Here is a 288,358-nt window from a genome sequence, read left to right on the forward strand (position 1 = left end):
TCAACTTCATGGAGCATAAAAATGTGATACTAAACAGATTATTATTATTATTGATTTTTTTAAAAACCAGCAATATCCCACATATCAATTTGAAAAGTAGTAACATTAGACTCAGAAATGATAAAAATCTATCAACTGATGTGATTCAAAGAGAAAGATCGTGAGAAAAAACTGCCTATCACCCCAAAATATAAACAATATTCAACATAAAGTTCAAACTAGAATATTTAAAAATAAATTGCTTATTGAATGCCTATTATGTGCCAAACACTGTGCTCAAACAGCACTGTACAAATAAGTTTGCATTGTGAATTTTAATTAAAATGGCCTTTATGCTAGTCGAGTTCTTTACCTAATTTATTAGAAAGGTAAGGCTAGCTCATGCAGCAGTTGAGAGCACTTACCGGCTTCAGTGGGTATCAGAGATGGTGCTTCAATCTGGCTCTGCTAATTACTGGGTGTTTGACCTTGGGCAAGTTATTTAGGTTTCAGTTTTCTCAGTAGTAAAGAAAGGATTACAATAGTAGGTACCTCATCCAGTCACTTAGGAGAATTAAATTAGGTATTTCATGCGCATGGTACTTAGCACATACTCATCACTTAATGCTAAGTACTATTAGAAACAGTAAGTAGTAGTTTATTGGTATTATTTTACTCAAAGATCTGCAGGGCTGAAATGCAGTCTCCAGCTGCTGCTGGTTTTCTGAATGGTACAACGTAATTCTCGGTTAAGTCAGGCCCTCCCACCTTCTTGAGGCTAGAGTAACAGAATCCACTGAGAACTGTTTTCTATAATCCATATTAAAAATCTAATATTAAAAATATCTTCTCCATTCTACAGAACATCTATATTCCTGGTGTTCTGGTGTTCTTAGGATGACAATACTAGCAGAATGAGCAGTGTTTCACTGGGTTACAGCATTTATTAGCTCCAGTTAACAATCCTTTACAACAAATGCTTTCTGAGTTTCTATCCATGCCACAGTCACTCTCAATTGTTACAGAAACCCTATACTGCAGGACAAGACGAAAGAAAAATCAAGCTGTAGTTCTAGTCCTCAAAGTTCTTTTGTTCTAAGAATCTGAAACCAATGGCCTCTTTGTTGCTAAATTCCAGGTACACCTTTCCATCCTTATCTCACTTGACCTCTCTGCAGCACCTGACACTTTCTCTGTCTTGAAAACTCTTTCTGGCCGCTCAGTTAAAGCTTCTCTTGAACCCACACTTAAATGTCAATGTTCCCCAAGATTCTCTTAATCTTGTTTTATAGGGATCCAAGATGAAATGCCTACATGGGCCACAGGGGTGGGCCATGGCCAGACTTTGGCAAACTTTGCTTATCTAAAGGCAGCAGACTCAAACCAGTTCCAACAAGTTGTTGCGATTAAAACACACGGGCGAGCGTGGACCCAAGGTTTCCGGATCTTCCAGTTTTTCAAAGAAGACAAAAATCCAAATTTTCCCACAAAATCTTTTCCATGTCAGCAGCTCATTTAAACTGTTGAAATACAAGATGCGTGACCTTGAGCAAGTTATTTTACAAATCTGTTTCCTCATCTATAAAGTGTCAGTGATAAAGTCACACACAAAGAGTGAATGTCAAACAAAACATTTTTACAGGCTTTCATTTTAATGTCTGCTCTACATCTACCCCAAGACTAGATTATCCCAGGTTTCAAGCAAATGTATAAAACTGTGAATATGCATAAATGCATTTTGGGCCAGAAAGTTCATCAGATTCCCAAAAAAGACTAAGAACCACTGACTAAACCAAGTTTTTCTAATTCTACAACTTCAGCTGTTACCTATACGAGGATGGTTCCCAAATCTACATCCGGTCAACCTATGAAGACCACTTTTACCTCCGTAACAGCCTCTCCACTGACCTCTCCATCTCCACTGCCACCTCGTGAGTCCAAACCTTCAATCTCTTCTCAGCAGCTGTCTCACTTGCCCTCCTTTGTTCCACTTTTTGTACGATTTAAATCTTCTAAAATGCAAATAATTTATTTGGCCAAAGGCCTACATAAATGTAAAATGAATCCAAATCCCTTGGCCTAAGTACAAACTCCTTAGGACCTGGTCAGGCTGACCACTCCCTCTCCCATTATAGATTCCTACTCCCCCAATTCCTACAATTTGCAATACAGAATACTCCTTTGTCCTTAGGCATTTATTAGTACTTGCAGGTCCCACCTCCTGGAATGCCTTTCTAACTCCTCCCATTCGCTCAGGGCAGAAATCCCCCCCTCCTGGAAAATGCTAACTGCTTGCCCCTAGGCCAGAATAAGTAGGTTTCCTTCCTGCAGGCTAAACTATCCCTCACCATTCAAAGATGTAAATGTCAGCTTTATTTTTCTTCTGCACTAGACTGAAAACTCCTCAAGGGCAGACAATGTGTCTTTTTATTACAAGGCCCAGGGCTACCACTAAAGAAGCTAATCTGTTAAATGAATGAAACAGCACTGGCTTCAGCAAATCCTACCATCACCTCAGATAAACATCCTACCCTCCCAAGGTGAGCCTACCAAAGCCACAGACTACTCAGCCCTTCAAAGCCACGCAACACACACAGCTGCAGGCAGATAACTTCAAGAGTTTAAAAGTAGCTAGAAGTAAACCCACCTTCTTTGCCCACTGGTGTACTTACCACTCCTTTACATTTACCAACTCACAGAGTTCAACGACAGAGACTAGGCTAACATCAAGCTACTGAAACTTTCTGTGAATATACTGCTGATTTTTTACTGGCACAAAAATATTTATTTGTCCCATGAAAGTAATTATTATATTGTATCTGTACTCAAATACTTATTAGTATTAATATATGCTGAGTGAAGCACTCATTCACATTGAAAAATTCACATCGAGAATATTAAAAAATCTTTAAAGGAAAATATTGTATAAAGGTCACACACCAGGCACCACTCTAAAGGCTTTATGTGCAATTCCTCATTTAATCATCACAGCAACCCTATGAAAAAGGTGTTATTATCACCCCCTTTCACAGATGAATAAACTGAGACTTAATGAGAGTAAGTAATTTATCCAAGTTACATAGGTAGGATTCAAAGCCAATTTGTCTCCACAGCCCAAGCTTTTAAGCAATACAAAACTATACAACATTGTTAAATGGAAGATCCTGAAATTATGCGGTACGTATATACAATCACAAAATAGGGAAAAACACACACACACAACAAAATGTTAACAATGGTTATCTCCTGAATGGGATGAATATGAGCAAATATTACCTTTAGTCAGAAAAAAAGCAAACAAACAAGAGAAATAGTACAGACGGTGCTAATAGAAAAGTAGAGTGGGCTAGGGGAATTAAGAGCCAAGCACATGGGCTATCTCATCTAATCTTTACATCATTACATCAAAAAAAAGTTATTTCCATTTTATAGCTAAAGACTGAGGAACCTGCCCAGTGGAAGAACTGGGATCAGAACCCAAGGCCCAGCCCAAATACGGCTGACTGCAGGATACTATGCTACAAATAAAATGCAACCAAAAAGCTGTCTTAAAACCAAGTCACATTCTGGGAGAGAATCAGAACCAAGTAGTCTGGCATCTTAAGTGCAAGGAGGGGAAAAAAGAAAGACCTAAGGTTTTCATTTTAAGCTGATCAAAAGTAACTCTGCAAGTGTCCCCAAAAAGCCAGGACCAGCCATTACAGTTGGGGTTCTGGAACAAACTCATACCTAAAGGAAGTGGGGAGGAGACTCCACTACTGTTTGTTTTGCAAAGCACAGAGTCACATTAGCATAAGTTAAATGGACTTGGATGGGACACCATTGTATATGCAGTGGAGTATCTCCTTTGGGGACAATTTGCTGCCTCCACCCCAGTCTCACCAATTCATCCATTGTTTACAAGTTACCAGGTGTGTGTGGGGAGACACGGAGTGCTACCCGTCTCAGAATATTGCTGTTAACTGTATTCACATACAAATACCTCTCATTATCAATAACTACTGTTCCAAAGCTGGATAGTGAGAGCTACTAACGCTGGGGAAATATTTCAGGTAAGAATGAATGGATCAGCATTTTTTTTTTGAAATGACATGTTTAATTTTGGGTGCTCTGACTTGGAAATTTTTAAAGCCATCTAAACTATAATTTCATTTCTCTAAAAATAGTACTAACATTACTCACTGAGAAAAATGGTTGGGGTAGGGTATACAAATTTCCTTACACAATCTTTTGGAGGAAAGAAAACGATTACTTCAGACTTATAAATGAAAATTAAACATCTGTTTTTGAAACTAAATATTCAATAGTGAAAAAGTATATTACCTTAGCAACTTAAAATTCATTCAATATTTGCCTTGAAAGTCTTTTCTTAGTTTCAAATACAATGTATTTGAAACCCACCATTCCTTCAAAAATAAAGTAGCCCATGGGGTGATTTAGATTAGGAAAGATGTGGAGGCCGGGGGAGTTCAAAACTTTTGGGATTTGTTCATATACAGATTTTGAAAGTCTGGGAATATGACGCCAACAATATACCTTAAAAATATCAAATTATGAGGCAAAGAGATTTTTTTAAACCTTAAAATGTCCTAAGAGACTCATAGACTTATTTCTTCCATCCAATATGCTCCAAAAATAAGGACAAGCTATAACAGAAGTAATAATTTTGGGTACACAGTATATGAAAACATCGAAATCAATAAGCAATTTCAATTAATCAATAAAGTTAAACAACCATTAAATGTAATTTGCATTTTTGTAAGAAATCCATACAATCTCAAATATCAAGCCTTTCTTAAGTAAAATAGTAAATGGCTGGATGGCTGTCATTGTGGAGAAACAGAAGGAGTTTTATTTTAGGCAGACAAAAGGAAAAGAAGACACACTTAGTAAGAATCACAGAAGGAATCTCACTTCCACGCCTAACAGAAGTCAGCACTGACCAAGTCCTGGGTTACCCCTTGCCCTCTGCAAGTACCACCTTGTCCCTGGGTAACAGTGCTCTGGGGGGGGGTGGGGGTTGAGCGGTTAGAATGTGGAACACCTCTGCCAGCCAACTCCAGCCTGCTACCAGGCAGGACACACATACCTACACACAACCTCCTGTCCTAGGTCTGCTAAAAAAAAGCTGGGAAGAAAAGAGCGAATGAAAGAGGAAAAAATCACCTCTCCAAACATGCCCACGCCGGGGGCTGGGAGTGGGGGGCAGGGCACATTAACATTTCGACTTCCACACTAAAGAACACCAGGAGGTTAAGTGTAGCCACAGGAAACATCCCATCCCCGAAAACCAGGAAATCTAGATTTGGAAATTTAAGTTTTCGATTTTTTTTTTTTAACTTTCAAAACTCACGGCACCAAAATATAGCTAAAATTGGATCCGTTTAAAACATAGAAAAAAAAAGAAAAAAACCCATACCCAAACCACACCGTGTCAGCTATGTTCAGTTCCCCGAGGACTCTTCCACAGACCCTTTTGAGTTGTGGCAATAACAAGTTTCCTTAAAATGCCCATTTTTCTATTTCTAGGGTCGAACCTAAGAGTATCACAGAAATCCAAATAGTTGTTATCAGAATAAATAAACGACTGATCCTTAAACTGCAGACTTTGTTTCAAGAGCTGCCCTGCCCACCTCCACTCCCTCCTCATTCTTAATGCTTCCCAGCAGGGTCCGTCCTGAGAACCTGGGTCTCCCTCTTGGGTCCCGTCCCCGCGCTTGTTTTCCCGGACATTGACCAAATAGGACAGGAAACTCCTCCATCTGGGGGCTGCTCGAGACATCCAGCCCCCTCGCACTGACAGGCTCCTCACCGCTCCCTACCTCTTTCCCTCAGCAAGGCTGTCCAGAAAAGGGGGCTCGAGACCCAAAGGAGCCCGGGATGGGAGGAGGGTGGGTGCTCAATCTGAACCTAACACCCCTGGTTTCCGGGGTGAGGGCTAAAAAAGCGATTAGGAAAGCCTGCCCCGTAGAAATACCACCTGAATTTACCTCCTCCCTTCCCACTGCAACAAGCCCAGTCACTAACTAATAAGCTAAGACAAATCCCTGGAAAACTTTTGCAAACGGGCCGAGAGGGCCCTCTCCCCAGCCGGGGGGCTCCCGGGGAAGGGGCTGGAGTCTACAGCCCTGGAAGGGCTCGCCGGGGAGCGGGCGAGGGGTGCAGGGGCGGAGTACCTTCCACGGACAGGAACTGGCAAAGAGTTTCAAAATAGCCGAGTGCTCTCCCCCACGCCCTCGGGGGTCGCGAGCGCTAGGACCGGGGCTCCCCGAAAGGAGACCAGCCCCCAATTCGGGCCTAAAAGGAAACTTTCCGGGCCGCGGCTGCACCTGACTCCTCACCACCCCTCCACCCCACCCCACGCCCGCCAGGCCGCCCGCCCCGCCCCGGCCTGGCCGCCCGGAGCGCAGAGGAGGGGGAGAAATAAATTCAACTATTACCGGAATCGGGGGTGGGGGGCGTCGGCGAGAGACCGGGGGAGGGGGCGGCTGGGCGCCCATTCCCCGCTCCTAGGCCCTGACGCCCCGGTCCCGGCCGCCCGGGCCTGCCGCCCCGCGGGGGAGCCTTCCGGGGCCCCGCGCAAGATTCGGCCCAGCAGCGCCGCCGTCCCGCCCGGAGGCCCCGGGGGACCCGAAGGGGCGCGGGGAGGCCCAGGGTGCGGGGGCAGGGCGCGGCCGCTGCGGCGCCCGCCGGCCCGAGGCCTAACCGGCGCCCCCCCCCCCCACCCCACCCCGGCCCGCGCAGGCCGCGCCGCTCGCCCCGCTCCGGCCCCGGCTGCACCCCCGCCCGGCGGCCCGCCGTCGTCAACCGTGGGCGCCCCCCAGGCCCCCGAGTCTCCAGCCCCCGCCACCCCGGCGCCGGCCCCTCTCACCCTTTCATTCTCTGCCCGGGGCCTGGCGCGGGCCGGCGAATCCCCGGCCTCACGTAAGCGCGCTCGCCGCCCGCCCTGCCTGCGCGGCCCAGCCCGCCGCCCTACGGGAGCCCGGGGATGTGGGCCGGGCCTGGGGCCGCCTCTGCTTACCTTTCAGCTGGTTTTTTTTTTTTCTCCTTCCCCCCTTTTCCCTCGGCTGGTCTGACAGATCAGAGTGAGAGGCGCTGGCAATGGACTAGGAAGCTCGGCCGCCGCTGCTACTGCTCCCCCCTGGGCTCCGGCGAGAGCCTTTCCCTGTCAAGCAAGAGGGGTGAGGATCATATTTTTATTTTGGAAACTAAAAAGTGCTCCCAGGGTCGGTGATTATTAAGGGGAAATCCCTGAATATACTCTCCAGCCAAGAAGGCAGGGCTGCCGGAGCTGCACAAGAAGAGGCAGCAGCCTCCTACAGCACCACTACAGGCACTGCGAGGACATAACACCAGAGAGCCGCTCCTCTGCCCTCCGAAACGACAACTTTCCTACCATCTTGGAGGCAGAGGAAAGGGGGGCCGGGGGGAAAAGTGCACCCGCTCCCGATAAAGTACAAATTTCGACTTCTCATCTCTGGAAAAAAGTCCACACCGGCCGTCTACACCGGCGCCTGGGGGAAAAAGCGGGGAAGAAACTGGGGGTGCTTGAGAAACGTTTGCATTTGCACCAGGGGGAAAAATGTTTCTGCATCTTCTGATGGCAAGAAATCTTTACAAGACACAGGTTTTCCGGTGATTATTGTTTTCTGTTTAATTTTTTCCATGTTCGTGAGAGTGGTGTTTGAATTTTTTTTCAGGCTAATAATGATTTTTTTTTCCGTTACAGATCTAAGTTCTGGGTCTGGTGGTCAGTTTATAAATTTGGACTTCAAGAGACTTCCTAGCCACTTTACTTGTCTACTTATTTATACGTTTTTGTATTGATATACAGAGAGATTTATATGTTTCCTTATAGATAAAAATTTGTGTTATATAGTCCCCTCCAAACTGAGATTGCTGGAAGACAGTTGTAAAGGGATGTCTTTTGTCTCCTTTTCTCAAAGCAATGTAAATAAAACCTATTGATTGCCCAGAAGGGCAAGATACAGTTGTTTATTTTTCACAGTGCAAATTAAGGCAGAGATCACTGGGGGCATAAATACAACTTAAGTGTAACTGACCACCTTTATAGAAATAATCCTAATGCTGTTATGGTCTGCCCATGAAGAAATGTTACTGTACAACTGAAAACAGATTTTAAAGACAGCTTTAGATTTTCTCTGAGTACAATTGCTTATTTAGAATTATGTACAGGCATTTAATTTTTATTTTAATTTAGATCCTTTAAGGTTTAGATCTTTGGTGCGTTACACATGTTGCTGTCCACTTTGTGTCACAGAATTGAGAAATGTGTCTATTGTTGTTAGAGTTGAAATGTTCAGAATTTCTAATGTGCTGCCAAACTGTGTGAAGTGCTTTTAATATATTGCAATGGATGTCATGAATCTACTTTTTTCTAATAAGCAAAGCTTAGTAGATAGATGGGAACAAAGTCACACAGTGCAGAGCTAACACAGAGGTGAGGGAGAGAAGGGTGCTGCCCACTTGCAACAATTCCCATAGAACTCTTACTGGAGAAGAACAAATTGCAGAGATGTTGCTGTTTTTATGAAGAAAGAGAAGAATACTAGAAAATGAACAAAAGGTCTTTTTGTATGTTCTACAGGGAATGATAAATTGAATCTTGTACGAAGAGTTATTTTTCTGACGCAGGTTGGCTGACATAGTGGGAATGAATTTGTAAAAGTAGTGCCTTGCATCAGTAGAATATTTTTAATTGGGGTATAGTTACTTTACAATGTTGTGTTTCTGCTGTACAGTGAAGTGAATCAGCTATGTGTATACATATATCCCCTCTTTTTTGGCTTTCCTTCCCATTTAGGTCACCACAGAGCATTGAGTAGAGTTCCCTGTGCTATACAGCAGGTTCTCATTAGTTATCTATTTTATACATATTAGTGTATATATGTCAATCCCAATCTCCCAGTTCATCTCACCCACCCCGCTCCCTTACCCCTTTGGTGTCCATACGTTTGTTCTCTATGTCTGTGTCTCTATTTCTGCCTTGCAAACAGGTTCGTCTGTACCATTTTCTAGATTCCACATGTATGCGTTAATATACGATATTTGTTTTCCTCTTTCGACTTACTTCACTCTGTATGACAGTCTCTAGGTCCATCCAGGTCTCTACAAATGACCCAATTTAGTTCCTTTTTATGGCTGAGTAATATTCCATTGTATGTATATACTACATCTTCTTTATCCATTCATCTGTCAATGGACTCAGTAGAATATATAATTTGTTTCATTTAAAATTTATTACAAAGCATTTAGAAATAACTGATGACTCACTTTAAAATGTTTATTTTTTGAGCTTCCAAATTTAGAAATTCCCATAATGTTAAAATGAGTTCAGATATTGCATGTAACAGATATTTATTATTTTCATGCTGACCCCCATCTTTATCATCTATATTTGAATACAGTACCTGAATAGTCTTGGTTTTCTTTTGCAGTTTTTTTCCCTTACTCTTTGCTAGAAAAATCTAAAGTAATTAAAGTAAAATTAACTGATTCTTATGATCTCAGAAACCTCAGTTATGAAGTTGTGTTCTATTTACAGTTGTTTTTTTAATGTTTGGAAATCAAACACTTCGGTCATAACAAGGAAATCCGTTCCCTTAATGAAGAAATCTAGTGGACTTGAAAAACGTGTTTTTGAGCAACTTGTTTCTTATATGTGACATGACATGACTTTGTAGATCTGCTTTGAATTTTTCGAGATATTAAGATGTGTTTGCTTTAAGCTGACTGGACCCTTTTATGCAATCCCTCTTGTGACCAACAAGCTTGTTTGCGTGATGTCCATCTGGGATAGGGATATGGCGCATAATCTTAGCATTTCAGTGTCTTTCTCTTTATAAAGCTTGACTTGTACAGGGCTGTGATCCATGATGTTTATCCACCAGCTGAGCTAAATAGCCCAGACTTGGGGAATTACAGCCCCAACAAGAAGAAATCCTGCTACGTTTGTAACATTGGTGAATTTGATTGGTCAGTGTTTATTTCGGTTGATAATTGAACTCATTTCAGGTGTTATTATCTCTAATTCCTAGAAACTACAGTTGCTGACAAAACTACTGACATAATTAACCTTAAATAAACGTATTTTGCCCAATAAAATTCCCAATACTGTACTCAAATTTGGCTAACATTGAGCCCCTAATACATCTTGGTAACCTTGCTGGACACTTTTATGTATGTGCTCTGGTTTAATTCCCCCAAGGGCTCCAAAAAGTATTATTTTTCTTTCCCTTCTCCCCTCCTCCTCCTCCTCCTTTCCACTTCTTTCTTCTTTTAAATACAGTTGGGATAATCGTCTTCAATTTCAAGGAATGTAGACGTTCTTGGCCCTAAGGCTTTCAATAAGACTCCAAATCCTTTCGCTCTATAGTTTTTGAGGTGCCTTCCACAGCTCTATACGCTATATCTGGAAATGCTAAGTTTCTGCCATTTACTCTTTGCCAAAAACAAACTGAGTAGCCAGCAGCTGGAGCCCCTTCATTCACTAGTGGCAACCAGCGGCTTATTTCACCTTCATGAAGTCTAGTACCTAAGTCTATCCATTGTTTTGAGACAAATATATATGTGTCAATTGAAATGCACTGTGTTTAAGAGAGATTTCCTTCCTGATCCTGAAAGTGAACAGTACATGTAATGCACTAGCATAATTAGAAATCTTACCTATGTTGTAAAGTTATGGTAGTTTCTAAAAGATCTAGTCAGTGGATGAAGTGACCTGGAGCCATGAATGCCAGAGTTTTACCTATGTGATACTTAGAGCAGTAGTGTCTTTTATTTATTCTGTTATTATGCCTTAATTTCACAAGTAGCTTGTTTTGGCCTTTAGTTGAAATAGGAGATACTTGCCTTAATATTTTTACTATTATAAACTTTAATTGATCTGCCTTTTGGTATTAATGATTTTAATTTTGTAAAAATTAACCACCTAAAAAAAAAAAAGAAAATTAACCACCTTATTGTGAACACTATGGTGAAGAAAATGCCACCTAGGGAATTCCCTGGTGGTCCACTGGTTAGGACTCCACACTCTCACTGTCAAGGGCCCAGGTTCAATCCCTGCTCCGGGAACTAAGATCCCGCAAGCCACGGGGTGTGGCCAAAAGAAAAGAAAAGAAAATACAACTTATATTCTTAAAAGAGCTCATTCACAGATTGTGTGGATTTAAAGTGAAAGATTTATGCATGTTTAATATATTAGATGTTTTTAAGCAATAAAGCCATGCCTTTATTGGCGAATGTTTTCCTGACAGAATCACCAAGTGTTTAAAAAGACACTGACAGCAGACATGGTTATACAAATTTAGTGGGGGGGGGGTTTGAGAGAGTAGGGGTGTGATTATAAACCTTCCCTAATCACAGAAATGTTTTTTCCTAACATTTCTAAAGGCAAACTCTGAAGTCGTACCAAGAGGTCCCTAGTAGTTTGAAAACTTCCAAGGAGGTGAAAAGAAGTGTGTGTACAGAGCCTAAAAGTTTTCAAAAATCATACTATTATGGCCATAAATGTAAATTTTTTTCACTTTAAGCATTTCTGTTTTGGAAACATTTGTTGGTAATGTTTCTATCTAAAACAAAGATTTTAGTTGTACTGTGGTTACTGTGCCACGAAGAAAATGTTTCTGAGACAAGCATTGTATTTGGGAGACATCCACATCATAGCTTTAGGTTATTCGAATATGACATTTCTATAATATAGATGCAACTATAGTCAAAACACACATGATCAGGTAATCTCCAAGTTCTGACACCTACCCAGGGGCACTGAGACCTGGGGACTACTACCTAATGCCAAGCCAGAAACCAAGAAAGTCTTTTTTTTTTTTTTAATCCCCATAAGGGACAAAAGATATCCTCCAAAAACCAGATGGTCACTGGCAACAGCAGGGGCAAGACATGTCCCTGGTGCCATTTCACTGCCTTCTCGTCATGCTGCAGGCAGAGGATGTGCCATCGCCCTGGCCGTAGCATTCTTGGGCCGTTTTATTGACTCCTTACCTTACACTGAGGAAAACACCTCTCCAACTGAAGTCGTTTTCTAAGTAATGGTTAGTAAAAACACCCCAAAGCAGTATTAAAGATTGGATTTGGGCAGAATTATAAGTGTTAGTCAACTTTTTCTATAATTCATAATGAGAAAACTGTCCCAGAGGTGGTGGTTAGCTAAAACATTGCAGTAAGAAGAGAAATCCATAGAGTCCTGGGAATAATAAGCAGAGATCAGCATAAAGGTGACTGTTCATTTCTGCTACATTCCTGGTTAAGCAAGCTTTGTAGACCCGCTGGGAACTTAACCACTATTTCCATGGGAAAATAAATCCCAGGTTCCAAATAACTAATTCACAGCGATATTCTGGAACACAGCCCATTAATAAGTTTGGACTTCCTGTACTATAATAACTTTGCCATATATTTGTTACAGGCTGCCAGAATTCAATAGTAAGGGTGGGGAAAAGGGGGAAATCCTCTCATTCAGTTAAAGTAAGGAATAACTATTTAACACAATTTAAACAGCTTGATTTAAATTCAGGTAAGGAAGATTATCAAAGATATAATATGGTGAGACCAGTTGCAGTACACCAGGAAGAGGAAAAGACCTCAGTCAAAAATAAAAATTGTACTGTTTACCTTAACTGTATACACATGGTGGTTCTGTTTTATACATACCTGGGTGCTGTATGGTCTTACAGTAGGTATTTGCATTTTGTGTTATTCTTAAGGAAAACCAGAAGGAGAAAGAAATGAGGGCACAGAAGTAGATAAGATTCTACTAAAAATTACCCAACCTAGCCTCCTCCTATTAGGCTGATGCTGCTTTTGCCCCGCAGAGCAAGCCACGGCCATTCTTGTCGTGATGCCTCTGTTGTTCTCAGCTCAGCCAGGTAAATCCCACTCTGCTCTGAGGACTGGTTCAAAATCTTGTTCCTGAAGCCTTCTGGTGCCAACCTGAGTGTACAGCGACCTTATTCTTACTTTAATGCCTTGAGTTGTTTTCTAGGATTTCTCTTTTCCCCACATGCGTTCCTTTTGTGCAGGAGGAGCTCTAATGGTTTAAGAGCTTAATCTCCAGGCCAGGCCATCTGGTTTAGAAACTTGGCTCTACCATTTTCCTTGGTAGTGTGACCCTGGGCAAGCTACTTAACCTCTAAGGAATAAGAACAGTACCTACCTCATTGCATTGTTTGAGGATTACAGGGCATAGTGCACGTAAGGCACAAGGCGGGTCTTAGTGCCGTGTAAAGGTCAGCTGCTCTCTCTGGTTGCTTGCCAGTAAACACCTTACAGGCAGCACATCCCAAGGTCAGGGAGTACTGCTTTGTTTGTGTTGTGTTTTGTTTTTAAACACTACCAAGACAGTGGCCTTAGCAGCACTAGTCACAAGTTGAATTAATTCAATACAGAAAAAGAAGACTATGATTATGCCATACCAAATACCTACAAAAACAATCCATTATTTTTTTTTTCCAGATATTTTTGAATACCCAGATAGTTGACAGTCAGTAGCAAAGATTTTTAAGTTTAGCTGAGATTTGGGTGTCCTTCAGACTCAATCAAGGTCTTAAAGAATATAAAATGAGGACTTCCCTGGTGGCGCAGTGGTTAAGAATCCGCCTGCCAATGCAGGGGACACGGGTTCGAGCCCTGGTCCAGGAAGATACCACATGCCAAGGAGCAACTAAGCCTGTGTGCTGCAACTACTGAGCTTGCACTCTAGAGCCTGCGAGGCACAACTACTGAGCCGTGTGCCACAACTACAGAAGCCCACATGCCTAGAGCCTGTGCTCCGCAACAAGAGAAGCCACCGCAATGAGAAGCCCACACACTGCAACGAAGAGTAGCCCCTGCTCACAGCAACTAGAGAAAAGCCTGTGTGCAACAACGAAGACCCAACACAGCCAAAAATAAAATGTAAACAAATAAATTAATTTTAAAAATATATATATATATATAAAATGAGATACAGGAAGAGTACATACAGAACATATAGCAAGAGAAATATTGTGACCAGTTAATGCCTTTTCATTAGCCGTTCTAAAGAGAGAGATGCATTTAAATTTCAATATGAGATATTGGAGAAGACGTTTCTGACAACAAGGCATAAAAAGGTTTACGAAATATCTTCAAAGCAAGTCATCCTGGGACTTCCCTGGTGGTGCGGTGGTTAAGAATCCGCCTGCCAATGCAGGGGACACGGGTTCGAGCCCTGGTCCGGGAAGATCCCATGTGCCGTGGAGCAACTAAGCCTGTGCGCCACAACTACTGAGCCTGCGCTCTAGAGCCCGTGAGCCACAACTACTGAGCTCATGTGCCACAACTACTGAAGCCCACACGCCTAGAGCTGTGCTCCGCAACAAAGAAAAGCCACTGCAAGGAGAAGCCCACACACCGAAACAAAGAGTAGCCCCTGCTCACCACAACTAGAGAAAGCCCATGTGCATCAATACCCAATGCAGCCATAAATAAATAAATACATAATTTTTTTTAAAAAAAGTCATCCCACAGAGGGAATAGTAGGTGTTTGACACATTTAATGTTTCCAGTGAACTGTTTGATAGGGCAGGTACTAGCTTATTGTTTTAAAATGCACAGTGTTAAGGAGTAGACAAAGTGTGGGGTTTAGATCAGAAAACCATGTGTGAATTCCAGAGGTAATATTTATTTACTAACTGTACAAACTAAGGCAGTTTCCCGAGACCCTCAAACCTCAGTGCCCTCATTCTCAACACAATTGCTTGAATAAGATGATTTATAGAACCATATGTAGTATACTATATGATATATATCAGCCACTCCACAACTGTCCATTTCCATTTTTTGTTGCTGAATTCATAGAAAATGTCTAGAATTAAGGCAGGACTTTAATTAGAAAACTATAAAAAGGGGTCTTGCTCTAGAAGCAATTTCTCAAGTATTGAAGAACAAATATCAAATTAATTAGAACCCTATTTACTACTTTTTTGCATGATTTGTGTGAGATTTCTCTTTTTGGTTAGTTACTAGTGCTCTTGAGAAAATGATTATTTTTTAAAAATATGATCAAACTGTATATTTTCACAGTAAGAACAGGCTCAGCCAACACAAAACCACAAGCGTTTATTCACTCAGCCATGTGCCAGACAGCTATGCATTTCCCTGGCACTTGGCTCTAACAGAGAATGATTATGGGGTCTTCTTATTCAGGGTACGGGGTGATACAGTGGTGAGAGACCCCATCTCAACTCTGTGGCATAGAGTCTTTACAAGAGGGAACTTAAGAAATCAGTTTGGCAGCTTATGACCTACTAAAAAGAATAGAGTGATATAGAATAGAAAATATCCAAAGTCATCGCAGTCGAAGTATTATTTCACAAAAAATTTCAGTTATAGATACATATATGTATATTTTTATGGTGGGTTAAGGACAAAAAGTTGAAGAGATACTGCTATATCTTATGAGGCTGACGTTCGTAGCATCCTGCAGTGGTTTAGTGAGCAAGCAGACGGTCCCAGTCCTCATTGGCTTTACAGTCTAGGTACAGGATAAGGGTCTGAATTGCCCTGGTTGAACACTATAGGGAAGGTGAGGCCTGAGAGGAACTTGGAGACCACTGCGCTTAAAAATATTTTAAGTTTTTTTTTTTCCGACTCCTGGCCAAGCTGGACACATCTGTGGTAAATCTGCTGGCTGATGAGAACATTTGACCCTGGATAGGTTATCTCATCAAAATACAGTTTGTCCATGCAGTTTAGCTTGCCGTACCTCAAAGATACGAAGGAGTGGTTGTATGGTCAGAAGAATGAAAGAGAACCTGGAAACACTGGGTCTTCTTTGCTGGTAAAAATAAACTGAACAGGCTTGTGATTCAAGTCAATGAAGGAAGTAGATCAGCTGAACATTAAATTGTTTACCTACAAGTCAAAGATAACTTGCATCTCCAATGAAGTATTTATGACTAAAAGGAAGTATTTTTTCACACAGCAGGTTCTGACCATATAGAACTTAATTCAAAAGATAGAATTTGTTGCAAAGGTTAACTTTCTAACAGTTGAAAGTAGGACACTCAGCCCGAGTTGGTTAACCTTCTCAGTTAGCAGGGTATTTATTGAGTGCTCAATGGGCATGGTACTCAGTTAGGCTCTGCAGGGAAGTAAAAGAAAATATGATACACAGTTGTGTACAGGGAGTTTACTATCTACTCGCAAGGTAAATGACATCTGGGAAGCCCTTGGAGAACAATTAAGGGCTCAGTAGGGAACAAAATGGGCAGAGTAAGAGAAGCCTGCCTTGGGTTACTGTGGGAGATCCGGCCCTGACTCAGTAGCCGAGGGACCCCTGGCTGCCCTCAGAACTCCGAGCCTCTCCCACTCCTAAAACCAATGAGAGTACGTGTATAGATTCAAGAAGATCTGTGGACGTCTCTAGCACAGTCCTGGCACATAGGAAATACTGGATCAGTGTTTGTTGAATTTAAATGGAGAGAATTTTTATTTACCTGGACAGAGAAAATGGCATTTGGTAAAGCAGGAGTGAGCATGTCTCAACAGAAGGTGCGTGAGGAAAAATGGAGGAAAAGACAGCAGTAGGGTAGGGCCCAGTTAAGAGGACTTTGAGAGCCAAGCTGAAAAGTTCAAACAGATGTTAACAGGCAAGATCTTCTGGACTTCTCTGGTGGTCCAGTAGTTAAGACTCCACTCTCCCAATGCAGGGGGCCTGGGTTTGATCCCTGGTCAGGGAACTAGATCCCACATGCTGCAACTAATTTCCCACATGCCGCAGCTAAAGATCCCGCATGCTGCAACTAAAAAAGGTCCCGCGTGCCGCAACTAAGACCCAGCGCAGCCAAACAAATAAATAAATAAATGTTTTTTTAAAAAAAGATCTGCTATTTAATTATTCAAGGAGTACCTATGACTCATTTATAGTGTGCTAGGCACTGTGGTTAGGATATTAGGGAAACAGCAGTCCCTGCCCTCAAGTGTCTTACGTCTGGCAAGAAAGGAGACAATTATTGTTTGGGGGATGTTTTATTTTTATACAGACCCTACTTTTAAAAATATAAACTGTGAAGGCTAGGGCTTTTTTTGTTTTGTTTTTATTTATTTATTTGGCTGTGTGGGTCTTAGTTGCGGCATGCGGTCTCTAGTTCCTTGACCAGGGATCGAACCCAGGCCCCCTGCATTGGGAGCGTAGAGTCTTAACCACTGGACAGCCAGGGAAGTCCCAAGACTAAGGGTTTTGTCCTTTTTTTTTTTTTTTTTTTCCTCTTGAGCTATTTTGTTGACTTAGCATCTAGAAGAGTGCCTAGCACAAAATATGCACCATAAATATTTGAATTAATGAATATTTGAGATTTTGAACTTTTAAGCAGTACAATCTCTTTGAGACTGTTAGATAATTAAGATATGGCTTCTGGATAGGTTAAATGAGAAAGGTTCTAAGGAAGCAAGTATGGACTTTCTGTTGTCAATCTCACTACAGGTCCAAGATGATTAATAAAATATCTGTACAATTTTAATTATGTCAATAACCTTTGAGCATTATATTCCATTTGACCATGTTATAGTCCAGCTAAAAAAAATCTGGGGGTGGTGTTAAGTATTCTTGGCATATTTCTGTTGTACATTCTTTTTTTTTTTTTTTTTTTTTTTGACCACACCGTGCGGCTTGCAGGATCTTAGTTCCCTGACCAGGCATCAAACCCACGCCCTTGGCAGTGAAAGCTCAGAGTCCTAACCACTGGACCGCCAGGAATTCCCCAAGTGTTGTACATTCTTTATTGGTAAAAACACTTAAAATGTATGCTCTATTTTTGTTTATGTATTTATTTTCTGTATACTCTACTTTTAAATGACATTTAATGTCACTTAATATTGAACACTTGACAGGTTAACAAATACAATATAAGAGAATCACCCGAAGTAAAAGGCAACCATACAAGAGGGAAAAAGTATGGCTTTCATTAAAGCCTTTTGCGCGGAAACGCTCAAGCATATTTGAGCAAATGTCTTGGAGTATTCCCTTCCCCCATTTTGTAGGACGTGATCAATTATACCATCTGCTCCTCCAGGTAACTTGGCAGCTGTTAATTAACTAACATTGTTCCCTGAGTTTTGCTGTCACCATAGATGGTTCCAGAACATAAGAACCAAAGATTTGTCAGAATAGCTTTCATACTACAAGTTTCCTTTAAATTATAGACGGGAAAAAAAAAATCAATATTGACCAACTGGGAAGAATTAAATAAATATTTACATAGTCATAAATCATTTCAGTTTTCTCAGAGCTTATTACCATGATGTTTTATATATCTAAGTGTTTTAGGTGTGCACAGCAAGAGCAGTTAAGTAATTTAATACCAACAGAATTTATACTTCAAATGGGGAAACAGTGGATCATCTCAGTTTGTGGTAAGATACACAGATGCTTCCTGTTGCTCCCTCCAGAATGATGTTAACATTAACCTCAGAGGAGGCCGTTAAGCCAGCCTTGAGCTAGATGGTAGACACTATGTTTCTCTCTATGGAGGAAGGAGGGAAGAATTACATTACCTAAAATGTATGAGCAGCAAAGTCAGTACTTCATGTAATAATCACTGATGCAGTGATAAATTATCACTCAGTCTCTATAGCAGGTGTCCAGTTCTCTGAAATGAAGCTAAGAAAAAGATTATAGGGAAAGGAGACACATGATACCATTCTTAGAAAACTGATGTAAATACTCCATGCAGGTCATTTGCCCTTTTTTTCTCTACTGAAAGGGCATTTCTATCTTGTCTGAATCAAACTGTTCAAACAGTGTTTTTTGCTTCCCTCCCTCTGTCTTGACTCGAATTCAGGAAACTTCTGAAATGTTCATTTTTTTAAGCTGTTGAAAGGATTTTGTGTATTTATAGTTTTACATGCCAACTCCTTAATTTGAAATAATAGTAAAAAGCAAACATCAAAGCAACAACCACAAAAGCCTCCACAATATACTAATTGTCTAATTTTTTCATTTTTGGATTACATCCATTAATAGTATTTGTTTTCATTAATCTATACTGTTGCATCAAAGCCATCACAATGTTGAAGCATACTGAGTCTTCCAAAACACAATAACTCTTCCAAAATTTAGCCATCTTAAAGGAAAATAGAAAAGACAAACAGTAAGCAACACAACTGTTACTATTTCAGCTAAGAATCTTAAAGCACACTACAAATGCTTTTCGTGTTACCTAATAACTGGAAAAACATTCCAGAAGTGAATTGCTTAAGATTACACAGAGTCGCCTGATTCTACAGAGGAATAACTTTGGGTATGTTCTGTTGTAATTTTTGTTGTTGTGAACTACAGACTTTATTCTGATTTTGCAGGTCTACCACTAATGTCCTTTTTCTGCTTCAGATACTCAGTCTGTTCTTGTCTTTCATGACCTCCACCCTTTTGAAGAGTACCAGTCAGTTATTTATTTATTTATTTTTTAAAACATCTTTATTAGAGTATAACTGCTTTACAATGGTGTGGCAGTCAGTTATTTTGTAGAATGTGTCTCAGTCTGGGTTTCTCTGATATTTCCTCATGATTAGATGAGGGAATGTATTTTTGGCAAGAAAAGCTCAGACGTCATATGTCCTTTTCAGAGCATCCTATCAGGGAGGACATGATGTTGACCTGTGTTACGACTGGTTGTATAGTTTTGTGCTGCTGCTGTGACACGTCCCCACAGACCTGGCACCATAGAACAACACCCAGCTTCTTATCTCACAGTTTCTGCAGCTTAGAGGGCCAAGCTGAGCGTGGCTGGGCTCCCCGCTCAGGGTCTCCCTAGGCCACCATCGAGGTGTCAGCTGGGCTGTGTTCTCAGCTGGAGCTTGTGGTCCTCTTCCAGCTCATTCATGTTGTTGGCAGAATTCAGGATGGACTGTTTTCTTGCAGGTTGGCAGCAGGACTCACTCTCAGTTCCTAGAAGCTATTCTCAAATTCTCACTGGTGGCTTCTCCATTTACAAGGGCAGCAGGAGAATTTCCCTCCCCTAAAGTCCCTCTCACACTTTGAATCTCTGACTTCTAGACCCAGATTTAAAAGGCTCATATGATTAGGTCAGGCCCAAACCCATACTCCCTTTTTTAAAGTCAACTGTGTCACATAATATAACCTAGTCACGGATTAAAATCCATCGTATTCACAGCCTGGATGGTTATGAAAGGCATGTATCCCGAAGGTGGGGAGGAAAGGGAGGGAGTGGACATCTTAGAATTATGCCTACCACGCTAGTGCTATTAGCCCGATTACTTGGTTTGGCTGGTGGTCTTCTGGTTTCTCCGCTGTAACGTTACTATTTTGCCATTTGTAATTAAAAGATACCTTGGGGGAGATACTTTGAACTATGCAAATATTTTATTTCTCCTCAAACCTTCCTACACTAATTTTAACATTCATCAGTGGAACTGTCCATTCTCCTCCATTTATTTATTTATTTATTTCATTGTGGATGCGTGGATATATATTTTATTTGGGGAATTAGAATCCAACACTATCATTATTTTGTTGTTCTAATTGTTCCAGCTTTGGCCATTGGGAGCTCTTTCAGGTTAGCTCCTATGCCCTTTCCACATGCTCTCATCCTTTTTCAGCACTTCTTTACTTTCTAACGCCATAAGACACTCTAGATTCACCTTGTATTTTTTCCTGCTCCAGCCCCAGAATAAATCACTTTTCCACGGATAACTCCAGTTTTAATCCAAGAGAACTAGAAGTACATTTCAGTTTGTACTGGCTACAAATTGGTGTCTCCACAGGTTAGGTGCAGATTAATGAATGTATTCGTTTTGATTTGCTGTCCTAACAAAGTACCACAAATTTAGTGGCTTAAAACAACACAGGTTTATTATCTTACAGTCCTGCAGGTCAGAAATCCGAAATGGTTCTACTGGGCTAATATCAAGGTGTCAGCAGGGCTACATTCCTTCTGGAGGCTCTAGGGGAGAATCTGTTTCCTTGCCTTTTCCAGCTTCTAGAAGCAACCTGCTTTCGTTGACTCCTGATTCCTTCTTATGTCTTTATTTTTTGGCTGCACCTCGCGGCCTGTGGGATCTTAGCTCCCTGATCAGGGACTGAACCCAGGCCCTAGGCAGCAAGAGTGTGGAGCCCTAACCACTGGACCACCAAGGAATTCCCCTATGTCTTTAAAGCCAGCAACATAGTGTCTTTCAACCTCCTCTGACTCTTGTCCTGCCTTGCTCTTATTAGAATCTTTCTGCTTACATTGTGCCCACCCAGATAATCCAGAATAATCTCCCTATCTCAAGACCCTTAATTCAGTCACATCTACAAAATCCCTTTTGCATGTAAGGTAACATTCACAGCTTAGGGGATTAGAACATGGACATATTTGGGGGCCATTATTCTGCCAACCACATGAATATATTTGGACTAATGGGACCATCAGTCCACATAAATCAGGCAAAAGGAAAATATCCCTTTAATAACAGGTCCCTTTTTACTTTTTCTTCTTAGCCCAGTAGGTCACTTTTTAAAAAATTGCAATATATTTGCGCATTTGTCTAAATCCTTTGTAAAAGTAATGTCATTAATCCTCCATTGGTAGGACATTGGTTTTGATTTGTCCTCCAGAAGCAGTGAAGAACTCCTGTTCATCCATCTGTCTCTCCTCCTCCTTCACTGTTTGTCACCAACAGCACAGATTTTACAGGATCACACCCAGTTGTAAAAGCAATTATTATAGTTTACCATGATACATTACTCTGCTGTCCAAAGGGCTCGGTTTCTATAACCTGTGTGCACATTATTGGTTGGAAATTACATTGCCAGAGATAAATGAAAAAAGTTAAATGTTCTCTTCATACTCCTGCCTATAACTGTACATTTACTTTTTATTCATTTCTGACTGTGCAAGACACTAGATAGATATTAGTGATGACCAGTAAGATGTAATAAATCATGGTTCAAAATATGGGGATATTGCTTTTAGAAGCTTAACCTCAGGGAATAATTCAAATATCTAATTCTTATATACTTATTTTCTGTCTGGGAGTTCGTTTCTAAAACCAAGGTTTTCCCATTCTTACTACTTTTAACAAATTAGAAATACAATTTTTGATGTAAAGTATTATGTGTGAAAAGCCATTTAGGGGCTTCCCTGGTGGCACAGTGTGGTTAAGAATCCGCCTGCCAATGCAAGGGACATGAGTTCGAGCCCTGGCCCGGGAAGATCCCACATGCCGCGGAGCAATTAAACCCATGTGCCACAACTACTGAGCCCACGCGCCACAACTACTGAGCCTATGCGCCACAACTACTGAAGCCCGCGCGCCTAGAGTCCGTGCTCTGCAACAAGAGAAGCCACCGCAGTGAGAAGCCCACGCACTGCAACAAAGAGTAGTCCCCGCTTGCCGCAACTAGAGAAAGCCCGCACAGCAGCAAAGACCCAACACAGCCAAAAATAAAAACAAATAAATTAATTAATTTTTTAAAAAACAACAAAAAAAAGGAAAGCCATTTAATGCTTTCTATTCTAGTACTAAACTATAGATTGGTTGCATACTAAATCACAGGCTTCTAGGTATACTTTTTCATTCTTTCTTTTTAAAGGATGAAATATCAACAACTTATTAAGCACTTATTCCTGCCCAGTGCTTTACACATAATATGTTATTTAGTCAACTCTATGAGGCAGGTGTTACTATCATCATCACCCCCATATCAATAGGTAACAGTAATAGAGATGACATGGCTGTTAAGCAGTAGAACCAGGACTTAAATCTAGGGAACCGATTCCAGAGCTTTCTCCTCTAACACACAAATCCGTGTGTACAGTATCACATAGTGTTGCCACCCAGTTTAAAAAAAAAAAAATTTGGATATAATGATTGTTCCAAATCCTGCTCGTAACTGGATCATTTTCCCCGACTTTGGCATACAGCTGAAAAACTATAATCTCAATAGATTGTGATACATACAGTGAACAGAAACTTTAGAAACAGCCTAAATGCTGCACAGACTTAGTAAATCTAAGTCCTGTTGAATGCACATACAACAACTAGAGCCCAGGACATTTCAGACTCAAGTTCATCATTACTGCTGTTGAAATCATCTCTTTAATTTGATGGCATGACTCAGGGAGAATGTAGCTCCCAGCACAGTTATTCAGAATCAGGTAAAACTATACACTAGTATCTATTTTGCCATTGGCAGTTACTTTCCCATATTTAAGTTGGACTGCTATCAATTTAGGTATTTGCTATGATTTGAATGTTTGTGTCTCCTTAAAATTCATATGTTGAAATCCTAAATGCCTAAGGTGACAGTATTAGGAGGTGGCGCCTTTTGGAGGTGCTTAAGTCATGAGGATGGAACTTTCATGAATGGGATTAGTCCCTTCCATGTTGAGGACACAGCGAGAGATGGTAGTCTGCTACCATCTCTTCCAGACCCTGGAAGAGGGTCTTCACCAGAACTTGACCCCAGCCTCCAGAACTGTGAGAAATAAATTTCTGTTGTTTATAAGCTACCCAGTCTGTGGTATTTTGTTATAGCAGCCCAAACAGATTAAAACAGTATTATTTCTCCAGTTCTTGGAAAAATCCTGGACGGATACTTGGGCAAATAAATTTTTGCTGCCTCATGATAGATTTTTTTTTGGCACATGGGCTTAGTTGCTTCGGGGCATGTGGGATCTTCCCGGACCAGGGCTCGAGCCCGTGTTCACTGCATTGGCAGGCGGACTCTTAACCACTGTGCCACCAGGGAAGCCCTTGTGATAGACTCTTAACAATATATTCTGTTCACATCTAGTCAGAAAGAATGCTTTTCATGTTTACTTTATACATTTGAGTACTTACATATTTCATTCATAGAAACGTGTAAATTTTTCTATTCCAGAACACCTGAATCAAAAATATTTTCATGTTGAAGTCTGTAGATATTTCCCAACCTAGTTTTAAAAATGTATAAGTCTAGATAAATTGGAAAGGGGGAAAATGAATTCAATTTATATCCACATTTGTACAAGTATTTGAAAGATGGATACACTCAACAAGAAGGAACATTATTCAAGTCAATTGAAAGTTTTGGAGTAAAATAGATGAAGTATATGAAGTGTGATTTATATAGTCCAATAAAATACACATAATCTAAAATATATTCAAAGTAAGTTTAGATTATAATCTGAAAGTAAGTTTTGTCAGCATATATATGACTACACATGACTAATTTCTACTGAATTGCTAATCACTTGGAAGTGATTTTCATAAATAGGGTTGTCTATCAATAACTTTAAAGAAATAGAAGATAGTGTCCTAAAGGACCAACAAAACTTACACAGCATGAAGAAAGGGCTACTAGTCAATAAATGGATTATTTTTCTACATTTCTGTATTTTCCAAATTTATAGAGAGGCAGTTACTCAACATTTGACAAACTAGCTAATTTCAGACTTTTTGCTCTGGATCTTTTGATTTATTAGTTTGCCTGAGATCAAATTTCAACACCCTTATAAACTATATTATAAACATAAATATAAACTATATTATGAACAGCGTTCTCCTAAAGAAGATACAGATATTTATTATTTAGGGGTAAGACAAAGTTTTGTTTTTTTAAGAGAGGACCTTAGTTTTAGCTTTGGAAAATTTATGCATGGCCTTGAAAACTTTATTTATTCATAAAATATTTACAGTGAGCTTACTTAAGGAAACTGTACTAGGACTTATACAGATGGTCACATACTATAAGGGGTTGAGAAATTATTGTCTCTGTTAGTTTCTGGTGCAATAAAGCACGTGTATGCTTTTAGCGACCAAAAAGATACCAGATCTCAATTTCCTATCGGGCCCATCGTTCTTTCCTGGTCCCTGGATGGGTAACCCTCCATTATGTGTTCTCAATGATACATATGAAAAATGTATACATTCATATTTGTGCCTCTAAATCCACAGGTGGTAGATAAAGTAGGTGGTACCTAATATCCCCATTTTACAGATGAAAAAATATATATCAAAGACTCAGTCATTTAAATCAATAACTGAACTGCTATGACCCAGGGCCTGTTTGCTTTAGTTTCCCTGTCTCTACTCCTAGTTAAATAACAGAAATGATATGAGAAAAGAACCACCTAGATGGTAAAGGACTAAGATGACTTTCTAGTACTTTTGCAAGCAAAATTTTAAATGTATAAAGAGGATGGCTTACTGCTCTAGTAAAATGCTCCCTCCTCCAAACAAATGATAAATTTGGAAGAGAAACTTTTTCTCTTCAAATAAAAATGTGCTGCTCTTTGATCCCATGATGTCATTTCAAGGAATGTGTCCTAACGGATGTATTTAGAAAAGTATGCAAATGTTTACATATAAGGATATTTATTACTACATTATCTGTAATAGAAAAAAAAAATCTAGGAAAGCCCTAAATATTCTATCAATAGGGAAGCAGTATAGCATAGTGGTTAAGAATCACCTGGATTCAAATCCCATCTCAATTTACTATGTGATCGTGGACAAATTATCTCACTGTGCTGTTATTTTACCCATCTGTAAAGTGAAGCTAGTAACAAAATTTACTCCACTGGGTTGTGACAGTATTTAGAACAGTGCCTAATCCATAGTATATGCTCAATACATGTTAGTTATCATTATTGATAGGGAATTGGGATACATTTTTGTAGAGGCACACGATGGAATACTAGGCAGCTTTTTAAAAAAAGACAGCTTTACGCACTACTTAACCAGAAGGCAGTCTGTTGCTGACTCATTCTGTCTCCCTCCCTCCAATGCCCCCAAAAATATGTAGCTAGAGAGGGGCTAAATTTGGTGCATATATGTTGAAGAACAGAGAGTAAATTTTGGGGGGCTCTGGTGGAAAAGAGTAAATTTCGAGGGTTTGCGGGGGAAGGAAGGTGAGAGGCTTTGGGGCAACATGGAGGGTGAAGGGAGAAAAGACCAGCCAACTTTTCTTTTTTTTAAAGCAAAGAAAACTTACGTTTATTAAAATATTTGTTAGGTGACACACACTTTGCTGCCAATTTGACATGAGTAAATAATTCCATTTAGTCCTCAGAGTAACCCTAAGGGGTGGGTGTTCTTGCTGGTTGACCACAAAATCATAGAGGTGAAGTGGGTTGGTTAAGTCACACATGGGGCTTGACCAGGATCTGTGAAACTCCAAACCTGTATTAGTTCATGACTTCGAGATATTTTTCTCAACTCGATGCTCTTCACTTAAATGTCCTCTCTAGGTGAGGAGGCACATCCATCAGTGCCTCCAAATAAAGCATAAGTTCTTTCATGAAGCAAACCACGTTGTCTGGCATCTACAAACCTTTATGGCACCATTTTGTCAGAGCCGCTGTTTTCCCAAAAGGGCATGCTTTCTCAGATCTCTGCGTCCTTTCTTGCTGTGCTCCTTCTGTCCACTTGGCTTACTCCTACTCAACCCACAAGACTCCTCACAGTAAGCACTTCCTCTTGGAAGCCTTCCCTGATAGCTCTTGACACCCTCCCAGCCAGGGCTGTCATGAAGGTGCCTTCTCTGCTGCTCCCAGAGCACCTTGTTCTTGTTCTGTCACAGCACTTGCACATAGATGCAATCATCAGTGACTTGTCTGTCTTTGCCACTGATGACCAGGTCTATCTCCAGCACCTGTACAGTCCTCAACCCATAATAGTTGCTCAATTAACATACAGGAACTGGGGATGGATATTATCCCTAGTTATCACTCTTTTTGAGCTTTTTTTTTTTTTTTGAAGTATAGTTGATTTACAATATTGTATTAGTTTCAGGTGTACAACAAAGTGATTTGGTTATACATATATATTATGTATATATCTATATTTTTTATTCTTTTCCATTATAGTTTATTACAAGATATTGAATATAGTTCCCTGTGCTATACAGCAAGTCTTTGCTGTTTATCTGTTGTATATATGGTAGTGTGCATCTGTTAATCCCCTACTCCCAATTTATCCGTTCCCTCCCCACTCCCCTTTGGTAACTGTAAGTTTGTTTTCTTTGTCTGTGAGTCTGTTTCTGTTTTGTAAATAAGTTCATTTGTACTATTTTTTAGATTCTACGTATCAGTGATATCATATGATATTTGTCTTTCTCTGTCTCACTTACTTCACTTAGTATGATAATCTCTAGGTCCATCCATGTTGCTGCAAATGACCAGCTAACACTTTTGATGTATTAGTTTGGTGGGTAGGCTCAGGGGAGAAAAGGGACCAGGGAAAGAATTATGGGCCCCATAGGAAACTGAGATCTGGTGGTCTTTTTGGTCATTAAATGCATACATATGTTCTACTGCAACAAGAACTCTAGCAGACACAATAATTTCTCAACCGTTTATTGTGTGGTAAGCATGCTAAGTCAGAAGTGAGTCAACCCTGCTCCCTGGGAGGGAGATGCTTGCCAGGGAAAAGGAATGACTTCCTGGGCTGCAGGGCCGATTTAGGAAAATTCCTTGCCCAGCGCCCTAATCAGTATCTTGGTGCCTGGGAAAAATTAACTTATTCCCAGGGGTGAGCAGTTGACTCGCTCCACTCAAGCTTGAGGATTAGGCATTATAATTCGAGTTAACATCACAATGTTCAAATTTAAAAACTGAGCAGGCACAGTCCTTGCCTAGTAGCCTTAGTTGTAAAGCTATTAAAGATAATAGCAGGTTGGTGTATTAGGAGCATAGAAGCTCCTAATAATCTCTTTGGTAGTTTGCCTAGCAGAACTGTCTCTGCCCCCCTTTAGGGTGGTTTTTGTTTTCCTTCTGAAAACTGCTTTTCTTGCACAGGGACTTAATGAATTAACCCACAAAACATGAAATGGAAGAACCAATTCCAATCAAAAAGATCTTAGTGGAATAAGATGTGGACTCTCAAAGAATCAAACAAGTTATTTAAAAAGATTAGGTATCTCTTTTCTGGCAATCAATAGATTTATACAGGGTACCACACTTTCCTGAAACCACTCCCTTACAAAATATTTATCCTAATATTCCAGTTTTGGATGAGAATCATGCTGGTTTAACCAAAGGGCAATATATTTTGTATGCTGAGTCACAATGAAGGAAAGGTACAGATTACATGAGATGACAATGACAAATGTGAACCTGTAGAAAATGAGCCTCATATATGACTGGGAACAACGTGAGAGGAAAGCATTAGGTAAGAACATTAGAGACAAACCACTAGAGATATAAAGAGTGAAAGGAGTGAGGAGCAAATCCCACCTCTTATGGAACAAAAGGTTTTAAGAGAGATGGACACATGCATTTGACTAGAAAGTGAAGGGTAAACAAGGGGAGGGCACCGGTCAGAGTAAAGACGTACACAAGTTACTGAGGAACAACCCCGAATTCCCAAGGGAATGCTGCTGCCCCTCACTCCTCATTCCCTCTGCATTTGCAGATACAAAACAAGCTCCATCCCATGAAGGGGTGCAGCTGTTTAGTTCCGGCTGCTAAGCAAACCATAAATTTCCACTTTATGCGTTATGGGAATTGTAGTTTGGGGTTTGAGGAGCTATCTGAAGGCTCTATTATGATTTAACTTTATCCACATAACAACACATCTCAGATAAAGACCAGGTTACTTTCAGTCTTAAAAGAAAAAAAGCAGAAACAGGCAAAAAAAATTTTGGCCTTTATTTTTCTTGGCAGGGGAAATTGAAATTAATGAAATTTAGTCATGCTTTACTGCTCCTTTTAGATTTCCAACATTATCCCAGGGCTTTCCAGCAGCAAAGTAGATGCTTCTGTTCTAGAACAATGGGACAAGGTCACCCTAACCCTAGGAACATAAGGAAAATCCCCAAGTCTTGGAAGAGTTTAAAGACCTCAACAGACTCAGTTCCTGTCCTAGTTTGCCCATGACTTGCCACCTTTTTTAAATTCAGAAAATAATTTACATTAATAACATACAGTACATTGTCTGGCAGGGGGTTTGCTTAATCTGCTGAAGAATATAGTAAATCCTGTGAAGTGGAAATGGAATAGAAGATACTGAAAAAGTACACTTTGGGTTCCAATACTGTACTCAAACTGTGATACTAAATATATTACTTGAGGAACATTACTCCATTTGGCCTAGTACTTACCCAATCTGTAGTAACCCAGGCTGGACAATCTGTAGGCAACCTAACAAAGGCTCATTTCCTCCTCTAAATAGCCTTAATCCCCCCAAAAGCATTTCAGTTATAGGTGCCAAGGTTCTTGAGTTATATTTAAAAGCTTAAAGAATTAGAGCCAAAGAGAAGGGCCTTAACTCTAGCCTATATATGAGGGGACTTACCAACTCTATACTGAATACAAAAGCAGTCGAGTTGTGGTAAGTAATGAGAAAATAGCTATAGATTAATTGGTATATTATAGAAACTTCACTTTATAGTTTATTATAGTCATTTTTTCCTGTGTATCTCCCTCTTCATTACTGCAGTACGTATCACAGGGCTGATGGCAGGAAATAATTGTCCCCCAATATCTATTCTCCCTTTGTGGTAGTTTTAATTATTTGACCCTCCTCCCATCAAGAAGTGGGATGTATGCTTCCTCCCCTTGAATCTGGGTGGGCTCTGAGACTGGCTTGACCAATAAAGTACAGTGAAGTGATACTATATAACTTCTGAGGTTGTCCTAAGAAGACCTGCAGCTTCCTCCTTGGTCTCTAGGAACGCTCTTGCTCTTGGCGCCCTGAACCAACCTGTGAGTACAACTGTCCTGAGACTGTCATGCTGAATAGGCCACAGGTAGATGCTCTGTAAGACAATGCCATCTGAACCTGACCTTCCACCATTCCCGCCCAGGAGCCAAACATGTAAGTGAAGATGCCATCTGGGGACTGAAGGTCCTCCAGCCACAGCTGCTCCAGTCCCCAGCTATTTGAGTCATCCCCAAATACTTAGTCATCCAGCTTTGACTCCATCTCCCTGTGCCCTTTCTATATTTTGCTTCTATATAGAAGCAATATATTCTTATTGTAAAAGCCTTCAAATGATAGAGACATACAATCCTTTTCTTTATGCTATTCCTCAGACCAGTTGAACTACCTAGAGGTAAACACAGTTAAGTTTTTTTTTGCATCTGCTGAGATACTTTTCATATATGAGATACTTTTCATCCCCAAATACTCTAGTCATCCAGCTGTGACTCCATCTCCCTGTGCCCTTTCTACATTTTGGATCCACGGAATCACATGAGCATAATAAAATGGTTGTTGTTTTACACCACTAAGTTTTGGGGTGGTTTGTTGCATAGCAAAAGATCAACTAGAACACCTCTTAGAATTTCTGTTTTAGTTGAGTACATGGCTGTCCAGCTGGAGGCTGCATTTCCCAGCATCCTCTCATGCAGGTGAGTGTGGCTGTAAGTCTTGCCTATGGTATGTGAATGGAAGTGATGCAATTTCCAAGTCATGTCAATAAAACATCAGTGCTTGTCCTCCACTTCTTCTCCCTCACTCTTCATGTTGGCTGACACATAGTGATAATTGGAGCAGCTACGTAGGATCCATAGATATTCTAGATGGCTGTCACGGTTTGGATTCCCCAGGTAGCACACTCTGAGCAGAATTCAATGTGCAAAATATTTATTAAGGAGTTCCATGGGGGTCAACACCTGTAAGGGAGGGGAAGAAGGCAGGAGTGGGCAGAGGGAAAAGTTGAGCTGCAATGCAGGTCCAATGACAGCCTCAGCCAGCCCCACAGAACGCCTGAGAGCTAAACAGCCTTCGAGAAGTGTCCTCCATTGGGTCTAGATGGCCAGGCCTTTATATTCCCACGAGTCAGTCATTGGATGTGGGTACCCTGGTATATGCCTTTGCCTGGTTGTAATCATAGTGTATTATCTATTACTGCATAACAAAATAACCCAAAATTTTGTGGTTAAAAACAACAAGTACGTATTAGCTCACAATTTGTTAGGAATCCAGAAATGTATGGGGTTGCAATTAGGCTGTTGGCTGGGGCTACAGTCACCTCTACTCAATTGGCGGCCAGGATTCAGCTCACTGATACGGTTACTGGAAGGCTTCTTCCTTACCACATGAGGCCTCTCCATAGGCTGCCTAAGTATCCTCACAACATGGCAGGCAGTGATCTGAGAGGGAGAGCATCAGAGAGCCCAAGACAGAAACCACAGACTGTTTAAAACTTCATCTCAGCAGAGACATCCCTATTCATTAGAAGTGAATCAGGAAGTCCAGCCCACACGCAAGGAGCGAAGATGACAAAAGGGTGTGAATCCCAGGAGGCAGGGATCACTGGGGCCATGTTAGAGGCTGCCAACCACATGTAGTACACATACAATTTTGCATCCTGCTATTTTTAGTTTTCATCAACTTAAATGTTTTGTTTTGCTATTTTTCATTTAAGCAATGTTTTTAAAAATTATAGAAGCAATATATTCTTATTGTAAAAGCCTTCAAATGCTCAAATGATAGAGGTGTACAATCCTTTTCTTTATGCTATTCCTCAGACTAGTTGAACTACCTAGAGGTAAACACAATTAAGTTTTTTTTTGCATCTGCTGAGATACTTTTCATATATGTATTTCTCTTTGTAGTCCTAATACTTAATATTGTACTTCACACACAGCAGATACTCTGCAAATCTTTAATAAATGTTGGAGCTGAATTTAAGGCTTTGAGATGTCAATGAACCAGGCGTCGGAAGGGCTGCTTCAAATCACAGGATCTGTCCCTAATTTACTCCTTATTCTCTCTGACCTCCATTTCCATAATTACCAAAGGTATGTGTAATACTAGATTTTTTTCTACAGTCCTTTTCAGATCCAAAATTATATGCATCTAAGAAGGAAATTAGGGACTTCCCTGGTGGTCCAGTGGTTAAGACTCCGCGCTTCCACTGTAGGGGGCATGGGTTCCATCCCTGGTCTGGGAACTGAGATCCTGCATGCCGTGCAGCATGGCCAAAAAGAAATAAGAAGGAAATTGTTATTCATCTTATGATCTCTTTATATACAAATTCCAATTAAATATTGTAAACTAATTACTAGTCCTAGACTGTACATTTTACCCTATTTTTCAATATCAACATATGCTTTTCAGGGTAAGTTATTTAAAAAATATTAAGATGTCAATGATTTTGAGTATCAATCATAGTTTGAATATCAGTCACAGGTAAGTCTTTAATCTTTAAAAATTTTCAGTAATAAAAACCATAAAACACTTTAAGCAAAAGGGTATTTGGCTCTGAGATCCTGTTCTCTTACAAGGTAGATCTGAGGTCTAATCAAATTTCTCATTAACATTCTTGTCTCTTGGGCTAAATGAAATAAGCAACATACTGTGCAACTGTTAAGACATTTTAAAATACTGATTATTAGAAAATTTGGGGATTATCAGTTTTATCTTTTTATAAAAGGTGGCCATATATGTATACACACACACTTTTTTGGTTCTGAAATGTCTTTATCAAGGTTCATTTTTTTCACGTGTACTTGTTCCCAAAAGTTGGGTCAATCACAAACCTAAGGTCTAGCTATGCTAAGGTAGGATTAACCTTACAAAATGTCTAAAAAATTGTCATACTCACGCGTGTCATTTATTTCTGCTTGAACTATTCCCCAGCCACACTGGGCCTTTGGTAACAGGGGTTTGTAATCACTTTGTTAGTGACATTTTAACAGTGGTCATGAATGACATTGTTAACATTAAAAAAAAAAACCATCTCTTACCACTGCTTTTGTTGCTAAGCTGCTTTAGTTCCTCTCCCCGTGGGAGCTTGAATCGTGGTGGGGTATTTTGTTTCAGCAACAATAAAGCTGACAGTTTATATTAGCTAAAGGTTCATGTTGGCATAAGAATTCACCTGTCCCCTTTTATGCACATCAATAGCTCTTACCCTCCTTCAGTACCCTTTCTATCACCAGCATATAGTTTTCCCTCTTCTGATTGCACTGCCTTTTGTTTTTGCTTTCAGAAGTAGTCTCTTTTAAGCGTTAGAATCCAACAGACTCAGTAAATCTTACTGTGACTAGTAAAAATTCCATCAAAATATGCAGATCTCTGCATAATAAGTTAATCTTCACAACGCTGGTGGACAGTTTGTAGTAGCAGTATTCTGTTACTTGGGTTGACCTTGGACAAGTCATTTAATTCTCGAGTCTTAGGAAAGAAATCCATTTCTTTAGGAAAACAGCAGCTAGAGGTTATATTAGGCATGACTTTCCCTCACAATCAATGGAATTGAGTTTTTTACTCAATTCACTTAGAAGGGGGACTTCAAGGGCTCCCATGGATGGTTAGTTGCAACCTCCTGAAACATCCAGCAAAGTTCTGAATACACATTTTCCTATAATGATGGTTCTCAGTCCCTAAGCACATTGAGCATTCACTATGTGTCAGGAAATAGGCCAAGAAAGTTTTAGAGGCTTTCTGACTTGCTCCTCATAACAACCCTATAAGGTTGGAAGTAGGTACAATTATTAGAACATTTATCCTCATTTTACAGATGAAGAAATAGTTAAATTTTTCCAAGTAATATTTCCAAAGTTGAACAAGATCTGTCTGACCTGGCAAGAAACAGTGTTTAAACAACTCAGCACCAAACAATAATAAATTATTGTATACTGAGTATTGTTAATAAGGTATAATACTTTTTATTGATGTATTCATTATACTACAATTCACAATAAATTTGGGAGGTATTCTGTATGAAGTTTAGGCTTTAAAATTTTTCCTGTATATCTATTCAATTCTTATAGTGGTCCACAAGGTTTTTTGAGGCAAAATGGGACAGTAAAAAATATCTCTAATTAAACATTCTTGCCTTTAGTCTTTAACTGGGTAACAATGGGCGAGTTATTTGATATTTCTTGGGTCTTAATACCGATTGTTAGCAGGGTTTTGTGAAAATTAGACACAATGTACTTAAAGCTTTAATGGCACATATTAGAATGTCTTCTCTAAATGGTATTATTTATTATTCCAGGGTCTTTCCAGACTGCCGTCTTCACCTAAAAGGACTTGGCCTTGATCCTCTGTAGATTTCTCATGTTGACTCCCTCGTTGCTTAGAATCAAAATTCCATCAGCTGTTATTCTTCTCATCTATATGTATTTTTCTTCTATCTGGCTCTCTTCTTCAGAAAGTTTTGCAACCATCATCAATGTTTATGGTCACAATAACCTTAATATTTAGCATTAAGTGACTAATAGGTGCCCATGGGACAGACTTTCATGTTTACTTTATGTAAAAACCAACAAATTTTATTGAGTACTACTTAGCCCAAACAAGGTATTCTTTACAGAATTCCAAGTTCAACACATGCTGCCTAGATGGCAGTCCTAGGATCCTGGACCATCTTAGTTATATATCACCTTTTCTCCATTTGAATGCAATATTCCCTCACCAAGAATCCTATGAAATCTACACTCATTCATTGAAGAGTACTGTGCAAAACACAAAACTGAAAGTGTTTGCCCCCTTGAGGTCAGCAACAATGCTAAGGGATAAAGAAGGAAGAGAGAGATAAGAAGTTTGTATTAAATTCAAAGACTTTCAGCAAGAATTTATACAATTTATACAATTTCAGGCAACTGAGAATTTTAAGCAAAGTACTTTAAGCGAAGTATACAACTTCATGACTGAAGTGAACAAAATAATTCTGAAAAAACTGTTAACAGGTGACAAATTTTGCACAATTTTTGAAGATAAAGTACTGGTGACATACTATAGTCTAAAATTTTTATCCTCTGTTATATCAGTAAAATCGCAACCTATAGTTGGGCTAAGTCTTTGATGAAAGCAAAAAGGAATAAGGATTACAAAACAAAGGATTCTGAACATAGATTTTGAAAACAAATTAATATAGCATTAGATTATCTCCTAGATTAATTGGAAATTTTTAACTTTTTTTGACAATTGAAAATTATGAGAGCTGTTAGTTTTGTCTTTTATTACTGGAATAATTTAGTTGACTTAATACTACAGATGGTGTTAATATAATAAATATGGAACATCAATGAGGACCTAAATTATATCTCTTGAAACCTCCCTCATTCCAAGGGTGTATGTGTGTGCAATCTATTATACAAAGAAAAATATCCCATAAATCACCATGACATTATATAAACAGATTCAAGAGAAAACAGAAAAATGTGTTATCCATTAAGCTTCTCAATACTGATTCTTAGACGTAACAACCTATGGAATCTGTACTAATGGGAGGAAATTATGTGCAGCAGTTAAGAACAATGGGCTTTGAAGTCAGAGAACCAGGCTTGATTCTATGACTTTTTTGCTGTGGCCTTGGGCAAGCTACCCAATATCCCTGGGCTTTCGTTTCTTCACCTGTAAAATGAGATAATACTGTCTGACAGGGATGTAAAAGGACAAAACAAGATAATGTATGTAAAACCAGAGTGCTTAGTACGTAGAAAATCCTAAATAATCATTAGCCATCATTATTATGATTATTATTAGCGCTGTCCAAGATACACATCTGATGTATGATTATATTATATATATTTTCTATTTACCCAGCTTCACAGAATACTTAAATCTTTTCTTTAGCACTAGAAAAAAATAGGTCCTAATGGAAGCTATTATTTCATCCATTTTACAAACATAAGTGATCAATGAAGATAAACAAAAATTCATATTTTAAGGACTTTCTTTTTTATGTCACAAAGATTATTAGTGCTTTTACATGAAAGGCCATCTATACATGTTTATTAAACTATTTAACGTATACACACAATACATAAATGTTTGGAAACCTCAAAGTTCTTTGATAATTGCAATATCATTTTCAAATAAAGCATGGTAGAACCTTAAATATTACATCATTTAGATTATTTTTTAGAGAGATACACCTCTAAGAGATCATGCCAACGTAACTGTCCTTTAACTAACTGGGTGCTAGTAGATGTTTCAGCATATGGTTGGTTCCTCTACTGCATGGGCACCCTCTGTGACAGCTTTGACACATTTAGCCATTGTCTGTGAGGCTCTGCTAATTGAATCTGAAAGATATCAAGAAAATGTGCGTTTTGATAATACAACTTCAAAAGAAGCACACAGTAAAACTTTCCTGTTGCACATATTCAGGAACAACAACAACAAAAAAGACTGGAAGAGTCTATGTAACTATACGTAAACATTGTAAAATCAATAAGTTCAGAAGATAAGCCCCTTAATAGCTAAATGCTTTTAATAAGTACTCCTAGGAATGATTAAATAATTATATACAGCCATACAAAGGGCCAGTATGCAACCATTAAAAATGTTATAGAAAAGTATTAAAGATAGGAAAAGAATGTGCAATATACCATTATTGAAAAAAGGTTACAGAACAGTATAATAAAATCCATGAATTCACTTTATGGGTGAATTTTATGTATGTGAATATTTCAATAAAGCTGTCCAAACCCTCTCTCCCAGAGTAAATAAGTAATCTCATTTTTAGTTTAAATAAATTAATATATGTGTATATCCCTGGATGACTGGCCAAAATGTTAAACATAGTTATTTCTGGGTAGTGGGATCATAGTGATTTTTCCTTGCTCTTGTGGGCTTAGGTATGTATTCTACAATGAACATAACTTTTATAATACAACTGAAAAAAACCTATTAAAAATAATCTTAGGGTTTCCCTGGTGGCGCAGTGGTTAAGAATCCGCCTGCCAATGCAGGGGACACGGGTTCGAGCCCTGGTCCGGGAAGATCCCACATGCCACGGAACAACTAAGCCCATGTGCCACAACTACTGAGCCTGTGCTCTAGAGCCCACGAGCTGCAAATACTGAGCCCGCGTGACACAACTGCTGAAGCCTGTGCGCCTAGAGTCCATGCTTTGCAACAAGAAGCCCGCACACCTCAAAGAAGAGTAGCCCCTGCTCGCCGCAACTAGAGGAAGCCTGCATACAGCAACAAAGACCCAATACACTCAAAATAAATAAATAAAAATAAATTAAAAAAAAAAAAATCTTAGATACAAACTGCACCAAGAACTTGAAAAATATACTCCTATCTGCTTTTAGACAGAAAATTATTTTAAATTGTCTATCAACTACCTCATAACCTAGATGTTATATCAAGTGTTGTAAAATCTGTAGTAAACAAGTTTGTTAGTCTGCATTCCTTAAGCACATTCTTAACAATTTACATCAGAAGCACCATTTAGCATGTTTCACATTTTAGTGTTTTGATTCTTCTACTGTAAGTCTCAGAAAAACCTTCACAGATGTTTGTCACTTAGAAAATTCTCCCTAAATTGCTACACAGTAATTCTTCATACAGTAGTAAAACTTTATATTTAAAATCTGTTAATTCTTGGATTTTCAAACTCTACTTACATTTCAGAAAGAAAAGAAATTAGAGTAAAATCTGAAAATATAAAGTTACATTAGTTCTGATATTTGAAAAATCTTCTGAGATTAAAAACATCAAATACTACCACTAGCACGTTGGAATCATAATGCTAAATTAGGTGATTTTACTCCTTTCTACCTTTCATGTTGGGCAGTCATGCTGACAGCTGCGTACCTGTCATGTAGAAGTCTCTTATCGTTAGCTGAGGTGGAACAAGTGGATCAGCAAGAAGCTGCTGGTTCACTAGCTGCAAAAAAAGAGTAAGAGATCAATAATAATAGTATTGAAAATCAGTACTGTTACACCAGAGGATACATTATGAAAACTGCATATAGGCGTGTTTTTACCTTGGAAAGCTCATTTGCTTGCTGGAAATAATTAGCTCCTTCGACATCATCATATCGAACAAGATTAGGAGAGACTTCTTCCAATCTGTTCCTTACTTGATCCAGAGTATCATATGGAAGAGTCATACCTGCAATCTGTAACATAACAGGTTCCAAAAATTGACATAAAGCATTAACACTTAAAAATTTCAAATAATACATCATTGCAACTATGGTAAAATAATGCAGCACTACTATGAAAAATATATTGGTGTCCATTTGTATGTATATTAAGCAGGTGGTTAAGCGGGGAATACTACTGTCAATAATTCTTCTAATTCATAAACAGCTGTCAATACATTAGTAATTTGTTTTTAGAAAATACACTGATTATGAAATAAAGAAATGCTTTGCTAAATTTGAATGCTTTGGCTAACCTGCTATTGCTCATATATAAAGTTGACAGACAACTGTATATTATTATTTTAAATCTCATGATGCTTCTTTTTATGGTCAAAGAGTTATTAAAAAGACAAGTCAAAAGTAAAAACACCTATTTCAAATCCCCATGGTTTTTTTTTTTTTTTTCGGCCATGCCACGTGGCCTGTGGGATCGTAGTTCCCCCACCAGGGATCAAACCCACGCCCTCCGCAGTGAAAGTGTGGCGTCCTAACCACTGGACCGCCAGGGAATTCCCCAAATCCCCGTTTTCTGAACACGTTTTTCCTACAGAGATTATTCAAATCATCTCTGCATTTCAGACGTGCATCTTCCTTGACTTCGAAAATCACTCTGACAAGCTAACATGTCAAACATTCCATTAGCAGCATCACTAAGGACAAATACCTCAGAAAGCGCTCTTATAATTTTCCAGTCTTCTCTTGCCAAGCCAGGAGGTGTCACTGCTACTTTAGTCTGCTGAGCTCGGCCCTCAGTATTGACATAAGTAGCAGACTTCTCTGTGTAAGCAGCGCCGGGGAGAATAACATCCGCTATAGGAGCTCCAACATCACCATGATGTCCTGCGAAAAGATGGAAAATGGCAAACAACATTTTAGCACAAAGCTGATTAGGTATTATACATGAACACAGGATATACCCTTTTAAAATTACATTTTTATAATTATAAGTGTTTTAAAAATTAAAACAATATAGTATTGAAGTATTTGGAATAAAAATTAAAGCCCACTTTGCCCACAGTTAAACTCCCTTCCCAAAGAAAACTATTGTGAAAGCATTTGGTATGTGTCTTCCCAGATTAATTTTTGCAAATACACAAATACGTATAACAGCATAAACACACATATTATGGGCAACTAGGTGTATCATTTTTCTTGATCATTACAAAGTGGAAACGCTCAGATGTATGTTAGTGAAATTTGGTAAAGTAAACTGAAATGGTGGAGGAACAAAAAGTGTCAGGAGTATGACATACAGGAGTACGATTAAGAGCATAAACAGAAGATTACAGAAAATAGTATGCTGAAAGACTATCACTCATTAAAAGTTTAACAGAAGTGTTGGAAGAAAAAAGAAACTTTAGTTAATTGAAAAAGTTATAGAACAATATTTAAAGTTTGATCTCATTTATGTACATGTTTGCATATGCATAGAAGTACATATGAACTGTGCATATCTAAACCATCATCAATGATTATCTCTGGATAGAACTAGGACAGGATTTTAGTTTATGCATTTTGGTTTAACTTTATTAAACTAAAGATATGAAATATTACATAATGCTTTTTATGTGGCATGGCAATAAAAAGCCTAGTATAAGTGTATGGTGTTTGTGTTAAATGAAGTGAAAAGTTATATAATACTTTTTTCTACAAAATATCCAGGAATACTCAACTCCATTTATTCCAAAGAAGCTTGATTACATTTGCAATGAGTTAGAGTTCAAGAAAATGAGTCAAACACAAAAAGCCAAAGGAGTGCTATTAAATATAATTCATTAAGTGTCTTATGACACAGGACTCGTGATTTTCTAACTTTTACACTGTTTATATATATAAAAAAGCTTCCCCTTGATTATATAATAACACTAAATATTCTTTGAAAAACTGAATTTAATGTTACATAATATTTCGTAATTTAAATTACTACTACAGGGGGCATTTAGGTTTCTTCTAATTCTTTGTTATTAAAAAACATGAGGTGATAATTTTTTTTTTTTTTTAAATATTTATTTATTTATTTATTTTTGGCTGCTTTGGGTCTTTGTTGCTGCGTACGGGCTTTCTCTAGTTGGGGCGAGCAGAGGCTACTCTTTGTTGCGGTACGCAGGCTTCTCCTTGCGGTGGCTTCTCTTGCTGCGGAGCACGGGCTCTAGGTGCACAGGCTTCAGTAGTTGCAGCACACAGGCTCAGTAGTTGTGGCGCACGGGCTTAGCTGCTCCGTGGCATGTGGGATCTTCCCAGCCCAGGGCTCGAACCCGTGTCCCCTGCATTGGCAGGTGGATTCTTAACCACTGCGCTACCAGGGAAGTCTGATAATTCTTAATAGCAATAGCAACTACGTAACTAATAAACCTATTTTTTAAATAAACCTATTTTTTTAATATAAAATCTAAAACATTTAAATATCTATAAAAATACATATTAACAAATATTTTTTTAAAATTGGTGTGTGTGTAGGGAAATTCTCAAATGGAAAATATTCAATCCACTAAATATATTGCCATACAGTTTCTAATATACACAATGTACTATTCTCTTCTGTTTCTAGTGCCATAGATGCTACTAACCTTGATAAATAATGAAACAATCCTTTGGCAAATCCTGTCGAGTAATACAACCTCCATCTGCTCCCAGGAGAAACAGCACTTTGGGAGGGTTCTTCCGAATTGCTTCCACCCCAGGTTTATAGCCAAGGTCCAAAGCAGCTACTTGGCTTGCAATCCTGTAAAACAATTACGAGCTTTTAGCATACTTGTTGTGTTTTCATTATAAAAATTTAAATGTGATTCTTGAAATGATACCTAGTCTCTTTTCTATTCAATGCTGCCAAAGATCTTCCCTCATCTTTTTTACCCATTTGAAATAGATGTCAAAACCAGAAGCAGCCGTCTTGTACTGTTTTAAGAATGGCAAAAAAGTAAATAAGATGCTTAGGACACTGTTTCTTCATGAAATAATACTTAATGGACTAATTCTGGAAACTTTATGCCAACTGCAATCGTCTTAAGTTGATTTTTATTCAATACAGTAAGACTTGATAAGTCAAGCACAGTCATTAGAGAAAAATTAGATGATTTTGAAAACCAAAAGGGAAAAATTTAAACACCACTCATAAAACTAATTCAGAGAAAACTATAATTAGTACACTGGTGTATGTCCTTATGGAATTTTTTCAATGAACATATATTACTATTACAAGCAGATAATAATCTTTTAAAGAAAAGGTTTCAAAGAACTATACTTTGAACATTTGGGAGTCTTTGGTCTAGTCTGCTATTGTTAATTTTCTTTAAAGAGATAGTAGCCATTTTGAGGACCTACTGTGAATAAAGCTAGTTGGGTTTTACCTATTTGGTAAGGGAGGAGGGCAGGTCAAACGAACTCCCACTAGATGCTGCTGCTCTGTCAAACTCTCTAATGGGACATCAAAAGAATAAAATACTTTGAAAAAATTAACAAAAGAAGTGCAAGATTTGTATAATGAAAATTACAAAACAACTCCAAAGGAAATTAAAGACCATAACAAATGGAAAGACATCCTATGTTCATAGATTGGAAGACTTAATATTGTTAAGATGGCAATACTTCCCAAATTGATCTATAGATTTAATGCAATCCCTATCAAAAAATCACAGCTGAATCCCTTGCAAAAACTGACAAGTTGATCCTAAAATTCACCTGGAATGCAAAGGACCAAAAATAACAAAATCTATCTTTTTTTTTTTTTTTTTGGTCACTCTGCATGGCTGGCAGGATCCTAGTTCCCTGACCAGGGACTGAACCTGGACCCACGTCAGTGAATGTGTGGAGTCCCAACCACTGGACTGCCAGGGAGTTCCCAATCAAATCTATCTTAAAAATAAACAAAGTTAGAGAACTCACACTTCCCAAGTTCAATTTCAAAACTTAGCTCCCCCTGCCGCCCCACCTACACAATATTTGTTTTTAATGTCTCTCATTCTAAGCCTTGATGTCTCTCAAAGATCTGAGCAGAGACTCACATGCTAACTTATGACAGAGCCCACCTCATCTTGGAAAACAAACTAAGTAACCTAAGTTTGCCTCTGCGAGAATGATCAGTAAACAAAAAAAAGATTAAAAGATTCTCCAAGAATTAGAAAATATGCTTTACTCTGAAATATACTATAAGAAATAAAGACAAGGGACTTCCCTGGTGGTCTAGTGGCCAAGACTCCGAGCTCCCAATGCAGTGGGCCTGGGTTCGATCCTTCGTCAGGGAACTAGATCCCACATGCCACAACTAAGAGTTCGCATGCTGCAACTAAAGATCCCGCATGCCGCAAGTAGAAGACCCCGCATGCTGCAACTAAAAGACCCCGCATGCCGCAACGAAGATACTGCGTGCTGCAACTAAGACCCAGCACAGCCAAAATAAATAAATAAATAAATAGATAGATAAATAAATATCTAAAAAAAAAAGGAAAGAAAGAAAAGGTTTTAAAATATCTGTTTCATGTTCTCAACAAGCATTAAAAGGTATGTCCTAATAAACTACATTGAATTTTCATGAAAAGGAAAACTTAGGTAAGAATGAAATAAAAAAACAAGGTTAATCAATTAAAAATTACAATGATGTCAGTGCGCTCCATAATGAAAACTCACAAATGACATAAGAAATTCTACCTAAACATCGAAAGAAAGTGAGAAAAATTATGAGAGAAAAGATAAGAGATAAAAGTCTGAAGGGCCAACCAATGCATAACAAATAGAAGCTTCTGCATGAGACCAAATAACAATGTAAAAGTAAACCAACTGGCTTTTTCTGAACTTAAAAGGAAAAACCATATCAAAAATTTCAATTTGAAAATGGAGAGTTCTATGATATTCCCAGGCAAAGGTAACGTCAAATGAATGTCACTCAGTTATATTCTAGTAGAAATTTTTAACATCAAAAATAAGGAATCCAAAGGGTGAGCAGGTGGACAAAAACACATACATATATAAAATCAGGTTATAATCAGAGACAAAACTCAGATTAGATGAGATCTTCTCTAAAATGTGAAAGAAAGGTGAAAAAAAACTTGAGTATTAAAGGAAACAACTTGTGATCTTTGTATCTAGCCAAGTGGTCATCTGTGAGAAGGCATCAGGAAGACATTGTTAGACACAGAAATTTTTCCTAAAAAGTTATCAAGTACCCATTCAGTAAAAACAAACAATAAAAAAATATTATAATAAAGACATGGATTCAAAAGTGAATTAAAAATAAGAAAATATCTAGTCTCTTTTCTATTCTAAAAATTCTAAAATGCTAAAAATTGTGGCTAGAAAGGATCTAGAGGTGGTCAATGCAAATAAACTATTTAAAAAATATAAAGTTTTTGGGACTTCCCTGGCGGTGCAGTGGTTAGGAGTCTGCCTGCCAATGCAGGGGACACGGGTTCAATCCCCAGTCCGGGAGGATCCTACATGCCTCAGAGCAGCTGAGCCTGTGTGCCACAACTACTGAGCCTGTGCTCTAGAGCCCACGAGCCACAACCACTCAGCCTGCGTGCCACAACTACTGAAGCCCGCGTGCCTAGAGCCCATGCTCTGCAAAAAGAGAAGCCACCGCAATGAGATGCCTGCACACCTCAACAAAAGAGTAGCCCCCGCTCGCCACAACTGGAGAAAGCCCGGGCGCAGCAGCAAAGAACCAACACAGCCAAAAATTAAAAAAAAAAAAAAAAAAAAAAAAGTTAAAAAAAATGTTTACGTGATGAACTACAATGCCAAATTAAACCAATAAATGGGGAAATAGAACACTGAAATTAATGTTTAAGAATGTATTTGAACACTTTTAAATTTAAAAAAGTTTGCCTAGCAAATTTAAGAGTGTTTAGCCTCAATCCTTAAACAAATTTGAAGATTTGAAAAATAATACTTAAGGTAGAAAGGATTATGGGAAATTGGAAATTCATTCACTAATGCAAAATGAATTACATGTTAAATAAAAGGAAAGGCTAAAAAAATTATATATATTCATATTATATAGCCATTAATGTTTATGTTTATAAAGAATTTCTAATCATGAGGAAATTCTTGTTTGGTAATGAAAATCAATCAAAATCAGGACACAAAATTGCATACACAGTATGACTTCAACTATATAACTAAAAAAATATTTATACACACACACAAAGAAACCCAAAACAAAGTGCACAAAAATTGCAACAGTAATTATCTACAGATTGTGAACTATGGATAATTTCCATTTTTGTATTCTTTCTTCTCTTTCCAACTTTTCTAAAATAAATCTGCACTATTAATATTGCCAGAGAAAAACCTCACTTTATTTGAATTCTCACGTTAGCTTACATTTATTTATTTATTTATTTACTTACTTACTTACTTACTTACTTTTGGCTGCGTTGGGTCTTTGTTTCTGTGCGAGGGCTTTCTCCAGTTGCGGCGAGCGGGGGCCCCTCTTCATCGCGGTGCACGGGCCTCTCACTGTCGTGGCCTCTCTTGTTGCAGAGCACAGGCTCCAGACGCGCAGGCTCAGTAGTTGTGGCTCACGGTCTGGGAAGATCCCACATGCCGCGGAGCGACTGGGCCCGTGAGCCACAGTTGCTGAGCCTGTGCGTCTGGAGCCTGTGCTCCGCAGCAGGGGGGCGTCGCGATGGTGAGAGGCCCGCGCACCGCGATGAGGGGTGGCCCCCACTTGCCGCAACTGGGGAAAGCCCTCACACAGAAACGAAGACCCAACACAGCCATAAATAAATAAATAAATAAAATTAAAAAAAAAAAAAGTCAGAGGACTTATTGCAATTTTTGAACCACAGTATCTAAATATGATACAGATTTTTAAGATTTTCTTAGCACTTACTGCAATTTGGATATTTTTAATATTATTTATTATCTTGGCTTCTTCTCACACAAAATAAAGGTTTCTATTTCACATCTGCTACTGAGATAATGTCGCTAAATATTAAGTTGTTTGTAAACCTAAATGTGACAGTGTACACAAAATATACACAAAATTATAGATTATAAAACAACTACTCAACTTACCTATGAAGGATATTCATAACTTTCCAATCACCAGTAACACCACTACTCATCCGAATCTTTTGAGCAATGTTGGAAACAGCTGCAAGAATTGCTGCCCCATCATTTCTTTGGAGTGCAGAACTGCCTAAAACCACCATTGGTTTTTTAGCTTCCTTTAGGACCTTTTAGAAAAAAGAACTTTCATTTAAAAAAACATTAGAAGTGGGAAGGAAATCTAAAAAAGAGGGAATAAATGTATATGTATAACTGATTCACTTTGCTGTACAGCAGAAACTAACATAACATTGTAAAGCAACTAAACTCCCATAAAAATTAATTAAAAAATAAAATAAACAAACATTAGAAGTAACTAAATCTAACCAAATTTGCATCTATAATATGCTGTCTCAAGTTTTAGTTCTAACGTGAATGTCTTAATTCGCTAGTCGACATATGGATATACATACAACCAGATTTACTCAAAAATCTCTTGCCAATGCTACTGTGAAATAGCTAAACTAGTAACAAATAAAACAAATTTTCAAAAAAGAAGCATTGGGAATGAAAACCCTAGCCAAACATCCTTTGGTCAGAATGACTATAGGATAGGTCCCAGAAAAAAATGAGGAATGTCCGTACAGAGGTTCAGGTGATTTGTAACAGGAGAGACCATGCTGAAGTACCATGTCTACTATATTCTATCTACTCTCTATGCCCCAGACAGGGAGGAGAAGGTAGGGAAAGCAATGATCACTAGATCGCAATGCAGAATACCTTAAAGTTAAGGGCTTTGCTTTAAACCACAGTAACTATCTGAATACCAAAAACTGAGAGGAAATGCATCGCAAGTGCAGAAGAAACTACACATACAGTGGTGGATGGAAAAATTAGAAATAAAGCTGTAGACTATAACAGTTCACTCTCCTGCCTATTTTCTGTGTCATTCTTCAATAAATAGCTGGACCCAATCAATGAATCAGCATGAGAATTGTGCCTAGATACTACAAAAAGGAGGACATTGACAAGAGGAATTTTCCAAGGAAATGTGAAGAGCTTTCAGTAGCCTCAAAAAAATAAGAAACAGTTTTCAATAGCCTCAAAGAAAATGAAAAACAAAACAATTCCTCACTTAAAAAAAGAGCTCAGAGAAGTTACATAATAGAGAGTATTATGGAAGATTTTCATCAGAGAATTCAAGAAAGAACTAGAAGAGAAACAAAGTAGAGATGAAAATCATTCCAGAAACAATAAAAAACAGAATTAAACACGACTGTAAATACCGGGACAAGAAAGACAGTTTATATGAAATTACATAAAATAAACTGAAAAAGAACAAAAGAATAAAGAAAAAATGACAGAAAAGATAGAAGAGGAGATCCAATATCTGCATTGTTAAGAGTTCTTAACAAAAAGAACTAATTAATGGAAAATACATTTAAATATATTAGAGAAGAAAACTTTCCTGACGAACACTCATCACCTTCTGGGGCATGGGGATGCGAACTAGAGAGAAGAGAAGGATTCTTCTCAATACATTTTTAAAAAATATTTTTGATCACAGTAACAATAATGATGTTATTCAAAACCGACAAACAAAGAAGTTGGGTTTGGATGCTTTGTCCCCTCACACTTGACTTTCTTCTTGCCTACACATGAAGCTGTCAGTAAAGCAACCATCTTGGAACCATGAGGAGAGGCTCACACACAAACACACGTGAGTGAGGAAATGCACTGAGGATAGCAAAGCAGGAAGGTAGGCTCCTGCCTTGATGACATTCTTGGACAACTGCACCATCTGTCAAACTGCTTACCTTCAGAACCACTGTTATGTGAGAAACAGAAACCTTTTACATTTTTTTAACAATCACCATCCCACACATCACACACACACACACACACACACACACATACACAACTCCTAAAATAAAGAGAATCTTGAATCTTCAGACTGAAAGGTGCATGTCCCATTAAAAAAAAAAATGGTAGAGAACCACCATCACTAAGACATATTCTAGTGAAGTTACTAAATTTCATAGATAAAATATCAAGCATGAAATATCAATAAAAAAGTATCTAGACAACAACAACAAAAAATAGGACAGGGTTGGAAGAGAATATGGCTGACACTGGGCTTCTTCTCCACAGTTACAAAAGGCAGTATCTATGAAGTTCAGAGGGCAAAAAAAGTATAACCCTAGATCTTTATATCCTGCCAAGGCTCTCTTCAGGAATAAAATAAACATTCTCAAGTAAGAAAGAACTCAAGGAATGGTGCACCTACATCTCTTCTTGAAAACAAAAACAAAAACAAGCAAACAAACAAAACCAAACCCCAAAGCTCTAAACTCCAGATGGCAATTAAATGAATGTAAATAAAGAACTTAGTAATGAAAAAGTCATGTAAAAAAAGCTGGTGAGGGACTTCCCTGGTGGTCCAGTGGTTAAGACCCCACACTTCCACTCTAAGGGGCACGGGTTCGATCCCTGGTCGGGGAAGTAAGATCCCGCATGCCGCGTGGTGTGGACACAAAAAAAAAAAAAAAAAAAGAAAAGAAAAAACAAACAAACAAAAACTGGTGAAATTTCTTTTAGGAATAATAACCCTTGCTGTAAAGAAAGATTTCACTGAAGTTTAAAGTTTCATTCTTTCAGTTTTACTTCATTTTTTAATGATAACTTCAAGTAAAATTAAACTCTGATAAATAAAAATGTACAGTATGATTTCATTTTTGTTTACCTATCCATCCATCTTGCTCTATATATGAATAGAGAAATGACTGTATGATGTTTCATCAATGCTTATTTGGGGTAGTGGGATTTTGGATAATGTTTACTTTCTTATATATTATTTTCTATGTTGCTATATATATGTAGTTTTTAACAGCAATCACATATTATTCCAAAAATAATAAATTTTAAAAATAATACTTAAAAATCAACAAGAGTAGATACATATAACTCAAGAGCACCTGGCTGAAAGGATGGCTGCCCGAAGCAATGTCTTGAAGAATTTTGGGAGAATCTCCCAGATGGTCGTAGCTGTAAGTGAGATCAACAGGGCTGCCTATAAGGGCCACTTTTAAGTCATTATGAAGCCAGCTGAAATAAAAACAACAGAGTTTTTAGAGCTAAATCACTAAGTTAGCAGTTACTGGTCTCTTCAATGCTATGTGCTACATCTATTTAAATTAGAAAATGTTAAAAGCACTAAAGCCCTCCTAGAACATTTAACTTTAACAGATATTATTGTGTACCTTTCAAAAACAAAGTGTTGTAAAAATACAGGCATACCTTGGAGATACTGTGGGTTCGGTCCCAGACCACAAAATAAAGCGAGTATCACACTAAAGCAAGTTACACAAATCTTTTGGTTTCCTGGTGCATATAAAAGTTATATTTACACTACACTGCAGTCTATTAAGTGTACAAAATCATTATGTCAGAAAAACAATATACACACCTTAATTAAAAAATACTTTATTGCTAAAAACATGCTAAACATTGTATGAACCTTGAGTGAATGGAAATCTTTTTGCTGGTGGAGAATCTTGCCTCGTGCTGATGGCTGCTGACTTTGATCAGGGTGGTGGTTGCTGAAGGCTGGGCTGGCTGTGGCAGTTTCTTAGAATAAGGCAGTAATGAAGTGTGCTGCATCGATGATCTCTTCCTTTCATGAACAATTTCTCTGTAGCGCTGTTTGATGGCATTTTACCCACGGTAGAAATCCTTTCACAATTGGGAGTCAATCCTCTCAAATCTGGCTGCTGCTTTATCAACTTAAATTTATGTAATATTCTAAATCCACTGTTGTCATTTCAACAATTTCTTCACAGAATTCACCAGGAATAGATCTTATATCAAGAAACAACTTTTTTTGCTCATCCATAAGAAGCAACTCTTCATCCACTAAAGTTTTATCACGAGATTGCAGCAATGCAGTCACATCCTTAGACTCTACTTCTAATTCTAGTTCTCTATTTCCACCACATCTGCAGTTACTTCCTCAGCTGAAGTTCTGAGCCCCTCAAAGTCATCCAGGAGGTTTGGAATCAACTTCTTCCAAACTCCTTTTTAACACTGATATCTTGACCTCTTCCCATGACTCAAGAATGTTCTTAATGGCATCTAGAATGGTGAATCCTTTCCAGGTTTTCAATTTACTTTCCATCAGTAGAACCACTAGTTATGGCAACTACAGCCTTATGAATGTATTTCTCAATAAGACCCAAAAATCTTCCTCCTTGATCCATGAGCTGCAGAATGGACGCTGTGTTAGCAGGCACAAAACAACATTAATCTCACTGTATATCTCCATCAGAGCTTTTGGGTGATCAGGTGCAATTATCAATTAGCAGTAATATTTTGAAAGGAATCTTTCTTTCTGAGCAGTAGGTCTCAACAATGGGCTTAAAATATTCAGTAAACCATGTTGCAAACAGATGTGCTGTTATCCAGGCTTTGCTGTTCCATTTACTGAGTACAGGCAGAATAGATTTAGCAAAATTCTTAAGGGCCCTAGGATTTTTGGAATGGTAAGTTGAGCACTGGCTTCAACTTCAAGTCACCAGGTGCATTAGCCCCTAATAGAGTCTGTCCTTTGAAGCTCTGAAGCCAAGCACTGACTTTTCTTCTCTAGCTATGAAAGTCCTTCTCCAGCAATGGCATCTTTTTCCAATATAAGGCTGTTTCGTCTACACTGAAATATCTGTGGGTTAGTGTAGCCACCTTCATTAATTATCGTAGCTAGATCTCCTGGATAACTTGCTGCAGCTTCTACATCAGCACTTGCTGCTTCACCTTGCACTTTTATGTTATGGAGATAGCTTCTTTCCATAAATCTCATGAAACAACCTCTGCTAGCTTCAACTCTTCTTCTGCAGCTTCCTCGCCTCTTTCAGCCTTCAGAATTGAAGAGAGTTAGGGCCTTGCTCTGGATTAGGCTTTGGCTTAAGGGAATGTCATGGCTGGTTTGATCTTCTATCCAGACCACTCAAACTTTATCCATTATCAGCAATAAGGCTATTTTGCTTTCTTATCATTCATGTGCTCATTGGAGTAGCGCTTTTAATTTCCCTCAAGAACTTTTCCTTTGCATTCACAACTTGGCTAACTGGCACAAGAGGTCTATCTTTTGGCCTGTCTCGGCTTTCAACATGCCCTCTTCAGTAAGTTTAATCATTTCTAGCTTTTGATTTAAAGTAAAAGATGTGCAACTCTTTCTTTCACTTTGACACCTGGAAGCCATTGTAGGTTACTGAAACACACCAACATTTATTATGTTCACCTTATTATATGGGTATGGTTTGTGGTGTCCCAAAACAATTACAATACTAACATCAAAGATCACTGATCACAGGTCACCATGATAAAATGTAATAATAATGAAAAAGTTTGAAATATTGTGAAAATTATCAAAATATGACACAGAGACACAAAGTGAGCAAATGCTGTTGGAAAATGGCACCAAAAGACTTACTTGAATGAAGGCTGCCATAAATTTTAAATTTGCAAAAAATACCATATCTGCAAGTACACTACAGCAAAGTGCAACAAAATGAGGTAAGCCCGTACACACCAAGGAAATTCAATGAATTAATTTGCTGTGTTAGAATGCTAACTCTAAGCTAGATATAAACAAAGACTTTAATTTTAGAATAAATGATCTGTAGTTTTTATTTTGTCATATTTACACAGCAGAGTCAGTTACCTCCTAATTATCCGTTAAGGCTATTTAAATAAATTTCATAAAAAACAAACTACATCATTCATATTTATTCTCTATGACAAGGAAGTATGGATCCAGCTCCTCCAAAAATAGTTATAAATGTGGTGACCATATACTCTGGTTTGTCAGAGACAGTGGTGGTTTTAACCTGTCATCCTGGAGTAATTAACAACTCCCCTTTCTACTCTCAACAGTGTCCCAGTTTAAACAATCAATTATATGGTCGATCTATTAAGTCTCTAAGATATAAAAAGATGGAGAGTCATTCTACAAAATAACTGGCCTGTACTCTTCAAAAAAGATGTCAAAAAAGGAGACTGAAGAGTCATGACACTAACTGCAATGTGTAACTCCAGACTAGATCCTGGGCAGGAAAAAAAAAAATTATAAAAGAAATTATGGAAGAATCAGTGAAGTCTAAACACAAACTATAGATTAGATAATAATACTGTATCAATAGTAAAGTCTTGATTAAATAAAGAATCAAATTCTTAAATGGAGAATATCCCTCGTTCTTAGGAAATCCACACAGAAGTATTCAGTGTGGGATAAAAAGGGCATCATGTCTACAACCTACTTTCAGATGATTATATTCACACAAATACATACATGGAGAGAGAATAAAAAAAATATAAAACATGAACATTGACTAATCGGGTGAACATTACACAAAAATGGGTATACAAAGAACATTTCAAGTATCTTGAATTATTTCAAACTAAAAAGATAAAATATAAAGATCAGCAGGGGGAGAAGCGGGGAACGGACCTGTTAGAAATTGCCCTCCAATTATCTTTTGGAGTCTCACTCCCACTAACACTATTAGGAATCAGCTAAAATAGTCATTTTTTCATAGATAAAACAAATTATCATATAAATGTTTTTAAAACCCTGAATATTATTACTAACCTCTTTCGAATTCTAGCATTAAATAGTGGTGCCTCAAAACGTGGATTTGTACCAACCAGGAGGACAACATCTGTCTCTTCCACACCGGCAATTGTAGTATTAAGAAGATAATTGGAACGTAGATCTGTGCTAGAAACACGAAATATAAAATGCAAGTTTTACTTTAAAACTAATACACACTGACAATCCATGAAATACTCTCCTGTCATCAAACCCATGGCACTCCCAGACAAAAAAAAATCTATGAAGCATTCTTAAATTACATCAAAGGTTCAGATACTTATTAATAACTGGATTCTCTAATAGCTCCTGGTTTGACTTTGGTCTGTATGTGATAATAAGCTGGTAGGTATGTTGGAGTATCCAAGCTGTCACATAAAAGTCATTGATGCCATAGATGTGTTGGTTTAAACAAAACCTGTAACCAGAAAAAAAAAAAAGAAAGCCTAGATTCTAGCTTCAAACTTCTCACCCAGCTCCTGTGGTGGGGAAGACCTCTTCAGTGCATAGGGTGTCAGAGTCCACTCTATTAAGTAAATCTTTGAGTGCTACTAGGGCTTCAGCATCCACCAAGCCACCTGCAATTGCTGCCACATCGTTGCCTTGAAAACTCTGCAACTAAAAATGGATGAAAAGGCTATCACCAAGAAACCTTCATTCAGCAAAAGATCACAATGAAATGTTCAGAAAACAAAACAATAATGTCATTTTCAAGTACAATAAAAGGAACAAACTTCTAACTAAAAAGTTCTCACACTAATTATTAATTTGAAAGTGAGAAGCAGAAGCATATGTGGGGCCAAGGTTAATGACATCAGCCTGGAATAAAGATGTATGTATGTATGTATGCATGTACTTATTTATTTATGGCTGCGCTGTGTGGCACGTGGGATCTGATTCCCTGACCAGGGATCGAACCTGTGCTCCCTGCAGTGGAGGTGTGGAGTCTTAACCACTGGACAGCCAGGGAAGTTCCTGTTTGTGTTTGTTTGTTTATTATTTTTTATTGTTTTATTGTTTTATTTATTATTTATTATTTATCTATTTATCTATGGCTGTGTTGGGACTTCGTTTCTGTGAGAGGGCTTTCTCCAGTTGCGGCAAGTGGGGGCCACTCTTCATCGCGGTGCGCGGGCCTCTCACTATCGTGGCCTCTCTTGTTATGGAGCACAGGCTCCAGACGCGCAGGCTCAGCAATTGTGGCTCACGGGCTTAGTTGCTCCGCGGCATGTGGGATCCTCCCAGACCAGGGCTCAAACCCGTGTCCCCTGCATTGGCAGGCAGATTCTCAACCACTGCGCCACCAGGGAAGCCCCCCTGTTTGTTTTTAAACTAGGAACAAAGGGTCTCAAAATGAGGTCTGGGAAATGAAGACTGTGGAATTATATTTAAATACAACTTCATCTGAAGGATCTGTCATTCCTTCAAGCCCTTTAGGTATGTTGCTCTTCTCTGACCAGAAGGCCATTCCCCCTGTTTTTGCTCTGGCAAGCTTGTATTCATGCTTAGACTTTGCCTAAGGAGTCACCTTACCTATGTGACACGATACTTGGTTAGGCATCCCTCCAATGTGCTCTCTCATGTATCATTTTCTGCACAACTACCCAAAGTAGCATATGATAATTGCCTAATTATGCATCTTTTCCTAAAAGACTGTGGGAGGTTAAGAACTATGTGCTAGTGGTCTTTATATCCCTACATCTAGCATGACATGTTGTATAGTTCTCAATAAATGCTTTCTTTTTTTCTCAATAAATGTTTGTTAAATGGAAGATAATCTTGGTAAGATGAAAGAAGTGAAGAGAAACATATCCCCTCTTCATTAAAAAGATGTGCCTTGGAAATCACAAATATAGTTATTCTATACTTCAATTTTTTACCATTCCAGCTACACGCGAGAGTGCGTCCTCCCAGGTGGTGTATGTTAAAAGCCCCTTTTCATTTCTGACCATCGGCTCGGTAAGTCTTTGACGTTTTAGCCCATCATAGGCGAATCTAGATAACAGAAATTATACTATTTGTGGAATCTTGCTAAAAAGGCAACTATAATTTTCAAGTTTAAAATCTAAAAGAAATGTTATTAAAATACAGTACTGGTTAAAGGTCAAATAGAATAGTAAACACTTGGATAAAATAATTATTCCAGGTTTCTTTGGAGATGAACTAATAAATATTCTACAAACATCATCTAAAACTAAAATACCACCTAAAATGTTTGAGTTCTTATAATTTATTTTCAGCTACCTGAATAATCTTAAAATTACAATACACAAAAAATCTGGTAGCTGAAAAAGCCAAACCATTTATAAAACTTGAGTAGTTTTAGATATTTCATCAAAATTATATTGTACAAATCTAACTTATATTTAGCTTCTATTCTCCAATGAAACAGAGGCAAAGTGAAATAGATTAAGTATCTTAATTTACTTCAATTTCTCTATCTGGGAGGAAAAAACATATTTCTCAATATGAAAGCCAGTTAATATGAAAGCCAGTGATATACCTAGGACTACTAAAGTCAGTTTTGTCCAATTCTCTATATAAACAGTCCAGATTTCAATAGTCTATACACATTAATTTGCAAATATAAAAGACTGTTCCTTAAAATCAAAATTATTATAAAATTTCCTTTAAATCAAGTCCAAAAGTTAAAGGAAACAATATAGCACATACCTGGTTTTATCAGAGATCCACTCTTCATTGATGTCCTCATGCATCCTTGGCAAAATCCTCATTACCTCTCCGGTTCTTGTGCTGACCACAATATTACTTCCAACTGCATCCATTACATCAATGGATTCTGTCTTTCTAAGAAAATAAACACATATATTTACTAGTTGATTTTGAAAATAAGGAAAAAGTTTCTGTTACCGGGTTTACCAAAAACAAAAAATTTTACAGATTTCCTTTCTGAATTTCTAAAACTAATGGAACTCAGAGGAACTGTGATTTTAAAAATTAAACAAATAAATAAATAAATAAAAATAGACCCTTACATTTGAACAGACCATAATGCAAAAATGAAGCCTTTAAAACTGTTATCTAAAACAGAAACCAACCGGAAGGGCTGCCAATAGCTAAATGTGGCAATTAGAGTATGAAAATAAACAGTAAGAGGGGCAAGATTTTGGGGTATGGCTGATTAAGGAGCTCACAAATCCTCCCCCCAAAAACAAAAATAAAGCTAGACAAAAACTGACAAAAGCAACCAATTCAGCTCTTTGGAGAGCTAACAAAAGCACACAATATCATGAGACGCTTTCATGTGTGGGAAAAACTCCTGAACTTCAAGTAAGAACAGTGGAAATCAGTGGTGTTCTGGCTTGGGACCATTCTTATCCCCTTTCCTACCACCTTGAACTGGAGGTTCTGCCAAGATGGGGCAAGCTATGAAGACAGGAGCTTCTTTCTTTCCACAGACAAGGCTCACTCATTTTGGAGAAATGGCAAAAGTTGTCTGTGGAAGTGGTATCTTGGAGGTCACTGAGCCGGGGAAAGTCAAGAGTACTAGCCTGAGGCTGTAGTCACAGTCAGGGCAAGCATTGCTGGTGGAGGCTGCACATACGTGCAGCTGAGACCAGAGAGCGCCCAGGCTATTCATACTCTCCTGGACAACACAGAGACCCAAAAGACCTGCTGTAAAGTACAAGCTGGGTAGACTTGAAAACAGCCTTAACTCTGAATATGCTCTTCTATCCACACACAGATCCAATGGCAGAGGATGAAAGCTTTATTGGCTCAAAGAATTTAAGCACAGTCATTATCTGACTACTAAGCTATGCAGACACAGGAGCAACTCCTAAGAAGCCTTGCTTAAAAATAAAAACAAGAATATTAAAATATGTTCAAAGAAATAAGGAAAATTATGTTTAAAGATTAAAGGGAAGTATGAAACATTGAATCAACAAGGATTCCCAGTAAGGATACAGAAGTTACAAAAAAGAACGAAATAGAAATTCTGGAGTTGGAAAGTGTAACTGCAATAAAACAAATCACTATAGGGGTTGAACAGCAGATTTGAGATGACAAAAGAATGAATGAATGAACTTGACAGTAGATCAACAGAATTCATCCAATCTGAAGAATAAAGAAAAAAAAAGTTTTAAGAAAAATGAATAGTGTCTCAAAGACCTGTGACACAACATTAAGTGTAGCATTTGTATGTATTATGGAGAGGAGAAAACACTCTCTACTTAAACATTTCAATTATGTACTGTCTCCTCCCTGCCCCCAACTCCCTAAACCTTTTGTATACACAAATACATGGTTTAAAGCCTGGAATTTTAAGATACTCCCATATACTCTGGTAAGAGTTTAAAATTAGAAGGCAATTTGATGATATATTTTCAGAACCTTAAAAGTATTCAAATTTATTGCAACGATCTATTTCATTTCTTAATTTAATCAGAAGAATCACAGATATATAAGAAAAGTTATAAATATGTTTATTTTAGATTTGTAGGACTTCCCTGGTGGTGCAGTGGTTAAGAATCCACCTGCCAATGCAAGGGACACTGGTTCAAGCCCTGGTCCAGGAAGATCCCACATGCCATGGAGCAACTAAGCCCATGCACCACAACTACTGAGCCTGCGTGCCACAACTACCGAAGCCCGCACGCCTAGAGCCCGTGCTCTGCAACAAGAAAAAGCCACCGCAATGAGAAGTTTGTGCACCGCAACGAAGAGTAGACCCCGCTCGCAGCAACTAGAGAAAGCCCATGCACAGCAACGAAGACCCAACACAGCCATACATAAATAAATAGATAGATAGATTTTAAAAAATAGATTTGTAATTATAAATAGAAATAAACTAAATGTCTAATAAGAACTAATTAAATAAAGTATAATATGTGTACATGGTTGAAAATTTAATGTACAATGAGAGGAAACTATAAATTTTTAAAAATCAAGACAACCTTATTCTTTGGAAGAACAAGTGAATAAAATAATTTTGTGATTAAGTACTTTGGAATTAATTTCCAAGAAAACTACAATTTGCACAGGTTCATCCTATCCTTCAATTTAACAACTTATCTTCTATTAAAAGGGTTTTACTTAAAGCAAATAAATAAAAACTTGGACCAGAACAATTAGAACTCATGAAGAAAATGAATCTTAAATTTTTTTGAATAGTACTGAATTAAAGGACAAAAAATACCATGATGAATACCTTGTTTCCCAAGGCCGAGCAGTAAAGGCATAGGGCTTAGAGGTCAGGGCACCTACAGGGCAGATGTCAATGATATTCCCAGAAAGTTCAGACATGAACATCTTTTCAATGTATGTGCCAACTTGCATATCATTTCCTCTGCCTGTTGTTCCCAGATCATCTACTCCTGCAATCTCACTTGCAAACCTGCAAGATAAAAATGTACCATCAAATGGTCAAACGCAGCAAACTTACCTCCTTTCCTATTCATTATCACAAAGGTAATGATTTTCAAAACACTAAAAAGATAGATTTTCAATGGAAAATGTAGTCCCTGAATAAAAACAATAAATGTTTCCATTTAATTTGAGGTGTAACACACGTACAGAAAATTGCACAAATCATGTGCACAGCTCAGCAAGTTATCACAAAGTTAATGCTTGTAGATTTTGATTTTTAAATCCAAGTGAAGTTGATATTAACTAAAAGTGAAAACTTATTCATTTTACTGGCTTATATAAAAAACAATGAATACAACATCCCTCTTCTTTCACCAAAAATAAGTTGATATCCGTTCCAGTGGTGTTATTCCTCCAAATTTTGTGAATATTAAATAAGTATACAAATGATATTGCAGAAGAGAGAAGGAGAAAAATATTACCTGATGCACCGAGTACACTGTATACATCTAGTCATAATGGTTTTTACCAATGGCCCAATGTTCTTGTCCTCCACAGCACGTTTCCCCTCTAAAAACCGGCTCCTATCACTTCCAAACATCATGGACTGATCCTTAAGTAGATTATGAAAGAGTTAACCAAATTTTGCTAACAAAATTAAAACAAAAAGATTTAAGGAATTAGACTACATACCTGCAGATCACATTCACCTCCCTGGTCACAAATAGGACAATCCAGTGGGTGATTTGCTAGTAAGAACTCCATCACACCTTCCCTGTAAAGAAAATTGTAATATATAAAATTACATAAATTGCTGACATTCAAAATGGTTTACATATAGGCTATTTAAATAACTGTCACAGATGAATACTCTCATATAGTTAACATGGATTTTACATTTACTATCAGAAACGCCAATGTAACTATTATAAGAGTAGTATTAAATACATAATCTAAAAAATGTTTATAGGAGTCCAGAATAAAATATCATTAGAGAACCTAGAAAATTGAGTTTTAACAATACAGAAATACCAAAAGTTGCTGAATGGTCTTCAGAAAACACTGGCATTAATTCAAAAAAACATTAATGCAAAGCAAAAACAAACACAATCAGTGCCAGTACAGTACAGTACAATATCACTGCAATAATCTCAGTTCAATAGCCCCAAACTCACTGTTACCACAAGATGAGCGAGGTTATAAACAAGGGATTTTAATGCTGATTCTGCTGTAGGCTCAAAACCATAAACACCTGACTTCACCTCCTCTATGTGCACTCACTTCCAACTGCTCCTAGAAGCCAAGCACGCCAACTTCTTCAGAGTTTGATACTGAATTTCTCATCTATGGGAAGGTCTACATACTGAAATGTGCAATTTTCTGCTCTAATAAAAGTCACTATGCCGAGTTAACAATAAAGTACCTGGCTTTCTTAGTTTTCTCTGAGTTTGTCAGGATGTTCCAACCTTTCATTACTGGCATGGCACAAGCAGCTACAACCTGGAATTTCAATGCAAAAATCTCTAAGTATTTGTATTTATTGGTAATTATAAATTAACCCAATATATAAAAATATTAAATTATACATATGAAAACAAGGAAAGAACAGAGTATTTTTGAAGACTGAGTTTTTCAGTTTTCATATTTATAATATGATAATCTGGCACGATACATTTCTCTTAGAAACTAGACATCTTCTTAATTTTATTCTAATAATTAATGAGATTTTTTTTAAGAGGCTCTGAAACAGAACATCAGATAACTGTGTTTTGATTAGCAGGCAGTGCTGAATTAAAATTGCACAAGCCAAAACGAAATTAAACTGAAAGTGAACCTCTTCACTGCAATCCTTTTCTCTAGTGAAAATGGCACAGCATAAGCACTTCTAATGTGCTGCTTGGCAGCTCCACATCCTAGCTGTGTGTCACACAGCCATTTGCAAATAGTGACTGCTCTAAAAAGACCCATTTAATTTCTAAATGTTACCATTATATGCCACTTGCATTTATATAAAGCACTTTCTTCAATGTGTTTCCAGTTTTGAAATGAAGAGAATCAATCACACAAAAAATAAATTTATAGATAGAAGTAAACAGGACCAGATTCTCCACTACAACAATATTGATTCTAAATAAAGTCTGCTGCAAGATTTAAAGTTTTCTACCTTCTACAGCATGGTGTGGAATTTTAGGTATCAAGTACCTTAGGAGCTTTCTCAATTTCAACAAGGCACATCCTGCAGTTTCCAGCAACAGACAACCTTTCATGATAACAGAATCGAGGGATCTGCATGCCAACCTTCTCACAAGCCTAGAAGACAAAGTAAAAAATGTTTGCACTAGCATAACCTGACCTCATCCTTGTCTTGTCTAAAACACAGTAAAAACAAACAAAAAACAATCAAAAAAACATGAGGCCATCCCCTACCTATCTTATTACTCTTACCTACAAATACCTGTAACTTGATCCTCAAAGAGATTTCCCTCCTTTTCTTTGCTCTTGATTCCAACCCGTCTGCTCTGAAGCTACCTCTTTAAAGATCCTCACCGTGCCTATACCTGACGTGGAAGAAACTGGATAAAAAAGCATATTGAGACTGTGCTAAAGGCTTGACTCCCCATTTCTACTCTGAACCATTGTCTACAAAGACTCCTCCTTCAAACTCTGTCCCAGTGGTTTCATACCTGGACTTCCTCATTGACTAGCCTTCCTCCTTTAGATTAGACTCCACTTTACACCACCCAGCTGACTATAATCTGGTTCTATCTTTGGCTCCAAATACCCCACCCAGGACTCTCACTCCCTTCCCAGTTCCCATTTGCTTAGTGAAGGATATTAGTTCCCTCTACCAATTATCCCTGCTCCTTCTCTGAGCCTACAAATGTACTCAAGTTTCCTCTAGAATTAGTTCTTCCATCCTTAGCCCTCACTCTAAAGCAATCTCATCGATTTTCAATATTTTAACTACTTAGTAAAAATGTATGGAGTCTTCCTGTGTGCTAGATGCAGTGGGTCAACTGTCCCAGCCTTCACACTAGCTCATTTACACATGATTACATTCAAAACTTCATCTGTAGCCCTGATGGTCTGCAGCCCTGATAGTCCTCCACTTCTTCAGAAGTCAGTAGGCATTCACATGTGTACACTCTATAGACAGTTAAAATTCAATCTATTTCTGTCCCCTACTATACATCCCCAAATAAGCTAACAAAGGCAGCAATCACAAAAACTCCTCTGCTCTTCATCATTCCTGAAGGCCTGTCTACCTACATCTCACTCTCCCTTGAATAGACCCTCTTGTTTTCATTCCATTGCCACTATTTTAGGCCTTTTCACTTCCTGCTCCACTAATGCAAGATATGCTCTTTCCGTGTCTCATTCCAGTCTTATTATTCTCCAAACCACCATCCTCTACAGTCACTGTCATACTGCTTAGTAGCCATGAATATTCTTGATGATCCAAACTATAAGCTCTTCAACATTGCATAGATTGTCTTTAATGACCAGACCTTCTCTACCAGAATAATCTGATTTCCTGTTATCTCCTCTTCTACACATACCTTATGTTCCATCAATACCAAACTACCTGAAGCTTCCTTGTCCACATATAAACACCTACTCATCCTTTAAAATCTTCTCAGAGATCACCTGAGATATTCCTGACATCTCTTTCTACCACCTCCTATACATGCCAAAATACTCTCCACTGTACACTGAACATAATTTTGTTATATATTTATGTTTACATGTGTATGCCTGACAGTCTAGAAATTACTGTTAAAATGAATAAAAGAGCATTTAGCTCTGCAATAATTTACGATGGAATGAAGCACTTCTTCTCCATGACCAACTCTGTAAGTTCTGGAGGAATTTGGAGAAATTAAATATTTAGGACATAAATTCGAGAACCTACTACCCTCCATTTATCTGCTTTGTAGGACACATTCCTAGAAATATTATAAAAAATATAAAGGTTACATAAAAGTGAAAAGCATCAAGCAGGCTCACAACAAAGGTTACCTTTTCCCCAAACTTACCTATATTAACTAATAATTTATTTTAGGTAACTTAAAACTTCTAAATGGGAATTTATTTGAAGGCAGAAGTGAAACAAAAGAACTGCCACAGTTCACTTAGAAAGTCAGAAACTGATAAATGATAGCTCACTCACTCTGAAATGCCAAGATTTCAAATCAAACTTATTTTCATATAATTTTACTATCTATATATAGGTCTTTAATGAGCATTTGTCAAGGAATCTTGAAAATTTTAGAAGTAAATGAACAATATAAAGAAAATAAATTATTTTTGTTTTTTTAAATCAGAACATACACAAAAATAAAGAATTAAAATGAATGCCTACTTGGAGGATGGTAGTTCCTGGTTCCACCATGACAGACTGACCATCAACAAATACTTCAATCAAGTTGCTTGCTGCTGTGGCAGTTGCTCGAACTGACCATCAAAAATATTAAGGTGAAAACGAAATTAACAGAGTTCAAGTTATTACAGCCGAGGATAATGGATTAATTAACCTTCACATCTAAATTTTTTCCTCATTTTATACTATTCCCTTCTATTTCTCTAGATGCAAACTTCTAAATTATTGACTTGGAGGAAAGCTTTTCCAGTCCTGAATACCAAACAGAATATGGCTGTCTACCTTTAACAGCAGTTTAAGTTGTAACTTTTAATACCACTGAAAATATGCTCCTAGGGAAGACCACTTCTCAAAAGCAGAATGACTGCTTTTTCCATTTTGGCACTGATGGGCAATTCCTACTACTTTCTATTCTACGATAATTTCTATAAAATGTTTAAAGTTGTATTTTGAAAATCATTCTATTCAACTTGGGTCACTGTTTCCATTTTTATTTAATATATATTATGGGTCTTTCAAGAAACATTCCATAAACCTATGAATTTACAAAGACAGCAAGTCTAGTACCCACAAACGCAAATTCAAAAAAAAGACACTCACCACATCCTTTAGGAGACTTAGAAAGGCTCACTAAGGCCCTTCTTACAGGTATCCTTAACATATTGCTAAGAATAAAACAAAGAAGAGTTATATTATCATAGGAAAAACAATGCCAATCCCAAACTTTTTGGTAATATTTTATGGTTTTAAAGCACTTCATATATATACATTATTTCACTGAACATTTCACAAGTCCTGATATTTTTCCTGAAATTCTAGAGATGAGAACACTCCATCTCAGACAGATTAACTGACTTGTACATCATCAAGAAGCTAAGAAGGAGCAGCTAGCATATAAAGTTGAATCTTCTAATTCTATATAAAGGGCAGTTTTGTTGTTTTTAATTATAAACAAATGATCAAACAATATACTACTATATAGTAAAATAAATTTCAAGAATTAACAGTGAGTTTATCATTAATTGCCATGTAAAATAAAGCCTACCCTTCTGCCTTCATTTCCTGCTAAAATGCATTCTAACATTCTACGTTCTGAGCAGTTATCTACTAAACGCTTCTGAGATATTCTGAGCTGGCTCACAAGCCCAAGCCTTTAAAAACTCTGGAGTGCTATTTTCTGTGTCCAGGAGTACATTTATCTTACAGATTTGCAATTATCTGTTTATGTGCCTGTTCTACCCCCACTGTATTATGAACTTCTTTAATCTTTCTATCCTCAGTACCTACCACCAAGGGTGCCACACAGTAAGCTCTAAAACAGTGGTTCTCTATAAGAGATAATTTTGCTTCCCAGGGAACATTTAGCAATGTCTGGACAAACTGTCTGTTGTCACGACTAGGGGAAAGCTATTGGCATCTAGTGGGTTGAGGTCAGCGTGCTACTAAAGAGCCTACAAGGCTCAGGACAATCTCCCATAGTAAAGAATTATCTAAAGTGTCAACAGATCTGCAGTTGAGAAGCCCTCTCTAAAGGATTTGCTGAATTACTGAAATAAATGGAAGTGGATTATATAAATTAACACCAATTAAAGGTATACATAAGCAAACAGAGAGAAAAGTTATCTGATCTTTTAGAGTTTTTTGTCCATCCACTTGATCATATCGGCGAAGCACTGAACTTTCTGTCTACTCACTTGATTATATGGGCTAAGCATCTAATTTTTCATTTGGAACTCTTAAAAATACAACAAATTATGTGATCAGAATGTATCACATAAAGAATTTCAAAGTTTATATTAGAAAACAGTATATATACATAAGTTTTAAGCATAAGTTTCACAGAAATTTCATTAATTCAGACATCAATAACTCAAACAATTCATTAATTCAGAATTTGTGATACTGAATCTGCAGACATCTGTCACCTACTAGTGAGTGACTTTTTGGTAAATCACAGTTTCTGTTTATCTATAAAAGAAAACAATACCTCTTAGGCTATGTGTTACTAGTAGGAGCTCAATAAATGTCACTTATATCTGAATTCAATTTAGATGGGACTGGCCACTGAAAATCAGTTTTAAAGGGCTCTTCCTTTGCGCTCCTTCTCTTTACTACCAGCACACACTGTGTATGTATATATATATCTATCTCTCTATTTATTATTCCACCTACTAAACTGCAAGGTAGCAATCAATTTCAGTATCTCTAGTCTGTAAGCTCCTTGACAAGGAATGGTGCACTTTGGTCATTTCCCTTTTCTGAAGACCTAGCACAGTGCCCCTAAGAAAATGAACCACCAAACAGAGTTGACCCTTAAACAATATGGGTTTCAACTGCACAGGTCCACTTACAGGCGAATTTTTTTCAGTAGTAAATACTACAGTACTACAAGATGTGAGATTGGTTGAATCCTCAGATGCAGAACCATGGATATAGAAGGCCAACTATAAGTTATATACAGATTTTCGACTGCACAAAGGGTTGGAACCCTTAATCCTCTCATTGCTCAAGGGTCAACTGTAGTCTTACCACCAAGTTCCAGAATGAGTAGCATCTGTCCTATTAAAATCTATTCATATAAAGGTAAAACTGAATTTGCTAAAGACAGATCGAAATCAACAATATTTCACACAACAATATAAAAACTTTTTAATATTACGTTTGTCTCCAATATAATATGAAAGTGGTGCCCACTTTAGCTAGGAAATCCACCAGGACTAGGCTGTCTGTTGAAAACCCAGCATCAAGTGGAAGACTGCATCGCCCCAACATAAGAAATACAGATTTGCAAAACTTTGATAAGCACTTTACACTTATTTGGCTACCATGTAAGAACAGAAATAATCATCCCTAAGATTGGAAAATGCTAATGAATAATCATTTCTAAAACTAGACTGGACACTTTTTGGTGCAGGGACAATACTACTCCACATTCTCCACCAGATATCCCACATCCATCCACTTCTCTCCCTCCAAGGTACTGTCCTATTCCAAGCCACCATCATCTCTTGCTTGGATTGTTACAGTAGCCCCCTAACAGGTCTCCTGGCTTCCACACTGCTCCCACAGCCTCTCCCATCTTCCCAGGGGCTGTGACCTCAAATGGAAATGCTCTTCCCTCAGATCTTTCTGGCCCCTCCTCATCCTTCAAATTTTGGCTTAAAAGGCATTTCTCAGGGAGATTTTCCTTGACCAGCCTAAAATATCCTAACTACTCCCCAGTCACATCACTCATTTAATTCTTCCTTGTGGACTCACTTCTAGCTTATAATAGGCATTCAACAACTATTTGTTAAATGAATTCTGTCTCTACTCTCTGGCCATCACTTCCGCTTTCCTGGTATTAAAGAGTGCAGGTGCTCTGGCAGCCTTACAACACCCTGCTTAAAGATGCACACACAATTCAGTGGAAGAAAAGGACGTTCCGCAAAAAACCAACTTGATGTTTATTCATCAGAAACAGTTCACGTTACATTTTCTATACCCTCAATTCGTGTTTGAACAGAGCAGTGTCTGATCCACGTTTTTACAGTACATGTACATGCATTAGATTCCCAAAACTTGTAAACAACGTAGCTTTGTTATCTGCAGTGCGACCTTGGGCCAACTTTTTAAACGTCTTTTTTCTTCAGTTTCCCCACCAGTGTAAAGGATAAGAAGTATTAGCCAACGCAATCTATGGACAAAACCAAAAAACAAAAAAACAGAGGCATGGACAGTTGCTAAGGCAACAGCAGCCAAACAAAGATACACTATACCAGGTATGTAGTAATTGGGGGGAAAAGGCTCAGTCTTTAGGCCTAAGTCCTTGACAGAGGTCCTCTCCCGGGAAACAAAACGGCCTCCTCTCCAGGAAGGGGACTGTCCTGCATTCCCCTGCAGAGGGAAGGTCACCCACAAGGCTGCACTCGGGCCAGCGCTCCCCAGGGCCTGATTTCCTCCTCCTCTCTGCTCCGTCAGACCAGAGACGCTGGCTAACAGTCCTCACCTGCCAGCTCTCGGGGGTTCCCGAGGAGGCGGGGTGGGAGGCGGCGCCCACTCAAGGACAAGAGGAGAAGGAGTCGGTTGGGCCAAAGAAAACAGTCTCGTCAATAAACAAACTCCGGGGACCAAGGCACCTCAGCCTTCTCACCCAAACACAACCTCACCTTCTCCCTGGAGCCGCCGAGGCTGCCCTGCAGAATTGTCTACACCCCGCCGACTCTTCAGAGGCCAGGTTTCTTATTCAATATAGCGGCCTCGGGTATCTCAGTCAGCCGGGCCTGGACGAACGGAAAGCCGAGAGGGACTAGAAACCCCAGTTCGACAATTTCTCGTTTAGATTGAGCTCGGCAACTTCCGTCAGCTTGACAGAAGGCGGGGCGGAGGGCGTAGCAGCCGGGAGGAAGCGGGGGCGGGATAAGGGGGCGGGCTCGGACCTCAGTTCCGCCGGAAGTAACCTGGCGCCCGAGGCCGAGCGTCTTCCGTCATTTCCGGCGCTTCCAGGGGCGGTTCCGGTAGTCTTCGCAAACCTTGGAGGTAGTAATTTAAGCAATGCCCATTTTATTAATTGATTTGCAAACACAAAGAAAGCTCGGCAGGTAATTTGTGGGCCATTAATTAAGAGCCCTTGATTTTTACGTTGAGAAATCTTAACGTACTTTACTTTTAACCTTTAACCTGCTGCTGGGGGCATCGGAGAGAAACGCCTCCGTGTCTATATAAGGCATTTCCGGCCTCATTGCGGGCCTTTTTCCCTCTTAGCGCTCGGCAGCGACCGTCTACGCTCCTCTTTTCCTCCGCTGCCGCCCAGTTCCCTGTCAGCCGTCGCCATGGGTTTTGGAGACCTGAAAAGCCCCGCCGGCCTCCAGGTGCTCAACGACTACTTGGCGGACAAGAGCTACATCGAAGGGTGAGCTGACGGGCCGGGGTCGGGGCAGGGCCGGGAGCAGTGGTGCCACGTGGCGCGGCCTCGGCTGCGGCTGGAGGAAAGGAAGCCCGACCCCAGGGCTCTCCCGCGGGAGGGGACTGCGAGGGGAGAAGGGTTAAAAATGTGCTTTGTTTCGGCTTACTTGACTCCACCAGGTGTTTCTGCGTCTTTGCTTAATTAACAAATGTAAACCTGTAGGTCCACGTTAGCGATTGCAATTTCTGAGGTCTGAGTGGCAGTTGTGTCTCAGGATAGCTCGGAGAACCAAATAAATGATCCCTGATCCTAAGGAACTTATTTTTTACAGAAAACTAAAGCTGCTTAGGTAGCCCGGTAACAAGAGGGCGAATTGCCACTAATTAATTTGATGGTTGTAGCGTTTGTCGTTCGTTGGCTGGTGTTTGTGGTTTTTCTTTTAAAGGCGTGTGTAATTAGTTTTGCATCATTGGCAGGTATGTGCCATCACAAGCAGATGTGGCAGTATTTGAAGCAGTCTCCGGCCCACCACCTGCCGACTTGTGTCATGCCCTACGTTGGTATAATCACATCAAATCTTACGAAAAGGAAAAGGCCAGGTAAAAGTATCTTTGTGTTTATCTGAAGAATAAAATGCTTTCTAAGCTTAAACTCAGGGTTTTCACGTGACAAGTTAGGGTTCAGGCTACTTTAGTTTTGTGGGGATATTGTAAGCTAAATTTCTCTGTGAGTTTAGAAGGCCAAGAGGCTGAAATCTTCCGATTTTTCATGTAACAGGTAGAACATGACAATTTCGAAGAAAAAATTAGTCAATCTAAGAAATAGAAAATTTTATTCAAGCCACACTGAGGATTATAACCTGTGAAAAGCCCCTAAGAAACCTTTGAAAACTGTTCTGTGCATATAAGTGTTTTTTTTTTTTTTTAATTTATTTATTTGTGGCTGTGTTGGGGTCTTTGTTGCGGTGCGCTGGCTTCTCATTGCGGTGGCTTCTCTTGTTGCGGAGCACAGTCTCTAGGTGCGCGGGCTTCAGTAGTTGTGGCTCACGGGCTCAGTAGTTGTGGCCCATGTGGCTTCAGTAGTTGTGGCACATGGACTTAGTTGCTCCGCGGCATGTGGGATCTTCCCAAACCAGGGCTCGAACCCGTGTCCCCTGTATTTACAGGCAGATTCTTAACCACTGCGCCACCAGGGAAGTCTCCGTCCATATAAGTTTTTGTTTTGTTTTGGGTTTTTGTGTTGTGTTTTGTTTTTTTTAACATCTTTATTGGAGTATAATTGCTTTACAATGGTGTGTTAGTTTCTGTTTTATAACAAAGTGAATCAGCTATACATATACATATATTCCCATATCTCTTCCCTCTTGCATCTCCCTCCCTTCCGCCCTCCCTTTCCCACCTTAGGCGGTCACTAAGCACTGAGCTGATCTCCCTGTGCTATGTGGCTGCTTCCCACTAGCTATCTATTTTACATTTGGTAGTGTATATATGTTCATGCCACTCTCTCACTTCGCATATAAGTTTTTAAGACAAGGTTGCGCATTAAATAATGTATTATTGACAGTTAATACAATCCAGATCTACAGGTACAAAGCGAGTAGTGGGTCATGGGTCATCATGGCCCAAGATTCAGAAGGAATGTTATCTCCTCAGGAGGGCTGGTTAATGCAGATGCACAATACACAGTTTAGAGGAGGGAGGTGGCCCAAACAGGCAAAGAAAATTTTTATGTTTAAATTTTTCTTGTCTTGCCACAAAATACGAATTTTAGTTCATCAATGACAGCAATTCAGCTTTTCCCCACACTGGCCTGCCAGTGTGCCTGACCTTGACCTGGGGACCCACCTCTGGGTGAGGGGTGGCTCATTCTTTCAGTCCTTTGCCATTTTTCTGAAACTGCTAACAAGGATGGAAGTTTGGGCAGGTGGACTCCAGTTCACTAAGAATGGAACTGAGCGTACTTAATGAAATCTCAAACAGGAAAACTCATTCTGAAAGTAAATCTTTGTGCATATTGAATATAGCATTTCACATGCTACTGACGTTTGTTAGGTGAGGAGCTAAACATGTAAAAGCATTTACCTGGGAATGTTGAAGGGTAAATTCTTGGTGCAAAAGGGGTCTATTGATAAGTTGTAATGAAAACAAGTTCTCATGTATTGTTTGAAAAGGGACATCATACCGACCTAATAGTAGCTAGCTGATTAAATTTTTTTCAAGCCTGCCAGGAGTGAAGAAAGCTTTGGGCAAGTATGGCCCTGCTAACGTGGAAGACACCACAGAAAGTGGAGCTACAGATAGTAAAGATGATGATGACATTGATCTCTTTGGATCTGATGATGAGGAGGTATGGCATAAGTTGACATTTGTGCGTATCATTGTGCTTAGGCACAGGCTCTGTAGCCAAAGTGCCTGGGTTTGAATCCTGGCTTCACTTTATTACCTGCCTTTTAAAAATTCTCACTGGCTACATGATGAATAAAATCAAATCACCATCTTTCGGCTGAGCTCATGATGGATTTGCTTTTTTCTGATAAAGCTGGTCTGCTTTAAGCTGAAGACCCACCAGCCTTAAGCTGAGGAACAACCAGCTTTGTGAAGTATAATAAATTTTTTCTTCACAGGAAAGTGAAGAAGCCAAGAGGCTAAGAGAAGAACGCCTTGCACAGTATGAGTCAAAGAAAGCCAAAAGTAGGTCATTTTATAATTTGTGTTTAACTTAATTGTTTCCATAATAATGTGAATAATCTTTTTCAAAGACTGATTCCCAAAGTAATTTCCTTTCTTCCCCATTCCTTGAATATGTCAGTATTTCAAAACCTTTTGTTGAAGTGGAGCTTCAAAACTTCCACAGCTACTGGTCTGCAGCTGTTTTTGTGGTAGCAGCTGTGGCATTCCTCTGTGGGAAAGAAACTGTTACATAACTAAACACCTCTTTCTCAGCAAAATAGAAAGTGGGCATATGTGTGACAAACACAAGGTGTATTTTCTATAGTTTTATGTGGCTAAGGAGATGATCCATTTAGAAACAAATTAAGATTTGTTAAGTGTCTTGAAGTAGGGCAAAAATAATTATTTGAATAATGCTGTTTCTTGTACTCATTTTTAGAACCCACACTTGTTGCCAAGTCTTCCATCTTATTAGACGTGAAACCTTGGGATGATGAGACAGATATGGCAAAACTAGAGGAGTGCGTCAGAAGCGTTCAAGCAGACGGCTTAGTCTGGGGCTGTTGTGAGTTTAGTCTTTGCCTTTTGACACTGGCATCTGGAGTTTGCATAGTTTCAACCTTTGTCACTCAACAGGACTTTTCTAACTAAGATTTTTCTTGATGCTCTTTTCAGCTAAACTAGTTCCGGTGGGGTATGGAATTAAAAAACTTCAAATACAGTGTGTAGTTGAAGACGATAAAGTTGGAACGGATATGCTGGAGGAGCAGATCACTGCTTTTGACGAGTATGTGCAGTCTATGGACGTGGCTGCGTTCAACAAGATCTAAAATCCATCGTGGATCTGTGCTCTTAAATAAAAGCTTGAAAGACACCCTTGGCTCTTGACTTCTAAATAAGAGGATGGTATTTATTTATATTCCTTCCATTTTGAAGGAAGAAATTTAATGGATAGATAATTCATAAATAATATAAATTTGGGTCCGCGTTGTCGTTCGACGTTTAGCCCAAAAAAGGAGGGAACTACCTGTTATAAATACTGTGACTATGCATAGATGTAGAGTAGACTTTATAAACAAATTAACAGAAGTGGACTCAGTACAATAGTGATGTCCTCAGTGTGTGATGATACAACTTTTTTAAAAAAAATTAATTAATTTATTAATTTATTTATTGGCTGCGTTGGGTCTTTGTTGCTGCATGCAGGCTTGCTTTGGTTCCGTTGAGCGGGGGCTACTCTTTCTTGTGGTGCGCGGGTTTCTCGTTGCAGTGGCTTCTCTTGTTGCGGAGCACAGGCTCTAAGCATGCAGGCTTCAGTAGTTGTGGCTCACGGGCTCAGTAACTGTGGCTTGCGGGCTGTAGAGCACAGGCTCAGTAGTTGTGGCGCACGGGTTTAGTTGCTCCGCGGCATGTGGGATCTTCTTGGACCAGGGCTCCAACCTACGTCCCCTGCATTGGCAGGCGGATTCTTAACCACTCCGCCACCAGGGAAGCCCCCAATGATACAACTTTTACCGCAGTATTTCAAGTGTTTATATTTGCCTTGCTTTTTAAAAGAAATTGGGGAGGTAAACTTGACTGAAATTTTTGTAGTAAGAGGTTTTTTTTTCTTTGACCACGTCACATGGCTTGTGGGACCTTAGTTCCCCGACCAGGGATCGAACCCAGGCCCAAAGCAGTGAAAGCACCCAGTCCTAACCACTGGACCACCAGGAAACTCCCAAGAGTTGATTTTAGATAATTAGTCCCATATATATTGGTTCAAGACCTTGCCCTTTGCAAGTGATTACAAAGTTACTTAATATCTGAGCTAGCTTTCCTCGATGAGAATGTTGGGAGTACCTTAAAGAATCATGAGAAATGAGTCAAAAACAGGAAAGTGCTCAGGTCAATCAATACACATAGCAAGTAATGTCATTTGCCAGGTCATGAAACATTTGGAGATAAAGGAATTAAATGCCAGGACTAATTTATAGTTAGTAACCAGTGACTTACAACGGCTGACAAAGTAATTTGTTGTGACCTAGCATCTTCAAGTTAGGGGTTACTTGTGACTAAAAAAAAAAAAATCACATTTAGAAATCCTACCTAAAATTAATGTTAAGTTATGAGTTGTCATGTGCGATTTACTAAAGGACACCTAACCCAGGGGAGGGGAGGATTCCCAGAGTTTGTCGAGGCAGATGTTGTAAATTTAAGGGCTGCTTCCTGTACTGTTGAGGGAGAAGTTGTGTTGAGCATGTGACTTTGAGTAGTAGTGTGTCCTGGGAGGGAGGCTATATGGGTGACTGCTCCCTCGGCTGCGGCTGCGGTTCGTAAGCCTGGCTTGGGTGTGGAGGTGGGACATCTTACCTGGGTTTGTAAGTCTGATTGAGCCTGTTGGGGTGCGGAGACGTCAGTACTAAGGTGGCGCTGCAGGTGAGTGTACTCAGGATGGTGTTGCTGTAGTCAGGTGAGAGTCCAATATTGGAAACCGCTGCATCTTAACAGTTAATTTGGGATGTATCGAACATTTGAGTATATATTTTTTAGAGTAGTAGTTTTCACAAAAGTAGAGCTTGGGAATTGTAGACCTCTAAAAATCTTCATTTTGTAGTCTCTCTGTAGGCCAAGGAGATTGAATGTTTGAGGTCCAGGTTTTCCTAGCAGAACCATAAGATGCTGTTTCCTTCCCTCTCAATCTGATTTTCTTTGTATGTGGCCAACCAACTTGAATGTGGGAAATAGTTTAAATTCTAAAGAAAATGTGTACTCAATTGGACATATATGTACTGATGAATAAAACCACCTTCAACATTTAGTCCAACAGACCCAGTCTGAAATCACTGGGGAAATTTTCAGGTTGTCAGTATCGTGAGAGCCAGCAGAGGGCAGCACTTCATTTTCTGGAGAACAGGAAAGCCCAGGGATTCTAGAAATGCTGTGGAAAAGTAGAGGTGTAGTAGTGAATAGCCAAAAATAATTCACAGTCACTGTAATGAGTAACAGATAGCTTGATTGAGTACCAAATAGCTTGGCCAAAACGTTAAGTATTAAAATTTATTAATGATAAAAAAACCCAATGATTAAAAATGTGGTTAAAAGTTAAAAAATTTAGTCAATACAAACCACAGCTGTCTTGTGAATCTTAATGATGAAGCATGTGACTTTAAGATCTTGACTCCACGGCCTTGAATAAAAAATGTGTTTAATGGTATCTTTTTTTTTTGTATTTATTTATTTTTGGCTGTGTTGGGTCTTCGTTCTGTGCGAGGGCTTTCTCTAGTTGCGGCAAGCAGGTGCCACTCTTCATTGCGGTGCGCGGGCCTCTCACTATCGTGGCCTCTCTTGTTGCGGAGCACAGGCTCCAGACGCGCAGGCTCAGTAATTGTGGCTCACGGGCCTAGTTGCTCCGCGGCGTGTGGGATCTTCCCAGACCAGGGCTCGAACCCGTGTCCCCTGCATTGGCAGGCAGATTCTCAACCACTGCGCCACCAGGGAAGCCCCTAATGGTATCTTTTAATGTCATTTTAAAAGGTAGATAATACATTAACATCATTCAAAATTCTAGAGGTTATACAGTGACGTCTCCCCTGTCCCCCAGGTCTCCCATTCACTTCCATAAAAGCAACCAATGTCACCAGTTTTTTAGGTCTTTCCAGATCTAGTCTAAGCATACGTGTGGGCTAATTGTAGCATATGATACAAACTTCTGCATCTTAAGTTTTGTCCATAGAAATAGACTTGGATATTTTGCAGATTATATCTTGGATATTTTGTATCGGTACATAAAAGATTTCCTCATTTTTTAACAGTTACAGAATCCATTGTCTCATATCTTATTGAACCAGTCTAGTTATTGGATCTTTAGTTTGCTTTCAGTTTTTTGCTATTATGAGCAATGCTCACATATTCATGTGAGCCAGTATACTGAATGAACTGTTTTTGAACCAGTGGGTTCAGAAGGCACAGGTGTACATAAAGAGATTTTTTTTTTTTTCTGTTTCTGGCTTTGGAATAAGAACGCACCTTTTTTTGCATGCTCCATAAGTGATTACATGACCCTGAAACCTTGTTTCTTTTTCACATTCAGCCATCCCTAGTACAAGGACTGGGCAGTGTGGGAATTCAAAACTGATTCATTTAGTGTCACTATGTTAGATGCTATAAAAATACAAAAGGATTAGGAAAATAACCATAAGGGTTATTCAAACCCTTAGGGTGGTTCTTCAAACCACCCTAAGGGTTGTTCAAACATACTTAAAATTGTTAAGAATAAAAGTAATTTTGTGATTAAACAAATACAGTCATCCCTCAGTATCCGAGGGGGGATTGGTTCCAGGAACCACCCCCCAACCCTCAGGTACCAAAATCCTCAGATGCTCAAGTTCCTTATATAAAATGGTGTAGTATTTGCATATAACCTACTAATATCCTCCAGCATTAAATCATCTCTAGACTACTCATAATACCTAATACAATGTAAATGGTATGTAAATAGTTGCCAGCAGGCAACAAATTCAAGTTTTGCTTTTTTGCAACTTCCTGGACTTTTTTCAGATATTTTTGATTCGTGATTGGTTGAATCTGTGGGTGTAGAACCTGCAGATAAGGAAGGCTGACAATAATCCAAAAGTGCAGAGGGTCAGGGAAGGCTAGAATTAAATAAAAGTATTTTTAGAGGAGTTAGGACTTGAGCTGGACAGACCTTAATCAGTAATTCGTTAAAAAAAAAAAAAAAATCCAGGATGGTGTGAAAGGCAGAATGATAAAGGCAAGAATGAGAACAGAGGTTTGGGAGGCAATTAGACCAGTTTGGCTGGATTTTGCAGTGTCAGTTTGGGATTAGATAGGGCCAGGTTGTAGAGGCATCTGAAGTATAGGCTGGCTCATTCTGTGAGGGCAATGGGAAGCCTGGTTTCCAAGCCAGAGAATGACAAAAGCAAAGCAGAGGTGGAGGTGGGAGTGGGTGGGAGGGGTGGAGGGTGGTGAAATAGATGAGAGGAATTAAGAGGGACAAACTTCGGTTATAAAATAAGTCACGGGGATATAATGTACAGCATAGGGAATATAGTCAGTAAAATTGTAATAACTTTGTATGGTGACAAGTGTGATTACCAGACTTAATGCAGTGATCAATTTTAATGTTTATAGATGTCAAACCACTATGTTGTATGCCTGAAACTAATATAATATTGTATGTCAACTATATTTCAGTAAAAAAAAAAGGCAGAGCTCCAATCTGGAGATGATGTGGATAGAATCAGGGAAATAAGAGGACTGTTTTAATAAACAGAAAGGGCTAAATTATGGCATATGTGAAACATTTTATAAATTTAATATATTTACTTTAGAAAGTAATGGAGACTATAGCAGCATTGAAAAATGCTTGATTTTTCATTGACTGTAACTATGAAAAGATAAACTTATGGACAAAGACACAGATACCAAAAGAGTTGCATTAGTGTTTTGGGATGTATGTATAAATTTTTTCCAAACAAATACATTTGGCAATGGCAGTTATTATCCTTAGAACAAAAAAGGAAAAAAAATGCATGCCTCACATACAATAATATGAACCCCATTATAAGCCTGTGAGATAAAGGCAAACACTGTTATCAGCACTTACAGATGAGGAGACAACTCTGAAAGATGATTCCCCAGTTATCCACCTAGTAAGTGAGAGAGGAGGAACTCAAAACCAGGTCTTCATGGGCAGATAATGTATTGGCAATAGAATGGGGAAAGTTCTTCATCCCTGCTTTCAGACAATTTGATTCTGTTTCATGTAACCCTTTCTTCATACCCTCAATTAGGAAAAGTAAGAACATTAAAATCACATAAGTGTAAACCTAAAATGAAAATTGAGACAGATAAACAGATAGTCTCTCAATACATGCCCTGTATAGATGATATTAGTTGCATTTAGAAAATGTCCCAAATGGAAGTCTGGCATTTGGAATGTCATTGGCCTGAATAGCTTTTAGTAAAGTGAAAATTAAAGGAAACTGTCCGTAGACTTCTAAGTACGCATCGCCTAAAGAACTACTGCTCACATGTGAGGATATTGAAGAACTATGAGTTACTATTCAAGCCTGATTCCAACCTGGGAATCTTCTATCCTCATGTTATCCCTATAAAATGGGACTAGTCTCTCTTTTCTGAACACAGCCTGTTTTCCAGCCTCTGAACATTTGCTCTTGCTATGCCACCTACCTGAAATAGCCTTTTTTTCACCTGCACTTGTTATAGTCATTCTTCAAGATGCACTTAAATTACCTCTTTCAAGAAGTCTTTCAGTCTACTTTTTCCTGCCCCTTGCAGCCTCTCAGCCCATATCCTTTCATAGTATTTATAAACTATGTAAATTAAAAAAAATTTTTTTAGAAAACATTTTATTTATTTGGCCACACCTTGCAGCTTGTGGGATCTTAGTTCCCTGACCGGGGATTGAACCCAGGCCCTAGGCAGTGAGAGCACGGAGTCTTAACCACTGGACCACCAGGGAGTTCCCAATAAACTTTATGAATTTTTTAATAAAATTTATAAATTTTGAAGTTCTTTGTGTAAGTTCCCTTATTCTTCCTATGAGATTTTTAAGTTCATTCAAGAGGAAGAGGGGATCTAACATTTACTAGGTAATTACTATGTCAGAAGGTGCCAAGAGTTTCACTGAATAAGTATAATACCAGGTAATATTATATTAATATTAGGTATTTATAGGGCTAAGCACCACTTTTAGTGCTTTACCTGTGTCAGTTCATTTAATTTTCATAATAACCCTATGTGGCGGTTACTACTATTGTGATCCCATTTTGCAGATGGGGGAAACTGAGGTCTAGAAATTTGGATTAATTTCGCCAAGGTTCTAGAGCTAGGATATATTGGAGCCATAATGAAAAGCCAGATATCCTGCCTCTGGAGTCCCTGAAACTTGCCCCCTGTTTCGAAGAGCTTCCTTCCATCGAGAGGGAGCCAGGTTGGGTTTATGCCCCAGTCCCTGGGAGCCCTGAGATTCTTTATTCTCCTGCCAACTAGGCATTGAGCTTCCTTGCTTCCTCCTCAAATTGCCCCAGTGCCCTCCTCTCCTCCAGCCTCTCTGTCCTTTCAGTCACTCATCCTGCTCATTAGGGGTCATTAGACCCCTGGAGAGCCCCACTCTCCAGATTCCAGCTGCCAGGGGAGGAAGCTGGCTGGGGAGTCTCCAATGCTGGGTCCAAGTTTGGGTCCTATGCTACACTTTAGATCAAGCTGAGAATAAAAAAATTAACTCCTGTTTCTGCTGGAAAGTTCCTGCCCTGGTTGCTACTTTCTACTAGTAGATTCCTGTAAGTCACATCCCCACTATCAGCTATTTAAAAAGCCACTAAAACTGGAGTTCTTAGCCTAGGGTACAAGGATCCCCTGAAATTTTATTTAAAAGCATTTTTCTGGGGAAAGGACCCATAACTTTCAATAGATTTTCAAATGAATTCAGAGTATTTATTAATTCTGACTTTTCAAGTTAGTTTTTATTTATTTATTTATTTATTTATTTATTTATTTATTGGCCATGCTGCGAGCCTTGCGGGATCTTAGTTCCCCGACCAGGGATCGAACCCAGGCCCCTGGCACAGAAAGCTCGGAGTCCTAACCACTGGACCACCAGGGAATTCCCTCAAGTTTTCTTTTTCTATTCTAGAGCCAATGATACTTTCCAGGATCTCAAATATTTTCATAGGCCTCTGGAAAGCTCCCAGGCCCTAGATACTGTGCCCGTAGCCCGTAGCGTGGGAAAAACGAACAGCTCTGCACGGGTTCCTAACTCACAAAGCTTAGGAAGCACCGCCCTGAAATGTAATTTCCTGACCACCACCAGCTCTGTAATGTACTTTTGCCCCTGGTTGCTTAATCCCCTTCCTTCCTGCTCCTCAGCCTTCCTCTTTCTCCCCCAGCCTTGAGAGTCAGTGTCTCCCTTTGCCCAAACTAGGGATGAACCTACAGAATTCTCTTCTCTTTCTTGGATCCTCCAGCTTTTCTCCTGATCCTGGGAGCCTATCCATTGAGGGTCGAGGGGGACACTGGAGTGGAATATCGCAAGCCCTGGTGGTGCAGGGGCGGGGTTCAGGGGTGCACAAAGGGCTGGAAACTCACAATGAGCCTTTCTCTCCTTGTCTTCCCTTAACCCATACTGAGTATGGCAGAAGCCAGGAAGCTTGGGAATGACAGAAATTTGGGATATGCTGAGCTATGCCACACATTTTTTTTCTTGGAATAATTTCCAAACAAGATCTGATTGTTGCATGGGGCTAACAGTAAAGAACAGAGCCAATAAATGATCTGATATTAGCATTTCTAAAAGCTATGAGATGAAATAAAAAAGGATACCGATTCAAGGAATAACATAGCTCCCCTCACGACTTTCAAAATAAAACCGAGAAATTATAGAAAATTACATGTTTTAAAAATTGCAGTAAATAGAAGAGTTTGTATTCATAAAAGACAGGGTACAAGCAGAGACGTGGAAAAGGAGCAGGATCTTTAGGAAACCCCAGTGGCAAGGACATAGATTTCCAATGTTTCTTCACCTGCACGCTGGAGGCCATCTCTTTCCTCTGAACAGTCTACACTTGTCTTGGCTCTTTTATGGCACTTACTACTCTCTACCTTGTTTTAGGATTGTTTTTATGCAAGTTTAATCTCACCCCCTAGAAGTACCTTATGCATCTTGGCATCCCTCACAGTATCTGTCTACCATGGTTCTGTATAACTTATTCATCTATTTGCTAAAGGCATAAATGAATAGAAGTCAAAATACTATTAGCCTTAAATGCAACAGATTTGCACCATGAAGAGGTCACTGACTTAAAGGTATACTTTATTGGTCTTATAAATATAGGAATAGAAGGTAGAAATATATCAATATGTCATACATACTTTATTTTCCTGAAATCATTCTGATACTGAGCTGGCCTATCTACTATCTGGATGTCAGTGTTTCATGTTTATAGCAATCTTATACTTATTTGCATACATACATACTCAGAATTTTGCAAAAACATTAATGTTTATAATGATATCGTGGGGGATTAAAGATGGGCATATATCCCCATTGAGAGGTAGGCTGTATGTCCCCTCCCTTTGAATCTGAGCTGGCCAGTGACTGCTTTGGTCAGTAGAGTACAGTGGAAGTGATACTGTGCCAGTGTCTGGCATAGCCTTTAAGAGGAGTAGAAATTTCTACCCTGGTCTCTTAGAGCCCTACATTGCTATAGAAGTCTGGCTAACCCTGAGGTGCCATGCTGGAATACCCGTGTGAAGAAAGGAGAGGAGAAGATAGAGGAGAAGAGGGGAGGAGGGAAGGGGAGGAGAGAGAGGGGAAGGAGAAGGAAGGGAAGGGGATGGGGAGAAGGGAAGAGAGCTGCTCAGCCAGTCGGGTCATCCTGGTCCAGCTGAGGCTCCGGATATTGCGAAGCAGAGAGGCGAATCTCCCTTCTGTGCCTTGTTTAAATTGCTGATCCTCAGAATTGTGAGATATAATAATAATAATAATAATAATAATAAATTGTTATTTTAAGCAACTAGATTTTGGGACAGTTTTAACCTACTATAACCAACTGTTACTTTAATTCATAAATGCAATATACAGATTACATGAAATAAAGAAATCAAGTACATATGTTGTATTTTAAGACTAGGTCTAATAGGTTACTTGTGCAAAATTAAAGTGAGCTTAAGCACACATAGTTTTATATTTTTGAAATTAGTTATATATTTAATATTAAGATTTAGAACTTTAAAAAAGTCATTAAAATGGAAAAAATAGTGTTAATTAATCCATTACAGTATAATTAGCAAGAATAACACAGATAATTTAAGTTGCTGAAAAAAACCCGAAGATCCTTCTTATGTTTTATATCAATAGAAAAATATGATGCCAATAAAATGACCGAAAACAATAAAAAGATACAGTCAGCTCTATGTCTTGGGCCCAGACAATCCGAGAGCATCTGTCAGGGGACCCACACGAAAGCCATATACTGATTTGTGGAAGAGTAAGAATTCACTGGGCTGTTTCCAGGAGACACAGACTCTTGGTTTCAGAGTTCCTGAGCTGTTCGCTCACTGTGCCAGAACAACTCACTTCCCACAGCGTATATTTTAGTATCTCAGCAACTGAGGCCCGAAAGCGTGCTTGGAACTTCTTACTAATTAGGACATAAAGGATGGGGTTCAAGCAACTATTGAGGAATGCCAAGCCAGTGGAGAGGGGTATTCCGGCCTGCAGCACCTGGTGGAAATAGCTATTGTGGTGAATCGTGAGCTCCCAAATGCTAAACAGGTGATAAGGAGTCCAGCAAATCAAAAAGGCAATGACCACAGCCAGGATGGTCCAGAAGTGCTTACTGGAGATCAGGATGCTTCGCTTCTTCACCTTGAAGATGAGGCACAAGTAGCAAATGCTCATTGTTAGAAGAGGGAAGAGGTACCCAACAATAACTTTCACCCAGGTCAGAATATGATGCCTCATCAACGTGAGGTCAGGATCATGCTCGTGGAAGTTGTTATAGCAAAGAGTGTGGTTATTGAACTCCAGAGTGTCCCGGAAAAACAGGGCTGGACCACCCATTAGTGAAGCCAAAAGCCAAACAACTATAATAACAATCAGAGAGTTCCTTAGGGTCCGGTACCGATGAGATAAGACAGGGTGGATCAAGTAGATATAGCGGTCCAGGCTTATCACCGTCAGGAAGAAAACACTGGCAAACATGTTCAACTGGGCAATGAAGGAATTGGCCTTGCACAACCAGATGCCAAAGGGCCAGTGGAAATTCATGGCCACATAGGAGATGTACAGGGGCAGGAAGAGAAGAAAAATGAAATCTGCAATGGCTAGATTGAGGAACCAGAGAGTGGTGACTGTTTTCTTCCACTTGAATCCCGTAAACCAAATGACAAGGGCATTTCCTGGAATGCCCAGAACAAATGCCAAACAGTATAACACGAGGGAGACCCAGTGAACGACTCCTAGGTGTGCTTTCTCCTCCAAATCAGTCTCTGGGGAGTAATATTCCAGGGCATAGGAGTAGTTCTCAAAGTCTTCAAATAATGTTTCCTCTAGATCTTCCATGACCTTGCTAAATGCAGAATGAAGAAATCTATGGAAGCAAATTTAAAAAGAAAGAAAACAATTTTTAAAAGAACAAATGTTTAGTGAATGATACAGAACGTAAGGATAAAAATATTTTATCTTAATAGACACTAATAACAATTTAGGACCAAAAGGGGAACGTAACCACAGAAGTAGAGATTTTTTAAACAAGAGGAAGCTATGAAAGAAATACTTATTTGAAATATTTGGCAAAATGTTTCCTAGAAAAAAATGTACTCTTCCAAAATGGACACAAGCAGAAACAAAACCTGAATAGACTTACAACCATTAAAGAAATATCATAGTTAAAAAAATGTTTTTCATCTTATGAACTAGAAATAGTATATTTCTTGGTAGGACTTGTGATTAACACTCCAGGTGTCTAAGTCTCAGTGGACCTAAGTTTTGCTATAATTATTCTCAAAGCTGTGAGAGTTTATTTTTGTAAAGTATTCAGTAAGTGCTAAATTATTTTCATTTATTTATTTTTGGCTGTGTTGGGTCTTCGTTTCTGTGCGAGGGCTTTCTCTAGTTGTGGCAAGCGGGTGCCACTCTTCATCGCGGTGCGCGGGCCTCTCACTGTCGAGGCCTCTCTTGTTGCGGAGCACAGGCTCCAGACGCGCAGGCTCAGTAATTGTGGCTCACGGGCCCAGTTGCTCCGCGGCATGTGGGATCTTCCCAGACCAGGGCTCGAACCCGTGTCCCCTGCATTGCAGGCAGATTCTCAACCACTGCGCCACCAGGGAAGCCCAGTAAGTGCTAAATTAAAATGATTGACTCTATAGGTACAATTCCTATGTTCATAATGCTTGTAGGGCTGACTAGAGAGACTCTAACATTCAACAAATATTTATTAAGTTCTTACCAGGCATTATTATTTTATGGAAGATGCAAAAGAAAACAGATGAATACTTATGTGGTGATGACTTCAAAATCCTTATTTGTACCCTGACTTCTTAAGATCTAGACAGAGTTCCAATTGCTTCTTTGGCTTATCCACCTGGATGTCATGGGCAAGCACTGGAGATTTTGACCCACTGTTTTGCACCCATGGATGTTTTGATTCTAGGTTTATACATTCAAATATGTTCATCAGAATTATATCAATATGGAAGGCTTTTCAACTACAAGATATATTTTGGAATGAACTTGACTATGACCACTTAATTTCTATATTAATTTCCTATAGAGTGCAGTTAAGCTTTATTTAAATTTTTTATTTTCCTGAAATTTCTTTGTTTTGAATTAATTCAAAGTAATTCTTTTCTACATTACAACAAAGATTTGATTTATTAATCAGTTTTGTTTATTTCTATTTTTTTAACATCTTTATTGGAGTATAATTGCTTTACAATTGTGTTAGTTTCTGCTGTATAACAAAGTGAATCAGCTATATGTATACATATATCCCCATATCTCCTCCCTCTTTCGTCTCCCTCCCACCTTCCCTATCTCACCCCTATTTTGTTTATTTTTATCCATACCAAATGTTATCTATTATAATTTCATGCAAAGTATGTTTTCTTTTGTGGCCTTTTTTTTTTTTTCCCTGCTATCAAATCCAGTTTCCTGCGTTAAGAAAACTTGAATGTCAATTTTTCAACCAAAAAAGTTTACTGGGTGTAAATATAGCTTCATCAATTTATTTTGTGTTATTTCTATCTGTAGTATTCAAAATCAAGTAGAAAGAAGACTAATAGTTATATTCATTTCATGGAGCTATAGTCATTAATGGGGTAAATATGTACAATTTGAGATTATAATAGGGTTAGAACAAAGAGGTCAAAACATCTTGTGTTGCTCACAGCCAACTCAAACTCCATTTGACTAACACTAAATTCATCATCCTACCTAAAATCATTTGAGGAATCTAGCAGAGCATAGTTAAAAACAAAAGCGCTTCATTAGCATTCTCCCAACCCCAGACCCAGCTAACTTCTCTTTATTTTTCAATATTCAGCTCAAATGCCACCTTTTCTTGGAAACATTTTCTGACATTACCTTCCCCCAGATAATTATAATACATAATAACAACTATTATTACACACAACAGTCAATGCTATTGGGAATTTACTAGATGCCAGGCATGTATGATCTAATTTGACCCTTGAAAGAATCATATAAAGTGGATAAGTACTATTATTATTTCCATTTCCAAGAAAAAATACTGAAGCTTCAAGAAACTTAGTGACTTTCCCAGTTTCTCGCAACCTATAATTAGAGAGTCAAGATCTAAATTCAAATCTGTTGAACCCAGATCCTGGGCTCTTAACCACTACGACGTTCCCCTCTTCTGCCATACTTCTCTTATTGTACTTAATACACTATACTGTCATTGATTTCTCTTTAATTCCTGCCCTACCAAACTGTGAACTCCTTGTGAATGACTGTCATCTCTGTAACCCACAGTGCCTAGTACAGGTCTTAACGTATCACAGGTGCTCAACATATGCTCAGTAAATAATTGGCTCTGCTATAAAACCTGTTCAGAACCAAATGTAATTTTAAAGCCTCAGGTGAGAGTTTGTGAGTTCACCCCTAAGTCACTCTCATTGCCAGAATCTCTCTGGCCTTGACCCACAGTTCTATCCTCAAGATCTAGACTTGTTCCTTGTTACTGAGTCCTTTCCTTCATGTGTCCAAGACTGGCTTCTTTCTTGCTACCGTTTTCTTTCAGGTCTGGGACCTTACTCTGCCCTCTTCACTCCTTCTGGTAGCTGAACCCCCTCCACGTCAAATCCTTTCCTGCCTAACCTCCAACTCCCTGTCTTGGTTTTCTGCCTGTATACTAAGACACCCTTACCTTCCTGGTGCCTATGACCTATTCTTTTAGGCTATGAGCAATTCTGAAGTCAAATGGCCCTAAATCACCTTACAAAACCCTAAGCAGTGAGTAGATGGAACTTGATTCCCCAAACATAGAAAAGCCAGTGGAGGACTTCTAATTACACAAAACCACTGTCCTCAGCAAGTCAGGAGCTTACAAAGTCATTGCTGACTGTGCTGGGCCAGAGTGGTTGCTGGGCCTGCTGAAGGATACCAACCACCCCTCATCCCATTTCTCTTGGGGAAGGGGGAGGTACCTTGAGGATGAGTGATTTTTCCAAACAGAATCCCTTCAAACAGAAACCCTTGTTCCAGAGAAATTCCTAATCTTCCAGAAAGCAGATGAGTAGGTTAGATGCAATGACCAGTTCAGGCTTGGAGAAAGATCTTCAAGAGGAGCTGAATACTGTGTGGAGAAAAGGGAACCCTCTTGCACTGTTGGTGGGAATGTAAACTGATACAGTCACTATGGAGAAGAGTAAGGAGGTGCCTTAAAAAACTAAAAATAGAACTACCATACGACACAGCAACCCCACTACTGGCCATATACCCAGAGAAAACCACAGTTCAAAAAGACACATGCACCCCAATGTTCATTGCAGCACTATTTACAATAGCCAGGTCATGGAAGCAAACTAAATGCCCATTGACAGAAGAATGTATAAAGAAGATGTGGTGCATATATACAATGGAATATTACTCAGCCATAAAAAGGAACAAAGTTGGGTCATTTGTAGAGACATGGATGGACTTAGAGACTGTCATACAGAGTGAAGTAAGTCAGAAAGAGAAAAACAAATATTGTGTATTAATACATATATGTGGAATCTAGAAAAATGGTACAGATGAACTGGTTTGCAGGGCAGAAATAGAGACACAGAAGTAGAGAACAAGCATATGAACACCAAGGGGGGAAAGCAGCGGGTGGTGGGGGTGGTGGTGGGATGAATTGGGAGATTGGGATTGACATGTATACACTGATGTGTATAAAATGTATAACTAATAAGAACCTGCTGTATAAAAAAAAATTTTTAATTAAAAAAAATTGTAATAAATGCAGCTTTTTACAGCATTATACAAAAAAAAAAAAAAAAAAAAAAAGAGCTGAATACTGCCCAGCTGAATCCTTCACAACAAATACAAGCTAGGAATTCCCCTCAGACTTGAGTAGATGTTTTTGTGTGCTGGTGATGATGAGAGGGAGGGGTGGGATGGAGAAAAGTGAGAAGTAAGGCAGAATTCAGCAACTATCCTACCAAGTCCTTGGCTAGACACAGTTAACCCTTGAAGGCGTATTCTTGCTTAATTATTGTACCTTGTTTGTGTATTGCTTTATAGTTTATAGGCACCTCCAGATAGAATTTCCAAACCTTACTTAGACCTACCCAAGTATCTAGAGACTAACTAACTGTATTAGTTTCCCAGGGCTACTGTAACAAAGTACTCTAAACTGGATAGCTTAAAATAACAAAGTTATTGCTTCAAAGTCTGGAGAAAACTGAAATCAAGGTGTAGGCAGGGTTGTTTCCTTCTGAGGGCTATCAGTGAGAATCTGTTCCATGCTTCTTGTCTAGATTCCAGTGGTTTGTTGGCAAACTTTGGCAGTTCTTGGCTTGTACATGCAACAAGATGTTTTGACCTCTTCGTTCTATGCCAGAGTCTCGGGCCTTCCCCTACCCTCCTTCTCTTCTTCTCATTGGCTGAATGCGGATGCAGTGATGAGCCATCATGTACCAGGTGGATAAGGAAAACATGATTGTTCACAAGATAGAAGCTTGGGTCCCTGGATGACCTCATGGAGCAGAGCTGCCCTACTTCTCTGAACCACCTCCTTCTGGATTACTAAGTGAGAAAATATTTCCCCCACTATTCTTTTATAGCAGCTGAACCTGTATCCTAACTAATATAGCTTCTCTAGGCCTTGACTTTAAGAACTGTGGTGGAGACTTGGCAGTGCTCACCTCCTTTGAAAGATGTTGTAAGAAACCCTTGAGGTGGGAACTATTCCTAACAATTGTCATGGCTTCCGGAAGAAAGAGAGGGGAGCTTCCCTTAGGGAGGGCAGAAAGAGGAAAAAGCTGGCTTTGTAAGGAGGATCTCTTTTACCCCACCAATGGTCAGGGAGCCATTTAACGAACATCCTTTTTAGCCATCAAAAGAGAATGTGAGAGAGTTTTTGCAATTGATTCAATTGATTACCGTGGGCTGGTAAGACTCCTGCTTTGTAAGGAAATGAGGGGCAGATCTAGAGTTGTAATAGACCTGTGTTATTTGGGCAGAGTTAAACAACCTCTGCCCTTTATTTCATAATTTAAATGTCCCAAGGGCAGGTAACTTTAATGGATGCAACAGTCCAAGTTGGGGAGACAATGGTATTTGGGTAAACCAAAGAGCAGTGGACTTGCTTTCAGTGGAGAGCAGCTACTCAGTTCCAGCCAAGTGCTTCCATGTGGGAAATGAGGGCTTAGTGTTGCCAGAGTTTTTGACAAATGGCTGAATATCTATATTTTTAATGTGAAAAGTTTCCAACTCCTAAACTACTGTTTTAAAACAAAATAGTTGTGGGCTGCATTCAGCCCAGCTATAAACTTGTGACCTCTGGGGAAGGCAAACTCTTTCAAGACTCTGAGCTCTTCAAAAGTATAGGAGGAGGGCTTCCCTGGTGGCGCAGTGGTTGAGAATCTGCCTGCCAATGCAGGGGACACGGGTTCGAGCCCTGGTCTGGGAAGATCCCACATGCCGCGGAGCAACTAGGCCCGTGAGCCACAATTACTGAGCCTGCGCGTCTGGAGCCCCTGCTCCGCAACAAGAGAGGCCACGATAGTGAGAGGCCCGCGTACCGCGATGAAGAGTGGCCCCCGCTTGCCGCAACTAGAGAAAGCCCTCGCACAGAAACGAAGACCCAACACAGCCATAAATAAATAAATAAATATTAAAAAAAAAAAAAAAAGTATAGGAGGAGGCTATACATTAAATAAGACAGGAACAAAAGGACAAACGTATGATTGTTCTTGTATGCATAACTATTCAGGTTCATAGAGACAAAAACTAGAATGGTTGTTGCCGGGGACTAGGGGAAGAATGGAAATGGGGATTTATTGTTTAATGGGTACAGAGTTTCAGTTGGAGAAGGTGAAAAAGTTCTGGAGATGGATAATGGTGATGGTTGTACAACGATGTGAACGTATTTAATGCTACAGAAGTGTACACTTAAAATGGTTAAAATGGTAAGTTTTATGTTACATATATTTTCCCACAATAAAAAAAGAACAGAAAAAAAGAAGAAATTCAGAGAAGGCTTTCTGGAAGAAGTGATCTCTGTCTTGTCTTATAATTAAAGAATTGAATAAATAACACACACATATATTAGTTTTTATCTTCTGTGTATAAACATAGTAAATGTTCATTGTAGAAAAGTTAGAAAAGTATAAAGTATAAAAGGAGAAAATAAAAATCGACTTCCATAATCTCAAAAAACAAATAAATAAATAAAAAATAAAAATAAAATGGAAATAGAAACTCTGAGTTGGCCTCTGAGAATGACTTGCCGCTTTGTCCCAGCAAGGCAACCATAAGATTTAATGCTACTCGGGGCCTATCCATAGATCCTCATTTTAACCTTCTCCAAATTGATATAAGAGATTGACTATAAGAGTTGAGACAACTCTTTTTTTCTCCAGGAAAAAAGATGCTATGTACAAGTTCCTAACTTTACTGGGTTTCTGTTAGTTACTAAGGAGGACCATGATAAGAAAGGCAAAGAAATGGATCATAACCTAGAACCAGAGCTATTCCTTGGAGCTGTAACAAAGCTGGTTCTCAAGAGGAATGGTGAGGAAACTCCCTGATAAGTGACCCTCATCCTGTTTTCTGCCACCTCTCATTAGATCCCTATGTCCCCACCTCATCATTGCTCTGAGTCCCACAACTTGGGCCTTTCAACTCCTACCTGTAAGCTCTGCTCTGCCCCAAACTTGAACTCAAATATGTTCCTTGTTCAAAGTGTAACTTGGCAGTCATCCTGATCCAGTTCTCTTTCTACTTCTTTCTCTGATTTGGGTAACTGGGTTATTGCCTTGTTCCTATTGCTTGCTCCCAGGTTCCAGTTTTGGATTGCTATACCTTAGGTCCTCTGGAGAACACTGACCTCTGTTACCACATTTCCGTGACTCTGCTCCTTTGCTCTCTGGGAGGATCCACGCTTCTCTCCTACATTGGTTAGACTACTCACTTACCACCCCAGGAGGCATTGCTCTTGACACTAATTCTCATCCCTTATTACCACCACCATCTGTACCAGCGGTACTCAACCAGGGACAATTTTGCCTCTCAGGGGATATTTGACAATGTCTAGAGACATGGTTGATTGTCACAACATGGGATGGAGGATGAGGGGGGAAATGCTACTGGTATCTAGTGAGTAGAGGCCAGGGATGCTGATTAGCACCCTGTAATAGACAGCTCCCCACAACAAAGAATTATCTTGCCCCAAAAGTCAAGGATGCCAAAGTTAAGAAACCCTGATCTACACACACTGAGCTCAGTCTGAACTCCTTTCTTCTATCTCTTGCTGCTGAATCTGCTCTTTTCCTGTGGGCACCTTCATCTTGGAGTCCTGGCTTGGCCTGGTCTGCTCTATCCCACCACCAACCAACTGTGTTTTATAGAGGTTGTAAACTGTTAGTCTGTGTGTTGGTCTGTGTGTCTGTGGTTGAAAAAGTGTTAAAGATGTTTGGTGTAGATGCTAATATTAAACATTAATAGACTTCACAAGAATATTGCAATTTTTAGCTTCTTTTGATAATTTGTATCATCTGGTAATAATGGGCCTGTATTTTCTGGTAATAATGGGCCTGTATTTTCTGTACCAGCATTTGCATTCCTCTCCAGACAAGGTATGTACTCTGACTTGCCATAGTCACCACCACTTCCAAATCACTCATTTATGACACTTTCCAGGATGCTGTCAGTACTTGAATTTGAAGTCTTTGCTAACACTATGCCTTGTATATAGTAAGAAATAAAATTATTGGGCTTCCCTGGTGGCACAGTGGTTAAGAATCCACCTGCCAATGCAGGGGATGCGGGTTCAAGCCCTGGTCCGGGAAGATCCCACATGCTGCGGAGCAACTAAGCCCATGCGCCACAACTACTGAGCCCGTGCTCTAGAGCCCACAAGCCACAACTACTGAAGCCTGCATGCCTAGAGCCTGTGCTCCGCAACAAGAGAAGCCACTGCAATGAGAGGCCTGCGCACTGCAAAGAAGAGTAGCCCCCGCTCGCCGCAACTAGAGAAAGCCCCCGTGCAGCAACGAAGACCCAACGCAGCCAAAAATAAATAAAATAAATAAATTTATTTAAAAAAAGAAATAAAATTATTGAAAAAAATAAAGCTATACACATATGAGGGTGCAAATGAAGTGTGTGATAATGCAATCTCAAAATAATATCTGCAATCTCAAAGTAAAAATATGGTCTGCAAAGAAAGGTTACTGCCTTGGGCATTTCTGCCAACTTAAATTTAAGGACCTACATTTAAGAACATGTATTTTTAAACTTTTAAAAACTGATATTCTGCTGTATCATCCATCATGATGTGTTATACTGATCTGTTTATTCTTAATGAGATAAGAGAGAAAGAGCAAAAAGAGGTACAGAAAGAAAATATGGGGAAATTTGCCCTCAGTTTCACAATGTGGCTATATATATACATACACAGGTACATATATGCATATATGTACATATATATATATATACACTACTTTTTTTCATATTTTATTTTATTTTTTAATTTTTTTTATACAGCAGGTTCTTATTAGTTATCCATTTTATACATATTAGTGTATATATGTCAATCCCAATCTCCCAGAGACTCAGAGGTGAAACTAGAGGGATATCTGGGCAATAGAAAAAAGGCTTGCTAGGCAGTAGCCAGAAATGAAGATGGGTAGCAGGCAGACTTAGGTCTTTAAATCCAGGTTTAAAGGAAACTGCCATTTATTAAACAGGAAGAGTCAAACTGTCTTGGCTGGCAGTGACTTTCCATTGAGATGTCATATATTTTTCTCAGTTTAGAAGAGCACAATAACAATGCCAGCATGAGGCTTTAGACTTGACTGAAAAGAGGAAATAGCTACTGTATTTGTCTTAAACCATATGTGTTGCTGAAAGGCAAATAAATAATTCTCACTGAAATAAAGACTAATAAAGATCTATATGATCTTAAATCTTTAGAGTAGCCACTGAAGTGAGTGCCAGGCTGCATTGTGGACATGAATATAAACAGGTCCACCCAAGTCCATTAGAAATGTGTGAAAAATGCTTGGTGTGGAGCAAAGTTCAGAGAAGCATCCCTTAAGTTTGTGGTTTGGTTGCCAAAGAATGTGAAGAGGCGTATTTACTACAGGGATTCAGCTGCTGTGAGGAACCAAGTTATCACATTCCTGGGTTACATTTACTTCGATACTCAAGTGACTAATGTCTAGTTCTGGAGCACAGAACTGTTTATTGAATTAAACAAACTGGTTTCTTATCTATGCAGATTTAATAGATGGTAAAGCTGAAACTCTTTTCTGAATAAATAGATTTCACTACAAAGAGTTCTGGCAGAAAGAATAGTGATAAATAGTCTATAAAATCCAGATGATTTGGGGAAAGGACGTCTGGTAGAAATGTGTATCATTAAACTTTTAAATGTGGTTTTAAATGAGGCTTGGCTGTAGAGGGAAACATTTTGTTTATCCACCTTGACAAAACACAAAGATTCTTTCTGGCAGAGCATTTGGTGAATGCAGAGGGGTTCAATTTAGTTCCATGTCGTTGAGTTAGATGGGTTTTCATGGACCATTGCAGAAATGTATACCTAACAGAACCTTAAGAAAATTTAGGCTCTAATCTGCTTTGATCAGAGAGAAGGATTTGATGTTGCTGACAGTTGTCTACGTGGATTGCCTTTGTAGAGTTCCCCATACACCCTGATAAAAAAGAACTCAAGAATGTATCTCCTGCGAAATGCATCTTCCGTGAAAAGAACAGGGGCGCTTGAGGGAAACTGTAGTCTGCTTCTGATTGAATGACAGGAATGAGTAGAAAGAATCAATGGACATGAGAGAGAAACTCTTTGGTGAAAACCACAGATCCATTACCCGGCAAACATACATGGTCAGCAAACTTTATTTTTCAAGAGCCGTCTAGTTAGGGAAGAGAGATTTTGTTGAAAAGCGTGTGTGTGTGTGTGTGTGTGTGTGTGTGTGTGTGTGTGTGTGAGTGTGTGAGTGTGTGAGGGTGGGGGGAGTTATTTGAGGTCATTGCTCAATATTTTCCACTAACTATCAAATATAAACTGTATACCACACCCCAGTTTGTGCTCAAGATGTTTGGCACCAGCAGAATATTTTGCTGCCCTTTGGAAAAACGATCTCTGCTTGGAAGGTGTTGGGGCACAGTAGTATTTTATAAAGATTCCCTATTTATTCACCCAAGAGAAACCAGGGAGTTTTAAATGGAAATTGAAGGTTGAGTGTGATAGTGATGGTTCCTGGGGTTGGGAGGTGGTAGAAAGGTAATTGTTGGATTGCACCTTTCTACCCCAAGGCCTGGCATAGCCTAACCTTGACTAAGAGAAGCATCTTGCCTATCTGTAGCTCCCATGTCATTTATTGCTTAATGCCATAGTTTAAGACAAATGACAATATTCTTTGGCATATTAGGATAAATGTAAGTGTTTTGGTTTGGCTGGAGAAGACACAACAAAAAAAGGGAGTGTTTTGGTAATGAAGGCCTTTGAAGGTCATACTTAAGCATTTGGGTTTTATTCCATTGTCAGCTGGGAGCAAATAAAAATGTTTGTAGCAGGGAGTGGCATCGCTGAATTTTTGTTTTTGTAAAGATCATCTGGTAGCAGTTTGGGAGATATTGCCACAATTGAAGTCAAAGATGGAAGGGCCTTAGGCAGTGAGAGTTAGAATGGAGATGAGGGAGACTTGTTTGAAAGACATTCATTTTGGAGATTAATAGAAGCTTTCAGGAAGCTTAGCTAAGCTAGGATAACCTTCACAATAACCTTTTTTATTGAGTTGTCATTGAAAATCAACCCTGGATAGAAAAACTATAGCTAATTTCAGGCATACAAATGTTTTATTCCATTTTAAAGGCAATGGGGTGGGGGAAGAGAAAATTTTTTCTTTATGAAAAAAATACAAAAAAAAAAATACAATTGAATCAAGTGCACAGGAAATGATACCTATTTTCACTCTGCTGGGATCAAGCTCTTTTCATAAAAGGCACTTGCAGGCTGATTTTCATGTCCTACCCTCAGGCTTCACTAGGACAGTTTAAGAGAACACAGCACTTATTTGAAAGGTCAACGCCTACTTACATAACAGTTGATTTAATGCTCCACCCAGAAGGTTGTGTCCGATTTGTACAATCTGTATGGCTCTGTTGATTGTGGGGAGGAAAACAGAGTGAATGATTAACCTTGGGTCAGGGAGAAACTTTCAGGCTTAATTCCTTTGCAAGACTTTAAGATAATGAACACATGGGTACAATTTAAATATCAGGCCATAAAGTGGTCTATCGCCTCTGGAATCAGAATGCCTGCCTTCAAATCCCAGTCTATTTCTTCCTGGCTGTGGAATCTTAGACAAATCACCTACTACCTTGAAGCCTCAGTTTCCTCATTTGTAAAATGAGAGTGGTAATAGTTCTAACTCATAGGGTTGCTATGATGATCACAAAAGGAAATCCTCAGAAAGTGGCTAGCTCAGTGCCTGGCACAGAAAGCATGCTCAATAATTATAGCTATTGATTACTACCAGTTTAAGACTAAAAGCAGTACACAATGGAGGGGGGTAGAGGGAAGGTAGAAAGATAACAGGATTTCTTTTTATCACTTCAGGAGAAAAATGAGAAGATTTAAGTACAGATTTTAAAACTTGTTTTGTGTGTTTTATATTTTGAAAAATATTGATCTGTATTGAGATCACACCTTGTTAGATGCCTGCCTTCTGAAGGCAGTTGGCGGACCCCTATGTCAAGCCCCCAAAGGCCACTATTATCCCCATATCTGACCAAAAGTGGTGAGAAAATAGACACTGTAAAGCATTATATTTCTCTTACTTTTTAACAAAGCTATTTCCATCTTTTGTTAAAGGTCTAGGTCTTTACCTCACTTTTCTCCAAATTTTATCTAAAGTCTGGGAAAGAATCACCACCATTAGCAATGTAATGTTTCAAAGCCTTGGTCAGAGCAGAAATCCCTAAATTTCCTTAAAAAGTGATTTCTATGTATGCAAATAATTTTTTAGCAAGAAGAAGTAGGCACTTGATTTGGAAACCTTGATGCCATAGGACTTCTGTAACTATTTTTGTAGGGCATATGACTAGATAGCTACTGGAGATCTGAAATGTTCAATTTATGTCGTGGATATTTTCATCTACATAAGCAGTCAAAACTAGAGCTTTAATCCTTTTTAGGGTCTTCTGGGCAATGTTATGTCTACTGAAGAACTGATCTTGGAAGCAGCAGCCACAACAGAATACCTACCAGATTATTAAACTGCTCAAAAATAGATACCACCCATGGTTTAGACAGTAAAAAAAGGTTGTACGTTAAAATCGTTAACCATGACCTGAAATCTCTGCAGACAAAGATATGCTTCAGAAAACTCAGGGACACCTAGTGGAAGTTTGTGCTGCTACTGTAATATACCTCTGTTTTCTGTTTCATCATTACTTGGCACTAAAGATGTTTTGGTCTTAATCACATATTGTCAATAACATTGACAGAAATCTAGGAAGAATACCCAGTTTAGGATAGAAACTGAATTAGCAGCTATTATATGCTTATTTCAATTTGTATCAATATATTTCCTTTCTAAAAAAAAAGAAGGAGGAACACTCAAGTAATTTGCAAAATGTATTGAAGTTGCAGCCACTTCACGAAACTATTCATCATCCAGAGAGGTAGTTAGTGAACTTGGTAAAGCGGGTGGAAGGGAAACTTGTTTTGGTAGCAACGGTAATGTTTTTTCAAGACAGAAGCAAAAACGTCGGGGGAGGTGGGAGGGGCAACAATTCTAGAACTTCCTCCCATTCATACAAGATTACGCCTGAAAATATTTCTGCCTTTTTTTCACTTAGAAGGAGATATAGGAGGGAGTATAGGATCAAATGTAGTAGTGGAAGATAAAATAAAGCACCAGTTGAAAGATTTGCCCATTGACAGTAAACAAACCGTTGAGTTCCAGAATCATTATTGCGATGGTTTAGAGACATCCTTCATGAACACTTTTATTTTATTTATTTATTTTTTAAATTATTTATTTATTATTTATTTATTATTTTAATTTTTGGCTGTGTTGGGGCTTCGTTTCTGTGTGAGAGCTTTCTCCAGTTGCGGCGAGTGGGGGCCACTCTTCATCGCGGTGCGCGGGCCTCTCACTATCGCGGCCTCTCTTGTTGAGGAGCAGAGGCTCCAGACGCTCAGGCTCAGTAGTTGTGGCTCACGGGCCCAGTTGCTCCGCGGCATGTGGGATCTTCCCAGACCAGGGCTCGAACCCGTGTCCCCTGCATTGGCAGGCAGATTCTCAACCACTGCGCCACCAGGGAAGCCCCCATGAACACTTTTAATTATTTGACAGTAGTGAAAGTAAAGCTAGCAGGCTCAGCATTCCACTTTATCATGGTCAATCTATATTAGGTGTAGTTTGTTGAGGTCTGCAAAAACAGATGTTGAGGAGACCATTGGAAAAAGAAGCAGTGCAAAAGAAAGGACTCCAGAGACTGAATTATATCTGTTGGAATGGTTGAAGGAATCAGTGAGAAAGGAAGACTAAAGGAGTCTGAGATTGCAGCGCTGTTTATAGTAGCCAAGATATGGAAGCAACTTAAATGTCCATCGACACATGAATGGATAAAAAAAAGATGTGGTACATATATGCAATGGAATACTACTCAGCCATTAAAAAGAATGAAATAATGCCATTTGCAGCAACATGGATGGACCTGGAGATTATTGTACTAAGTGAAGTACGTCAGACAGAGAAAGACAAATATCATATGATATCACTTATATGCTGAATCTTTAAAAAAAATGATAAAATGAACTTATTTACAAAACAGAAACAGACTCACAGACTTAGAGAATGAAATTATGGTTATGGGGGGGAAGGGTGGGGGAGGAGGATAGATTGGGAGTTTGGGATTGACATGTACACACCGCTATATTTAAAATAGATAACCAGCAAGGACCTACTGTACAGCACAGGGAATACTGCTCAATATTCTGCAATAACCTAAATGGGAAAAGAATTTGAGAAAGAATAGATACATGTATATGTATAATTGAATCACTTTGCTGTACACCTGAAACACAATACTGTTAATCAACTACGTTCCAATATAAAGTAAAATATAAATAAATAAATAAACAAATTAATTAGAAAATAAAGGAGTCTGAGAGCTGTTTTCAGATACTTGAAGATGAGGAAAAAGTAAGACATTTATGCTGTCTTAAGGTCATAAATAGTAAGACATTTATGTTGATTCCAAAGTTGGAGCTATAGCAAAAAATTAGTTGGCATAATAGCTAGGAAAAGTTTGGCTTAGTGGATGGGATTTCCCTGGTGGTCCAGTGGTAAAGAATCCGCCTTCCAATGCAAGGGACGCAGGTTCCATCCCTGGTCAGGGAACTAAGATCCCACGTGCCGCGGGGCAACTAAGCCCACGTGCCACAACTACTGAGCTCGCGTGCCTCAACGAGAAAGCCTGTGTGCCACAAACTACAGAGCCCACGCACTCTGGAGCCCGTGCACCACAACTACAGAGCCCATGCACCCTGGAGCCTGCGCACCACAACTAGAGAGAGAAAACCCGCATGCCACAACTAGAGAGAAGCCTGCGTGCCGCAAAAGAGCCTGCGCTGAAGCGAAAGATCCCGCATGCCTCAACGAAGATCCCAAGTGCTACAACTAAGACCCGATGCAGCCAAAAAAAAAAAGAAAAGAAATAAATAAAATAAATATTTAAAAAAAGTTTGGTTTAGTCGGAACCAAGAACTTATAACTGTTCAAAACCTACCAACCGGAATTCCCTGGATGGCCAGTGGTTAGGGCTCCATCCTTCCACTGCAGGGGGCCTGGGTTTGATCTCTGATCAGGGAACTAAGATCCTGCATGTCGCAAGATGAGGCCAAAAAAAAGAGAAAACCAACCAACAAACCAAACAAAGAGATATTTATTTATACACTGCACTTGAATGGCTGCTGGCGGGGACACTGCAGAAGGCATTGACACCTGCACTCAGGGGGTCCTTAACATCATCCATTAAGGACAAGAGTCTATGATAATAGACATTACTTTTGAGCCCTTATTCTCTATTTACTGCTTAGGAAACTAAAGGTGAGGAAACTTAAGGAAATTGCAAAAACCATTCAGCTGGCGAGTTGGCATGGTTAGATTCTTATTGAAATGTGTAAGTGCCCAAGTTCTTACCCTCTGGGCACCCAAGGTACAAGAATCCTTTCTCAAGAGTGTTTAAGGAAATAGTTTCTGAGAATGACACTGAATTTAGAGAATAATTCTACTTTCCTTTTCTAGAACTGTACCTGTGGCTGAATAAAAAAGCAAAACAAAAATAAACCACTCTTCCCTGCAAATGAGGAAGACTACGAAGGAGGAAGCTCAGAATGATATAAGATAAAGAAACCCTCTTTGTTTTTTGTTTTTTAATTAATTAATTTATTTATTTTTGGCTGTGTTGGGTCTTCGTTTCTGTGCGAGGGCTTTCTCTAGTTGTGGCAAGCGGGGGCCACTCTTTTTTTTTTTTTTTTTTCAGGGGCCACTCTTCATCGCGGTGCGCGGGCCTCTCACTATCGCGGCCTCTCTTGTTGCGGAGCACAGGCTCCAGACGCGCAGGCTCAGTAACTGTGGCTCACGGGCCCAGTTGCTCCGCGGCATGTGGGATCTTCCCAGACCAGGGCTCGAACCCATGTCCCCTGCATTAGCAGGCAGATTCTCAACCACTGCGCCACCAGGGAAGCCCTCTTTGTTTTTTAATTAGACCCTTTCTCACCACTCCTCACCCGCCCCCCAACCCCCCAAGCCCAGTGGACCCAGCGGACCCAGCTTGTGAGAACAGTTTTTATCTTTGAGCTTCTGTTGTAGCTACAGTAGTGCTGTGCCAGAGGCCCATATTTACCCAGAATCTATTCTATTCCTGGGCCTGGTTCTAACTCTGCTGTTAAAGTTACTGCAAATGTGGAAAAGTGAAGAACCAAATTACCAGACCAGGAACCAAATTACCAGACCATGGCTGGAACTATCCAGCCATGGCAGCTGGATTCTGAGGCTATCAGGCAAACGCATATTCTTTACTGCTCCATAGCAGGTTAAGTCTCAAGTCCCCTTGTGGGCTCTCGTGACCTGGGCCATATGTGGACTGCATTTGCCCAAGAGCCTCTTCTTTCTGCCGGGACCCCACTGTGATTTCTTCTTGTCCTACAAAGGGCAAGGGTACTTTCAAAAGGTGCATATCCACGTCTTGGCTTAACACTTCAGGCACAGGACATAGGTGAGAGAGAAGAAAATCAGAAAGAGGAAGAAAAATTTAACCCAGTTTCTAGTTTTTTTTTTTTTTTAATTAATTTATTCTTTCTTTATTTTTTTATTGGTGGCTGCATTGGGTCTTCGTTGCTGTGCGCGGGCTTTCTCTAGTTGCAGCAAGCGGGCGCTACTCTTCCTTGTGGTGTGCGGGCTTCTCATTGCAGTGGCTTCTCTTGCTGTGGAGCACGGGCTCTAGGCGCGCGGGCTTCAGTAGTTGTGGCTCGCAGGCTCTAGAGCACAGGCTCAGTAGTTGCGGCGCATGGACTCAGTTGCTCCGCAGCATGTGGGATCTTCCCGGACCAGAGCTCAAACCCATGTCCCTGCATGGGCAGGAGGATTCTTAACCACTGTGCCACCAGGGAAGCCCCCCAGTTTCTAGTTCTGATCAAAGCCCTCCAACCAAACCCCACTGTGAGGCTCTGAGGACCCCATTTGTCCTCACCTAGCAGAGCCCTCAACGGGAACCAGGTTCTTCATGGGAGCAGTGCCCCCTAGAGGTTAGCATGACCCATCGTCACATCTCGAGATTCTCCTCTTATCTTAGATATGTTTCTTATTAAAACAAACGAGAGCTATTTTATCTCAGTACACTACTGTGGATCACTTGTGACCCATCTCTGAACATCTGGACATCTTACTCTATCTATTCCAGGATTTCTTCACAATCATCCCTGGTGTCCCAGTTCCAGAATAGTTTCTTGTTGGTTTTCCCCATTGGTCCACCCACAAATTCAGATTGCATGACATAGGGCCAAGATTAGGGTGAGGCAAGTGAGGTTGGGTCATGCAAGTACAGAGCCAGATCCTGACTTCACTTAAAATTTTGATATTTTGTTCAGCATGGATCTTTTACATTCATTTTGTTTACTGAGATTTTTGGTGCCTGTTAAATTTTACCTTAATTACCGCACCCTAGTTCCAGCCCTGCCATGACACCTGAGCCCATTGACGTACACGGTACTAGGTAGTCTATCATGTTGAAAGAGCATTGGAACTCAGGAAAGGTGGTTCTAAATTTTTGTTCTACATGTCATTAGCTGCATGACTTTGGATGAGTCACCTTCCCACTTAGGATCCCAGGGGCCAAATCTGAAAAATACAGGTGACATTTAGTTTAAACTTGTATGAGAAGGTCAGAGATGGCAGGACAATGTATTCTATCTCTTTTACTGTCTATGCCTCCAAGTAGCACCAAATCCAGTGCTTTGCACAGAATGGGTATTCAAAAAATTTCTCCTAGGGACTTCCCTAGCGGTCCAGTGATTAGGGCTCTGCGCTTCCACTGCAGGGGGCTACAGTTGAATGGTTGTAAGTGTACTGGTTGTTTACCCTCGTGATCACGTGGCTGCCTGGGAGCTGTGTCTGCTGCTGCCCAGCATCAGGAGAGAGTGTATCGCTATATCATATACTGCACATTGCTAGCTGGGAAAAGGTCAAAATCCAAAATTCCAAGTACAGTTTCTACTGAATGTGCTTTGCTTTTGCACAATCATAAAGTCAAAAAATAAGTTGAATCATCGTAAGTCGGGGACGGTCTGTACTTTTGATAATTCAAAAGCCAAGTATTTCTCCAAGTACTCAAGCCCAAGAAAGCAGTCAGAAAATATCCTGGCACCTATACAAGTAACACAATATATCGTCACTAAACATATAATGCAAGCAGTTTATTTCCTGACAAGGAACTTGGAAGAAACTGAGTAGCAAATCACTTGATACAATAAAATTCCTTTTTAAAAATTCTACTCTTAGAACACTTTCCTCTATCTTTTCTGTCCATCACAGATTTTCTCTACTAAGACAAAGTCAGACAAACCACTTCAAGCCTAAAGTCTGATTCCCTGAAACTATGTTTAATAACTCACGTGACTAGTTATTAAAAGAAAAATCTTGGCAATTCTAAGCTCAACTTTAAAGCCACCTAAGAATAGTCATGTTAATAGTAACCATAGATATCTTGAGTCAAAAACATTTTTAGTTTTGCTTGCATTCAAGATAAAGTTTTGAAGGTTCTGGAAAGAGATATTCAGAATGGTCATTCTATTACTTCTAAAAAAGTCTAATTCCACCATACCGACCTGGAAAATTGACTGAAAGGCAGTGTCCAGAATGTTCTTTAGAATTTACCTGTCTTTCACTTTGGAACTAGCTTGTTAAGCGACACCTGCGTTGAACTTTACGCCAGTTACAGTGCAAAGCAAATCATCTTCTCAAACAGGTTTTCCCAGCTCTAATGTGCTTAGGCAGCAGTTACAGGCCCTGAATTATTACCCTAAAATGGATTTGGTAAGCCTACATTAAAGAGATACATAATATGAACTAATGGTTTATTCAGTGCCTTTTCAACAACCATGAGAAGGGAGTTGATGTGATGTACCCAGAAGGTATCCCAATCAACCACTTTCACCTGCATTTCCACGAGATGGGCACCGTTCACCCAGGGTACTGAGATTGGTGCCCTTTGGTGACCTCTTCTGACCTTTGGGCATGCTAAATTTCTGCTCAGCACAAGCTTTCTCCTTGACCATGAGCTCAAGTAAGTCAAGAAAGGGATGTGGCAGCCTAAAATAAAAAGAGGGGGAGTGAATTTGCCCTTGGCTGTTTTAATAGAATTGGGGGAGTATTTGTCCAACTCTGCTTGAGCTGGTCAGAATGTACCCGGGGGTACTGTGTTCTTTCCTTGGAATTAAATTTATGAAGAACAAGGATAAACTGGAGCATGTCCAGAAGAGAGGGAACAGGTTGAAGAGAAAGCTTAAAATGACATCATGGGAGGAGTGTTGAATGAACTGGTGGAAGCTATTTATCCTGGAAAAGAAAGAGCAGGGTAACTTTTTTCATGCAGAGAAGGGAATTGTTTTATATGGCCAGAGAGTAAAGCTAAGAATATGAGGGAAAGAGAAATTTTAGCTCAATATAAAGCAAAACTTTCTAGAGATTATAGTTGTTAAAAATTGGCATTTATTCATTTAATACATATTTCCTGAGCATCTCCTATGTGTTCTAGGCCCCAATGAAACAAAAGTGAATAGCAATGAACTGAAGCCATGGAGCTTTCAGTCTAGCACAAAGCTTTGTCAGATGATGGCACATTTCTCATACTTAGAGATGTTTAATGAGACAACCATAAATTGAAGGTTTTTCTGGCATCGAATGTGACTGGACTTAATGTCTAAAGTTCTGCCAACCCTGAAACTCTATGTTTTGGTTACTCTAATGTTACACTTGATGCAGTTTAATGGCTCTCCTGGCCATGGGTCAGGATGTATGGTTCTGATTCTGTGGCTTAGCCATGGTCTTCTATCAGTCAATGCATATATGCAGTGCTGCCTCTGCTAAGTGTAGTTTCATTTTATTTTATTATTTTATTTTATTTTATTTTATTTTATTTTATTTTATTTTATTTTATTATTTTATTTTATTTTATTTTATTTTTCTGCTAAGAGGGATGGGGGGGCATGGAGAGAAAACACTATAAAAGTTCTTTCATATGTGATGTACAGTGAAGGGAAACAATTTTCTTATGCCCCATATTCACCCCCAAAGATCTGGTTATCATTTCTATTACTTTTATTCTTTTTCAACTTGCCATTATTGCTTGGGGAATGGGAGCTCTTCCTTTACAGACCAGTTTCAATTCTTTAATCTCTTTGAAGGAGGATGGAGTCAGGTGGCTAAAAACCACAGAATCATAGTCCTTAAAGTAAGATGAGATAGTAGAGATAATCTACTCTAGTCCTTTCATTTTATACACAAGAAAACAGAAATTTAGCAGAACACTTTAAAAGACCTGAACATGAAAGACAGAAGCACCAATAACCACTAGAATTTTAGGCAGAATATCGACGTTGGGCAAAGAAAGTTTTATGAAGAATCAAATAGAGGGACTTCCCTGGTGGTCCAGTGGTTAAGACTCTGCCCTCCCAGTGGAGGGGGCACGGGTTCAATCCCTGGCTGGTGAACTAAGATCCCACATACTGCATGGCGAGGCCAAAAAAGAATCAAATAGAACTTCTAGAAATTACAAAGTTAATCTTGAAATTTAATTTAATGGATGCATAAAATTGTAGCTTAGACCCAGTTGAAGGGAGAATGTAAACTAGAAGACATATCTGAAGAAGTTATCCAAAATGTAACACAGAGAGACAATGATATGAAAGATATGAAAGGAAGGCTAAAAAATGAGGAGCAAAGAGTAAGAAGATCTAACATATATCAACTCAGAGTTTCAGAAGAGGATAAAGCCTTGTGTTAACCAGGTGGTTAAAAGTGGATGCACAGGGACTTCCCTGGTGGACCAGTGGGTAAGACTCCATGCTCCCCACGGAGGGGCCCTGGGTTCAATCCCTGGTCGGGGAACTAGATCCCACATGCATGCTGCAACTGAGAGTTCACATCCGCAAAGAAGATCTCACATGCTGAAACTAAGGCATGGCGCAGACTAAATAAATAAATAAAAAAGAAAGAAAGTAAAAGCCAGGGATCCTTAAAAAAAAAAAAAGTGTATCCACAATCAGAATCTAGTTTATATTCAGATGTTTTGATCATTTAATAATAAAGGATTATAAAATAATGTCCATAATAGTCCTAATCAGGACAGAGGATGACTGATTTGGGTACCACTCAATCTGGTGATTCTCAGAGGTGCCAGATATTCTCTGGAGAGGAGAGGGTCCCCCACTGTTGTCTTGATAGCATCCACAAACCCTTACATCTGTGGTTTAGGAGGAAGGGTTCCTGTGGTCTTCATCTAACTATAGAACAACTCTTTAAGAGAATAAAATTGGAAGACAAAAATTATCCTAAAAGGAAATCAGAACCATGATTTGTAAAATTATGAAATGCCTGTAAATTTCTCATATTGGTCATGTTTTTGCTATCTAATTATTCTCCTCTAGTGAGTAATAGTAAAGTCCTTAAGACAAAAATAAATTTTTGCGGAGCAAAGAATATGGAAGTTGGAGAGACTTGTGACAAGAGAAGTAGGTAGATCAGCTACTGAGAGAGAGGTAAGTGCTGAGTTTCTGGGGCCCCTCAAGGATAAGAAGAGAAAACTGGCAGCTGGTTCAAGTCTGGCTCTGAGGTTGAACAGTAGAAAAAGACAAGCAGGATTCCCCAACAATGCATCACTGCAGTCAACATAATAACTTTTTCCTCCTTACTATAGTCAGATAAGAAATGACAGTGTAGGTAGAACCTTCCTAAGGACAACAATAATATCTCAAAAGCTAGGTGGAGTTGTGTTTCTAGCAATATGGTATTATAGATACTCTTTTAAATCTTTTCACTACAAAATCTCTAAAAGCCACTGTACTAAATGTAAAAATCATCTTTTTAAATGTATGGCTGAGCTGGCAAGAAAGTAAGGAAAATCCTTAGTGGCCTGAACTGAAATGGGAACAGGAATCTAGAGAGACATCAAAGTTTTTGGCTGTCTTATCGCCCATGTGATCTTTCCTTTGTTCTTACCTCCATGCAAAGCTCAGAAGGTATAACGTAAGACCTGGAAATTTCCTTAAATGCCTAGAACCAATAAGTAACCCAGTTTTTGGTGAGAGGCTCTGTGTGCATATTGGGGGGGCATTTTCAACTCTGCCTTAGCTTCCACTTTCCTTGCACGGAATCTCAAGGTCATCCAGAGGTGAGAGCTTAGGGCCTTTTCAGGTCTTTCTTGTCAATGCACAGAGCCCTGGGCATGAGCACAACCCTATACGTGCATGTGGCCTTCTTGATTCAGAAGGTTCCCAAAGCCCCTCTGTATGTCTCATTCTGTTTTTAATTTTTTGTTATTCTAATGTTTTCCCCCAACTGGTATCCATCACCTCAGGCAGCTGCAAAGTTAAGTAATTGCCTGTAATTGTTTTCAACAAATGTTTATGGGGAAAAAGTTTTTCACACTTAATGAGCTCTGAGTTAAGTCAAATAGACGGTCTTGCAAGTGGGATTTTCCAGGGAACAAACAGGTCATATAATAAATCTCTGGGGATGAAGCTTTGAAGGAGCTCCAGCCCCTTTCTGTTCCTTCCAGTGGCTGTCGGGCTGCTGGTCTTCACCATGAATGCAGGCTGTTGGTTTTCAAGAATATCACAAAGCAGGAGAGTCCGAGATGGGACTAGGGCAAGTTAAAAATGCCACAAAACTCATTTCTTTTACTGAGATTGAACAGTTTTTCCCCTCCTTCTCCTCCTCCTCCTTCTTCTTACATAAACACTCCCCAGATTGTTGCAAGCCTTTGGGAAATTTCCAGAGTTCTGAAACATTTGATTCTGACCATTTGCCAGTTTCTTGTTGCTTCTGTGGAAGAGAGAATTTTCTGAGGTCCTTACTCCACTATTTTTGCTGATGTCACCTGGATAGGGAGTTTGAATTGGCATACTCTGTGCGTCTGGAAACCACTTGGCCCAAATAGCATGGTGTTCTTTTAAAAAGTAGGCTTATGAAATCTAGGAGGAATGTAGACTACTTAATAGTTAAATTCCTATGGAAAAATGTATATTTTCCCACCATTTCCTTCTCCTTCCTAAGCTTGATTTAGCCCTAGAGACTATAAAAGTGAATGAATAAATAAATGAATTAATCAGTTAAATTCGTGACTCCTCAAAGGGTCCGGTACAGGGACTTAAACATAATGGACACTCAAGGAATAGTGCTGAGCCAAAATAGATTGGCTCAAAATAGGCAAAATTGACCTGTTCTCTATTATATCTTATCCTATTCATAACATTAAATATTTGGTTTTATATTTATCCCACATAAAATTGTATACTTTATATATTGAAGATTTCCCACTTCCTTTAGTTTTTATGGGATATATCTTCGGGTAAAAAATAAGTCCTATAATATAGTTTTAACAGTAAATTCTTTCCATTAAAAAAAAGAAGAAAGGAGAAAGGAGGGAGGAGACAGGAAGATATTCTTGTCAGTTGTCAAGGTGGTGGCCACTGACAAATTTTGCAAGTATTTTGACAAACACCTAGCAGAAATAGGCTTATTTTCCATCAGAAAACTCATAACTAACTCAATTGAAGGATATTAGGTAAAGAAGCCTGTTCGGAAATAATCTGAAAAGATTCTTGTGTCTCATGTCTTTCTTAATTTGTTATAATGAATGAGTCATAATATTTTAAGAGGATTAGAGCTGCGTATAATGAGAGTGCTACATTTAAAGGACTAACAATATAATATAATATGATTATGATACAACATAATATGATGGGATAAGATAATATGATTCTTTCATTTCCTGTTCTCACTAACACATTACAAAAAATACTAAGTGGCTTTTTATTTTGCTTTATTTTGTTAGAGAAGATGTGAACGTGAAGTAGAATCTGGCTATGTTTTCACACACAAATACATACGTGCACAAATAATGACAACTCAATTTTATAAAAATGTAATGAAAACGGTATAAAAGCCGTTTTATAAAAAAAAAAACGTTTTATCTCTTTACTTCTCTTTGACTCTCCTTAATTAATAATGGATATAAAAGCAGGCCTTCAATTATTATTCTAACAAAGATAGTCCACATCTTTAAAAATTATTTCATCTGTATTAATACTTAAAATCATCTAAGAAAAAGCAAATGGTATTTTCCTCAGTTCTTGTGACATTATGTCTTATGCCTTTCAAATTTGAAAAAAAAAACAAAAAAAAAACCACTCTGAAAAATAGGAAGGTTCTTCAAGACATCACACCCAGTCTCCTTAGAAAGTCTTTGATATGGAAAAACAAATAGAGGGATTGTTCCAGTTTAAAAGAGAAAAGACCCAAAAAAAGGAATTTAACGTGACCATTGATTAGATACTGATTTTAAAACTCTATAAAAGATATTCTTAGGATAATAGGGTGAATTTGAATATGAATTGAATATCATTAAGATATTTTTTCATTTTCTTAGGTATGTTAATGATGTTGTTTTGTAGGAGAATCTTCTTCATTATAGGTGCATGCTGAAGTTTTTAGGGCTGAAGTCTACAACTTAACTTTCAAAAGATTCAGAAAGATATATATATATAGTCCTGGGATAAACCATAATGGAAAATAATGTAAAAAAAGAATGTATATATATGTATAATTGAGTCACTTTGCTGTACAGCAGAAATTAACACAACATTGTAAATCAACATTGTAAATCAAAAGACAAGAAAAGAAATATATATATATATATATATATATATATGTACACACACATAGTAGTTGTCCAGCTGGGAATGTAAAATCTGATTTCAATCATGGAATGTGGTAAATGCAAATGCATTGTCCAGATCCCCCTACAAGGACAAACTAACTCCTGGGAGAGCTGTCAAGAGGCCACATCCAACTAATAGCCCTTCAGAGACTGCTGCTACTACACAGAACCCCTTTGCCCAAGGTCATGCCCTTCTAGGATAGCCAACTGTCAGCGATGATTGAGGTGGAAGTAGAAAGGCCTGGTCACTATGGACCAAAGGGGGATAATCCTGATGGGTCCATTTTAGCTTCAGAGGTCCATCTGGAGTCGGCTCTGGCTGTCAGTCCTACCTTACAGCTCAACTTCTCCCTCTGCCCGGTTGTGTTGTTCCCCGAACGCCCCCACCCCCCATTCCACACGCAGGTATCGATCCTAAGGGCATAACCTAGTAAATACCTGACCCTTAAATTCTGTCTCAAAGTCTTCTAGGAGAACTGAATCTGCGACACAAGATGGGGTATTAGACAACCTCTAAATGAAGAACATTTTTTTTTAAAGTTCTGTTTTCTTAAAAAATGCCAGTGTCATCAAAAACAAAGAAAAGCTGTGGAAATGTTCTGTGGAAATTAAAAGAGGCTAGAGGGCTTCCCTGGTGGCGCAGTGGTTAGGAATCCGCCTGCCGGTGGCGGGGACAGGGGTGCGATCCCTAGTCCGGGGGCATCCCACATGCTGCGGAGCAACTAAGCTCGTGCACCAACAACTACTGAGCCTGTGCTCTAGAGCCCTCGAACCACAACTACTGAAGCCCAAGCGCCTAGAGCCCGTGCTCCGCAACGAGAAGCCACCGCAGTGAGAAGCCCGCGCACCGCAACGAAGAGCAGCCCCCACTCGCGCCAACTAAAGAAAGCCCGCGCGCAGCAACGAAGACCCAATGCAGCCAAAAATAAATAAATAAAATAAATAAATTTATAAAATAAAAGAGACTAGAGAAACGCGTGACAACTAAATGAGATATGTGATGTTGGACTGCATCCTGTACTAGAGGAAAATAAAAGGCCAAAAAGAACACTGCTGGATCAACTGACAAACTAGAATGTGGATTACAGATGAGATTAAAAAAAGTATTGCATCAAAACTATTATATATAGAATGGATAAACAGCAAGTTCCTACTGTATAGCACAGGGAACTATAGTCAATATCCTGTGATAAACTATAACGGAAAAGAATATTAAAAAAAAGAATGTATAGGGACTTCCCTGGTGGCACAGTGGTTAAGACTCCATGCTCCCAATGCAGGGGGCCTGGGTTCGATCCCTGGCCAGGGAACTAGATCCCACATATATGCTGCAACTAAGAGTTCACATGCCACAACTAAGGAGCCTGCCTGCCTCAACTAAGACCCAGCACAACCAAGTAAATAAATAAATATTAAAAAAAAGAATGTATATATATATATATGTATAACTGAATCACTTTGCTATACAGCAGAAATTAACACAACCTTGTAAGTCAACTATACTTCAATTAAGAAAAAGTACCGCATCAATTTTAAATTTCCTGTAATTGGTAAATATACAGTGGTTATGTAGGAAAATGTCCTTGTTCTTAGGAAATAGACACTGAAAAATATAGGGGAAAGAGGGCACATTGTATGCAACTTCCTCTCGAACGGTTCAGAAAACGTACATACACACATACATAGAATATAGTAAAAGCAAATGGGGCAGGGAATTCCCTGGTGGTCCAGTGGTTAGGACTCTGCACCCTCACTGCCGAGGGCCCGGGTTCAATCACAGGTTGGCCAAAAAAAAAAAAGCAAATGGGGCAAGAGTTTAAAAATTGGTGAATCTAGGTAAAGGGGATATGAGAGGATTCTTCTTATTTTTCTTGCAACTTTTCTGTAGGCCTGAAATTATTTTCAAATAAAAAATTAAATATATGTACGTATATATGTATATATAAATATAAATAATTACAGATCAACCAGCTGTAGCAAAATGTTAACAATTGATTTATGTTATAAGTATATAGTTGTTCTCTGTCCTCTTCTTTGAACTTCTCTGAATGTTAAAAATTTTTCATAATGAAAATGTGGAAAGAAAATACAGGCCCGGATGTTTGCTGTGGCTTACCTCTTTAAGGCTTGCAAGATTATGCCTTTAGGGCTTCCCTGGTGGCATGGTTAAGAATCCGCCTGCCAATGCAGGGGACACGGGTTCAAGCCCTTGTCCGGGAAGATCCCACATGCCACGAAGCAACTAAGCCTGTGCACCACAACTACTGAGCCTGCGCTCTGCAACTACTGAAGCCCGTGTGCCTAGAGTCCGTGCTCTGCAACAAGAGAAGCCACCACAATGAGAAGCCCGTGCACCTCAACGAAGAGTAGCCTCCGCTCGCCGCAGCTAGAGAAAGCCCACGGGCAACAGCGAAGACCCAACACAGCCAAAAATAAAATAAAGAAAATAAATAAAAATTAAAAAAAGAAAAAGATTATGCCTTTATTTCAGGTTGCTGCCGCGAGTTTTCTGGTCACTCTATTTGTGATTAACTTAGAGAACACAGATTAGCATACCAATTAGACTCTTAAAATTTCCCCCTCTATAAAGTAGAACTCTGTAAATCATTAACTATTTACCTCCTCACTCTAAGAAACCCTGTTAGATATACAGTATAAACTCTGAGTACCAAAACTTTGTCTTTTTTTATTCTCTACTATGTCCTTAGTTGCTAGATAAATTCCTAGAGCATGGAATATGCTCAGTAAATATCTGTTAAAGGAACAAGTGAGGAAGATCTAAAATAACTATGCTTTTGGTATAGATTAATAATTTTACCTACCAAACTCCTATCAAATCAACTCTTTTACCTACCAAATCAACTCCTATCATTATGGCCAAAATTAAATTTGATTTTACTGTTTTTGCTTACTTTCTCTTTCTTACTACAAGTTGGGAGAATCAGAATTTTGTAATTATTTCAGCAAACAAGTAGTTAATCAGGGTGAAGCTGAGCCGGGAAGTAGTCTGAAGTAGTGCTTCTGGGTTCCTGGGGGGAGCAGCAGAGAGCCTTTGGAATGCAAACCCATTAGGGTTCTCAGGTGCAGGGTGACCTTGAGGAAAGAGGTGCAATGGTAGCTAAGGGCTTAGGAGGGGGGGACCCACCACACAGGATTGAGCTGACTTGAAACAGGAGAACCAATGCTCCACTGCATGTGGAGGAATGAAGTCAGGAGGCTCTATGAAGCCACACGTCAGAGAATATAGCCCATTTATTAGCAAATTGTCAATACTCACTCAGTGAGACTGGAAATGAATAAAGCTGCAGGAGACAGAGTAGCCAGGAATCAGAATGCAGAAATTAGGACTGGAGCAGGAACCAAGAGGAAACTAAACAGATGTGGAAATAGGGCACAGCAGCTGGAGGCATCAGTTTTGTCCTGTTTGGATGTTTCCCCACATGGGCCTGGGCAGAAGTGTTAACCATGAAACAAGAGCCTTCCCATGATCATGACCTGCTGACACACCACTGGGGCTGATGGTGCTTGTGGCTAACTGGGGCTAAAGTGTCCCTCTGAGGCACACGCTGCTGTTGTTTCAGGGCACCCTTTATATTCTGCTTTACTATCCTTACTGTTTCTACTTCCAGCTCAGAATCAGAGAAAGTAGAGCAAAGTATCACCAAGAGCCTGCAATTTTTCATCTTTATCCTCCCATCCAGAGCCCACCTTCTCATTTGCAAATCTAGAAAGCTGTTTTCTCCCTAGGCAACTTTTATTCAAAATAATTTGTTTAAATTTATAATTATTTTGCATTGAATAATTTAATTTATCTTTTAAACTAACGGATCAGCAGATTATCTGAAATGTTTTCAAAGTGACGTCTTATCATACTGCTTAAAAAGGACCACACTCCTCCATCTCGACACATTGAGGTGGAACATTGGAAGTAAAATCAGTACAGTGGTCTTAATACAGAGGTACACTGTCAGACATGACTTATGATATTTAGGCATCCTGAACAATATGATTTATGGTTGGGTTTTATTTCAGGTTCTCTCTGCTTGTCATTGTCTTCGTCTATTTTACAATCGTGCAATAATCTCATCCAGAGAAATACAAATGAATTGTGTCTAATGGAATGCAATCAGTTATTGCCCTGTAAATATTGACCAGTTTTGCCAGTTTTGTAACTGTTTATAAATCCATTTCAACATTCCTGATGGTCTACACATTTGTGAGACTTTGAATTCTCCTTTTTACCCATTGTAACATCTTAACTGATTCTATCATTAATAGAGTTAAGTAAAACCTTTGAAACAGGTTAACTTTATATTTGTATGTGAGTCATGACTTACCTGTTTTTTAAAAAATGGTCTTTTAATAGGCCTTTAGTCCAAAAGTATTGGTCTGACCTTGGGAGGACAAATGAGAGTAGGGAGAGGCGGGTAGGGATGTGGTAAGGTTTTTTAAGAAGTGTATATGAAGTTTCTTTCTGGCCCACTCAATTTCCAAAACCTAGATTTACCTTCCACTCCTAGGATGATGATGGAACCGAGCATCGGGACAGGGGAAGCACTCACTTAGGGGAAAGGGGTGGGGTAGGGCTGGGGGCTTGGGTTAAGTGCAATACCAGGCAAGCAGGGAAGGGCTGAAGGAGAGAGAATTCTGATACCACCACACATTTGTATTGCAAATTCTTTCTTTAGGGATCCCAGCCTCTTTTCCCTGCATCCTTCATTCCTATCTGCTCTCTTTAAGGACAGTATGTTAAAGCCAGGCCCTTGATATGACTGCTGGAAGATTTATACAATTGTTTGACACAGCCAGGATATTAGCACAGCATTCAAATATGTGCAGCTTTCCTTTTCTCTCTCTCTCTCTCCTTTATTTTTTTGCGTCAGACTGAGGCCTCTTAATCCCTTCAGCTGCTACTCAGAGGAAGGGAGTCAGGCCAGTGTTCTAGCCACACCAAACTCCAAATAATTGGTTAGATATGGCACTTTGCCTGATCAGCGCTGCAGCTGGAGAACACAGAATGCCTTCCTCGGCCTGAGGATGGGTACACTGTCTGCCTCACCGAAGAGGGATGAAGAGAAGTCCCAGTATTATCTGATCGGCTCCGCCCTTGCCTCAGCTCTCCCTTGGGATAAGTAAACCCATCAGGGTGTTTATGCAGAGTGGACTTTTATTTCTGCATTCGCTTCTCCAGTCCTCCCGGTCTGTCTTCTTTCTCTTCTGTCCCCTTGGCTAAGCTTCCCTCTTCCCTCCCAGTCCCTCCTCACCACGCGCTTCGATGTAATCCAGAAACAATTACCATCCTTTCTGGGCAGTATTTTATGGTGGTTAAGAACAAGAGCCCTGGGGTCAGACAGGCCTTGGTTTCTAACTGCAGTGCCACTTATCACCTACCTGTGTGGCCTTGGGAAGTCAGTCAAAAGCTCTAACCATCAGTTTCTCCATCTGTAAAAATGATACAGGGACAATAATATCTACTTTATCGGGCAGCTGTGAGGAGGAAGTGAAGCAATGGAGTGAAGCTCAATGTCGGACACAGTCATCTATTATGACTGTAACCTTCTTCTCAGTTTCCAGTCTCCTATTTCCTATTTTCCCTCTGTTTCTAGTGTACTTCTAGTGTACTTCTATTTCCTATTTTCTTATTTGTAGGTACTACTTCACATTTTTCCCCTCAGTCCAACATAGATACTGATGAGGTTCAAGACATGCTAGCCCCAAATATGACACCTTGGCATATGGAATAGTTTCTTTAAAAAATTTATTTATTTTATTTTATTTGTTTTTGGCTGCACTGGGTTTTCATTGCTGTGCACGGGTTTTTCTCTAGTTGCGGCGAGCGGGGGCTACTCTTCTTTGCGGTGCGCGGGCCTCTCATTGTGGTGACTTCTCTTGTTGTGGAGCACGGGCTCTAGGTGTGTGGGCTTCAGTAGTTGTGGCTCGTGGACTCAGTAGTTGTGGCGCACGGGCTTAGTTGCTCCGCAGCATGTGGGATCTTCCTGGACCAGGGCTCGAACCCGTGTCCCCTGCATTGGCAGGTGGATTCTTAACCACTGCGCCACCAGGGAAGTCCCGAAATGGTCATTTTTAAGAAAATTATTGAAGTGCACTCACTGAGTTTGAGCAGATTGCATTTGACATGGCTTGAAAACAGATCTAGTTTTTAACAAATCAAGCTTTTGTTTAATTAAGACTGAAATAAATGAGTGAATATTCTTATAAATAATCTAATAAAAAGTTAAAATGAAGAGACACTCGCCACAATCATCTCCACGCCTGCCCGTGTTCTGGGGGATAGAATACATTTCTGAGGAAATCTGAAAATACCACTTTTATATCGTGTTTGGTATATTATAATTCCTCTTAAGAGATAAACAGTTTTAGGTGTGTGCTGAAGTTCCCCCTTCCTTATTCAATCTCTCAAAAACCAAAAAGCAAACCAAGGAGAAATGCTATGCTTATACATGAAATATCATTCCAGAGCAAGGCATCTCTCCCAGACAAGGAAGGAAGAATTTAGTCATTTTACTATCTTCTAAGTTTTTCCATCTTCTTGGTTGGTGCATGTAAAGAACTGAATTAAATACGCTGTGTGTGTGAGTGTGTTGATAATGGTAAAATCAACCAGGAGGTGAATGGTTTTATTTTGAATAGACTTAATGAAATGAAAGCCCATATGGGGCAGAATGACAATGAAACAGAAGTCATGTTTAGTATTATCTATACAGTTGGGTAATAGAATAAGCAATTTATATAAACTTAGTATTTCCCATAAAGTAACCAAACAATTGATTTGACTAAGCTCTTATTTCCTGAACTTGCTGATGGTTTGGTATTAAGGAGAAAACCACCATTTCTTCTAAAGGGTAAGCTGTGTTTTTAGATATTACTTTCCTTGCCTGATTTCCAGAATTCTTGCCTGATCTCTACAAGCCTATCCCTCAACTTATTTCAGGGTCCCTGATCTACACGCTTCACACAGAATTTTTAGTTATATATTTGAATGCTTATTTGATGAATGTCTCTCCTCCACCAGAATGTACTTTTGCTTACCTTATACTCCCAGAACCTAGCACAGTGCCAGGCAGAGAATAGAGCTCAATAATATTTATTGACTAGAAGAACAGCTATTCAGTGGGTTTTGATAAAAGGCATTCATGCTCACGGGCATTGCAGCAACTAACATTTATTTATATTTGTCTGAGAAGGCAAAGGTGAGTTTGAGAAGGAAATTTAAGCTCTTAATTACCATCAAATCCATTAGGTCTTGTTCTCAGTTCCTCGTCTTATTAAAGGTGTTAAAAGAATGTTGAATCTCACTCCTTAGAGATGTATTAAATCTGTCTGGCCACTTAATTAGGCCAGGACTTTTGAATGACAACAGGTCCCACTTACAGGGCAAGATGATGAGGTTTTTCTCTAGACTATTATCAGGAGCAAATTACTTCACTATAAACCAGTTGTCTAATAATGTATTGCTTATAATTAAGACTAGTTTACCTAATACATTCAAAATGAGGAAGCAAATACCAAGCACATGTAAGTATATAATACCTTTTAACACATTACAGTAATACGGTAACATCTCCTGAGTACTTGTTAAGTACGCTACAATGCTAAGCAACTTTACATGCATTTTCACATTTCATTCTCACAACAACCCTGTGAGGTACTATTATTTCTATAAGGCTAAGAGAGGTTGGGCAATTAGCAAAAGTGGTGAAGCCCAGGCAAGACTTCTGGGTCTGTCTGACTTCAGGGACTTCCTTCTTAATCCTTGTACACAACGTCTCTCTAGTAATCATCTGTTAATGTGTTCATCTCCCTTGCTTAACGGTGAGAGCCTCAAGGGCAAGGTCTAAGTTTTACTCATCCTTGTATCTCAAGTACAGAACAGAGTGCAGGAAATATAATAGGTGCTCAATAAAAGTTTAGTGAATGAAAGAGGAAGTACTTTCTCGTCCTCAAAACTATAGTATGTTTAGTATAGTTTTAGTGTTAAACATAGTTAACTATATAATGTGCATGAATAAAATACACAAATCAAACAAATACTTATGTAATAAAGCAAATAATATATGAATATATCTTACTGTTTTTATTAAATTAGTAATCCATATTTAATGTTGAAGCATACAACATTGTCAAGGTCAAATAACAGCACTTTTATATGGTATAACTTCATTAAAAAAAAAACTATGTCAACTCTTAGCTACATAATTAAGCAGAATGCTCCATTACCAGATGTTTTCCACTGAAATAGAGGTTTATCATTATAAACTGCCAAAGAGAAAGTTTTATGAAAAATTAAGGGTGTCATATCTATAAGCACTTTCTTCTAGGTCTAATGATCTAATTTCATATACAAATTATTTTTCATGCCCTTAGGTCCTAATGAAAATTAACCCAGCACTTATTATTACACTTGGCTTTGATTCTCTCTTTTCTAAGCTGCCAGGTTGCATACCTCCTTGCAAAAGTCCTTCTTCATGAAGTTCTCCCTTTTTAGTATTAACTCTGCCTTTATCCCAAGCCCTGATGCACCCCCTAGTGTTCCTCAAACACTTCTATAATTATTATGTCTGTTTATAATGATCACTTTTTGTTGAATGCTGGGGTCTGTTATATGCGATTGTGTAAAGCATTTATAATGGAGGAACTATACTGAAAGGGAGCAGAATATGCTACCCCCAAATATGCCACTTTGGCATATTAATATTTTGAATTAAAATTACTTGAGAAACAGTTGGTGCAAGAAGGACACTCTGACCCTCCTTTGTCCCCCTGAAAGCAGAAAATAAATCTCCTATGTGAAAGGTACCCTCCCTGTATCAGGAGGGTAGAAGATATCCTTATCACCAGAAATAGGGAATTTAGGGCCAAGAAGGCTGTATAAACAAAACTTGTTACTTCTTCACTAATTTACTACCCCAAACCCAAAATTCTTTGTGCTGTCAATTCTTCACAAATTTATTGTTTCTTTGTCTAAAAGGTATAAAATCTGCCTGCCTTGGTTACTTCTTTGAATCTCATATTATATGGACTCCCGTACACATGACATTAAATTTTTCTCCTGTTAATCGGTGTTATGCTGATTTAATTATTACACCAGCCAAATAACTTAGAAGGGAAGAAGGGAAAAGTTTTCCACCCCTACGATACCCAACTGATTTGGTTATTTTACTAAGTGACTGGCTGGTTGACCATGGACTGTTCTTAAATAACATTTTTGTTTCTTGCATAAAAAGAAACACAAAATTAGAACTTCAGAGAGTAACCCTTGAGGGCTTTCAGAGCACACAGGATAAGCTTTGCTTCTGCATGATTCCTGAGTGAAGACTATGACCTATCCTTATTGAATTCTTTATATGCTAAATTTTATGAAATAAATTACTTTCTTGGTTTCACCATGCTTTGAACTTTGCCATCTAGTGATTGCATTTTTGTCAGCAGTACCAACAAGGTCTCATGTTTTTGGTGTTCTAACTTAGTCCACCTGACCCCGTGGTGGGCCTGAATTCTTTTTCTACTCTACTTCAGTCTTCAATTTAAAAGCTACACCCTGGGACTTCCCTGGCGGCACAGTGGTTAAGAATCCACCTGCCAATGCAGGGGACACGGGTTCGAGCCCTGGTCTGGGAAGATCCCACATGCCGCGGAGCAACTAAGGCTGTGCACCACAACTACTGAGCCTGCGCTCTAGAGACTGCGAGCCACAACTACTGAGCCCGTGTGCCACAACTACTGAAGCCCATGCACCTAGAGCCCGTGCTCCGCAACAAGAGAAGCCACCACAATGAGAAGCCTGCACACCGCAACGAAAGAGTAGCCCCGGCTTGCCGCAACTAGATAAAGCCTGCGCACAGCAACGAAGACCCAACGCAGCCAAAAATAAATAAATAAAAATTAATTAATTAATTAATTAAAAAAAAGACTCCGAGCTCCCAGTGCAGGGGCCCCCAGTGAGGGGGGCCCAGGTTCAATCCCTGGTCAGGGAACTAGATCCCGCATGCCTCAACAAAGATCCCGTCTGCTGCAACTAAAGACCTGGCGCAGCCAAATAAATAAATAATTTTTTAAATTAAAAAATACAATTAAAAAAATAAAAACTACACCCCAAGCAAAGTCCACTTGAGAATTTCTTGGTTCTAGTTGGGTTAGCCTTTGAGTGCACCTATATTATGTGGCTTGGTTAAATTCTGAAATACTGTATGTATATCAGCAACACTGGTATTACAGGTTTTCAGGACATAATGAGACCCTTCAATGCAGAATTTAATTAGGCATGGATTTCCTAGAGAACAGAAACAGCACAGTGAAAACTGTAAAGTGCTATGTAAGTATATATTTATTGTAACCTGAAAATTTCCCCAGTTCACACTGGGCACAAATGGGGTAGTATTTAGAATTTTAATTCAGGATTCATTAAGGTGTCCTCATTGGCTGATGTAATATCCACTATATTTGCCCAATAAAGAGATCATACTTGAGAAGAGTTCACTGGAAAGTATTTCCAGGGCCTCCAGAAGATGCATTACATGTGTCTGTAGACACGTTTGCTCCTCTTGGGTACCACGACTCCATCAGGTGTGTTGCCAGAGTGCTGGCTACTCGCCTTGTCAAAGCTGGCTAGAGACTTGGGATGAAGCGAGGGCAGAGGGCTCAATTCGCTTCCATTATATAGATCCTTTTTTTTGTTAGAGGAGACCCAAAATAGGCCTGCTTTTGCCCTGATGTTTTAGTGGAAACAACTCTGCATTTTTAATTGCATGCTGCTCTTACACCCCCTCTCCTCTCAGAGGTCAAAGGCTGTTCTGGGCTCCCCCTCCTAGCAAGTTCCTCCACAAGCCTCCTCAGGCCAAGAAGGACTTCTGGTGGGTACACCCATCAGTTGCTCAGTCAAGTCCAAATCTTGTCATCTCACTTTGACTCATGATGGGACACCAGTACCCACCTCTCTCTCTGTGTCACCTCTTCCATAAACTGTTAACTTGCATACTCGCATCCACCTCCATCCCTCCCTTTTCTAAACTCCATATCCTGTAAGTATTACATAGTTTTAAAACTTTTTAGTTTAATAACGTAATTATGTCTCCCAGGCAGCACAACTCTAAGCTTACTGAGGGCAAGAACTTTCCATTAAAATCCTTGTGTCCTCTCCTAGCAAATCAGCTGATGGTTCAATGTTCGCTTGACTGAATGTGATATGTAAGATGGCTTCTCTTAGTTAATGATAAACAAACAACCTCCTTCACCACCCCCAAAATGGAAAATAGCAAACTTCCAAATAAGGAACCAAACTTTCCAACTCCCATCTTCCTTTGCTTGAAACTGAGAGTAAAACAAAACAAAACAAAATTTAAATCATTCAGAAAGCCCTAACATACCTTCTTTATTTGATGTGATAAATTCCTTTATCACAAGCCAAGTCTTTATTTGCACTCATCCTGCAAAAACTTGCTGTATGCAGTGTTTCACACACTTGAGTTCACATGGGCTGGTTGATTGTGTTTGCTGAACAAGGGGCCAATGAGACTAAGGTTGGATGGTTGGCTCTTGCCTGAGTCAGTATGCTTCACACAGAGAGAAACTCTTCCACAGGCAAAGCCAGGGTCTATTTAACCCCTGCCCTTCTACCTTCTAATTAATCATCTTGCCAATTATATTCATTAGGCTGAAGGAAGGACTTGCAAATAATTTCTAGCAAAAAGTTTGTGCCTGACTCATATTTACTTTGTTCCTACTGACATCCAGTTTCTTTAACAATGAAGAGCATTTTTCATCTTATTTGAGTATCATGGAATAATCAGAACATACTATGATAACTGAAGAATATGAAAACATAAAATCTGAATAAAAGATTTGTCTCACCAAATATTTATTAGCTACCCACTGTATGTGCTAGGAACCCATTACATATATCACATTGAGCAATGACTTAGTAAGCAGAGGTTGAAAAAAGGGGAAGGGGTGAGATTGGAATACTGGAAGGAACCTCGCCTGTCAGGTTTATTTAAGAGGAAAGGAAACTGAGGCCCATGAAGTTTGCTCTGCCTCAAGCCATGAAACAAGTTAGAGGCATAGTTGGGATTAAACTCTGGGGTGACAGACAAAAGCAAAATAGCAAATATAAAGATATTGTGGAACCACAGATTTGGGGCATGTTTGGAAATTGTCCAATTTAAGATAATGCTGCGTTAACCTTCATTTAGCTAGTTATGTTTTTTCTATCTTTAAAATTTTTATACTATCAGTTTTTATTGTGGTCTTGGCTTTTACTACTTGCATTAGAAGTTTAATGAGGCAGGGGGTGGGGGAGGGAAGGATTGGGAGTTTGGGATGAGTAGATGCAAACTATTACATGTAGGATGGATAAACAACAAGGTGCTACTGTAGAGCACAGGGAACTATATTCAATAGCTTGTGATAAACCGTAATGGAAAAGAATATATACATGTATAACTGAGTCACTTTGCTGTACAGTAGAAATTAAACACAAGGGGACTTCCCTAGTGGTGCAGTGGTTGAGAATCCGCCTGCCAATGCAGGGGACATGGGTTCGATCCCTGGTCTGGGAAGATCCCACATGCCGCGGAGCAGCTAAGCCTGTGAGCCACCGACTACTGAGCCTGCGCTCTAGAGCCCGTGAGCCACAACTGCTGAGCCCGCATGCCGCAACTACTGAAGCCTGCGCACCTAGAGCACGTGCTCCGCAACAAGAGAAGCCACTGCAATAAGAAGCCCACGCACCACAACAAAGAGTAGCCCCTGCTCGCCACAACTAGAGAAAGCCCGCGTGCAACAATGCAGCCAAAAATAAATAAATAAATGAACTTAAAAAAAAATTAAAAAAAAAAGAAATTAAACACAACATTGTAAGACAGCTATACTTCAATAATTTTTCTTTTTTAAAAGGAAGTTCTATGAGGCAGGAACCTTTACTAAAGTTAATGCCACCAAAGAAACCAGGTGAATTAGAACTGAAGACCCCCCCACCAGATTGAGGGTTTAACTTTTTGTGGTTTATATGAAAATTGAGACCTGAAGAAAAAAGTAGATGGGACTTTTCAAAATTATAAAGTTTTAAAATTATACAAGTAATGGACTACTAGAGAAAATCTGGGAAAAAAGAAGAGCTATATGATCTGAAGGGGTCCAGCATATGCTACTGTGGCATAAAAATTATTCTGAGCAGAAGGCATTTGAGGTCCCAAAAGAACTTAGTTGTCATAAATCCCCTCCCAGGAGCAACAAGGTAAGGTTGACTCATCGCCATAGATGAGAAGTCTCCACATCAAATCTAAACAGACAATGTCACAAAAACTATCGCATCGCCTATCTATTCTCCTAAAGCCCATTTATATTTCTAAAAAGTCATTTGTTTTCCCATAAGTCCCCTTTCTCCCCTTCCCCTTCCCTTATTAATAAGTCACTTGTTTTCCTGTAAGTATCCTTCTCTCTCTTCCCTTCCCCTTAAGATGGTATATAAGCTCCAAATTCTAGCCTTCCCTTTGAGTCACATTTTTCTGTGAACTCCCCTATGTATGCTAATAAAAATACATGATTAAATTTTGTGTTATCTCTTGCTAATCTGTCATTCGTTAGTTTAATTCACAGGCCTTCAGAAACAGAACTTAAGAGAGCGGAGGAAAAGTTTTTCCTCCCTGATATACCATCAGTTCACTATCAGCTTAACACAACCATTTTCAATTTTGCATGTTTTTCTTCAATTTTTTCAACTCCATTTACTTTTTTATATAATTATAATTATTGTTAGTATCATAATGAGTACTCATCCATGATGCTACATATCCCTCCAAATTATGATAACTTAATGACGACTAAATATTTCCATTGAGATAATATACAAGATGTTTCTTAACTAGATTTCTAGTGCAACCACAGATTTGGGTTGCACTAGAAAGCTATTTGTTGCATATTTGTTGGATATTTAGATTGCTTCTGACTTTTTAAAATTATAAGCAATTCGGAAAAAAAGTCTTTTAGCATAAAACTTTGTCTTCTTTTAAAATTACTTCCATGAGTTAGCTTCAACTGCTGTAGCCTTTGAAAGGGGAATGTTGGGTTAAATAGCTATCTCTCGGGGAGATGACAGGGGTAAAGTAACACAGAAAATGTATGACATTCTTTTATAAACTAAATGACTTAAGTCTTGGGTAAAATCATAAATAAAGGCCGTGAAAAAACTTAAAAATCATTTAGTGTTTGGAATAAGTGCAAACATGATGAGAATTATTTAGAAAGAGGAATTACTTGAACTAGGTAATCTGAGATTCAAGAGCAGCCCCTTGACTTTTTCATGAAACAAAACAAAACATACTAGTGGATTAATTTAGCAACAAGTTTGCGGAAGCTTGGGCGAACGAGTTTTTTTTTAAGTGAGAAAGGCCAATTTAAGAGAATAATTGCTGGTGAAAGTTCCGTTATCAAATTTTCATTTGGTTTTCACTAGCTTTCATTTGGAGGGAAGGATAAACTATCAGACAAAAAACAATTGGCGCTCCCAGTTATCTGACTACCAAAAGAACAGTCAAGGTAGCTGAACCTTTTCTTCCAAGTACTCGCCTTCAATTAGCCATTTGTCCTTCATTAGATGAGCCCAGATACCAATTATTCTAACAGGCAATTGATTACGAGATTTCAAAAACGCAGCAACAAAGAAATGTTTGTTTTGAAGAGCCACAAGCTATTCATTTTAAAAAGAGAGGAGAAAACCAAGCCACATTACAACTCAATTTGGAACTTTTTTCCTGCCTTGTAATTGAAGGAGGGCAAAATCAATTTTCATCTTGAGTACCATTTCCTCCTACTCGATTTCACTACAGTGGGCTTTCCACTAATGATGTTTGACATTTCTGAGTCACCACTACACTTATGAGCTGTAATTTGCTAGGTAAAAGCTGAGGAAATGACTGAAAGTTCACTGTGCCCTACCAACCCCTACCCTAGCAACCTCCTCCTGTCCTCTCAGTGTTTTAGGTTTAATCACAGCTGTTGTAAACCCTGTTACACTCTTCCTAAACACTTTTGACAGGACCAAAAATATGAATCTGCACAGAGAGCTTTTCATAAACTATCAGGAGTCCTTTTCCTTTTTTGCCAGCTGGTAGTTAGTCCAATTACTGCTTTATAAATAAATCATCTGCAGGCATCCTCATCAGGTCAGTTCCAAACACGGCAGTTCAAGGAAAACAAGAAAGCACTTACCAGTTAATTTTCTGCGAGGAGAGAAGCTTTTGTGATGTGTGGTGAAACCTCCCTGCTCCAGAATGAAATGGAGGGTGGTTTTCAGAACAGCTACGTTGGACACTCTTCTCCCAGGCTCCTCATTTGGCTTTTATCTGGCTTTTGAAATGACACTGTAGAGGAGAAGGATGTTGGGTTTCACTTGAATGTGGTTCTTCCCTTCCTCTCCTACCCTCCATAAAAATTCATCATGTATTCCAGGAGAAAAGTAAGCAATGAACACACGGCACAAATTCTTTTGCTCAGTGTGTACACGTGTGTAACTGAGGTTTGTTTTTTGAATGGAAATCATTACTGTTGGCTGCAGTGCCGCAGGCTGAAAACCAGTGATGGGGGAGGAACCAATCCCTCCTTTGTTTGGGTGGGCTTTTGCTTATGAAAAGTCAATTTAAATTTCAGTCCAGACTTCCCTGGTGGCAGAGTGGTTAAGAATCCGCCTGCCAATGCAGAGAACACAGGTTCGAGCCCTGGTCTGGGAAGATCCCACATGCCGCGGAGCAACTAAGCCCGTGCACCACAACTACTGAGCCTGTGCTCTAGAGCCCACGAGCCACAACTACTGAGCCCACGTGCCACAACTACTGAAGCCCGTGTGCCTAGAGCCCGTGCTCCGCAACAAAAGAAACCACTGCAATGAGAAGCCCGCGCACCGCAAAGAAGGGTAGCCCTTGCTCGCCGCAACTAGAGAAAGCCCGTGCGCAGCAAAGAAGACCCAATGCAGCCAAAAATAAATAAATAAAATAAATTCATAAAAAAAAATTTCATTCCAACGATGGGATGAAAAGAACCCTAGAATGTCAAAGTCCGAGAGCTCTTCAAATGCGCCCGGGCTCATTAGGAGAGAGATTTTATTTCCTGGGTTTCAGTATATTTCTGATAGGGAAGAATCAGAATCACACCTTAGTTAGGTATGTATTTTTTTTTTTGAATTTTATTTTATTTTATTTTTTTATACAGCAGGTTCTTATTAGTTATCTATTTTATATATATTAGTGTATATATGTTAATCCCAATCACCCAATTCATCCCAGTTAAATATGTACTTTAATTTTTATTTCTTTACTTAGGTGGGTTGAGAATTTTCTAGGCTTTGAGGAAATTAAAGGTCTGATTCTTAGCTCTCATCTTATCTGTGGCCCTGGCACGCCTGTGTACCTGAAGCAGGGCTCAAAATTCAGAAACTCACGGGCTGAGATGTGTGGAGGTTGACAGGAGCCAGCCTCGATGTGGCTGGCTTGTCTGTCTGCAGAGCTAATGTGATTTTCATAACGTCTAACATCAGCTTGAGAAACTGAACATTATTAGGTCATAAAACGTTGTTAGGCAAGCTAATTGAACACTGTTAGCTGAGCAGCCAGAAGAACACACAATTTGTATTTGACTGCTGTGAATGCTGAGGGCTTAGCAGAATGTGCCACTGCAAAACATGCCTCTTTGGAGAGTAAGAATTATTTTGAGCTGTTTATTTTAAAGAACTGCAGGCATAGAAGAAGCTCTGAAAACACAGTAGAAGTTACCCATTTTAAGGGAAATCTTACATTTGTAACGAAAATTTACATGAGAAAAGGGGTCTGTATCCGGAAGACAGCTATTACACTTCTTCATCTGAGAGACTTACCTCCTTGACCCAGCCGCCTGTGTTTACCAAACATTTCCACTTTTCACCTTCCGGTGAATTGCCTTCCCTGACCTTTAAGCCCCAGACCCCATCCCTTTCCTTAGCTCAGGATGGAAAATAATCCTCAATCTTCTGGCCACCTTTTAAGTGGGGCTCCTGTACGTACATAATTAAAAAAATTTTTCCTTTAGGGCTTCCCTGGTGGTGCAGTGGTTAAGAATCCGCCTGCCAATGCAGGGGACACGGGTTCGAGCCCTGGTCCGGGAAGATCCCACATGCTGCGGAGCAACTAAGCCCCTGTGCCACAACTACTGAGCCTGCGCTCTAGAGCCCACGAGCCACAACTACTGAAGCCCGCATGCCACAGCTACTAAAGCCCGCGTGCCTAGAGCCCATGCTCCGCAACAAGAGAAGCCACTGCAATGAGAAGCCCGTGCAACAAAACGAAGAGTAGCCCCGGCTCGCCACAACTAGAGAAAGCCCCCGCACAGCAACGAAGACCCGACACAGCCAAAAATAAATAAATTTAAAAAAAAATTTTTTTTTTCCTCTATTAATCTGTCTTTTTTACGGGGTGGTGGTGGTGGGGTACTTAGCCAGGAACAATGAAAGGTAGAAGGAAAATTATTTTTCCTCCTCTAAAAGACAAAGTCTAGAAAAATCAAAAGCAGTAATCCCCACTGAGGGTGGGGTGGGAGCAGACCAGACTAACCCTGGGGGAGGGAGTGGGTACGCTTTTTCAAACTACAAATATCCCTCGGCACCATAAGGATGAACACTCTCCCACGTTTGCCCCTAGTCCCTTGATTCCACAGAAATAATCACTATTAATAAACAGGGCATATTTCTTGTCAGTGTTATCTGAGTTGGTGAAGGAGGTCACAGTAAACCATCTGCTGGAAGTGATATCCAGTCACCAGTTCCCACCCCTTGGCATCAGCTATGTTAGTATTTACTAAGAGTTATATGCTGTCTTCTGTAATCACACAAAAGCACAATTTCATCCATAAAAGACATTTTTGAGGAGAATTGCAGGAAGTTTTGGCTTTGGGTTTATTTTCTGGTAGTGGAGTGCGAAGCATTGAGTAGCAAAGGACAGAGAAAGAAGACAAAAGAAATGACATTTCACAAGCATTTACTGTGTGCCAAGCATAGTTTAAGCACAGCCCACACTGAAACCCAGGAAAATACGTCAGCCTTTTTATTTTTACGTTTTAGCTACCACCTAAAACAACCGAGTTGTAACAGAAGTTTACTTAGCTTTGAAATTGGTCCCCCCAAATCAAGGGCATTAAATCTCTCTCCTAATCAGCCCTATAGTCGATAGTCTGCTATGTGTCTAAGGAGCTCCCTCTGACATCCTAAGGCTTGCCTTATAGTTGATCCTTTATTCAAAAGTAGTTAAAGCTGAAGTGCTCAGGTGTGCTAGACATAACTTACCTGCATTGGTTAAGCTGGTGAGTCCGTTCATTGGAGGTCTGTTAAGAGAACCTCTCCTGCAAATTGCAGAGTTGGAGTTCAGTCCTAAGCATTCTGACTCCAAACACCATGCTCTTAAGACACTTAACTATTAGACTATCCAGCTCTCTATGAGAGAGGTTTCCAGAATTGAGCAACTAGGAGGAAGGGGCAGGAATGACTTCTGCCAAATGTAAGGCTTTCAGGACGGTTCCAGCACATTCTAAATCACTGCAAGTTCTCCGAAGCCTCATGTGGTCAGGGTTTCAAGGGGTCTTTCCAGAGGGGCACATGTGTATAAGCAGGTCTATAGGGCCAGCTGGGCTCAGAGGGGAAGATACACAGTGCCTCTATCATATTGTTTTGGGGAATGGGATCTTTCTCTAAAAATAGCTTTTCTCCACTGATGCTAGAAATTTCACTGTTAGAAAATTGTTCTTTTGAAGAAATTCCATTTTATTTTATTTTATTTTATTATTTATTTAATTTTGGGCTGCGTTGGGTCTTTGTTGCTGCATGCAGGCTTTCTCTAGTTGTGGCGAGCGGGGGCTACTCTTTGCTGCGGTGCGTGGGATTCTCATGGCGGTGGTTTCTCTTGTTGCAGAGCACGGGCTCCGGGTGCGCACGCTTCAGTAGTTGTGGCTCGCGGGCTCTAGAGCGCAGACTCAGTAGTTGTGGCACACAGGCTTAGTTGCTCCGCAGCATGTGGGATCTTCCCGGACCAGGGATCAAACCCATGTCCCCTGCATTGGCAGGCGGATTCTTAACCACTGCACCACCAGGGAAGTCCCGAGAATCCATTTTAAAAGACAAGCTTTCTATTAATCAAGTGAAGCTCTAGTAATTAGAATGGATTGGGTAATTTTAAGATGATCATCCCCTCTCCCTACCCCAACCCCTCCAGAAAAAATTGGGGTCAGCAACTTGGCCTCCCATCTTTTGATATGATCAAGAATATATCTTTATTCTTTTCTTTTCTTGTTTGATGTTAAAATAGCACACTTGCCCCAGACACCTGAATACTCTGATGATAGAAATTTCAGAAATAGACATTTGGGAGAATATAATCAGGTCATATTGGTTTTTGTTAATGGTCATTTCTAATCTTTTTGTTGTTGTTTGCAAAAAAAGAAAAAAAAATTTGACCCAGAACATAACCACTAGAAAAGAGATAATATGATACAGATGGACATTTTCTTTTAAAAGAAACTAATTTGTGAAAAAGGGAAAGACTTCACTTCTTTTGAGTGTTTTTTCCTCTTATACAGGGAGATGACTGTCTTCATGTGTAAATGCCCTTCTTAGGCCTGTTTCTTTGTGGTAGACAGAGTCAGAGATTAGACTTTGGGGTCTTTACTGGGTTAACAGTAAGGCTTGGGACCATGCAAAGCTTTTCCTCGGGGCTCACGGTTGCAGACTCCGTGTCTCTGGGAGGTCACATAGAGGAGCCATGCCCACCTGGCCATACAGGGCAGCTTCCATGCAACTTAAACCAGAGAATTCTTAATGGGCACAGAGGACAAAGCCTTCTTCAAATTCTTGCTTTAAATTCTGTTTGGCCCCTGCAGGAACCCAACCTTGAGGATACTTAGAAATTCTGTTAAAGGATTTAGCAAATAGCTTTTTAATTAAGATACACAAAGCTTTAATTCTCTGTGGAAATGGAGGGGGGGTGGGAACAGCTTCTATTGTTGTCTTTTTTTTGAAAAACACCTTCTCTTTTAATATACCAAATGCCAAATCAAATGAAATCTACATACAGGGATTTAGAATGATGTTCTTAACTATCAGTCTCAGATGCTCAGTGCCTGAAACTTTTGGAGGCTAATAAAACACTCACCTCTCAGAAGGTGCCCATGCAGTGCAGCGGCAGGGAGGCTGGTGGGCAAAGGCTTCCGGGCTCTGCGCTCTGAACCGTTGTGGTAAAATAATTTCTCCGGGAGAACTGGCCGCAGCTACCCTGAGTCTTGGAAGAAGTATTTCCTCTTTTTGTAACCAGGGGAGGTAAATAATCTTTTAACTTATTGCCCTAGGGGAAAAAAAAATGCGGTTTGACAGTGGTTAAATAAATCTGGTGTATGTCACTTAGTTAACAGGCATCTGGGTGACACCATCCTTGGCTCTGACTCAAGAGAAAGGAGGGCTCTGGGCGTTCAGGCCACTCCCAACTATTTACTCTAATTATGCTGCTTTTCTTGTTAAACTGCAGATTATGGATACGATATAAGTGTATCCGGATTTTTCTAAAATGTCACATTTGGGGAAAGGAAAAGGATCGAAGAATAAAGCATATTTTCTTGGCTTCCGTAACTGGTTCAGTCACTGCTTGCATTTTTCATTAGGAAATTGGTAGCCTGCGGGCGTACTGCAGCTGCAGATGTGTTTTGTTTGCAGTGCACAGTGTTTTCTAGAGTTTGAATTAATTTCCATCATTTAAAAATCAAGGGATCTTACATAGACATCGGATTGTTGGCTCCTCATGAAAAAATTGCCAGATCAGGGTAACCATGGGCCTGCATCCCACAAGGATACATTTGGATGAGGCTGAGTAGGGGCTGTGCCTCATGCCACCTGGCCACTTCCGGCAGGGCATTTCTTTCCATTTCGACACTTTTCTCCCCTGCCTCACTCACTCACTCATGGACCGCATTCATCTGGATCTTCTGGGAGTTCGCACTTGCAACCCTCACGTCCCTTTCCGATTCTTTTCCCCTTGAGTTTCTTCAGTTTAGGACAATTGCATACACAGAAAGGTAAGTCATTGGGCAATCATTTTTATTGCATAAGGAATTTTAGGTTTGGTCATTTAAAAAATATGAATTCCCAGTGCTTCCCTTCTGAAACCTGACTGCATTATAACATATGATTAAATCAACAAAACCGGCTTTAACTAGCTTAACTATGGAACAGTGGTGGGTGAAAAGGAAGAGCAATGGAAGAGATCTGCCCTGTGCAGACAATAATAGAGAGCTCTGTCTTTAGTGAATTTTAAACCAGTAATAAAACCAACTAAAGCCCTTCTGCTTTTTGTGATCACTGTGTGCCAGCAATTCTAAACAAGTGAAAAAAAATCTTTAAGTTCTTTAAAATCTTTAAGTTCTAAAAAATATTGCTGTGATTACGTTAGGGGAACCACTGACTGAAACTGCCTGCCATTGCCAGGCACGATAGTAACCACTTGAATGAGTTATCTTACAACAGGAGGTCCTGGTAAGGAACGAGGAACTAACAAGCTACCACCCACCAGAAGAATTCGGGAAAGGTCAAAAGGACAGAGGAGATGCCAGTCCATATGTCCTACCAACCTCCTAGACTCCTTCTCGCTGGAATCCATCATGGCTGAGCAATGCATGTGCCATCAGGATGGACCCTGAGTCAGAATGACTGGCCAGAGACAACCTGGAAACTAACCCCATTACCATACAACTCGAGACTGCAGGCCACGTGGCACAGCAGTTCTCCTGGGTTCCCTTACCCTCCTGCTCTCCGCCCGGGTGCCCCTTCCCAATAAAGTCTCTTGCTTTGTCACCAAGTGTGTCTCCTTGGACAATTTATTTCCAAGTGTTAGACAAGAGCCCAATCTCAGGCCCTGGAATTGGTCCCCCTTCCTGCAACGATTATTCTGACTTTTAATTACATATACATAATTCAGTAAATTTTATTTTGGGGGACTTCCCTGGTGGCACAGTGGTTAAGAATCCACCTGCCAGTGCAGGGGACACAGGTTCAAGCTCTGGTCCAGGAGGATCCCACATGCTGTGGAAGCAACTAAGCCCGTGTGCCACGGGCTTATCTGGAGAACGGGGATCATGATATTATCTACATCAGAGTGTTGTGAGATTTCTATAAGACAGTATAGTAAAGCACATAAAGAGTAAGCTCTCAATAAACGTTTATATTATTATTATTATTACTTGCTATGAATTGCCCAAAGTGCTTTTCACTTATACACTCTGTTGATGAAGTGCTATTATTACCTACCCACTTTGTGGCAGGGACCACAACTGCCTCCTCAAAATCCATTCCTTTCTTCTTTCTTACCTTCAGAACCACAATTTTATTTAGGAAATAAATATTGTTGCTGTATCCAGATAAAACGCTACATTTCCCAGCTTCCATGGATACTGAGAATGACCACTATGATTTATGTAGAAAACATGGGCTGGGGCTTCAAGGGAAGTTGGCTCTGCTTTGGAGGTATGCTTTGGAAGATAGACCAGATGACTGAAGATTCAGCAGCTCTTTAGGAACTATAAGGGAAGGAAAAGTGCAGGAGAGATGTTACAAAAAGCCTAGACTCCTCGAGACCTCAGCCTGGAAATTCTTGAGGCTGTATTACAATCTCCCTCCTCCAAACTTATTGTTCATTAGAAATATAAGTCTTTATGTGTTTGGGTCACTACTACTTTGAGTTTGTTGTTATTATATTTTATTATATTTTGCCAAACCAAATTGTAACTCACATACACAACACCATGCTAAAATCCTTAAAAAATAATGCTAACTTCATCATTCGAGGTATCATTATAGGGAATTCCCTGGCGGTCCGGTGGTTAGAACTCCACGCTCTCACTGCCGAGGGCCTGGGTTCGATCTCTGGTGGGGGAACTAAAATCCCACAAGCCATGTGGTGCAGCCAAAAAAAAAAAAAAAAAGGAATCATTATAATTACATTAGAGTCTCATCGTGTGAGGTAACCTGGGTAAGTCTGTCTTGAAACAAACAAAAAACTTTGGGAATACACCTCACAGTGTTGTTGTAAAGATGGAATAAAAAGAAAGAAAGCACAGGGCTTCCCTGGTGGCGCAGTGCTTGAGAGTCTGCCTGCCAATGCAGGGGACACGGGTTTGAGCCCTGATCTGGGAGGATCCCACATGCCGCGGGGGAGCTGGGCCCATGTGCCACAACTGCTGAGCCTGCGCGTCTGGAGCCTGTGCTCCGCACCGGGAGAGGCCGCGACGGTGAGCGGCCTGCGCACCACGATGAAGAGTGGCCCCTGCTCACCACAGCTGGAGAGAGCCCTCGCACAGAAACGAAGACCCAACACAGCCAAAATTAAATAAATAAAAAATGATAAGTCAGATACAAGTTGGTAACCCTTGGATGGCTGCTTCATATTAAAAAGAAAAAAAAAAGAAAGAAAGAAAGCACATAAATTGACTTGCCTAATAACAGTCCCTGGCATGTAGTGATTATTCGGTTTGTAGTGGCTAACATTATAGGGCTGTCCCAAAGGGAATCAAGCTCGAGAAAACTTTGCCTCGTCCTTGGAGTAGAAAGCAGGGACAATCATTTTTATAGCTTATCAGTTGACAGTATGTATCATTATTTTTTTTGTCTGATAAATTCATTATTCAAGAGGATTTCAGCTCAAGAGTGATTGAGAAGATAAGTCATAAAGGAGGGTCAATACGTTTCCTGAGTCTGGAAGCACAAAAGGAGTGACTTTCTACTCAAAGATGATGCCAGGCAACAATTTGTAATCTCCTGATGTTGTGTTTCTGGGCTATGAGAGAAAACGTATCATTGTACCCTGTATCTAAGCTCTGAACTGATTATGTCCTAGTTTATGTCTAGGTAGGATGTGTATTCAGAAAAGCACAGCTGTGCCTGGGCCAGAGAGCTTGGCTCATCATTGCCTGATTCTTTACTCCTATTTGCTGGTCATACAACACAGAACAGGAATGAACTCAGTGGCTCTGTGTGTTTTTGAACAGTGGAAACATCTACAGAGATTGTCTCCCTAACCTGTGGTGGTCCATGTGATTAATGGGTGACTTTGAAACTTTCAGACAGACGGTCATTGCCAAAAACCCTCAGTGAAGTCACAATTCACATGCTGAGGAGAATTTTTTTAATTGGCTCAGTCTGTTTTAGCATCATACTCTTTTCAGTTACGCTATAAAAGAGAAATAAAATGTCAGAGACAGCTCCCAGTCAATGTATATTTATCTCATCTTAAGTTTATTCTCACTGGACTTAGGAGACGGGCCTCTCTGAAAATTGTTGGCCATGTCATGAGGCGTCTTTTGTGAAGCCACAGTGTCCAAGATGATGTGCAAAGCACATAAGACTACTGCTTTCCTAGCATTTTGTCCTGCTTATCCAAACAGTGGCCTAATTTAAGTGGAAGGAAACATTTTCTATGGCAGCCATTCATAGATAGTTCATACATAGATAGTGTAGAATTGGTAATCACATTCTAATGTTATAAATTGTTTTATGACGTTAAAAAACAAGCTAACTCAATTCTATGCTATATATAGGAGACACACCTAAATCAAAGAGATTATGGCACCTCCATACAATGGAGTCTTCTGCAGGTGAGAAAGGAATAAAGAATATCTCTAGGGCTTTGCTGGTGGCATAGTGGTTAAGAATCCGCCTGCCAATGCAGGGGACAAAAGTTCGAGCCCTGGCCTGGGAAGATCCCACATGCTGTGGAAGCAACTAAGCCCGTGTGCCACAACTACTGAGCCTGCAGTCTAGAGCCCACAAGCCACAACTACTGAAGTCTGCGTGCCACAACTACTGAAGCCCGCGCACCTAGAGCCCGTGCTCCACAACAAGAGAAGCCACCGCGATGAGAAGCCCGTGCACTGCAACGAAGAGTAGCCCCTGCTTGCTGTAACTAGAGAAAGCCCGCGCACAGCAACGAAGACCCAGTGCAACCAAAAATAAATAAATAAATGTATTAAAAAAAAAAAAGGAATATCTCTACATACTGATGTAGAGTGTTCAGCAAGATAATTTCAGTAAAAAAAAAAAAAGATGGGTCCAGAACTATATTACAGTATGCTACTTTTTGAGTAAGTATTGGGCTATACTCTGCAGGCCTGCAAGGCCTGCACTTGCTCAGCTTCAAGACCAAAGAAAGAGCCTGGAGTCAGCAACAGAGACATCAACGGTTTAATGGATGGGGGATCTTACACGTCTGAAGCAAGGTCCTGGAGTGACATCCCACTGTGTGCTGCAGACTGTGGGCAGCACATGGTGGCGGTCTTCACACCCAGGGGAAGGGAAGATTGCCAGTTATGGGGGGAATTGACATTAGGTTGGTTCATTAGTTACCAGGGCAACCAGCAGAGGGGCATGCCCCTCACTGTCCCTTTGGTAAGAACAATCTCTATGTAAAACAACTATACCCCAATTAAAAAAACAACAACAACAATCTCTAGCTGGGGCCTGGGGCAAGTGCACAGGAACGTCAGTCATGTGAGTAAGGTATAGATGAAGCAGACACTGGTAGGGTAGAGGATGTACAGAGAGCAAGAGAACAGCCATCTTGAGCGGTCTGACCATACAGTAAGATAGGGTGTGTGTGTATGTGTGTATCTATATGTAGATATTGACAAAGATTCTTTGCTTGACCAAACTTTACGCCATCTCCCCTGAACCCTCTCTTCAACAAGGATTCTTTCTTGCAAAATCTAGTTTTAGCAAGAATCCCGCTAAGTCAGTTTAGGAGAACTCCCCACAGCATGGCTGATACATATGCTAAATTAGTAGCCTCCTTCTCAACCACCCCCCAAATTTAAGTAGTTTCCAAGCTTCTGGAATATGCCCCTAGGTTTCATTTTGAGGCTCTAGACCTTCGGTGGGATTTTCGCCCTCCCTTGAGGAAGAAAACTTCTTTCACATTTTTTTTTTAAATTGAAGTATAGTTGACTAACAATGTTGTGTTAATCTCTGCTATACAGCAAAGTGATTCAGTTATACATATATATACATTCTTTTTTAAAATACTTCTTTCCATTATGGTTTATCATAGGATACTGATATAGTTCTTTGCGCTATACAATAGGACATGTTTGTTGCCCCAAGGCAGGTGGGATCTTAGTTCCCTGACCAGGGATTGAACCCGCATCCCCTGCATTGGAAGGCGGATTCTTAACCACTGGACCACCAGGGAAGTCCCAAAGAACATGTTTAAGGCAAATAAAATGGTTGGGAAATTTGACGCAGTCCAGGCCTGGAAACTCTGAACCAGTCATAATGGAATATTAGGAATTCCTTCCCCATCTTCATACAGGATCTGGAATTTGTTATCTGACTTAATCTCGATGTCATAATTCAGGAACTGCGGTGGTAAAGTACTGGCTCTCCCAGTTTTCCCTCTGCGGAGCCCCACTGTGCAGGAATGCCATGAACTTGCCCATGGCATAAAATCCTAGCTGATGCTTCAGAGGACCAGGCTTTGTCTTAGAAATATTTTCCACTGGATAGAAAAACAGCCCTTCCTGCTTTATAGCTCACTGCAGGCTCTGTCCCTGAGAGTGTCCGTGGAACTGCTGATGCAGAGGTTTATTTCAGTGAGGCGGTATTAGGCAGCTGCTATGAGGGTGAGACTGACTCCCCCTGTTGAGTCTATGACTAATCACTTGATCCAAAACTTTGTTCCCTTTCTTGTCCCACCCATGTATTCCCCCTCAGGATTGAGAAGTATCAAAGAAATGGGGGGGGGGGGTTTGAAACCAAGCAGAACCTGCGGGGCCTTCTCAGGTACAAAAGCCCCTCCACATCTCCCATGTCTTGTTTGTAGAAAAAAGGCGTTAGTCTCTTAGGCCTTTCCCCAGTTCCAAAAAGCAGACTCAAGCAGTTACTAATTTGAAAAATGAGGGAATGCAGAAACAAAGGAAAAGCAGTTAAACAAGAAAAGTAATGATAGTTGAAACAATGTTCAGCAATAAAACAGAGTGCTAGTTCCTCCTCAAGGGATTTACATAACAATCTGATGTATATCTTTTTTTTTTTTTTTTGATGTATATCTTTGAGTCCTTCTGCAGGAACTAAGACCCCTACCGAGGTGCAGGATGGCGACTACATGCTGACCACAGCATGTAGAACCCAGACTGGTTGGAACCTGATGATTAAAATTCCCTAAACATCACCCTGTTACCTCACCACCAACCAATCAGAAGAAATTCCACGAGCTGCAACCCTCACCCCAAATGATGCCCTGATAGCTATTGAGGAATTTGGGTCTTTTGAGAAAGAGCTGCTCTTTCTCCTTGTTTGGCCTTGCAATAAACCTGTATTTTCCTTCGCCACAGTCTGGTGTCGGTAGGTTGGCTTTGCAGTGCAGCACACAAGAGGATCCAAGTTCAGTTCCAAAAAAATTTTGGTGATTACTAAGGGACAGCTATCCTGAGTGAGTATCTTACTCTTGGCACATAGGCTCCTGGCTGGTGGTGTCACTCGCATCCTCTCCAGCACTGCCGGAACAGCTATGCCTCACAGATAGTCCTGAGCACTTGCTGCACACCACCATTGTGCTGGCAGCAGACCATCATTGGCCCATGGCACTTTCGATTCCATGATGAAGGAAACATTTCTTTTTTTTTTTTTTAAAGATATTCGCCATGTATTTCTTCTTTAGGTCTTTTTTTTTTTTTAATTTATTTTTATATTTATTTTTGGCTGTTTTGGGTCTTTGTTTCTGCGCAAGGGCTTTCTCTAGTTGCGGCAATCGGGGGCCACTCTTCATCGCAGTGCGCAGGCCTCTCACTATCGCGGCCTCTCTTGTTGCGGAGCACAGGCTCCAGACACGCAGGCTCAGTAGTTGTGGCTTACGGGCCTAGTTGCTCTGCGGCATGTGGGATATTCCCAGACCAGGGCTCGAACCCGTGTCCCCTGCATTGGCAGGCGGATTCTCAACCACTGCACCACCAGGGAAGCCCCAGGAAACATTTCTAATGCATGGTGGAAGCTTATGTGGGATGACACCAACGTATTTTTCCCTACTGGGTGGCCTTGATTGGATTTTCCTTTTTTGGGGGTGGGGGGTGGGAAGAAAGGCAAAAGACTTGGTCATCTGATTTTGAGTGGAGTGCTGCTGTTGCAGGAAGGGGGACCAAGAGTGGGCTCTTGTCTAACACTTGGAAATAAACTGTCTGAGGAGACACACATGGTGACAAAGCAAGAGACTCTATTAAGAAGGGGCACCCGGGCAGAGAGCATGAAGGTAAGGGAACTCAGGAGAACTGCTCTGCCACGTGGCTTGCAGTCTTGAGTTGTATGGTAGTGGGGTTAGTTTCCAGGTTGTCTCTGGCTAATCACTCTGACTCAGGGTCCTTCCTGGTGGCATGCACATCGCTCAGCCAAGATGGATTCCAGCGAGAAGGATTCTGGGAGGTTGGGAGGACATATGGACTGGCATCTCCTCTCTCCTTTTGACCTTTCCCGAATTCTTCTGGTGGGTGGTAGCTTGTTAGTTCCTCGTTCCTTACCAGGACCTCCTGTTGTAAGATAACTCATGCAAGTGGTTACTATTGTGCCTGGCCAGGCGAGCAGTTTCAGTCAGAGGTTCCCCTAGCAATTCCCCCCTGAGAGACTTCATTCTCAAGATACTTGTTGGGAATTGGGGCGGAGGTCTCTTTCTTCTGTAACTACTTCTGAAACAGGAGGGAAGTGGGCAGGGCACAATCTTTAAAGGAATGACATAGCCCAAGAACATGATATAAACTGATTAGAACCATATAGGTCCAAGATGGCGGACCAGTCGACTTCCACTAGACCTTGAGCCTCAGTATACGCTCATTGTAACACATCAGCAAGCTAAATGACACACCCACAGGTGTCATGACAGTTCCAAGGCCAACCATAAGGGTCAAAAAGTGGGCATGGGCCCAATTCCTGGAAATCTCCACCCCTTCCCCAAAGTAGTTGGAATACTCCTCCCACTCATTAGCCTATGAAATTACCCACCCCTATTAAAAACTGACAACCCCATACCCTGGGGCCACTCTCACCTTCTGAGGTGGCCTACACTCTGTCTGTGGAGTGTGTTTCTTTCTAAATAAATCCACTTCTTACCTATCACTTCGTTTCTCACTGAATTCTTTCTGTGGGGAGACATCAAGAACCAGAGCTTCATTAAGTCCTGAGACCAGGTGTGTAATCTCAATGAAAAGACTGTGGGTTCAACTCCCAGTCTGAGTTGCAAGGTTTCATCACTTTAACTGGATTTTCCCTTCCGGGTTGAGGAGTCCATTGGCCATTTGGCACCACTTGAGTGGTAACTGGGAAACTCCCTGTTAGACCAAGGCTTGTTTGCACTTCTGTCTGGAATGGCAGGTAGGAAACTATCCATTCTAGTGCTAGGGAACTTGCCACCCTGAGAAGCTGCTGGATACGGATCTGCCAGTTCTTCTGCCTCTAGTAATATCGGCCATGAATAGAAACAATTGTTCTATTCCATCTTGTAGTCCCCTAGCTTGTATTTTGCAAAGCTGGGAGATCTTCAGCTATGTTCCCATGAAATAAAAAAAAAATGGTATTTTGTCATAACACTGCTTAGCTTCAGTACTCCTTGGGGTGTGGAGAACAACAGCCCCTAATGGCTCTCTAAATTATAACACCATCTTTCAACTAGAACTGTCCTGTAAAAGGGAAAGAAAATGGGATGAAATTCCTTATGCATAGGTTTTTTATGCTATTATATCAAAGTGAGTCTTCTGGAATTGGTTTGGCTTTTATCTTGGGTGTGTGTGTGAGTATCTCTGTACATGAGTCTGAATCCTGTTTTCTCTTCCTGGTTTTGACCCTCATTAGGGGGTCCTGGTTTGGGGGGAGAACCCACTGGTGAGAGAGAAAGGAACTGAAAGGATTAATCATTCTCAGAGACATTCCTAGTACTGACCCTCATTAGAGGGCCATGGTATTGACCTTCATTAAAGGATCCTGATAACTTTCATCAGGCTGTTGAATGTTCTCCTAGGCTCACCTGTGCACTTCTTTGTAAAGTCCAGTTTTAGCAAGAGTCCTGCTAAGTAATTTCACCAAAACCTCCCGCCCTCCGTATTTGACCACCCCGGATATCTGATCAGAACCCTCATTCTGAATTCACCCTCAGGTGATTCACCACCTTGGCCTGTCTTCAGCAAATCGTGTTAGGTGGGTTTTGCCATAACCTTCCTTATTCCTGATGTTTCTTCTTAGTAATTTTCCCTTCACTGTCCCCCATCCTGCTCCATAGCTGTAAGTTTCCCCTTGTCCATGCTGTATTGAGAGTTAAGTGCAGTCTCTCCTTCACTGTGAAGTCCCAGCTGGAGAGGTTCCCGTACCTTTGCTACGGCCCTGAATAATGCTTGTCTTCCCATTTTAACAAGCTGTCAATGACAAATTAATCAGTCAATCTAAGAAAGAAGTGGAAAATTTTATTCAAGCCAAATTTGAGGATTATAACCCGGGAAGAGCATATCAAAAAGCTCCGAGGGCTTCCCTGGTGGCGCAGTGGTTAAGAATCCACCTGCTAATGCAGGGAACACGGGTTCGAGCCCTGGTCCGGGAAGATCCCACATTTAAAAAAAAAAAAAAAAAAAGCTCCGAGAACTATTCTGTCCATTAGAAGTCAAGGCACAGTTACGTAAGTTTTTGAGACAGAGGGCTGTACATCAAATGACGTTTATCGACAGTTTATATGATCCAGATCTAAGCGTCATCAATGGTGGGTCATGTGACCCCTTACAAGATCAAGGAGGAATGTTATCGTTGGAGGAGTTGTCTTGATGCTAGGAGAAGGTTGCTCTTTTTGGTTGAGCAGGTTTGGTCGATGCATGATGTCTATACAGTGGGCAGTGTGGAGAGAGGAGACCAAAGGGCAAAGAAGAATAATTTTTTTTTTTTTTTGGCCACTCCCCGCAACATGCGGGATCTCAGTTCCCCGACCTGAGGGATTGAACCCGGGCTCACAGCAGTGAAAGCACTGAGTCCTAACCCCTGGACCACCAGGGAACTTCCAAGAATTCTTTTGTTTAAATTTTTCTTGTTTTGCCATAAAATATGATTTTTATTTCACAAAGAATCACTGAATATTCTTCTTCACGGCAGCACCGTAAGGGACACCGCGACACCTTGCGGCCAAACTGCAGTGTCGCACGGACCTCAGCACCTTGAGCGAGTGCAGATTTCGGAGTCTCATGGAACTCTGCACCTTGGCTCCCTAAGTGATACTTCCTATCACTTCTCCCTGCTGAATACTTCCTCCCTACTGGATCGCCCTGTACCTCTGCTCGGTACAAGGGGCCTTCCCCAGGCACTCTTTGGTGAGTCTCTGCTTTGCCTTATTTTAGTTGGATCCCTGAAACTTCTCGACTCATCTGTGCAATTCCTCTAGAATCCTGTTCTGGCAAGAACCCTGCTAATCAGTTTCACTAGAACTTTCCACCCTCCATAACTGATCACATTAGATATCTGATCAGGTTTGTCATTCTCCAGCCCCCAGGATGAGTCTGACCAGCCTGTTGAGTGTTTAGAAGAATTCGGTTAGATTGGTTTAGTCAGAGCACGCCTTTTCATGATGTTTCCTCCTCATAATTTTACATCCACTGCCCCCGACCCTGCTCTTGGCTGGAAGTTTCCGCTTGCCCATGCTGTATCCGGAGCTGACTCCAGTGTACTCCCAATCGTAGAGGTCCCTACCCCTAGGGCTACGGTCCTGAATGAAGCCTGTTTTACCGCCTTAACAACTGTCATTGAACTTTTTTTTAGAGTGGCACCGCATACCACACTGTAAACTGCATTGCTGGCAAGAGGCATCTATGGCATCGCACGTGTCTCGTACTTGGCCCCGTCCGTAGGTACTGCAAGCCGCTTCTTTCGCGGCACTGTGCATGGCACTCTCAGGAAGAGCGAGAGGAGGGAGCTCAACTTTCTTTTCGAGCTCCCTAAATTTTTTTTTTCAGGTAAAAACCATGTTTTCCTTTTTATTGACACCTTTTCCTCTCTTGGCTGCTACTTTGGTAATAATTAGGTCCCCACCTCTCAAGAACACTGCAACTGAGCAGGCTGAGTATTGCATGTAAACACTGCATGTGAACAGAGTCTCCAAACCAGGGCTTTCGGAATAACAAGGACAACAAAACTAGGAATAAATAACAAGAACAGCAAAACCAGGAACAAATAACAAGAACAGCAAAACCAGCCTTTCTCTTCACTTACAAAGGAGTCACTCAGAGGGGCTTCCCTGGCGGTGCAGTGGTTAAGAATCCACCTGCCAATGCAGGGGACACGGGTTCGAACCCTGGTCTGGGAAGATCCCACATGGTGCGGAGCAACTAAGCCCATGCGCCACAACTACTGAGCCTGTGCTCTAGAGCCCGTGAGCCACAACTACTGAGCCGTGTGCCATAACTACTGAAGCCTGCAAGCCTAGAGCCCGTGCTCTGCAACAAGAGAAGCCACCACAATGAGAAGTCCATGCACCGCAAAGAAGAGTAGCCCTTGCTCGCCACAACTAGAGAAAGCCTGTGCGCAGCAACGAAGACCCAATGCAGCCAAAAATAAATAAATAAATAAATAAATAAATTTATTAAAAAAAAAAAAAAAGGAGTCACTCGGAGGGTCCAAAGCTCTGCTTTCCAAACGTAGAAAACCTGGGGCTCAATGTAAAACTGGAAACCAAAATGTATCAGAAACGAAGCATAGTACAATACTTCCTCAAATACTCAAGGTCTGATCATCCTGCCTCTTCTACAAGGAATGGCCCCACTCCAGCATTTTTAAAGGAAATGCTATTTCTCTTTCTATTTCATTTTCTAGCTGGGTATAAGATCTACTAAAAATGATACAATGAATCAGAATAAATCAGCTGAGTCACAAGAGATACTCCAGATAATGATTTTTGGTTGCTGAGATTATTCAGCACATTATTTCAAAGTGGCAAAATTCAGGACAATCTTAGAATTCAAAAGTGGCAGCTATACTTGCTGATAGGTTCATGCGAGACACATGTACATACAACCCCATTTTACGGTGTATATGTCAAGGGGCCAAGGCCCCTGATCAGCACCACAAGTTATTTTGTACATTACAGTGCACAGGACAACAGAGGGAAAGACACCTTCTTGGAGAGGTTCTTATCACTCCGAAGGAGGCTAGAGTCCAGCGCCCCGGGTGGTGAGATCACTCTGCCCTAAATACCAATAGTTCAAAAACCTACCCTGGACTTATTTTGAGCCGAAGTAGAAAGACACACAGATATGAAAATGATTGCCATGAAGGAAGAATATATTTATGACACCATAGTCTTCCACAGCTGGTCATGCAGGGCCACCTGGGGAGGTAGCAGGCAAGGTCAGCAGGCAGGGACGGGGTGCAGAGGGGGGGGCCATTGATCGGGTCGGAGCCTTTATGGAGGTTTTCTTGGGAAAGAATGGGCGAAGCAAGGTGTGAAGCTTCGACCCGCAGTCCCGCAATACTTGCAACTTCCCAGTCTTGAGATTGAAGAAAGAACTCAGGGTCAGAGTCAGAGACATCAACGATTTATCCGACAGGGAATCTTACAAGTCAGAGGCAGAGGTCCTGGAGGGACGCTCCACCGAGTTTGGCAGGTAGGAAAGCGCAGCAGGCTTTGCTACACACGGGAGGAGGAGGTGATCACTTATGGGGGGCATGACATCAGAGGGGCTCCTTGGTTGGGAGGGGACTGATGGAACGCATTCACCCCACAGCATTTTGGGTTAGCAACTGTTGAGAGGGCCGCTGTTTCCTGTTGATGACCGAACAGACTGGAGCCATTCTGGTCCGAGGGCTAGAACAATCGTTAGTTGGGGATTGGGCCAATCACGTAGGCACTTATTGATGAAATTTTCAGCTTAGCTAACATAACATTGTAAATCAATTACACTTCAATAAAAAAAATTTAACACAGTAAAACAAACAAACAAACAAACTCCCCAAAGATGATGTAAAGGAACAAATTCAGTTAGTCCTTGTTATGGACTGAATTGAATCCCCCAAATTCATATGTTGAAGTCCTAGCCCCCATTACATCAGAACGTGACTGCATTTGGAGACAGGACCTTTAAAGGGGTAATTAGGTTAAAACGAAGGCATATGGGTGGGCCTTAACCCAATATGACTGGTGTCCTTATAAAGAGAGGAAACAGGGAAACAGTCAATATAAACAGAGGGAAGACTATGTGAGGACACGGTGAGAAGGCTTCTGTCTCCGAACCACGGAAAGAGGACTCAGAAGAAACAAACACTCTCAGTACCTTCATTTGGGACTTCTAGCCTCCAGAACTGTGAGGGGATAAAGTTCTGCTGATTAAGGTAAAAAAACAAACTACCTTTTAGCTTAGAGAGGTGCCTGGAGGCAAGAGGCTGGGAAGCTGCACCTACAGGGTGTCCCTTGAGGAGAGGGAGGGTGGGTGTGCGGAGTCCACAGCCTGGGGCACTTTAGCTCCTTACCTGGAGGCACCTAATGTCCCAGCAGAGCCAGACAAGCATCCTACTCAGGCGATGCGGACCCCTTCGCACACCCAGCGCAGAGCTGCTGGTCGCCTCCATTGTTTGACCATAACAAGGGCTGGATTCTCACCCAGATCTGCAAATCAAGAGACACATCTCTCTGGAAGATAAGAGCTCCATCCTCAAGATAAAAAAAAGAGACTGGAGTAATACCTGTGTAGGGAATCCTCACGAGGAAGGACTGCCATACCTGGACCCAAGGAGCTTGCTTCCTGTGGGGGGCTCCTGTCTGATGTGCAGCAGACAGAATGTCATAGTGACTCAGCAAGGGGGGGCTCCAGGGGACCGAGACCATCATGCAGTATCTCACCCTCTGCTACACTGTGTAGTCGTCTTTTTACAAGTGAGAAGTACGACATTATTCTGCAAGAGGAAGATTCCAGAGGCTTAAACACGCAAAGGTTTGCACCTTGGGAGCCCCTTGGAACATTGACAGCTCAGGATCTAAAAGAAAGTTCTGTGTTAATGAGTTACACAGTTCACGTGGAAGGAAATGTCACTTTATAATCAATAATAATACTAGCGGTCCAGTGGTTAGGACTCCCCGCTTCCACTGCAGGGGGCATGGGTTCGATCTCTGGTCGGGAACTAATATCCGAAAGTCGCGCAGTACGGCCAAAAATAATAGTAACAATAATAAGAAGAACACTAAGAATAGGAATAATACTGAGTGAGGTTATAACTAAAACCTCAACGTATAAAGGAGATGTAAAAGGAGCACATAACTTAGTGGGTGAGCCATGAAACTAGAGATGGGATTTGGGGGTAAATTTGCTACTATCTGAATTTTAATCCAGACATCTCTGTTAACAAGCCATCGGGAAGTCATTTCCCACACATTTCCTCCTTTTCACAAAGAGGGGGCTGGCTCAGTTATTTGATAAAGCCCCTTCCGGGCCTGAATTCGTTGACTAAGATTTACTGTAGTGTCTTAACGCTTTTTCATGCCACAGTAGTGTGGAACATTAGAGGAAAATCTAGACTTTTAGTTGATAGAGAGCCAGTTGGAATATCAATGATAGGATTTTAGTTTTAGGAAAAATTGGTTTGATTTCTAGCTTGATTACTTTAGCTTTAATATTATTAGGTGAGCTTGAGCAGATCATTTAATCTTTGAGCCTAGTTTTCTCACTTACAAAATGAGGCTAATAGGCTAAACGATTTCTGAGTTTCCAGCTAGTCCTAGAGTTCTATTTCTACACAGTTGAATTATTTTATCATGCTGTTTCTTAACTATCATGCTGTGACTAACACTTTTGAAGCTACTAATTTTATGTCAAGCTTTAAAGTCTATAGTTTTTTTTTTTTAATAAAATCATTTATTTATTTATTTATTTTTGGCTGTGTTGGGTCTTCACTGCTGTGCGGAGGCTTTCTCCAGTTGCGGCGAGCGGGGGTTACTCTTCGCTGCGGTGCGCCGCGGGCTTCTCATTGTCGTGGCTTCTCTTGTTGCGGAGCATGGGTTCTAGGCGCCCGGGCTTCAGTAGTAGTGGCTTGCGGGCTCAGTAGTTGTGGCGCACGGGCTTAGCTGCTCCGCGGCATGTGGGATCTTCCCGGGCCAGGGCTTGAACCCATGGCCCGCTGCACTGGCAGGCAGATTCTTAACCACTGTGCCACCAGGGAAGCCCCTAAAGTCTATAGTTTTTATCTTCGGAAAATATTATTTGATCTTCAGTATGTCCAAATCAATTTAATAAAATCACCTTAAAACAGGGGAAAAAAACCTTTCAGCTTAGGATGGGGAGGCAATCATACACCTAGGTGAGGGTGAGGCAGGGCCAGGTCCAGCGGGGGATGTACAGAGAGCAAGAGAGCAGCCATCTTATGAGGCCTGATCATACGCAATGTAAGCAAGGGTAACATGCTGCAAAAAAAAAAACAAACCCAATAAAGGCTGGGACCTAAACTCCCCCTGCGCTTCTGTCTTCTGTCTTCTGACGAGGTCAGCGATTTTCCACATGGCCCCGTGCGTCGTGCCTGCTGGCTGTGCCTCCTGTTTTTAGGACCTGGAAAGACTCACTGAATAAAGTGTATATATATATTTTTTTATGTATTCTACTGTAATCCTTGGTGTCAGAGGATGGCAACATCAAACTGAGCATTGAAAATACCGATTTCAAAAGTAAAGATACACTGGAAAATGTAAAAACAAATGGAGACGATATTAGTCAAACTAAAGTGGATGATTGGAGGATGACAGCTCTCTCATTAAAAACGACGATGACAACAGACAACCTATCACTGGAGAGTCTGAATAGCTCTTTAGATTTAGGGTTGTTTCCCAGCTGTGTAAAACCTGGTCGTGGAGAGTCTGAGGATCTTAGTACCTCCTGAACCTTAGGATGCGGGCCATGCCGGCTTCCCTCAGGCAGTGAGCCGTAGCTCAGAGACCATGTTAGAGACCCCTTGACATTAGTCGCTCTTTTATTTTCTTTTACTTTAAAAATTTTTTTACTGGGGACTTCCCTGGTGGTCCAGTGGTAAAGAATCCGCCTTCCAATGCAGGGGATCGGGTTTGATCCCTGGTTGGGGAACTAAGATCCCACATGCCGCGGGGCAACTAAGCCCGTGCGCCACAACTAGAGAGAAGCCTGCGTGCCGCAAGGAAGATCCCGCGTGTCGCAAGGAAAGATCCCATGGGACAAAGATCCTCCGTGCCGCAACGAAGATCCCGCGTGACAGAGATCCCGCGTGCCGCAACTAAGACCTGACACAGCCAAATGAATAAATAAATAAAATAAAAAATTTTTTATTGAACTATAATTGATTTACAATGTTGTGTTACTTTCTGCTGTACAGCAAAGTGAATGTTATACATATACATATATCCACTATTTTTTAGATTCTTTTCCCATATAGGTCATTACAGAGTATTCAGTAGAGTTCCCTGTGCTATACAGTAGGTCCTTATTAGTTATCTATTTTATATATAGTAGTGTGTATATGTCAATCTCAATCTCCCAATTTATCCCTCCCTTCCTTTCCCCCCTGGTAACCATAAGGTTGTTTTCTGCGTCTATTTCTGTTTCGTAAATAAGTTCGTTTGTACCATTTTTTTAGATTCCACGTATAAGCGATATCCTTATCCTTATTCTTATCCTTCTCTGTCTGACTTACTTCACTCAGTATGACAATCTCTAGGTCCATCCATGTTGCTGCAAATGGCATTTGTCACCTCCTTATTTTCTGTCTTTGATATAAAATCCTTAAGGATAGTTTGAATTCTCTCGAATCTAGTAAAGTTCCTCAGTCTCTACCTCCTCCTCTTCCCCAACATTTTCCTCCATTGGGTGTTCACCACACACGTAGTCAGTGAGTCCTTTTGCCTGCTCTGAGCAGCAGCCTTGCAGGGATTGAGCCCGGGCCACGGCAGTGAAAGCCCGGAATCCTAACCACTAAGTCACCAGGGAACTCCCCTAGTAGCATCAGTTTTATCTTTCCAATTCTGCTGCGTGCTAATAAATGGCAGCACTGGGAATTCCCTGGCGGTCCAGTGGCTAGGTATCAGCGCTTTCACTGCTGTGGGTCGGGGAACGAAGATCCTGCAAGCCTCGCAGCACAGCCAAATAAAGAAAAAAAAAAACGTGTCAGCACTTGATAGCCCACATACATTGATTGGGTGCTGTGTAATCTCTCTCTTTTTTTTTTTTTGGTTCATAATTGATTAGTTTTGACAAAAGGTCAATTGATGACTGCAAAGAACGTGAACTGATAGAATGTAATATTCAATTTTGTGCACATATTTTTCTTTTTGCCAAAAAGTGGTGTCCTGTTTCTCTTGAATACCATATATCACCTCAGTATTTAACATTTGGTTCAACTGAATACAGATGGTTACTGTTTAATAGTATTTTTTAAAGTTGAAGTATAGTGGATTTACAATATTATTGTATGTTAGTTTCAGGTGTATCGAATAGTGATTCAGTATTTTTACAGATTATACTCCTTTTTTTCATGTAATCTTTTATGAATTGGTCCACCTCTTGGGGACTTTTGGGGATAACTGGAACCAGTTGCTCCTTTCCCCCTTTTCATTAACCACTGAGCTGTTGGGCTCCAATGATGTGACCCCCTAAATCCCCCCGGTTTGGGGGACAAATCACGATAGTAGCAAGGCAGACAACAGTGGCGATCTATTCTATTCTATTCTATTCTTCTTTTGGCCGAGGCTTGCGGCACGTGGGATCTTAGTTCCCTGACCAGGGATCGAACCCGTGCCCACTGCAGTGGAAGCGTGGAGACCTAACCACTGGACCGCCAGGGAATTCCCACAGTGGTGGTGTTTTAGACCTGAACAGCCATGTTCAGTGGGCCATGATTTCCTGAGAAGGAGACCCACACCTGGACCCCAGGAATGGTCTGAGACCCTTGAGATGGTGTCCGGTGGTGCACTCTCCCCGTACCCCGTGAAACAGGCCGGATGTGGACACAGCAAAGCGCAGAGAAAAATGGGACATGGTTTACCGGGTGCCCCAGAAGCATAGAACGTTCTGGACACAGTCACTTTCATCTAAATGACTCAGATGGCCCCACTGCCTATCAGACTCAACTCTCACTAGGACGGTAGTCACTCCTCATCCCCTCAGACGACCTTTTCCAGAAACTGAGGAGTTCAATTCCCTATATAGCCCCAGGTGCTCTATCCTGGACCCTGGGTGCTCGCCAACCAGGACACGTATGTAGAGTTCCCCCGGGCAATGAGTCCCAGACACTTACCCCTGACCCCAGCTTTGTACAGGTATCACTGACAAATAGAAATTGAATATACTTAAAGTGTACAGCTCTATAATTTGATATACACATACATTGTGAAATGATTACCCAACCAAGCTAATTAACACGATCATCCCCTTGCATAGTTACCTGTGTTTGTGTATGTGTGCTGACAACACTTACAATCTACTCTTTTAGTAAATTTCAAGAACAAAATACAGGGACTTCCCTGGTGGCACAGTGGTTAAGAATCCACCTGCCAATGCAGGGGACACGGTTCAATCCCTGGTCCGGGAAGATCCCACATGCCACGGAGCAAAAAAGCCCGTGCGCCACAACTACTGAGCCTGCGCTCTACAGCCCATGTGCCACAACTACTGAGCCCGCGTGCCACAGCTACTGAAGCCCGTGCGCCTAGAGCCCGTGCTCCGCAACAAGAGAAGCCACCGCAATGAGAAGCCCGCGCACCGCAACGAAGAGCAGCCCCCATTCGCCGTAACTAGAGAAAGCCAGCGTGCAGCAACAAAGACCCAATGCAGCCAAAAATAAATAAAATAAACAAATTTAAAAAAAAGAACAAAATACAGTATTAACTATAGTCACCATGTTGTACTGTAGACCCTCAGAACATACTCATTTTTTTTTTTTTTGAGCAGACAATGGTTTATTGCAGGGTGAAGCAAAGAGACAGGCAGCTCGTGATCAAAAGGCCCGAACTCTCCAACGGTTTTCAGGGAAGAGTTTTTAAGGGCAAAATTTGGGGTGATGGCTGCAGGGTGCATGACCGGCTGGCTGGTGGTGAGGTAACAGTGGTGTGCCAGGAATCTCAGTCATCAGCCTTCTGGTTCCGACCAGTCTGGGGTCTCAGCATATAGTAACCATCCTCCACCTGGGTGGGGGGCTTAGTTCCTGCAGAACAACTCAAAGGTAAGTGTCAGATTGTTATGTCTATCCCTTGAGGAGGAATTAGGACTCTGTTTTATTGGTACACTTGTTTCTTGACTGCTTTTCCTTTGTTTTTGCATTCCTTCACTTCCCTAATTAGTAACCTCTTGAATCTACACTTTGAAAATCAGGGAAAGTCGAGGAGACTACAGCCTTTTTCTACAAACAGGGAACGGGGGACATAGAAAGGCTTTTGTACCCTGGAAAGCCCCACAGGGTCCTGCTCAGTTTCAGAATGCCTTAGTGTCACTCCAAAAGTCTGTGGCTCCCACTGGGTGGGTCCCCATCAGAGAAATAGCAGAATGAATACCTGTGTGCGTGAGTGTGCGCGCGCGCACACACACTCACTCACATACACGCACACACACACCCCGCTGCCCTCCACTGCTCCCAGGCTGAACTCGGTGTTTCACACTTAAACTGCCCTTTAAGCCTTGCTGGAGATCTTCTGCCCCTTTAAGAGAAGATCCATGGGGTAGGAAAAGACCAAAGAGCCAAAAGAATTACCATATTCCCTTTTTACCGTACTGCCCTCCTGCTGCTTCGTAATGGCTCTGTCTACCAGAGGCCAGAGCACTAGGATGGACATAGCCCCCCAAAGAATGAGAATGGGCTCACTCCTTGGTCAAAGAGAGCACAACTCTCCTTTTTTCAGCCCTGGAGGCTACAGAATTAAGCTTGGGATTCCTGATAAAGTTTGGCCCCTGCAGGGTTCCCCCAAGATCTCCAAGAGCCCTGAGCCCAAGTACAGGATTGGGCTGCCGGTGGCTAGGAAGTGAAGAGGAATTTTATGCTGCTGGCTCTAAACAGGGATTGCAAAATTTGCTGGACTGTGAGAGGCAACTTCCTTTGGGCGGTGGTTCACCAGTAGCCCACGGTCAGGCAGCACCCAGCACCTCAGTCCTGCTCAGATGCTGAGGTTCTCTGAGGTTCCTCTGGCCTCCCTGCCCCAGCCCTGCCAGACCATGATTTGTGACCACATTTCACCATGATTTCCCAGGTTTCACAGCATTTGCTCAGATCTCTGATGCTTGAAATGGCGTGTGACTACTCTCCGGGTCTCAGGGACCTAAAGGTCTGGGTTCCCACCTGGGACAAAGGGGCAAGAGTAGTAACAACTGGGGCTTCCCTGGTGGTGCAGTGGTTGAGAATCTGCCTGCCAGTGCAGGCGACACGGGTTTGAGCCCTGGCCTGGGAAGATCCCACATGCCGTGGAGGAATTGGGCCCGTGAGCCACAACTACTGAGCCTGAGCGTCTGGAGCTTGTGCTCCGCAGCAAGAGGGGCCGTGACAGTGAGAGGCCCGCGCACCACGATGAAGAGTGGCCCCTGCTCGCCGCAACTAGAGAAAGCCCTCGCACAGAACCGAAGACCCAACACAGCCAAAAATAAATAAATAAATAAACAAAGAAGCTTTCATTTAAAAAAACAAAACAAAACAGAAGAGTAGTAACAACTGCAAAGCCTCTCCAAAATGACCTTGGTAAATTTCATCCCTAGGGCCGCTCCTTAAAGCCTGTTGGGGACACCCTGTTTCTTTAAGACGAAGAAACTCAAAAGCCAACTGAATTCCAAAGGAGGCTCAAATGCCCCTTACTGTTTTGCAAATAGCTCTCTTAGCCCGAGGTGGGTCTGCCTGTGAGACTGGCTTCATCCTTCTCCTCTTTGAGTCCTGGGGGTCTAAGGAATTGAGTTTTGGGTCTCTGTGTGTGGGGGGGTCTGGTACCTGCAGCTTCACCCAAAAATCATTAGCTACCCCTTTGGGCAAAAAGAGCACAGCCTGCTGTTGAACCACGGTCTGCCAGTTGCCCGAGTCCTGCCAATTCCCCATGGTTCGCCAGGTGCCCGCGGTCCGCCAGGTGCCCGCGGTCCACGAGGCGCCCTGTCCGCGGTCCACCAGATGCCCACGGTCCACGAGGTGCCCACGGTCCACCAGATGCCCACGGTCCACGAGGTGCCCACGGTCCACCAGGTGCCCACGGTCCACCAGGTGCCCACGGTCCACGAGGCGCCCTGCCCACGGTCCACCAATTGCTTGAGGCCTGCTGAACTGTCATCCTGCAGCGTTGTAATTGCCACGCTGAATCTGCCCTCATCCCCTTAGCTTCCCAGCCCTTCTTTGCTTCTCTGCACACACCTCCCCGTGACTCACTATTAGTGCACGTTCGTGTGACGGATGCAGAGTGAGGCCAAACAAACCGAAATGTCAGAGTTTGGAGCAGAGAAAGGTTTATTCCAGGGCCATGCAAGGAGACAGAGTTGTACCCTTTGACCAACATCTCCCCATTTCTCCCACCCTCAGCCTCTGGCAACCACTGTTCTACTCTCTGCTCCTATGAACTAGACTTTTTTAGATTCCACGGAAAAGTAAGATCACACAGTGTTTGTCTTTCTGTGTCTGGCTTATTTCCGTAGCATAATGTCCTTCAGGTTCATCCACGTTGTAGCAAATAACAGTATTTACTTTTTTTTAAACCCTGAATAATATTCTATTGTATATATCTATACACCACATTTTGCTTATCCATTCATCCATCGATGGACACTTAGGTTGTTTCCATATCTTGGCTACTGTAAATAATGCTGCCATGAACACTGGAGTGCAGATCTGACTTTGTGAGATGTCATTTCCTCTGGATATACACCCAGAAGTGGGATTGCTGGATCATATGGTAGTTCTATTTTTTATTTTTTATGGAAACTCCATTGTGTTTTCTAGAATGGTTGTACCAACTCACACTCAATTTTTTTTTGAAGGGTTTAAGAACTTCTCCACTTCCCATTAGAGAAGTCCCCGTACTACTGCTATGTTCCTGAATAAGACATGTCTTGCCACTTAAACAATTTTAGGCTGGGAAATCACACTACTAACAGCCGACAAAAAACAACGCAATGCAGTAGCCATCAAGCAGCAAGCTAGCCAAGCACCAGCGGTGCCCTTTAGGCAGTGGTTGCTGCCGTTGGGTCCCATTGATGCGCCAAGCAGTCCAAGGACCTACCATCTCCGTCAGGTGAAAGCACTCTGCCATGCAGTGCCAGTTGTTCTAAAAACCTACCCTGGATTTGTTTTCAGCATAAATAGTAAGACACACACACAGCGAAAATAATTGTGATGACGGAAGAAGTTCTGTACTAATTTCACAGTCCCCTAGAAACAGGAGGGCCACCAGGGGAGACAGTCTGCACCATCAGCAGGAAGAGAGAGGAGAACTGGGGGCAGGGTCCTTTCTGGAGGTTTTCTCCGGAGGGAATGGGCAAGATAAACAAGAGCAGGAACTATGAATGGAGAGTTTGAACAGTTACTAGGAACCCTGGGCCATAAGGTTGGTCTCCAGTAGTCTCACACCTGGCCCTGCAGCGATTAGGGCAGGGGATAGAGTCCTGGACTGCAGAGGTCTGATAAAAGGATCCGCCTGGGTAGGGGGTATGGACTCTGAATTGGTTAGCTTGCATATCAAAGTTTTGCTGGCAGGCAAGTTGCTTGTTATCTCTTGGATGTAGTTAATCCTGGAGAGTGGGTTCCCAGTGTCCACAGGCTCCAAATGCCAGAGCATTAGGAGTACATTAAATAAGATAGTACAGTTAATACCATTGACCCTGTGGCACTCGAGCGTTTCTTAGAGGCTTTGGCGGTAAGGATGATACCTTAGTCATAGTAGATATGAAAAATGAACAAGTTCTAGAAACCTGCTGTGCAACACTGTGCCTACAGATAAAAATGCGGTATTGTATACCTGACTATCGGTTAAGAGGGTAGATCTCATTAAATGTTCTTACCACAATAAAATGAAGTATAATAAAATAAATATAACAGTAGGGAACTACATTATTACAGTATTTTAAGAGGCAAACAAGCAGGAAATGGATCACTAACATACCTATCAGTAAAATTAGCAAAAGTTTGAAAGGTTTGTTACTTACAGTTTACCAGGCAGGGTAGAATATAGCAGGATCCCGGGGGAAGCAAGCTGCTAGCTCTGGAACGCAGACATCCCGTGGGTGATATTGCTGTAAATGATCCCGGAGACGTTTAGGGGAGGAGTAGGGGAGGCTGCTGTAAGTGTGGAGTGGCACAGCTGGGTTGAGTCCAAGGGGTAATTCTGCATAAGAGCTTGAGGAGGATGCTGAGTCCTCTTTAGCAGTGAACTCCTGGGCTGGGGTGATGCCATCTGCTGCAAGGTCCTTTCCGACAGTGAGCCAAAATCCTTTTTGAAAGGTGGTAAATCCTCTGTACCCTGGTTCATCTGTTTTGATGCTGGAAAGCCCCACGCAGGGCTGCCAGGCAGCGGATATTCTCTCCGCTCTCAGGTCCCTGGTGGTCTGGACGAGTTGTTCTGGCAGGCTCAGGTTCAGGTGGGGAAGCAGCCCCTCAGTTTCTGAAAAACAACAGCAAGGACAACAATGACCACCACCACCACCACCACCGACAAAATGACTCTAGTTCTGACTCCAGTTTGTTACTCACTCTATGGTCATGTACAAGAGATTCTGAGGTCCATTTAGGAGCAAATACCCATAGGTGGTGTTTCCAAGGATGCCAAAGTTTTCATCCCTACACCTTCTTCTCCAAAAGCCTCTTGAGTCAGGTTCCTGCTCCAGAGTCCATCATCACAACTCTATTTCTCCACTGTCTAATTTATTTTAGTTTAAATTTTAATTTAGCTAATATTTTAAATAGAAAAAAATTCAGAAAACTCATAAACCATAACATAATAAGCACCAGTGAAAAATTTCACTCTCTTCACCGTCATCTTTCCCATTTCTCACAACCTCAGCTCTGCCATAAATGATTTTATTCATTTCCTGAGTTTCATTGTGAAAATACAATTACTGTATATATTTATATTCCTAGTTCTCCTTCTCTAACACAAAATTATTATACTTTGCTTTTTTCTCTTAATATATTCTGGAGCTCTTTCCAAATAATATTCAAATGTCATCAGTGAATTTTTAAAAAATAGGGTCTATGGAATTCACATCAGCCTCTAAATTCTTCCTTATAGCAACTGTATTCCAATGGAATACTTCTAATATTGTTGCAAGTCAACCAGTGAAAACATCTGGGAGCTTAAATAGAGGAAAAGGCTCACGAATATAGTTCTCATATTGATGACTTCATCATACAGAAAGGCAATAGGAATTATTGTTTTTTTTAAAGTTAAAACTCCAGAGAACATAAGTTTTGCAATGATTTTTGAGTTAAAGAAAGGAACAAGGGGACTTCCCTGGTGGCGCAGTGGTTAAGAATCCGCCTGCCAGTGCAGGGGACACGGGTTTGATCCCTGGTCCGGGAAGATCCCACACGCCACAGAGCAGCTAAGCCCATGCACCACAACTACTAAGCCCGCGTTCTACAGCCCTCGAGCCACAACTACTGAGCCCAAGTGCCGCAACTACTGAAGCCCGCATGCCTAGAGCCCGTGCTCCGCAACAAGAGAAGCCACTGCAAAGAGAAGCCCGCGCACCGCAGCGAAGAGTAGCTCCCACTCGCCACAACTACAGAAAGCCCGCATGCAGCAATGAAGACCCAACACAGCCAAAATAAATAAATTCATTAAAAAAAAAAGAAAGGAACAAGTGTTAAGTTTAACTGAAGGAAGAATAGGGTGGGAAGACTAGAACAGAGATGTTAAATCTCACTGTGCATAATTTTAAATTGATCTGGGGGAAAATGTTATGATATTAGAAGTGTAGCCGCTTGCCCTGGTGCCATGCCTTTGCCTACATCCACTCCTGACAAGCAGAAGCAACCAGTAAAAATGTTTTTGGTCTTTAGTTCTGGTGGATCGTCTGTATGTTTAGTTAGAAATAGGCTTATATTGCTATTTAGTGATTTGCCACCTTTAGACATTATGCAGTTGACTCGAACAAGGCTGTGGTTGGGGCACTGTCTCCCCCTGTGCTCTCCTCCCCGTATTTATACTGCCATTCGCCTAGGTCCGCCATATACCTCTGCAACTTTTAGTTATATACTTTAACTTTCATTCCCTTTCACGAACCTCTTGTTCCAACAATCAGAAAGATGAAGACATTAGCACTACTATCCTTTCCTCATCCTTCTTTCTTCTTTTAGATGAAATTTTTGTCAAGGATGGGAAATATCTTACAGGAAAGAATCAAGAACAAGATAAAATGAATGGAGGTATTTTGTGACCATTCTCATTAATTTTTAAATTGTGACTTGAATGGGGCATGTGAGTGAATTCTTTTCCCTTAAAGATGACATTATACCCTTTAAAGAGGTAAAATGCCAAGCTAATGGATAAAAGCTTCACAATGATCTGACTTGTGAATAGGTAGATAGGCACAATAACAGAACTTGGGGGAAACATAATCCAAACTCTAAACCTATGGAATCTAAATTCTTTTATGACTCAGGAATGAGATCTAGGTTTTCCCTATAGCCTTCTTCCTTAAGACATTAGCCTAATGTTAGCTTACACAGCTCACAAAATACAGGTATTATTGGAATGATTTCTGCACGTAAAAGAGAAGCTTTTATTCTTCCTTTGAAGAAAGAAGAATATGAAATAACATATACATAGGATCATTTTTCTCCCTGAGGAGGGAACGGGATACATACAACCCCAACCTTGATTCCCAGGGTCCTTTAAATAAATATTTGCTGAATGTATGGGTTTAGATCTGTAGTGGATTAATAAAGGATTGGGGGGAAATTACAACTTTTAGAGCTTCATCTTAAAGATAATTAAACTCCGTCGAAAATGCACCCATTGCCACTTCACAGAAATCTGGTCTGGAAGGACTGCTAATCCGATGCAGGATGGCACTTCCTCTAATTTTACATGATAGTATCATGTTGGAAAAAAGTGCAGCCAACCAAACTAAAATGCAATGGTTTCCTGTAACTTAGTATTTTTATTTCATACTTAGTGAAAGAACACTTTCAGACTTAGATACAGACTATTATGTATCAATCTTGTGCGTGCATAAAAAAGGGAGATATAAGTAAAATTGGTTATGGTGTTCCCCAAATTTCTTCACTTTCCAACTTTTCTAAATCACTTTTTGAATCAGTTGTTGATGGCTGTGGTTTTCCATACAGTACTGTCTTTTGTGCCACCAAAAGTGTTGGTGGTGCACCAAGCCTTCAAAAAGTGCTCCACTGGGGGCTTCCCTGGTGGTGCAGTGGTTGAGAATCTGCCTGCCAATGCAGGGGACACGGGTTTGAGCCCTGGTCTCGGAAGATCCTACATGCCGCGGAGCAACTGGGCCCGTGAGCCACAATTACTGAGCCTGAGCATCTGGAGCCTGTGCTCCGCAACAAGAGAGCCTGTGCTCCGCAACAAGAGAGGCCGTGATAGTGAGAGGCCGTGATAGTGAGAGGCCGCGCACCGCGATGAAGAGTGGCCCCCGCTCGCCACAAGTAGAGAAAGCCCTTGCACAGAAACAAAGACCCAACACAGCCATAAATAAAAAATAAATAAAAATAAAAAAAGTGCTCCACTATCAAATCTGGGATTTTTTCCAAGCTGCAGATCCTATTCCTCAAGTTTTGATGCCAGCACTTTCTTGATCTATCCTGAAGAGTTCAATGGATGGTTTTCAGGTAACACCCAGGACTCATTTTCCTTTTTCAATGATTTTTTTGGACTAAAACTTAAGAGCAGTTGTAACTGACTAAACGTACCATCAGGAATAATAACTATGTAATTTCACTTTTTTTGGGGGGGGGATGTTAGGCTTACTATTTAACTGTTCAGATATAGGTTTCCAAAGTGCATTAAGAACTGATGTACTTGGTGAGTAATTCAGGGCTCCCACGGTTTAACAGCTTGTAGCCAGTGCCATATCTCTCTTTTGTAAGTGCCAAAATCTCTTTTTGGTCTTGGGAAAATCTTCCCTCTTTTTCTAAGAAAAACTCCCTTTAAGTCTGAGAGACTCCTATGTCTCTCCCTCCTCTTAATTCCTCCTCCTGTTAATTCCCTCCTCTTAGGGTTGTGGGCTTTATTATATTAAAAAATGCACTTAACTCAGTTGAAATAAAGACAATGTGAACAGCTACATTCAAGTTTCTATGTGTGGAGGGAAGGACAACTAGGTTAATATAATAGCCACCTGGCCAATAATATTGAGACCAGTTTGTAAAATGCACCCCGATTTCAGAGATGTTAAAGAGTGAAAAATGTGTGTCTTAGCATCTGTGAAATACATCATGTCATGGTGGCTGGGTTAACGGGTGATGGGTTTTCTTTGATCAGTTCCAAGTCTGGGATTTGGAAAGGGCTTGCCTTAAAAGAAATCAGTACTTTTGGTGTGTTTAAAAAATCTAAAGGGGTTGACGAACGAACAGTGGCAATAGCCCTCGTTTAAAGTGGGGGAGAAAGTTGTAACAGGGGGAAAGATGTAGTGGGGGAGGCAGGAGCTGAGAATTACATAAAGAATGGAAACTACGGATGCCAAAGCAATGGTTAGGTTTAAAAAAGGGGAGGGGGACAATGTCACAAGCTCACCAAAAAAGCATAATGATAGTTATGGCAAAGAGCAAAGTCGCTCATGTTGAGATTATTTTTACGTAAGACATAAGCTCTCCAACTGGAGGCCCTCTCCATTTTAAGTATGATAATTTTCCTTATGACAGATTATTATGATATATTAAGTACTGTGATTGATTTAGGTTTGTATCCATTATACACAAAAATGTTTTTGCACACCACTATATTTGTAGTGAGTGGTACAGAATATAATTAAATGACAGTAGATTCTGGTCAATATTCGGAACCCTTTCACATGCAATGCAGGTCTCTGAATACCTAACTTCTTTAAACCTCACTTTTCTCATTTGTCCAAGGGGGTCATAATAGCATTTCGTCCTAAGATCCTATAAAGGGTTGCCCTGAGTATGAATTGCAAGAATACACACGTAAACCTTCAACACGGTGCCTAGCACAAAGTAAGCGCTCATTAAACAGCAGCTTTTGTTAGGTGCACCTCGTGCGGGAAACACACGAAAACAGCGCGAACGACTAGCTCTCTTAGCTCCATTTTCTACAGTTCCTATGTGGCTTTGAATTGGCAAGCAATTTCTATTTGGTCCCTCAAAGGCTAAAACCTTGATGTCTATCCTGCGCTATGAGTCTAGTCATTTGGGTTGGAACACGTTTGATTTCACAAGCTCCGGACTCGGGCCCTGACCCTGGAGGAAGTGTTTCCTTTCAAGATGTGGGGAGGGGACAGTGCGGCGGGAGGAAGGGTACTCCAACCACCAGGGGCGGGGGCGGGCAGGGGGCGGTCCCGTGGCTCCTGCGTCAGAGGGGCCCCTGTTTTCGCACCTTCGTTGACGTCAAACCTTAATGAGGGCTGCAACGCTACATTCCCCGTGGATGTCTACGTGGGCTGAGTCGTGACTCGGGCCCCGGGTCCTGCGAGTGACGCTCTCGCTCTGCTTATCCTCCCGCACTGGCGGGAGAGACGGTGGCTCCAATTTCTGGCTCCGCGGGCGGCGGGCGGCGGGCGGCGGGCGGCTCTCTGGACAGCCCGGGAGTCTGGGCGTCGTGGTGGATCCGGAATAGGAAGGGAGCGTACTCCCTGGGTCCTTGGCCTCCACCCAGGCCGGGAAGGAATCAGGGAGGCCTCCACCGAGGTGAGAACGGCCGCAGGGCGGAGTGGGGGCGGGGCGAGCGCGGGAGGGGCGGGGCCGGGCGGCGCGCAGCAGGGGAGACGATCGCGGGCTCCGAGAGTGCGGCCGGGGGTGGGGCCTGCTCGTCTCGCTCGCGGGGTGGCTTCTTCTTCCAGACGGACGCGTAGACTGCTCGCCCGGCTCCAGCGCCCGCTTCGCAGGTCCTTGGCTTCCCCTCACCCTGAGTCCCTTTCTGCCCCTCCTGCGTGAGCGGGGCCGGCGTCTCCGGGCCGGAATCGAGGTGGCTGGGGCGTGGGTGGAGGTGGCGCGCAGGCTGCTTTGCCCGTCTGTCGGGGGCCCCAGGTCGGAGGGTCTCGCGGACTAGGCCTTGGGCTGGGGCTGGGGAGGAGGCGGCCTGCGGAGGTCGGATTTAGGGCTTTGTACCCGCGGGAAGTGCAGGGGCACCTACGGGGCCGAGATCCGGAGCCACCTGTCCACAAATCCCTTTCCCCCAGTGCCCTGCGTTGTGTCCAGCTGTCCCCAAATCTAGCCTTTACCGGCCTCTGGCGATCAGAATTTATTTTGGAAACGTTAGATTTTTGTGTTAACAATCATTTTACTATTGTCGTGCAACAGTTGTGTAAATCTGGTCAAATTACGCCGTTGTTATCACGTGCTCCTAAGGCCCTTTCCAGTTCCTAACATTTTCCGGCGCGATGAATTTGGCAGCGCTTGGAAGAGATACTGACTCTCACGGAACTAAAACGTTTTTTACCCCTTCAAATTGAATTTTGTTTACCTTTGTTTTTGTTTTTTACAGCAATTATGTACTATCGGGGGGAAAAATCGCTGAAAAAGCTATAGCAATCTCATCCTCAAGAGAGAGTCACTATTAACAATTTGGGATACATAAACAGATATTCGTGTTACATAAATGGGGTGCTAATGTGATCTACTGTTTAGTAAATGAAGGACTTTTTCTATATCAATGCATAAACATCTTTCCACTGCCTTCTCAACTTGTACTGATTTGGACCCAAAGCCTGTAAAGCAAGAATTTTCTTCTCCCTGAACCTTGACCAGTGGCCAACCTTAGCAAAGAAACTCCTAAAAGATTTAATAAAATATCACTGCAGTGGCCAAGATGTTGGATAGAAATAAGCTGAATTCAGGGTAACAATCATTTTCTATGAAGTATTGTTTGCTCTGCTTAATAATTTGAGGCAATGTTTTTTTTTTAAATTGCAGTTTTCAAACCATTAGTGAATTGTGAAATTAATGTAGTGAATCATAACCACTAGTTTCATAAGCCGAAATAAGATAACACAGAAAATACTAGAATGCATTACCTGTAATGAAGATATTGTTTTGTGAAACTTTTAAAGTTTGCGTGTGTGTGTGGTGTGTGCATGTGTGTCTACATATGCTGGGTTGTGATATAAAATGTACTGCTTCCCGTGTGCCATGCTAATCAAATTTGAAAGTCACTAACCCAAGGTACTGTCAGCACTCATCTCAGAAAGGGAGGGGAAAAAAAAAAAGAATGGGAGTGATGATGCAATTAAGTTTAACAATAATTCTACTTTTTTCTTTGGAACATTTGACAGTGTTTATTGTAGCAAATTAGATCTTAATTATTTGTTTTCACCTAATATTAAAACAATCAATTAGCATTCCTGAAAATACAGAGAGAAAGCCTTTTAAAGAAGTTCAGAGGTTAAGAGCATAAACTGCTCAGATTGACCTAGGGTCAAATCCCAGCTACACTGGTTATTTGTGTGTGACCTGGAACATGATAGTGCTTCTCTCTGAACTTCAGTTTCTTGATTTGTAAAGTGGGAGTTACCGGAACACCAACCTTATAAGGCTGTTTGATATTCAGATGAGATAATGCATGTGAAACTGTTGATTTAGTGCCTGCGCAGTTTAAGTACTCACTACAAGTTAGCTATTAAGACTGAATGGAGGTATCCAGGATAATTCTTGTCACCAGAGGTAAACCCATAGAAGGTGGATAATCCAAAAGAGTGGGAAATTGAAAATTAGTTAATAATGTTATAAGGAAAGGGACACTGAATTAAGATGGTCTTTTTATGTCATTTAGCCATTGTTTTGTGACTGCTCCCCAATTGTTTTTCTATTGCTAGAAAAGTAATTTAGATTATCTTATTCAATAGACCAAATGCCCTTCTATTGTCTTTACTTATTTATTATTGAGCTGATGTCTCTATTGTCAAGCAATTGAAAAATATTTCCCACAGGGATTCTGCGTTTTGTTAGCTCTTATTCAGTACCACTGTCAGCTTGAGAAACTCACACACTTATAATTCAAGGCACTTCAAAAATGTGTTTATTTATCTCTGCAGTAGGTACAGATCTCAGGTATGCAAGAAACAGTCCTAAAAAAAAAAGCACTTTATTTCTATTTGAGACAGTTCTGCTGAAGTTATCTCAGGCATTTCAAAGATCTCTCTTCACTGCCCCAGATTGGTTTTGCAGTTTTAAATGTTACATAAACCAATGAAATAAGAGTGTAAGCATTGTCATTTTTTATAGCACTTTATTTTTATGAAAAATATAAATCAAATGCTTTGGCCTCAAAAAAAGGCTGTTGCAAAAGCACTTAATTGGGTATCACAACTGTAAAAGGTTGGGGGAAATCTTAAACATTAATTGTAATACTTCTCTCAGTTTTGAAAATGTCTTTAAGTTCTTATTCTGTTTTAGAGGAACCAAAATGGAAATGTTACCGAACCGAACTTGGGTCTGCTCGCCCGCTGCACAGCAAAGCCAATCTACTGACACCGGGTTGTGGTGAAGGAAAGTACAGCGTTTATTTGCAGGGTGCCAAGCAAGGAAAACAGGCAGCTCGTGTTCAAAAGACCCGAACTCCCCGATGGCTTTCAGGGAAGGGTTTTTTAAGGCCAACATTTGGGGCGAGGGTTGCAGCTCGTGGACTTTCTTCTGATTGGTTGGTGGTGAGGTAACAGGGTGATTTTTTGGGATTCTTAATCATTAACCTTTTGGTTCCAACCAGTCTGGGGTCTGCCTTCTTGTTAGCATGTAGTCACCATCCTCCACTGGGTGGGGGGGTGGTCTTAGTTTCTGCAGAAAAACTCAAAGATATGCTTCAGATTGTTATGTATATCCCTTGAGGAGGAACTAGGACTCTGTTTTACCACTGAAATATTGTTTAAGCTATCATTACTTTTCTTGCCTAACTGCTTTTCCTTTGTTTCTGCATTCCCTCACTTCCCTAATTCGTAACTGTTTGAGTCTGCTTTTTGGAACCAGGGAAGGCCTAGGAGACTAAAGCCTTTTTCTACAAACAAGAAATGGGGGACATGGAGGGGCTTTTGTACCTGGGAGGGCCCCACAGGGTCCTGCTTGGTCTCAGTCCCCCCTTTTCTTTGATACTTCTCAATCCTAAAGGGAGCAGGGGTGGGACAAGAAAGGGAATAAAGTTTTGGATAGAGAGGTTAATCATAAACTCATCAGGGGAACTTGGTCTTAGGGGTACTTGGTTTCAGAAACTCCTTGAGGGTAAATCATGATGTGTTTATGAAAATATGAAAAAAATAAGACTTGGAACTCCAGCTGTCCTATCCACAAAAAGCCCTCAATGAAACAAAAAAGTCTATCTTGACCTTATATCAAACATGTATTCATTTGTATGTTTTAAGTTAGATAAAATATTAAGGTTATGTGTGTATGTATTTTAAAAATCATCTTATTGGCCAATTTTTAAAAAGTTAACTCACCAACTACTGGGTCTTATCAGATAAGAGGGCTTTTATCTTACACTGATAAAATGAAATAGTATGCAATAGTATGCAATCTTTAAACATTCTGTTTGGAATTATATATAATGTCATATAGAGGTGCTCATCATATATGGTTAAATGAAAGAGGAGACTATAGAATAGAATGGGTAGTACCATTCCATTTTTGTAAAAAACATGTTTAGAACAAAGAAGAATATATGGCAAATGTAAATGGTGGGTAGTGGAATTACAGCTGATTTTATGCTCTTTATTTCTTAATTTTTATAATTGTACTATAATTTTGTTTTACTTTCATAATAAAAATTAATAAATTAATAAATATCATAAAACTAATAAAAGTCATTTCTTAAAGAAAAAAATTAATGTGTGTTTTCCTAATTTATACGTATAAATAAGACTAAGTCTTTGCTCTAAGGGATACTGACTCTTTGAACTTGGATGTTTTGGGTATTAACTAATTCTCCAATATTCTAGGAAATCGTGCTGAATAGTTTAATAGTTATATTCCTTATCCTATGAAAAGCATCTTTGAGTAGGAAAGAACTGTTGTTCCAGAATTTTCTTAAAGCACTCCTTGAGTACACTGCTTTCCAAAAAATTTATACACTGCCTGAAGATATGGTCTAAATCTTTAGTCTGCTTTTAAATCCTATCATGTTAAAACTCAGTCTACTTTTCTTGCTTTAGTGCCCCTTAAATTCTTAAATGAAAACTTAGCTCCAGATGAATTTGTCAACTCACTATCTCCAAAAGTATCTCGTGCTTTCTTGCTTTTATACTTTGCTTCTTTGTTACTTGGAATAGCTTTTCCTGACAGTTGTGTAAACAAATTCTACCCAGTTTCCAATGTCCAGTTAAAAAAACCATATCCACTGTGACATCCCTGGTTCCTCCAGCTAAAACTGAATTTTGCAGCTAAACCTATTTGTACTTATTATTTGTGCCTAGGCATTTCTCAGATACCACCTGATATTTTTGCATTTATTTCCCAATTCCATCTAAACTTCTTGAGAGCAAGAAAGCTTGTCTTGTATTTCTCTCTATCCCTTGATGCTCCTAGCATAGAACAGGGTAGGTGCTAAATGTTTATTCCTTGATCATACAGTGGTGTCAAGTGTTGAGTCCAAGTGCTGGAATTTCTTGTTAACCAGTGATCCTGGGTAGGGGGGTTAACACTTTGCCCAGGACAATGTGGAGGAATAAAAAATGGATAATTTGGTTTAATTGTCGATTGATATAGATAGGTGATAAGGAATTGACATTATTTTTTATTAAAACTAACACAAAAACTGAGAGTTGTGTAGTTAGTTCAGGACCCAAACTTAAGTTTCACGTAAATATTTCTTTGAAAAGTTTCTCATGAAGCTCACTTTGGGTTTGATGGCCTCTTTGTTCTTAACCCTACCAGAGGCACAGCTGTGCCTTGCGTTCTTACAGCTACTGTTCCCAGAACCCAGAGATCTGAAGTATTTGACGGTGGGTTATATGCACCATCAGAGTTACTCTGTTCCAGAACATCTTAGGAGGTCATGTGGGATTCAGTGCGTCATAGTATGTAAAGTGCTTTGTGTTCAAAAGTTAGTAGTTTTTCTCCTATTACTGGAAACATAGTCGTGTCACTCTTCAAACTTAAATTGTGACTTGAGGGTATTTAATTTGGTTAATGGTAGACACTCATAGGGCTTATCATTTTTTGTTAAACAGTTTTATTTTAATTTATAGATGTTTGCCAGGACTAAATATAGCTGATGAAATATCTGACCTTTTCTGCTCAAGGTAAATGATTTGTTACTTTATAAAAATACCAGGTACCAATAGAATTCGGAGTTTGTATAAAAAGACCCATTTGGTCATGTAAAGTAATGTAATCCCGGGCCCCAAAGAAATGATCCCTTTAAGAATTTTGTTAGTACATGAAAAATGACGTATTATTGGTTCAACCTATATCAGAATCACCTTGGAACATTTTAAATATGTGTAATATGCATGTGCCTGGCTTCCCACCAGGGGATTTTGATTCCATAAGTTTTTGGGGTTCTAGCATGTGAATTTTTCCAAATGCCAACAGGTGCTTTTGGTTTATTGTAGCTCTGTTTCATTGTGGCATGGCACTAGAGATGATGAAATGGCAGGTAATAATGCCATGGGAGTTAAAGTCCATAAGGGTTAAAGATCAAAAAATATTTAAAGTATTTAAATTTTGTGTGCGTGTGTGTGTGATGTTAGACTCATACTTTCATTTTGCCTTTTATCCAATGAATGTTTTAATTATATTTTAAATAAAGCACTAAAAAGTTTATTTAATGATTTTCAGAGTTCAGGTTTAAACTCTAGAGTTCTCTCAGCCTGAAAATTGCCACATCTATGAATACAACTTAAACTTTCTTTCATTTTGTTGCTTCAGGTTAATAAGTGACGTAAATTAATGGAAAAAAGACCAAATTTTAAATAAATAATTTCTTATATATTCTTTATTTCAGAAGCTGGTTTAATTGATTTATTTTCCCTATAAGTGAGAAGTCAGAAACTATCAAAGTTTCTCATAATAAAAAGTAATGGGTAAGTGAATGTTATGAAAGCATTTTGATTTAATGAAGTTTTTCTATTCTTATTGGTTTTAAGGCTGTGGTTTCAATTTTTGAACATTGATTTTAATGAATAAACTTTTTCTGTTGCAGGATAATCTTATCAGAAACACTCATAACATTATAGGATCATTCTCTTTATTTTTTTCGACAGATAAGAGTGTTTAAAATAATTAGAATTAAAACCTTGATGAAATTATCTCTTAAAATCCTATTTTCACTTTCACAAAACAGCAAAAAAACTCACTGTATTTAATTTATTACTTAAATTTGTTATATTTTGTGTAAGTGAATAAATTGTGTGTGTATCATAATTACTCGGGAAATTAAAAAAATTCTGAATTCTAGGCTCTATTCTCAGATTTACTAAATCAGAATTTTGGGGTATGATTTTTATATTCAGCCTGGTTTGGAAACCAGTATGTAATGCAGTATGTAATGATGAAGGATTATAGTTTTGGGGAGGAGGGTAGAAACTTGGAAACTATTCTTTATTTGTAGAGAAATCTTATTGCACTAGTTGGAAAAAAATTCTTCATATTCGTTTTGTTTATGTAATTGTCAGAAGAGAAATGTCTTTTGTTTCAGAGGCTATATTAGTTGCTATTTTGTTTTTTAGCAACTTTGTTGGATAAATTACTTTAAAATCTGCCTCTGTGGATTAAGCAGAAAATAAATGTAGTATCTACTCTCATGCTAGAGAATAAGATGTTATATATGACACTGAGAGTTCACATAATCTGGGATTTTGTGTAGAAACATAATGGGAAAATTAATAAGCTTTGTTATAGTAAATATACTAAGTAACAACTATACTATAGTAACAACTTAGAAATAGTAATTTGTCTTTATAAATTGAGTACTGTATTCAATACTGAATCACTTTCTGATAACTCTTAACAACTTAGAAAATCAATAAAAAATGTAGTCATCTAGGCTTCAAATACTGGCAACACACTACTCTTTTAGAAGATGCATAGGTCTCAGAGAAAGACAAATACTGTATGATATCATATATATCCACGTATATGTGGAATCTAAAAAATAAACTAGTGAATATAACAGAAAACAAACAGACTCACAGATAAAGAGAACAAACTAGTGGTTACCGGGGGGAGAGGGAAGAGAAGAGGGGCAAGATAAGGGTAGGGAATTAAGACGTACAAACTACTATGTATAAAATAGATAAGCTACATGGATATATGGTACAACACAGGGAATATGGCCAATATTTTATAATAACTATAAATGGAATATACCCTTTAAAAATTGTGAATTGTACTATGTTGTACACCTGAAACTTACATTGTGCCTCAACTATTCCTCAATTAAAAAAGAAAAGAAGATTCAGAGGTCTCATTTTATTCCAGGCTCATTGATTGGTTCAGTAGCTCATGGTAGCCTTGTCTGTTTTCACAATTATTAGAAATATGAGTGGGTAGGACCCAAGAATGAATTTCTGGTCTCTGATATTATCATAGCTATTTTCCTCATGGTAGTAAGGAATTTACTGTGCTTTTGCCATTTTTGTTTTTTTCCAGTTTGAGTATTCCAGGACAATAGCCATCTGACTTTGGTTATTCAATATGCAGAACAGACAAGGATATTGCAGCTATTGCTGTGTGCACTATAATAACCTGGAACAGGTGAGAAGATCCTATTACTATGGTTATACCACAAAGGACCTAGTCGTAACTTTCCCTTCTTTTACGTTTGATTAAATTCATTTATTCCTTCATTGAACAGACCATATTGAGAATCTACTAATGGGCAGATACTGTTTAAGTTTCTAGGGATATGGCCATGAACAAAATCAGTTTCCTTTATTCATGAAGCTTATACTTGAGTGCAGTAAGACAGAAAGTAAGTAGTCATATAAATTTAGTACATAGTATGTCAGATTGTGATAAATGTTATGAGGAAAATAAAATAGGGAAGAGTGTGCGATTTTAGGTAGAGTGGCCAGGTAAGGTTAAGGAAGTGACATTTGAGTTGAGATTTGAATGAAATGCGGGGCCCAGGCTTGCTTATATCTGGGGGAAGAATTTCTGGGTAGAGGGACAGGAGAGCAAGGATAGAGACCCTGAGGCAGAAGAGTGGTTAGCATGCTAACTAAAAGCCGGGAGGCCAATGTGGCTGCAGTGGAGGTCAGGTGGGGGGGTGGATGTTAAGTGACAGGTGAAGAATTCAGAGCATTAGATTTTGTAAGTCATTGTAAGACAAGGTAAGGACTTTGAATTTTATGCTTTGATGCACAAAAGTTTTAAATTTTGCTATAGTTGAATTTGTCTTCTATTGTTACTTGTGTTTTTGGTGTCATAAAAATTGCCTAATCCAAGTTCATGAAGATTGATTCCTATGTTTTCCTGTAAGAGTTTTATAGTTTAGCTCTTACTTTTAGGTCTTTGATTCACTTTGAGTTAATTTTTGTGTGTGATATAATTTAATTATATCCTAAAAGCCCTGTCTTTTAAAAATACAGCCACATTAGTGGTTAGAACTTCAACATAAGAAGTTGGCGGAAGTGGGAGGGGTGGACGCAGTTCAGTCTATAGCATTTACACTGATTGAGTTTTGGATGTTAAACTAATTTTTCATTCCTGGGATAAATTCCACTTGGTCATGGTGTATAATTCCTTTTATATGTTGCTGGATTTGGCTTGCTAGCATTTTGTTGCAGATTTTTGCATATATATCCATAAGGTATATTGTCTGTAGCTTTTTTTTTTTTTTTTTTTTTGGCTGTGTTGGGTCTTCATTGCTGCGCGTGGGCTTTCTCTAGTTGGGGCGAGCGGGGGCTACTCTTCATTGCGATGCTCAAGCTTCTCATTGTGGTGGCTTCTCTTGTTGCAGAGCACGGGCTTTAGGTGCGTGGGCTTCAGTAGTTGTGACATGCGGGCTCAGTAGTTGTGGCATGTGGGCTCAGTAGCTGTGGTGTGAGGGCTTAGTTCCTCTGCAGCATGTGGGATCTTCCTGGACCAGGGATTGAACCCGTGCCACCTGCATTGGCAGGCGGATTCTTAACCACTGCGCCACCAGGGAAGTCCTCGTCTGTAGCTTTTTTTCTCTGTGATGTGTTTGGTTTTGGTATCAGGATAGTACTGGCTTCATAGAATGAGTTGAGTAGTGTTCCTTTCTCTTCTTTTTGTTGGAAGAGTTTGTGAAACATCAAGTATGGAGATTTTGAAATAAGTATTGATGGTAATAGTAGCTGCAGCTTTCTGACCAGGACTGTTAACTTAGAAGATTCTCAAGTTTTTCTTCAGCTGTGGAATTGTCTCATAGGTGAAGCAATCATATAATGAAGCTTCTGCTAGTTCTAAACTGTTTGATCTTTGATGATATCTAAGACAAGTTTATAACATATAAAAATTCTGCTGTTTAGTAGCATTTGTTTTGTTTAATGATCTAATAGTAAACACTTAAATTCATACTAGGAAGAGTTTTTATTATTGTGATTTCTACATCTCTGCCTTTTTAAAAAAGAAATAATTTTTAATGCTGGTTATAAACATGAGGAGGCAGATAATAAATCTCAAGTTCTCTTCAATATTTCTCTCATGATTGAGAAATTATTATATCATCACTTGAATGGAAGATTATTTGTTGAACTTTTGATAATGATAAAACATGTTTATGCTTTAACCACAAGTTCTAGTCAATAAGCATTCAATATAATTTTTTTGCTTAAGGTTTAGAATAATAATTTTTAGACATTTGGATACTCCTGTACTAAACTGACATTTAAAAAGATTCTGTTGATGACAGCTGAGGCAATTTGTACTAACTATAAAAGCTTGAAAAAAAATATACACACACACATATATATGTATATATATAATTCAAAACTTTGGTGAACTACTAAGGCAGTGAAGACATATGGGGCCCAGATCTAGCTGAATATTGAACAGAATATTCAACAGAAGTAATGGAAGCCAAAGGAAAGAAAAGAACTACCAACTTAGAATTCTATACTCAGTAAATAAGGTGAAATAAAATATTTTCAGGAAACAAAAATTAAGGGAATTTATCACCAGCAGACACTTACTAAAGGAAATACTAAAAAGAGTTTTTCAGGTAGAGGGAAAATGATTCCAGTTGGAAGCTCAGAGATACAGGAAGGAACGAAGAGCAATGGAAAGGTAAATAGGTGGGCAATGTAAATGAATAATATCTTGTGAGATTAACAACAGTGGCATATAAATTGGAAGGGGAGTAAATTGAGCTAATACCTAAGGACCTTGCATTGTTCAAGAAGAGAGTGGGGACTTCCCTGGTGGTCCAGTGGTTAAGACTCGGCACTTCCAATGCTTCCAATGCAGGGGGTGCAGGTTGATCCCTGGTCAGTAGAACAAAGATTCCACAAGATCCCACATGCCGTGCGGCATGGCCAAATAAAAAAAAAAGAGAGAAGGAGAGTAAAAGTAACAAGTACTTTTGATCGGTCAGGGTTGCATGTTGTAATCTGTTACCACTAATAGACTAGGAAAAAGTCTATACAAAATATAGATCTTTATAGTCTATATAAAATTGGAATAATAAAAAATAGTCCACAAGAAAATAAGAAAGCAGAGAAATAGGGACACTGTGTAGGCAAGAATAGAATAATAAGACAGATTTAAAAATAAAAACAAGAATTAACTACAAATATATCAGTAATAAATTAAGTGAAAATAGACTTGATGCTTGAATTAAACTATGTTCAATATTTTATCAGAGGTCCTAGTCAGGGAAATAAAGAAAGAAAAAGAAAGGAAAATGATAAAGATTAGAGAAGAAGAAATAAAACTGTTACTATTTGTATACAGTGTGATTGTGCACAAAGAAAATCCTAAAGATATTTAGATGAACTATTAGAATTGATAAGAGATTTTAAAAAACGTTTGGGCCAACATAAAAATAAATTGTCTTTTTAGAGTAAATATATATATGTATAACAATCACTTTGCTGTACACATAAAACTGACATAATATTGTAAGTTAACTATACTTCAATAAAACATAGTTAGAAAAAAAGAATAAAAAAATTGTCTTTCTATATATAAACACCACATAGAAGATGAGATTTGAAGAAGATATTTACAACAGCATGAAAAATCATCAACTTTTAAGGAATACGTATAAAAAATACGTATAAGATTTTTATACAGAAAACTAAACATTGAGAGAAATTTAAGAAAAATTTAAAAATTAAATAATTGGTATGATATACCATGTTCATGGATTGGAAAAATCAATGTTCTGAACATGTCAGTTCTGCCCAAACCTATATATTGAGTCAATGAAATTCTATTAAAAATTTCCAGCAGTTTTTTTTTTAAATAAAAAGTAAGCCAATTCTAAAAATATATATGGACATGCAAAAGACCAACAAGACTCAGGGTAATCTTAAAGAAGAACAAAGTCAGAGGGCTTACTGTCCCAGATATAGAAACCTATTATTATGTCATAATCATTAAGACAATGGTGCAAAGTTAGAAAGACCATGGAAATAAATCAGAAAGTCCAGAAACAGATGTATATGTGTATATTTGATTTGTGACAAAGATGGCACTAAAGAGCAGTGAGGAGTAGGCTTTCTTCAATAAATGATACTGGATCAATTGTTTATCCATAGGGCAAAAAAAATGCAATTTTATTGCTAACTCATCCTGGTTACAAAAATCAATTCCATGTAGATTGTAGATGTGAGTATTGTAGGTAAAACAATAAAGTTTCTAGAAACAGATATGAGAAAATCTTCATGACTTCGAGGTGAGGAGAGATTTCTTAAACCGGTCACCAAAAGTACTGGCAAAGAAAAAAATTGGTAAATTGGACTGCAATGAAGTTAAGAAACAATGGAAGACAATTAAGAAAGTGAAAAGGTACCCTGGGAAAGATGCCAGATTTACTTTGTGTGTGTGTGTGGGGGGGGGGGGCACCAATAAAACTTTATTTATGAATGAACACACACACACACACACACACACACACGCACACACATACACAAAAGAAAGTGAAAAGGCAAGCCACAGAGAGGAAGATGATACAGATCTTCCTCAACTTATGATGGGATTACATCCTGATTATAATTTGAAAATATCTTAGGTTGAAAATGCATTTAACACACCTAACCTACTGAATATCAGAGCTTACCTAGCCTACCCTAAAAGTACTCAGAACACTTCATCAGCCTACAATTGGGCAAAATCATTTATGCAAAGCCTATTTTATAATAATTGAGTAGCTCATGTAATTTATTGAATACTGTACAGAAAGTGAAAAACAGAATGGTTTTAAGTGTATGGGTTGTTTACCCTCCTGATAGTGTGACTGATCTTCCTCTTCCTCTGAGTCCCCTCCCATGGGCACAGGTCCAACCTAATCGCTTGCTTTTCTTCCCTTCCTAACCATCCTATGTGTGTATCTTTCTTCCAGCCTTGGTTGTACAGGAGTCCTTTTACCCATTTCCAGTTAGTTTTCAGTAAGAATTGTTCCACATGTAGATGTATTTTTGATATGTTCGTGAGGAGAAGTGAGCTCCACATCCTCTAATATTCTGCATTGATTTGAGCTCCCCTTATGGTTTTCAGATGCATATTTTAGAATTGCTTTATAGAAAGGGTATATTAATTTATACTTCTACTAGGTGTATAATGAATTTATATTGTGACACTCTCACTACTAATGAGTATTACCCATTTAAAAATATTCATTTTCTTTTTACTTTATAGCATATATCCAGTGATCAGCACAGATACTTGACCACACAGAGTAGACAATGGATGGGTACCACTAGTTTGATGGAACGTTTCTTGCAGGATGTACTGAGGCACCACCCATATCATTATCAAGAAAGCAGGTAAAGTAACTGAGTGGAATAATATTAGCACAAAGTTAGTTATATGTTACAGTAAATGTTTGTGTTAATTGTTCTAATACTTCCTAAAGTGAACCTTCGAATCAAGGAATATAACATGAAATTTTATCTAGTAACTTACCTTTGCAATTATTTAAAATTTTTTCCTAGCTTAGGTAAGAAATTTCACTCTAAAAGTTATGGACTACACTATGCTTTTTCTAAAGAAAAGTCTTAGGCCGATAAATAATTATATATCATTAAGGTGTTTTATAAGGATGTCACAGGATTAAACAGGGTAAAAAGGTGGGAGCAAACATAACTTTTACAAGATTAGTAACCAAAAAGTTGGTGACAGTAGCCAAGTAAAGGTGGTTAAGGTAAAAACTAAGTTAATTCCACATTAGTGGAACTATTTGCTATTTTGTCAAATAGAATTGGCTCTTTCTATAATTTGTCAGTATCTTGATAGCTTACTCTCGTATTAATTTATTTTGGTTTTAATAAAAATAAATATTTTGATAACACTTAAAAAAGTTAAATGTCCTATGTTAAAGAAGAACTTTGGTAGAAAATCAGATTCTGTACTGTGGTGAGTTTGCAGCTACAGCTATATAAGATAAGGCAAAATAGATCATTAGCACATCTGTGCAGAATTAGTTGAGTTCAGCACTAGCAGCAGAAAAAAGGATAAACTTCTTGAACGCTTTGCAAGTCACCAACCTAGAACTTAGTAAATAGTGAAAAAGTTTTAATGGGGAAAAGTCAGGAAAAAAAATATGTGGTTTTCATAGAGAATGGACTTGAGGACGTGGGGAGGGGGAATGGTAAGCTGGGACGAAGTGAGAGAGTGGCATGGACATATATACATTACCAAATGTAAAATAGATAGCTAGTGGGAAGCAGCTGCATAGCACAGGGAGATCAACTCAGTGTTTTGTGACCCCCTAGAGAGGTGGGATAGGGAGGGTGGGAGGGAGACGCAAGAGGGAGGGGATATGGGGATATATGTATACATATAGCTGATTCACTTCATTATACAGCAGAAACTAACACAACATTGTAAAGCAATTATACTCCAATAAAGATGTTAAAAAAAAATTATGTGGTTTCTTAGCTGGTGGAAAGATGGAATTAGCCTATCTTGGGGTCACTATAAATTACCAGTTTATAGTGTATATAAACAATGCTTCAACAAACATATTTGTACATGCAACGTTTTCTGTGGAGTAGATTCCTAGAATTTGAACTTTTGGGCTAAAGTTTATGGACACTAAAAAATATTTTTTATTTTTTAACTTTTCATTTTGGAATAATTTCAGGCTTACACAAATTTAGCTGCAAAACTGGTACAAGGAATTCTTGTGTAACTTTTACCTAGCTTCCCCAAATGTTAAATCTAAAATAACCACAGTACAGTGATCAAATCCATGAAATTACATTGATACCATACTATTTACAGACCTGATTCAGATTTTGTCAGTAGTGTTACTAATGTCCTTTTTTTGGACCAAGATTCCGTCCAGGACCACAGTTGTCACAGTTCCTTACTTTCCCTTAATCTCGAGTAGTTCCTCAGTCTGTCTTTGCTTTCAAGACCTTGACACTTTTTAAAAGAGTACTGGCCAGTTATTTTGTAGGATATTCCTAAATTTGGGTATGCCTGATGTCTTTTCATTTTGTTGATGGTCTCCTTTACTGTGCAAAAGCTTTTAAGTTTAATTAGGTCCCATTTGTTAATTTTTGCTTTTGCTTCTATTGCTCTAGGAGATGGATCCAAAAAAATATTGCTGCGTTTTATGTCAAAGAGTGTTCTGCCTATGTTTTCCCTAGGAGTTTTATATTATCTAGTCTTACATTTAGGTTTTTAATCCATTTTGAGTTTATCTTTGTATACGGTGTTATAGAATGTTCTAATTTCATTCTTTTACATGTAGCTGTTCAGTTTTCCCAGCACCACTTACTGAAGAGACTATCTTTTCTCCATTGTATATTCTTTCCTCCTTTGTCATAGATTAATTTACCATTAGTGCGTGGGTTTATTTCTTTTTATTTATTTATTTATTTAGCTGTGACGGGTTGTAGTTGCAGCACACGGGCTCTTTCGTTGCAGTTCGTGGGCTTCTCTCTTGTTGTGGCACATGGGCTCCAGAGCACGCGGGCTCAGTGGTTGTGGTGTGCAGGCCTAGTTGCCCCGTGGCATGTGGGATCTTAGTTCCCCAACCAGGGATCAAACCCACGTCCCCTTCATTGGAAGGCAGATTCTTAACCACTGGACCACCAGGGAAGTCTGCATGGGTTTATTTCTGAGCCCTCTGTCCTGTGCCATTGATCTATGTGTCTGTTTTTGTGCCAGTACCATCCTGCTTTGATTACTGTAGCTTGGCAGTATAGTCTGAAGTCAGGGAGTGTGATTCCTCTAGCTCTGTTCTTCTTTCTCAAGATTGTTTTGGCTATTCAGGGTCTTTTGTGTTTCCATACAACTTTTAAAATTATTTGTTCTGGTTCTGTGAAGAATGCCATTGATATTTTGATAGGGATTGCAGCAAATCTGTAGGTTGTCTTGGGTAGTATGGTCATTTTAACAATATTGATTCTTCCAGGAACACAGTGTATCTTTCCATCTGTTTGTGCCATCTTCAGTTTCTTTCATCAGTGTCTTATAGTTTTCTGAGTACAGGTTTTTTGCCTCCTTAGGTGTATTCCTTGGTATTTCATTCTTTTTGATGTGATAGTAAATGGGATTGTTTCCTTAATTTCTCTTTCTGAGAGTTCATTGTTAGTGTATAGAAATGCAACAGATTTCTGTATATTAAGTTTGTATCCTGCAACTTTATCAAATTCTTTGATGAGCTCTTGTAGCTTTTTTTGGTGGCATCTTTAGTATTTTCTATGTATAGTATCATGTCATCTGCAAACAGTGACAGTTTTACTTCTTCCTTTCCATTTTGGATTTCTTTTATTTCTTTTTCTTCTCTTGTTGCTGTGACCAAGACTTCTAAAACTATGTTGAATAAAAATGGTGAGCGTGGGCATCCTTGTCTTGTTCCTGATCTTGGAGGAAATGCTTTCAACTTTTCCCTGTTAAGCATGTTGTTAGCTTTGGTTTGTCACATATAGCCTTTATTAAGTTGAGGTATGTTCCCTTTATGCCCACTTTCTGGAGAGATTTTATCATAAATGGATGTTGAATTTTGTCGAAAGCTTTTTCTGCATCTATTGAGATGATCATATGGTTTTTATTCTTCAATTTGTTAATATGGTGTATCACATTGATTGATTTGAGTATATTGAAGAATCCTTGCATCCCTGGGATAAATCCCACTTGTTCATGGTGTATGATCGTTTTAATGTGTTGCTGGATTCTGTTTGCTAGTATTTTGTTGAGGATTTTTGCATCTATATTCATCAGTGATATTGGTCTGTAATTTTCTTTTTTTGTAGTATCTTTGTCTGGTTTTGGTATCAGGGTGATGGTGGCCTCAGATTGATTCAGAAGTTTTCCATCCTAACCTTACACCTAAAGGAACTAGAGAAAGAAGAACAAACAAAACCCAAAGTTAGTAGAAGGAAAGAAATGATACAGATCAGAGCAGAAATAAATGAAATAGGGACTTCCTTGGTGGCGCAGTGGTTAAGACTCCACCTGCCAGTGCAGGGGACATGGGTTTGATCCCTGGTCCGGGAAGATCCCACGTGCCATAGAGCAACTAAGCCCGTGTGCCACTACTACTGAGCCTGAGCTCTAGAGCCCACGAGCCACAACTACTGAGGCCACGCACTGCAATTACTGAAGCCCGCATGCTCTAGGGCCCGCGTGCCACAACTAATGAGCCCGCGTGCTGCAACTACTGAAGCCTGTGTGCCTAGAGCCTGTGCTCTGCAACAAGAGAAGCCACCATAATGAGAAGCCCACACACCGCAACGAAGAGTAACCCCCACTTGCCGCAACTAGAGAAAGCCCGTGCGCAGGAATGAAAACCCAACGCAGCCAAAAAAAAAAAAAAATTTAAGAAAGTGATATAATAAAAAAAATGAAATAGAGACTTAGAAAAAAAAGAAAAGATCAATGAAACTAAAAGCTGGCTCTTTGAAAAGATAAACGAAATTGATAAGCCTTTAGCCAGACACATCAAGAAAAAAAGGGAAAGGGCCCAAATCAATAAAATCAGAAATGAAAAAAGAGAAGTTATAACCAACACCACAGAAATACAAAGGATCATAAGAGACTACTGTGAACAGCTATATGCCAATAAAATGGACAACCTAGAAGAAATGGTCAAATTCTAGAAATGTATCAATACAATCTCCCAAGACTAAACCAGGAAGAAATAGAAAATATGACCAGACCAATTACCAGTAATGAAATTGAATCAGTAATTTAAAAACTCTCAACAGACAAAAGTCCAGGACCAGACAGCTTCACAGGTGAATTCTACCAAACATTTAGAGAAGAAAATTTTAATTCTTGATAGACATTTCCTGGAAGGCTATACCAATTTATATATAATTTATTGCATAAATTGTATATATATGTATATACACGAGTAGTATATGACAGTGCTCATTTCCTGTCACTCTTGCCAACATTGGGATTATCAACCTCTTTCTTTCTCCCTAAAATAATAGGCCAAAAAGTGTCTCTTAATTAACCTTTATTTATTTATGAGTAAAGTAGAATTTCTCTTTCTATATAGTTATTAGAAATATATTTATCCTATGGATTGTTTTTTCATATACTTTGCTTATTTTTCCATTGAATTGTTTGTATATTTTAGGTTTGTATGCAATATTTATGAATAATAGTTCTTTGTATTTTAAATGTTATTTATATTTTAAATATCAGAATCTGTCATGTGTTTATCAACTGTATATGTTATTTTTTACCATATAGAAAGAAACATTTTGACACAATCTAAGGAGAATTTTTCTTTATGGCTTCTTTCATGTCTTTTTCTTAATTCCATTGTCTCTTCTTTTAAATATTTTTAATCTTCTTGGAATTTATTTTTATAAGTGTTATGTAGCAGTACTTATTTTTTAAATAAATATATACTAATTATCTCCACTGATATAAAACATCACCTGTAACATAAAATTCTTGTGTTTGTGTGTGTGTATCTACATCTACTTCTATATCTATATATTGGATTTTGAATACCATTTTCTTTCCTTGAATGTTTTTAATCCCATGCCAATACCACATTACTTAATTATGTTTATAAGCTTTCTAAATTATACAGTTCATCTTTAAAAAATTTCATCTCTCTTCCCCCCCTTGTCTAGACATTGTTGGTTTTTGTATTATTTTAGACTTCTTGAAAATCAGCTCTTGCTTTATTTTTGTTTCCTATTTATTGGTCTTTCTTTTTCTTAATTTATATCTTCAAGTTTCCTGAGGTAGGGGGATTTGGTTATTTTTCTGTCTTTTTGAATTAGGTGCTCATTTAATTAATTTCTGTTTACTAATTCTTATTTTAATGGGAAATTTAAAAGTGTGAAGTTTTCATTTTGATCACGTCTCATAGATTTAATATATAGTTATTTATTTTGTTTGTAGATAGTTTAAAAATTTTTCCTTTTTAGCATAAGAGTTATATAAAAGAGTGGTTTTTAACCTTTAATGGTTACACTTTTGGAGGGCTTTTTTTGTTGTAAAATTAGTTTAAAATGAGTAGAAATACAGATTGTGATTTAGTTGTTAATTTTAAACACACACAAATACAGATACAAATTTTGGGGGATTTCCAACTTGTTTGATTTTATGATTCTGCCTTCCTTTCTTTTCTTAGCCAAATGTTACAAAATTAATTTTATTTTGAGACTCTGTCTTCTAGGAATCTTGCCCAGGGTAGGAAGAAAATAACATTTATTATGCATTTAATAAAAATCTTAAACAGATGTTAGAGTATTTTTATGGATTTTTTCCCCCTTGCTTTTTAGATCAGTGCAAAATGAGAGACTTCATATGACTACTGTGTCACCTTCTGGAGTGGTTCCGAATGATGATTTTGTTCCTGAAATAATGACTGAGGATGCTACTGGAGTCAGAGAAGAGATGTCTTCCAAGGCTTTTGAACCTGTTGAAGAGCTGTATTCTAGACCTAGTAAATCTCAGGAATATATACAGAGTGTTTCAATTCGACCATCAGTTATTCAAAAACTGGAGAAAGGACAGCAGCAGCCCTTGGAGTTCATTCATAAAATTGGGAGCAGTATGAAAGAATTTAATCCAGTTGGTATTGGTCATGCTACAAATAATAGACAAAATGTAATATGTTCATCAGTGATTTCTAATGCTCCTGTTAGTTGTTTACCTGAAAGTTCTCATGAAAGACCAGTTACAACTAATGCTACTACTGGGTTACCACTAGGATCCCATTTGGATTCAGTTAACAAATGTGACCCAAACAAAGTTGACAAATACTTTAAACAGCTAGACAGGGGCTTTAGAAACCCTATGCTGTCATCCCATCCAGAAAATTCTTCAGTAACATACCAGAAACCTAAAGAATCAAACAGGAAATCTTTATGTATAAATTCAGATAAATTGGCTATACAGGAAGATGTAAAATCTCAGGGTAAAACTTTGTCAACTGGCTCTAAAGTCCATGAATTTGTGGGTGCTGAAGGCTCCTTAAAATTGGAATCTCTTTCCAGATTAACAAACCCAGCAGTCAACCTGAATAAAACTGACATGCCTTCTAATAAAGGAATCTTTGAAGATGGCATTCCAAAGTACCATGAGAAATTCTTTCCTAATATGGATCATACCCAAGAAGGAAAGCATTTGGTTTATAACAAGTCAGCCTTTTTGGAACAGAAGATCTCAGTGAGTTCTGAAATCAAGTTTGCTGGTGGCTATCTTCAGTCAGCATCTGATCACCATGAAGAGGCTGTGCCAGACCTTTGGAAGGAGGAGCAAATTGACCAAGAATATAAGAACTGTGAATCAAGAGGTTCTGAAATGAGTTTTGATGGCAGTTCCTCTTTTTATTCACTGACAGACCAATCTAAAGTGACTGCCAAAGAAATAAACCTCTTAAAGGAAGTACGTGCTGATTTGCAGTATAAGAACAATAAATCTTGTGTTTCTGAAATAAGCTCTGATTGTGATGGCTCCCTTCAGTTGACTTCCAACCAAACTCAAGTAATTGTTAAAGATGTAAGTGTTCAGAAGGCAATGCATATTAGGCTGGTTGATGAAAGCTATGAATCTAGTGATTCTGAGATGAATTTTGATTGTGATGCCTCACTTCAGTCAACTGATAACTACCCCCAACAGCCTGAAAAAGAAGTAAACCTTCCCAAGGGGGCACACGTTGGCTTGGTTGATATGAACTATGGATCTAGTAGCTCTGAAATAAGTGCTGATTCTGTTTTCTCACTTCAGTCAGTGGTTGACCAATTCCCAGTGGCTGTCACAGAAACAAAACTTTGGAAGAAGGTTCACATTAGCTTGGTTGATAAGAACTATGGATCGAGTTGTTCTGAAACAAGTTTCGATTGTGATGTTTCTCTTCAGTCAGTAGTTGACCATCCTCACCTGGCTGTCAAAGAAAGAAACCTGGAGGATAGGCTTGTCTATCTGAAAGATAAGAATCGTAAGCCTAGTAGTGCTAAAGCACATCTTGATTGTGATGTCTCTCTTCAGACCATGACTGATGAACCTCAGAGGGCTGTTGAAGAAATCTATCTTCTGAAAGAGAAGAATGACGTTGTGGATATGAACTGTGGGTCTCATGGTCCTGAGATGAATTTTCATCTGATGAAAACAGATGCTCAGTTAGTGCCTGACCAATCCCAAGTGACAGTTAAAGAAGTAAACGCTCAGGAAGTAGCTCTTGACCTGGAGAATAAGAGTGTTAAATCTAGCATTTCTGATCTAAGTTTTGATTCTCATGCTTCTCTTTATCCATCAGCTAATGATCAACCTCAGGGGGCTTGTGGTGAAATAAATCTGAAAGCGTTAAATGTTGATATGGAAGTTAAGAGCTATGGGTGCTCCAGTTCTGAGCTGAGTTTTGATTCCGATCCTCCTCTTATGTCAGTTACTGAGTATACTGAGCTGGATGTTGAAGAAATAAGGAAGAAGCACATTAACCTGGAAGATGAGAGCTTTGAGTCAATTAGTTCCAAAATAACTTTTGATTCTGATATTCCTCTTCACTCAGTAGTTGACCAATCTCAAGTAGCCATTTATGTGGAGGAGTCTATTGATCTGGGAAATAAGAGTAATGAATCTTGTGTTTCTGAAATAACTTTTGATTCTGATATACCTCTTCATTCAGGGATTTATCAACCTGAAGTAGCTGCTAAAGAAACATTCATTCAGAAAGAAGAGTATATACACTTAGGAGGGAAGGATGATGAACGCACTGCTTCTGAAATAAGTTTGGATTCTTATATCCCTTTTCACTCAGTGATTAACCATCCAGAAGAAGCTGTTAAAAAGCTAAATCCTCAAAAAGAAGAGTGGGTACCCTTAGAAAATAAGGAAAATGAACCTTGTGGTTCTGAATTAAGTTTTGATTGTGATGTTTTTTGTTCAATGACTGGATGTTCTGAAGATCCCATTAAAGAAAGAAACCTGAAAGAGGAGATTATACACTTAGAAAGTAAGGGTAATGTACCTGTTGTTTCTGAAAGCAGTATGAAGTCTGATATTTCTTTTCATTCAGTGACTGATCATCCTGACATAGCTATTAAAGAAATAAACCAAAAAGAAGAACATGTAAATTTAGCAGATAAGGGTAATGAGTTAAGTGTTTCTGAAACAAGTTTGGATTCCGATATCCCTCTTCAGTCAGTGATTCACAAACCTGAAGTAGTTGTTAAAGAACTATGGCTTCAAAAAGAAAAGCATGCTAAGTTAAAAGGTAAAAGTGCTAAATTTAGTGGTTCTGAAATAAATTTAGATTCTGATTATTCAATGACTGAACCTCAAATAGCTGTTAAAGAAATAGATGTTCAGAAAGAAGAACATGTTGTTCTAGAGAACAAGAGTGATAAATATAGTGGTTCTGAAATAATTTTGGACTCTGATGTCCCTCTTCAGTCAATGAATGAAAAACCTCAAATAACCATTTTAAAGGAGGACCATGTTGACCCAGAAGATGAAAGTACTGGACCTAGAGGTTTTGAAAAAAATTTGGGTACTGATACCCCTCTTCATTCAGTCATTGACCAACCTCGACTAGCCCTTTTGAAGGAAAAACATGTGGATCTGGCAGACACAAACAATGAATCTAGTGATGGCAAAATAGCTTTTCATTCTGATGACCCTCTTCAGCCATTGACTGAACAATTTCAGGAAGTGCTTGTAAAAACAAACCTGTGGAAAGAAGAGGATATGGGCCAGAAGAATAAGGTTGATGAACCTAATGCTTCTAAATTAATACATAATTCTGACGTTTCTCTTCTGTCTGTGTCTGATCAAACTGAAGTAGCTGTTAAACGAATAAACCTCAAGAATGAAGGTCATGTGTACTTGGAAGATAAGAACAGCCAATATAGTGGTTCTGAAATGAGTTTGAATTCTGATCTCTTGGTTCAGTCAATAGTTGATCATCCTCAGATAACTATTTTGGAGCAGGAGCATACTGAGCTAGAGGATAAGCACAATCAATCTTGTGGTTCTGAAATAAGTTTTGATTCCGATGACCCCCTTCAGTCAGTGGCCAACCAGCTTAGAGAAACTGTTAAAGAAGTAAGCCTTTGGAAGAATGAAGTTGACATGGAAGATAAGAGAGATGAATCTAAGTGTTTTGAAATTGTGTATGATTCTGATGTCCTTTTTCAGTCAGTGGCTGGCCAAACTAAAGTTGTTAAGGAGATCAACCTTTGGGAGGAGCATGTTGACTTGGAAGATAAGGTTCTCAAACCTAGTGATTCAAAAATAAATTTTGTTTCTGATGAACCTCTTCAGTCTGTGGCTAACGAAACTCAAGAGGCTATTACAGAAATAAGTCTTCTGAGGGAGGGACATGTTTGTCTGGGTACTAAGAGCTATGAACCCAATGATTCTGAAGTCATTTATGTTTCAAATGCCCATCTCCAATCAGTGGTTGAGCAACCACACATATTGGAAGAGCAACAAGCCAGTTTGGAAGATAAGAGCAATGATCCTTGTGGTCCTGAAATAAGTTTTGTTTCTGATGATCCTCTTCAGTTAGTGACTAGCCAGCTTCAAAAAGCTGTTGAAGAAATAGGTCTTTGGGAGGAAGACCATATTTACCTGGAAGATAAGAGATATAAACTAGGTGATTTTGAAGTAAGTTATGATTCTGATGTTGACTTCATAGCTGGGCATTCTCCTGTGGCTGTCAAAGAAATAAACTTGCAAGAGAAGGATCATGACCTTCATAAGAACTGTGAACTTAGTGTTTCTGAAATAAAATGTGATTCTGGTGTTCATCTTCGGTTAGAAGTTGACCAACCTCAAGTGGTTTGCAAAGAAGTAAACCTTCAGATGGAAAAGCATCTTGGCATGGAAGAAAGAGTCAGTGAACCTAGTGATTCTGAAATGATGTGTGATTCTGATGTTCCTCTTCAAATAGTGATAAACGAACTTCAAGTGTCAGACAAAGAAACAAATCTTCAGAAGATGTTATTTGTGGACCTGATGACCAGTGATAATGACTGTGAAATGATTTCAGATTCTGATGTCCCTTTTCAGCCAGTGATTGACTCACCTCAGATGACTGTCAATGAAATCAGCTGTATAAATGCAGAAAGTTTTGTTCCAGAAGATGAGAACTGTGACTCTTGTGATTCTGAACTAGGATATGTTTGTGAATCCTCTCCTCAATCAGTGACAAACCATTCCAAAAAGACCTTTAAAGTTGTAAACCAGAAGCAAGACTATATTATTCTGGAAGAGACAAGCTGTGAGCCTTATATTTCTGAACTAAGTTTTCAAATTGATGCCTCTCATCAGTCCATGACTTCCCAGTCACAAGAGCCTGGAAAAAAAAAGGCCAAATATATTGACCCCGAGGATAAGAGCCGTCAATCTAATCGTCCTAAAAGAAATTTTGAACGGGAGGAGACTTCTCAGCCAGTGACTCAGCAACGGCAGAAGGCTAACAAAGGAGTCAACCTTTGGAAAGATGTAGAAAATATTGGCCTAAAAGATAAGAACTGTGAATCTAGTGTTTCTGCAATGGATTGTAATGCATCTCCTGAGTTGGTGATTCATCAAATGCCTGATAAAGAAAACCTTTTGAAGTTAAAACATACCGATCTAGAAAGTATGAGCTGTGAACCTTGTGGTTCTGGGATGAATTTTCAATGTGATCCCTCTCTTCAGTCTGACAACAACCAGCCTCAAGAAGCTGTTAATAAAATAGACCTATTTGAGAAGATGTCTTTTGACCTGAAAGAAACAAACCATAATTCCCATTCAGGCTCTGTTCCCATGGTTGATTCTATACGGAACCTGGAAAAAGCAAAGGAAGTCATAGAAGATGATCCTGATGAACCAGTTCTTGAAGGCTTGCCTCATGTCCCTCCTTCATTTGTGGGGAAAACGTGGTCTCAGATAATGAGAGAAGGTGACGTGAAAATTAATGCTCTCGTGAAGGAATTTAAGAAAGGTCGTTTCCACTGTTACTTTGATGATGACTGTGAGACCAGGAAAATTAAAAAAAAAAAATCGAACGAAGGAAAAAAGATTACCTGGACTGACCTCAATCAGGACACTACATCAATTCAAGTTCTTTCAGATTGTGATGATAATGCAGGTGGTATTTCAGATATTGATGACTTTTCAGTGGCCTTAGATAAACCTAGCCATTATCCTTCAGCAAAGAAGCATTTTGAACAAACATGCCAAGTGGCTTCTCCATGCCAAGCTATAAAAGTCAGCCATGGAACTCAAACCAATCTCGCAAGTCACCCAGGGACAAAAAGAAGAATAACTGGACAAGAGAAAGACTCTCCAGTAAGGAAGCGTTTACTTTTACAGAATGACAGAAAAACAAGAAAGAAAGTAAAAATTGGAAAAGTCGAATTTCCTGAATCATGTATTACAGTTTTGAAGCCTTTGCAACCAAATGCCTTAATTTATGTTCTTTCTTCAAATATTAAGCTGAAGAAAGGTGAATCCAACAACTTCTCTAAAAGGAGGCACGGTAGTAGAAATAATTGGGATCTTAGCATACAGTACAAATTTAACCAGAGTTCCTTTAATTGTTATGACCCATTGAATAAGCAGATTGTAATTGATCCTTCTTTGAACATAGAAGTACCAGGGCCTGACAGGAATAACTGTGTGGAAATTCATTTTAGCCACCTAAATTCTAATGCAGGAGATGATGATACTTATGTACAAAGCTCTGCTTCGGCACCTTTTATGACAGTGTCAGTAGGACATGAATTAATGTCACATCAGGAGGCCAGTGAATCTGTGTTTCTGGAAAAATCCAAGATTTTGAATTCTAGTGAAGTTTCAAAACAAAGTAATTTCCAGTCAACTCTTTTAAATCATGATGTTGCCAAAATTTCTCTGAAATCGATTGGAAATAAGTTTTTGGAAAGTAAAAGGAAAATTCAGAGAAGGAAGGTGACAACTAATAATAAGCCAGGTTTTCCCAAAGAAGGTTGTAGACCAGTTATTTCCCAGCAAAAAACCAGAATTGCTTCAGAAAAACGGTCGATTTGGATTCAGACCAAACTAAGTGATATAATTAAAAAGTATATTCCAAAATACTCTGTTTTTTTGCGTCACAAATATCGGTCCAGGAGCACTTTTGTTAGGATGCATCTTAAGAAGAGAAAATCTGATGTCAGTAGGTTAAAGAAGGCAAAGAGACCAGCTAAAATGCTTTCAAAGGCCTCGGTTCCATCAGCTGGAGCTGAAGAGCAGTCAAAAGCTATAGCAAGCTCTTCTCCCAAGCAACCTGTGCGGGGCTCTTCTGCCGTTGCAGGAAATAAGAAGAATGGTAATAAAAAACGCCCTAGAAGACAACGAAGAAAGCCTTCTAGACCTGTTAGAACATATGCTTTGAGAAGTTCGTATTCTGGTATACCATATTCTGACAGAATGAGGACTCGGCTCTCTAACAAATCGTGAGGTAATGAGGTAAACTAGAGGTGTTTCTATTAAGGGCTAGTTGAGGATTCAGTACTTCAATTGAAAATATATTTGGTACCTAGTGTACATAGCTTTCCTAACTTTGGTGAAAAAAATGAACCTTCAACTATTTTGCTATAGACTTATTTTTCAGAACTTTTATATTAATTTAAAGTTAGTGTTTAGGGTCCTTTTTTTTTTAAATTAAAAAACTTCCTTTGTCCATTTGCTGTGGAAGAGCTTCATCTTAATTTATATCACATAATTTAGCACAATATATACAACTTTCTTCCTCAAACCATGTCCCTCTTATTTATTTTTTATGATTGTGTCTCTCATGTCAGCAGGTTATATTGCAAGAATGGATGTGGCAAACATAAAATGCTTTTTTACTTTTTAAAAATTGGAACAAATGAATATGTAGTTATTTTCTGTATGTTTCAGAGTGGCATTGTCAATATCGTATTCTAACTGGATAATTAAAAAGAAGAAACTCTGATTATCTCAGCTTTTGAGTGGGATTAACCTAAATAATCACACACAAACTATAATTTATCTTTCTTTTAAAAGCATTGCAGAGAATGAGATTTCATAAACTTTAATCCAGTTTTAAAAACTGCCTGGTGATTTTACATACATAACACAAACTCTTCCTTCTTCATTTAAACTGGATCTGCAGGTATCTAACTTTCCTCATTTGGACACATGCGTACATGCAATCTCTGTAGGTTTTTCTTTAGCATTATTAGACCTTAAGGGGAAAATGATCTTGCCAGCGTGATTATGCTTTTCTACCACCCTTTTTCCCCTCCACCTGAAGCGTCAGTGGTTTAATGTGAAAATCCAGTTATCTTATGGCCTTATCTCTTAAAAATATTTTAGATATTTCCATATCCTTTTTTAATAGCTTGAACTGAAATGACTGGTTTGGTAATTTGGGCAGACCATTAATTGTTGTTATTAATAAGTTATAATCTTAATAATTCAAAAGATCTAATAAAACTGATAAGTGGAGACCCATTTTGCAAGTGAAAAACTATTTGTGCGTTGGTTTGGCTTTCCTTCAATTTGCTAACTGATTTTGGTAGTTCACCTAAAAATGTCAAGATATGCAGTTTAGGTCTGAGGTACTCAGAAAATCTTTAGATCCTTTATTCAGGGATACTGGTTGAGCTGGTACAGATAGTTATCCTGTTAAGCCAAGGATCCTGGGTCCTTTTCTATCATTGATGTTAAAGGGAAACATGAATTTCAGCTACTACATTGTATAAACCATATTTTATTGAAACTAGATCAGTGTACCATGATTTCAGAGATAAAAATTTGTTATCTTAGAAGTAAGTATAGTGTAACAGTTGGTTTCTAAATGTAGTTTTATTTCAGGGGCCATTATTTAATCTGTGGGTATGTTATGGTGTTATGTTGCAATTTCTTTACTTCTAAATTTAAAACAGTAATTATATTGAAAAAAATGGACAAATGTTTATATTTTTAGTTGCAAAGCAACTTCAACTTTGCCTCATATACAAATATTTTAATTTCCTTTCTTAAAATATCTGTAAACCACTAGTTTAAAATAATCCTCCAATTTGAATTTAGGAAGAAAACTGTCCTACTGATTAGGAAGTAAACAAGCAGCTAATTCATAAAAATATTCTATTTGTGGGTATTGGTGTCTTTTTTCCTTGTGAAGTAGACACATAATTCCCTTGAGTACTGTTGGTAGGCATTCTGCCATCTTTTAGTGTCAGTTTAAAAGCAAGAGATCATATGGAAAAAATGTACCATGTAATTATGATGTATCATATCTATTGTGATTACATCGTGCACAGAGAATAGTTCTTATAATTCAAGTGATCAAAAACTTGAAGTTGAAAAAAATTACTGCCTTTTTCACATTGGAAACTTCTAAGTACCATTTTTTTTTAGAGGAAAAGGTTTATATCTGAATTATATTAAAGTATAAAATAGTCCTGATGATTTTTTTTAAACATTTTGGAAATGTTTACTAAGTTCCTATAATCATCATTATTTTAGACAGGCTTGAAAACTTGAAATTGTAAAAGTTATAATGGAAATTAAATAAACAGTGAATAACTTTCAGAATTTGGTAGGATACAAGAGTGCCCCTCTGTCAAAATTTGTTTTGGCTTAATTTGCATATTAGGTAAAAATTGGATGTTTTTTGTGTATTCAAGTATGCATTAAATTCTTTTAATAGTAAAAAATCAAATTATAACCATAGTGAATATTTTTATTAATCTTGTCCTTGTTCAGTATCTTGCATAGATGTTTACTATAATTGTTCCAAATTGTGCAGTATGTAGACAATGTTGTGTGAAGTGTGTTTTGGATTTGTGCATTTAACTTTTTTGTGTAACTAGGGCTCTGAGTGACAATTTTTTTGCTAAAGAGAAACTATATTTAAATATTCAAATAATTATATATTTCCATGTAAAACTAATGTGAAGAGTAATGTATTTTTTATAATGCAATTTAAAGAGTAAGTTTGTTTTCAAAGTTATCAAGATAAAATTCATCAAATAATTGAAATTTGCCTCTACTTTCTCTTCATGTTAGGAACTTTATCTGGGAATACTTAAGGAATCATAGATTAATGAAAACAGAAGTTCATTTTATAAATGGTCCTAGAGATAATAAATAGGGGAATATAAATGTTGATGCCGGTGAGAAAATAGTTTAACCAAAGATATGCAGGTTATGTTCAATGAAGTAGTTATTTCAAAGGATTAAAATTAAACAACTGTTTCTTTGGTGGAGTGCTGGGTTAGCAACTTTTCACTTTGTATACCTGTATTGGAAGAGTCAGTGAACAGGACTGAGTTCAGGAGGCAGTATCTATATCACTATTTGACACCTACTGGAGGAGAGAACTTTGGTGCCTCCAATACTATAGCGTATGTTTTAAAGAACGAGAAAACATGGAAGAGTGTATCTATGTCAGTGAGGTCAGTGCCTTTGGCCTCAGCAGTATTGACTTCTAGAGGTTTTGGTCCAGGATTATATTGTTAAGATGAACAACAGACTTGTCTTTATATAAAAAAGTTAATAGAGTGAAAATGTAAGATGGAAGCTCATTTTCAACAAAGGACTTTTATGTATAGAAAAAAATGTGGAAAAATGTGAAAAATCATGTAATTAGGAAATTACACATCAAAATGTCAACGTAAGAAGATTACAGGCTGAGGAAGCGTCTCAACATTTCCTTATACTTCATTGAGACCGTAAATATTAGGGAAATAACACTATATTTAATGTTTCCTTTGTTCTTCTTATACTTGATTTTAAATACATATTTAAAAAGTTCTCCCAAAGTATTTTAAATTATTTACCTTGACTAAGGAGTTGCCTAGGATGAACTATAGTTTGTTGCTGAATCTTTGAAGTATGAACTTTTACTTTTCTCTATGTTCATAATTTATTACATGCATGTTGCTTTTTTCATGCATTTTATTTTCTGAATTTTTAAGCTGGACATGTATGTGTACATGTTGAGCCCTCACTAAGTACCAGACATTGTTCTAGGCTTTTAACCTGAATTATCTCATTTGATTTTCAAAGAGCCCTTTTGAGTTAGGTACTATAGTTGTGACTAAATAGCAGATGAGAAAATTAAGGCATAGAGCCTTAATTTTGGGATTGCAAATGAATGTTGACTGTAATCAAATGGGGATTACAGATAATCCCCATTCCCATTCCCAGTCCCAGGCCACCCCTAATCTAATGTCTGTCTTTATAGTTTAGCTTTTTCTGGACATTTAATATAAATGGCATCGTACAATATGTTGTCTTTTGTGTCTGACTTTTTTCATTTCCCAAAATGTTTTAGAGGGTCATTCATGTAGCATGTATCAGTATTTTTTTAAAATTAATTAATTAATTAATTTTTGGCTGTGTTGGGTCTCTATTTCTGTGCGAGGGCTTTCTCTAGTTGCGGCGAGCGGGGGCCACTCTTCATCACGGTGCGCGGGCCTTTCACTGTCGCGGCCTCTCTTGTTGCGGAGCACAGGCTCCAGACGCGCAGGCTCAGTAGTCGTGGCTCACGGGCCCAGTTGCTCCACGGCATGTGGGATCTTCCCAGACCAGGGCTCGAACCCGTGTCCCCTGCATTGGCAGGCAGATTCTCAACCACTGCGCCACCAGGGAAGCCCCTGTATCAGTATTTTGTTCTTTTTAAAATTGCTGAATAGTACTTATAATTAGTTTTTAATGAAGCTGGTAACAGAACACTGGTCTCCTGATGACAAATATGATAAAAGCTGTTAGGCTTGAGGCTAGATGTTCCTTTATGCCTCTCATACCTGTTATCCTCGATTACTACCCCAAATCCAAGACCAACTGGATATCTGCCTTTGTGAGTGCTCTTATTCCATACTTGAATGCTTTATGCTTCCTCTGTCTTTGACTCTTATTTCCTTTACTGACCATCTTGGCATCCTTTTCACTGTGCTTTGTGAATTCTCATTTTCAGTGTCAACACATTACTCTGTCTTCCCAATCCTTTCATTATGAATTGCTTGCAAGTGACCAAACTGAGATTTATATTCAAGTTGCCCATTATTCTAACCTACATGAGCAGTAAAGCCAGGAATTGTTGATGATGTACAGGTCATAGTGAAAGTTCTTGCTTTAAATTACTGTACTACATAACCACAGTGTACATCATCAAAATCAGGAAATCAATATTGATGTAATATAACCCTCTACTCCACAGGCCTTGTTTGGATTTTACAGATTGTTCCAAAATATTCTCTATAGGTCCAGGATTAAATTCAGGATCACATACTGTCATGATTCTAGTTTCCTTCAGTATGGAGCAGTTCCTCAGCCTTTCTTTATTTTTTATAACGTGACATTTTGAAGTGTACAAACAAGTTTCTTTGTGGAATGTCCCTCAGTTTGAGTTTGTGTGATGTTTCTTCATAATGCTTTTCTTTGTGGGGGCAGGGCAGAAATTCTGTGGACTTCTCAGTGTATCATAACAGAAGCCATGTGATGTCAATTTGAATAAATGTGGTGATTGAAGATATCCAGCTTTTGTTCATACTTTAGAGTAAAAGCTTTTAATAATTTGAAATGGGGACTCTTATAGAGGGTAAGATGACTTATCAACAAATAGTTACATTTTTTCACCACTGAGCTTTGAGGCAATTGTAACTGTGACTATATTATCTGTTATGTTTATCATCTAACTGATCAAAGATAAGACAGTTACTTATTCATACATTTAACAAATATTACTTAGACCCCTACTATGTGCCTTGCCCTATGGTGGGTGCCATACATCAATCAAACAGGTCTCTAGTTGCTAACTTTCATTACTGATGTGAGTGAAAGACAATTTCAATAGTGGTAAGTCTGGAATTACAACATAATTCTTAGGCTTCCAAAAGATCATTAAAAAACCTGTATAGATAACACAAGACACTGCTGTTTAGCATTGAAAAATTCCTCAACTTTCTACACTGAGGCCCATTGCAAGGCATTTCTCATGATTATCTGGAAAGATTGTTTTCCTGTGTTTGCATCATTATGAACAGTCTGTCCTGTGTTGGTTTGATGCACCAGGATGAAGTGTTATATAGACTCAGTTACCCATCTTAATCACAGCACAAAAATGACTTCCTAAGGAAAAGTTGATATCTTCATCAGATGTTTATTTTAAAAAAATTTTAAAAAGCTAATTGAAGTATAGGTGGTTTATAATATTATGTTAATATACAGCATAGTGAGTCAGTATTTTTGCAGATTATATTCCATTATAGGTCGTACAAGATAATGAATATAATTCCCTGTGTTATATAGTACATCCCTGTGGCCTATCTATTTTTTTTTGTTTTTTTAAACTTTGGGTTTATTTATTTATTTATGGCTGTGTTGGGTCTTCGTTTCTGTGCGAGGCCTTTCTCTAGTTGGGGCAAGCAGGGGCCACTCTTCATCGCGGTGTGCGGGCCTCTCATTATCGCGGCCTCTCTTGTTGCGGAGCACAGGCTCCAGACGCGCAGGCTCAGTAATTGTGGCTCACGGGTCTAGTTGCTCCGCGGCATGTGGGATCTTCCCAGACCAGGGCTCGAGCCCATGTTCCCTGCATTGGCAGGCAGATTCTCAACCACTGCGCCACCAGGGAAGCCCCGGCCTATCTATTGTATATATAACAGTTTGTATTTGTTAATCCCATATCCCTAATTTATCCCTCCCCACTTCCCTCTCCCCTTTGGTAACCACAAGCTTGTTTTTTATATCTGTGAGTCTGTTTCTGTTTGGATGCATATATTTGTATTATTTTTTAGATTCCACATATGTGATATCATACAGTATTTGTCTTTCTCCTTCTGACTTATTTCACTAAACACAATGTTCTCTAGGTTCATCTGTGTTGCTGCAAATGACAGTATTTCATTCTTTTTTATGGTTGAGTAATATTCCATTGTATATATATACCACTTTTTTAAAATTAATTAATTAATTAATTAATTTATGGCTGGGTTGGGTCTTCGTTTCTGTGCGAGGGCTTTCTCTAGTTGCGGCAAGTGGGGGCCACTCTTCATCGCGGTGCGCGGGCCTCTCACTATCGCAGCCTCTCCTGCTACGGAGCGCAGGCTCCAGACGCGCAGGCTCAGTAATTGTGGCTCACGGGCCCAGCTGCTCCACGGCATGTGGGATCTTCCCAGACCAGGGCTCGAACCCACGTCCCCTGCATTGGCAGGCAAATTCTCAACCACTGCACCACCAGGGAAGCCCCCTATATATACCACTTTTAAAAAAAATATTCTTTTTTTTTGGCTGCATTGGGTCTTCATAGCTGCGCATGGTCTTTCTCTAGTTGTGGCGAGCGGGGGCTACTCTTCGTTGCGGTGTGCAGTACTCTTCTCATTACGGTGGCTTCTCTTGTTGCGGAGCATGGGCTCTAGGTGCGCGGGCTCAATAGTTGTGGTGCATGGGCTTAGTTGCTCCACGGCGTGTGGGATCTTCCCGGACCAGGGCTGCAACCCATGGCCCCTGCATTGGCAGGCGGATTCTTAACCACTGTGCCACCAGGGAAGCCCTATACCACATCTTATTTATCCATTCATCTGTTGATGGACGTTTAGGTTGCTTCTCTGTCTTGGCTGTTGTAAATAGTGCTGCTATGAAGATTGAGGTGCACATACCTTTTCGAATTAGTGTTTTCATTTTCTTCAGATATATGCCCAGGATTGGAATTGCTATATCATATGATAGTTCTGTTTTTAGTTTTTTGAGGGACCTCTGTACTGTTTTCCATAGTGGCTGCACCAATTTATATTCCCACCAACAGTGTACAAGGGTTCCCTTTTCTCCACATCTTCTCCAACATTTATTTTTATTTTATTTATTTATTTATTATTTATTTATTTATTTATTTATTTATGGCTGTGTTGGGTCTTCGTTTCTGTGCGAGGGCTTTCTCCACTTGCGGCAAGCGGGGGCCACTCTTCATCGCGGTGCGCGGGCCTCTCACTATCGCGGCCTCTCTTGCTGCGGAGCACAGGCTCCAGACGCGCAGGCTCAGTAATTGTGGCTCACGGGCCCAGTTGCTCCGTGGCATGTGGGATCTTCCCAGACCAGGGCTCGAACCCGTGTCCCCTGCACTGGCAGGCAGACCCTCAACCACTGCGCCACCAGGGAAGCCCCTCCAACACTTATTATTTGTAGATGTTATGGTGATAGCCATTTTGACAGGTGTGAGGTAATTCTCATTGTGATTTTGATTTGCATATCTCTAATAATTAGTGATGTTGAGCATCTTTTCATGTGCATTATGTCTTCTTTGGAGAAGTATCTATTCATGCCATCTGCCCGTTTTCTGATTGGGTTGCTTACTTTTTTTGATATTGAGTTGTATGAGCTATTTATATATTTTGGGTGTCAAGCCCTTATCGGTCGCATTTGCAAATATTTTCTCCCATTCAGGAGGTTATCTTTTCATTTTGTTAATGGTTTCCTTTGCTGTGCCAAAGCTTTTAAGTTTTTTTTTTTTTTTATGTATTTATTTATTCATTTATTGCCTGCACTGGGTCTTTGTTGCTGCACATGGGGTTTCTCTAGTTGTGGAGAGTGAGGGCTACTCTTCGTTGCGGTGCGTGGGCTTCTCATTGCGGTGGCTTCTCTTGTTGCGGAGCATGGGCTCTAGGATCGTGGGCTTCAGTAGTTGTGGCACGTGGGCTCAGTAGTTGTGGTGCATGGGCTTAGTTGCTCCGCAGCATGTGGGATCTTCCCGGACCAGGGATCGAACCCGTGTCGCCTACAGTGGCAGGTGGATTCTTAACCACTGAGCCACCAGGGAAGTCCCAGCTTTTAAGTTTAATTAGGTCCCATTTGTTTATTATTGCTTTTTTTTTTTGCCTTAGGAGACAGAACCAAGAGAATATTGCTACGATTTATGTCACAGAGTGTCCCGCGTGTGTTCTCTTCTAGGAATGTTATGTTTTCAAGTCGTATATTTAGATCTTTAAACCATTTTGAGTTTATTTTTATATATGGTGTGAGAGAATGTTCTAATCTCACTGTTTTACATGTGGCTGCCCAGTTTTCCCAGCACCACTTGTTGAAGAGACCCTCTTTTCTCCATTGTATATTCTTGCTTCCTTTGCTGTAGATTGATTGGCCATAGGTACGTGGGGTTATTTCTGGCTCCCTATTCTGTTCCATTCATCTATTGCATCTGTTTTTGTGTCAATACCATGCTGTTTTGATTACTGTAGCTTTGTAGTATAGTGAAGTCTGGGAAGGTTATAGCTCCAGCTCTGTTCTTCTTTCTCAAGATTGTTCTGGCTATTTGGGGTCTTTTGTGTTTCTATACAAATGTTATTTGTTCTAGTTCTGTGAGAATGCCATTGGTATTTGGATGTGGATTGCATTGAATCTGTAGATTGCCTTGGGTGTTATGATCATTTTAATAACATTATCTCTTCCAATCCAAGAACACAGTATATTTTTCCATCTGTTTTTTTTCAGAATAGAGGTCTTTTACCTCCTTTGGTAGGTTTATTCCTAGGTATTTTATTCTTTTCAATGAAGTTGTAAATGGGGTTGTTTCCTTAATTTCTCTTTCTGAGAGTTTGTTGTTAGTGTACAGAACTGCAACAGATTTCTGTACGTTAATCTTGTATCCTGCAACTTTACTAAATTCATAGATGAGCTTCAGTCGTTTTTTGATTGCATTTGTAGAATTTTCTATGTATAGTATCATGTCATCTGCAAACAGTGATGGTTTTACTTCTTCCTTTCCATTTTGGATTCCTTTTATTTCTTTTTCTTCTCTGATTGCTGTGGCTAGGACTTCCACTACTATGTTGAATAAAAGTGGTGAGAGTGGGCATCCTTGTCTTGTTCCTGATCTTAGAGGAAATGCTTTCAGCTTTTCACCATTGAGTATGATATTAGCTGTGGGCTTGTCACATATGGCCTTTAATATGTTGAGGTATATTCCTGCTATACCCACGTTGTGGAGAGTGTTTATCATAAATGAATGTTGAATTTTGTTAAAAGCTTTTTCTGCATCTACTGAGATGATCATATGGTTTTTATTCTTCAGTTTGTTAATGTGGCGTATCACATTGATTGATTTGAGAATATTGAACCATCCTTGCATCCCTGGGATAAATCCCACTTTATCATGGTGTATGATCCTTTTAATGTATTGTTGGATTCGATTTGCTAATATTTTGTTGAGGATTTTTGTGTCTATGTTCATCAGTGATATTGGCCTGTCATTTTCTTTTTTTTGTAATATCTTTGTTTGGCTTTGGTATCAGGGTGATACTGGTCTCATAGAAAGTGTTTGGAAATAGTCCTTCCTCTGCAATTTTTTGGAGTAGTGTGAGAAGGATAGGTGTTAACTGTTCTCTAAATGTTTGGTAGAATTTACCTGTGAAGCTGTCTAGTTTGGACTTTTGTTGGGCGTTTTTAAATTACTGATTCAATTTCATTACTGGTAATTGGTCTATTCATATTTTCTATTTCTTTCTGGTTCAGTCTTGGGAGATTGTACATTTCTAGGAATTTGTCCATTTCTTCTTGGTTGTCAATTTTATGGGCATATAGTTGTTTGTAGTAATCTCTTATGATCTTTTGTATTTATGTCGTGTCAGTTGTAACTTCTCTTTTTTCTTTATTTCTGATTTTATTGATTTGGGCCTTCTCTCTTTTCTTCCTGATGAGGCTGGCTAAAGGTTTATCAATTTTGTTTATCTTTTCAAAGAACTAGCTCTTAGTTTCATTCATCTTTTCTAATGTTGTTTTAGGCTCTATTTCATTTATTTCTCCTCTGATATTTATGATTTCTTTCCTTCTACTAACTTTGAGTTTTGTTTGTTCTTCTTTTTCTAGTTCTTTTAGGTGTAAATGTAAGTTGTTTATTTGAGATTCTTCTTGTTTCCTGAGGTAGGCTTTATTGCTATAAACCTCCCTCTTAGAACTGCTTGTTTTTGTTATTTTTTTGTCCTGACTTTGAGTTTAATCTGTGGAAAAGCCCCATACTCAGGGCATTTGTCAAAAACAACCAGTACAATTGTGTAACATCACAAAGCTATGGTACCAGTTGGGGGCAAACAAGAGCCTGGTCAAAACTTAAAAGGCAGATCTGGGGAATGAGGTGTCCACAGGGCTTTTGAAAAACTCTGATATATTCTTGGGGGTCTAAAAGTCTCTACAAATGTGAAAGGCTGTGTGCATGCCTGGGAAAGACTCAAGAGGGCCCCAGTCTCTCACCTCTGGCTGATTAGAGACCCTGTGCAAGCAGGAAGTGACAGCTAAGACAGAGATGTAAACTGCCTGTGTGTCAAGGGCATGTACCAACATACCTACACACAGAGCTTCTCAGCAAAGGCTGGAATGCTTATTGGTTCAAGGCATTTAAGGACATCTATGACCAATCTTTAGCTGACCACTAAGTTAATCAATCAGAGAACTCAGTGGCTACACAACTATAGAGAATACGGAATTTATAAAATTAGTCCAGGAAGGCCACTAAACTAACAAACAGTTGTAGCAACAACAATAAAACAGCAATAACAACAGACCCTTGGGGGTGGGGGAAATCTGATTTCCAGAGTTGTCACAGTATATTATCTAAAATGTCCAGTTTTCAAATTGGGAGGTTAGTATAAAGGGGCTGAATTGTGTTCCCCCAATATCCATATGTTAAAACCCTACCCCCCAATGTGACTTTGTTTGGAGATAGGGCTGTTAAGGAGGTGATTAAGGCTAAATAAGGTCATAACAGTGTAGCCCTAATCCAATAAGATGGATGTTGTTATCAAAAGCAGAAGAGACACCTGAAATGTGTTCTCACAAAGGAAAAGGTCATGGGAGGACACAGAAAGCAGGTGTTTGCAAGCCAGGGAGAGTGATCTCACCAGAAGCCAGTCCTGCCAGCACCTTCGTCTTGTCTCTCCAGCCTCCAGATGTATGAGAAAATAAATTTCTATGGCTTAAGTAAAAAGAAAAAATGTTCAGTTTTCAATAAAATTTTTAAAAATATTTTTTAAAAACAGGAAAGTATGACCCATACCCAGGAAAAAAAAAATGTATAGAAACTGTCCCTGAGGGGACGCAAATGTTGCACTTACTAGAGACTTTAAGTCAGTCATTATATATAATATAGATATGCAATCTATAATATAAGTATAGAAATTAGTATTTATAAATATATTAATATAAAGAACCAAAGGAAACCATGTCTAAAGAATTAAAGTATGAAAACAATGTTTTACCAGATAGACAATATTAATAAAGAGAAATTGGAAAAAAGAACCAAAGAAATTCTGGAGTTGAAAAGTTTTTCATACATTTTTCTTTAAAAGCTTATTGATCTTGTCCTCCTTAGTAGGTTATGTAGGCTCCTTAAGGATGTAATAGTTATCATGTAAATTACATTCTTGCGTCTTTCAATGTGTCTAGTGTAATACATAGTTTTCCTGTTTAGCACATAGCATACATAATTTGTGAATGTATATTTATTGTGTGCCTGTCTTCCTCACTAGCTTGGAGACTTCAAGAGAATTGAGTCTTGTCTACTTTATTCAGCAATATCTATCCAGCATCTGACTTAATATCTGGCTGATAGTGACTTTTTAAAAAGTATATGTTGAATGAATAAATTATGAACAAATTAATGAATGAGAGGAACAATCATTTGATGAGCATCTGCTCTATATCATGCACTGTACTATATTTATATATATTATCTTAATTACTCTAGGCTCCCTATCATTACCCCTATAATCCAGTCACTAATTTCCTTATCTTGGAGGTAGGAAAGACCATTAGTAAAATTGGTTTGGTTAGCATACTATGCAGGTTAACAATCAGATGATCTCTAGGCCAGGAAATTCTGGGCCTCCCTGGTTTACCCTACTGAGTATGGTTGGTTAAGTGATTGCTTTCTTCCTGTCTTATACAAATGAGTATTCACAGAGCTCCAAAAGTTTATTTGAGTCTTTACATAAAATTCACCATGATAGAACTTACGTGGAGATTGTAGGGGAACAACTCCACATGGCACCCTAGCAACCTTACACGTATCTACATAGGTCATGCAGGCAAAGACCTGAGCCACAGCTAATCTGAGTCTTGGCTGAACACCTTATTATTCTCCCAGAACAAGAGTGGAAGGAAGGTCTGTGATGAGCTGGTCCAGGGCCATCACTCTTGAGTTTTTCATTGCCTCGGGGTACTAATGATGTATAAAGTTTTCTGCCTTGCCACTTCGGAATAGAGCTGCAGACTCCAAAACCACTCAGCTGCAGTTTATTTTATCATCTATCTATCTATCTATCTATCTATCTACCTATCTATCTATCTATCTATCTATAGCCGCCCTGTGTGGCATGCGGGATCTTAGTTCCCTGACCAGGGAATGAATCTGCGCCCTCTGCAGTGGAAGCGCAGAGTCTTAACCACTGGACCGCCAGGGAATTCCCTCAGCTGCAGTTCAGAGTTGGGTCCGCACCAATGGAATGTCTCACAGCTTGTGTCACAATCTTCTGGCCTCTATTTTTGTAGTGGGTCATCCTTTTTGTTGTGTAGAACAAGGATGACAAGGAGCTGGAGTTTTGGCTACTCTTTTGCTTCCAATGTAAACAATAAACTGTCTAAATCTAAAAAGAGCTAATGTGTCTTTACCAGTTGAATCTGGTAGCCAGCGTTGGCCTTTCTTGCTGCTGTGTCCTTTACAGGGCCCTAATCCCAGAGTGGGAGTCCTCTCAACCCAAATGTGTGACGTGCTTCTCCCTCACCTGGCCATGCCTCCCCTCCTCTACAGGACTCAGCCCATATGCTTTGAAGTCCAGATCTTGGTTATTTCTCGTAGATAGCTTTCAATTTTTGAAACTTTGGTGTGGTGTATGAATCTTTTTTTTTTTTTTTTTTCCAATTTTGAAAGTTGAGTAGAAGATCCTGAGGATGGAGAGGGGAAAATTCACTGAGGGGTGTGCACTTGGAGTGGCAACATGCTTTTTTTTTCTTTATGATTGGCCTTGGAAAAAATTATACATATATAAAAATATATGTAAATTATATATTAAAATTCAAACATTGGGATTCTGGAAGAGTTAATCTCTTGTCAATTGCCATGCAGTTTTTGACTTGTTATTATGCAGAAGAGGGTTTTTTTCTTCCTTCCTTGAATTTCATTACAAAGTCCTTTCTAATGACTTGCTATTGCAGGATCCTGTGAGTATGTTTGTGCGTGCATGTGTATGTGTTCGCATGTGTGTTTTTTCTTAACTAGGAGAGGTAAGGGAGAGGGAAAGACCTCTTATATGGGAGAAAATTGTGACATAGAGAGGTTAGACCTATTATAATCAATCAATGGTCAATAAATGTTGAAGGAGCATTGTATTCCTCAGCAGCTATCTGAGTGCTTGTTCTGCATCCTTATCAGAGACTTCGGGACACTGGTGTTTGGGTAGTAGTTTTCCTTTAGGCTAGTTACTAGGGGGCACGGGACACTTTCACCCCTTCCAGCCAGAATGCTATGAGGGAAAGAGCTGTGGCCATCAAAATATTTATCTCTAGAATATCAACTAGCTATCTGGAAGTCACTTGACGAATTTACTTATTGATGTTCATGTCAGAGATGTTGAGTGACTTTTCTTTACCAAAAACAAAAATGAAAGCACAACTTTAAGAAATTTAAGGTAGCAGATAAAATAAATTTCCCTGTTTGTTGCAGAAAAGTTTGAAGCTATGGACAAGCAAACTGAGAAAATTAAAATTATCCATAATCTCATCATCCAGAAATAACACAGTTTTGGTATTTTGGTTTATATTCTTCCAGATTCATTTTAATGGGATGATCCTGTAAATAGCGTATGAAATATTGTTTTGTGACTAGTTTTCCCTCCATTAAATACATTGTGATCATCTTTCCTTGCCATATTTTTGAATAACATACTTTTTAATGGCCGTGCAGTATCCCGTTCCATGGATGGCCAAATGTTTATTTAAATAATTCTAGATTGTCATATACTAGATGGTTTTCAGTTTATGTTTTGCAAGTATAAAAACTCTGCAACTACTATTCCTGTGGATAAAGCTTTTTGAATATTCATGATTATTTTCTTGGGATAAATTCCTAGAAATAAAATTGTTGCAACACAGCCTATGTGCATTTTTAATAAGTGCTTTTTCTAATGTAGACTAAACTGGTTTTATAATTAGTTGCTCTAACAAAAAAGTGCAGCAGAGATTTAACATATGAATCTTTCTTAAATTGGTCCATAATAAAAAGCTGAGGCTAATTTTTGTGCTGTCATATTGTGAAAGGAAATTCCATTGAGGAAAAAAAGCAATATAATACAGATAGGCATACTTCTGGTAGTCTGTCTTTTGTATTGTTTCTCTGCCCCCATAGAAAGTAAGTTCCATGAAGAGAAGGACTTTTTTCTGGTTTGTTTAATACTGTATTTCCAATGCCTGTATCTAGCATGGAGTAGGTACTCAATACATAATTTTTGAATAAATAAATTAATGACTCTGGACTTTTGATAGGTGCTGTAGTTAACAATACATATTGAAGTCATTAACAAGTGCTTGAATTGCATGGTGTTAAGTAGAGGCCCATTGGTAGGGTAGTGGTGAGGCAGGAAATGTAAGTTAATTTAGCTTTATTGATTGATAAGACAAATTTAATTATTGCATGTGTTCCAGGAAGAAACACTGGGATAGAGTTAGAAATGCAACTAGAGACTTGTTGTGAAACATGCTTGTCAAATAAAAATGCCTGGGAAATATAAAGAGGGAGGGAGCAAGAGTAGGCAGAGAAAGTCTTCAAATGTAGTGTATGTCTGACACCTAGGAAATGTAGTGTATGTCTGACACCTAGGAAAGGAGCGGGAGAAAGAAAGAGGGTTGGGTGGGAAGAGCCACTGTGGTACAGTCTGATAAAGTCTTGGCCAGTCCAAAATGAAGCTCCAAGGTAAAGATGGCCCATAGAAGAGCTCCACATTGGGGAGCAATGGCTCAGTCATTGGCTGGGGGCTGTCCAGGAGGCTTATGGGCTCAGCTCAAACACTTAGTGGATCCTGAAGATGCTGCAGCTAGAGGCTGTCAGTTAACTGCATTCCTGGTTGCTGACCAGTGAGTTCCTCTTAAAGGGAGATCCGAGAGGTGCATCTCCATGGTTACCATAGTCCTCACCTTGAGCCGTGCAAATCCTCTTCTCCAATCACATTTGGAGGAACAGCTTCATCAGGGTTTATTATAGAGTATTGCCTTTAAACTTACACTTTAACAAGCCATGTCACTGCTCTTTCAGACTGGTTGCTCTTCGGATGGTATTGTGTGTAATATGACCAGTGAATCCCATGGTCATGAGCTCATTACTGTACCTCCTTTGCTGTGAGGTAGGTTGGATGCTATGCTGTATGTGATTTTTTTTTAAATAAATTTATTTATTTTTATTATATTTATTTTTGGCTGCATTGGGTCTTCGTTGCTGCGTGGGCTTTCTCTAGTTGCGGCGAGTGGGGGCTACTCTTTGTTGCGGTGCGCATGCTTCTCATTGTGGTGGCTTCTCTTGTTGCGGAGCATGGGCTCTAGGCGCATGGGCTTCAGTGGTTGCAGTGCGTGGGCTCAGTAGTTGTGACTCATGGGCTCTAGAGCACAAGCTCATTAGTTGTGACGAACAGGCTTAGTTGCCCCACAGCATGTGGGATCTTCCCGGACCAGGGATTGAATCCGTGTCCTCTGCATTGGCAGGCGGATTCTTAACCACTGTGCCACCAGGGAAGTCCCTGTATGTGATTTTATGGTTGCAGACTAGTCACCCTAAGCCCCCAGATCATGGATGTTGGCAGGAAAGGTGGAGGCAGAAAAGATATACCCTTTACTTGAAATAAGTATTCTTGAGAGAATGAATCACTGGCTTTTCCAGGACATAAGGGGTCCAAAGTAGTCAACTTGCCACCAAGTGGCTAGTTGGTTTCCCCAAGAAATAGTGCCAAATCATGGGTTCAACATTGGTCTCTCTTGTTGGTGGGTTAGACATTCAGAGATAGCAGTACCTCGATGGACCTCGGTAAGTGAAAGTCCATGCTGTTGGGCCCATGTGCAGCCTCCATCTCTGACATGGTGATTACTCTATTTGTATGTCCATCTTTCCAGTTCTCAAGTGATTGATGATGAAGGTTGGCTAATGTCAACTGGCTGAACCATTTTATCTACTCGGTTGTTTATTGCTTCCATTGTGGTGGATGCTTTCTGGTGGAGGTTAGCATTTGATATAAAAATTTTTATACTTTGTACCCATTCCCATCTGCCCATCCACTTGCCTCTACTCCAGAACTCTTTTCTCCAGTCACTCAGAATTTTCCTCCTAACCCCTTGACCAGCCTATCAGGCCATTCTTTACTGTCCATGATTTTGTACATATTTTCACCTTGGATCATTTCTCCTTCCACACAAGTGAATGATCAGGTGTGCCAGGTGAGGCTCCTGCCATTGGAAAGATTTTCTCTCACCACTGTCTTTCAAAGTCAACCCTGAATGGGACTGTAATGAAGTCTCCATCTATTTTCAGCTTTCCTGCACATTCAGAGCCAATCCATTTGTGAACCAAGCTCAGGTTTTTTCCTCTTGGTTCAGCTGTTCATGTGGGACCCTCCATATGACCATGAGGTGTAAGCTAAAGGAGGAACATTGGTGCAACCAAGGAAGGCAAATAGGAGTCTGGACTACTTCCCCAAGCAACTTACACATGCTCTCTTGTCTAGCATGAGCTTGATCCCAGGCATATCTTTTCCACCTTATAAGGGGCTTCTGCTGGACGTTTATGTGCCTGGTCTCTACTACTTCAGGGAGCCATTATCACTATTGCTATTTCTGAGCCACTCTCTGTGACTGCCTCTCCGATGATCAGCCCTAATCTGCAGAGGAGGACCACACTGAATTTCTTAGTGACATGGGTGCCCCTCTCCCCACAGCATTTCTAATGGCCTTTGTGAACGGTGTGTCCTATAGGTTTTCCTGTGGAATATTATTCTCTGATCGATCTTCTGGTCCCACATATATCTATGCATCCCAACCTGTCCAATTCCCTGAGGCTTTAAATGATTTTTTTCCACTGCCAGCCAGGGCAACTCATGCATTTCAAATTCACTTAGCGTGGGTCATTGCTTTCTCCAAGTTTTTAAAGCCACCCTACCAGTGAGTTTCTCTCATCCCTTTGGGTCCTTGCCAGGGTGTTAAATCGTGTATTCTGATATAGTGTCCCTAAGTCAGTAAACTCTTGCTTGTACAGGGGTTAATCAAGCACACTCAAAAATCCAGTCCTTTGGCTTCTACTAGTATATCCTAGCTAATCCTTGCAGGTCCTTTAGGGTATGATCTCTTCTTCCCTTATTATTTCCAACATGTGTCCAGTTGTAGTAGGTTGGGATTTCACCCCAGTTATTGATCAGCCAAGTGAGGAGATGGGGACAGATTCTGAGGTGGGGCGCTGGTTGGCTTGCAGGGGAGAGGTCTCTGCAGTGTTTTTCTCATAGGGGAAGTACTAACTCAGAATAGAGCCTCATGCAGGAAATGCTAAGTCTTCATAGGGAGGGGTAGGTAGCCTCTGCAGTCTCTGAGGGTTCAGGGTAGTCTACAGAGCCAAAGTCTTTTGGGGAAATCCATGCTTATCCCATATTTTAGTGTCCTGTATTTTCTAGCCAGAGCCCTGGTCTTAGCACAACAGACTTGCCTTGGCTGTGTGTTCAATAGTCTTTGAAATTTGGCTGTGCTGAATTTGCTTCACAGCTGTGTCTGTTCTCTAACTGCAGGAGATAACATCTCTTTATAAGCTGTCAAAGATGTCCTTTGACTCATACGCTTAGTTTTTAAGTGTTAACTGCCTTCGGTTTCTCATTACCCCTTTGTATCCCTTAATAACCAGCCAATTCCATTGTCCTTGTATGCATTGTTCACTCTCAAACGCCTGAATTATTGCACTGGCCAGAGAAGTCTTCTCCATCAGAACACTGTCCTGTGTCAGCACTGGTAAACGTTTAGTGAATAAGCTGTCACTTTGTGCCAGGGACTATCCATGCCACTGGGGCATGGGGGTCCTCATTTGCAGCTGGGCAATGTGTAACCTAGTCCTGAAAGTCCATTTTGCTATCTGCTGTCATGGATGGACCACTCTCAGGATCAACTGACTGAGTTTGGATTCTCCGGGAAGAAGATGTCAAGTCCAAGTTGGCAATGAAAGAGATTCATGAGAGTGACTCTGTGAATTATAAAGGGAGAGGCAACAGGGACAGGCAGGTAAAAAGAGGGAGAAGAGAGATGAATTAAATAGGAAGGACTAAATCTCACTCAGCTCAATGGAAGGCTCTGGCATAAGGACTGCTGGTAGAGGGGTCCCATGTTGGGAGATGACCAGCCCCTTGCACACATGCCATGCTCAGTCATTGGCTTGGGGCTGCCAGGCAGAGTATGGCAAATCCTGAAGATGTTGTAGCTGGAGGCTGTCTGCTAATTTCACTCCTTGTGCTGATTGGCAGATCCAAGTGGCACACCTCTACGGCTACCATACTACATCAGTTATTTATATATAAACTAAGGTGGTATGTTGATAATGACTTGCAATGATATGTCCACCTCCTAATCCCAGGAACTTGTGAATATTTCCTGATTTGGAAAAAAAGAGTCTTTACAGATATGGTTAAGTTAAGGATCTTAAAATGAGATTATCCAGGTGGATCCTAAATGCCATCACAAGGGTCCTTATTAGAGAGAGGAATATCACACACACACACACACACACACACACACACACACACGGGAAGGTGATGTGAAGATAGGCAGAGATTGGAGTAATGTGGCCAAGGAATGCCAGCAGCCATCAAAGCTGGAAGAGACAAGGAAAGAATTCTCCCCCAGAACTCCCAGAGGGAGTACAACCCTACGGACACCTTGATTTCACACTTTGGGCCCCTAGAATTGTGAGAGAATAAATTTCTGATGTTTTAAGCCACAAGATTGTGGTTGTCTGTTGCAGCAGCCTCAGGAAACTAATGCACCAGGTTTATAATTTCTTTTTTAATGTAATTTTTTATTGAGATATAATTCACATACCATAAAATTTCCCATTTAAAAATGTATAATTGAGTGATTTATAGTATCGTATCGTCACAAAGTTGTACAACTTTTACCACTATCTAATTTCAGAACATTTTCATCACCCCCGAAAGAAACCCAAACTTGTTAGCAGCAACTCCCCAGTTCCCTTTACCCCAGTCCTTAGCAATCACTCATCTACTTTATGTCTCTTAATAGATTTGCCTGCTCTGAACCCTTCATATAAATGGAATCTTACAGCGCGTGGCCTTTAGATCTGGCTTCTTTCGCTTAGCATAATGTTTTCAAGGTTCATCCTTGTAGCAAGCATCAGTACTTCATTTCTTTTTATGGCCAAATAACATTCCACTGTATGGATATACCACATTTTGCTTATCCATTCACCAGTGATGGGCATTTGGGTACAAATTCTTGAAACCAAATTTCTATAGGAGAAAATTTTCTATTAGAAACTTACATTACCTGATGTCAGTTTGAATCAGCCTTCCTCTCAGTATTTTGAATAAATTTGAAATATATATTGAGGATAATATTTGAAATAAATATTGAGGATACTCAGACAATTCCAAGTCTAAGTATCCTCAATATTTCTACAGATCCTTAAGTAGGGGGTGTGAAGAAGGCTTGAATTTTCAGTCATCTGCCTCCTATATTCTACATTGGCTGAATTTTTGTTCTTTGTTCTAAATATTGAAGCTGATTCTTTATCTCTGCATTGATGTGATGCCAAACTTGAAACTTAACTTCTTTCCTTTTCCTCTATATCAATTCTGACTTTAGTTGCAAATGACAAAAAAACTGAACTCAAAGGACTGGGTTTTACATTTTGTAACATTAAAATCCATTGGTCTATTTTGCATTTTGAATGAATCTTTTACCCATGATTGATTTTGTAACATACAATGCATTGGTCATTTGGAAAATGCCATTTCACTGAGATATGCAGATATTTCAAATGTTGACCTGTTTCATTATATAATATCAAAAAATTATTTATGTTACTACCAATTTCATCAGAAAGGTCTTTAAGTATTGGTAAACTGTTAAGTTCACAGTGTTGGATACAGTTTTCTAAAATCCTAATTTTCACTTGAAAGCTTTCATTTTATTATTGGCAACAGTATTGTCAGCTGTTTTCCGTGAAGTTAAAGGTTCATTTTGTTTATTTTCAGTAAAACATCTGCCAGATATCCAAATCTGAATAAGCATACCTTGCCCATTTGTTGTTTTTTCAAATAAAATGGGGTTACCGGAAAAAGTCCAGTTCGCAAATCAACTACACAAATGCTCTTCCTGGAGACTATTTTACTTTAGTACACAGTTGTTCTCTTTTATTTAATTTAATTTTTTTTTATTGAGGTATAGTTGATTTACAATATTACAGAGTTTTAGGTGTAATACACAGGAGTTCTTTGTGTACTTACCATTTCATCTTACAGAATATTTAAAAGACATGTACCTAACCGCCCAGATAGAATAAAATTAATAATTTTTACTGATTCATCTAGGGCATTCTTAAATGAAACTGTTTGTTTTTTTTTTCTCAATAAGTACATTTTGGTAAAGAATATAATGACCACTAGCACAGTTCGGCGCCACAATCTTGATATGTACTTAGGTGCCAGCACTTTCAGTCACTATTGTTTTGTGCTATCAACAGAAATGTTAACATGGTGGGGCAAAACCCTCAAATGATGTCTTAGTAATATTATAAAATTAAATTTTTATCTCATGACCCCCTGAAAGGGTGTCCCAGATATCCAATGGTCCTTGGGTCATGCTGTGAGAACTGCTGCCTTAGAGCATCTTTTTCTGAATGCAATACTGCTAGGAGCTTTAAGCCCCCCATCATCTCAGCTTAAGGAGCCTTGATAGTGGAGGTAGGGGCCTGCAAACTTCACAATTTTGCAATGAAGTTAGGTGTGAGACAAAGAAGGTTTGACTTGTTTAATCGACCAGTTATCTGTTTATCATCTGGCTTGTTTGCTTATTTATTTATATCACTTGGTTCACATGGTTTATATTATAAGCTACAGCAGTGAATTTTAAATCAATAAAATTTTATAAGTATTTTTATGGTATGATATAGATTGATGAGATACAATAATCTTTCAGCTTGACAAATGAAGCTGTTCAGCTTCTACAGAGCTCTAAGTGGTCCAAAGATAAAAGTCACTTATAAGAGCCAAGAACAGGGGCAGAAAGCAATTCTGATATCTCAAGTTGGCAAAATCCATTGTCATGTTCCAAAATTAATTACACCAGAATCTAAGAGGATGGCGTTTTCAATATGAATTTTGTTTCTATGAATTGTTGTTCAAAATGGATAACATTTATTGATTAGTAACTTCACAGAACACAGAAGATTCTATGTTTTTTTAAACGTATGTTCAATTCAGTCCAGTTTCAGGTTAAGCATCAATAAGGTCAAAAAGCTGTTATGTGGGTGGGGAGTTATACTATAAAATGTTTATTATGGTCATGAAGCTACACAAAAGGGGAATTTCGGTGTGTCTTCCAGTGCTCTGAAAGGGCTTGCTTTATTCTAGTAGTAGCCAGTTAGAAGAAACTAGAATTCTACAGATATTACTACTTTCAGGGAACCAAGATGTGGTATGTAGTTGCCTTAAGAGAGAAATTGGAAGGTTTGATGAAATACCTGCCAAGGTTTCTTCTAGATAAAGTGCTTAAAATCTCCTTGTCAGGGAATTTATTTGAAACAGTAATCCTCAGAGTGGTGATACAGTTCATTCATTAAGACAACACATATTTATTTTTTTAAATTGAGGGCCTACTATATTCCGGGTACAGTGTACTTGATCTGATAGAAAATTATGAATATATGTCAAATCTGAGTGTTGGAATTAACCAAATGTTTGCCAATAGTTCAGTAGTTAGTGATATGATACAGGAAAGTGGAAACATGGTACAAGGTTGAATGCCCACACAGTCTTCCACTCCCTATTTATCTATTTTCACTCTTAGTAACCTGCACTTTATCCTCTTTTAGTCTTTCACCCTCTGAGTGGGTCCCAGGCGTTACACATCTCCTTCCTTCCCACTTCATTAATTTATCCAACAAATAGTTACTAGTCATTGCTTGTGTGTCAGGTTCTCTGCTAAGCACTAAGGATGCAACCATGAACAAGGCATATGGGTCCATTTGGCACTTACAGTCTAGTTGAGGAGACAAAAATTAGACAAATAGTTGCATAACTAAAAAGTACAGTTGTGATAAGTCTTACAAAGGAAAAACAGAGAGGGCCATGAATGTGTACAGCAGATCTGACCTAGTTTTGTGGGTTGGGACTTATATTCTGTCTTGTGTATAGTCAGGCAGCCAGAGTCACCAAGATGATGACCAATTGTGCAAATCCAAGGACCAAGGGATATATGGAGCCATGTTATGGTGACCAGGTTTACCTGGGACTGAGAGCCTTTCTGGTACATGAGTCTGTTAGTGTAAACCCAGGTAAACCCTGATCACCCTAAGCTACCCCCATTCCAGTGTATTTCCTATCAGTGGAAAGCCAAAGTCTTCTTTGGAATTGATGGACCTTAAAGATAGTGCCTGGTAGTGATACAGAATTTCCCCTCCTTGCCATTTAAAAGGGGTGGGATGTAAAGGGATAGATTGGAAAATGTATGAACTTGGTCACAGCAGGTGAGTCCCAAGGGCAGGTCTCTGCCAGTGCTGAACATTGTTTGATGTGGCACTGGAAATTTCCAGCGGTTCCAAGCTCAGTAAGTCTTCAATTACAGAGGGAGGTGCGATTAAGTGATTTTACTATGGTTACAGAGCTAGTTGAGAAAATTGGTGATGCAGGTCTGGTTTCCATGGGAACAGACTCTGAGATGACGATGCTGTTGCCAATGATTTATTAGAGCTTGCTCTTGGGAGTGAGGAAAGCAGGACTGGGGAGAGAGAGGTTGAATTGTGATGCAGCTGTTATCATAGGCAAGCTTTAGCCAGGAAACTCTAAAGCAGGGATGGACCTTCAGAGATGTGTGGATTGAGGCAAAAGGTCTGGGTCCATGAGTCATTGTACGTAGGTTGACCCTGGGAGGAAGCATAACCTTTTGACTGAGGGTATTTTCTTTCATTCAGCTGAGGCAGTGAGTACTTAGCTCTGAACACGGGACCTGGGTGGCACATAGTCTAGACACCAGGTCTTTGATTTCAGTTCAATATTTCCATGATACCATGTGTCACCACTTATCAAGAATTGCTTGTAGACATCTTTTGGCCGCTGACTTAGCATGTAATCAAAAAAATTTCCTGGCTTCAGAAAGATGCTGATCATAAAGATGTAAAATAAAGTTGTTAATAATGAATGAGTCTGTAGATGCAAATGGGATATAATTACAGTGTCGTGCTTTCACTGAAAAGACACTGATTATTTCAGGTGGAAGGTGACTTTTAAAATGTAAACTGTGATGTACCCATGAGGAAATAATCAAACATTTTTATAATGCCAGCATCTACCAAGACAAATGTCATGTGAGATGACATTTTCCTGCTAGCTTAGAAAGTATTCTGTGGACATCTAAGAAATTTCAACACAAAGTTAACAGAAAGAATTGGGAAAATGTGTCTAAAAACTTAATTTTAAAAGATTCACATGAATTCTTTTTATTAAGTAGTAAATGTCTAAGTCAAGTTTTCAGACTTCAATTTTTTGCTATATATCAATATAGCATTAAGTAAAAAATAAACAAATATCACCGTGTTTTATTATATAAAATTAGTCCTTTTAGAGTTGAGTCAATTACAAACAAAAGATAGATAATTGCTTTTTTGCCTCTAAATCTGATACAGTGAAATTGCAGAATAGCAGCCTTTAAACATGGCTACATATTAGAATCACCAGGGGAACATAAAAAAAATGCTCAGGCCCCACCCCAGACATCATGAATTAGAATCTTGATGTGGGCCTTATATATAGCTTATATTTTGGCCAAGCTCTGAAAGTAATTCCTGTGTAGTTAACCGGGCATGGTCCAGTGCCCTGCATTACTTTTAGGAAGTACTGACTGTGAGTACAGCTTCAGTTGTGGGCTGTGTTTTGCTGTAGCTGACTTTTTTTTTATTGTGGTAAAATACATATAACATAAAATTTACCACTTGAGCCAATTTTAAGTGTACAGTTCAGAAGCATTAAGTAAATTCACATGGTTGTGCAGACACCACCATCCATCTGCAGAAATTTTTCATCTTCCCCAACTGAAACATTGTACCCATTAAACAGTAACTCTCATTCTCTCCTATCCCCAGCCCCTGGCAACCATAATTCTATTTCCTGTCTCTGTGAATTTGACTATTTTAGGAACCTCATACAATTGGAATCATACAGTATTTGTCCTTTTGTGACTGGCGTATTTCACTCAGCATAATGTCTTCAAGGTTAATCCATCTTGTAGCATGTGTCAGAATTTTCTTTCTTTTTAAGGCTAAGTAATATTCTGTTGAATGTATATACCACATTGTAGATGGATACTTGGGTTGCTTCCACCTTTTGGCTATTGTGAATAATGCTGCTTGAAGATGGTGTACAGGACTTCCCTGGTGGCTCAGTGGTTAAGAATCTGCCTGCCAATGCAGGGGACACGGGTTTGATCCCTGCTCCAGGAAGATCCCACATGCCGAGGAGCAACTAAACCTGTGTGCCACAACTACTGAGCCTGTGCTCTAGAGCCGCGAGCCACAACTACTGAGCCCACGTGCCACACTACTGAAGCCCGTGTGCCTAGAACCCGTGCTCCGCAACAAGAGAAGCCACCGCAATGAGAAGCCCACGCACTGCAACGAAGAGTAGCCCCTGCTCGCCGCAACTGGAGAAAGCCCGCGCAGCAGCAAAGACCCAGTGCAGCCACCAAAAAAAAAGAATGGTGGACAAATATCTGTTTGAGTCCTTGCTTTCAGTTCTTTTGGGTATATACCCAGAAGTGGAATTGCTAGATCATATGCTAATTCTATTTTTAATTTTTTGAGGGATCTCCATAACATTTTCCTCAGCAGTTGCATCATTTTACCCAGCAATGAGCGAATTTTTCCACATTCTCACTTGTTATTTTCTGATTTTTTGATGATAGACATCCTAATGGGTATAAAGTCGTATCTCATTGTGGTTTTTGTTTTGTTTTTGGCCACACCATGTGGCTTGTGGGATCTTACTTCCTTGACCAGGAATTGAACCCAGGCCATGGCAGTGAAAGCGCCGGGTCCTAACCACTGCAACCACTGGACCGCCAGGGAACTACTTCATCATGGTTTTGATTTACATTTCCCTACATAATTTCTATATGAATTGTGATGTAGAGCATCTTTTCAAGGGCTTATTGATCATTTGTATATTTTTCTTGGACAAATATCTATTCAAGTCCATTGCCCATGTTTTTCCCTAGCTTTACTGAAGTATGATTGACATATTAAAAATGTATATACAACACGATATTTTGAAACACATATACATTGTGAAATGATTACCACCATCAAGCTAATTAACATATCCATCACTTCACATAGTTCTCATTTTTTTGTGTGTGTGGTGAGAACACTTGAGTTTTACTCTCGGCAAATTTCAAGTACAGATCTTCCTCGACTTACAATGGGGTTAAGGCTGGATTGTAAATTGAATGTCAGTATATGCAGTATATATAGCATATGTCAGTATCTCCTAAAGAGCCACGTATTTAACAATGTGCATACACTCTTGGGTTAGTCACTTGTCAGAATCCACAGGCCTAGTCACAGAATTAACCCAGGCAATTTTGGCAAACCCCAGTCACGATAAAAAAAAAAAGGATATCTAGGCAGGAGTGTAACAAGATGGTCTGACAGTCGGGACTAGGCATAAGTACAAATATTTGCATTTTCCCAGAGACCTTCCAGAGAATGATGTAAATTAATGGAAGGGTTATAATAGTGAGGATTTCAGGTCCTATGCCAAGCTGGAAGTGCAAAAATTTAGGGGCAAATGGACCTTTCAGTATCTCTCAAATCACACCATATAGGTAGGTGACTGCTAGTTTTGACTTTATGAACAATTGGTTCCAAATCTGAACACGCAGTGTCTTACTGGGAGTTAGACTACTTCTTCCTTTATGAGGTACTTTGAATGGAGCCTGTGTTGAAGAGTTCATTGTGCTGAAGTAAAGCCAGTGAATTGGCAGGTGAATAGAATTCTGCTTCACATCCAACACCCATTTTCTCTGACTAATCTCCTCCCCACCCTCCCCTTTCTCTCCACCCCCTTTCCCCCTTGCTCTCAGGTCTGCCGGAACTATTTCCAGAATTCATTGTTCAGGCCAACTCGTTTTGACATAACTGGCAGGTTGACTCATGTGAATAGTTAAATTAATCATGGGTTAAAAGCCTGTCATTATGGTACCGCATTAGAGCTATCATAACTCCAATGTTGTCTTTTGCACTAATTTTCCTCCCCTGTCCTCAGCGTAACATCTCATTTTCAGTTTAAATGAGAGGGCCCTGAAACTGTCTTTTCTGTCTTGCTCACTATTCTGGTTTAATTCACTATCTTCATTGCTGAACTAATTGGAGTTGGAATATTATTTCCTCCGTTTTAGAAGAGACAGAAAGTGGCTAGACTATGATTCAGAATTGAATAAGATAGTTTCTGCAGGGTGTACCTCTTTTACAGTAAACACAATTATCGTAAAAATCTTTTGGGCATATAAACTGTTCTGATCCTGGTTGCATCACAGGTCTTCAGAGCTCAAAGGAGATCGGTTTTGATTTAGTTGAGACCAAACTATTTTAGAACACAGTAATTTGGTCACATTGAAGAGCTTTTTAGTAGTTATTTAGTAGCTATCCCCTTCTCTGGAAATAAAATAAACTGAAAATCTGATGGATATATAAGATGAGATATATAAGATGGATATATAAGTGGGACTTATGTTTATTCATCTTTGAATGCCTAGTAGGTAAGTATTCACTAAATATATAGCTGATTTAAAGGTTTTTCCCTTATTTATCTCCCTTCATTTATCAGTCACCTACATATATGGTGTGATTTAAGAGTTACTGAAAGGTCCATTTGATCCCCAATTTTTGCCATGCCAGTTTGACATGGTCCTGAAAATGCTCATTGTGATAACCATCCCATTAAATCGTAGTTCTCTGGAAAGTTTATGAGACTATGCAAATATTAGTATTTTCTCTTGATACTTTCTGCCATTTATCGCCCTAGTAAAATTGCTCACATTCCTTCCTTCCTTCCTTCTTTCCTTCCTTCCTTCCTTCCTTCCTTCCTTCCTTTTGCTGAGGTGGGTCTTAGTTGAGACACACGGGACCTTCGTTGCCACGTGCGGGATCTTTAGTTGTGACATGCGGGCTCTTAATTGCAGCATGTGGGATCTAGTTCCCAGACCAGGGATGGAACCTGGGCCCCCTGCATTGGGAGCGTGGAGTGTTAACTGCTGGACCACCAGAGAAGTCCCTGACCACTATTCTTGCTGCTCTCACTTTACCCATCCAAACCTTTCATATCTCCTTCCAAAGAACTTCTATAGCATATTGTCTATTTAACCAGATGGTGGTTGTCTCTACGTCTGGTATGATCTCCATCAACCTTGAAATTGGATTTAGTTATTTTTCACATTTCCCCAAAGAAAAAGAAAATCAGTGGCTTTTTTTAAGGAGTCTTCCAAGCTTCAGTTTTTTTGAGGTGCTTTTCTAATAGATCCACTTGATACTTCTGCTTGTACCTCATTGATTAGAACTTAGTTACAGGCCATACCTATCTGCAAGGAAGGCTGGGAAATGTAGTCTTTGTTTCAGGCAGCAATGTGCTTGAGTAAATGTTGGAGTCTCGGCCAAAGAAAAGGGTGGGAATAGCTATTTGAATGCAACGAGCTGTCTCTGCCCTGTGCCTCTGTACCATCTTTGGGGTATTCCCTCTCACGTGATCTGCCTGGGAAATCTACTGCTTGGGATGGCTTGCTGAGCAGAAGACCGTATAACACGTAAATCTTCAGATGCCACATGGAAACAAAAAACCAGCTGAGTCCCAGTCTTTCAATATGCTCTGCCTCCATGGGGAATTTTCCGGTCCCGTTCTTTCCTGCTTGCCCTGTTGAGGCCCCTGCCATCACCTCATATGCCTGTGATGCTGGATTTCTTTCTGTTTCCCGGCCTTATACTCTGCTTCTTGCTCTTCAAAGACATGCTTTGTTTTCCCACCATTGGCTTGTCCTCAGCTCTCTCTGTCTTATATTCCCCACAGTTACTTTGAAATTAGCAACTCCAAAATAATTTTAGTCTTGGTGATGAGGGGTGAGGAATGGAGACAGTAGGCAGGGATGTATGTGGGGATAATTTTAGGTCTTCTCCCAGAGTTACCTCCTCCACCATATCTGTTGTTTTTGTTGTTGTTGTTTTTGTTTTTCTGTAAGACTCTCTCTTTAGTCACGGAACTTGACTTGAACTCTGCCTAACAGCAGAGTCAGGCGTTACCCATAATTATCATTAGTTACAGTTCAATGAATGAATGAACCCCCTTTTACTTTCTTTTTTTAAAAAAATTAATTAATTAATTTTTGGCTGCGTTGGGTCTTCGTTGCTGCACGCGGGTTTTCTCTAGTTGCGGCAAGCGGGGGCTGCTTTTCCTTGCGCTGTGCGGGCTTCTCATCGCGGTGGCTCCTCTTGTTGCGGAGCACGGGCTCTAGGCGCACGGGCTTCAGTAGTTGTGGCACTCGGGCTCAGTAACTGTGGCTCACAGGCTCAGTTGTTGTGGCTCGCGGGCTCTAGAGCGCAGGCTCAGTAGTTGTGGCTCACGGGCTTAGTTGCTCCTCCGCATGTGGGATCTTCCTGGACCAGGGATCAAACCCGTGTCCCCTGCATTGGCAGGTGGATTCTAAACCACTGTGCCACCAGGGAAGTCCCCCCTTTTACTTTCTAGCATAAATTATTTCAGACTAGTTGGTGTTTTTGACTTTCCCTTCCCTTTCATTTTCCATGAGCAATCCCACTAGCTTATGGAATCTTTCCTGCTTTTGTCATCTTTTCTCTTCCTACTTTCCCACCCATCTGTGTCCATTCTTTCAATCAAATTCTTACCCGATTCATGAATTGTAGCTCAGTAACAACTGAACACTCCATGCTGTCTTCCCTATCTGCCCACTTTGATCTCTTTCATATGAGAATACTTTTAACATTGGCAGTTTGTTTCACACACTCAAACACTTGACTCCATACCATCTTGTATCATTTTTCTAGTTATTTCATGAGCATAACTAGCTCCCCAATTGAATTGTAAGATTTTAGAGAGTAGGGACTATGTGGTTTTTAAAAATCTATCTACCTAGCTACCTATCTTTTATCTATGTTCTATCCATCTATCTGTCTGAATTCTGCTCAATATCTAAGGTAGTACTAGAAAGATAGTTGGCATTATATAAATATTGGTCACCTTGACAAAAGAACAGAGTGCATATGACTGATTTGTGAATGCAAAGCAGGGAGCAGGGAAACATTTTTTTCTTTTTAGGGAAACACTTTTGCTGCAGTCCATGATGGGCCTGCTGACATTCCCAAATAGTTGGAAAAAGTTCACATGGAATCTTGCTTGTCATCAGCAGAACTTTCGAGACCTAAGTGAACTTTCCTCACGACTCTAAGAAGAGGAAAATGTAACTATATTTAAAATAGTGTTTTCTATTCAACAGCCAGACTAATTTTTACCTGTGTTTTTTGGAATCAAATGTATCCTTGAGAATTCAAAGAGAGACTCACAGGCTTTGAGAAGAAGACTCCCATTGGCTTCTAATGTCTGGTCAGAGAGGTAAAAATTGTGAGGCATGCTTTCTCATAAAACATCCAATATTGTGAGACTATGATTTTCATGAGATAATTTAAATGGGCTCTAAGATGTAGAACTATGAAATATTCTACATTTAAATGAAAGTGTTCTTCTATTCCCTCCCCACATCCACATCAAGGTTGCCTCTACCATGTTTCTGAATGCTCCGGAAGTCCCATTATTTGAAAAAAAATCAGTCTCACTTTCCCATAACAGAATGCTTATAGAGAGTTCAAAATGTTTCAGTAGGAGTGCGAGAATGAGGAATTGCCTAGTAAGAGTGACAATCAAAGAAGCTTGATTACAATCACAAGATTTTGAGTACTGATCTATCCTAAAGATTTTTATCTACTGTTGACTTCTCAGAATGTTCCTGGATTACTAAATATTATGTGTCACTTCTCTTGGTTTTACATTTCTTTTACATTTGTCTCCACAAACCTGTTATTCTTAAAAATGCCAACATGGACCTCAGCTGCATATCTCAAATGTATACTTTCATTTGTCACACAGTATCACTTTGTTCTTTTTTTTTTTTTTAATTAATTAATTAATTTATGGCTGTGTTGTGTCTTCGTTTCTGTGCGAGGGCTTTCTCTAGTTGTGGCAAGCGGGGGCCACTCTTCATGGCGGTGCGCGGGCCTCTCACTATCGCGGCCTCTCCTGTTGCGGAGCACAGGCTCCAGACGCGCAGGCTCAGTAGTTGTGGCTCACAGGCCCAGTTGCTCCGCAGCATGTGGGATCTTCCCAGACCAGGGCTCGAACCCGTGTCCCCTGCATTGGCAGGCGGACCCTTAACCACTGCGCCACCAGGGAAGCCCCATCACTTTGTTCTTGTCCATACTTTAAGATAACCATTGAGTGTTCGTCTCAGTCATCTTTGGCACTTTGACTGTGAACAGGTTGTGAGAGCTCAGAATCAGTCACTGTCATCACTGTTGTGAATGCAGTGAACATATTCCTGAGGGTAAAGGGGGGAAATCTAATCTGCATAATGATAGAAGAAATGTCATTGTCCATAAAAAGCCACCAGCACTTCTGTTCTCAAGGAGACTCATTAAGGGTTTGGGAATTAATTAAGGTTTGGGGTTTGTGGCGAGGGAGACACCGCACGTTGTCATATAAAAGTCTTCTGATCCAGCCTTAAGGACACGTGTCTCTATTTGCTTGAGAAAATAACCTGGAAGAGTCAGATTACACTTTAATGAGCCATATGGAAGTGGTCCATATAGAAGGACCATAATCCTGGTGATGAGATCACCTTTAGCCGTCGTGATAGACACAGCAAAGGCAATATCAGCAGCAGTGGATGAGAGTGGCAGCTGTTGTGGAAATTGCACCTGCTATTCACCACTACACTGTGGTAGAGTGGGGAGGCTACGGTGCTGGTGCTACAGAAGCAGCAGAGACTCTGCCTGGCCAATGGAGAAGATCAGAAGCACTTAAGGACCCTGTACATTTACTTGTCATGAGACACTCTGGGGTCTTCTTCATTGGCTCAGAATTTCCAAAATGTTCCAGAGTATTGAGAAGGAATAAGACTGATTCACCATTTCCTAATGTCAGTGATAATAATCCTGATGATTAGAGAGCTTACAGTGTGCCAGGAGCTGTTCTAAGGGCTTCACATATATATTAACTCATCCCGATTGCCAACCCCTCCCCATTAACCCCCCAAAGAAACCTATTGGCCACTGCCAGTCTCTCGAGACTGGGAGGGGCTGAGGACTGTGTGGGGAGCAGAGACCTGTCTTGGAGAACAAGCATGTAGATTAGGTCTTTCTTCCTCTGAACCTACTCCTTCTGCTAAATTTTGAAAATTGCTAAGAAAACTATTTTTTGTTCAGTTCTTCTCTCTTTATCCTAAATTAGGAAGTAATTTTCATTTGGAAATGCATTTCTGGGTCCCAGCGGAGAGCAAGTAGGATAACAGAGTAGTGCTGGGCAGTTACGGCTTATATGACATGATTTATGCATCAGTGGTTTCCAGAAGAGTGACAGGCTTAGACAAGGACCATAAAAGGAAATGACAAATTATGCTTCTAGGACTATATGCAGAGTTTTCAATAGTAGCTGACCATTTCTGCTTCTTTTCCTGTCTTAGAAAAAAGCTTTTTTTTTTTTTAAACATCTTTATTGAAGTATAATTGCTTCACAATGGTGTGTTAGTTTCTGCTTTATAACAAAGTGAATCAGCTACACATATACACACGTTCCCATATCTCCTCCCTCCCGCATCTCCCTCCCTCCCACCCTCCCCATCCCACCCACCCCAGGCGGTCACAAAGCACCGAGCTGATCTCCCTGTGCTATGCGGCTGCTTCCCACTAGCTATCTATTTTACATTTGGTAGTGTATATATGTCCATGACACTCTCTCACCCTGTCACATCTCACCCCTCCCCCTCCCCATATCCTCAAGTCCATTCTTTAGTAGGTCTGTGTCTTTATTCCCATCTTGCCACTAGGTTCTTCATGACCTTTTTTATTTTTTTTTGAAAAAAGCTTTTTTTAAGTGAAGGTTTCCCCACAGGCTACTGGGCGATTATCCATTGTTATCTGGTAAAGTGTGACCCTTAGTATACTTTGGCAAGCAAAGCAATTTTTGTATTTCACTATTTTGGCACAATATAGAGCATTATCTCCCTGGTATTTGACAGTCAAAAGAATAGTCAAAAACCTTATTCTTCAATGTAATTAAAACCAGAGTTGGTATTAGAGGAAAGCCAACTAACAGTCTGCAGAAAATTATCTGAAGAAATTGATTATATTCTTGAAAGTGCCCAACACTCCATGGCTTTTGGTGTATCCTTAAATGAGACTGAAAATTCTAAGTGTGTGGAGCAGATTCCGTTGTAAAAATAACCATTTCCGATTTTAATGAAAAGCATCACATATGCAAGAACCAATTGAGACAGATACCTAAGAGATGGATAAATAGAATAACCGCTAAGATTTATCCTGAAAAATTGTTTTTTCATGTTGTCCCCATGAAAAGCTTTGATTTTTTTTTAATCTTTAGAAAAATTTCCATAGATATAAAGGATAAACAAAATTAGGTAAAACTACATGAAATAAATATTCTTCACCTTTTTTGATGATTATTATCATTTTGATGATTTTTTGAGGATGATGATCTTTTTTGGTTAAAATTGTTGCTGTCGTGGTTAGAGTTTATATATCCGAGACTTGAGGTTTAGATCAATATACTTTGTGTACTGGAATTTAAAATGCAAGTTTTACTGTCTTTAAAATAGAAATTTAAGTTCTAGTTATTTGTAAATGGACAATTTAAAATGATTTATAAAAATTATCTTTCTTAGTGAAGTAAAAGGGAACTCTAGTGCTGTAGTGACTATTTTTGGGTTCTAAAGTAATCCTGAGGGAAATTTATTCTGAAGACATTAAAGCTCTCTAGAACATGGGAGAATCAGCATGAAAATTAGAAGTAGGAGAGTGAGCGTGGCTTATTTTTGCAATTATAAATAAAGAAAGGAAAGTGTTTTAATTGTTTTTAAAAAACAAAAGCTTGATTATGAAAAATATCTCATTATTTGTATGCTTCTTGATACTCTGATATCCACGTAGATGGCATTTCTGCACAATGTAATTTTATGTGGATAGAAAACATCCTCAAGGGTCCTCAGATGCTGCAGTAATTTCCAACCAAATCTAGCAGACACTACGTGATGTCACAATTGTGGTAGAGAGGGGAATACTGCTCTAGGCTCCCTTCAACTTCGTGATATATTCATGGTGATTTTAAGGCCAATATGGACCTTGCTTCTATCCTGGTTGTCTGGTGACTGAGTCTACTTAGTAAAACCTTCCCTCTAGTTTTTACCAGGCCCCTACCATCTACACCTGGACTACCAAAACCCCACCTAACCAGGCCTAGACATGAAGCCGGACACGTTTCTAAAATGCAGATCTGATCATGTCATTTCTCTTTTAAAAGCCATTCCCATCCAGTCTCCTGGGGAAGATGCAAGTTGGTACATGTCTTTTGGAAAAGTGGTGCCAATATTTCTCAAGAATTTGAGAAATTCACAATATGTTATATTTGAGAAATATAACAAATATACCTGTCTTGTGACTCGGCAGTTCTATTTCGCAGCACCCATCCTCAGCAGGTAGTCCTAAGCAAGGTGCTTTGAATACAGAGATGTTTAATGCAGCATTATTTAAGATAATAAAAATTGGAAACAAACAATGTACATATACATAGTTAAGTAGCCCATGGTATACCCAGTCAATGAAATATTTTTCAGCAACTAAAAATACCTAATTGCACTATTTTATAGCATAGGAAAGTACCTATGCAACAAAGCTTAGTAAACATGTGAAAATACAAAACTGTATCAAAATCTAAACACATAAAATACAGAAAAAGAGTTGAAACCTTCCCTTTCTTCCTCCCATCTCCACCCTTCCCCCTGCCCCGGGTGAGGTAGGGAAGGCTAATTAAACTTATATCGCATTCTACTACTGACAAGAGCTAGTCTTGGAGATGCCCTGCCTAAGAAAATGATTTGATATAATAGAAAAGCAAGAAGGATTTTCAATACTTTCCAATTTCTTTGTGGAGCCAGATGTGGCCATCAGAGATAGGTGGCTCTGATGCTTAAAAAAGATGCAGAAATTACAGACCTGGGAAGGGTTTGTGAGCGGGAGACTAGCAGACAGTTGTGGGGTGTTGAGGTTGACATTGTTGCGTATAATAAGGTAAAACATTATCTTTGATGTATGTGGAGGCCTTGTTAACTCACATTTAGGAAACTGTTTCTCTAAACCCTTGGTGTGAACTGAGACTGAGCTCTGAGAATTATCTTTGTCTCTGTGTGTGTGTGTGCATCTGATTCAGTGGTTATCTGCTGAATCTGTCAGGAAGGAAGATGCATATCTTTAGCTTATAATGGTAGAGACCCCTTTCGACCTCTCCAGGAATATTATTCTAGTCTGAGAAACTCAGAACTCTGGGAGATGCTCCACTGAGGGTGTGTCGCGTGGATTGCCTAAGAGGAAGAAGGCAGAGGCAGGGATCTGGGTCTGCACACAGACAGGTTTGGTGGTGACGGCTCTTCTACCCTGGACTATTAGAACAGTCACCTCTGGTGCCTGGTTTGCATTTTGCTTTGCTCTGCGGTTCCCTTCCATTACCTCCAGTCTTCCAGAAAGCCTGTTATTCTTTCAGCCTTGTGTGGTACTGTGGAAGGGAGATTAAGGAGCAGGTCAGTAAAAGCACCACAGGTCCCTTCCCACCTCACCCCTCCGACGAACTCAGTGGCACAAATAGTAGCATTGTCCTGGGAAGGACTCACTAGATGTGAGTTCCAGGCACTGGCGGGTAGAGGAATGGGCCATGGCCAGAGCAGGGCTGGGGGTGGGGTAGTACTATTCCTTAGGGATACGGGGCTGCCAAAGGGGTGGCTCCAAAGTGTATGGAGACCATTAGCTTCTTTGCCAAAGAAACTAAACAGAGGTTCTGCTCCAGGTTACTCTGGAACCACCTGGGAGCTCTCAAAGTCTACTGATTCCTGAGCCTCGCGTCATAATAATTGAATCTGAATCTCTGGAGATGGGGTCTGGGCATCAGTATTTTGTAAGAGCTCCCCAGGTGATTCTGATGTGCAGCCAGGTTGAAACCACTGCCTTGGAGATGGTGATCAGGAAAGGGAGAGGCTCACCTGGGTAAGATATATACAAATCTCGACAGCAATATTGCAAAAACCTGAAGCATATTAAAAAGTCTGGGAGAAAATACAGTCAATTTTCAAAACGGTAGTTACGTTCCATAAAGTCTGGAAACACTGAATTAGCAAATACTGAATCATTGCTCCTAGGGGAAATATATTCATGTATATATGTCTCTCACATAGATCATAATCTTAAATACTAAAAAGAAGTCATCATGGTAGAAAACCATGAGGTTCAGGGCTGTTAAGTGACTTGCCTGAGACCATCTCATCAGTCACAGGAACCAGAGTTGAGATTCAAGTCCTGTCCAGGTGATCCTGGAGCCGGAGCTTCTTTCGCTACACCACACTGCCCCCTACCGGCTCCATCTTCTGGCCACTTCTGCACGAGAGCTGAACCAGAAGGGAGCGTGTGCCTTTCCTCATCTGGAAACCAGTGCAGGTCCAATAGGCCACTCAAAATTTTCAGCGCTGTGTGCATGTCCACAAGTATTGATGCTGGAGTTCCAAATAAATTTTAGGGAGTAGGTGCATTTGGAATCTGCTAATAATGAACATCAACTGTAAATAATATTACCAGCAATTATATTTGGATATAAGATATAATTAAATGTCTTTTTCTTTCTCATTTTTCTAAAATCCCTTTAATGTGTATGTACAAATTTTATAAGGAAAAAATGTAAAAAACAAACTAAAAATCTTTTCCACGGCATCCCTCTGTCTATAGACCTATTTCTTCCCAAAGTGTGGCCTTGACCTATTTACATCAGAATCACTTTGAGTGGTAATTGAAAAGATTGAATCCTATCCCATCCCTTCCCAAACTACTAAACTAGAAGCTCTAAGGAACCCAAGAATCTACATTTGACAAATTCCCCCAGATCACTCTTATGTACACTAATGTGAAAAACATTTGCTATTGCAGTCTCTAAAGAGTGAGGATGAAATAAGGGTATTTCAGATAAAGAGGCTGAAAGAATTTACTTCTCACAAACCATTGCTGAAAGAACTACTGAAAGACATACTTCACTCTAAGAAAAGATTGAAACCTCGAAGGAAGGATTGGGATGCAAGAGGCAATGGTGAGCAAAACAATTGGTAAGCACGTGGTAAACCTGAATAATCGCCTATAGCAGACAAAATAAAACTAGTGAAAGGGGAGGAAAATTAAAATGAGGTGAAATTAAGTTAGAAGACAACCGTAACATAGAAAAAGAGGTTGTGTAATAGGTGTTAAAGCATGCTGAAACTTCGTAGAGTTTGGAAGAGGAAAGGAGATACTGATTAAACATTTTTTGGAGGTACAGGAGCATGACCTAAGGAGAATAAAAGAATAAAAATATAAAGTATAATTTTGAAATTAGTAGGAAAAAGGAATTTAAAAACTGGAATAACCAAAAAAAGAAAGAAAGAAGAAGAAACAAAGAAGCAGAGGCAGGAGGAAAGAATGTTTCAAGAGAATGTGTGAGCAATGGCATAGGAGTGGAGAAGAGGCTCCACTGTCAGGTAAGTTTGATTTTACTCTACTTACATGCTAATAACTTAGCCTAGTATGGTTTTTTAAAATAAATTTGTTTATTTATTTATTTTTGGCTGTGTTGGGTCTTTGTTGCTGTGAGCAGGCTTTATCTAGTTGCGGCAAGCCGGGGCTACTCTTTCATTGTGGTGTGCAGGCTTCTCATTGTGGTGGCTTCTCTTGTTGTGGAGCATGGGCTCTAGGAGCGCGGGCTTCAGTAGTTGTGGCACGTGGGCTCAGTAGTTGTGGCTTGAGGGCTCTAGAGCACAGGCTCAGTAGTTGTGGCGTGTGAGCTTAGTTGCTCCACGGCATGTGGGATCTTCCCGGACCAGGGCTCGAACCTGTGTCCCCTGCATTGGCAGGCGGATTCTTAACCACTGTGCCACCAGAGAAGTCCTATTATGGCTTCATGGGTGTTGGTAGAAGACACAAGATTCCTGGGTAAGATACAAAGGACAATATTACTCACAGCCTGGCTAGTAGCGTAAGAATCAATCAGCATTATTTGTGTCAGTTCCCTTATTTCCTAAGCCCCATGACAGTGACACAGAGGGTCCAGGTGCATGTTTGCACATGTAGTGGGTTGTATTACAAGAGAGAAACACTGAGCTTGGGAACCTGTTGTTTTATAGCAAGCAGTAAGCAAGTCTGCTCTTTGTCCCAGAGGAAGACATTGCCTCATCTACAAAGGTTCTATATAATCCTGAGAAATGGTCCTGGTAAAGATCAGTTAGGGCTTTGCATTCTTGGCACACTCAGTAAGACATGTAGGAACGCGAGAGACCCATGGAGGAGTATCTCCCAGCATACAGAAGTAAGAATCTGTGAGTAAATTGTTTTGCTGGGTCATATGGTGCATTGGACTGGGAAGGAGGAAGAGGAGTGGAAAAGGAGTAGGGAGAAGTAATTTAAAACCCCAGAGCTAAGGGCCTTTTATGGCCGTTTGGGCTGCTATAATAAAATCCATAGACTGGGTGACTGAAGTAACAAACATTTATCTCTCACAGTCCTGGAAGCTGGAAAGTCCAAGATCAAGGTGTCAGCTGGGTTTTTATAGCATCTTAATACAGAACAATAAACTTTTAGAGTAGTGACAAAACAAAGGAAAAGCACTTTGGGCTTCTAGGAGATGGCAAATTGTGGAAAGGTAAATATATAAAGGAAACTAATGGAAAATGTGTTGTTTTTAGCAAGGTTTGTTCTGTAGGTTTCTCTGGCGCCATCTCCGGGCTGATAAGCATCTAGTGCTGTCTCCGATGATTTGAGAATCGATCTGCCCTTCCTGGTACAGAGGGGGAGGCCAGAAAGTTTTTCTTGTGTCTGGTTGTGGTTTCTTCTTTCTATCTTTAGTTGTGGAAGATCTTTCCTGGTAGGTTCTGGCCTTTTTCACTGATGGTTGTTCTGTAAATAGTTGTAATTTTGGTGTGCCCATGAAAGGAGGTGAGCTCAGGGTCTTTCTACTCCCCTATCTTGGCCCATCTCTTAAGTGCAAATCTTTTAAATTGGACTTAACCTGTTTATATCCCATGTCAATTTTTCCTTTTGGGGAGACATATCTCTAAGAGCTCTTTGTAAATGAAGAAAATTAGTCCTTTGCAACATATGCTATAAATATTTTCCTGAATTGCCCTCCCACTTTGATTGAGGTATAGTTTAATTGGGGTACAATACTATACAAGTATCAGGTGTACAATATAGTGTTTCACAATTTTTAAAAGTTATATTTCATTTATAGTTACAAGATATTGGCTATGTTCCCTGTGTTGTACTATTTCCTGTGTTGTATATATCTTTGCAGCTTTTTTTTTTTTTCAAATGGGTCAGTTATTTAATTAGGTTTTTGTAAGAAGTTTAGAACACTGCTTTGTGAGGATAAATTCCATTTGTGAGAGCAGATACAGAGCGGAGGCAGCCCTGGAGCTGAGGAACAGCTTTGATTCTTCGCAGAATTTGTGAGTCCGCAGCTTCCTGATCCACCTTGCTCTGCTCTGTAACCTCGTGGTTCTCTCTCTCTGTGTCGAAGATCTCACCTTCCTGGTGCCTGAGCTTACACAGCTTCTTTTTTAAAAAAAAATTTTTTTTTAAACATTTTTATTGGAGTATAATTGCTTTACAATGGTGTGTTAGTTTCTGCTGTATCAAAAAGTGAATCAGCTATGTGTATACATATATCCCCATATCCCCTCCCTCTTGTGTCTCCCTCCCTCCCACCCTCCCTATCCCACCCCTCTAGGTGGTCACAAAGCACCGAGCTGATCTCCCTGTGCTATGCGGCTGCTTCCCACTAGCTATCTGTTTGACATTTGGTAGTGTATATATGTCCATGCCACTCTCTCACTTCGTCCCAGCTTACCCTTCCCCCTCCCCGTGTCCTCAAGTCCATTCTCTACGTCTGCATCTTTATTCCTGTCCTGCCTTTAGACTCTTCAGAACCATTTTTTTTTTTAGATTCCATGCACATGTGTTAGCATACGGTATTTGTTTTTCTCTTTCTGACTTACTTCACTCTGTATGACAGATTCTAGGTCCATCCACCTCACTACAAATAACTCAATTTTGTTTCTTTTTATGGCTGAGTAATATTCCATTGTATATATGTGCCACATCTTCTTTATCCATTCATCTGTCGATGGACACTTAGGTTGCTTCCATGTCCTGGCTATTGTAAGTAGAGCTACACAGCTTCTTTTTGAAGTAAGCGTCAGTGAGATGTTCCGGGATTTTCACACCACTGATATCAATTTTGATGGAGGTGGCAATGACAAATTTCTGGTGTGTTCTACGCCGAGGAACTCAATTGAGGGACAGAGACCCAGTCACAAGTAGCAAGCCACTGCTCAGCTGCTTCAGGAAAATGACCCTCTTGCCTCTGTGGCACCCAGGGGGGATAATGAGAATGGTCCCAGGAGTGATGCTAGTGCAGTTTTCTCACATGCTTACTGAAGGGTTTTTTGCCGACTCAACAGTTTTCAAGGGCACATCTTCAGTAGGATAATACCTAGGCATTTTGCAAAATTTAACCACTCGGGTACCACCATTCTTGACACCACCAACTGGTTTTGTGACAGTAGCAAGAACTGCCACCTTCTTTTTCTTTTTCTTTTCAACCTTGGCTTTAGCTGCTGAATACTTCCTCTTGTACAAGGCCTTTCTGGAATACATAGCCGATTGGGAATGTCTGCCAATTCCTCTGACCGGGACAGGGTTTCGGCTTCAGCGGGGCTTCCCCTTCTTAACCTTCTTCACCTTTTTAACCTTGCCACCAGCATCAGCCTTCTTGGCTTCAGGTTTTTTCTCCTTAGTATCTGGCTTCTCAGCTTTTTCACCCGCCATCTTGCAAGATGGGAAAGAGCTCCTTGTAGCTCATTTTATTTTATACATAGTAGTTTTACCTCCTCTTAATCCTCTACCTCTTTCTTGCCCCTCCCCCCTTCCCACTCCCCACTGAGTTGCCCTTTGTTTGTTGAATTGTTTGTGGTCTTGGAGAAATGTTTAATTTCTTCTTCTTTTTAAAAATGTAGTCAAATGTGTTAGTAGCTATTCAGTAGGTACTTATACCTGGAGAAACAAGAAGAAGGTGGGAGCCTGAGCCTCCACTTCCTTGAACAACAGATTAGGAGCCAGGAGAGGGGACCTTAGGGTTTGAGATGTGGGAGTTGGGTTGAGGGACAGACCAGCCAAAGGGAGGTGAGTTAGGAAACTTGTAGGATAACCATGTGGTTGGGTCACTCAGGAAATATGACTAAGGGCTCTGGAATCAGCCTTTGTGGGTTCAAATCCCAGGACTAATATTACAGAACGACTTTGGCGGGGGGGCAGGTAATGAGCCTCCTGTGCCTTAGTTTCTTCATGTAGAAATTATTAATATTTTATCTGAGGCTTAAATGAGATAAGGTCTGGCACAGTGCTTGGCAGACAGTGAGTGCTTCCTAGAAAAGAAATAAAGAGAACTTGGGTTAGCTTGTAGGAGGAATGGAAATGAATAGACATATGGAGAAACTCGTAGATTGTAGGTGAGTGAGCTTGAGAGGAATGAATGATCAACCCTCTTTCTGTGGTTAAAATCATGACCATATTACGAAAACAACAATCGAAGGCTGTGGCTTGGAGGTTCAACCTAGAGACTCTAGAACCAGAGAGCTTGTTCCAATTCCAGCCCTACACCGTACTGGCTTTGTGACATTGGGCAAATCACTTAATGTCTCTCTGCCTTGGTTTCTTCAACTAAAAGTGTGGAATAATAATTATACCTATCTTAGAGATGAAGAAATGAAAAGTGAGCTAAAATATGTAAAGCACCTAGAAAACTATCTGACACAGTGTATGTACCTAAAAAATAGTTATTATATTACTATTAATCATATTTTCACTCTATCAGGTGCATTTTTACTATCACCTCATTTGAGTTTTCTGAGATAATTGTTCCTTTCAATACGCATCCACCTATTGCCAAGATACTGTTCCTGATTTTACTAGGTCCTAAATTTTGGGGTTGACTTAAGTCTGCCCTTCCATCCTCTGGATCTTTGATATTCTCTGCTAAACTAATAATATTCTATGTTATTAATAGGTATTGATAACTTCATGTTATCTCTCTCAAATGACATTTGCATTTTAACAAGAATTTTCAAGGCCTTGACTCAAAGCAGTGAGTAATGTGGTTATTTTAGGGATTCTGGCAGAGAGAAACAGTCCTTGGGCTGGGAGAGCTTTCCTAAATTCTAAATTTATATCAAGCCAGCAGCTGCCTACCCTGCTCACTCAGAATATGGAGTAGGGTTGTATTGGCGATCAGGGAGTGATTTAAATCAATTAACCAATACTTTTGTCACTAGTTATATGCCAGCAACTGTCTTAGGTAATGTGGGGAAGAATATAAAGATGAATAATCCTTGTTTCAAGGAATTTATAATCTAATTGAAACCATCAAGATGTAGAAAAATAAAACAGATATTTATTCTCATTGCCAAGGTCAGAACAGACCTGAGAATGTTGCCTACTGATCAATATACTGGTGTGAAGTCTTGAGGGCCGGGTCAAACCAGGAAGAAGCTTATCTAGATAGGAGCTACTCATAAGATCGTTTTACTGCACAGCCATAGCAAGAGTAACTGCTTAGAAATGGAGCTGACTCTGCAGTCAGACCACTAAAGGGGGAGATACTGCATTGAGTTATGCACTGGAGGGAGAGTCTGGATGAAGCATTAACAGAGAGTGAGAGCCTGGAACAGGATGGGAGTGCAGGGCAAGTAAAGGTGGAGGATTCGTGTAACTTAGTGGGGACATCTTCCATATGAGTTCTGGCATGACTTGTGAGGTGAGGATGGCATTTTAAAGGAACAAAACTGGGATGAACAAATAATATCTTTCCTCATTTGTCAAATAAGGAAGATTGAAACACGTGAGTACTAAGGAATTGCCCAGCTGTAGTAGTCTATAAGTCAATCATTCTAGGACCAAACAAAAAGCAGCAATAGGTAGTATTCAAATCAGCCATATAGACCCATGTTTCCAAATCATAGCCCATCAGAGTTCTTTCGTTCATTTGCTGTGAAATCTTTTAATTTTCTTGCACTGTCTCTTGAATGTGTTAAGAAAATGTAGATTCTTAGTTCTCCAAAACTGAAGTGGTCTTCTTTACAAGACAGGAGAAAGAAGAAAAACAAACTTAGCCCAATTCAATGATTTAAACCTAAAGTTAAGCAGACTGAGACAAAATGATAGCGTCCGTTCTCTGTTTTCCCCATTGAGCACCAGATCAGCTTTGATGTTCAGCATATATTTCAATTATCCTTCTCTATTTTTAATAGATTAACAGCAAATCAGTTGCTTATTGTACAATTCTCTAACAAGGCCAAAAAAAAGTATTACTGAAAAGAAAAAGAAAAGAACTAATGAATATTAAAAAAAAAACAATTTAACTAGTCTTTTTGGTCTTTGGTCTTTTAGTTTTTACCCCTCTTCTTCCCCCTTGCTTCACTCCAAGATGGTGTCTTGGTGTATTTGCTTATATAATCTTATGGTATTGAGTAGAGGGCGTCCTGTGTTCATAAACCTGTGTCTGCTGGCTCCTTAGTAATATCTGTCATCCACCTGGTTGGTGCCAGGCCTGAATGCATTCCAGGGCGAAGCCGTTGCTTAGTGTAATTTGTGTTCTGGCCTCTCTGGTTTGATCAGGGCCAGTGGTTTCCCTGGCTGACCGGGTTCACCCCAGTCCTGACTACTACTAGGGAAACCCCTTGAAGTCTGGTTATAACTCCCATTTGGTCCTGGTGCAACAACACTCTTCCTTCCCACTACACATTCCACTTCTACCCTGACTAGTACTTTTTCTTCCAAACCCCCTTACCAGCTTTCAGCGATAACTGAATCCCATCTAGATCACGCCTCCCAAACCATGCTCACCACCTGATTTACTTTCAGAGTTTGGGTCTCTTGTGGGTGGTAGGGGGAACTGATAAGGTGATTGCATTCCAGATGTTCAACAGGAAGCAGAGCAAAAGTCTTCTGTCTGGGAAGGTCCCCAACTCATCTGGGTGTTTCTGAATCCCCCTTAGCTTCTTCACCCATTCAATCAATATATATTAAGAACCTACTGTATGTTAGGCCCTCTGTTAGGTAATGGTGATATAATGGTGAACAAGACAGGGTCTCTGTCCTCTTGGTGCTTATAGAGTAATGGCAGGGGGGAGTACACATGATAAAGAACTCAGCAAACACGTACATAAGTGCAATTTTTTAAGTGCTATGAAAGAAACAAATAGGATTCTGTGTTCCAAATAATAAAGGAGACATTAAAAAACCCATTTTAGAAGGAGTTTGGTGACGATTTCTCTGATAAGACACTTAATCTGTTAATGATGAGAGACAGCCAACCATGTGAAGACGGGAAGAGAATGCAGGGCAAGGCACAGCAAATGCAAAAGCCCTAGATGGTAAAGAGCCTCCAGATGGGTTAGGAAATAATCCGCAGATATAAGATTTTCCTTCCATTCTTACAGCAAAGTGACATAATTTTGGGGGTATGATTAAGACTACAAACTAGAAACTTGCTGAGTTTTAAACAAGGCCCAGACTAAGGTAAGCAAGTGAGGCACTCACCTCAGGTACAAAATTTAAGGAAGCACCAAAAAACTAAATGGTCAAGATAAACATATTTTAAAACATCAAAATTAATGTAAAAGTCAATGATGAACAAAATATCAAATTTTAAATTAAATACAGAATCAGTATTACTGAATTTTCCTTTTGTCATAAGCTCCAATATGGCTTAGCACAGCTCTGGTATTACTATCATCTCCCAACAGAGATCATTTTACTTTTTCCTTTCCATTTTGGATGCCTTTTATTTATTTTTCTTGCCTAATTGTTCTGGCTAGAACTTCCAGTATTATGCTGAATAGAAGCAGTGAAAGCAGGTATCCTCTAACCTCTTAAAATTTAGAATTCATAAAAGGAGATGATTGGAATGTCCATAAAGTTTGGAAGGACTGATCTTTATGAGTGCATCATCAGTTTTGACTTGAGTTGGTTAATGGTGTGCCATTGTTATACACATATTCATTAACTTAATAAATATTTATTAACATATATGAAAAATTACCGCTAGGTTTTCCCTTTGTTAGATTTTTTTCTTGTATCATCATCTTGATTTTTCTTCTCAAATTCTTTTTCCACTGGAAATTAGGAATGAATAAGGTAAAAGAGCTGCCATAAAAAATGTTTGAGAAGTGCCAATATAGCCCATAAATCAATGGCTGAATTGTTTTGGAAAGGCTTTATGGTAATTTAGGGTAGAAAGATGGTATCAAGATTTAAGCTGCTATTTGGTTCACTTGCCACTTTGCGGAGGGACGACCTGGTCAGGGATGTGGCCAGTAGGACTGAGACATGGAGTAGGGACTCCCAACCCAATTCTGTGATGAATCTGAAGTTAGGAATGTAAATAAAGCTGAAAAGTGTTGTGCAGGAATCCTGAGATTCAAGGGGTCATAAGGCAAGCTCTGGGGGTAGCCATGGCTGAAGGGAACTGGAAGCAGCTAGGACAGCCATGTTTGAAACAAGAGTCATGACTTCTGCGATCTCACACCCCCTGGGTATCAGTTGGAAGCCTTGACTAGGCTGCGTGCTGTAAGCATATTAAGGGTAGAACCAGACAGTATCACCCACTTAGTTATTCTCCTTCAAATCCATCTCAGCTATCGCCTTCCCTTGCTCCATCTTCGTGCCTTTGCTCAATTGTACTTAGAACGTCAAGTTATTGCAATCAGGCTATCTGCAGAAAGGGCGGGTAGACCTCCTGGTACATTCTTCCCGACTTCACCACCAGAAATCAGTTTGCTGCTAACTTCTCATTTTCTGGATTGTTGAACTACCTCCCCTGGGTAATCAGAAATCCTGAGGTATTCCCAGAGAGGAAGACTTTGGATATCGGTTGGTCAACTTCCAGGAGAAGCAAGATTCAAGACACATCACTCTCTTGATCTCGCCTGTCCATATTATAGCTATAATTAGCCTAGAAAGCCAGGGACTTTGCTGTTTTCTCCTGGAAACACAGCTGCAGTTGCTGCACCCTTGATTCTGAATGTTGTGCTGAGACTGAGGCCACCTGTCCCTATGTCTGTATTTTTTTCTCAAAGAGCTGAGTGATTGCCTTGAACAGCTGTGGGTATTTGCGTTTTATTTTTATAAGCCCTAAGCAACTGAGTGAAAAGCAAAGCCAATTATGTCATTGAGTCCTTTAATATGTATGAACAGAATAGCAGAAAACTGAGTTAGCCATGGCAAATACAAGGTTTACATAGAAGAAGAAACACTGAATTTTACTGGGAAATCAGTGAACAAAGAGGCAAAATGTTTGCTTTTCTGGGGAAAGACTATTTTTATTTTGTTTATGTTCATTTAGATAAACTATCTTTACACAAAATCTCTTTAAATCCTACAAACACTGAATTTATCAATACAAGATGGCAGAGGAAGCATGGTTGGAGGACATGTTGCACATAAGTCTAGCAAAGAGAATTCGGTTTTCATATGCAGTAACCCCTACAGATTTGTTTGTTCTTGGGACTGTTTAAAATAACATTCCCTTTTTCTTTGAATTTTATGGAGTTTAAATGTTACTGCAAAGTTCAATATCCCATCTGAAAACCTATTTGTAACATCATCGCAGTAAGTCAAGAATTTGGAGAGCCGGAGCCCGATTTCTGGCATTCATTTCAAATGCCAGCAGGCATTTGGCCACTGACTATCATTGGAGAGTCTTCAGGTTAGTGTAAGGGAGAAGGCAGTTTTACCTAGTATTGTGTAGCGTCGTATTTGGAATTACAAGTCTCTTGGATCTTTGGTGGCTACATTTTTAGAAGCGGTGATGGTGGTGAGTGGTGATGTTCTGGGAAGTTAAATAAGTGGACTTTCCAGGGACTTTCCTCATGGCGCAGAGGTTAAGAATCCGCCTGCCAATGCAGGGAACACAGGTTCGAGCCCTGGTCCGGGAAGATCCCACATGCCGCGGAGCAATTAAGCCCGTGTGCCACAACTACTGAGCCTGCGCTCTAGAGCCTGCAAGCCACAGCTACCGAGCCCACAATCCACAGCTACTGAAGCCCGCATGCCTAGAGCCCGTGCTTGGCAACAAGAGAAGCCACCACAATGAGAAGCCCGGGCACCGCAACAAAGAGTAGTCCCCGCTCGCCGCAACTAGAGGAAGCCCGCGTGCAGCAACGAAGACCCAATGCAGCCAAAAATAAATAAATAAATAAATAAATAAATAATAAATAAATAAGTGGACTTTCTTATCTTGATATGAAAACTCATAGAAGCCTTTTACCTAAAATAATTGTTACAAAATTTGAGATATTTTGATCTTTTTCTCCTTATTTTCCTTCTTATTTTAAGGTGAATCCAGTTCATGTCAGTTATAGTTTTTTCTTCTTTATTATGAAAATTCTACTTATTGTTGCTAAAATGATAGAAAATACAGAAAAACCAAAAAATTGAAAAATTTTATTCCAAAGGGCAAGTGTTTTAAGCATCTTTCTTAGTCCTGGCCCAATTTTGTGTGTGTATGTGTGTGTGTGTGTGTGTATGTGTGTGTGTGTGTGTTTTCATAATTGAGACTACATTGTGTATGTACACTTTTGTATTCTTTAAAATATTGTGTCATAAGCTTTCTCCAGTATTATTAAAAATTTTATAAGCAATTTTACCACCTCCTCTTTTATTTCTCCTTCCCTACCCTTCCATTCTCTTTCTTAAAAAGTATTTGTTTTCTTACTTGTTTTTCTTTCTCCCTTCTTTCTTCATCAAAATGCCATTAAGGAAATGTTTGCTTTTGGACAAGATAGACTAAGGACTGCATTCTCCTTGGAGCCTATGAGGGGTTGGCAGTGTGAGTCCAGGGAGGCCACGGCAGTTGGAGTTCATGGGGCAAAGTACCAAAGAGATGACTCCTTAGAGCAATAAAGCTCTAAAGATCTGAAGAGCATATCCCTTTTGAGTTCTTTTTAAAAAAATCTTAATTAATTAATTAATTAATTTTTGGCTGTGTTGGGTCTTCATTGCTGCACGTGGGCTTTCTCTAGTTGCAGTGTGCAGGCTTTTCATTGCAGTGGCTTCTCTTGTTGTGGAGCACGGGCTCTAGGCATGTGGGCTTCAGTAGTTGTGGCATGCAGGCTCAGTAGTTGTGGCTCACGGGCTCTAGAGCGCAGGCTCAGTAGTTGCAGCGCACAGACTTAATTGCTCCGCGGCATGTGGGATCTTCCCGGACCAGGGCTCGAACCCTTGTCCGCTGCATTGGCAGGTGGATTCCTAACCACTGTGCCACCAGGGAAGCCCCCCTCCCCTGCCCCTTTGAGTTTTCACCTGAGTACTGAGAAGCATATTTGTGTGAGGAAACTACTCAAGTTTGGGGAAAGAACTGCCTAAAAGGACTAGAAGGAAAAATCACTGGGATTCACATAGGGCTTAGAAGAGTTTGTATTCCCACCAGCCAGGGTGGATAGACCTTGTAAGTTATGGAAGTCAGAGAGTGTACTCAGAAGGGTAATGCTGTGCAGTGGTGGGACAAAATTAGCCCTAGATTAAAAGCTGTTCTGGTCTCACATAAAGAAGTATAAAAGCAAGCCTTAAAAAAGTAAATCTGTTTCTAAATATCTTTACTCCAAGAACAAAGCTCAAGAATATTTGTAGAAATATGGAAAAAAACATCCAGCACCCAACAGGGTAAAATTAACAGTGTTTGTGATCCAATAAAAAAATTACCAGATATACAAAGAAGTAGGAAAACGTGGACCACAATGGAAAAAATCAATCAATATAAATAGACTCAGAAACAGCATAGGTTATAGAATTAGTAGACAAGGACATCAAAATGGATATTGTAATTATATTTCATATATTCAAGAAAGTAGATTAAAATTAAATACATTAAGTAGAGTCATGAAATATTTTCAAAAACTCAAAACAAACTTCCAAAGATTAAAAATATGTCTGAAATAAAAAAATATATTGGATGGAATTAATAGATTAGTTACTGCAGAAGGAAAGATTAGTGAATTCAAAAACATAGCAATAAAAACTATATAAAATGAAATGCAGAAAGAAAAAAGACTGAAGAAAGTGAACCCAGCTTCAGTGAACTTGGGACAAGTTCAAACAGCCTACTACACATATAACAGGAGATCCTAAAGGAGGTAAGTGGGAACAGAAAAAAAACTCAAGTTCAAATAATGGCTAAAAGGTTTCCAAGTTTGATGAAAACTCTAAATCCACAGATATGAGAAAAACTCCAAGAATAAGATACATGAAGAAAACTATACTAAGTCACATCATAATCAAATTGCTTAATATCAGTGACAAAGAGAAAAATCATAAAAGCAAGCAGAGAAAAAGGACACATGGAAAGAAGAAAGATAAGAATAACCACAGACTTCTCAATGGAAACAATGCAATTAAAAGAGACGTAACTAAATAAAGAGATACTATGTTCATGAATTAAAATACTAGATATTACTTAAAGAGATACTATGTTCATGAATTAAAATACTAGATATTATTAAGATGCCAATTCTCCCTAAATTACAGTCTAGTATGAGTCCCAAAAGTTTTTTTTTTTTTTTGGTAGCAATTGACAATCTCATTTTCCAATTTATATGGAAATACAAAGGGCCTGGAATAACCAAACAACTTTGAAAAAGAAAAAAGTTTGGGAGCTTATAATGCTTCATTTCAAAACTTATTATAAAGATACTATAGTCAAGGCAGTGTGGTATCAGCATAGCATTGGAAAAATAGTAAAAATCTACAAACAAAAGTGCCTCCATGGGAGTTTTGGGTACCAGGTAGGAGACTGTGAAACCCTGGTTCAGGTCAAGACCAAGGAGAGCTGTTTTGGCAAGACAAGCTCACAACCACGTGGCTGACTTGCTGTGGTCCCATCTACAGAAACAGAAAGCAATAGTAATTAAAACAGTATGATACTGGCATGAAAATAGACATGTAGAACAATAGAACAGAATAGAGAGCCCAGAAATAAACCCACACATTTACGGTCAACTACTGTACTGTGTGATCTCACCTATATGTGGAATCCAAAAAAGCCAAACTAATAGAAACAGAGAGCAATGTGGTGGTTGCTTGGGGGTAAGGCATGGAGGAAATGGAGATATTGGTCAAAGGGTAAAAACTTCCAGTTATAAGATAAATAAGTGGGAATCTAATGTACAGCATGGTAGCTATATTTAATAATACTGTGTTATATACTTGAAAGTTGCTAAGTAGATCTTAAATGTTCTCAACACACACACATACACACACACACACACAACTGTAATTATGGGAGGTGTTGGAGGTGTTAACTAACCTTACTGTAGTAATCACTTCACAATATGTACACGTATCAAATCATCACTTTGTACACCCCAAGCTTTTACAATGTTATGTCAATTATGTTAATTATAGCTCAGTAAAGTTGGATAAATAAATAAATAGGAAGGCTAGAGAAGTCTTCCTTTGAGTAGAAAGCCAATTACTAAATGTAGAAGAATTGACGATATTAGAAAATCTCCACTTGGCAAAAATTAGAGTAATAAGTAACATTAATGGGTGTCAAAACTAGTGAGGGAAAGTGAGGTAAAGAATCAGATTTTACATAGTTATCTCTCCACAAAATATTTATCTATTACAAAAGGGGAAAAACACAGCTTTACACTCTTCAGGATCTGGCAAATACTGTCTTAATCGTGTGACGTTAACACCTCAACTATTAGCAGGGCTTTTATAGAGGTGAGATGGACCTCCTACCCAAAGTTGGTTCAGATGTCGAGACTGGTGATCTCACGCACACACACACACACACACACACACACACACACACACACACACACCCCAAGAGGATAGAAAGAGGTTTATTACTCACATTTTGAGGCTTTTTGAAAGGAGTAGGGTAGGCTCCCAAGCATGTCTGAAAATGGCTTGCGAGAGCAGGAAGGGTGACTGGCTTTGGCTTTTATTGGGTTAAGGGGTGGAGCTACCAGTGAGGGTTCCCAGGCACAGGCAAGGGCTTGTATAGTTGGAACTTCTTATCTGAATCAAAGGAGGGAGCATCTGCACTTTCTTACCAGCTTGCCCAGATATGGGGCAGCAGAAAGGAGAGGAATAAGACTTAAAAGCTATCAGTTTTTCTTTTTAATTAATTTTTATTGGAGTATAGTTGATTTACAATGTTGTGTTAGTTTCTGCTGCACCGCAAAGTGAATCAGTTATACATATTAATATATCCACCCTTTTTTATATTTATTTATTTATATATTTTTGGCCACGCCGCGTGGCTTGCGAGATTTTAGTTCCCCGGCCAGGGATCGAACCTGTGCCCCTTGCAATGGAAGTGCAGAGTCCTAACCACTAGACTGCCAGGGAAGTCCCTCCACTCGTTTTTTAGATTCTTTCCCCATGTAGGCTCTCTTCAGCCACTTGAGGAGAGCTCCCTGTGCTATACATTAGGTCCTTATTAGTTATCTATTTTATATATAGTAGTGTGTATATGTCAATCCCAATCTCCCAATTTGTCCCCTCCCCCTTGGTAACCATAAGTTTGTTTTCTACATCTGTGACTCTATTTCTGTTTTGTAAATAAGTTCATCTTTACAATTTTTTTAGATTCCATATATAAGTGATATTATATATTTATCTTTCTCTATCTGACTTACCTCACTCAGTATGACAATCTCTAGGTCCATCCATGTCGCTGCAAATGGCATTATTTCATTCTTTTTTATGACTAATATTCCATTGTATATATGTACCACATCTTCTTTATCCATTCATCCATCGATGGACATTTAGGTTGCTTCCATGTCCTGGCTATTGTAAACAGTGCTGCAATGAACATTGGGGTGCATGTATCTCTTCGAATTATGGTTTTGTCCAAATATATGCCCAGGAGTGGGATTGCTGGATCATATGGCAACTCTATTTTTAGTTTTTTTTTTTTTTTTAAATCTATCATAGAGTCCCTCAATCTTTTATTTATTTATTTATTTATTTATTTATTTATTTATTTTTGGCTGTGTTGGGTCTTCGTTTCGTGCGAGGGCTTTCTCTAGTTGCGGCAAGCGGGGGCCACTCTTCATCGCGGTGCGCGGGCCTTTCACTGTCGCGGCCTCTCCCGTTGCGGGGCACAGGCTCCAGACGCGCAGGCTCAGTAGTTGTGGCTCACGGGCCTAGTTGCTCCGGGGCATGTGGGATCTTCCCAGACCAGGGCTCGAACTCGTGTGCCCTGCATTGGCAGGCAGATTCTCAACCACTGCGCCACCAGGGAAGCCCTATTTTTAGTTTTTTAAGGAGCCTCCATACTGTTCTCCATAGTGGCTCTACCAATTTACTTTCCCACCAACAGTGTAGGAGGGGCTATCAGCTTGCTTTCAAAAATAAGTTGTCCAATGTCTGTTTTACTGTATGTAAATGCATCATTTTAGCATTTTGAACATCTTTGTTAATATGATAGACAAAAATGTTACCTTGTTTAATTTTTATTTCTTTGATCTCTTTAGAGGGTGAAGTATTTGCAAATTTCGTTGCTCATTAGTGTTTCCTCTTTTGGAAATAATATTTATATCTTTTTATTGATTGAGGTAATAGTCTTTCTCTGAGAGTATTATATAAGTGCTTTATCATAGTAGTTGCAGTATTTCCCTTTTGTGGTTTACCATTTAATTTTGGTTATCTTACTCTTTAGGAGAAAGAACTTTTTTTTTTTTTAATGAGAAAATATGCTGCTGCAGCAAGAAGAATTGCCAAATTCAAGACTTGTTCTATATGTGGAAGGAGTTCGTAAGACAGAGCAGACAGGAAGTACTGCAAGCTTGGGCTCTGCGTTTTGTGTTCTTGAGGTATTTGGGCGTGAGGAATGTGTATCAAACTTAGTATGTTTTATTTTGTTCTTAATCATAGAACTAGATGCCTTGTTTTGAGGACTGCCTTAGAGTAAATCACACACAGGCGTTATTTCTCTCCTTGGTCATAGAATATTTGGAAAATCTGATGTTAAGTTAATTGTAATGCAGCCCTAAAAACAAAAACTTGCTCAAAAAAATGAGTTCACATATAGTGCCGTGTGGGTTGGCAAAAAGAGAAAGGAAGGAATAGCAGATTGTACTATCTATTATTGAGAAAAATTCTGGGCTAACCCCAGTCATAAACACTGCAGTGTTCAATGTTTCAGGATAAGAACTCGTCACAAAATGATGTTATTTCAGAAAACCCTATAAAAAACACATCAAAAGAAGATAAATGGATTGTACAGAGAGCCGAGAAATCCATGACACCGCAAAAGCCTATTCCGCCCGTCCAGGTTAGCAGAAGGCTTCAGCCACTTGGGGGAGCTCAAATCTCACTTCCCTCAGTTATTACTCCACCCGCAAAGAGGTTGATAGCAGACATTGGATTGGTCAAGTCCAAGAACACAGTTTAGGGCACCGTGCAGGGCCTGGAACTTTCTCTATGGTGAAGTAGAGGGTAAATGCAGTTCCTGGTGGTAAATTTCTTTTTGGGTTCTCATATTGTAGGGTTTTCTTTGGTTGGCTTTTTAGGAAAACTGGTTTCCCCATACAGCTGGGGTGATTAAAGAGGGCTCTTCCTCTTTAATCAGAGACAGATGTGCTCTCTTGCCCCCTGGAAGGTCTTGGGGGACAACGGATGATTTCTAAGAACTAAGAAAAACTTTTCTTTCTTTCCTTTCTTTAATTGCAATTTGACTGGAATTGACTTTTCTCTCCATCAGAGACAAACAATGGGGATAACTGCAGGCCAGGTAACATCTCTGGGTAATGAGACAGAACTGATTGTCCTGTGTTGGGAATTAGTTTCAAGGGCAAAGGAGGGCTCATCTCAGAAAAGAAAGAGCTTCTCTGTAGAGAATTTTGGGCTGGTAGTGCCAGCATTTGTGGACAGGAGAGTGTATTCACAATCCAAGGGTTTTGTTTTCCTTTGTATCTCCTTTTTCTCAATCTGACTGAGATAAATCCTAATAATGGCATGGATTTTGGAGCACTAGAAGTGTCTGATAAACCAGAGCTATGAAATTCATCACTAAACAGATAAAGAGGGCTGAAAGTCCTCTCTCCTTCTTGTTACCTCTCTCGCTTCCTTCATTCATTCCTTCAAGCTAGAAAGTACCTGGGAGAAGGCTTCCTTCCTCCCTCCCTCCCTCCCTTCCTTCCTTTGTTCCTTTCTCCCTTCCCTTTGTTCATTCATTCTTCTTTTCCTTTTTGATGTGGTTCCATCTAAGATGTATCAGTAATTGCTTTTCCTCTTTAAAATTGATTTTTAGCTATATAAGTGGTTCCTGAATACATTCTCCTTTCAAAAACCTAGAAAGCTAAAGCTGCTGTGAAGTCCTCTTGCAGCACTACCCCACTACCCCAGTGCCATATGCCAAGCATTGTTATTAAAGGAGGCCTATAGCCAGATTGCCTTGGCTTAAGTTTAACTCTACCAATTAACTGGCTGTGTAACTTTAGGCAAGTTGCTCAACCTGTCTGTGCCTAAGTTTCCTTATCTGGAAAATGGAAATGTTATTAATTTCCATTCTCCAGATAACCTACCTCACAGGATGGTTTTAAGGATAAAATGTAATAATTTATGTAAAACACTTAAACACCATATCAGATTTAATAAGCTCTTAAAAATGTTTGTTATTATTACCCTGCTTTCCACTTGCGATGTGTACTTTTCCCCAGTTCCTGGAGGTAACCGCTATTATGAGTTTTCAGAATATTGTTTTAGTATCGTGTGTGTGTGCGTGTTTAACAAATGGTGTCATATTATACATATTATTCTGTAGTTTGCCTTTTTAAATTAGCAATTATGTTTTGTGATTTATCCATGTTGATGCAAATAGATCTAGTATACTCCTTTTAACTGCTATATAATATACTATTGTGAATCTAATTTATTTAGCTATTTCCTGTTTGATAGACAGTTAAAATGTTACTAATTTTTATCTATTATAGACAGTGCTGCACTGAACCTTCATATAAATGTCTGTGCCATATTGTGATAGAAATCTATGTGTGGAACTTATGAGTTGTAGGGAATGTACAAACTAGTTGAACCAATTTATATTCCCACTAGTAATATCTGAAAGTACTCAATTCCTCAAAACCTTGCAAAGGCTCAATAAGAAAATCAACCAGTTTTGGCAATCTAATGGAGAGAAATATTGTCATTATTGTTTTAATTTGTATTTCCATGGTTACTAGTGAGATCGAGCATCTTTTCATATGTTTATTGGCCATTTGTATTCTCTCTTCTGTGAATCGTCTGTTCATAACCTCTGTTTGCATTTCTATTATATCTTTAGTCTTTTTCTTATTAATCTGTAAGATAATCTTTTAAGTATGTGGCAAATACTTTCTCCTAATCAGGTTTGCTTATCTTTTAGCTTTGTTCATGGAGTCTTTGATCATATGGGCCTAAATTTGTTTGCAGTAATATGTAATTGCACAATTATTCTTGCGATTACCATTTTCACGCATTTAGGCTATAGGAGGAAATTGAAGCTCCATAAGAGAAAACAAATTGTGTAGGAAGAACACATAGAGTGAGAAAGGGAGAAAGGTGAGAATCAAGGATTGCTCTAAAGAGCACCTTCATGTACAAGTGGTAAGTCTGGAGCATGGAGAGGAACCAGACTAGCTTTAAAAATACATTTTTGGGACTTCCCTGGTGACGCAGTGGTTGAGAATCCGCCTGCCAATGCAGGGGACACGGGTTCGAGCTCTGGTCTGGGAAGATCCCACATGCCATGGAGCAACTAAGCCTGTGTACCACAACTACTGAGCTTGCACTCTAGAGCCTGTGAGCCATAACTACTGAGCCCTCGTACCACAACTACTGAAGCCTGTGCACCTAGAGCCCGTGCTCTGCAACAAGAGAAGCCACTGCAATGAGAAGCCTGCACACCTCAACGAAGAGTAGCCCCCGCTCACCACAACTAGAGAAAACCCGTGTGCAGCATCAAAGACCCAATGCTACCAAAAAAACAAAAAATACATTTTTGTCTTGCAGTCCAATGGAAAGAGAACATAATGGAAACGATGTCATCAGACAAACAGTGTAATCCTACATGTTGTAGAGGAGGAATGAGACTAACTTTGGCACAGGTAGAAGTTTGGGGGAAAAAAAAAAAACCCAAATCTGACTCTAACTGAGAGAAATAGGGATTCCTTAGGAGGGAATGGAAATGGAATGCAAGAGTAAGGAATTAGGTTGTGCTGCTGCAGAAAAAGAGGTAGAGAAAGCAGTATTTTTGTTGGCCTGAAAGAAAGCTAGAAAACCCATGGGACAAGACATATTGCTTTTTCCTACACCACTAAAGCCTTGAAAAATGTTACCAGTGGTAACTCCAGCTCAGAAATACATCGATGGAAGGATTCTCCAGCTGGTACAAATGTGATAGCAGAAGGAAACATTAACCTAGGAAGTAGGATTGTTAGGACTAAAAAACTTTAGACTCCAGAGTCTAAAACAGCAACATCTTCGGCATAGATGCATCATAGGACCTGAAACAAACAAACATACGGCATCTGGTGGGAGACAGAGAAACAGACATGAGCAGGAAATTGGAACTATGGGAAGAATACACTGGGTGCTTGGAGATGTCTCTTGTAAATGGGCAAGAACTGTTATAAGAGAGAAGAACCTGTACTCTTAGATGGGGTTCAAACTCAGTCCAGCATTTCGGCACCAGGAATAAGGGAATAAATATGAAAGCAACTTGAGAAATTTTCAATATGCAGAAGGAACACCAATAAGAAGAGAATCCTAGAAAGCACTGGGGATTGGTGGGACCCTCAGTGCAAATTTCTGAGTCATACAATAAAAAGGACAGTTTACAGGAGTGATGGATTTTTCAATAAAATTTGGAATTTAGTATCACAATTAATCTCTTGATTGCATTTCTTCTGGGTTTAAGGTCATGGGGGGTGATGGAATGGACTCTGAAAAATCGCATGGATTATCCTGTCAATGCCTTTTTCTCTTTTCCCTTTTCCTCTTTAGAATGTATCTGTGTTAGTCTTACAGTAAATATGCATTTGAGCATTATTCATTCCTCAGCTGACATGCCTGCTGCCTTTGATTAGATTATTCCCATGTCTTTGGAAGCAGGGCCTTCCTTAAGGAAACTGTGATATTCTTCGGCTTCTGACTCCTGACCTACAGATTTATCTATAGCCACACCCTACTTTTTCTTTCCAGATTTCCCCGTCAAGTGGTACTGTGAGTGTTTCCTTAAAAATTTCCCCTCTGCTCCAAACCTAAAAGACATAGCAATGGGGAAAAAAATCCAAACAATAACTAAACGTTTTCATGGGCCAGAAATGGAAACACTCGGCAGTAAGCCGGGACTGCAGCATAGGCCTGCTGGGCTATAGTTCCAGAAATAGACAGAGTTAGGAGGGTGACTACTGCAGTGGAATGAAAACCAAAGTGGTCCACATGTGGTAGGGCACCAGGGCCAGCATCACCGTGTAAAAGCCAAGGCTAGGTGGGCCTACCATGACCATGAAAGGAGGTGGAAACGGCTCTGATCACTGCGTGAAGCTGTGGCTTTATAAAGCTGAGTTCCTGCGGGGGGCAGGAGGAAGTAGAGCAAGCCCAGCAGCAGGACTTGTTTAGCTCAGTAACTAGATCTAAAATAGCCCCATCATTCTGCACTTGGAGCTGTCCCTCCAGTGTAAGACCTGGTTCTGGACTTGGGTGGTGGGTCTCCCTGGGGGCTGAGTGGAGGCAACCACATAATTTATACATAGAGAGGCGTGGTCACAGAGAGAGAACATAAGACAAAACAACAACAAACCCAGTCCCACCTAAGATTAGCCTAGCAACCCAAATATAAATTCACCATTATGAAAACTACCACTAAAAAAGTGAGTCAGCAAAATAATCAGATGGATTGACTCCTAGTGAAATGCAAACATATTGAATGATTTAAAAATATTAGGTTCCAGATCTTCAAAGAGATAAAGAACAAGAAATTACAAAACAGGAATAGGCAGATCTGAGTAAAGAACTGATAGATTACAAATAAAAAACAATTAGAAATTGTGAGAATGAAAATAAATTTAATGAAATAAAAAGTTTAATAGGGCAAACACTATACTAGACACAGTAAAAGAACATTCTAGTGAACTGGAATTAAATAATATTATAAATATTACATTTCCCCTCTTCTTCTGACAGTCTTGTACATGAAGGTGCTCTTTATGTTTTTTAATTAAAATTTTTAAAAAAATAAATTTATTTATGGCTGCGTTGTGTCTTCGTTGCTGTGCGTGGGCTTTCTCTAGTTGCAGCAAGAAGTGGCTACTCTTCGTTGCAGTGCGCGGGCTTCTCATTGCGGTGGCTTCTCTTGTTGCAGAGCACAGGCTCTAGGCGTGTGGGCTTTAGTAGTTGTGGCATGCGGACTCAGTAGTTGTAGGTCTCGGGCTCTAGAGCACAGGCTCAGTAGTTGTGGTGCACAGGCTTAGTTGCTCTGCAGCATGTGGTACCTTCCCGGACCAGGGCTCAAACCTGTGTGCCCTGCATTGGCAGGCGGATTCTTAACCACTGCACCACCAGGGAAGTCCGAAGGTGCTCTTTAGAGCGATCTTTGATTCTCACTTTTCTCCTTTCTCGCCCTAGGTGTTCTTCCTACACAACCTGTTTTCTCCTATGGCTTCAATTTCCTCCTATAGCCTAAAGGCATGAAAATGGTAGTCGCAAGAATAATTGTGCAATTATGTATAACTGCAAACGTGGCTGATGGTACTTGGATCACTGTAGCCTTTATTATTGGATAGTTTGCTAGAATAGTAAAGCTATTTTTCAGCCAATATAAAATATCTCACTTTCCACAGATCGGCTTCCAAAGTTTCTCCTAACTTCTCTGCCACAGGCACTATGATGAATAAGCTGCAGAGGCTCCAAGTATTCAGATGACATATAAGTTATAGAATTATTCTGACAGCTCACCTTCTCTTTACCAGTGTGTTCCCTTCATAAAATTGATTTTGAATTTAAATAATTACCTGTAAGACTCTATTCTTAACTGACAGGAAGGTCTTTTTTTTTTAAATTAATTAATTAATTAATTAATTATTTTTGGCTGCATTGGATCTTTGTTGCTACGCGCAGGCTTTCTCTAGTTGCAGGGGGTGGGGGCTACTCTTCGTTGCGGTGCGCGGGCTTCTCACTGCAGTGGCTTCTCTTGTTGTGGAGCGTGGGCTCTAGGTGTTTGGGCTCAGTAGTTGCGGCACATGGGCTCAGTAGTTGTGGCTCGTGGGCTCTAGAGCACAGGCTCAGTAGTTGCGGCGCATGGGCTTCGTTACTCCGCGGCATGTGGGATCTTCCCGGCCCAGGGCTCGAACCCGTGTCCCCTGCATTGGCAGGCGGATTCTTAACCACAGCGCCACCAGGGAAGCCCCGAAGAAGGTCTTAATATGCATCTACTTGAATGAATCGCAGTTTTGGGGACTTCTAGGCTATAATAGTCTGATGACTAGGATGAGGAAGGTGTGGGAGATGCTTCTGGTTTCCTTCTCAATCTTCCTTCTCCCTCCTTCTTTGCTAACAGAGCCCTAATTTTATTCAGGGTGGCAATGTGCTCAGTCTTAAGTAAGAAGAATTCCCAAGTAGAACCCATGGTCCAAGAAGCCAGTTGTGACAATCCTGCTCTCTGCTTTGCCAGCCTCCCTCACCCTTCCTTGGGGATGACCATATGACCCAGTTCTAATAAATAAGATGTAAAAGGAAGTCTACGAAAAAGAGGAGCCATGTGGTTAGTGCTGCTCCTACCTCTTTCCTCTTGCCTTGAAATTAATGTTTGAAAAATGTGACAGCCATCTTGAGAATGAGGGCCAGCTCAGGAGAATCATAGAAATACCAGCCCTGTCACATTGAGCTGGGCGAGTGTCAGCAGTACCTACCATTGGACATTTTGTCATATAAGGAAAATTAGCTTTTATCAATGTACTTTAAGCCATATGCATTTCTAATTGATACAGTGTGGAAATAAAATAGTTGGCTCCTTTAATCTATATTTTGAAAGACTAGAGTGACTAGGTCAATTCTAGGCTAAAGTAAAAGAAATACATGTTAACTGACCTGCACTAGATAAGAACATAGGCTTAAAGAAAAGAGAATAGGAAATATTTCCTTCACAACTGTTGTTAGAAGAGTTTTTCAATGAATATGCCAATCAATTTAAATATTTGAACCCCTATGATATCTAGATTGAATTAAGTGAGTTTCTTAGCTGTTCAAACCACTGTATTTTACAGAAATGGGAGTAGCATATATAAGGACTAGAGAATCGAATGTGAACTGAGGGGCAATGTGTTGGCCATCTTTCTAGCCACTTATTACTGTCATCTATTGCCTTGCTTATTATTTTTATTTTGAAATAATTTCAAGTTTACAGAAATGTTGCAAGATTAGTACAAGGAACTTCCATATACCCTTTACTCAGTTTCACTAATTGTTAACATTTTCCGACATTTGCTTTATCATTCTCTCTATTTTTTATTTATTTATTTTTTGGATGCAAATGTATTTTATTTTATTTTATTATTTTTAATGGAAAGACATTTTATTTTAAATATAGCAGTGTGTACATGTCAATCCCAAATTCCCAGTCTATCCCTCCCCTCCACCCTTCCCCGCTGGTAACCATAAATTCATCCTCTAAGTCTGTGAGCATCCTCTCTGTTTAGAAAGGTAGATATAGGTGTAAATATTTTTTTCTGAGCTATTTGAGAATAAACTGTAGACCAGATGTTCCTTTACTCCTAAATTGTTCAGTGTATATTTCTAAAAAAGATGGAAATTCTTTTACATAACCATAGTACAATTATCAAAATCAGGAAATAACACTGATAGAATATTATTATCTAATAATAATATGGACCTTATTCTAATTTTGGCAATTATTCCAATAATGAGATAGATAGATAGTTAGATCTGTCTTTTGGTCCAGGATCAATTCAGGATGGCATATTGTTTTTAGTTGTCATGCACCTGCTAATTTTATAATTAAAAACATGCATGTGTCTATTTTCTTAGATGACTGTATATAGCAATCATAAAATAAGAAATGCCATATTGAGTCATACCTACTCTCAGTCAAGCTCATTATGTTGGTGGGAATGGATGGAGATGATTTGCAAGAGTATGGTTATTGTCCTTATTTTAAGTTTTAAATTTGCACTGAAGGACTTCCCTGGTGGTGCAGTGGTTAAGAATCCGCCTGCCAATGCAGGGGACACGGGTTCGATCCCTGGTCCGGGAAGATCCCACATGCTGTGGAGCAACTAAGCCTGTGCACCACAACTACTGAGCCTGCGCTCTAGAGCCTGTGAGCCACAACTACTGAGCCCGTGTGCCACAACTACTGAGCCTGCACTCTAGAGCCCGTGCTCCACAACAAGAGAAGCCACTGCAATGAGAAGCCCATGTACCACAATGAAGAGCAGCCCCCACTTGCCACAACTAGAGAAAGCCCATGTGCAGCAACGAAGACCCAATGCAGCCAAAAAAAGAAAAATTTGCATTGAAGGTTTAAACATATGTAGTTAAAGAGTCAAATAATTCCAGGGACTTACCTGGCGATCCAGTGGTTAAGACTTTGACTTCCAATGCAGGGGGTACAGGTTCTATCCCTGGTTGGGGAGCTAAGATTCCACATGCCTCATGGCCAAAAAACCGAAACATAAAACAGAAGCAATATTGTAACAAATTCAATAAAGACTTTAAAAAAAATGGTCCACATTAAAAAAAAATAAACGTAAAAAAAAGAGTCAAATAATTCCAAAATGTTTCTTATGAGAAAAAAAATAGCAGTCTCTACCTTGACTTTTTTATCATCTCCATTTCTCGTTTCTCAGAAGCAAATATGTTAAAATATCTTAGCTGATTCTTTTGATATTTACCTTCATGTACCTAAATAACATGTTTATATTACTATATATTTTTAGGGGAGCTTATACAAAATCTACTGATTTCCTGCTGTGGAAGATGCTATGGCAGATGAGAACGTACCCTTCCCATATATCTGACCTCCTAATACAGTCATATCATAATTTTGTTTAGATTAATATTTGGAGTTAATGTTTTTATTGTTATAAAATGCTACTGATAACTGATATTATATGACAACTTTTCCTTTTCTGCCCAAATTTGCTTTCCTTGGACTTAATAATTATCTTACTTTTTATGTTTGCTTATTTTTCTGTGTATATATCACTGATTCAAGGCCAAATTTCTCTGGCTGTCTTAATCTCTTTTTATTATATTCAGCTGTATTTTGTCTTTTAACAATTTATCTTCTTGACAAAACCTCTCCCAGAGCCCTCTGACCTTCTTCAATGTGAACCAGTTGCCCCTCTCTATCTGGGGACCATTGTCATCCGGCATCTCTCTTTATTGTCATTCTGAGGATTCTCATACCCTTTCTCCTTTGTTGCATCCCCATTTCCTCTATTCCATGTCTTTCTCTTTCTTTCTTCTCTTTGTTTTCTGGCACTGTCAGTTTTTGAGATTTTTGACAGTTTTAATGTGTAAATTGAATCATGTCTTTGTCGTTTCCACTGCTGGCTTTAGATTCAGCTTTCCTTGTAATTTTCAAAGACTCGAGATACAACACATGCTACAACATGGATGAACCTTGAGGACATTATTCTAATGAAATAAGCCAGTCACAAATATCCTGTGATTCCACTTATGTAAAATACCTAGAGTAGTCAAATTCATTGATATTTTATGGAAAGTAAAATGGTGGTTGCCATGAGCTGGGGAGAGGAAAGAATGGTAAATTATTGTTTAATAGGTATAGAGTTTCAGTTTCATAAGAAGAAAAGAGTTCTGTGTATTGATGGCAGTGAAGTTAGCATAACAACATGAATTAAAAAAAAATTTTTTTTTTGGTCATGCTGGCATGCAGGATCTTAGTTCCCCAACTATGTGGGATCGAACCTGTGCCCCCTGCAGTAGAAGCGCGGAACCCTAACCACTGGACTGCCAGGGTATTCTCCAACAATGTGAATGTTTTTAATGCCACTGAAGTGTACACTTAAAAATGTTTAAGATAGAGCAAGATGGGGGATAGGAAGACTTCTTTCATTCTCTCCCTCATGGACACACCAATTCAACACCACTACCTGGACCAATTCCCTTTGTGAGAGATCTAGAAATCAATTCAGAGGATTCTACTACCAAAGCAAGAGCAAAACCAGCTGTACTGAAGCTGGTAGGAGAATTTGAGGCTCCATTTTGCCATAATCCCTCCCTTTGGTACATGACTGGGAGGAAACCCCCAGCTCCCAGCTTCTCCCTGGAGAAGGAAAGAAAGGATTAGACTGAATGTCCAACATTCTGACCATGTACTGGTTTCTTCCTTGCCTGAATCTGAGTGCTGGTATGGAAAGACACTATGTTGGGAGCTATTAAAAGCAAAGGCAGCTCTTTGGATTAACATGCAAGCACTCACCATAGCCCTTCCTCCTGGCTCAGTACTGAGTTAGAGGATGAAAATAATCTGAAATCTCAGCTTCTCCCTGGGGAGGGAAAGTGGTGGGCCATACATCCAAGATTCCAACTTTTTTGTAGTGCTGTCTGAGAGACTGATATCTGTCTCACCCACCTCAGAGCACTGGTGGGACTGGCATAATCTAGACTCCTGAAGGTCGTTGAGAACAAAGGCAAAGGCTTGGATTAGTACACAGTCACCCACCAGAGCTCCTCAAAGCAGAGTGAGCAGAAGAAAAGTCCCAAATACCACTTTCTCCCTGGGCAGGGAAAGGATTAGCAAAATGGCAATATCAAGTCCTAATCTACTGATAGTTACTTTAAATGTAAATGGATTAAATTCTCCAATCAAAAGACAGAGAGTGGCTGAATAGGTAAAAAGACAAGATCTAACTATATGCTGTGTACAAGAGACACGCTTTAGATTTAAAGATACACATAGACTGAAAGTGAAGAGTAGACAAAGATATTCTATGCAAATGGTAACCAAAAGAGAGCAGGAGTGGTCATAATTACATCAGACAAAATATACTTTGTCAAAACTGTCACAAGAGACTAAGCAGGACATTACATGATTCAAGGGTCAATTCATGAAGAAGATGCAACAATATAAATATGTATATATCCAACATTATAGCACCTAAATATATAAAGCAAACATTGACAGAACTGAAGGGTGAAATAGACAGCAATACAATAATAGTAGGAGATTTTAATACAACACTTTCAATAATAGATAGAACATCCAGACAGAAACCAATAAGAAAACTTTGGACTTGGACTGTACTTTAGACCAAATGTCCCTAACAGACATATATAGAAATTTAACCCAACAGCCACAGGATATACAGTCTTCTCAAGCACACACAGAACATTCTCCAGGACTGATCATATGTTGGGCCACAAAGCGAAGATACCTCTTCTACATTCCAAGTTACAGGTGACAGTTTTACTAATTGGTCTGCACATAATTCAGGCCACTTTTTCTCAGCTTCCAATAACAAGTTCTTCAGTGTTCTTCAAGTCTTCACTAATTATCCCCTTGAAATCCTTCCATATTTTGCCTGCCACTGAATCCCAAAGCCAATGCCATATATTTTAGGTTTTTATTAAGGCAACATCCTACTTCTATGTACCAAATTCTGGTTTGGTCACCTATTGATATGTAACAAACTACCTCAAAATTTAGTGGCTTAAAATGACAACTATTTTATTATCTCTCATTGCTCTGTGTGTTGATTGGGAACACCTGGGCATTTCTTCTACTGGCATTTTTTGTGGTCTTTCTCATGGCTGCAGTCAGATGGTAACTGGAATCCTTGGGCAGCTGGGGCTCCCTCTCTGTGTAGTCTCAGACTCTTTTCTTCATGTGACCTCTCTGTATCATCTTTCTAGTAGGGTAGCTGGACTTTCTTTCTTTCTTTCTTTTGGCTGCTCTGGGTCTTTGTTGTGGTGTGTGGGCTTAGTTGTGGTATGTGGGATCTTAGTTCCCCAACCGGGGATCGAACCTGGGACCCCTGCATTGGGAGCATGGAGTCTTAACCACTGGACTGCCAGGGAAGTCCCTGAACTTCTTATATTGGGTTTCTTGACTTCCCAAACTGAATGTTCCAAGAGAGAGAAAAGAGAAGCAGCCAATCCTCCTAAAGGCTAGAATTGGTATTGTGTCACTTCTGACACATTTTATTGGAAATCTGGAGTTAGTGTAGGAGGGGACTATAAAGAAGGCATGGATACCATAGGCATGCACTTTGGCAGGTGTCTTTGAACACTAGCTACCACATAGTGTTGTGGTGAGATATTTACTATTTGAAAACAGCAAGAATGGGGTACTATTCCTTAATGAAAGACATGATTGTATTATGTTTTGCTCTAGTTCAGCTAGGAACCTTCCTACATATATTTAAGTATGTGTGTGTGTGCATGTGTGTGCGTGTGTGTGTGTGTGTGTGTGTAGATAGATATTTGAAAATTTGAAAATGCATGCAGTCACTGCTTTATGACAGATGATTTAGAGAACATTAACATTTTGTTAGGTGAAATGATATAGGGGAGAATGTGACATAATAAACACTTGACTGGAAGCCAAGGAATTCCTCATCTAAACTAAGAATTATGACAATACAGTAGTGTGACCTTGGACAAGTTCAAACTTTTCTGGATCTTAGTTTTCTCATCTGTAAGAACCCTTTCATGTTGGAAAGGGACTTTTCACTGATCTATATTGACATTAAACTAATGTTTTAGCACTATTTTAGGACTAATCATCTGTTGTACTCTTACATCTCTCAAGACTGAGCTGAAGTATTACATCCTCTGGGATGCCTTCACCCAGATCTAAATCACAACCTTTGTAGAATGATGTGAAGTTCTCAGATTTATGGCAGCCAAGTTATGCAAAAAAGTTTCAAATGTTGTATTCATAGAACAAGTGATTTGCTAAATCAAACAGCAAATCAAAGTATTTAGCAATGGGCTGAAAATATCAACTTTGTCATTTTTAGTTTCTGTTTTTCATCATGAATGTGAAAAATAGGTGAATTTCTCTATGTAGATGCCTCTTTTTATAGTTGCTTAAATTCATGTAATCATATCTTTTTTAGTCAGGGTAGACTAACTGCTAAAACAAACAATCCCAACATTTCAGTGGGAAATACATAATAAAACATATTAACATATGTTTTTATTAACATAATAAAAGTTTGGTTTTTGCTCATGCAATAATTCAACATAGGTGTTCCTGGACAAATAGTTCCTAGGCAGCTCTCCTCTTTCAGTCCTTATGTTCTTGGGGGCTTCTTCATTCTATTGGTGAGTGAGGTGAGAGAGAGAGAGGATTGCGCATGAGAGATCTTTATGGTCCGTGTCTGGAAGTGAAGTTCTCTTTTTCTGCCTGCATTCCGTTGGCCAGAACTCAATCACATAGCTCCTCATAACTGCAGGGGAGGCTGGGAAATGTAGTTTTGCTATGTGCACAGAAAAGAGAAAGATTAGATTTCTATGTGTTAGTTGGTGAGCAGCTAGCACCCTCTGTGCCAGTGTCCATCTTTCATTATATTTTACTCCATAGGCCTCTGTCATTTGTTTATCTGTATGTGCTTTCTATTTTTTACCTTAATATTAGAGACGTGTGAGTAGAGGGAATAGAGAGAAGTGTTTGGATGGGTTTCAAAGGATCTTCTACTGTATCAATCAACCTTTGTGTTTATGGTAGAGTGACTGGGGTTATGGCCTCAGGGTGGGATGAGGAGAAGGAGGCTTCTTGGAGAATAGTTTCTCTGATTCACTAAATGCTCCATTAGAAAAAAAGTCTTAGTTTAAAGCTGATAATTCATTACCAGCTAAAACGCTGCTTTATAGTAATTCCTTTAATTCCCAGCACATTAAAATCCAAAGTGATTGGCAGATTGTAGTCTCAAGAACAGAAAAAAAATAAATTTCACTGTTTGAATGATTTTGCATCTTGATAGCTCCCTTGGGTCCTTTCTGTTTTCACCCTAAATAGCCAGAGTCCTTAGAAACACAGAACTGCTCATTTTCTAGCCCACTAGAGGTAGTGCCAGCCAGTACTTTGATGATTGGGCTTCCTGAGGCTCACACTGTCAGATTTATGAAGCGCAAGGAAGGTATTTCAGTAACGGGGCAAAATTCACTTCCAAGGAGGGGAAATGTCAGCCACGTTGCTAGTTCATGTCAACATAGATCAGTGGAAAGATAGTCTCCCTGACCATGTGCAGAAGACTGTGTCCTTTTTTTGGCTAGCTCGCCACATCTGTCACTAATATAAATGAATCTTAGTAGAACATGTTGAAGATGAAAAAGACAAAAAGGAGACATCATATTTTTTATTGTCTTTATGTTAAACACAGTCTTGTTTCTAGAAATGCTTTAAATTTGAAAACTGACTTAGCTGGAGTTGTTTGGGATGGAGAGGGTACAGAAAATGTCAAAATTTAACTGCCGTCCTTAAGTCTACCAGTGACTGCGGACTAGATTATGAAAACAGAGTTGAATGGGGTCTTTTTCAAGCTTACAATGAGTCTGTTTTAGTCTCACTGATATTTTTGCCAAAGATTTTTTTCCTTGCATGCTAATTAGATCCTTCTCCGACATAGCCTTACTTAATCTTCTACTTTGAAAACTCTTATCAAGTATCGCCTAATGGTTGCATTTAGAATGAAAAAATAAGGAACTTTATTGCTGTTATCAACATAAAACTAATGCCTACTACTAACTAGCTAGTTTGGGGGCAAGTTACTGAATTCTCTGGGACTTACTTTTTCTACCTCTGATACATGATGATTCTGAACTAAATATTCTCCGAGGTTCCTTTCAGTTGTAATGATCTGTGGCAATTCCGAATCTTCTGAGGTGAGAAGGAATATGGTGGATTATATTTTTCAGAGGGCCCAATTAATAGTTCCCCAGTTCTCTAACCAGATTCTGTACAAATCGAAAGAAGGCTGGAGGCCAAAATGTCACTCTATTCTGATGGAGGACTTCTGTCCTCTGTGGGTAGCCCAGTCCCAGTAGGAAAAAGGAAAGCTGATCTGCGCATGCCCAGTTTATTCACCTCAAATTTACTCATCAGACAAATCACTTCTGTATCCCAGAGGTGGAGACAGGAAGGGACAGAGAGAAGCCAGGAGCAGAATGCAGTAGACTTCCACTCCCTTGGAAAGCAGCATCATTTCCTGCTAATGATATGTTAGAGCAGAAGATACAAACTGGGAGATATATGTCAGTAACTGGGGGTCAGATCATGGAGGCTCTTGAAATAAAAGGCAATAGGCTCGGTGCTTTGTGACCACCTAGAGGGGTGGGATGGGGAGGTTGGGAGGGAGGGAGATGCAAGAGGGAAGAGATATGGGAACATATGTATATGTATAACTGATTCACTTTGTTATAAAGCAGAAACTAACACACCACTGTAAAGCAATTATACTTCAATAAAGATGTTTAAAAAAAAAAGGCAATAGGGAGTCACTGTAGGTACTTGAGAAGGAGCAAGATGAAAACAATTTAAAGAAAAGCACAACTCAGTAACAAATTAAAAAAAAAGTTTGGAGAGCAAAGAGGGACTGGATGTTAGAAAAGGAAAGAAGTAATTAAGGCTTAGGCATTTTGTTTTTGGAAGACATACTTCAAGAATGAAAAAGAAATACAGGAACAGGCTTATCCTGTGTTGATCCAGAGGATAGAGTTATATAATCTAAAGTGGAAGTTATGCTAATATTGAAAACTTTGGTTCAGTATAAGGAGGAGCTAAGGATTAGAGGTGTTGAAATGTGTATTAGGCTATCGGTCAGGTTTTTCATAGGGAAAAAGTCACCACTGTGAGTCACGTCTGGTCCACTTTCATGTTTTCTTTGACTTTAGGCAGTGTTTTAAAACATTTGAATAAGCAGTTAATATTTAGTAATTTTAAAAAGTCACCAGAAGTCTGGATTTCAGGTTCTTCTTGAACTAGCACCACTGGACCTACCTGAAGACAACAGTTGGACAGAGCTCTGTAAGGTCTTCCCCATGTAGACAAGGCATGTGCTTTACTGTTTGCCACAGTCCTCACCATTCCTTATTGTGTGGCATCTACTTTTCTCATTACCTGCCTGGTCCCTATGTAGGCATTTGACTTTTCAACAATTGTTGTATTGGGAATTTCTACACTGAGAGGGAAAATGAATTCAATAGCTCTTGACTCACAACTTCTCTGATTCCAAGTTCTTTGGCCATTTATGTATAACTTAATCTCATTTTAAATAAGACCGGTTTCCTCCTGTGATGTGCTATTTTCATTATCATTTTTTCATCTTGTTATTTCATTTTCATTGTTCTGGTAATATTTATTTTTCCTTTAGAGCAACTATGTGAGGTTTTCAGCTGGCATTAAGCATAAAAATAGCGAACAGGATCTGTAGATAGGCCTGAGCCCACGCAAGTAGGGACGTGACCAAATTTGCTAGAGGCACTACTTCTCCCTCGCAGTGCTCCATCACTGAGAATGGGAGCTCCCCTGAATACTTGCTGTAGGTGCATTGTCCCAGCTTGCCCTCCCAAGTCACTATTTAACAAGGCCTCAGAGCACTCTACATGGTTCCTGGTTGGCCTATTGGACTGCTAAGCATGGCTTAATTTTTGAAAAGTGATTCCAAGGCCATGACAGAGTGGTTATGTAGTCCATAGTCAGCACAAAGAAACCTGATCCACGAGGAAGTAGATAAGGCAGGGAATGATCCTAGAGAAGCTAGGAAAACATGCAAAGGATGTCAGGGGATAGAAACAAGGGGAGGCCAGATGGTCAAGGGGGCATCAGTAGGGCAGAGGAGGGACTGACAGGAAAGGGACAGAACAAAGTGTGGGTGCATTACAGAGTGGGTGCAGGACAAACTTTGTCAAGTAGGGATTCTGATTACTGTTGTCACCTTTATGGATAATTTGGTACTGGGCTAGAGGTGGGTTAATTTTGTGTTTGCCTCATCTCGTTGACTGACCATGGCTTGTTATCTCATTTCTTTATAATTATTGACAGAGAGCTGATAAATTGATGAACACTTGATATTATGACAAAAGGAAAAGAAACCCTAGATACTAAGGAATATGTATATTAATATTGATAAAACCACTACAATACAACATATATATGCAGCACTTTACCTCATAGGGTGGCTTTTCACTCACAAATGTTGCCCCATCTCTGGGATATGTCCCAGAAAATGAAATAGAGTATATATCCTTGGGTATCTCCAAACTAAAGCCCATGATCTGTCTCAAGGCTCATGCTACAATAAAGCCTCTTTTTCTTCCATGACATAAATATCAAATATCAGAGCCATATGTCAACCTGTTACTTCCCTTTAATAATTTTTTTTTAATAAACATTATGTTGATGTTAGAGAAGAACTGGATTGTCAAACCTGCATCTTTATTTATTTATTTGTTTATTTTTTGGCCACACCACGTGGCATGTGAGATATTAATTCCCGGACCAGGGATCAAACCCGTGCCCCCTGCACTGGAAGCGTGGAATCTCAACTACTGGACCACCGGGGAAGTCCCCCTGCTTTAATAATTTATATCAACCACAAACATTTAACTAAGTGTAAATTCCAAAATATGATAATTGACAAGTTTGCAGTATGTTAGAATTTATCTAGTGATGGCATGTATATGCCTTTTAAAATTCCTCATAACACTGTGATGAGACGTGACTTCCAATCATAAATTGCATGCTCCTGCCACTGTACTGTACTGCCTTTCTGCTGCTCTTAGTTCCTGGTTTTTGCTAAAATGCATTTTCTGTAAGCCCTTCAATACAGCAAATCACCACAAAATCGATTGTGTACTCCCCAAAGAATAATGTTATAATTGAGGGCTGCCTTCTTCACTTAAAACATGAAATACCATATTAAATAAATCAAAGATTAACTACAGTATTTCCTCTTTAAAAGATAATAAAATTAAGTCCTATAAAATGGAAAGGAATGTCTATACGTGTTGATTACACAAGGGCTCAAATATAGCATAGTTTATATAAAGTTTGGAAAAATTCTAGCTCTCCTTTATCATAAATACCACCCACCTAAAGTGAACATGCTGGTTAAAATAACCATCAATTAAGTGTGCAAGACAGACCTATGTATTTTAATGAAACAGAGTACAAAAATATTCAATGACAGGGTTTTAGGTTCTACATTGCAACTAACCTTTCAGAAACCAACACTCGTATAGTTTTAGTTTAGCATCAAAGACGAAAATCCATAATTATCTGAAAAGATTATTAAAAATACTCGTATATGTATGTGTGAGGCTGAATTTTTTCATATCCTTTAACCATAATAACAAATTAAATGCAGAAACAGACATGAAAATCCACCAATCTTCTCAAAAGACCGACAAGAATGCAACTTGCAAAAATATAAAATATAAAGAGATCCACTCTTCTCACTACACTATTTTATTTTGGAAATAGTTATTTTTATAAAACTATACTATTTCTTTTGACATGTAATGGGTTATTAATATTATTCTAAATGAATAAATAAATATTTTTTAAAACTTAAAAAATGTAACCATCAGTTAAACATTTACTTAGTAATTATTTTCTTGTCATTTTAGATTTAGGAGAACTTTTGTGGTATTATTTTTATGATCTGCATCTTTCAAAAGTTGGGCAGAACAGATGGTTGTTGCATTCTGTTGCAGGTTGGGGTCTCTGGGAAGCAGACTCAAAGATGGAGTTTGGCATACAGGATGTTTTTTATGGAAAAGCATTGGGATCAATGCCCTGTGGAAGGGTGGGGGGAGGAGGGAGGCAAAGGGAGAAGGAGAGCTGACCTAAGAGCTGCGTTGGCACACCCCACAGGGGGCTGTGGAGTGAAAATCGCTCATCAGAGTTTTACTGCGTTAGGGTAAATTATGGCTGCCAGATAAAATACAGGACACACAGTTAGATTTGAATTTCAGATTCAGATTCGAATGGGACATACTTCTACTAAAAGATTATTCATTGTTTATCTGAAATTCAAATTTAGCTGGCTGTCTTGTATTTTCATCTGCTACAGCTGGCAGTGCGAGCCAAAATGGGCAGGCTTTTATATCCCGGCCTGTTATTGCATGTGGATCACTCAGGGGATGGTGTGTCCCTGAGCACCCCTGGGAATGGCGTTACTCTCTGCTACTGAAGCAGTCCCTAAAAGGGCTGACACCTAAGGGCTGTCTGCTGACACCACTCCCAGCAGCTGGGGCAACAAGTCCTTTCTTCAGTGGCATCTGGGCAGCCCAGCTCCATGTCAGTTGCGCTACAGGCAGACCTCCGAGATATTGCCGTTAGGTTTCAGATCACCGCAATAAAGCGAATGTTGCAGTACAGCGAGTCACACGAAGTTTTTGGTTTCGAGTGCATGCTGCATCTATTTAAATTACAAAATGTTAAACAAAATTACAAAATGTTAAAAAGCACTAAAGCCCTTCCCGAACATTTAACTTTAACAGATATTACTGCGTACCTTTTAAAATAAAATGTTGTAAAAATACAGGCATACCTCGGAGATATTGTGGATTCGGTTCCAGACCACCACAACAAAGCGAGTATTGCAGTAAAGCAAGTCACATGAGATTTTTGGCTTCCCGGTGCATATGAAAGTTATGTTTACACTACACTTCAGTCTATTAAGTGTACAAAAGCACTATGTCAAAAAAAAAAAAACAAAAAAACAAACCCAACAACATACACACCTTAATTAAAAAATACTTTATTGCTAAAAAAATGCTAACCATCATATGAACCTTCAGCGAGTGGAAATCTTTTTGCTGGTGGAGACTTTTGCCTCGATGTTGATGGCTGCTGAATAATCAGGATGGTGGATGCTGAAGGCTGGGCTGGCTGTGGCAGTTTCTTAAAATAAGGCAATAATGAAGTGTGCCACATCGATGATCTCTTCTTTTCATGAACAATTTCTCTGTAGCGTGCAGTGCTGTTTGATGGCATTTTACCCACAGTGGAAATTCTTTCAAAATTGGAGTCAATCCTCTCAAATCCTGCTACTGCTTTATCAACGAAGTGTATGTAATATTCTAAATCCTTTGTTGTCATTTCAACAATCTTCACAGCACCTTCACCAGGAGTAGATTCCATCTCAAGAAACCACTTTCTTTGCTCATCCATAAGAAACGACTTTTCATCCATTAAAGTTTTATCATGAGATGGCAGCAATTCAGTCACATCTTTAGACTCCACTTCTAATTCTAGTTCTCTTGCTATTTCCACCACATCTGCAATTACTTCCTCCAATGAAGTCTTGAACCCCTCAAAGTCATCCTTACAGGTTATAATCAACTTCTTCCAAACCCCTGTTAATGTTAATATTTTGACCTCTTCCCAGGAATCGCCAATATTCTTTTTTTTTTTTTTTTTTTGCCAATATTCTTAATAACATCTAGAATGGTGAATCTCTTCCAGAAGGATTTCAACTGACTTTGCCCAGATCCATCAGAGGAATCATTGTCTCTAGCAGCTATAGCTTTGTATTTCTCAAATAATAAGACTTGAAAGTCTAAATTACTCCCTGATCCATGGGTTGCAGAATGGATGTTGTGTTAGCAGGTATGAAAACAACATTAATCTGTAACGTTGTACATCCCCCTAAGAGCTCTTGGTGACTAGGTACATTGCCAATGAGCTGTAAGGAATCTTTTTTTTTCTGAGCAGTAGGTCTCAATGGTGGGCCTAAAATATTCAGTAAACCGTGTTGTAAACAGATGTGCTGTCATTCTTTGTTCTCTCATTTAGAGAGCACAAGCAGAGTAGATTTAGGATAATTCTTAAGGGACCTAGGATTTTTAGAATGGTAAATGGGCATTGGCTTCAGTTAAAGTCACCAGCTGCATTAGCCTCTAACAAACAAGAGAGACAGCCTGTCTTTTGAAGCCAAGCATTGACTTCTCCTCTCTAGCTATGGAAGTCCTAGATGGCATATTCTTCCAATATAAAGCTGTTTCATCTACATTGAAAATCTGTTGTTTAGTGTAGCCACCTTCATTAATTATCTTAGTTAGATCTTCTGGATAACTTGCTGCAGCTTCTACATCAACACTTTAAAAAAATTATTTATTTATTTATTTATTTACTTTGGGCTGTGTTGGGTCTTTGTTGCTGCACGTGGGCTTTCTCTAGTTGCGGCTAGTGGGGGCTACTCTTTGTTGCAGTGCGTGGGCTTCTCATTGTGGTGACTTCTCTTGTTGTGGAGCACGGGCTCTAGGTGTGTGGGCTTCAGTAGTTGTGGCACGTGGGCTCAGTAGTTGTGGCTCATGGGCTCTAGAGCGCAGGCTCAGTAGTTGTGGCACATGGGCTTAGTTACTCCGAGGCATGCGGGATCTTCCCAGACCAGGACTCGAACCCGTGTCCCTTGCATTGGCAGGGGGATTCTTAACCACTGCACCACCAGGGAAGTCCCTACATCAGCACTTGCTGCTTCACCTTGCACTTTTATGTTATGGAGATGTCTTCTTCCCTTAAATCTTATGAACCAACCTCTGCTTGCTTCAAACTCTTCTTCTGCAGCTTCCTTACATCTCTCAGCTTTCACAGAATTGAAGAGAGTAAGAGCCTTGCTCTGGCTTAAAGAAATGTGTCTCGTTTGATCCTCTATCCAGACCACTCAAACTTTCTCTGTATCAGCAACAAGGGCTGTTTCACTTTCTTATCGTTCGTGTGCTCCTGGAGTAGCACTTTTCATTTCCTTCAAGAACTTTTCCTTTGCATCACAACTTGGCTAACTCTTTGGCACAAGTAGCTTAGCTCTCGGCTTATCTCAGCTTTCCATGTGCCTTCCTCATTAAACTTAATCATTTCTAGTTTTTGATTTAAAGTGAGAGATGTGCGCCTCTTCCTTTCACTTGAACAAGTGTTCAATGGGCTATAGTAGGATTATTAACTGCCCTAGTTTCAATATGTTGTGTCTCCGGGATTAAGAAGACCCAAGGAGACGGACAGAGATGGGAATGGCCAGTTGGTGGAGAGTCAGAACACACACAACATTTATTCAGTTCCCTATCTTATGAGGGCATGTTTTGTGGTACCCCCAAACAATTACGATAGTAACATCAAAGTTCACTGATCATAGATAACCATAAAAAATATAATGATAATGAAAAAGTTTGAAATATTGTGAGAATTACCAAAACGTGGCACAGAGACAGGAAGTGAGCTAATGCTGGTGGAAAAATGGCGCTGATAACTTGCTTGATGCAGAGTTGCCACAAACTTTGAATTTGTAAAAAATGCCACATCTGTGAAGCACAATAAAGCAAAGTGCAATAAAATGAGGTATGCCTGTATCTTGTTGCTAGTGTTGTTGTTTTTAACATTTTGCCGTAGCAAACAGAAATACTCCTGGATCATGTCCAATTTATTTTTAGGGCTTGTGCATCACAGTTTGGTGTAATTTTTTTTTAATTAATTAATTAATTTATTTTTGGCTGTGTTGGGTCTTCGTTTCTGTGCGATGGCTTTCTCTAGTTGTGGCGAGCGGGGGCCACTCTTCATCGCGGTGCACGGGCCTCTCGCTATCGCGGCCTCTCTTGTTGCGGAGCACAGGCTCCAGTCGTGCAGGCTCAGTAATTGTGGCTCACGGGCCTAGTTGCTCCGCGGCATGTGGGGTCCTCCCAGACCAGGGCTCGAACCCATGTCCCCTGCATTGGCAGGCAGATTCTCAACCACTGCGCCACCAGGGAAGCCCAGTTTGGTGTAACTTTGATCATATTTTCTATTTGGTTATCAATATTGTTTTGTTGGCATTTTAAAATAAAGTTGTTTTGTTCAAGGACAGTCAACTCCACAGTCTGTTTCTCATGTTGGTGTGGAGTGTGTGTGTGTGTGTGTGCTATTGCCAGCTGTGATATGGATAATAAGCTACGTGTGCCGTGATATTTGAGAGTGGGATGTATAGCTATTTAGATATACAAACAGTTTAGATTAGTTTTTCCAAAACTTACTTGTTGATATTGAAATTCTTTTCTTAGTTTTTTTGGCCAGGTCACACAGCTTCAAAACATTTTGTTTACAGTTTATCTCAGTTCATCCAAACATTTTATTACATGGAAAAACTTCATGGTTTCTGCAAGGGCATTTTCAGCATGCAGTCTATCTCTCAGATAATTTATCAGAATAACAAACACAAAGTCTTAGAATTGGAGTCTGGAGAAGGCTAGAGTTTATCTTTTTCTTCTAGAGAAGTGATTGTCTGTCTCTATCATTTGTTTTCTATCTCCAAGTCATGTCTATATCCATGACATGAATAGTCTAACACCATGACAATCTAACAGGAATAATATAGCTAGTTCAGTTTTAATGTATGTGCTGCAATATAGTAAATGACAAAATTGTGCAAAAGCAAATTATATGATTTAAGGAGCTATGTGTTAGCCATTCTTTCTGCCTCAGAACAACAATATAAAAATATTTAATGAATGCTGATCAGGGTTTAAGCTTTCTTTGTTATGTCATTAGAAATCTGAACATGCTAATATGCTGGCAAAAGCTAATATTAATTGATAAAGGTAGATTAATAAATGTTGCTAGTTATAGTTATAATTAAACTAAATTGAATAGGTGGCTATGTTGGTTAATTTAAAATTTAGAAAAAATTAAATTCTCTGGTAAGGGAGGATCTTGGCCCTCTCTTGTGGAATGCTATTTCAATGTAAGAAACAAATATCTGGACCATAATTAGGTTTTGTTTTGGAGTTATACAAATAATTGTATAGAATGGCTGTATTCAAAAGTCTGTAATGTGAAGTAAGGAACATAATTCAGAACATTTTGTGCATGAGTCAATGTGTCTGTGGTTTTAAACAGACAAAAATAAAATTAAAAATTCTATTTATAGCCAAGTGCCATGATTTCAAAATGCTTTTGAAGAAAATTTCAGATCGTTTTAAGTGTTTTGTTTTGGGGCTGTGGCCAAATAAATTATACAGCATCAGTGTTTTTCAGCTCCAGTTTCAAACAAAATTAATTTCTAATTAAATGTGGAATGGGTAGAGGATTGAATTTTAGTAATTTTTTGGTGAATTTTATTACTACACTTGATAAATTGATAGGGTTTGTGAGTCATTATGTTGTGGTTGGGAGTTTATTCCTTGGAGTTAGGCAAACATGCTTCCTGACCCAGTCCTGCTTCATATGACCCTGGATAAATTATTTGACTTCTACAAGCCTCAGTTCCCTCATCAGTCAAAATGGGATAGTGGCTCCTTCATAGAACTGCATGAGGATTAAACGAGATCATTCAGGTAAAGTGCTTAACAGGGTATCTAGCACATCTTGCAGGTGCTGCATAAATAATCTTTTCTTCCTCCTCCTTCTCTTTGTTATTATTATTTCCTGTGTTCTTTTTTGTTTCTCACCAAATTTGGCACTACCTAAAACATGATTTAAGATGCTGCAGTTGTTGAATTCTTAGGATATACTGAGGGTATTACAAGAAACTCATTGGATGAGAAAATTGTCCCTTGGAAATATTGGAGACACAAAAGACAAGAGAAGTAGGAGAACAATAGGTATTTTATTTGAATGAATTACCTCCAAAGATGTGTGGCACCTCTCCCCATAGTTATGCTGCCAAGCTATGGAACTGGGCTTAGAGGAACTGATGCTGTTGGGACCTAGACCTGGTAGCTATGTCCTTCTTTATCTTTACATAGCAATGTCAAGTGGAAGACCGGAAATGAATTACATTGCAGACTGACCAGGATTTTTGCAAGTCAATTTTTTAAAAACAAACTATTTACAAAGTACAATGGAAAGTACTGGAAAGCCTGGAAAAGGGGACTCTGAATCCAGTCCCAAGTCACCACAGATTGGTGTGACCTTGGGCAATAAGGTCTGCATCTTTGTTTCTACAACAATGGGTTTGAACTCCTAGATGACTTCAAAGGTAACTTCTGGCTCAAATGTTTTCTAATGCTGTATTTTCTTAGATTTTGCAGCAATTGTACTAAGCTAATTTTTTAAGCTTTCCTCGTTCAGGGTTAACTTGTTATAAAAGCAGAAATAGGGAAGAAGACCTTGGGAACAGCGCAGGACTTGAATTCAGGGTTCCAATTCGAGTTCTTGATGTCTTGTTCTGGTGTGTGATCTTGGGAAATCCCTCTACCTAGTGTATCTTAACTCTGCTTCACATTCAATTAAACTGGGAGGAATTGTAAAACACTGATGTTGGATTCCAGTCCTGAAGATTCTAAATACTCAGCCATCAATAGATTGTTAAAGCTTTCCAGGTGATTAGAATGTGCAGCCAGGATTGAGGATCACTGCAAAAACCAGGGGGCCTTAGTGTCCTTGCATCCAAGATGGAGCTCCTAAAAAGAATAGCAATAACTGTCTTCTCTGTGTGACAGAATTGAAGATCTAATAAAATAGATAAAAGCACTTTGCGATGTGTAAACACATAGTAATGATTAAAGCAGGCTTTATTAAAGGGTTTAACTATTGTTATGCAAATGCTAGGGATTAGCACTAGTATATTAATTCTGCTGATGGGATTCTAACCTTTTATATAAAATTTACTTGCAGTCTCTAAAAGTAGTTGAGGACTTCCTTCCCCAATTAGTACATAGCAATTTACTTCTGCAGAAACTCCAAGTGCTGCTCTGTGACCCAGAGAGGGTTTAATAATGACGTGTCACCTCAGTGATTATTCTCAATAAACACAATTCTTCCAAGTTTTGCATAGCATAGTTCATCCCCGCAAGTCATCACGACATGCTTGTTTATCCCTTTGTACTACAGCTTGTAAGTGCACCAAACTGGGATAAACTAGCCGAATGTTTGCATAGTGGGGAGAAAAATCAACTGTTTTAAAAATGTATCCTGTTCCTACTTAACCTTCGTTTAACATAATATCCCTTAAGAACTAAATTTTACGTGTCTCCAGTGGTTATCTTTCTTCAGATATTTTCACGCTTTGACACTATGACACATTTTTGTCTGTTCAACTATTCTTTTAGAAATATGTCAGACTTCCCTGGTGGTGCAGTGGTTAAGAATCCTCTTGCCAATGCAGGGAACATGGGTTCGAGCCCTGGTCCGGGAAGATCCCACATGCTGTGGAGCAACTAAGCCTGTGCGCCACAACTACTGAGCCTGCGCTCTAGAGCCCGCGAGCCACAACTACTGAGCCCGTGAGCCACAACTACTGAAGCCTGTGCACCTAGAGCCCGTGCTCCGCAACAAGAGAAGCCACTGCAATGAGAAGCCCGGGCACTGCAGTGAAGAGTAGCCGCCGCTTGCCGCAACTACAGAAAGCCCGCGTGCAGCAACGAAGACCCAATGTGGCCAAAAAAAAAAAAAAAAAAAAGAAATATGTCTGTGACCATTGCAGTTTTGGTAATAAATACTTTTACTTTGCCCAGTAGTGTTGAGTAAAGTCACACCTTGACTTCTGAAATTGGCCCACTGCGGTCTGTCCCTCAGAATGAGCAGGTGTATTTAACATAGACTTGCAGACTTATTTTTCATGAACTTCAAGGCTGCCTGTTCGGCTCTGTATACTGGCTGCCTTGCAGCCACTCTTCAGGACTGAGTTTGAGGAACACAAACGCAGGGCACTTATAGTGATGGGCTCCAGAAAGGGCTGTCACTGGGTGTGTTACTCCATCCTCTGACCTGTCATGACTGTAGCCTTCATTCAGCATCTCTCTGCTCACCAGAAAATACATCTTGGCAAAAAAAAAAAAAAAAGAAAAAAGTCTGGAATCTTTTCTGTATCTATATTTTTTTGGCGAATGATTTCTGACATTTCCCTCCGTTGTCTAAGTCTGGAAATGATCTCGAAATGGAGGAATGCTTCTTTCTTTAGGAATCCCTTCAAGTGCTGAACGTTATTAAGAAATAAGCAATTACTGATTAAACAAATAGTAAAGTTCAGTGAAGAGCTAGCTCTTTTGCAGTTAGAGCTATGTATACTGTTGCACATGCTTTTCTGCTCACAAGCATATTAATGCAGTTGATAAAAAAGTTTAACCTTAAGTCAATATAAATATATACATAGTTTAAAATGGTAGGTTGACAAACTAGGGCCTGCAGGCTGCATGATTTTTACATTTTTTTTAAGTGTTGTAAAAAAAAATACCAAGAATATGCGTCAGAAACCATATGGCACACAAGGTCTAAAATATTTACTATATGACTCTTTAGAGAAAATGTTTGCTGACCCCAGAACAATGCGGAAAGTACAAATAATAGAGCTCACTTATTTTTGGCTTTTACCAGAAAGTACGCTGTCTTGTGTTGAGAAGCCGGAGCTGGGGGACTGAACTAAGAACATGCAGATTATGATCCGCTGAAAGGTCGGTGCGGTGGGGGGGCACAGGTCACCCACATGGGCAGGCAGGTAGCTCTCTCAGCATCCGAGATCCCACTTTGGCGAAGTGTAATCCCTAGGGTCATGTGGATTGAAGGCATAGTTTCAATACACCCACACAAAGGAAGCAGAGTCACAAGATTTATTACTTACAGATCCCAGAAGCTGGGGGTGGGAGGTAATGAGCTGGGGGAAGGGCAGTCCTCTGTCCCAGGTCACCAGTGAGCAGGAGATAAAGAGGGCAGCAAGCAGCTATCACTTCTAAGAAGGTTGGGGCGGAGGTCACTGACTTTTCACGGGCTTAACTCTAAGTAGCTATGTGAAGAGGTGCCCAGGAAAAGCACAATGCGTGCTTAAGGCAGGAATCCTGAAGTCAAGCCCTTATCCACATTGTTCAGACTCTGAGTGCGAGCAGGGTTATCATACTGTAAAATGCCTCTGCAGCAAGTCAGAGAAACAAAAGTTGTTTTTCTCATCACACTTTTTCCCTTGGAGGCATTAATTTTCACTTGTAAAATCGGTCTTCACAGCCAGTCTAAAAAGAGAATGAAGAACCTCCTCTAGCAGAGTCTGTAACGGAATTCTCTGCTCCCAGCCAGCTCTCTGGATGGAGCTGCCCTTGAGTCAGAGCTGCCGCCCTTTGACCCTCGTTTGTGCAGTTGCTCTCACTCCCCCAGACCGCTCCTCAGCATGATCGCCATCCACCAATTTGCTGCACACCTTCTTTGACCTTGGCTTTTTGGTCAAATGATTTTTCCATTCTAATTGCTGTTGTGAATCTACTTGGCTACATTGCCCTACTTTTTCACCTGCTTTCATCTTCCAAGGCCCCTCTTCTGTGATCCTTTTTTCTACCTTCTCTCCCAGAATTTCAGCCCTGTTGAGGCAGATGCCTTCCAAATCTAATATTTCTACCCTTTTACTTGCTCTCGTGCAGGCCCAGTTTCCTCACTGGTTTCAAGGCAGGTCCGGTCTGCCCCCTGCAACAAATGATAGCAAAGAGAGGACTTCTGGTGTCTACCCTCACCGGCCCAGCTGAACCACTTCTGGGAGTAGCACGGCTACCCTTTGTGGACGCTGTTTGCACACACCCTTCCTTGTGTTCACTTCGTATCCATATCACTTGCTGTAATTTTCTTCCCATGGACCTTCTGGCCGCTTGCTTTCACCTACGACTACAGCAGTTTTTCGCATCTACTAAGTTCACCAGGCCACTCCAGTGGTCCCTGATGCTCTTGGGATCCAGCACACATGTCTAACCAGAGCTATTACAGCACCCAAACTTCTGGTACATTCCTCCCTTCATTCCACTCCAGCTTGCTGAATCCCTCCCTCCTACCTGTGAGTGCCCCTCTACCCAATACACATTTATCAAATGCTGACTCCATTCTGGGTACTATGCTAGGCTCTACAGATCAGGGATGAATGAGACACAGCTTAAGTCTCAGTGTTTTTTGACAGGGGAAAGATGATATGCACAGACATGAATATAGAGCAAAGCAGTAGATGATGATGGACAAAATTACCAAATATTATAAGCACAGAGGAGACTATTTAGAACTAGACTCTCTAACAATAAACATTCCAAGCTACCTAATGAGACTATTACTAAATCGAACAAATTAACTGCTTAAAGAATATTTGATTCTGTTCTTAACCTCCCCTTAAATATATGGTTTAAGGGCCAAACTTCTAGTACATTCTTTTCTGAGTGATTTACTCCTTCTCTGACTCACTATCTCATTTACTAATACATTATCTAGGCTCCGGTCGAGTCTGTAAACATTAAAGTTCTGTAAATAAATGCAGTTTTTGGATTACAGTGCAAAAGAAAAACATCTTTTTTTTTTTTTTTTGCAAATACTTCCGCTCCTTACTAGAAATGGAATTCAGTCCTTATCCTGTTCCCCAAGTGCATGGGATGGTGACTGCTGACTTGTTAGTATGCAGGTGGTCTGGGTAACTTACGGCTTTATTTATTGGAAGAGGCTTTGAGAGGTTGTTACTCAATTGTAAGAGATGCCTTTTAAAAAACTTTGCCTCTGGGCATCTTTTGCCTTTCATTTCCTTTTCCCTTCTCATTCCTTGTCCACCTCCTTTGCCCCCAAACCCTTTTCCGGGATTATATCATTATATCAAATATAAATTGGGAAAACCTAGCCAGGACATGCTTGTCTAGAGGGAGACACCCCCAAGAGCACTGAGCTGCAAGTAGGAACTATGGGGAGGTGGGCATGTTCACCAGTTTGCCCCATGTGCCTCCTGCTACTGGTACCACCGCTGGTCTATTCATTCATGACATATTTTGAGAGACTTCTCTGTGCCACAAACACCACGCTAGGTTCAAGGGACACAAACTGAGCCAAAAGGAAAACTGTTGCTGCCCACATTTGGGGGAGGTAGCATCAATGACAAGTTCACATGAATAAATGTGTGATAACAAATTGATATCCTACCTCTGATAGAAAGAGGAAGAGCCAATATTAGTGTTTAATTCTCTAACAATTCTGAGATCTCTGGTCTCTGTGTGTGTGTGTGTCTGTCTCGTCTGTCTTGCTCCCCCTTCCCTCTGTTAACTGGGGGTGGAGAAGACAGCTAACAATACCGAGTCCTGTCATTGCTGTGGTGCATTATACCCACATCCTTTCTCTTTATTGTGAGATTCTTGATACCCCAGAGTAGATGGTATTATCTCCATTTTAAATACACATAACGGAGAAAGACGACATTGTTATTACTCAGACTGTCATTGGGAGGGCGAACAAGTGAATGCTTGCATTATGGGAGTTCGGGGGCAGAAATATGCCACAGGCCCTGATTTAAAACCATCGTAATTAGTTGCTGCTCATCCACCCAATTCAGGGACTTTTTTTTTTTTTTTCATTTTTTACAGCAGTGAGAGAAAAATCTTTCTTTCTCTGCACAAGTCAGGACCAGATCTCAAAATCTGCAATGTGCCCTCTCCGATGCACGCCCGCCCACCGGTTCGACAAATGCTGGATTTCCCATGATAGCTGCCACACACTCGGTTTCTCATCTCCCTATTTCTTCCCCGCCAGAATTTCTAAATCCTTCCGGAACACGTCCAGTCATCCTTTCTGAACTTTTGAGCTCCATCTGCTTTCCGCAAAGGCCCTGGGCACAAGCCTGGGTGACAGAGGCCCGGACGACAGAGGCCGGGGCGACAGAGTCCAGGGCGGAGGGCCCAGCTCGGGGGATCCCTGCGCCTGAGCTCTGCAAGGCCGCTGGGCGTCATCTGGCCAGCGAGCCCGCCACGCGCCAACCAGCCCTCGTTCCCCGCGCTGCCGGCGAACTGAATGAGGAGCAGTGCTATTTTTACCTCCCCGGCTGCAATCCTTTATATATCAATATATTTGCAGGAAGGAAATAAATAAAGGATTCAGAGGGAAATGCTTGGCCTAAGTTTTACCCGAGAAGGTGGCGGTTGGAACAGGAGGGGGTATGTAAGGTCTGGGGTGGTGGAAAAGGCAGGCCGATTTCTCTGGCTGGCTGTTTCCTCCAGATCATTCTGTCCTGGAAATCCCCACACTCTTCTTTCTTCCCCTCTGGCTAATCCCTGACTGCCACCTTCCTCTCTCCCCCGCCCCCAACCCTGGAGGTGCCACCGTCACCTCTGATGCTGCATCACTCTGCTCCTTTTTTTTCCCTCTCTCCTTTCTCTTCCACAATAAAGCATGCGCAGTGCGTCGCGTGCCAGGCAACAGCATCAGCATCAGGACGCGAAGCCGCGCTCGGGCGCGCTCTCGAGGGCGGGGCGCACGCCCGCGCCGCTCGCTCCCGCTCGCCGCCTCAGCATCCTCAGCCCCAGCGGCAGCCCCCGCAGTCACTGGAGCTGCCGCGCCCGCCGCAGGGAGGGAGGAGCGTCTGGGGAGGCTCCAAGTTGGCGGAGCGACTGGGACCCCCGGACTCTTCAGCAGCCACCCCGGGAGGGGCTGAGAGGCGAGCAGTGGAGGGGGCGCCGCCCAGCCCCTAGCCCCGAGCTCCGAGCCCCCTGTCCGCGGCCGCACCATGCGCGCCGAGCCGGCGTGACCGGCTCCGCCCGCAGCCTTCCCCGCAGCCTAGCCCGGCGCTCTCGCTGGCCACACCGAGCGGCGCCCGGGAGCTATGAGCCATGAAGCCACCCGGCAACAGCTCCAGGCGGCCGCCCGCGGAGGGCTGCAGCCTCCCCCGAGCCTCCAGCTGCTCCCGCGGCGGCCCCGCCGGCCCGGCGCCCGTCCGCGCCCCGGCCCGCGCGCCGCCCTGCCGCCTGCTCCTCGTACTTCTCCTGCTGCCTCCGCTCGCCGCCTCATCCCGGCCCCGCGCCTGGCGGGCTGCTGCACCCAGCGGTGGGTATGGCCCAGGTGCCCTTTGCATTGCCTTGCCCACGGGGCCCTGCAGAGGAGAGCGAAGGGCACGCGGGTCCGTGCGCTCCGGACACGTCCAGGGCTCGGCCTTTCCGAGCCTCTCTCTGCCTGTCCACCTCTCTCATTCCCAAACCGGCGTTCATTCCAGTTCACTTTTTGAAGTCCATTTTTCTGTTGCATTCACTAAATTACTGCCGGTTCCACTGGAAGGTATTCAGTGGAGGCGGGGTCCCTAACTGATCTCTGTGCAACTTGGGGAAACCGGTGGTTGGGAAATGCAGCGAGGGAGCAAGTTTTTTCTTGGGTGGTGGAGCCTGAACGTGAGTGCGGGGGGATGTGATGAGAAGAGTGGTAATGTGTTTCCTCAGATTGCCTAGTGGGTTTATTCACTGCTGTTGGAATTAAGGTGGGGGAGGGAAACTTCGGGGATATAAACCTTTGGCTTGTAATTTCTCAAAATGCTTGTCATTATAATGAACAACGAAGATAATATGATGTTCAATACATTGATGATTGGACATCAGTGACAGCAGATAGCTGGCCATAGGCAGGAAAATAAGAAGAAATTGGAAAGCTGCCAGCATCTGCACCCCTCTATGGCAAAAGATTTTTACTCATCTCAAAGTTAAAAGAAAAGGGAATTGTCCATTTTGTTAAATGAATCGGTTAACATTCCGTGTTCATGAGTTCAGCACTCAAGTTATCTGTGGAGCGTTCTTAGCTCTCAGGTGGGATACTCCTAGTCCCATTGAGCTTCTGTAGACTCCCAAGGGGGGCAGGTGAGGGGCAGAATCCCTGAGCATGATCGTTTAATGACCCTTCCTTCAAGTCCATTCCCCCTCAGCCCCACCACCATACTTAGAAGTATAGATTTAAGACTATAAACAGTACGTTGTTATATAAGCCTTATTGGCTGATAACCTATCCAGACCATTTCATTGTTGCAATAACTTGCTTTCCTGTGTCTCTACGCCTTACCTGCTTAAAAGTAGAAAACTTTGTTTTTGCAATTAATGGAAAAATGCATTTTAGTACTTATGTATTTATAGGGTACGTGTGTGTTTGTGTATGTTTGTGTCCCCCCAACCCCAACCCCAGCTCTGCATTGGAATGAAACTGCAGAAAACAATTTGGGAGTCCTGGCAGATGAAGACAACACATTGCAACAGAATAGCAGCAGTAATAGCAGTTACAGCAATGCAATGCAGAAGGAAATCACACTGCCTTCAAGACTCGTATATTACATCAACCAAGACTCGGAAAGCCCTTACCATGTTCTTGACACGAAGGCAAGACACCAGCAAAAACATAACAAGGTAGGCAGGGTCTGGGTATGCAAAAGTGGCTGCCATGAAGAGTTAGTTGTCCTTTGATTTGATTTTCTGCCAGAATCTGATTTCACAAATGTTACTGCAGCATTTTATTAGGAAACCAATTAATATTATGATAGGGGAGAAACTGGAGGGAATTAACCTGGGATCTACTGGGATAGTGTTGCTGTTTGTCTTTCCTCTCTGACACTAAACTGGAATTGGAATTTTCTTGTCGCCTTATAAGTTTAGCAGCTGAAATGTGGTCCATTTTTCTTGTAGGTGCATTGAACACTGAACAGTAGTTAAGAGAATATTTTGATGGTCCTGACTTTTATCTGTGAGGCTTTATGTAAGGGTGCAGTATTCTACGTCCCATGACGAAAACTGCTTTCAATCTGTGCCCAGAAAATTGCTATAAAAAGCTGTTGGGCTGCAGATTCCCCATCAGTCTTTCACTTAGAAATTGAGTGGTTAAGTTTAAACAACCTCTTTCTTTCTTTAGTTGGTCAGTAGGAAAAAAATACTTTTTTTTGGTTATATTTTCAGTAGGTAAACAATATGACATTTTAAAAGATTATGGTGAATATAAACAAACAATTTATATAATATAGAGACCAGTTTTGGTAAGCACAATCCTTCAAGACTTTATCTACATTCATTGTGAGCAGTAGCTTTACTTGCAGATTGGTTCAGAAAGTGTCGCTGATTTTTAAAAAGGCATTCAGTGGAAGATGAAGGTGCTTAATATCCAAAGAGTTCAAGGGATCTTTTTTTTCCTGCTTACTAGTCATTATTTGAGTTAATAAAATTTTGGACCCCAAGCAGATGTCCACAATGGGTTATCAGTGCCTCTTTTCTTTATTAGGAGCAGAAAATAGAGTCCGTATGTTAAATATTTTACTTTGGACTTGTAGGATAGGAAGAAAACTTTCCTCTACCCTTCTAGGTTCTTCTGGCTGGTCCAAGAATTAAATTGACATGAGACAGATTAACAGGAGAAAATCAAATTAATTTCGTATGTATACATGTGAGGGTCAGAGGCCCCACATACCTGAGAGGTTCAGAGACAGAAAGGTAAAATGAGGCGTATATGCCATCCTGAGCTAAGGAATGGCATAGGGGCCTTGGGCTTCCAAGGACAGGGGGGTCATTCATAGGACAATAAAAAGAGCAGATGTTTGGTAATTAGATGTTTGCCCTGCCGTATAGATGGGGCCACTTAGATAAAATTTACCTCTCGTAATAACTCTTTTCTAGGAAAAATCCTCAATTTAAGTTCTGCTGGGTAGTTAAGGGAGGGGCAGTAGTTTCTCTTGAACCTGCAGGGTCTTTTTTTTTTTTTTTTTTAACATCTTTATTGAAGTATAATTGCCTTACAATGGTGTGTTAGCTTCTGCTTTATAACAAAGTGAATCAGTTATACATATACAATATGTTCCCATTTCTCTTCCCTCTTGCATCTCCCTCCCTGCAGGGTCTTGATTGTGCCTTTAGTTCAAAATAATCCTCATGCAAAAATGACACACTTTGGGGGAGGCTCGTTCTGAACCCTTACAGATTATACCTGTTCAGTTGAGAAGAACAGTCATTGTCTAAACATCTAGAATTTAAGGAAAGTATCTATGGTTTGCATCATTGTTTTTATTAGTTTTCTAAAATATGGGTAAGTGGTAACAGTATTTATTCCTATTTTACAAATGGGGAGTTAGAAATTTAAGGCCTTCAGGTGACTTTCCCAGGATTGTAAAACAGCTGATGTAAAATTCAAGAGGCCTGAATATTTAATATTTACAAGTCAGGCTTCTGAGAAAATGCTTCCTTCATATCGGATGTTATTGGAGAACTTAACTTTGCTTCACGGTGCTGTGAAGTGGCTGCTACCCGCCTTGGCTGAGATGAAGGGAACTCTTTGCTCGTGGCCCTTTTCTGATCTGCTCATATGTAACTTGACGGCTTGACTCCTGGATCCTGTCTACCCGTTTGTCTTGTTGATAGGAGGAGTGGGTGGTGTCTTTAAGGAAGAAGAATCCAAGGTCCTCTTGATAAAGGCATTGAGGCCCATTTTATGGTTTTCTTACTAATTAATAAGATCCTCTATGGTTAAGTGACAAGTTCTCAAATTCCAGTGCCTTTGCATAAGGTGCTGGAGGAAGAAAAAAAATGGCCTGAAAGCCTATTTTAAGGAATGCACAAACCCTCTCAGAGTTGGGACTTGAAGGGAACTTTAGTGGAACTTCTCTAATAACTCAGCTGTCGGTGGCTATGGCTAACTCCTGTCTTCTAGTCTAACCTTATTTGGTTGCTTTGTTTGGTGGGACTTGGTTTGACTACAATGTATCTGAATTTTTTTGATAGTAAGGTTGTTAAAACTTTACCCACCACTCATGTAGAGGAATAGATTTCTTAGTAGGGAGCACATACTTGCTGTTGGAATGATTTTACCTCTCCACTTCCACCCCCCATAGTGGTTAGGTTTCTTTTATCTTCCAAAAAAAAATGTTTATGTAGAAATTATATTTGAAAACATTTTTCTTCTTTTCTTATTAGTTTGATTCAACAAGTATTTGTTGCACATTTCTCACGTGCAAAGTAGTATGCTGAATATTCAGAGATAAGAGATAAGGGGTACAAGGATGAACAAGACAAGGTCTGTCCTCCAGGAGACACAAGAATGAGATAAGCAAGATCCTAAAAAGTACTCTCATACAGGGATAAACAGTGTTCTTCCTGTATGGGTTCCCTGAAATTTCCCTCTGTGTTCTATGATTTCCCTTGCACTTCTGTTTTGAAGCATCTCTTGAACTAGTTGACAAAAAGTGTTGCATATGCTTTCCGCTGTATCTTTGGATGACTTGCCTAATCATAGTGATGGGAGATACTTGTCAATTCAGCTGCTTTCCAAATGTTTCAGTAAGAGAAAAAGTATGGAATTTCATTATTTTTGCTTTTATAAAAGAAGTTTTGATTTTAATATCTGTGTATTAAGTACCTTTCTTTCTCCCCTGATTTCATTGCACCCAAGCACATTTTAATGAATGCCTTAGAAATGCTGAATCACTGTGCCATTCTCCTGGAATCCTAGATTGGGGGGTAGAGGTGGAGAGGGAAATTCCCAGATATAGGTTATAGGGCAGAGCTCCATATTTATTTCGTAAGTATTTAAAGTTGAGCAGGCCTTACTACTTTACAGTTGTGAGAATTAAGATGTTTGTTAACTCTTTCAAAATTGGTAAGTTTAAAAGCAGACTGTGCAAAGCAGGCTGTAATACTAGTGTTTCTGAAAATCTTAAAGTTTTCTTTGTCAAAGATTGTTTAGGAATCTTTTTATCTCCAGGTAGGGTTATATATAACTTATTGTCCAAACTGTGACATTTTTTGAGAGTGAAAGTAGGCACGCTTAATAATTATGCCAGGATAATTGGCATAAACCTAGATGGTCCAGAGCAGACTAGGAACATGGTCATCTCAGATCTAAACAGTTATGTTCTTTGAGTTTTGGCACTTAACCCAATTCAGGTTTCTTTATAGACAGCTTTATTTTCTGATGATTTATTGTAATTTTTTTCTTACTAACTAGGAGGTTAATTTACCACCATGTAGAAGTAATAGGGTCTGAAATGGAAACATTTCGTTTTGCTTTGTTATCAAGACTTATCTTCTTCACCTGTAGAACTTTTACAAGCATAGATGGAATTTTATGATTACTAAACATAAGCATTTTATCAACCATTAATTCAATATTTTGATAAAATATACATTTAAAAAGAGGCAGAAACAATTTAGATCAATTAATTAATTCATTCATAGATAATCCTATGAGATCTATTCCTGAGAATGTTAACGAACCTGTGGAGGAAGAAAAATAATTTTTCTTCTACCCTTCCAGGTTCTTGGCTGAGACATACCCTGTAATAAAAGACAGGTTAACAGGAGAAAATTAGAAGTTTAATGACATGTATGCCTCCTGTGTACATGGGAGAGACTCAGGAAAACTGAGTAACTTTGAGATGGCCCAGCCATCAGCTTAAATAACTGTCCAGCTAAAGACAAGATGTTGGGGAGCCAGTGATGGGAGGCTATCAGGAAAAGCACAGTAAATGAGGGTAAGGTTGTTACACAGATTTAAATCGTTGCCTTTTACGCTGATAATGTGTTTCTGGAGATTTCGGGTATCCTCCTCTTTCTGGTACAGAGAGGGAAACACCCTTACAAGTGGAGATTTCTTATAAATATAAATGTCTCTTACAGAAGAGTAACTTCTGCTTGGTTTACAGAGCTGCTCCTGTGTCCACTGTTTCTTAAAAATAACAAGCCGAAAATAATGTTTATGCCAAAGAGGCATATTTTGGGATAGTATATTCTGCTCCCCTTCAGACCTTTTCCTGAAACTTGCCTTTAGTCAAAAATTATTTGCCTTGAATCCTACTTATTTAGATTCTCTTCTCTTGCAGTTGGGAAGGGATGGAAGAGGTGCATTATGTACAGCACAGGCTCTGGGGAGAGATGAAAGTCATCTCCTTGGACTTGAGATATGGCTCAGTCTTTTGTTACCTTCCCTACTGTGCTGGGGAGTTGGACCCGGTGTATTGAATTAAGAACATACAGATTATGACCTGCTGAATGAGGGGGCACAAGCCACCCACACGGGTCGGCAAGTAGCTCCCTCGGCATCCAAGTTTCCACTTTGGGGAAGTGAAAACCACTGGGTCGTTTTGATGGAAGACACAGTTTCAATACACCCACACAAAAGAAGTAGAGTCACAAGATTTATTATTCACAGATCCCAGAAAAGGTTGGGAGGCAATGAACGAGGAGAGGGTGAGGAAGGACAGTCCTTTGTCCCAGGTCACCAATAAGCAGAAGATAGAGAGGGTAGCAAGCATCTATCACTTATAAGGTGGTTGGGTCAGAGGTCGCTAACTTTTCACAGGCTTAACTCTAAGTGATTATTTTAAAAGGCATCTGGGGAAAGCAGAGAGGGACTTATGGTAGGAATCCCAAAGTGCAGTCCTTATCTAAATATCCAGACTCTAGGTGTGAGCAGGGTTTCCAGTCTATAAAATGTCTCGGCAGCAACTCAGAAAAACAAAAGTTGTTTCTTTCATCACACCTATTCCAACCCCACCGGGCTGAAGAGAGAGAAGAGAGAAGTTTTAAGTAAATTTAGATCACGATGATTATCATCACTTCCTACTCTGCTTCAGGACAAAGCTGGTTCCACGTTTCTTGACCATCCAGAAGCCAGCTGCCCCATTGCTCTTGGTGTGGATCAGCAGAAAGAAATACTGGGTCCTTAGAACTGGTCGTGTGACAACGATTAGTTTATTTGGTAATACAAACTTTGGTATTGGCCTCAGCGGCCTTCCCAAGTTTTCTAGGTCTTCCTAAGCAGTCATTACAGAATTGTAGTATGTAGAATTCAGGCTTGTAATGGTTTTCCTTGTAATGCCTGGCATATAGTAGGCTGTCAGTAAATATCTGTTGAATGAATCGATGGTTGAACACTCCTATGTTAGAAAGAGTGCAGTGCTTTCTGTGAAATTTCATGTTGTAATCAAATTGACATTCAAAAGCGCCTTAAGTTACTGTTAAGCATTTTTGGCACTGTGACAGAGCGGCAGGAGAGAGAATTTTGGTCTCAAGTTATTCGCACTGCATAAATCACACTTACACTACCTAAAATCATGAGAATACCTGTATTAACAATTCTTAGATTATCCCTATCACTGTCACCTACCATTAACATGGATAATCACAAGCTGGCCATGTGAGAGATTTTGTCATTGCTACTGGTTAATTCTCAATGGTGGAGCCCAAGGTGTCCACTCATATAGTTTCCAGTCAATCAGATTTACATCTGTGAGGCGTTCAGTTCTGCTTGGCCAATATCTGTTTTGAATTAGGCACTGTGCTAGACCCTGGGAAGAGCGAGGAAGAGTAACTCTCAGTCCTGACCTTTGCTCGTGACTTGCTGGGCATCAGAAACAAGGCAGCTGGCGGTGTGTGTGTGGTTCCTGTCAGTGCATTGCTAGTTGTAGGAACAAAGGGCTGTGGGGACTCAGGAAAGTCAAAGAAAACCTGAGAGAGGAAGAAACAATGGAGCTGGCCCTAAAGAGCAACTAGGAGACAAGTTTTCGGGAGGTGGAAAGAGGGTGGAGGGTGGAGGAGGTGGAGAGGGGCCCACAGTCAGCAGGCAAAGGCTCTGCCCTGCTGGAGACAGTGTGGTGAGTGTGAGAAGGGGAAACCCAAGCGTGGGAAATTTAAAAGAATTGGACATCATTGTTACACTCATGGTCAATTTTTAAAAAGCTCACTTGATTCCTCTAGAAATCCAATACATGTTTGTCAGATGTAGCAGTTGAGAGTTATAATTAGTGTCTTCAAAAAGGACAAACAGCTAGTAAGTGGCAGACAGAGTCAGGATTCGAACCCAGGTCTTTTTTAAAAAATAAATTTATTTATTTATTTATTTATGGCTGAGTTGGGTCTTTGTTGTTGCGTGCGGGCTTTCTCTAGTTGCGGCGAGCGGGGGCTACTCTTCGTTGCGATGTGTGGGCTTCTCATTGCGGTGGCTTCTCTTGTTGCGGAGCACGGGCTCTAGGCCTGTGGGCTCAGTAGTTGTGGCTCGTGGGCTCTAGAGTGCAGGCTCAGTAGTTGTGGTGCTCGGGCTTAGTTGCGCTGTGGCATGTGGGATCTTCCCTGACCAGGGCTCAAACCCGTGTCCCCTGCATTCGCAGGCGGATTCTTAACCACTGTGCCACCAGGGAAGCTCATGAATCCAGGTCTTATCCTTTGCAAAGTCCAGGCTGGAGAGAGACTAGGGTGTGTAGGGTACGGCAGGCGGCGAAGGGGAAAGGCTGTGAAGACTGTGAAGAGATCAAGGGTTTGGATTTATTTTGTATCAAATGGCTCACCTCCTGATGCGTCCGGAGGTGAGCCCGTGACTGGTTGAGCATTGATTGAGTGCCAATTCTGTGACTCCTCAGGGAGCTTACCTTCTAGTGGGAGGAGACAGACCATAAACACAAGAACAACAACAGCACAAAGATTTCAGGTATTGACGAGCGCTTGAAGAAGATGAAATAGCGTACGTGGTGGAGAATGGTGGCTGGGATGGTTGCTCTTGAAGAATTGGAAGATGGGGCCTATGGTCTTGGGTGAGAGTAAGCTACCTACTGTGGTTCCTCTTTAGATGGGGTGGGCGCGTGCTGTTTCAGCGGCCCCCACCTGCACTCCTTGTTGCCGAACGCCACCCGTCCTCATTTCTGTTACTCCCCCGGCTCCTGTAGGCATTTGAGTTTGGACCCTAGTCTTTGATTCTTCTCTCCCACAAAGTCTGGACTATTTTTGATCATTTCACCTAGCTGGATTGATTTGATGGCCGCCATGCTTTCCAGCAGTACGTCGTGCTGTCCGAGGTCTTGCTTTAGCCTGCATGTGTCCCTACGTAATATTTTCTGCTCTCTCTGCTCCTGGGTTGGCTCCTTCCTGCTAACTATATAACTACTTGTGTCATTCTGTCTTCACTTATTCTCAGGTTTTGTTAACAGATTGGGCCACTATCCTTCTCTCTATAGCCAGTCAAAAAATAACAAAAGCATTATTTGCTCAGTGGCTTTGCCTAGGGTTGGTGGCATCAGGCGGGCTGAAGGTAAAGACAGGCAGGAAGAGAGCTGTCCTGGCTGCCCTGCTCACCTTTCTCAGTGGTAGTGCTATTTTCCCAGCCACCTAAGAGTGAACCTTGGGAGTCCTCGTTGACTCTTTTCTCTCCTTCATCTTCTGTCTATAAATAGTCACATATTAAGTCCTGACGTTTCTCCCAAATCCGTCCTTCCCTCCTCCTCTGTATTGTGTTCTTGTCATCGCCTCTTGTCTCTCTCTCTCTCTTTCTCTGTCAATCCATCAGTCCCACTGCTGACAGATTAATCTTCCTGGAACACTTAGTGCATCACGTGACTCCTTTTATCCACATGCAACAAGCATGATTTCAGCAGATAAATTTTCCTTGTGGAGTGAAGGGGAGAAAGTGAAATGCTCTGGAGGAGAGCTGTTGCCCCTGCCCCCCTTCTGAATACTACACATTTGCTGGTCCATTCTCCTTTCAGCATTTTTTCCAGGCCTGTTTACCCAGGTCAGTGCATGGCAGGAGGTAATTTTATCTGGACAGTTCCACTGATATCTGTCCAAATTCTAGGGCTAGTTATGGAAAACCCTTGTGATCAGTAGCAGTAACCCAAACTGTCAGTAATGTGTTCTCAGGCTTTTGTTTTAGGTTCAAATACTGTTAAATTCCTGTTTCAGAAGGTCCTTCCTCTCCATCTTTAGGATCTGAGTAATTAATTGCTCCTAGAGAATAAGTTTTCTGAATGAAAATATTTTATTCCTCTCAAATATGTATGTAATCATAAAGCTTTATTCACACGAAGTATTCAATTCACAAATGATGTGGGTATCCATAGTCTTATGAAAGACTCAGTCATTCACATCATTCATTCATTCATAATCCACCTAGCATCTGAATTTTGCAGTTTTACAAAGGAGTTTTTGTGTTTAGAATTTATGTAAGTTCAGTACAATTTTAATCAAATCCAATGCTAGGAATTCTATTATAAAAGGGTAGATCCAGTTATTTTAGTTAGAATAATGAGAAGTTAAAAACAATTACGTTCATTCACAGCAAATCAAGGTACAGTTTTTGCATTTCACAGAGTACGTGAGTGGTCCATCCTCCATCACCGGGTACCCAGTCGGGGCAGAGCCAGACCTGTGAATTAGCTCCGTGCTCCAAATAAGGTTTTGTTATATTGTTGTCTTCTCTGGTTAAAGAGTAGACAGAGACTACTTTCCTCATCTGGAACATTACAAATTAGTGAATTCGAACTCTATGTTCAAGTCTATTGTAAAAGCTGTTTATTTGTCAACAAGAACTACCTTAACGCTAAATGTTCTCAAAGCTTTCTATTTAGACATGGAATGGATAGAAATTCAAATAAGTCTCCTCTACTGATAGACACTAATTACAGAGAGTTAGGTTCAAACAAACCAATGAACAGAGAAGTGTAAATGGGAGCCTATAACCAGTGACTGTATTGCCCTTTAGCTTTGATCTATTATTATATAGTTGGGGACATTCATCTCTTTCTTATTTGCATGGCAGTGTCCACGTGAGGGAGTCATTTTGGCACATTTTAAATCCTAGGTGGGAGGGGGAACAAGGTAATCACATGCCCTTGGACCACCTCCTTCTGCCCTCAGTGGGGCTAAAGATTAATTTTAGAAGTCAAATCGAAGCACACCTAGAGGCATATCATACAAAACATTTCGGAGCCATTCATTTTTGAGTATCTAATGAATTCTAATATCTGTTCCAGTGCTTCCTTTCCCTTATTGTGGATGTTCAAAAATTTGCTATATCAAGTTGTAGTCTGGATCACTTAATTGGGTGCTTTGTGCTGTCTTTTAATTGCAAACAGGCTTGTGAATACCATATACCATAATAGTTAATAGTTGTGTTGCAGATGGCCTCCATTAATAATATAAATCAGTCAACACCTAGAGGAGTCTTCCATCCTGCATGTGCCTCCTTGCCCTTTGCTTTTTCAGCTAAGAAGATAGAATGCATTAAACCAACCTGTACTCACTCAACAATACACTGGTAGTAACAAATACAACATTCACTGTGCAGTGAACCTAAACAGTTTTGTTGAGGCATTTTCATATCTATAATCTCACATGATCCTCACAGCAATAAAACAAGTTTTTTTTTTTAATTAGATGATTATTATTTCTGTGTTCTAGATGATAAAACTAAGTCCAAAGAGGCCAGGTCAGTTGCTCTAGGTCTTGGGAATTATTGGCATGGCCAGAATGACCAGAGCCTTGGTCTGTAGACTTCCAGGCCCTTGTTCTCTTATCACAGCACATCTGGGGGTTGACTAGGGAAGTTTCTGACCCTTTTAGACACCTCTCCTCTTGATGATAAGGGCCTATGAATTAATCACACCATGGGAACACAGCCACATACACGCCTCCCCTGGTACTCCTCTGCAACCAGCTGGTTTTCTTGACTTTTTTTTTTTCCTAAATGAATACTCCAGATAAATAATCTTGTTTAAAATGCTGCCATTTTTACAGTGTTTTGCTTATCTTCTTACCTTTGCTGGTTGATCTTCCTTAACTTTCTTTTCCCTCTATCAGATTCCCCTTCTGCTTTTTTTACTGAACAAGGGTATTCATGTTTGGTATTTCCAAATTATGTGTCAGACATTTGACCATTCTAGAAGAGTCTTTAAATTAAAAAAAAATATTTTCTAATATAGAAGTCTGCATGCAGCATGAAGAAACAGGTCTTCAGAACAAGCTGAATCTACTAAGAACTGGTTAATTTACCTTCTCTTTTTCACTAACACCCAACTTAAACTTTCTGCCAGCATGTGAGAATCAGTGTTCCCACACAGACATGATATTATTTCAGGGCAAAGCAGGGAAATTGGTATTTTAATGATACAGTATAGGCATTTATTTGTGGGATAAATATGATTCACACTAGGCAGTTTAGAATGTCAGATTTTAGTTGATTTATCTTCAACTCCTTTCCCACATAGTGGAAGAAGAATGGATGGGGAGTCAAGGGTCAGGGGTCTTACAGATCTGCTAATAGCAGCTATTTAGACTTGGGCAAGTTACTTAGTCTTTCTGAGCTCCAGCTTTTTTTTTTTTTTTTAATCAATAACATGGACCTAATAATAGTGCCCACCCCAGAGGCTGTGCTTGACCAAAATGGGATCACCTATGTAAAGTGGTTTGCACAGTGCCAGGCATGTAGGAAGTACTCAGTAAATGTTATCTGTTAACCACTGACTAGAGGCCTAGGGGATCCAAGCTGTGAACTGCTCTTTTATGAACAAGGGGTTGTTTTGTTGGAAAAGAAGGTGGGTTTAGAAGTAATGGTGAGGACATTTGTGGGGAGAGGTGACTCTCAGAGTCTTCCCAGTATTGTGGCTGCTGATGAACTTGACTGATTCACCTCAGGTGAGACTGGAGTACTTATGCAGGAATAAATACTCAAGGACGTACTGAGATGCCTTGGAGGCTGCAACCCTCTAAACCACGTGGAAACAGCAGGGTGTATACATGGTATTCGTACTCTGTGAGGTAGAGGAGTTTTCCCTAAATCTTTGCCAATGATCAGTGCACTCAGGGCAGGCTTGGAATCAGGCATTTTGGCGAGTTGTAAGGTTTTCTCTGTCTAGCTAATTGCCAACGTGGGTATGGTGTGGCACCAAACACTATAAATAGGACACATTTGTATGATAATTTCCCCTAGAAATGTCCCAGTCGGACAGCCACCCATCTCTTCTCCCCCCAATTCGCCAAACAAAACAAAACCCAAGAAATACTTTTGGCTGCCACTGGTAATTTTCTGGCTTTGGAATGGAGTGTAACAGTCATAAAACCATGACAAATAGAATAGTATGTAGTCCTCACAGCCAGAAACATTTAGCAGGGTAAAAACATCAGAAATACAATTCTGTTTTTATTGGGACACTGTGGTATTATTGAACAGGTTATGACCAAGACGTGAAATTTTGGGCTTTGCCTCTTAACTGCCTTAACCAAGAGAAGTTCATACACTGACTCCCCTTCTCTTATAAATCATGGCTAAAAATAGTTAGCGAACTCTTGTTAATTACTATGGTCTGCCCTGTACAATGTAGTGGACTTTCATCTCTGTAGACTGTTCAGACCATAGTTCGAGGCATTTATCTCTCCTGGGCAGCATAAAAGCAATCACTTGTTCCCTTCAGAACCACTGGGACATTGGGATGATGCTGTCTTGTTATTTTTGGCTTTGCAACAGTGCATAAAACATTTTTTGGAAATAGTTAACTATTTTTGTTTCCCTTTCTAAAGAAATATATCTGTATTTTTTTTATTCTTTTATTTGGGACATTAATCCTTTTAAGATCTGCTGATGCACTTTAAGATTATTACCCAAATAGTATATTTATAAACTATCCTGTCTGTTTATCAGATCTTAAATTGTTTTTCCATTTTAGTTTTCTAGAATTTCTGGCTTTCCCCTGACATGTTTCTAACACCCTAATGTGTTAAAAGTTTGGGAACTTATTTGATTAATTTGTGTGAAACACTTCTTTGTCGTGTAACATTTAAAAATCTTGGTTCTTTCACAGAGAGCATAATCTCTCCCTTGATACCCAGACTACATATCCAGCTATTTATCTTGTATCTCCACTTGGATATCTAATAGGCAACTCACACTTAATACATCCAAAAACAGAACTTTTGATTCTAATATCTCCTACCCCAACCTGCCCCTTCCACGTTCTTCCCATTTGAGTAAATAGAAGATCCTTCTTCCAGCTAAGCTCAAGAGACTTAACCCTTCTATTTCTTTTAAGCATTACCCCAAGCCATGAAATCTTATTGGTTCTCCCTTCAGAGATGTTCAGAATCTGACCATTTCTCACTGTCTCCATTGCTGCCAACCTGGTCTAATCTACCATTACCTCTCGCTTGTATTATTAAAATATCTTCCTACCTCTTATCCCTGCTTTTGTCCTATTCCTGTCAGTCTGGCTCTAGTCTGTTTTACACACTTCAGGCAAAGTGATTCTTTTAAATACTAACTGGGATCATGCCACTCTTCAGCTCAATAACCTGCAAGAGCTTCCCATCTCACTCAGAGTGACTTTTTTCCTCTCCTAATCATAATGTAGTCACTGACGAAAACTAAACTACTGCTAGTTGTTAACTTGATAGCAGGAAGTGCTCTTTATGTTTGTGTGTTTAAACACACAACTTAGGAAAACTAATAAGATTTAAACATCACTTTCACTCATGGCTTAAAAATATTATAAAAAATAGGTTTACCTACTTTGTCCCATTCACATTTTAATTAAAATTTTTTGATTTTTCCTATTTTGAAACCATAGACCATACAATTAAAATGGAGTATTTTTTTATTGTAACAATAAAACACAAAACAAGAATAACACCCAAGCATATCTGTTGACCTTGTGACAAGTTCAAGATTACCTTGTACTGTGCAAAAATGCTTTTGATGTGTCAATGGCTTGTCAAAAGATTATACTTTATTATTTATTTGAAAAAAAATAGATGATGCTTCTGAGGTCAGCAGACAATGGGCTGAACAAGAGAAGGGTTATGGCTGCTGTAGCAGTGCCACAGTTTTTACTTCCATGAAGAACAGTGCTTTCTTTGCTAGCTGGGGAAATTGCTTGAGGCCAGAGAAGACAAGCTTCCTGGTGGGGACAGGAGTCTTCACAGAATTTTCGGAGGGAGCTCTTAATATCAGAGCTAAAGGAAACATTGTACTGTAACCATTGGATTTCACGGGGAGTGGATGATCACAGAAAGGTGGGTATAAGCTGAAGCTCTGAGAAGAAAATTGCTCAAAAGGAGTATTTGGAGATGTTTTGCTGGAAGCTGAGATTTGCTAATTGTTAGATGAATAAAACAAATCTTATTTGTTTAAAATAATGTTTAAGAGAAAGAAAGATGAGTAGTTCAGTTTTTGCATGTTAATTCTCTTTATTGTGGTAAAATAGATATAACATAAAATTTACCATTTTAACCATTTAAGTGTACATTTCTGGGTATTAAGTATATTCACATTATTGTGCAGCTATCACCACCGTCCAGCTCCAGAATGCTTTTCATCTTCTCCAACTGAAACTGTACCTATTAAATATTTATTCCCCATTCCTCCCTCTCCCTGGCTTCTGGCAATCAACATTTTATTTTGTTGTCTCTGTGAATTTGACTATTTTAGATACCTAATATAACTAGAATCATAAAGTATTTGTCTTTTCTTGACTGGCTTATTTCACTTAGCATAATGGCTTCAGGGTTCATCCATGTTGTAGCACGTATCAAAATTTCTTTCCTTTTTAAGGCTGAATGATATTCCATTTTATGTATATGCCACATTTTGTTTACCCGTTCATTTGTTGACGGATACTTGGGCTGTTCCACCTTTGGCTATTATGAATAATGCTGCTATGAACATGGATATATAAAACCTGTTGGAGTCTCTGCATTCAGTTCTTTTGGGTATATACCCAGAAGTGGAATTGCTGGATTATATGGTAATTCTATTCTTAATATTTTGAGGAATGACCATAACATTTTCCATAGTAGCTGCATTATTTTACATTCCCACCAGCAATGCACAAGAGTTCCAATTTCTCCACATTCATATCAACACTTTTTTTTTTTTTAATAACAGCCATCCTAGTGGATGTGAAATAGTATCTTATTATGGTTTTGATTTGCATTTTTCTGATGGTTAGTGACATTGAACACCTTTTCATTTGCTTTTTGGCCATTTGTATATCTTTCTTGGAGACATGTCCATTCAATTCTTTCCCCATTTTAAAATCAGGTTGTTTATTTTCTAGTTGAGTTTTAGGAGTTCTTTATATATTCTGAATATCAGTCCCTATCAGATATGTTTTTCTCTTATTCTGTGAGTTGATATTTTACTCTTAAAATTTAGTTCTTAATTTTGATGAAGTTCAACTTATCTATTTTTTTCTTCTGTTTCCTGTGCTTTTGGTGTCATAGCCAAGAAATTATTGCAAAATCCAGTGTCATTAAGCTTTTCCCCTATATTTTCTTCTAAGAGTTCTATAGTTTTAAAGCTTATGTTTAAGTGCTTGATTCACTTTTAATTAATTTTTGTATATGGTGTAAGGGTCCAGCTTCATTTTTTTTCATGTGGATATCCAGTTCTTCTTCCATCACCATTTGTTGAAAAGACTGTCCTTTTCCTGTTGAATGGTCTTGGCACCCTCATTGAAAATCATTTGACCATATATGCGAGGGTTTGTTTCTGGGCTCTTTAGTCCATTGGTCTTTATGTCTATCTTTATGTCAGTATCATACTGTTTTGATTACTGTAGCTTGGTAGTAAAATTTGAAATCAGGAAGTGTGAGACCTCCACCTTTGTTCTTTTCCAAGATTGTTTTGACTATTCAGGGTCCCTTGAGATTCCATATGAATTTTAGGATGGATTTTTCAATTCATGCAAAAAATATCATTGGGATTTTAATTCAGGGATTGCACTGAATCTGTAGATTGCTTTGGGTAGTATTGACATCTTAACAATACTACTTTGGGTAGTACTGACATCTTCCAGTCCATGAATATGGGGTGTCTTTCCATTTATTTGTGTTTTATTTAATTTCTTTTATCAATGTTTTAGAGTTTCAGAGTTCAAGTCTTTCACCTGCTTGGTTAAGTTTATTCCTAAGTACTTTTTCTTTTTGGTGCTATTGTAAATAGAATTACTGTCTTTATTTCCTTTTATGATTTTGCATTGTTAGTGTATAAAAATGAAACTAAGTTTTCTGTGTTGGTTTTTGTATCCTTCAACTTTGCTGAATTAATTTATTAGTTCTAATATGATTTTTTTTTAGTGGAATCTTTAGGGTTTCTTTATATAAGATTTTGTCATCTATAAACTGTGATAATTTTATGTCTTCCCCCCCCCACCCCCCCAGTTTTCATGCCTTTTATTTCTTTTTCTTGCCTAATTGTTCCGGCTAGGACTTCCAGTACTATGTTGAGTAGAAGTGGCAAAAGTGGGCATGTTTGTCTTGTTCCTGATCTTAGAGGAAAAGCTTTCAGTTTTTCTTAATTGAGTATGATGTTAGCTGTGGGTTTTTCTTATATGGCTTTTATTATGTTGAGGTAGTTTCTTTCTAGTGCATGTTTTATCTCACAGGTTCCTTTGAAAGGGTACCAGAATATGTATGACTAGAATAATGAATTGGTTGCATATTAAGTGGGCAATTTTGGACAAGTCACTTACTCTCTGGATTTAACTTTCTTCATTTCAGAAATAATTAGATTGGGTTGATTTGGGGAATCTCAAACTTTTGTGTGCATGGGAACTACCTGGGGAGGTTGTTGAAAACATTTTGAGTTAGTAGGTCTGTATGGGGTCCAGTGGTTTGCATTTTAATATCTCAGGCTATTTTGATGTGGGTGAGTTTGTTCTCTCCAACCCTTTTTTGATCCTAAAATGCTGTGAAATATCCTCCAATGAGAGGTGACTGGGCGTTCATAAGAGGCAATGAAATACGGATACTGGTGGTTGAATTAGGGATTGTTTATTATTCCGAGCAATGCCTGCATTTTTGGAGTAGCTGCTTCCCGAGATTCTGGCATGTTGGAAAAAGACTAGGAATTATAAAGTGTAGACTCATTATTTGAAAGTGTGAGAAGAATAGCTGGCTCCAGAAGTAGTTGGTGTGAGGTGATTCAGGGAGGAAAGAGCTTTTGGGAAATAGAGGCAGAAGAGGGCCTAGGGAACAATTTTCCACAGAGAGGTTGCTAGTGGGGTCATAGTGCCCTTTGATTTATTAGCAAGAAGTCCTTGGTGGGACGGTTTCCGGTGGGGGAATTCCAAAGAACAGTGTTGGGAATCAGAGGGAAGAAATGTTACAATAGGTGAAAAACTGATGACCAATGTGCATATATAAACATGCACACCCTTATGGGTAAAATTAGTGTAAATATTTGTGCAAAATCAGTAGCTGCTTTACTATATTTATTTACATGGTCGAAGAATTCATAGTTCATAAAAAATAAAATGAAAAGTGTAAGTCTCTCTCCCATCATTCCCCAAAGGAATAAAAAAACTTTTATTTTTAGTTCTCTTAACGTTAAATAATTTATCTGCACTATTTTTAGATCCATCAACCTAAGACATTATCTTTTGTCTGCCTGTTACGAAATGTGAAGAATATATTATACTATGTTATGCTCCTTCCTTTCTTCCCTCTATCTCTTGATTTTCATTTCTTATATATTTTAAATTTTCTGGTAGTTTTATCAGGAATGTACAGTTAAAACAGACTTGGAGAGGGACGGCATAGGTTTAGAATTATGTGGTAATTTGCTGTCTTCTATGTCTGGGGAGACCCGGAAGGACAGCTCAAACACACGTACCTCCCTTTGATGAGCTGCAAAGAGCTGCTGTCAGCATACAAGGCCGTGGAAGTGAGGGATGGAGAGAAATTTTGTGAAGGAAAAAAATTGCATTATTTCTTCTCTATTATTTTTTAAAGGTGAGCAGGGACCAGAGGATGAAGTATCTATTAGAATTTTGGTCTGGTTATAGTGGGAAACCACTGATGAGTTTTAAACAAGGCAATAACATTATACGATTTGTATATATATATATTTTTTAAATTTTAAAAAAAAATTAATTAATTAATTAATTTATGGCTGTGTTAGGTCTTCATTTCTGTGCGAGGGCTTTCTCTAGTTGTGGCAAGCGGGGGCCACTCCTCATCGCGGTGCACGGGCCTCTCACTATCGCGGCCTCTCTTGTTGCAGAGCACAGGCTCCAGACGCGCAGGCTCAGCAATTGCGGCTCACGGGCCCAGCTGCTCCGCGGCATGTGGGATCTTCTCAGACCAGGGCTCGAACCCGTGTCCCCTGCACCGGCAGGCAGACTCTCAACCACTGCGCCACCTGGGAAGCCCACGATTTATATTTTAAGATCATTCTGGCAGCTTTATAGATGGACTGCAGAGGGGCAAGAGTGGCAGCAAGGGGACCAGTTAAGAGATGCTCACAGTTGTCCAGGGCAGAGTCTGTGTGGCCCTGCACTAAGGTGGTAGCAGAGGAATTACAGGGAAGTAGTTGATTTGGGGTATATTTTAGGGGTGGAGCCTCCAGATTGTTGATGATGTGGTGGGGTGGGTGAGCTAGAAAAGGAGAGGAATCATGGCAGACAGAATGATGGCCTCCCAAAGATGTCCACATCCTAATCCCAGAAACTGTGAATATGGTACCTTATGTGGTGGTAAAAGGTGGTTCTGATCACCAGATTCTAACGTGTGGAGGAGGTTTCCCAAAGCAACAAGCAGTTCTCAGGACACCAGCAGGGTATCTGAGACTGCAACTCAGTTCTGACATTATTTACCTGGAGTTAGTGTCAGATCCCACAAGCTAAGGGCTCAGTCCTAAAGGACTGCCCCTCTCCCCCACACTTCAGATGCCAGTTGCAAACCCAGGTTATCACCTGTGCTTCTGACCGACTGGCTATAAATAAGAGGTTCCCATGACCTCCTCCTTGGGTTCGATTAATTTGCTTAGAGCAACTCATAGAACTCAGAGAGACATTTTGCTTACTAGATCACTGGTTTATTATAAAAGCATACAACTCAGGAACAGCCAGACAGAAGAGATAAGAGGGTAAGGTATGGGGAAAGGGTGTGGAGCCTTTATGCCCTCTCCGAGCGCACCACTCTCCCCGAATCTCCGTGCATTCACCAACCCAGAAGTTCTCTGAACCTCCTTTTTCTGTTGTTTTTATGGAACTTTATTGCATAGGACTGGTTGATGAAATCATTGGCCATTGAACCTCCAGCCTCTCTCCCTTCCCCAGAGGTCAAAGGGTGGAACTGAAAGTTCCAACTCTCCCTTCAAGGTTGGTTCCCCAGCAACCAGCCCCCATCCTTAGGTGCTTTCCAAAAGTCACCTCATTAACAAAAACTTAGTTGTGGTGAAAAAGGGCTTGTTATGAATAACAGGACACCTTTATGGCTCTGAAGTACTTTCAGGAACTAAGGACAGAGACCAAATATTATGACAAAAGATTCTCCTATTGCTCTTATTGCCCAGGAAATTCCCAGGGAGCTGTGAGCCAGGAACTGTGGATGAAGATCAAATATATATGAAAAAATATTTTGGTCATCTGACCAAATATACATATTTCTTATAAATCACAATATTTCACATGGCAGAATAGACTTTGTAGATGTGATTAAGTTAAGGATCTTGAGATGGGGAGTTTATCCTGGAATATTTGAGCGGGCAGTGTCATCACAGGGTCCTTACAGCAATGAGAGTCAGAGAAGGAGATGTCATGACAGAAACAGAGGTTGGAGAGATGCGAGGAAGGATTGTTACCGAGCCGGCTGCCCGACGTGTACAGAAGCCAGTACTATGGCGCTGGCCTTGGAGGAAAGAAAGAGCTTTATTGCGAGGTTGACCAGCAAGGGGACAGAAGGCAGGACTCAAATCTGTCTCTCCCATCCAGGGTTCAGGGCAAAATTTAAGGGCGAACTTGGCAAAAGCTGATTGGCTAGTCTCAAATCAGTCCATCCGGAAGCCGATTTTCCTTATTGAAGGACTTCTTACTTAGTAAAGGGCTCCAGTGGCAACATTTCTATTCTTTGAGTTTTGCAAACTCAAGATTCTTGGTTCCGGGGTCATCCTGGAACCATGGGTTCCCGTCTTGCACATGCACAGTGCTGTCTTTGTAAAATAACTACAGGTTTAAACAATCAACAACCTGTTTTAAGGAAGCAAAGCCAGTTTAAGCTGGTCAGTGTTTTATGTGCTGTTTCAATTTCCCCCTATTTCTTTATACATTCCTCAATCTTGAAGGAAATAGGGTGATATCACTCTAGATGCTTCCTGCTGATTAGGAGCATGGATTTTTATAAGAGGAATGAAATTGTTTTGCACTTAATTGTAAATATTCACAAGTCCCACCTTGAACTCTTAAGTCTTAGGCAATCATCATGCGTGTGGGGAGGCCTTCTAAATATATGAGACAGACAACAAATACAAAATTTGATGAGTCCTGTGAAGGTGTCTATAAATACCAGCAAATATCTGTAATTTCTCATGGCTTTGGGCATAACAGTCAAGTCTATTTGCCAACTATCTCCTGGTTCTGTCCCTCGGTTTTGCACCCCTTTTATTATTGGGGGCGGCCTGCTTTTTGGATTGTTTCTGGCCAGATCAGGCAATTTTGTATTACCCTTTCGTTGGTCCTTTGCATTTGTGGACCAAAAATAAACTTCTGTAGCCAGTGATTGGTTAGGTCACGCCCCTAATGGTTTCCTTGATGTGGATGGATAGTAACTCTTTCCATTAAATGCTCGGGTATAAGCACTAGTCCCTGCTCATTATAAATCCAGCCTTCTTTGGTTGTTTGGTACTGATCATCTAAGTCTCAAGTCAGCATGAAATCCCCCTTCGTCTGCTTTCTCTAGATCCATTTCCCAATACTGAGGTTTAAACAGGGATAGGTCCACACTCGGAATGAGTGCTAGGGCCTTAGGATGGGGAGTTTTGGTTCTGGCTGCCTGTTTTGTGCCCTGATCAGCCAAATTATTTCCTTTAGCTATGTAACCATCAGTCTTTTGGGGGCCCAGGCAATGTACTATGGCTACTTCTTCCATCATTATAACAGAGTCTAATCAGGCCAGTATCTCCTCCGCGTGTTTAACTTCTTTTCTTCCTGATGTTAGTGAGACCCCTCTCTTCCCATATGGCCCCATGAGCATGCACAACAGAGAAGGCATACTTAGAATCAGTATAAATGGTGACCTTTTATTTAGCCCCAAGGCACAGGGCCCTCTTGAGGGCTATGAGCTCTGCCTCTTGGACAGATGTACCCGGAAGGAGGGCTTCCACTTCTAAGGCTTCCTGATGAGTTACTACTGCATACTCAGCCTTTCAGAGTCCCTGCTCTATGAAGCTTCTCCCGTCTGTAAACATTTCTATATCTGGATTTTCAGTCAGGTTGGGTCTGCTAGAATAGACTTCTTCAATATTTGTGTACAGTCCACAAGCCACGGAATACAGGCAGCCTCTAGAAGCTGGAAAAGGTAAGGAAACAGATTTTCTCCTAGAGCCCCCCCAGAGAAACTGCCCTGTTGACACCTTCAGTTTAGGCTCTAGACTTTGATTTTGGACTTTTGACCTCCAGAAGTGTAAGAAAATAATTTGTATCATCTTAAGTCACAAAATCATAGAAATTTGTTATAGCAGTAATAGGAAATTAATATAGGAGTCAAGAATGACAATAAGGCTTTTTCCTGGGGAATAGTGCTACTATTTCCCAATATGGGAAAGGCTGGGGAGGAAAGAAGGCTAAGAGAAAACTGAACCTGTCCCCTTCAAATGGACAGTTGGTCATCATACAGATAAGTTGATGGGCGAGTTGGCACTGGTCTCAGGGGCAGGTCAGGATACGATGGATATGTGGGAGCCACCAACATATAAATGGTATTTAGAGACCTGGGGTATACACCCCTGGAGAAAGCATATTACATTAAAATCATGGAAAGACAGCTTAGTAACTTCCAAACAGAGGCCACATACAGACTTATTCCCCCTCATTTCTTGCTGTTTAAATTACAGTTGTTTTCTTTTGAGTCACCAAATGACAGTTCAAAAGATAATAAGAACCTGCCACTTCAGAAGGAAAAAAAAACCCAACATTAAGCAACCTTTTAAAAGACCAAATTTCTGGAGTGTGCAGATAGTTGCAGTATTTCTTTCTTCATTTTTTTTTTTTTTTGAAGAATACATATGGGCTCATTTAACAGATTTAAGCCTATAGTTTAATTTGGAGGGATTTTTATGGATATAAATTTTTAAGAATTTGCTTCTTGTCAGGTGGATAACCTTTAACTTTTGAGAGAACCATACTCCCCTTTTCTGATGGTACTGGTTGCTTCCTGTTGTTTTGTTTCAAGGGCTTTGGTGACAATTGA

General features: G+C 39.8%; 6 protein-coding genes, 1 long non-coding RNA gene and 1 pseudogene across 31 annotated transcripts in view; 4 read left to right on the top strand and 4 right to left on the bottom strand.

Annotated features, from left to right (window-relative positions):
• Positions 1 to 10,927, bottom strand: part of INO80D (INO80 complex subunit D) — a 64,296-nt gene extending 53,369 nt beyond the window's left edge. The window contains exon 1 of one of the 3 annotated variants that reach the window (XM_082467009.1): positions 7,001 to 10,927. Coding sequence is in view for 1 of the 3 variants with exons in the window: in XM_082467007.1 (XP_082323133.1) it covers positions 6,851 to 6,858 (8 nt within the window). In the remaining 2 variants the exon portion in view is untranslated. Of the gene's footprint in view, positions 1 to 6,155 lie in introns of all 3 variants that reach the window. The other 2 variants (XM_082467007.1, XM_082467006.1) reach the window with 2 other exon arrangements.
• A 22,634-nt stretch (positions 10,928 to 33,561) lies between these two features.
• On the bottom strand, positions 33,562 to 65,502 carry NDUFS1 (NADH:ubiquinone oxidoreductase core subunit S1). Its single transcript, XM_082467079.1, has 19 exons — positions 65,293 to 65,502; positions 61,745 to 61,809; positions 61,127 to 61,218; positions 58,966 to 59,073; positions 58,187 to 58,263; positions 57,457 to 57,538; positions 57,246 to 57,376; positions 56,606 to 56,791; positions 54,109 to 54,243; positions 53,316 to 53,430; positions 51,908 to 52,053; positions 51,436 to 51,564; positions 47,771 to 47,900; positions 44,823 to 44,983; positions 40,376 to 40,530; positions 38,473 to 38,648; positions 37,647 to 37,781; positions 37,474 to 37,546; positions 33,562 to 35,951 (listed from the first exon to the last, which is right to left on the bottom strand). The coding sequence occupies exons 2-19, from the start codon at positions 61,803 to 61,805 to the stop codon at positions 35,860 to 35,862; spliced, it is 2,184 nt and encodes a 727-aa protein (XP_082323205.1). The 5' UTR covers positions 61,806 to 61,809; positions 65,293 to 65,502; the 3' UTR covers positions 33,562 to 35,859.
• Positions 65,503 to 65,633: 131 nt separating this feature from the next.
• On the top strand, positions 65,634 to 69,572 carry EEF1B2 (eukaryotic translation elongation factor 1 beta 2). Its single transcript, XM_082467333.1, has 6 exons — positions 65,634 to 66,035; positions 66,506 to 66,628; positions 68,249 to 68,375; positions 68,653 to 68,719; positions 69,138 to 69,263; positions 69,374 to 69,572. Exons 1-6 carry the CDS (start codon positions 65,956 to 65,958, stop codon positions 69,526 to 69,528), a joined length of 678 nt encoding a protein of 225 aa, XP_082323459.1. The 5' UTR covers positions 65,634 to 65,955; the 3' UTR covers positions 69,529 to 69,572.
• Positions 69,573 to 69,844: 272 nt separating this feature from the next.
• On the bottom strand, positions 69,845 to 154,088 carry CMKLR2 (chemerin chemokine-like receptor 2). 11 transcript variants are annotated; one of them, XM_082467266.1, is made up of 7 exons: positions 153,971 to 154,088; positions 148,599 to 149,053; positions 138,961 to 139,096; positions 124,607 to 124,795; positions 119,652 to 119,803; positions 91,012 to 91,073; positions 69,845 to 79,815 (listed from the first exon to the last, which is right to left on the bottom strand). In XM_082467266.1, the coding sequence occupies exon 7, from the start codon at positions 79,785 to 79,787 to the stop codon at positions 78,720 to 78,722; it is 1,068 nt and encodes a 355-aa protein (XP_082323392.1). In that variant the 5' UTR covers positions 79,788 to 79,815; positions 91,012 to 91,073; positions 119,652 to 119,803; positions 124,607 to 124,795; positions 138,961 to 139,096; positions 148,599 to 149,053; positions 153,971 to 154,088; the 3' UTR covers positions 69,845 to 78,719. The 11 variants fall into 11 exon arrangements, with proteins under 11 accessions (XP_082323392.1, XP_082323394.1, XP_082323395.1 ...); XM_082467268.1 differs by lacking the exon at positions 138,961 to 139,096; XM_082467269.1 differs by lacking the exons at positions 138,961 to 139,096; positions 148,599 to 149,053; positions 153,971 to 154,088 and adding an exon at positions 127,272 to 128,170.
• On the top strand, positions 135,091 to 138,835 carry LOC309663460. Its single transcript, XR_014265296.1, has 2 exons — positions 135,091 to 135,812; positions 136,258 to 138,835. It is a non-coding gene; the product is annotated as an uncharacterized lncRNA (long non-coding RNA).
• Positions 154,089 to 154,193: 105 nt separating the features above from the next.
• On the top strand, positions 154,194 to 185,593 carry ZDBF2 (zinc finger DBF-type containing 2). Of its 9 annotated transcripts, XM_082466871.1 has the most exons (6): positions 154,368 to 154,478; positions 159,765 to 159,818; positions 160,523 to 160,601; positions 162,169 to 162,273; positions 167,344 to 167,471; positions 173,412 to 185,593. In XM_082466871.1, the coding sequence occupies exons 4-6, from the start codon at positions 162,214 to 162,216 to the stop codon at positions 180,541 to 180,543; spliced, it is 7,320 nt and encodes a 2,439-aa protein (XP_082322997.1). In that variant the 5' UTR covers positions 154,368 to 154,478; positions 159,765 to 159,818; positions 160,523 to 160,601; positions 162,169 to 162,213; the 3' UTR covers positions 180,544 to 185,593. The 9 variants fall into 9 exon arrangements, with proteins under 9 accessions (XP_082322993.1, XP_082322995.1, XP_082322997.1 ...); XM_082466867.1 differs by lacking the exon at positions 154,368 to 154,478 and adding an exon at positions 154,194 to 154,281 and having other exon boundaries at positions 156,985 to 160,601; XM_082466869.1 differs by lacking the exon at positions 154,368 to 154,478 and adding an exon at positions 154,206 to 154,281 and having other exon boundaries at positions 159,765 to 160,601.
• Positions 185,594 to 211,705: 26,112 nt separating this feature from the next.
• LOC309662816 (large ribosomal subunit protein eL6-like) lies at positions 211,706 to 227,941 on the bottom strand (annotated as a pseudogene). The gene is made up of 2 exons: positions 220,865 to 227,941; positions 211,706 to 220,240 (listed from the first exon to the last, which is right to left on the bottom strand). The product of its transcript is annotated as a large ribosomal subunit protein eL6-like (transcript).
• Positions 227,942 to 254,164: 26,223 nt separating this feature from the next.
• Positions 254,165 to 288,358, top strand: part of ADAM23 (ADAM metallopeptidase domain 23) — a 175,955-nt gene continuing 141,761 nt past the window's right edge. For all 4 annotated transcript variants that reach the window (XM_082467038.1, XM_082467039.1, XM_082467040.1 and 1 more), the window contains exons 1-2: positions 254,165 to 265,451; positions 266,568 to 266,785. In XM_082467038.1, the coding sequence (XP_082323164.1) occupies positions 265,238 to 265,451; positions 266,568 to 266,785 (432 nt within the window). In that variant the 5' untranslated portion in view covers positions 254,165 to 265,237. The remainder of the gene's footprint in view (positions 265,452 to 266,567; positions 266,786 to 288,358) is intronic.

The sequence above is a fragment of the Balaenoptera physalus genome, assembly GCF_965194825.1.
Source record: "Balaenoptera physalus genome assembly, chromosome: 6".
Classification (NCBI taxonomy): domain Eukaryota; kingdom Metazoa; phylum Chordata; class Mammalia; order Artiodactyla; family Balaenopteridae; genus Balaenoptera; species Balaenoptera physalus.

Coding starts and splice junctions, on each gene's coding strand:
- EEF1B2 (XM_082467333.1), top strand. CDS start 65,956: ATGGGTTTTGGAGACCTGAAAAGCCCCGCCGGCCTCCAGGTGCTCAAC. Junction 68,376..68,652: donor TTGGATCTGATGATGAGGAG/GTATGGCATAAG, acceptor TTTTCTTCACAG/GAAAGTGAAGAAGCCAAGAG. Junction 69,264..69,373: donor CGGCTTAGTCTGGGGCTGTT/GTGAGTTTAGTC, acceptor TGCTCTTTTCAG/CTAAACTAGTTCCGGTGGGG.
- ZDBF2 (XM_082466867.1), top strand. CDS start 162,214: ATGCAGAACAGACAAGGATATTGCAGCTATTGCTGTGTGCACTATAAT. Junction 162,274..167,343: donor ACTATAATAACCTGGAACAG/GTGAGAAGATCC, acceptor TTTACTTTATAG/CATATATCCAGTGATCAGCA. Junction 167,472..173,411: donor TATCATTATCAAGAAAGCAG/GTAAAGTAACTG, acceptor CTTGCTTTTTAG/ATCAGTGCAAAATGAGAGAC.
- NDUFS1 (XM_082467079.1), bottom strand. CDS start 61,805: ATGTTAAGGATACCTGTAAGAAGGGCCTTAGTGAGCCTTTCTAAGTCT. Junction 51,565..51,907: donor TTCCCCACCACAGGAGCTGG/GTGAGAAGTTTG, acceptor TCGTGTTTCTAG/CACAGATCTACGTTCCAATT. Junction 37,547..37,646: donor AAGCAAATGAGCTTTCCAAG/GTAAAAACACGC, acceptor CTTTTTTTGCAG/CTAGTGAACCAGCAGCTTCT.
- CMKLR2 (XM_082467268.1), bottom strand. CDS start 79,787: ATGGAAGATCTAGAGGAAACATTATTTGAAGACTTTGAGAACTACTCC.